The sequence below is a fragment of the Aphelocoma coerulescens genome, assembly GCF_041296385.1.
Source record: "Aphelocoma coerulescens isolate FSJ_1873_10779 chromosome Z unlocalized genomic scaffold, UR_Acoe_1.0 ChrZ, whole genome shotgun sequence".
NCBI lineage: Eukaryota > Metazoa > Chordata > Aves > Passeriformes > Corvidae > Aphelocoma > Aphelocoma coerulescens.
The window spans coordinates 22,608,780-22,850,507 of record NW_027184085.1 but is presented as its reverse complement, the minus strand read 5'-3'; the positions used below and the strand labels follow the sequence as shown (position 1 = coordinate 22,850,507).

General features: G+C 38.2%; 4 protein-coding genes across 6 annotated transcripts; 2 read left to right on the top strand and 2 right to left on the bottom strand.

Moving 5' to 3' along the window:
• Positions 1-7,259: 7,259 nt before the first annotated feature.
• Positions 7,260-75,180, bottom strand: ARSB (arylsulfatase B). The gene is made up of 8 exons (XM_069001849.1): positions 74,872-75,180; positions 71,888-72,074; positions 69,463-69,653; positions 68,690-68,897; positions 42,810-43,053; positions 34,523-34,593; positions 10,655-10,783; positions 7,260-10,114 (listed from the first exon to the last, which is right to left on the bottom strand). The coding sequence occupies exons 1-8, from the start codon at positions 75,148-75,150 to the stop codon at positions 9,849-9,851; spliced, it is 1,575 nt and encodes a 524-aa protein (XP_068857950.1). The 5' UTR covers positions 75,151-75,180; the 3' UTR covers positions 7,260-9,848.
• Positions 75,181-80,356: 5,176 nt separating this feature from the next.
• On the bottom strand, positions 80,357-121,148 carry DMGDH (dimethylglycine dehydrogenase). Its single transcript, XM_069001067.1, has 16 exons — positions 120,817-121,148; positions 118,778-118,943; positions 112,413-112,511; positions 110,980-111,144; positions 110,311-110,515; positions 103,712-103,960; positions 102,339-102,537; positions 98,879-99,048; positions 98,561-98,714; positions 97,522-97,687; positions 94,912-95,042; positions 93,292-93,509; positions 92,252-92,409; positions 91,096-91,155; positions 81,789-81,923; positions 80,357-81,117 (listed from the first exon to the last, which is right to left on the bottom strand). Exons 1-16 carry the CDS (start codon positions 120,915-120,917, stop codon positions 80,902-80,904), a joined length of 2,592 nt encoding a protein of 863 aa, XP_068857168.1. The 5' UTR covers positions 120,918-121,148; the 3' UTR covers positions 80,357-80,901.
• Positions 121,149-121,239: 91 nt separating this feature from the next.
• Positions 121,240-138,308, top strand: LOC138103078 (betaine--homocysteine S-methyltransferase 1). Its single transcript, XM_069001068.1, has 8 exons — positions 121,240-121,368; positions 124,961-125,093; positions 128,934-129,052; positions 131,070-131,261; positions 131,856-132,003; positions 133,366-133,548; positions 137,214-137,442; positions 137,928-138,308. Exons 1-8 carry the CDS (start codon positions 121,330-121,332, stop codon positions 138,100-138,102), a joined length of 1,218 nt encoding a protein of 405 aa, XP_068857169.1. The 5' UTR covers positions 121,240-121,329; the 3' UTR covers positions 138,103-138,308.
• A 29,702-nt stretch (positions 138,309-168,010) lies between these two features.
• Positions 168,011-232,971, top strand: JMY (junction mediating and regulatory protein, p53 cofactor). Of its 3 annotated transcripts, XM_069002358.1 has the most exons (11): positions 168,011-169,094; positions 186,298-186,471; positions 200,919-201,069; positions 202,905-203,074; positions 208,340-208,505; positions 211,798-211,985; positions 219,169-219,255; positions 221,791-221,886; positions 223,147-223,699; positions 225,295-225,605; positions 228,806-232,971. In XM_069002358.1, exons 1-10 carry the CDS (start codon positions 168,255-168,257, stop codon positions 225,600-225,602), a joined length of 2,733 nt encoding a protein of 910 aa, XP_068858459.1. In that variant the 5' UTR covers positions 168,011-168,254; the 3' UTR covers positions 225,603-225,605; positions 228,806-232,971. The 3 variants fall into 3 exon arrangements, with proteins under 3 accessions (XP_068858459.1, XP_068858461.1, XP_068858460.1); XM_069002360.1 differs by lacking the exon at positions 186,298-186,471; XM_069002359.1 differs by lacking the exon at positions 228,806-232,971 and having other exon boundaries at positions 225,295-227,163.
• Positions 232,972-241,728: the final 8,757 nt, after the last annotated feature.

The following is a 241,728-nucleotide window of genomic DNA, read 5'->3' as shown; positions in this document are numbered from 1 at the left end:
AATTTTATTAATGATAGCTCCTAAGGTCTGTTCTGCAGGTCTGTTTAGAGACTGAAATTTGATTAATAAATGTATGTTTGCTAACTTTCTCTGGAGTCATATCTAGATAACATTTATTTTAAAGATAAACACACAATGAGAAAAACTAAAACAACATTAAGCAAGAACAGAATGTTTGCAATATGCATAGATTTAAAAACTGAGAGTTATTAGCTGAGAGAGTAACTTTCTCCTCTTCCAGCAGTGATATAGAGTAACAGTTGTCACTTTATCATATTTTCAGATTACTGTTCAAAATAAGCAATGATTCCACTACAAATACAACTTAATCAGTGAAAAATAATAAAAGAGTTTTCCCTGAACTAAAACAATGATTTTGGTTTCTATGATAAATATGATAAATTTAATTCTGCTCTACAGCTTGACTGGGCCAGCTCATAAAACAAACTGGAACCATGACTGCACTTGGGGGCTGAGTGACCAACACCTCAAACAAAGCTTTTCCAAGCACAGCCCTGTCCTCTCCATCTTTTCACATGGACAACTAAGACACATGGATGTTAATTAATCATGAATTAATTCAGAATCTTCTGACTGCAGCTCATGGGCAAAGATCTTTCATGAGCACCGCATTCACTTGAAGCTATGGCCTTGCGTGGAATTATTCTGCTTTAGCTTTGACAGTACAGAGAGATCTATGCAGTAATCTGCTCCTAAGACAGGAGTGGAAGGAAACAATGCTCCAAGGGCACTGCAGTTGTGTGTGCATTTGGGGCTAAGAGTTATGGACCCAAGCAATGACAGATCTCTGCTACATCTAGAATTTTGATGATTATCAGTGCATTATAGTCATTTATTACCTGGATAATATTTAGGATTAAACCAAGTGTTCCTAAATCTTTTCTTGTATTCTCATGCATCAGCAGTGCATTTATGAAAAGCACAATGGAAATAAACTATAGATAAAACCAGCATTTCCATTTAAAAAGAGGCCATTACTTAATTTGAACATGTCGTCAATCAAATGTCATTAAACACTATTAAGTAAAAGGATGGATAGTGACTGTTGTCAGATAGTTGATGGATAGTTGACTGTTTCAGCTTTTGCTTGCAGCTTATGATGCTTACACTGCTATAGGCTCTGAAAAGAATTGCTGTTAAACAGTGTTGAGATAGTAGAGTCCCAGCATCCTCACTGCTTCTGAAAAAATAGATACTAAGTACTTCAATATTGGTATTTAGAATCAAAGACCCAAAATACAAAACTTAGAAGTACAACAAACCTAGACAATGTAGGAGCTTGCTTTGCTTAGATTTGGGGTTTGAATTAGTTCCACACATATAATACATGTTTAGTCACAAGTTAAATATAAACTGCATCATTCACTGCATAGTACAAAAATCCTAATGATATTTGTGAGTAACTTGCCTCTTAACACTACGCTCAATTTTTATAGCCAGGAAGATGGATTCTTGCAATTGCATTTAATGATATGAACAGCATAAACATTTGCATAGAAACTCCTATTTTCGTAAGAAAATTCTCTCCATTTTATGGTATTGGAATAATAATTTTAAAAAATTCCTTTTAAAATTTCTTTTCCGTATACCATGGCTTTTTCTTTATCACAAAGTAAATACAGAAAAAGGTGAATTCTAAAAACTTCTCCACATAAAGCAGTGTACATTAAATTCTTGTGTACTGTGGGCAGAAATAATTACCAAAAAATCCTGTTGTTAACAAGCAATTATAACTCAAAGGAATTTCAGACATCTTATACCTGCTGCCTCTAAGAGACAATCTCTCAATCATTCACATTCCTAAATGTTTCTTCACAGTGGGCTACTTTCTACGGCAAATATAAACAGAAATGCAGTTGTTCTACTCTATTCCCTCCTATGTTTTTCAAAATCCAGATGGGGTATTTTCCTAAGTCTCCTTTGATATTATAAATATGTCTATTTTTTACTCAGCCAAAGGCTATGCCATTTCAGCTGTTCAGGATTTTTTTTCTAATGCTGAATTTATGGCAAAAGAAAACTGTCAGTAAATTCCTAGCCAGGCTTCTCCACTATATTAGTTTTGGAGCTTTAGTTAGAAGCAGATTAATGTTAATGTATATGTTGCTCTTATCCAGTTGTTTAATATACCATGACCATACTCTCTTCATTATAGAGTAAAGTCAAAACAGAACTGAAAAGGCAGGAGAATGACTTTGTTTCTACAACATGTCACTGCTGGGGCTGCAGGGTATGACCAGACCAGACTAATAGCCACTTTGGGATTACTTCAGACAGTGCTTTATCCATCAAGTACGACTTGTAAAACAGAGTATTTCAAAACAAAGCAAAAGGGACAAAAATTAAAGTAAAAATTCAGTACATCTATAGGGGCCACCTACAGGGCAGCAGTGCTTGCTCTTGGGCTGGCAGTTACAATGTTCACAGCCTTTTAAAAAAGGCTCCTCTTACCACATACACAAGGGAAGAGGGGAAGAAATTATGATCCTCTCCAGGAATTGACTATTCTCCTGGAAAACTGCGCATTGATGAGCAATATCAAGAAAACAGTTTGGAATCACAGAATTGCCCTGACTATAATCTATAGATAAAAAAGACCCCAAACTATTTGTTACTGTGAGTTAAGTACAGTTAAGCTGGAACTGAGAGTATGTTTGCTAGAAGTTAAGTCCACCCTCTGACTCAATGCTCTCAACATTCATCTTTTCATCGTCCAGACAGACTCATTAAAGTTTTTTCCCAGTGAAGCAGGATAAATGTTGAAGGGTAAACTTAAGGGCTCAGATGTCCTTGAATAAGCCATTTCTGAGTTTTCTATCCAATAAAAATCAATGACTCCTACTTCATGAGTGTGCTTGGAGAATGTACACAATCAAGAAAGACTTCAACATCCCTGGTTAATAGGGCCATCGAGTGATGTTTCTGGCAGATTTGCAGGTCCCATGAAATGATTTGGGCAGGCCACAGATGTCCTGATCAAAGTTTTCCATTCATTACCATGGGCTCTATGCCCAAAATTACTCAATAAGCATTGCTGAATACCAAACACAGCTTACTTTGTTTGTACGTGTATTCACTGTGTTCTGACTCCTTGTTTGCTTGAAGAAATAGCAAGAATGCATAACAGAAAAGAAAGACAGGGATCTTTTATTTTTATCACTGTCCTGAATGCCAAAATCTGGCAGCCCAGAACTGTGGCTTTGGTGCAGTACCTTTTTGTGGCTTTTGAAGATTCGTCCAAATAAACACTGCATTCCTTAGATCCAAATCTAGCTATTCTGACTATACTTTTTTTCTAACTATAGTCCTGCAGACAAAATATAACTGCCTTTATTGCTATTGAGTTTAGCCAGGATTAGGGGATCAACATCCGGTAACTGCTTTGATGATGGCAGCCAGTAGTCACTTTTTTGAAACTTGCCAGCAGATATATCGCCAAACTTTCCAGTATCTCTGCACTCCACCCCACAAAACAACACTCTCAGGAGAGAACACTAACACAACAAGAAGTACTGCATCATCCTCTGCCTCTGCTAACCACAGTATGCAATTATCACAAGGGCCGTCACTGATCCTGTCCATGGTTGGATGGCTGACTCATTCTGACTGCTCTGTGCCAAAATAAGTTTTTACTGTTCCTTGAGCAGTTCTGCTCGATGCAGATGAGCTCATACATGAATTGTAAGGCACTGGAAGAAGATGGGAGAGCATTGGATTCAGAAGCAGCAGCTTGGGACCCCAGGGAATTCTTTACACTGTATATTCAACCAGGATCCTCCCACATAATAAACCAGCTTGAAACAAGATTGAGTCCACTGCCTGCAGCTGACAAAGACAGTAAGCGGAAAGAGTTAAAACATTCAGCTGGAAACCTGCTGGCAAAAAAATTGCTTAACTTCCTCAAACTTAAAATTGGCAGTTTTTTTCCCTCTTCTCTTAGCAAAAGTGCTAGTTCCCCATTACAAATCTCAGAATCGCAGCTTATTTATAGTTAGACAGACATGAAACCTATGGGTCTACATAAGTTGGGGCTCCAAAGGGACTGCCAAGGGCAGGGCTGAGCTGGAGAAATGGCCCTCTGACCCCTCCATCATGCCAGAGCTAAGGTCAATGTTATGAGAGAGACACAGCCTCGGGGTCCAGCTGGAGTGGGGCCTGTGGTGGGCTGCCAAAGGAGCAGGTAGGTAGGAAAACAAATTCTCCCTTAACACATCTTGGAAATGGTTTGCTGTTCCTACATTCAGAACAGCCCTAACCTACGCCTAGATTCTGGATCCCCTGGTAATGCTTGACATCATATGTTTTTTATTTGTCAAGTAATCTTTCATTTTGATTTTGACTTAGGTGTTTTGTGATTCAGTTGCTTCTGTCATTTGGGTGTCCCTGGCCCTAGGATGACAAACATGGCTACACATACGGACTGCATGTCCTAGTGTGCCAAACTCCATCACACATGGATAGGAGCCCTATCAGTGGCTCTGTCACCATTTCCTCCTCCATCAGGACCCTTCGGTAAGTCTGCAACAGGGTGCCATAGGTTTAACAGGATTCCCTGTAACTTCATGCTCATTTACTGTTTGTTAAAGAAAGCATGCAACACATTTGGGAATATTGCTAGTAGTCTTACTACCATTAAACCCCTTTGTCAGAAAGCAAGGTGAGAGGCAAATTCACAGAGGCCAACAGGGACTGATAGTGGAGCTTCAAATCCACACAGACCACAAGTGTTTAAACTCTGGGTTCTTCTGTTCAGATATTCCAAAGAGGATAAAACTCAGATGTTTATCCAAGACCCATTTATCAACCTTAGGAAAGCTGGACAAATTATTTTCAGGCTGAATATAGGGCCTTTGACTCAAGAAAAGATTCAGATCTTCTGTTTTGCTTATAAAATCATCCCTTTCTTGACTGTGTACATCTTTTTTTACAAGTAAGCAATGCAAAACGAGTAGCCAGTGTCAGCATTCCTCCTAAACTTGGTTACTTTTCTGAAGCTTAAATAATTTCTAACGCATAAAGATTAGGACTTTTGAATTCAAAATGCTCAGATGTTTGCTAGATTAAGAATGAATCTTAAATTGGAAAGGGATGAAATGAAGTTTAGAGTTCAAAATACTTGCATTTTTGAATGTTACTCAAGTAACCACAAAACATACAAAGAATTCTCTATTTCCCAATTCGAAGCAACTGAACAGCTTACAACTCTTTGCAGATGCCAATTTAAACGCGTCAGCCAGATGTTTTTTCCCTAACCCAGTTCAATTAAAATGGTTTATGAAGGACCACCCATGGAAAATAATTAGAAAATAAAAAATAAAATAAATTATTTTGTCTACTGTAGCTGAGAAAATAATGAATCTTTGGATTTTAAAATACAACAAGAGGTAACAGAGGGTGAATTAAACACCCGTGTGAGACAATGATACCTCACAGTCTCTTCCTAGTAAATGAATTACATAAATTAGAATATCAGCAAGACATTAAAATGCAGACTGCAGGACACAGAGAAAAGAGAAGACATAAAAGCCCTGCTTACCTCTGAAATTAAAATTACACGTTTTAAAATATTTTCTAACTTTAGGCAAGGAGCTGACACTGATGGGAGTCAATGTCATTAATTACTTGAGCTTTTACAACTTAGGTGATGTTTTTCTCTTTTCCATTAAATTAGGTATCAGCATAAAAAAGCCAGTTAAAAATATCATTAACAGAAGTTTCCACTTCTGTAGGTAAGGCAACATCTTTCCTCACGTAATATGAGTGCTGAAAGCTGAAGGACACACAGGAATGTATGGCAGAAATTTCCCCCACCTCCAAGTCCAGTCCCTTGTTATTGTGCCAACCACAATCTTGTAAGGCCTACTCTAAACTACAATGTTACATGGGATACTGACTGAGAACAGTTAGCCTTCTAATCTTACACGTCTGTATGTGTACACAGGGCACTAAATAAACGTGCACTACCAAAAAAGAGAGTAACATAAATTCCTTGGATCTTCTTGCCTTACATACTGGGGAATGGCTGTCATCATCTCCATTTGCATTTGATTGCACAAATAAACTAAACACATTCTGAATTAATGAGAACTGATGGAACTTCGGTTCTTTGGATGATGTGTCTCCAAAAGACATTTGAAGGACAGTATGCATCATTATGACACATACAAAAATAGTAAATCTAAAGGTCACGAAAGGTAATTTAACACCCTACTCTTTCAGAATCCCCTACTCCAGACCATGTTACTAACTGCATGCTACAATTAGAATATGGAATTTACAGTTGCACTAAACAGATAAATTAATAACTAACATAAATCATTGTATCCGTGTAAAATAAACTGACTGCAACAGTTAGAAAAGGGAACTGCAGTAAAGGTTTTTCTGGAGCTACTGAAGGAAAATGCAAGCTTCATCAATGTGATGCAATAGCTTATAAAAAGGTTTTGTTGTTTACACTTTCTCTCCCTTGATGTGATCAGCAAATAACAGCCTGAGCCTCAGTTATCAGAAAGAATCTTCAAAATCTCAAAGGTGAAATGCTGCTGTGCTCTGAAGCCAAGATTGTCATAGTCCGATTGGATCTCTCTAATTTACAGGTCAACACAGTCTGTAAATTATTTTATGAGCTCATTAGGAAAGGAAACACGCACATCCAACAAAGGCTCAACCCCTTTCATACAAATAAGACTAACATGGGAATTCACTAATTCACTCCTTAATTCATGAGGTTTTTAACTCACAAGTTGTCTAAGCCATAACTTAAAAGTTATAAGCAAAATACTCCCAGAGCTGCTGATGAAAGTGCTCATCCTTTCTCCTCTGTCACAGTACAGGCCTCCCATGTATCCCACAGGAAGCACAAAAACCTCAGCAGACTGGCTAATGTTAGATATGCTTCAGAGATGTTTGGGGCAGGCTGTCGTACTTACACCTTCCAGCTTGAAAGTTTGGTCTACATGATTTCCGTAAATTAGTGGATTCTGAAGGAACTGACAATCAGTAGGAAGGACTACGGCTGCAGCAGACAAGTAGCGGCTTCATAATAACCTGCGCCCTTCCTGTGGGCTGCCTGTGTGTTGCTCCCACTCGGATCTCACGGCGCTGGTCCCAACACACAGCACATCATTTGTACGAGCTGTGTGTTAGCAGGAACTGAGTGAAGAGCCACACAACAGAAAGAAAAGCTTAAATGTGTTTTATGGAATGGAAGGAGACATGATCAGGTACCAGTTTGGACACTACTTCTACAGAACATATAATGTTGCTAATTTAATATTTTAAATGTATTAGTTCACATGAAAGTTGCTAACCATAGTAGGAGCTTCTGTCACAGCAGATGTATTTTACCAATGAAAATACAAATTACCTGGAGGCAGGTAACAATCAGATGATTCTCCCATGTGGAAATGCATGATCGCATGAATACCAACAGCTGAGAAAGTATTGTAAGGCTGGGCACTATGCCCCAGGGCCCCAATGGAAAGGTTGTGCAACCTAATTGAAGAGAAAACTAGTCTTTGAGGCTCTGAGTGATTATTTAGAAGGTGAGGAACAATCTGAAGAGCTTGTCTGGTCATATCCAGCTGCATGGATTAGCTTTCAGCCACTGATGGATGAATGGAGAAGGAAATCGAAATAGGAGGAATATACCCAATTAAACTGCACAGAATATATACTGTCTATTATACAAGAATTACTTTCTCTGAAACCACTTTTCTTCTTTCCTTGGCTCCAAGGCTGAAGATAGTGAATGAAACAGAATAGAAAAAAATACTGACATAAAGGAGCAGAAGTGACAAAGGAGTGAGAGAAACATGTAGCTCTTTGAGAGAAAGATAAAAAGATGAACAGGCTTCTGGAGACCTTTAGCTTCACTTCTACTTGTAGAAAAAGCACCAAAGGTAGAAAAGACAAGCATTTAAGAGTAGATATATGACAGTGTAGTGGAGAATCAGCTGTATCAGAAAGCATAAGCATTTTCAGTTTTCTTGTTTCATCTTTTTTTCAGGCTTCATCTATTTAAAAAAAAAATGCACAGATTTTGTCAAGCCTTTCTTTTCATTTATCTGTTTGCTAACAATTAGCACAAGACTCCCAAGAGAAAACTGGGAAGTTGTACAAAATTTTAGTGCAATTTATATGAGTTGGTCCCAGAGCCAGGGAAAAGGCAATTAGATTCCTGCTTTCTGGAGATGATGACAGATTGAGCTCTGCATCTTGAGAACGTAGCCAAGGACACTGTGAAGCAGTACCAGAACTCAGGGCTTGAGACACTAATAGAGAGCTGGCAGGTTATCTTGCATCAATTTGATGAGTAACTGAGAAATGTTGTTTGGCTTGGTTTCATCATGGCTCAGAGCCTACTTCAGGATGAAAACAGACTCCACTATGGTAATAAAGAAACAAAATAGGAGAAGAAAGGGTGCTTACCAGGCAGGTAATAAAAGTAAGGTTTTGTTCATCACAGAATCATTGAGTAATTCCTGCAGAAAGGGGCCTTTGGAGGTCACTGGTCTCACCACCTCTACCAAATCAAGCAAACTTCAAATTTGATCCCACTTCAAAAATAGAATTGTTCAGAATCTTGTCCAACCAAAGACTGAACATCTCCAAGATTAGCGTTGCCAGAGTCTCACATTTCCCATATTTAACTAAACTCATGGTGTGATTTTTTTTCCCTTTCTTTATATTGCATTGGAACTCCACATGTCCCCTGTGTGCTTTTCATCTTTGTTTATCTCTGAGAAGAGTCTGGCTTCCTCTTCTCTATACTCTCACATTAGGTAGCTGAAGATAGCAACTCCCCTTTTCCTCACCACCATAAACTAACCAGTTTCTTTATTCTCCCCAAGATCATATTCATAGCTCTCCACTGGACTAACTCCAACTGGTGAATACTTTTCCTGTATAGGGAAGTCCAAAATGCTCTAGTGCTGATAGAGGGGAATTAAGACTTCCCCTAAGAGCTGGCTGCATTCTTGCTTATACGGAACAACATGTGGTCGGTCTTCTTCACGTAGAGAGAAAATGGCAACTCTTGTCCTAACTATTGTCCAGAAGAATGCCTAGATTTTTTTCCCCACAAAAATGCTTTCCATCTGGTCATGGGCCAGCATGTACTCTTGAATGCAGCTATTCTACCCCAAGTGGAAGACTCTGCAATTGTTGAACTTCATGAAATCTTTATTCACCCATATCTTTGGCCTGTCAAGATCCCTCTACCTGACAGCCCTGCACTCCAGTTGACCATCACTCTCTACTCCAGTTTGATACATTAAGAGTGAAAAAGAAATAGAGATTTTTGTTTTTGTGAGGTTTTCTTTTTTTACTCATCCCTTTTCTGGAGGGAAGTACATGTTAAAGGCAAAAATTATTATGCCAATACAGACATGCAATAGCTTTCAATAGAATTTGTCTTCTGGAGAAACATGAAATCAGAACGCAGTATATTCGGCAAGACTGATTAATTTTGGATGTTCCGGCTGCCATGATTCCTTTCAAGGAATTCAGTTCCTTTCAATTTCCTTCAAGGAAAGAGCCAATGTTTATCTTTTGAACTAAAAGTATATTCCAGACAAAGAATATTAAAAAATATATATACTTTTACTAACATTTCACATACAATTTTTCAGAACAGGAGAGTGGGAAAAGACTGAAATAAGATTCCCAATATATCAAGAATAAGAAATACTGAATTATTCAAAGAATAAGCTCACAATTAGCAATAGTTCAATATAAAGAAAGTACAAAATATGTGACTAGGACTCTCAGTCTATAAACCAGACTCTGCTACAGAGGTTTGTTTGCAGGATGCAAAGCTGTGTGCACTATGCCCAAGGACCCCAAGCCCCAGTTGCTGCTGGATCACAGTCAGGATCCTCATCAGGGTAGAACACAGGCACTGAACGTTTGTAATAAAACTGAAGCCGAGCAAGTAGTTTTTCCACCACATGAGGATACTTTTCAGACACATCATTTTTCTCTTCAGGATCATGAATAATATCAAACAGCCAAAGTCTCTTTGTTGATGGATCAGATGATTGAATCTGTGACTCATTGAACAAAGACGGTGGAGGGAACCAATGACTGCAGCCTATGGAAACAGGAACAGACCAAGGGTCAGTTCTGAGACACAGAGCAGCAATGTGGAGACACAGAGTTTTGCTGTAACTGATGAATTCACTAGTCTCTTGACAAGCCCCTGGGCAGCGACTGTTGCTGCATACCTAACTCTAGCCCTGCACCAGTCTCTCTAGTCCACGGTTACCTAAATAGGAGTCTTATTTATGCAAAAAAAGCTGCACCACTGGGATTCAAAATTCCATGTAACTTTATTTCATATCAAATAATTTAATGCACCTTCTTCTCGAATTCTATGATCCTTATGGGTCCCTTCCAACTTGAGATATTCTATGACAGCTTTTTCACTACAGTTAAAGTAATTTGTAGACAAAATATTTGAAAAATGAAATAGTTTGGGTTTTATAAGTGCTCATTCTAGATCTTTGCATGTGGTCAAAACCCTAAGAAGTTAGCAGAATTACTAAAAGAAATTAAAATACATGAAACAAAATTAAACTTTGTGGTGGATAGGAGATAGGATACACTGTACAAAAAGGAGTTATTTTGTTACCTGGATATCCGGTTAGTAACTTCCATTTGCCATGTCGTATTGCTGCATGTATGGATATATTGAAAAGTGTATCATCCCATGGAGAAGAATTGCTCTGTGGTAAAGATGTCCTCTTGTCAATGCCAAGACCTTAATCAAACAGTAAATGAAGTTAGGCATATTGCATATTCATGGAGCAATTTTTAGAACTCTGCTGGAAAACAAATCATCCATTTGTTTTTCTGCACTGGATAAACAATTTGTTGTATATATGTGCAAAGATCTGTGCTATGATTCAACGGATGTATTTAACTCTGAGCTTGAACTGCATTTTAAGAACTTACCAGTGGAAACTGTCACAGCTGAGTCCAGGTAATTGGACTCATTCTGCACACAGATATTATATGTGTATCTCATACACCTGTATTAAGAATGCTCAAGATTGGAATTGCTAACTTTGGTCACACAAGTGCCTGTATCTTTTTCCAGGTAGGAATACAGGATCGAAAGATCTCCTGAGCCAATGCTACTACTGTTAATTCTCTTAGGTCACTACAGAGAATGAGTACCAGGTTCTGACCTGTATCAACATCAGAGAGCTGTCTCTCTGGGCTGAGCTGGCTGTGTTCATGAAGGTACACATCTGGTCAGCAAGCTTCTTCTGTGGCGTATCTTCATACTGTCTTTGGAGGAGCTGTGTATGATGTGGCCCCATATTCAGATACTACAGAAAATGGAAATGTCAACTCTGTGCACATTCCCTCTCAAAAGGAAACCCAAAGCTCCTTCTAGGAGGGAGCTCAGGAAAAAAAATCAAAATGCATTGACCAGGGATGATTAGGAGACCAGTTTGTTATTGAAACCAACAGGGAGGAAGTGAGTCAGATGGACACCCCAGGAGCATCCAAACCAACTTCCAGATGAGCTTTCATAAATAAAGTAGGAGTTCAAGACCTAAAACCTAGAAGTTTTATATTAACTGTATCAGCTGACAACAGTTTACCAATGACTACCAGAAAGCAACTTCAATCAGACTAGAAGACGCATTAAAAGATGGAGAGAAACCAATGTTAATTTTCTAGCTTCTTTCAAGAGATGGTTTTCAATCACTTTAGGGACTCTGAAGGACTCAGCTGACAGATTTTCAGATGAGAATTCATGAGATGTACAATGATCACGTAAGAGCCAGTAGGAAGCAGAACTAGATATTTCTAAAAGAGTAAATGCGGCACAACACAGTGAGGCAAATACACATCTAATGGAAAGAACAGAAAGTTGGGAAAGGAAATGCTGGGACACAATTTCTCTATTTTTTATGAAGGAGTTGCAAAGCTTCTATTTTCTTACTGGACTTTACACTTTGAGTTGATTTTCTTTAATAAACAGGTCTGTGCATACCCAAGTTCCCTATCTACATCAGACTTGTGTAATGTTACCAGACTAGTAAGGATATAAAAGGGGCTACTCATTTGGAGTATGCATACACAAACTGGGGAGGACTCAGCTCATCTTAGATCAAGAAGCACTGAAGCTGACCTAAAAAAGAAAATAAACCTCAAACCCCTACAAAAACAAGGGAAACCTTGTAAGTAATCCAAGCAGAATCTCTTCTGGAAGAGAAATCCTCATACAGCCATGTGATATCCGTAGAAAATATGAAATAGTTTAAAGATTAATACTACTTACTTTACAACATCACTGTGTTATGTGTTATTCTGTCATATGTTTTGCTACTCCTCCTTAACTACTCCTCTTTGCCATCTACTTTCTTAAGCACAATGAAAGACATTCGGCAGGTCAAAAAAAGAATCATGCTTTCTAAACCTTATGTCTCAAAACTACAATATCAAGGCTTGGTCTAAATATAAAATTATGTGAGCCTGCATTTCTGATTTTAAAGTTTAGCATGAAGAATATACTTCCGATTGCTGAGCTACATAGGGTATGTGAAGCCATAACATTACACAAGATAAACTATTTTAAATACTTCAAATAAATGGTATGAAAGATTGTATTTTTAGATATACTTTGCAAAATATCCTTAGAATGCCATGTATGAGACTTAAAATAAGATTCAAGAAGATAGAACAATTTTTAAAAACTCTGATTTGGTCCAGGTAACAAAACTAGACTACTAAATGAAAAAATGCTTTTACCAGAGCATAAAGTTGAAGTTGTTTGGTGAAATATTATCTTTCAGCATGATTTTTTGAAGTGAAATTGATAAATTGCCTCATGTTGAGCTGTTATGAACAGAATTCTGTCAGTCATGTTAATTCACCCATTGCAAGCATTTGTTTTGTGCCAAGGAAATGTACTGTCTATTATTCAGAGAAGTGCATTGCTTTCCAGACAGTACAGATCAACTTTCATCAGATGTATTGGTCATGGAAAACAGATGATGCTTGTTGGAATGCTCTCTACAAGGATACTGACAGTACTGTTGGTTTATTACATTACATAAGCACCAGATACAGAACTCAGATAAATAAAAATTTTGCTTGATATGAATTCTTTTCTTCCCATCCTATGACTTGCAGCTTAAGCTCAGATATTCCTCCCCCTGCATTTACCCATTTTCCTCCTTCTCTTCAGCCCAGCTGGTAAGTTTCTACCTCTGCCTTCAGCTTTTGCTGCTGCAGGTGAAATGCAAAATTCCTGGGCTCTCTTCTCCCTTGCAATATAAATTTTACAGAGATCCCTTTTCTGATTTCACAGACTGAAGAAGTCATATTGGTTTTGTTTCCTTTTCAAGACAAAATGTTCACTTCCACAGCATCTAAGCAGTTTTTTTTTTCTGCATTTGTTCTATATTATGGGGGAGTTTTTTATTTCTTCTTTTTCTATTATGGTTGACAGTAAGAACTGCCCTGTGGACTAATGCAGCAATCAAAGGACAGATGCCTTTTATTAAGTTCTGTAATCAAGCCTGCCTTCATAGGTCTGCATACTCTCCTTACAGACTTACATACAAAAAATGTGATGCTTTTGCTTGTGTAGAGGCTAAACATTTTACTTTTTTTGCCGTTGGATCAGTGTATCAGCGGCTAATGAAATAAGGCTTTATTTTCACCTTGAAAGAAAATCCCATAGCCTTTGTCATGAACTTTATTATTGTCAAACAGAAGCCACTGTTTCCTGAACCCCAACTTTGGAGCCTCACCAGTTTCTATATTTCTTTTTTAAGTAGTCTCTTGGAAAATGATAAAACTTGTATTAGTTAAGAAAGCAGTGACCTTTTATTCAGATACTTATTTTCAAAAATTTAATGTTAAAATGAATTTGTTGAAAGATTTTAGAGTTTTGGTTAGAGTTCTAGGTCACCAAACAGTATTCAAATAGCTTTTGTATCTCTATAGAAAAAGCTAGGTCCCTCAGAAGACGTTGCCCTTGATAAGTGACTTTGGAGTTTATAGCATAGTTCAAGAAATCCTGTGACAGCCTGAAAAATGGTTTCAGGATCAGATTTTTAAAGGAACTGAGGTGACCAACTCTCGCTACCCACAAAAGTAGTTTATTATTTACATAATTAGAAGTCTGGCCCTTTGCCCCTTATGGAAACCTCAGCTTAGTTCTTTTACTTCTACTATCATACACTGCTTCTATACACATCCATATTTCAAACTAGGATGAAAAGTCCTGTGTAATTTTCAATAGCTGATTTGCACCTTCAAGAAACCTGATTTTTCCGAAGGCCAATGTCATTAACATAGCAGGATGTTGGAAAATTGACTACTGGATAAGTACATAAGTACATATCCTGGCTGTTGACCAGAGAATATCCTGGACTTTTCAGGAAGAGTGAACAATCTTTCAGTGCACTAAGTCTTGCTAGTGCACAAATTTAAGTACAACAAAAGGGAAAGTAATGAACGTGGCGGGGAAAAGCCAACACTCCACATACACAAAAGAATGTGCTCTGAACTAGCTATTGCTATTTAGGGAAGTGTTTGTGAAGTTGTAATGAACAGGTAATGCCCAGAGGCTGTTCAGCAAAGCAATCCCAATATTAAAATTGGCAATGAACAGGACACTATGCCACCACCAAGGTCCTTCTTGTGCCTTACATAGTGTACTATGCAGTTTTGGTTCCCATGTTACAAAACAGACACAGAAAAGCCATGCAAGATACAAAGACCTGAGGCAAGGAAGATTAAAGCTATGAACAACTTCCATGTGAAGAATGACTAAGTAAACAGGACTCTATCCTCAAAAACGGGCAGCTGATGAGAGAAAGGACAGAGGTCGAAGAAACTGTGTGGCCACAGGAAACTGAGTAATGAACAACAAGTCTTTTCTAATAAGGGCATTGAATAAATTAAGATGTTATGTACTGAAAATAAATGATAGTATATACTTCCTTATTACAAACCAAACTCAAGTGTGGAATTCCTTTACATGGAATGCTGTGGGTGCCAAAATTTTATGCAAGTTGAGTAATAAAAGGATTCAAAAAATGGAAAAAAAATCCATCAAGAATTCTTATTTCCAAAATCACAACCTAAAGATTAGGAGCAGGCTGTGGGGGTAACAGAAGAGAAGTGTATTTATGTGTTTGCCCTTGTATACTCTGTCCTACAAAACTGCTACTCTCAGAACAATGAACTGGACAGATTTTTGGTGTGGTCTTACACAAGATGTGTTACCAAATTACTTTCCGTTCAGGAGAGGCAAATAAAAAATTTACAAAAGGAAGTGCTATATCGAAGTAGATTACTTTCATTATAGTAATCCCTGTATGTACTGAACTGAAAGGGTCAAAACTTCCACAAAAACTAAGTCTAGAATCATAGCACCATAGCATATCTATGTGGATCATAGACTCCAACTCTCTGCTCCTCACAGGATTACCCAAAACTAAACCATATGAGCGAGAGGGTTGTCCAGATGCTCCTTGAGCTCTGGCAGGCTTGTAGCTGTGACACTCCCTGGGGAGCCTGTTTCAGTGAAGAACCTTTTTGTAATGCCCAATGTGAACTTCTCCTGATGCAGCTTCATTCCATCTCCTCACACCCGGTCAGCAGTCACAGAAAGAGGGGATCAGCCCCTCTGCTTTCCCCCTCGAGGAAGTTGTAGGCTGCCCTGAGGTCACCCCTCAGCTTTCTCCAAGCTGAGCAAACCAAGTGACCTCGGCCACTCATCCCAAGCCTTGCACTTAAATTCTTCCACCACCTTGGGTGCCCTCCTCTCTATGTATATATGATTCAGATTCAGGTTGAACTATGATTTCACAAATCCATGTACACCATGACTCATTTCTAGCATACCCTCTGGTATACTTTGAGTGCTGTTATTTAAAGGAAGGGTAGAATAAAGCAATGGTAACATTAATTTGTATTAGCAATGACTTCCAACGCACAGATCAGTTTGTGCAGACAGGTCAGTTATTTCCTTAGGGCTGTTTTTTCACTTACAAATCAAGAGGAAAGTAAATGAAATAACGAATTCACCTTGAAATCAGAATCTGACACCCACATTATTTCCTGCTTCAGTCATACAATTTTGAACTTTAAAAAAAACCTTACAATTTACAGAAATGTTACAAGATGACAGGTTTTGCCATACTGAAGTGTGTTCCGAGAAGTAGTTAATAACAGAAGATTCAACATAAAACAGAAAAGATAAACCAAAACTGCTTCCTTTGCCCAGCAGTCTGTTCTTTCGCTTCACTTCCTAAGCATAGGGGAGATCATAAAAAATGCTGCAATGTGCTTAGCCCTGTTTTATTCCTCCTCGCCTTTCAGAAAAGCTCTCTGACCTCATTCAGTATCCCATGTGTACTCCTGATTTAAAACATCGTTTATGTTAGGTGGGTAGCTCTTCCAGAGGAAGAACGGTCTTCCTACATGTTTTTGCATACACCTACAGCAGCCTTCTGCTTAACTCATTAGTTCATCAATCCAACTGGGCAACGATTTCCAGAGGTGGAAAACAGGAAGTAAAATTTTTTCATATTTCTACCCTGCTGATCAATGTATGCTTAAGAATCAATCATCTGCTCCTTGGCTTATACAATCCTAGTTACCTACCAAAAACTTACCAAAAATTAAAAAATACTAATTTGTCTGACCACCAGGAAAACCATAAAAATATCTGAAAATCCAATTATTTTCTGTACAACTCAAAACCTTTTAAATCCTTCTACTACTGCTGCAAACCAAAACAACTTCACGATTCTTTGATGCCTGCAATGCTACATGGTAATAGAAGAAAAAAAGGGTTGATCCAGTTTTACTACATTTTACAGATTTAGATGTCTATCAAAAGCTCTCTACTCATCTTCCTGCATGGAGACAATAAATCCACTTTGTTTATCTGTCTGTCTTATGATGTTTCCAACAGTTTCACTGATAACTCTACAATATTTAATATTCAGTCAAGAGCAAATACTAGGAAAAAAAGTTCTCCTAATGCAAACAAAATCAAAAATAGTGCAGACAACAGCAAAAAGTCCCTGCAACACTTGGTACGAAGGCTGGAAAATTCAGACCTGTAAGCTTCTTTGCAAATATTTCCTATGATTCACTTCAACCCTTTGCTTTTTACTTTGCAAAGCAAATAGTTCAAGTACCATGTAACTGTTACTTGTAAAAAAAGGTTAAGGATAGTCCACACCCACATTGTGCAAATTCACAAGTTAAAGAAAATAAAGGGTACAATCTGAACCTGCCTTTTAAAAAAAGGCTTGCTCTTTAAATTAATCTAAAAGACAAATTTGTGGAAACATTTTATTAAATAATTAAGTTTCGTAAGAGTATACTCATTTAAACTTTGCTATCTAATTTTTAACTGTAAGAAGGAAGATAAACTAAATGAAGTGTAAATGTTCAGCTGGGATTTAAAAGAAGGACTATACATATTCCATATCATTATTCGTTGTATTTTGAAAATTTAATAAACATAGATCAATTACTCTTCTCATTCCTCTAGCTTTTCTTCTTTCATTCACTGAGACTAACTCAAGCAATTGGTAGAAACTTCAAGTGTGGCAACAAAAATAGACAGTACATCTAAAAATAAAATATTCTGCTTTCAGTGTATGATTAAGATGATGAAAATGACCCATGTTGAGAACAAGTTTTCTTGGCTGGTGAGAGATCAAAGAGTACACAGTTCTCTCTAACATGCCATTTAGCAAGGTCCTGACCACAAAACTTAAAGCATCCAAAACGATGTTGCTTGAAGCATGCTGTATTTCTATACACTGTGGTCTACAATACAAGCATGTGGGGAGGCAGTATTGGGTACTGAGGAATAGTTTTGGAGAAAGACAAAGGAACGTTAATTTATTATTTATTTGGGAGACAGAGCCTGACCAAAAAGTAATCTGAACAGCTAAGTGAGTATCACAGTGGCCATGCCTACAATTTTCCAATATCCTATCCAGTAATAAAAACATTCTTTTGAAAGCAGCTGCATATAATCAGTGTCATTTAAGGAAAACAGAAGCAAATGAAGTTTCTACCATTCTTCATCTGCAAAACAAGGATGTTAGACGTTATCTACCTTTTCAGAATATTTCCCAAAGGAAAAAAAATGAAAAATATCACATTCTCTATAGTTAAACTTCTATTTCCGATAATATAACGTAGCAGCCGTATGACAGGGTAAATATAATCACAAAAAGCTCCAAGCTTAATTGCAACCTGCTTGACAGAAAAGACTGAAAAGTATGTATTAAGAAAAGCCACAAAACCCAGGATGAATTAAGATGTTAGATACCTCACACTCTTTGCAGTCCAAATTAGAAGTGCATCTGAAACAAAGAGTAAACAGGTGCTACTGCTTTGCAGGTGTAAAGCACATTCAGCCCAAGTAGGAATATCACCAGCATTTCTTGTGACACAAGTGTGTGGAACATATTACAAAGGATATCTCAATAGCTTGAAGCCTTGCAGTTTGTAATGTATACTGCACAAAGAGATTCCCTAGATATTTTCTTATTAACCAACATTTTTCTCTGTAGTTCTCAAGACTTGTATTTCAGTATAAATTTTGTCTGGCTATGCAACACTTATTTGGTTACTCCACTCCAGTACTTTAATAACACATAACAGGACCCACATAGAACAAAAGTTTACTTCTCATACCACATGGCCACGTAGGTCAAGAAACTAAGCAATGATAGGAAAAGAGAGAATAATCCTCATGGGGATAGAAAAGCACCTAAAAAAATAGGAAACAAAACCAGTTTTGACTCCTAAAGGAATGTGTGCTGGTAACTCTACTGTTGAACATATTCTAAATGACCTGGAAAAGGAAATGAACAGTGAGGCAACAGAGTCTGTGAATGATGACAAGTTATTTAAAGCTGGCTATGAAGAACGACAGAAGGCCTGTATGAAGCTGGGTAGTAGGCACTAAAATAGTCAGTGATATTTAACATAGATGTAGGTAAACTGAGCATGTGTGAAAAAATAATCTGAAAGTCATATAAACATACAAAATGATGGCCTTTGTGTCACTCATAACCAAGAATGAAACCCTGGAATCATGACAGATTGAGCTGATGCTTTTTCAGAATTACGTCTGCGTTGTACAAAAAGAGAACTGAAGGAAGGAATTATTAGAAAAGGACTTGTTAACAAAGCAAAAAGCCCCATGCCACTGGAAAACTGTAGTTTTGGTCTTCCCATCTCAAAAACAAGACCGAGGAAGTACAGTTGCAAGTTTAGGTGATATGCAATCCCTTGTGAATAAAACTCCTTTGCTAGATGTACATTCTATTTAATTAAATTTGCATTTTCTGTGGAACTCCAGGGACTAGGTTGTTTTCACTCCCTCCCATCCTGTGTGACATTGGCCAAGTGCAATCTATGATCAAAACCTTAAATGACAGGGGACATATCATTTAAACATGCAGGCTAAATACTTTGAGTACTCTGAACTTACTACACACACCTCAGGAAGTATCTTGAGTGAAATCCCATGACCTAGGTAGTTTTTAGTATTTTTCAGTGTGACTACAGCCTCCACCTGACCCAACTAGACATCACCTACAATGTAGAGCAGCACTCCTGCAAACCATGTAGCCACAGTGAGAAAAACTCAAACTGAAACACTGAGTGAGACATAAATTCTTTATTTAAGAAATTAGTCGTCTGCTTTGGCTTGGAATGGCCATCTTCCAACAGGACTAGACTATGTTCTCCGAACAAAATGGAGTGGCTTTTTTCTTTTAATCACACCAGAGATGCTTCATAGAAAATATCCATGTTATTCTATCACTTTGTAAAATCTTTTAATTGCATCTCAGCTATCAGAACAGCTAGGACGCCCCTCTGAGCTGCCACTCCTCTGGCATCCTTAACAGCAGGTTATAAAGGTAATAAAAGAGATTGCATTTTATCAGTAAGCACAACATAAGCACAGTTGTCACTAAGACAGCAATGTAATGAAGTCCTGCTTGTGTACAGAGACTCTTGGGAGGATCAGTGCAAGTGCATGTTTTCAGACTTATCTCTGATAACAGAGGCTGAAGGAACACACACAGAGCTACAGGTGGGAGAAGATGCACCCATCATGTCTGTCAGACACACCCTCAGAGCAAGAGACACAGCTATTACAAGGCTGCACTACACAGCCAGACAGCAAGAAACTACTGAACTGCAGAAACTAGTGCTTGCTGTAAGGCAGCTTTAGGAAATGAAGTGGCACTTACACACATGTTCAAAAAAGGATATTGCACTTAAAATAATTCAATCTTGTGCATACCGGCTGTCAACTCACTGAAGACTCTCACTCTTGGCAGACAGGCTTTCAAAAGGCAGTGTCACCTGGGAATGGTAAATCTCAAGGGGATAAATTAGATGTTCAAATTCTGCTGAGATTATACTCTTAGACGTTGTCTTAGGTTACAATGTAAGATGTAACCAAAAGGTATGTATTCCATTGTGACCTACGTAAACTGTTAAGATAAATGGGGCAGTGTTCTTTATCCTCTCCATAACTTATCCCTGTTAACTCCCTCTGGGGGCTATCTCCCCTAATGAGCTATCAAGGCCTCACTGCATGACTCATAAAATTACATCATCCCATTGTGAGATGCTCTGCCCAGGGGGAGGAACCAAGCATTCCTACCTGGATATAATCTAGGGTTGGGAACAGCACAAGCAGCTGTTACTTACTGGGTTCCCAGAGGACATAACCACCACTGGACCGTCAGAGGAAGACCAAACCTTTCTATAGGACCACAGCTTCAACAGAACCTTGTCTATCACTTCAAAGAGGACTGCAGCTGTGGAAGGTATCTTTTCAGCTTTTTACCGGCTAAGCTAGTGGTTTAATGCCTCAGAAAGCCTCGAGCAGCCCAGAGAGGTAGCATGGGCAATCCCGCACTTTAGTAGCTCTAAAATCGGTACCTGTATCAGCTGCAAAGCAAATACCACCAGCAGAAGCAAAGAGGGAGAAATACAGCTCCCTGCCCGCTCAATTTCCTGCAGTTAGAAGCTTTCAAATGAGAGAGACAACAAGAGATGTTCACAGGAAGGTAGCTGAGCCAAGAGAGGGTGGGGCCTCCCTCGAAGGTCTCTTTTATTGGGAGGAGGGGAAAGGGGCGGACTGGGGGCAGACCCGGGGTGAGCGGCCAATGAGACACTGCTGAGGAGTCTGAGTTACATTTGGTTTTGCCCGCGCTTGGAACAAAGGAGCTCGGAGCACATGGGCAGGAGCAAGTGTCTTGGGGAGGGGGAGGGGAAGCTCAGCACAGGCAGCAACATGGAGCCACCATTTAGTTGGACTGCTACCACCACCCTGACCGACAGGGTTGTATCCTGCCTCTGTCAGTTTGAGCCAGTGTTTTCTGCCTTTATTTTAATTTTCCTATTAAATTGTAGTTCTGACTTGGAATCTCCGGCTAGTTTGTTTTCAAACTAGTACAGACATTCAACAAAGTTTCCTTATTTTGTAAAAATGTTTTTTTATTAGAGAGAAGTGAACAACTCCATATGTGTTGCAGAGTAGAATTCTGCTTAATAGTTGAACCAAACCATGGACACTACTTCCACTAGGACTTACAACCAAGTAATGAGTATTATTTTCATAGTAAGACGATGCCTATGCCTCCCTGCCTCTTGTGATCTGATTAGTAGTCTATAAAAACCACAGAGGAGATCCCCAGACAGAAGTCTGGGACTGGTGAACCAAAAACCACTTACATATGAAACCCAAACAGAAAGAGACCATCTTTACCATCTTTACTTTTCATTACCATCTTTAAAATCAACATACTATTTTAATCATCTAATAAATTCCTACTGTATTCACCATCTTGTATGTATTGTCAGAAAAATGGTAACTGAATTATTCTTCTACCGCTTCCATTAAAATAAAAGCTTCTGTTCTAAGTTATTTGATGCTATTATCAAGATTTAAAAATTTTATTTACATGTTGGCCAGTAGAGAGAAAAAAGAAAACCCAAGCAGTTAAAAAAATCACAAGTGATTACTTTCCTAACAACAGACAATGCAAACTCCGTCTAATCATCTTACCCCATTTTTGTGCTACAATAGCAGAAGTATAGGTTAAAAAAAAAATCATAAACTTTCTTAAATATTATGAAGTTCCACATAAAAATTACCCTCATGACAGCAGTATTCAGCCTCTTAGAAATCTCACCACATGCACACACACAAATCCTGCATGATTGGCAGGCTCCTGTGCCTTACTAATGCTCAACTGTGGAACAGTGGGAAGTCTGTTAGGGCTTGAAAAGACTTACCCTTAAACAAATGGGAACCATTCCATTAATTCCAGTGGGCTCTGGTTCAGACTGGTTAAGCATCAGCAGTAACAAACAAGGAATTTACACCCTACCAACTCCTCTTAATCAAATAAATGAAGCTAAATTCCCCTTTATCCATACAGTTCAGTGGACACAATGTGTTTTCTACAAAACCGTCCTATGACAGGCTTCCACATTTGCATTTACAGCAATCACTTCTGGCAAAAACACATAAGCTTTAATCAACTCCTCAAATAAAAGTGATTCTAAAATCAAAACAAAAGCGCCAACACATTATTTACCAATTCTCAGAAGAAAGAGTTTAAGAAAGTAAGAACACACAGTGCCATGAATAATACCAAAAACTGAGCCTTATGGATGAACAGATATAAATGAATTCTACATTTTCCCTGCTCCAAAACCAATGTCCCTATGCTCTGAAGTTCTAGAAAATCTAGAAAGTGTTTACTTAAAACATACTTCCCTCCAGCACTGAAACAGCAAAACTAAGGCAGACTTCAGGTAACAGGTACCCAAATACTTGATCCTTTAAGTGGAGCCACAAAGGGGAACACAAAGTCAAGAAATGAACCATAATTTCACTGCAGTAAAACTCAGGAAGCCACCCAGTAACTTTTCTTTGTGGTCAGCACTGCTTCCCTCAACCACATCTTCTGAACTTTCCTCCAACAGCATTTTTCCAACTGTCCAATAGTTTCCTCCCTGAGGAAATTCTCAGGCCACACCAAAAGCACTAACCAACTGAGTTACTCTGTTTGTTACACACAGTTTTGAACAGTGACATCCCATCTTTCATGAGAGATTTCTCCCCAACTCTGTGCAAGTCTGTACTTTACATTTCACATCACATAATACATACAAATATTTTGAATGACAACATAGAAAAGAAGTAATGGGATATCTGCATGGGTTTGGGTAATTTTGATTTCCACTAACATCAAATTTGTACATAAAATTTTCAATTTATATAAGAAAGTAAGGAAAGTTAGTGGGTACACCATTTGTAATAAATTCTTAATTTTCTACTATCCTGTAAATCTACTTCAATGATATATGTGTTCTTCAGGCATTCAAGATCCAAAATATTCTGTAGGCACAGCGTGTTTTTCATTTGCAAGTGATCTGTGTATAGTTTGACTTGCAGACAGTCTATAAATACACTCAATCCCAGGTCTCTACATTATACCATAAAACCCAGAATGGTAAATAAAAAAAATACAGATTTCCTTTGGTATTTCCCCATTTTTAAGTACCTGGATCTGGGGAAAACAGAAAAGGTTGCAGGAAAGTTTAATGAGGCAACATAAGAACAGAGAAACAGCTTCCAGAATACACCTCTCCTAGTGGAGGCCACTTCAGCAATTGGAAAATGGTACTGTCCACACTGTCCATCTGCACACAGAATAAAAGTAGTATGGATCTACAGACTGTGTCAGAAATGACAATGGATTTTCATTCTGTTTGAATTTCTTTGCTTTACGTTTTTGATTAAGCACCAACATGATGCTTTACTTGAACATGAGATTTTTTTTCCTTCTAAATTTCAGGAAATTGTTGCTGCCTGTTCCAAGCTTCCCCTCCCCCTCCCCGAGACAAGCCAGGATTTGCCTCTGTCATGTGCTCTGAAGCCCTTTGTTCCAAACGAGGGCAAAACCAAATGTAACTCAAACTCTTTAGCAGTGTCTCATTGGCCGGTCACCCCGGGTATGCCCCCAGTCCTCCCCTTTCCCCTTCTCCCAATAAAAGAAAGGACCAAGAGGGGGCCCGGCCTCTTTGGCTTCGCACTCCTTCTGCAAACATCTGTATGTTTCTGTCTCTGTTTGAAAGCTTCTAATTGCAGGAATTGGCAACCACAAGCTGTATTTCTCCCTCTTTGCTTCTGCTGGTGGTATCAGCTTTGCAGCTACTATTGCTGCTTTTAGAGCTACTGAAATGCTGGATTGCCCGTGCTACCTCTCTAGGCTGCCCGAGGCTTTCTAAGGCATTGAACTACGAGCCTAGCCAGTAAAAAGCTGTATTTCCACAGGAAATAATATATTGAACATGATTGAAGTTTTTATTATATAGCCTAGACCACAGTGGTTACAGTATCGAGAGCAGTGAAAGTACTACATGTTTCATTTCCACTGATGAATATTAAATCAAGTCTTATAAGCATCAAAAATCTGGACTATCTCTAATGTAGTAATATAATTTATACAGTCCCTAAAATCTTAAACCACTCAGATGAATCAACTACTCACCTGCAAGATAAGACTGTATTTTCAAAGCAAATTTTATTGAGAAATAAAAGAGCTAAAGGACAAAAGTTACAGTTAATATTTTCTGCAGTTAGGAGATACACTTGGATCTTACATATTTTCTATTTATAAACATAAGGTCTTTTAAAATGCTACATTTGTTTGTTAACATCATGGAAACACATGTCTGTTCTCCATAGATTTACAACTCTCCATTTATAACATTCTCTCCTCTATAACTACAGAAGCAGAAAAAGTCTTCAATACAAGTAGAAAAGGATTCCCCAAGCAAAATTCTCACTTCACCATAAACAGAAAATTTTGCACTGTTTTTCACATTGATGTACTATAAATATGTTGGTGCTATACTGCAAGTTTATTTTTAGCATTTTACACAATGGAAACTTCATGACAAGAATTACCTTTTGCTAGTCTTGATTCTATGCAGCATCCTGTCACTTAGTTTTCATCAAGAAATGCACAGGAAAAAGCAAACTCCAGAAGGAGTTTTAAGAATTTCTCCCTATTGCTTTGGCAAAGAGCATACTGTTTTCCTGGCATGAATACAATTCATATTCCTCCAGCAACTGATTCAGCTCCCCTCCAGCACACAGCTCAGTCAACTGAAGTATAATCAGCTCTGGTTAAAAATGCCAGTCTCACCATGATCAGTTTGATACTTGGCAAATTATCTTGAGGCTTTTATTGATAACTGCTGAACTTCAGCAAATCTCAGTCAATGAACTGCAAAAATGAAACTAGAGTATCTTTCACAAAAATGCAGGAATTGTTTTTAATTTCCTGGTTATAATGGATAATGTTATAAATGCATAGACTATTCTTTCTTGGGATATATTCTTTTGTGGGATATATGATTTGAACAAACTTCATTGTATTGTCTCTGAATTAGCACTTATATGAGTGAAATCTTGGGAAGAGATGGAGAAATGGGAAGAGATGGAGAAACAGGCAGGAAAAAATGTTATGGATATTTATCTTAACATTCACAGTCACCATCATCCACAATAAAGCCAAAATTTAGAGCCTACTGAATGTTTCAGAAAATACATGTATTTTAGAGTCTTCATAAACATAGGGAAAAAGCTATATATCAAAGCCCCAGCAGGTAATTTAGACTGTTTTAAGGAAGGAATATATAAGAGTATCTTGCTTGGGAACAGACTGGTTTTGTGTAGACATTGCTTGTTGTACATTAACAAACCTTTAATCATAACATTATTTAGTGCTTCTTAGACTTTTGTCTTCCTATGAAGCACCAAAGACAAAAAATCTCATAGAAATCAAAGCTTGAAGTTACAAGGTAGCTTTGAATAGCACTGTTTCATTATCATTTTCCCTCTTCACAGTAACAAACAAACTGTCAATGTGAGAGCTGAACAAGTCCTTCACGGCTATTTCTAGGCCTGCTGCAGTGCTGTGGATTCCTGGTTTAGGTGATAGTCTGTACTACAGCAGATAGACAATTCTCCTCACCAGAGAGAAAGTCTTGCACATTTTTTGAAAAGGCTTGAAGTCACACAAGGCACCTTCTTCCATCGACACTTTTACATCTTCACTCGGATAAAGTCAATTCATTTTTGCTTTTCTGCTCATTCTTCTAAAGCCAACATTTTTTCCTTCATGTTTATAGTGAATAAAATACATATTCTACAGTGTTTTCTGGAAGATAGCTCATTAGTCAGTAATAGACAGGAGAAAGTAACTTTTCTATTTCAGTTACAGAAATAGACCTTTTATATTGGCTTATCCCATTTATAAGGTACATTTCTGAAGTTGCACAAGTATGTGTAGCTCTGATGCCTTAATTAATGTGAAAGTTCACAAAAATAAGCCAGAAGAAAGAACCATCTTGTTACAGCCACTTTGAAATGCAGATGGCTCTGTGAGCTCAAAAGGTCTTTGCATAAATGTATTTTGTACTGATTTCTCTTTTTTTGAACCATGATGTGTAGAGCAATTATTTCACCTCAACAAGGAAACTCTGGAAATGTCAAGGGCTTTTCCAACCTATACTGTGACAATGAATTACCGAAGAAATAAGGGGTTTTGCTACTTCACCGAGGAAAGACATTTTGTGCCCTTTTGCTGCTTTATGGCAATAATGAGTTTTCTACCAAACTCTGAGTCTTTCTCTTATTTTATTAAAATAAAAACATTTGAGGAATAGCCTTGACCTTAACCTTGGGAGAATGAACAGAATACTGATCTTAAGAAGCAGATGAGCCCTGAGATACTGTAACTTCTGCCATCATGTTGACAAGGTGTAGGGCTGTGCTGTACACAAACAGTGAAGCTCATCTATCTTAATTCACTGAGTTAAATGCTACAAACATGCAGATCAAGTATTATTCCTTCTAATGTCAGTTTTATCATATTAATGTTTGATTCCAAAGGAAAGGTTTATATTAGAATATCATATTCAGTCTCCTACCTTTCAAAATACATACTCTGCTTAATTTCAAGAAGAGTAGACATTTGAAGTATTCACCTTCTTTTTTTGCAACATATTATTTCTTTTCAAAAATACCCCACCAGAAAATCAATTGAGTTCAATCCAGAATCACTGAGGGCAGCAAAAAATCCCTGTGCACATCAACTGGGTGAAGTGTTTATCCAGGTTACTACATTCTTACACAACTACAGAATGAAAAAATTGAAGTTATTCTAAATAAGAGCAAACTTAATATTACAGCCTACAATGTTAAACATCACAAAAAGAGAGACAGCAAAAAGAAATGTTAGACTTTTACTCCCAATGGGAAAATAAGAAAAACAAAAAACAAAATCTTACTTTTCCCAGGAAACAAATTTTAACTGATTGCAATGCAACTTATGAATTATTGAAGATATGTCATGTTGTGGTGGCCTTATATGTGAAACACCCAAACCCCATCTGCATCACTGTAACGAGGCAGTGTTGAAGGTAAAGAGAACTGAACAGCAACTCTAACAACCTGTGCACAATTAAAATTTTTCAGGCTTATGGCTCAGAGATATTTCATTTTAAAAATGTAATCTACTATTTACAGTCAAGACCTGCAAAAAAATATAAAATGCTAGCGTTATGTTCAAATAATTATAGAATACAATGAAGAATAAAAAAGCAGTATAGAGGGATTTCTGGATTCCCATCATGACACTTGCATTACACACTTAATCAAGTGACCTAACATTTCTAAATTCTAGAAGAGATTATCTACATCCCAAAGGAAACATGGGGATTAGTATTTATGAGGCTCACCAAACATGCAGTCCTCTACTATTAAGTACTGCAGGGATGGATGGTTCACACTGAGATGCAGATGGGCTACGAGCCAAGGCAATGCAGAACCACAGCCCAAACTTCCTTACAGCAAGAGCTACACCACAGAAACTCCTATAGCTGACAGTCAGAAGAAAAACACCACTTATCTCTGATGTGAATGGCAGAAGAGCTAGCTGGAACAGCAGCCTCCCACTAAGGAGTGAAGCTGAGCTCTGCCCAAAACTGCAGGTCAGCACGACATGTACTGCATGAAGCAGTTGAGGGATCCAGGGTCCAATGTCGGCAAATCCTGCCTTACAAACTTACAGGGGGTCATTGCAATTTATGATATTCTTGAAATGGGAAGATGACAGAGTCCAGAAGGCCAGCATGCATATGTATAATTTTGCAGAAAAATAGTAATTTGGAGAAGCAAAGAACATACCTGTTTTGGTTCGTTCTCGACCATTCTCCCATTCCAGCTGTCGCTATGTAAGCTCAGTCAGCTGTGCATACTGGTCAATTTTCTGCACAGTTTTGACTCGAGAGTAGATTCTGGGTCTTAAGCCTATCACAGACATGGAGTATATTTATCCCATTCAATGCCCACCCAGCACACTCATTCATGCATCTTCTGCTACTACTGAATAACTCCATTATGACAGATTTTTTCCCACTTTTTTCTTCTTTTTTTTTAGCTTTTTGTTAAATAATTCTAAACAAGCTAGATCATCAGTAACAGAACTGGGGAGGAAGTCATTTCTGTCCTACAAAGTCTCAGGAATCATCTTTTACATAAGCAAAATAAGTAATAAATGGGACCTAGAGGAGCCTAGAGTGTCTATTCCTTAATCAAGATGAATCATTTTGGTATGCATGGATATAATATATAATGCTACAGCCATTATAATGCAATTTTAATGCCCATGAATGACACATCAGTCCCAGAACAGGAAAGGTTTCTCTATTGTAATATATCATATGTTCATTCTGCATATAGCAGATCTAGCCTGTTATAAGCAATCATTTATTTTGGCAATTAAAAGTGCAATATATGAGGTAATGCCTTCTTTCAAATGTCAAGGAGAGGAATGTAAAATTTGATTGATTTTGCTCTAGGCAAATAAAAGTTTGGAGAAAAATCACAAAATGTTTTTACAAGTTCTCTGTCTTGGATGTCTGCCTCTGAATAGATCTATCTTCCAAATAAACTGACTACAATTAGTAATCTACAATGTTATTACGCCTTTGAAGTTTTAGTTTATGGTTAAGTGTGGAATTTTAAATGAAGGTAAAAGTTTTTTTCAGCCCAAGCCAGCCCCACCCAAAACATATTTATTTTGAATACATCTTTCTAATTTAAAGAAATTCAAGTTCTTTTTGAAGAGAAAGTGATGCTACACATGTAGTCTACAAGATTTTGTGAAAGTCACTAAATTCATTAATAAATTTAGCAAGTCAGATTAAAACTAATACAGTGTGTACTGACAGATTCTGATTAACAACTCTGAATTAAAGGGTACATTTCCTTTCAGCATGTCTTTTAGCTCTGATTCTCAAAATAAAATTGCCTTCTGTGGGATATAAAGTTTCAATACTGCTTCAAGACAGGCCATCTAGAAATGATTGGTCAGAAATAAGTTTGGTTTAGCAGTTAGGGGAATTGAGACTTAAAACCAGTTGAGTTTTAATTTAGCTGAATCACCAAAACTTGATGAAATGCCATAAGGCTGTTTAAAAGACAGCAGATCTTTCACAATGGAAGAGCTGATGTCATCTGCACAGCTGCCAAACCATCAACAACTTGGCTATTTTTTTATTTTTAAAGACACAGTAATGAAAATGGGGCAAAGCAATTTTGTTTCTTTTCTCTTCAAATGTATGTAAATCAGATTTTTTGACTTAATGCCATTTTTAAGTTACTTTATGCATTTTATTTGTGCTTTCTTAACCCATACAGTACAGAGAAAATTACATGCTCAACATAATTTTAGCTTTCTGTTTTTAATTTTCTTATTTTACTACTGAATCCTTAAACCTAACAGAAAAGTGGATGTTTCAGACCCAACCTGAAAGACAGCAGATTTTTCATAACAAATTCACATAATTGTAAACTCTCTAATAAACTACAAATCTACATTGAGACCAAGAGATTGAGACACACATTAATCACTTCTGAAAACAAGAGTGTGAGGAAGAAACCAGAAAGACAAAAGCAATGGCTTTTAGCAAGGAGGGAGAGGAGCAATCGCCTCTGAGTGGATCCAGCTCCATCTGAGAGCTCACCACACTGGTTTAGCACAGCAAGGTTAACCAGAAGATGTGGCTTCCCACTCCTTCCCTCCAGGGTTCTGGCTCCAAAAGCACCCAGACAGCACTAGGAAGGTTGCCGCTCCCTCTGCCTCCCCTCTTACAACCACACAGCCTCCTTGCCCCTGCCTTGGGTTGCCACTGGCATCCATCAACCCCTCCAATGTGCAGATTCCACATGACAGAGGAAACCAGGGTAGCAAGTTGGATCAGTTCACACAGGTATCCAAAGACTGCCAAAATGAATGCAAAATAAGCACTAGGAGCATGTGGCTGGGAATGGGGAGGGAAGAAAGTAAAGCATCCCCAGCAGAAACTTGTTGGATTACTTCATCATGTATCATGAAACAGAAACCTCAGGGTTTAATTTCAGAGCCAAGAGAATCAGTCTCACCTGCCCCCCAAAACTCCTAGTCACATTCTTTGCGCCAAAATGAGCACTTGGCTATCCAGCATACATCTGGGTGGGGAAAAAAAGGCTTATTAAAACCTGAACCAGTATCCTGACCTGGTTGATAGCCCAGCTCTGTGAGTAGTTTTGGTGACCCATGAGAAAGGGGATCAGTGGTGGGGCATTGTGGGAGGCAGGATATCCTCTGTGGTAGCAGCATCAGCCTACTAGCTTAAACTCCACGGAACTACTGCCTCTGGCTGAGGCTCCCAACGTGGTCAGAACTGATCTTAGCTGGTGAGTCCTGTGGCCAGACCGTCCATATGCCACCAACCACACAGTGATCCCCTGCTCCCAGTAACACAGCTCCAGGGCAGGTTGATTCAGCCCACTGATGTGGTAGAAACTTTTCCTCCTCTTTTGCCTGGCTACCCAAAACAGTCTGAAAGCTGATCTGGCAGAAGAATCATCTTGTCACCATGGGATTTCTACATCTAACACAAGTGAAGGAGGAAGGATGGAGGAAAGGGAGAGGACAGGCTGGCCATCTTGGCAATAGCTTACCACCAGACTGGCCTTGCAACCCCCAAAGACCACAACCCACCCCTCTTCTCATCCTAGTTTTGGAGATCCCACCCTAGGTTTTCATTCCACTGTCTGCTCTTACACAAGTACAATTGTTATAAGTCTGCACCACAAACCAGATCAGTTTGTTGAGAGAAAAGCTTGTTTTCAACCCCAACCATTCCACTGGGCTGGCAGAGGTCAGAACGAGGCTGTAGGCAAGGTCTGCAGCCAGGGAGAGGAACACTTTTCTTAGCACTAAAGATGAAATATGAAGAATTACAGTTTAAAACACTGCCCGTGTGTGTCAGACCACATGGAAGGTTTATATTTGAATTAAGAAAGTCTCTCTTCTGAGAGAGAAGATGATTTACTTGAAGTAGTCAGTGAAATAAGACCTGAGCACTTTTTTGTAAAATGGAATGGTGGGCAAACTAATTTACAGTGTTTTCCCTCTTGTGCTGTTTAGAATTAACAATACGAGAAGTGCAGTACTTTGATACAAGACTATTGCAGGGCTGCAGTATTTGCCACTGGACATCAGGTCCTGGAAAAAGGTAAGAAGATGATATCAGTAGATTAATCAGATCTGCTGGAGTAACCCCGATTGATGTCCAGAGATCAGAAAGCAGCACTCAGTCTGAGAAGCTGCAAAGTTATGTGATATTACCCCACAAGTGGTAAACACACAGCCCAAGGTCAGGTCTAACAGATTACAGCAGCAGAGGTGTTGTTAGCTCTGTAATCAATGCACCATGTCCTTTAACTTAACATTCTGTTGAAAACTTGGCTGTAACAGTGGACTTGTCACTAAACTAATTAATGTCTTTTGCACAGATTCTTCCCAGGAGGAGTGCTTATTTTGGTGTAAAAAATCTGAACAGAACAGAGATCAGTTTTCCTATTTCAGTTTAAAAACCCTGTTAATTACATGAGACATCCCATCATTCATGCTACTACACATATATATAATCAGTTTATTCTGATAGAGATGAAGATAAATGCATCCATTAAATAAAAGTATATTATGGTGAAAGAATGTAAACATTACAGGCAAAACCACTCAAGAGTTCGGGAACACTGAACCTGCCCTGAGTGAGTAAAATAGTAACTTAATGCTCTACATGTGCCCAACTACAACAGCACTGTCTTCTCACCTGATTGCCTACAACAACCTGAAAAGTCCTTTTTTTGTTATGTTTAACAGAATCTTGAGATTTAGTTGCCTAATTGCTGTTCCACAGTACTCTGCAAACTCAAAGATTTGCCTAATCTTATCTTCCAGTTATTATTTCTCTTTCTAATTCAAATTTCTACAAAAAAGAAAACATTAGTTTAATAGGAATACCTCATCTGACACAAGATGATTTATGTGATGATAGTAGACTAGGACAACAGCAAAATGTGCATAAAGAAGGTAAAAGGTTACACAGGAGCTTAGAAAGAACCCAGCAAAACCTGCAAATGTGTTTTAGCACCATAGACAAAAGAGTACTCTGATGTCAAAACAGTTAGGACATGGGAACGATGAACAGTCAAGGAAAGAGCAGGACTCCAGAGTGACACAGTTTATCATCTTGGTGACAAGAAGATTGCATGGACAGTTTAAGATGCTTTAAAAAAAAAAAACAAAACAACAAAACATGAAGAGAGCCATGACTACTGAAAATCTGAAAGTACTTGTACATTCCAAGTTTTATGTCTCTCTAACCTATCCACAATAGATACACCAGCATAATTTTCTAGATGTTAATTCTAAACTTATTACTCAGTTTTAATGAATGAAAAACAGACACTAAGTAGAAATCAGCTGACTTACATATATATACAATTACTCCTAATAACTCAGGCTGCTAAATAGAAATCTTAATCCTTATGTGACAAAGCATAATTTCACTAGGAGACACAAAGTAATTTGCCAAAAGAATAGGCTTTTGCTGAGAAGAGACAGGGAAACCCTGTATGGTGCACAAGAACATTATGTAAGAAGATTTAAGTTTTTGTTTTTAATTACTGCAGTTTTGAAAAGGTACATAAAAACATAGTAAATTTACAGGCATGCATATAACTTCTTCTGTACATGATTCTTAAAAGCTGCGTATCATCCAGCACAAGAGTTCCACCTACTACAGTTTCTGAGTCCCAGAACCACTTCCTGCTCACATTTCATGCAATACACACAAAAACTAAGGACATGATGTATGTACAAACTCTGAACAATCATCAGAGCATGGCATCATGGAAGAGATTTGAGGCCGTATTTCCAAAGAGCTCAGGTTCCTGAAAACCTCCTTTGCTTGTCCCCCTTCTGCTTACTCCAGGAATCTGTTGACTCAAACACCTCTGCTGAGCTCTATCACAGGCCATTCCCACAAGGAAAAGATGGTCTCCGAAGTACGCCTGAGAATACCTCACCAGGCCACAACATTGTACAGGAATGCTATGACTCGCTGACATTTCTGAAGGGAAATTGGAGTAGCTACACCTTAATTCAATCAGTATGCAGGAATTATCTGCAAGCAGTGCTGCCCAGCATTAGATAGGCGCAATGTTGCTCCTTCTCAGAAAAGCATCACAGAACCAGATGTGCATTGCAAAAGGCCACCTTACCCATTTCCAGCCAGTTATTGCAGCACAACATGTATTTGTCTTGCAGGCGACAGATCACTGTCTCCATTGCACTACTTCTTCTCTGCCTGGATTTACTTCTTTATATAATGAAATACAGAAATGCTATAAAAACACTGGAAGGGACCTGTTCCAACATTCTGTATGAAAAAAACATCTGCCTTAAAATTTTTTAGTCCTTAGCAAACTAGCAATATTGAATCATAAAACAGATGGCACTCAAAAAGGGCTATAGAATTAGCAAACTTCAGCTCCAATTCATGTGATTGTGGCATTAAGGATCCAACACACATGATTATGGAACAATCACAAGGCTTGGAATTTCTCAGCTCCTCACAAACTCAAGCTTTCCATTTGCAAGGTCATATTATACGACTGTATCAAGATGCATTAGGGCGAGCAGTTCATTTGGAACTCTGGAGAGAGGGTTTGGAAAGGGTTGCTGGCAGTGTGCCTCCCTGTGCACCTCAGGCACACAGCTACTCCTCAACATTTCCATGTCCCAAAGCACTTTATTTATTACTCAGCAGTGTTTCAGAGCTCTCTGAAATAGGAAGCCCACGTAGATCATGTTGAAGTACTTACACTATCCAGGGGATGACGTTTCTGTATTTTAAAGCTATTTACTTAAAAGCAAAAGGCATCCTACTGTATTTTGTTTCACCTAGAAGAAAATACTTCACTTACGGAAGACAGGAAATGCTTAGAAGACAAATTGTATGTTTAATAAATCTTGAGCATACTCACATGGGAAGTCATCCACAAACATGGGATCTATGTTGTGCAGCAGTTCCACTCTGGGAGAAGGTCTTCCTTCACTAAGAGAGATTTAAAAAGGAAATGTTAATTACCTTCTACAGCTCATTAGGATTCTGCTTCTTTTATTTTAAGGCTTTTTGTCATCTTAATAGAGAGTGAGCTCATAACTGTAAACTGATTATTATCAATTTTAATCCGAATGCTCCTCAGCTGAGCAGCAACAACTTCTGCCCCTACAAGTTTTCCTGAACTTCAGTGGTGTTTATTTTGATTATTCATGAGTTTACAGAGTACAGAATTGTCTTTACCTAAGCAGGGTTTTACAGCAATTAACTTTAAGAGTCAAATTTCGCAGTATGAGCTGGCATGGCATTTGCTGTGCTCTCTGCATACCTGAGCAAGTGCTGGAAGCGTTATGGCTGGGTGCCTCAAAAAACTCCACAGGCATTGCTATCCCAAAAAAAACCCACCTTTGATTTCTAATTGAGGTCACCAGGATTGTTTAGATACTTTGAATCTCACTGTGTTAAAAAAAATCACCCTTCTTTTTCTAAACATTCACTACATAGAGATGGTGTGGAATAAGCCTCTGAACTCACTCATAAATTTTCTTAGCTAAGTAAATCCCAGACCTAAAAAACTGAGTAAAGGAAATTTACTCCTTATAAAGGGCAACATGAGTAGGAAGACATAATTAGAAAGAACCTTGGCTACATGAAGACACAACAACAATTTATTATTTGACATTGAACCTAAATACATCCTTTCAGGAATTTCCAAATAATTCAACTTGTTTTTTCTTTCATTAAAGAGCTTAACTTAAGGCACAAAAATTCAACCAGGACCCCTAAGCTTCTTAACACCAAGAATAAAAAAATCAGGTAATATAAACCTCAGCGAAGACCTAAAACATTACAGTTATTTTAATATACAAAATCTAGCATTAAACAATATTTACTTGTAATTTAAAATTTTCAGTAACAAACAATTAAAATAATACTTTTCTATTACAGTTCTAAAACCATTTCTGGATGTTACATTTTAAGTGAGTACAGAACTTAACAAGAAGAACTAAAAAACTAAACGTGTTCAGGTAATATAGTATTGTAATTAATACAGAGTAATTACATTAATTAAGCTACAGTGTTGGTAATTCAAGGTATAAGAACTGCCACAAAAACGTTCTTCCCAAAATGTGGGTGAAAGTTTAAGTGCCCACCCCCCGGTATCTATAGAAGTCACACCCTTAATTAAAGAATGTTTGGCCTTATTTAAACATATTTCATCTTAGATTTAATAAACCCTGTCTCTATGTGCTCCATTGACAGCTGTGGTCAAGTGTGCCTTTCACCATCTGTTCATAGGTAACAATAACAAGAACCAGCTAGCAAAAGTTAAACTAGGATTCAAATTTATAGCCTGTGATTGACTCTGCAATAACTGTCTGGGAAGGTTTTCTTGCAATTTCTGAGCTGTATCTACATGTTTCAGTGTATTTTAAAAGAAAGAAAGCACCAGAGTTATGCTAAGTAATCCACTATCTTCCACCAGAGTCAAATACAGAAGAATTAAGTAACTTACTGCTATTTACTTCTCATCTTTATAGATTCAATATTCATACAGACCCACTCAGTATTCACACAGTGCTCTGTGACCAGCAGGGCCAGGGAGGGGATTCTGCCCCTCTGCCCTGCTCTGCTGAGACCCCACCTACAGTGCTGCATCCAGCTCTGGGGTCCCAGCACAGGAAGGACATGGAGATGTTGGAGTGAGTCCAGAGGTGGTCACGGAGATGATCAGAGGGCTGGAGCACCTCCCCTCTTAGGACAGGCTGAGAGTTGGGTTTGTTCAGCCTGGAGAAGAGACGGCTCTGAGCAGCCCTCATAGCAGCCTTTCAGTACTTAATGAGGGCCTACAAGAAAGGTGGGGACAAACTTTTTAGTAAGGCCTGTTGTGACAGGACAAGGAGTGATGGTTTTACACCAATGGACAGTTGATTTAGATTGGATATAAGAAAGAGATTTTTTATGACAAGGGTGGTGAAACACTGGGACAGGTTGCCCAGAGAGGTGGTAGATGATCCATCCTTGGAAATATTCAAGGTCAGGTGAACAGGGCTCAAAGCAACCAATCTAGTTGAAGATGTTCCTGTCTAAAGCAGGAGGGTTGGCCTAGATGACCTTTAAAGGTCCCTTCCAACCAGCCTATTCTATAATTCCATATGAGTCTGTGATTATACCAAGTGTATTCATAGTGTTCAAGCAGACTAGTATTCCTATATCACTGAAGATAACTTCCTTTATAGCTTTTAACGTGGACAGTGGATATTCTACACTAAATATGGCTATTTACATTACAGTTGATAGAACACAAAAAAGGAAGATTACATTTGTATTAATGTAATTTTTTCATGCTGCAGTTGTCATTATTATTGAATCAGTTTTTGTTCTGGGATAGAATACTGGTATTAGTACCTTGGAGATGTGGTTTATTTGTAGTCTGAGATATACTCCCTGAAGCTTATGGCATCACTGCATTAAGCTGTGTAGAGCTTAATTACACAGTACTGAGCTGCTTTTCAGTTTGAGTGTTACTCCAGTAATTCCTATTGTGCAGAGCATGGACGTTTACAACCAGCATATATCACAAAACAATAGCCAAAGAATTTGGCACTGTATGTTGAAAAAAACATCTGTCTCACAGCAAAAGACATCAGGAAAACAGAAACAACGCTCTGGGGAGAACAAATAGGAAATTCCCTGGAAGCACCTTAACTCTGCCCTCCTTCCCATTTACAAAACACCACAGAGACACGGACTCAACTACAGATTCACCTTGGCAGATGTTCTGCAAGGGTATTTTGCATCAGGAATATAGTCTAGCCAACAGAGCTACAATAACAAAGCAATAATACTCTGTGGGAAACCTGCCTTTGTATTTTAGTAACTGCCTGTGTAACCATATCTTACAATGCTCTAATTTTAGAATATTTATTTTTAGACTTCAATACCCTAATACATCATCCCTCCCCCTAAACATAAGGAACATTTTATATTGTCTGGTTATTATTGTACCATGCCTGATGTAATTAAGATATGTCTTAATTATAGAATTAAGCAGTTAAAAGCTGCTGTTTTTCAAAACAGTCCTCTATGTAAGAACAGCTTAATGAAAGCATACGGCCTAACTTCAGTGTTGGTATGAGAATCAGCTAGTTCATGCTGAGAACGTTGCTTTATCTTCCGATTTGGAAAGTACTTAAAACACACAGAAAGATCTATTATCCCTTAGCGAGCACAAAGGTCTACATGCAATCTTTCACTTTTGTTGTTGTTAGACAGCCAAAAGGTGTCCTTGGAAAGAAATCCAAGGTTTTTCAGGGTAAGTATGTTTGTCTTGCACAAAAACATTTTCAGTGTCACTAAGCAAAATCTGAGCCTTTATAACCTTGTCATATTTCTCTGGGTCTTACTTGTAATGCTTTCCTAAAATAATTATTTCAGATGTGCTGCAAACAAACAGTACTCTCAGCTTTAGACTGCTCTTTCCTCTGTGTTAATTTATATCACAACAATGACAATTTTTTTAAACAGGTGCTTGATTCCTAAAATAAATGTACCCATTCAGTACAGAACACAAGCTGATCTTACTTCATTTACTTCACCCAATCAATTATGATATTTCCAACATTACAAAAATATAAAAATGAAAGTTTCCCTACAAAATAGATGCGTAAAACCTTAAACTCTCCGCTTAATAAGCTTTGACAAAACTATAGTTATTTGTACTGTATTTTATCCTGAATCTCTCAGTGCCTATCATACTGCTTCATGTGGTCTACCATTCAATTTTTCTGTTAATGCAAAATAAAATACTTTCTCTGAGCATGGACACACTAGATATTCAGTACTGAAAATCAAGATGTATCAAAAAAAAAAGTATCAACCAAAGTAAATTTTTATGTAAGAAAAACTATTTCGCCTAGTGTCTCCATTTCAATAGAGTAGTAAGCATCTGGAGAACAGATGTTTCTTAAAAATGCCGGTGCCTTTTGAGATACTTGCTTGGAAATATGCAGTAAAATTTAGACTCCTTCACTGGCTGCATTTTAGTATTGTTCTTGCTATTCTCAATTGCTATTTTTGTAAAATATATCTGTGATACTATCACTGTATTTTCAGAAATAATTTGTAATATGTACATAGTTTTAGAGCTATATTGTAGTCTTACCCATGATAATCTAAGGCAATAAAAAAAGGGAAATCTACTATGATTTATTATCTATTTATGAACCTTTATAAAATGTTGAAAATATTGGTATCTGAGATTGGAAAGATCTGATAGCTATCCAAAAATAGGTTGACACAGTGATACTACGCTAAGCTATTTTCAAAAATAAGCAAGAGACATCAAAGTAGAAGTTAAATTTCATTCCAAAGGTACTTGGAGGAAAATAAAAATTAGTTAGCACGGGTTTAATTATATGCTGCAACAAAATTTTGCACAGAAAAATAACCCAAGATTGGTATGCATGGAGAAAGACTGGTAAAATCCATGTGTGGAGACAACAGTATGAACACAAGAGCAGGGAAAGGGCTCTTGTAACAGCCCACATTAATGACAATCCAGACTAGCACGTCAGCAAAACCCCAGCACATTGAGGCCAGTTCCCCTGGACAGGGACATCTCTAGACAAAGCAGTGATGGCCCTCGGGGACTCACAGAGGTGGCACAAGACATAGACACAGCATCAGAAGGATACAAACAGGCACAACCGGAACGCAGAACACAACCTGTGCAGTTACCAACTGAAGAAGAACACAAAAGAAGCTTGCAGGACTTCACAGATGGCATCCCTGGACCTTTGCACCACAGCAATAGATGCTGGGCCCATTATGTGTTCACAAACATCCTGGTGTCAGGATGCCAGGTGGATGTCTTGAAATCCTCTGCCCCTGTGTCTGGCTGGGCAAACTTCCTAGACACACACCTCTTGGTGAGTAAGACTGTCAGGCAGTGAGTATGTGAGCAAAACCTGCTCTATTTCAGTTTCTATTGTCAATAAAAACCCATTCCTCTTTTATTAGGTCTCTCATTGATAGAGTGTTGAAATAGTAATGGGTCAGCAGATGGATTTGGAAGCAGCAGACAAGCTTTTGAGTTAAAATCCCTGTCAAAGAGCTTTTAAGTACCATACAAATTTTAACCTGAGTTCACACTGTGAGAACATAAACACTGTGCTTCCTTAGTTTCATGGACTGCATGAAAGAAGAATAGAGTATAGCTAACCAAAAAGAATGCAAAAGAAGATATTTTGGTCTACAAGAAATGTGCTTCTGAACATCATCTTTTCCTGCCATTTCCTCCTAACCATTAAATGTCTTCTGGTTTTTCAGTTCAAAATTAAATAGAGGAGGTATGAAAGGAACACTTGGGTATGTGACTCTCAGCATTTCTTTATACTACAAGAACTTAACGTTATAGGTGTCATGGTAATGTTATTGCTAATTTGGACTACCAGTCATTTAAAGTCATGATAGAGAGTTCATTTTGGTCTAGAATTTCAGAATTTATACTTAGGATTTAAAAATTTATGTTAAATTTCTGTGTATTGGATATATAATCATATTTCTATACTATATTACATTTATACATATTTTCAATAGTATAGTATTTATTATGAAATATTATATTATTATATTTTATGTTATTACCTAAATATCACATTAAGAACCCATCTTTTAAATGCTGATCATTAATAGACAGATATCTGAAATAGATTCAATATTTTTGTGACTTCTGAGAAGACCTGCACCATCACACATATTCTTTTGAATATCTAAATCAAGGTTTCAAATTTATGATATTTTCCCTTTTGATTACACACCTAAGAAACAGCAGGCTCAGGATAAAAGTTCTTCCTCCCCCATCTCTCCCCAAAGACAAAATCACAAGAAGCTTGTGCCTCAATCTATATTAGACTGTACTGAAAAAAATATAGATGTAACACAGTGATTAATTTCCTTTTTTCAAATGAGTTAGAATATTAGAAAGTTATAATTTCACTCATTATGAGCCACTTGGTCTCAGAGAAACAACATATTTGAACTTTTCATCAGATATCACCAAAAGGGCACCATGCCTTCATTGTTTGCTATCCAATATTCAAGTGACCTTTTGAATTATGGTCATGAAATTTAATACACTCATTTATCCTGATTACATAGGAAAATAATGTGAAATATGACATTTTGGCTGCAAGGTCAACCAAGGAACAGCCTAACAATTAGAAAACCTGACTTGTTACCTGTCCAGACAGAGGCCTCTGTTTAACACACCCGGAAACACTGGTAGTCACCTGTTCCTGGCAGTGCCAGCAAACATTGCATTATTCCCTTTACAAAGAGAGAAATGCAAATGTCAGCAGCGTGCTGGCACAGCTGTACCTCTCCTTCCCAACAACTCTCCTGCTGAAGTAACCTGATCTGAGAAGATCAATCCATTGCAAAAACTGCATGGTTGAAACTGATTCTGAAGTAGGCAGGAATTCTAATGGTAGCTGGAAGAAAAGTCTATGGTTTAGGTGTACCCTGAATCTTGCTGATGCTAAGTTTTCCCACAGGAAGACTGACAAGTAAAATATTTTACTTTTTCTGGCTGGATGGGAGTCTCCATTCCTTCCTGGCAGTTCATGATCCTTGGCCTCAAGTATGCCCATCGTTATCTCCTTCCACTTGGAAGAGAGCCATACAGTACACCTGGGCACAAGGCCATCAGGCTCCTGTAAACTCCAGCTACGACAGGAAACCACCCCTTAGCTCCTCAGAAACACAGGCAGCACTAAGAATGAAATCAAGCTTACCAGAGTCAAACAGGTAATGCTACAGGTATAGACAAAACAATTCTGAACTCAGGATATGGGTTTTAGTTCTGGGGAGGTGTGGGGGGGTGGGTTTGGTTTTCTCTTTTTGTTGTTTGTTCTAAGGTCTTTGCAGTGCTAACCATGGATGGGCACATAGGTTCAATTCTGCCTACTCTAACTCTCAGTTTCTCATCTCAGTCCCTAACCCAGACAAGCACTCCTGCTCATGCTTGTTTAGGAATTGCATTTAACTCTTGCAATTCACACTCTAGGATACTAAGACACACACAAAAAAAAAAGGGACAAAAGGTGACAACACACATAATGCAGTATAGTCTACCCGCTATAAAAACAGAACAAAGACTACCAAAAGAAACAGAACACTAATCCTCAACTGAATGATGTGTAGGAAATAGAATTGTTAGTCCTTTTATTCTGCTTTAGTAGTATTGAACTTTCAATCCTACATTATTCTTTTGTGAATTAAAACTACAGTTGAAGACCTACTAAAATAAATATAACTTCTATGAAGATAAGCCCTATCAGTCAACACATTACATGCAGCACAGAAAAGGAAGAAACAAAGGAATTTAAACCATTGCAATTTTTGCAAAACCAAAGGTTGGTCACAGAACTTTCAAATTCAGGAGAAACTAAGGTTTTAAGGACTCTTTAATCCATTTTAGTGGAATAAAAGAATACTGAAATAACCTAGCTGGAGCTATGCTGCATCTTTTTTCCAGTCATCTAAGCATGTCTGCACTGTGCTTTTGAATATTCCAGTTTGCTTGAATCACTCACAACATCACAGTTTTCAAGAAGCAGCTCAGGTTCTACTTTTGTACTTCATCTCACAGACTTGAGACACTGGACAGCATGACATGCGTCTGTGCAAATAGTTACACATTGAGCCAGCCTGACAAGTCCTGTACTGAGCTAACAAACCATCAAAGTGGAATCCATGTTCAGTGAGTTTAATGTCTGCATAGATTTCCCACGTGTCCAATTCCAGACCCATCCGGCAGACATACCTGACTGAGCTCTGTAGCGAGCAGGGTTCGGTCCATAAAATTTACCAACTCATACCCCATGCTATGCAAAATCATTTAACATACTTTGGGATCACAGAGTGTTCTTGAAAAATTATACCATGCTTGTGTGCTGTTGTGTTCATACTGAAAAATTTGAAATACCAAGTTAAAGCTGTATGGAGGCTTTGCATCTGTGACCAGGATTAATTTGCAACCTGGATAATTCTCTCATGGACAGCACGGTTAACTGCATTTATACCTTCCCTTTATTTTGGGAAAGGAACAGGTGATATTTCCCTCCCCATTCCAGTTCTGTTTCCTGGACTGATTAAATTCTTCTCATACCAGAATGATGACTTGATGATTTGACATGCAAGTTTACCTGATAGCTTTCCAAACATCAAAGCCATCCAAAGGCTTAGTGCCATTGGTATGTCCTCCAGCAAGGTGCACCAGGGTTGGCAGCCAGTCAGAGATATGGATGAGTTCATGACTTTCCACACCTTTTTGTTTCAGCAAAGGACTTGCAACAAAGCCTACACCTCTCACTCCTCCTTCCCAGAGAGTCCATTTTCTCCCTCTCAGTGGCCAGTTATTTCCACCTGCTAAAGTTTGTCCTCCATTATCTGAAAAACAAATAAACAAAAGGAGTTCTTGGTAAGAAAGACAGAACAATCCTCCCCACAACACCTATTCATCCATTTGAAAAAATATTTTCACAATACAGGTGTGCCATGCAAGCACTCGCATAGTGCTGTTAAGTGTTTATACAAGGTCTGACATTCTGGGCCAAGTAACAAACATTTGTTACATTTTAACACCTACAAATTATATCAGTGAAAAGTTACTGCTAGGCAGAAATGATACCATATTAGAAGACAACAATTTAGAAAGACTGTGCTAAGAACGTCTTCTGACTGTGATTCAAAGTACCATTAGGTATCCAAAGCTTCCAGAACCAAAGTCTTCCAAAATTTAGTTTCAACTAATTTAAAGACCACAAGAAGATTTGCTATCAATGCCATTGTTAGTACTCAGAACACACTGGTTTCCAAGGCAGTACAATATCCTTAAAATGGAAACCTGTTACTCCAGTCTCAGGACAATACTCACACACCTAGTTTAAAAGCAGGTTTTTTTCCAAATTTTTAGGCAGCCACATTGATATATAAGGTTAGACAAAACTGGGTTTCTCAGGCAGAAGGAGATAGCCCTAATAAAATGAATTGAAACTAGTTAACATAACTGAAGTGATTCAGAAATTGAATTTATTGTTTGGTGAGAATAGCGTATAAGATGGCTACAGAAAAAGTTGAATCCTGACTACAGAAATATCTATGTGAATTAGAGATAGCTCATGGAATGTTTTTCTTTTTAACTCTCTGACCAAGCTTCCATGCTTAGAATAAAACCCAGATCCTTGAAGTTAACAGTCGTGATCCTTTGAAGTGACTTTTAGTACTGTTATACAGTTGTTCTTGTTCAAACCTACTGAAATGTTCTCAGAAGAGTCATTGCTGGCAATTCTGTTAAGCATAATTATCCCCTATTTCAATGAGGTTAAAATTATTTCAAATAGTAATTGCTGAACTGACATTCAGTGTAATTTGACATGTTCACACTGTATTTTCTGATTAAAAAACATCAATTTGAGCGTAGAAACAAGAAGTCCAACACCTTACAGAAGAACTTTGCTGTAACCAGAACAAAATTATCTTCTTGCTGGTTGGCAAGAGTTCAAGAAGCATTTGGACAATACCCTTGGACACATGGTGTGATCCTTGCGGATGGTCCTGTGCAGGGCCAGAGGCTGGACTCAATGGTCCTTGTGGATCCCTTCCAAGTCCCTTGCAATTCAGCTTATTCTGTGACTCTGTGTTTTAATAGGGATCAATGCAACCCCCACATCTTTCTGCTGCACACAGAAGACCACACTTTTGCTCTACAAAGGAATAAACCAGGGATATTTGTGAAGACTTTGAAAGGTCAAGCCTAAGCTAAATGAAGCACTTGGCAAAAATAGAATTCTCTGAAAAGGGTTAAATGTCCTGTGGCCCAACTAGCTTACAGTTGGGATGCCCAGGTGTCCTGCATTTTTGGATTAAAAAGAAATTAATCAAGAGTTCTACCATCATTTCTCACACAACAATGTTGAGCTCTGAGATCTGAGAACTTAAAACAGTTGCTGGTTACAACAAAAATAAAAAAAAATCAGTTTCAACAATTCCTTCTACTCATAATGTAAACAGGAATTCCTGTCAGAGATACTCAAGGGACAGAGCTTTCAGTAACTTTAAACCTTTGGTGTCTTTAGAATAAAAGGCATCTTATCTACACTGTATTACAGCACAGTTTGGACATACAGAGAAATCAGAACTTAAATATGTTACATACCTCCTTTGTACCACAGGCTACTCACTATCCATATCAGTTTAATAGCAGCACATGAGGGTTTTTTAATTCCTGATTATCAGCAACAAAGCAACAAGGAAATTATAGAAGTAGGTGGCATTTCTGAAGAATAGAGAGGGAAGTGTGCACTTCTCAGGTTACAGTCAAATCTTTATGGTACTTTTTCCTTGCTTTCTGTAAAGACATTCACATTCTGCCAGTTTTATTACACGTTAAATTCCCTGATATAAGGAGTCTATCTAACACACATCCTGAAAGAACTTGTGTCTCGTATCAGCATTCAGACATAGTACCCCAAGTTTAAAAGAAAGGGGAAAAAAATCTTGTTTTGATAGCCGATCTGATATGCAAATGAAAAAAAACCTGGCATATGAAAAAAGGCTCATCCCCCTCATTTGACTTCTCATTCTCACATTGCTAGAACACCACTTTTTCCTTCCTCAGGAATTCATGTTCAAGTGGTCCTTCCTGCATAATTTTTTGACTGAGTTACCATGAAAGTGTTGAAGGAAGGAAAAGGATGGTTTCTGTTTTGATTATTGAAGTTTGTTTCCTTTCTAGGTAGGCAGAACATAACTGATGTGTCACCAGCAGTTCGTATGTATGCAACACCTTCCACAATGGTCTGAAATGTTATTGAGGACTTCAAATACCAACAATTTGTTAAAGAGGAGTTGGTTAACTAACAATGAAAGACCATAATGGAATCTCTATCAATAAAATATTTAGCTAACCACTAAATAATAAAGGGAGCGAGGGAATAAACAAGAAGCCACTGGTTTCATGGAGTATAGACCTGGCAGAAAGTCCACTCAGGACTGTAACTGCTACTCTGGTTGGTTTTACCTTCAGGACTATGTCTGGACAGCAAGAAAGAAGATGGCCACCAGCTGTGTATGCGTGTGTTCAGCTACATTTCCTCTAAGTCAAGAGCTGTGGATGTATACATTGATGCTAAAAGCCTGCACGGGTTCAGAAAGCCACTGAGGAAGTGAAAGACGAAAAAGTAATTTACAGTTCCCACATGAAAACACATCACCTCAGTCTCAGGAGTTTTTTCAGCTACAAACTGCTGAAGATTTGAAAGTTTTCACAAAAGTTTCCTAGACACGTACCACCAAGAACTGCCATAGTGAGGGGTGCCTGGCTAGACAGATCCTTCATCTGTGGAAGTACAACCATTCTCATGTTCTCCCAAGTAAGTTATTCCTCACTAACTCCTTATGCTATTTTACCCAAGTATCTCAAACATGGAACAAATTCCAAAGTCCATGTGAAAACTCCCAGTAGTTAAAACACACAATTAAAATCCACTGAGGTATGAGACAAATGGTGATGCCATGAAGATTTTTGCCTTTTCTTTTATACCCGTTATACCTTTTTACAACTTCTGTATTCCTAGTGCTTTTTGCCTACATTCTTGGACTTGTTTGTCAAGCTAAGAGACTAAACATTTTAGAAGCTTTGTGGCCAGAGATCAGTGTGCCCCAGACCCCAAGGTCCTCTCCAGAACACATTCTGTAAACCAAGATAGAACATCCAGGGGAAGGTTCCTTGGGGAGAGGGGCTCACTTGAGCCTCTCATTGGGGAATCTTTGATAGATATGCTAATTAGTAAAACCTATAATGTTATACCCAATGCTGGGGAGGGGGTCAGAAAAAGAGAGGGACACAGAGATAGACTCGGTGGGGTGCATCTCGATGCATATGACCTGGACGTGTGCACCTAAGGATCCTTAAAATAAACACCAAGGTAAAATCCCTTTTCTCCTTCTAACCATGTATGACTCTTGATTTTAAGACCAGGAAAAGGCATCAATGGAGTCATTGTTCCTTCATATTCTACACTGGCTTCATATCCAATTCTAAATCCATTTCAAAACAGTGTTTTCTGAACTATTTATCATATATTTTTGTAACTGTTTCTCTGCATGATTTATCCTAATATCTGATGTCAGAAGACAGTCTCCAGAACAAAGCTTTTGGAACAAAGCTTTTACCTACACCTTGTGGCCCTGGTTTGTAAGACTGCTCAATATTAAAGTTTCAGCCCTGCTACTTCAGCTTAAAACAGAAGCCTCCCCCAGGCATGCTACTTCATTATCTCTTTGCTGGAGACAAAAATCAAATACAATTTTCATTAAAAATACTGAAATAGTGTGGAAGATGTAGTGAGTATATGTTCCTCATTTGTAAGAATAATTTTTGCAATTATATTCATATAATTTAGACTACAGCAGTACCCACAACATACTAGGTGTATTAAAAAAATCATAAAATTAACCAGTTCTTGTCCCCAAAGAAAGGGTGAAAGGGGAGAGAATAACTCTGTATCTAGAAATTATGCCCATTGGCATAAGCATTACCTAGCTAACTTATGCAGCTTTGTTTGCTTTCTTGAATGGAAGCAACACACATTTTTAAAGGGCTTTGTTGCTTGCTTGGCTTGGCTTGCTTTGAGAGATGTTTAGCTACTCTTATTTTCTCACAGCATTAAGCACTCTTATTATGTCTTATTTTAAGAAGGGGTGTACCTAGATGCTTTATTTCCATTCTCATGGAATTTTCTTCTACAAGGTGAAATTTGTGGCAACAAAGGAAAATGTGGGAAAGAGAAAGTCTCACTAATACAAGAATGGGCTGAAACAGAATTTGTAGCAGGTGTTACCAGCAAAAATGAAAAAATGCACAGCACATATATGCTGGGTAAATGACAAAACAAGAGAATAAAGGAGAGCAACAGAAGCATCCTGGCTACTTTAAAAGGCAGTTTCCATGAAAGCTGACATCAGTCTTGATGGAACAAGCTGAAACAACAAAAATACATTGTAAAGTACCTCCATCTCAAAACAATTCGGGTGAAAATAGGATATATTTTTTGACACAGAAAGTCAGAGAATATAACCTATTCTTAAAATGGGGGTGATTGTCTTTAGAACTACTGTGGTTCTCTTATTAAAAATAATTAAGACAAAGAATTATTTTAAAACACTTATTTAATAAAAACCTTTAAACATAAGAAAAATAGATGCAAAGTAAAGCTTGTATGTCTTGTATATACAATACAACTTTAAAAATGAAGGCAAATGTTCTTCTCACAAACATCTGCTTTTGTAACTAATATTTATTGTCATATACATGAGAAAGAGTTTAATTTGCTAAAGCTGTAATTTCTAAACTGTAAGAGATGTTTTGCAGGAGTTTTTAAAGGAATCAATAAACAAAACTAAACAGAGAGGCCCTTCTGTTTCTCCCAAATACTTCTCTGAAGAGTTGCCAGCTGCCAAACATTTTGAATAGCACAGTGTATATATAGAGTGATGTAGGATGCATGCAACTAGTAAGCAGTTTAATGACTAAGAAATTCTTTAAAGAAGAGATGGACAATAAAAAACAGCAATAAAACAATTCTGAGTGCAATAATTAATGAAGCATGGATTCAAGTATTTGGATGGACTCACTTTCTTACAGAATTACCCTGGAACTGAAGCAACAGTCTGCTTTGTACTATGAAGAAAATCTACATTGGAAATAGATGCTCACAGCTCTGGGGAAAGCTTCATTTGGGATTTATACCTCACTAAACGGTAGAAAACTATAAAAAAGCAAAGGTGTTGATTTAAGAACAAACTCTGACAAATGTCCTTCCCAGGATCATAAATATCTCTTGCCTGCATGCATTCATTGCCAGGACAAATCCACAGTAGTTACCAAACTTGGGGGGCAATACTAATAGCATTAATAGATTTGTTAAAACTTCAAGCACCAGAGCTCACTTCTCTGAGAAATTCAGTTTAGACTGATCATTGGGCTTGAAAATTATTTCTAGGAAAAGAAATTAAATGGAAACAAGTACTGTAATACTGTGTAAGGCCAGCTCTCTAAGAAAGCAAGCTTAATCTCCCCCAGTTGTTCGCATTTAAAAAAAAAAAAGTTCTTGTCTATGCAGTGGAATGAAAAACTTATTAAAAAAGCTATAAAGAGACCCTTACGTTTTATTTTTTGGATAGTGGGCAAAACACTATAATAGAAGTTTCCAAAGGCCACCTAAGTACAGTATGGACAACACCCTAGCTTCTCCACCATGTGGACATGTGGACCAAGCAACTTTCTCCTGACTTCTACTGCCTGTGCACACTATCTTAGCAGGTTTTGATCACAATCCTGCCTCATATTAATGGTTTAGAAGTACTATTTTCTCTGCAAATAGGCCAGAAATTAGTCTTCATCTAAAGATTTTCCTTGCTGGTTCTTTTTCTCAAGTCTTAGATAGGGCTTAAGTGTGTAGATTAAAAATGGTAAATAGTACATTAAAAATTTTTGGTTCTTTTTTTTCCCAAAAGAAACAATGTGCCTTCTTGTACAGCTACCTATTTTGTTCCAACAGACCAGGCCTTGTTTCAATTACACTACAGAAAAGTGAATTTTATTTTTCTTCTTAACAGAGCATACTTTTTTTGTTTCCCTTGTGACCACTCAGGTTGCTGCATTCTTTTTTCAACCACAACTGAGCTACACCCCACAGTCCCGTTGACGTGCCTGGCAAATTGTTCTAGACAAGCTCTTCCGAGAGAGCTTCCTGGAATTTCTCCAAAGATTCATCCAGGACTGTATTTGGTGCTGTTATTAAGCAGTTTTCACTCCAGTGGTTCTCTTTAGTTTGCATTTTCTTAGTTCAAGTAACAAAGAGCTACCTGTGAGTCTCCTTAGCAAGGGGAAAAAAAAATAACTCTTGCCGACTACTTGTTTTAGATAGTAGGAATACCTCACAAACATATGTATCATTTGCATAAACTGCCTTTAACTTCTATTTATTCTACACCTTTCATTCTGCTGAGATGATGTAAGTATGTTTAAGTTTGTGATACATATTACACAACCTTGATTACAGTCTCAGAACTGTAATTCTAAGTATATGTCCTAATAATCTCAATCCTCAAGGTAAGTTAACAACTGTTTTTGGCATTTATAGAACAAGGAGTGATATGGAAAATCTTTATGACAATAACTTTAGAAAATACAATAGTAATTAATTAATTCCTACAAGAAAAGCAACAGTCTTAAGAGAAAAAGATCCTTTCAGCACAGCAATCCAATAGGGTAAGTATTTCTGAACTGTTTTTCTCTGTATACCTCAGAGCACAATAAATTTTGCATGAACAAATTTTAGCAGTAAGTAACAGAAGACCAAAAGTGCTTGATATCACACACACACTCACACACAAAATTAAACATGTCAAATGTATTATGTTAATGAGGTTTACAAATTTAAATACTTCTTGGATACCTACATTTGTTTTTTAAAATAGCTATCCAAAATTTAATACATCTGTATGCATATAACTCATATATCCACAGAGAAAGAAATAACCAACCAACATTTACAATTTGACTGATTAGGAATCAGTCAAGAAAAGAAAAAAAAAAAAAAAAGAGAGAAATCAAGTGCAATGAAATGCTGTGTGCCAAGAAAATCTTTGAAATCTTTGACTATGAAAACAGTTTTCTATCCTATTCAGAACACAGCCCAAATAAATAATTAGAAATAATAAATCTGCAAGGGCAAAGAAACAAGAAAACTTTAAGTACCTAGGATTATATAAATACAATTAGATATCATAAATCAGTTCAGGATTTGTTATGTACTCATGATAACTTTAACCAACCATTAGAGTCTCTAAAGATCTAGTAAAACATTTCTGGCTCCTGGCTACCAACACCCAGGTCTCCTTTTTCCTGAAAACAGTTACAAAACACTTGCCAAATAGTCCTTATGTACCTACAGTACAACATCAGCATGCCCCAGCTCTTTTTTCTGTTCTCCACCTGTCATTTAGCTCCTAGTCTTTTTTGAATTGATGAATCTATCAGAAGCTGCAAGAGAAAACTCCCATGCTCTTTGATTTCTCAAGGGCCCCTGCAGTAAGTCGATCTAGCACACATCTGTCTGATATGTAAACCATGCCAAACTCTGCTTGAAAGCCTTGTCTAAAGCCACATAATATTTTTAAAGTGAGTACAGACCAGAAGAAAAAAACAACTTCAATTTATTTTATAAAGCAGGGTATTTCAATATATTATCAAATTAAAGCATCTTCAAAATAAGGAGAAAAAACCTTTTAAGCTTCTGCTACTCCTGAAACTAAAGGCTGCTAACACCCTAAAGCCATGAACTGTGTGTAACTTAGCATGAAATACATGCATAAAAAGTTTGAAGGGAAAATGGGGTCAATTATAACCCCCATTCCAGTTTCTTGGTTCTGATTAATACATTAATGACTTTGTGAAGATAAGAGTGAAACTAAGGTGGTTTCTCTTTGCTAAATGGAACAGAATACGTCCTATACATTCCCTCGTTGCATTTAAAATAAATAACTCAGAAGGATGTTTAGTTTCCAAGTGCATCCCCCCTCTCTCCCTACCAAACAGAAGAGATATATCCATATGGTAGACAGACAATAATAACAGGAGGACAGGATAGGGCTGACATATGACCAAAAGTATGCTGCGAAGCACTGAGTTTTATGCATTAAATTTTCTTAGTGCAGAGACTGTCCAATAGCTGGCAGCACCTAGGTGCTTTTATTCAGTAAAAGCATTCGGAAGTTTATTTTTAATACATTTGGGTGTCTTCCTCTGCTTCTGGAAGCAGCATCACTCTTAGAACAAGCCTAGTGCTATTATCCAAATAGTATTATGGATATTAGGAGGCACATTTATATCAGCTTTTGGAAGGAAAAAAGCAGGAAGTAGGGCTGCTGTTACTGTGCTTACAGATACTCCTTTTAAGCAGCGACCAGACAAAACCAATGCATCCACACCTTCAGATATATGGAAAATATCTGACCTCAGACCTGCTACATCTGTATTTTAGGCTTCAAGTTGTAAGGTAAGAAAAGAGGATACTATCCCAACCGTGAAGAGAGCAGCTGGTGGAAAACTAGTTTTACATTTATTGCTGATCAGAGTCATATACAAGAAAAGAGGTCACTGACTTCACATGAAGCAGAGGCACTGAGGTGCACATGGCCTGCAAGGAGGCTGACAACCTCAGGGGATCATTATTTCACTTTTCTCCAGTGTCATTTGAGGGGGAAGGAAAAAATGACTACTTTGACCTAACACCCATTTTGTTTTCTTTTAAAAGCAAAAAAAGAAAAACAAAAAAGAAAAAAAACAACCCAAAAACCCACTTCCAGGGATATGAAGTTGCCAAAACTTAGAATTAAAATGCAAACAGCAGAGACAAATGATCTAATATACAGGCATTAGAGCCTCAGGGTTCTTCCCAGAACCCGTATTTTCCATCCTAATATCCTGTACCCCCTCTTTTTTGGAGTTTATTTGAGAGGAAGCTGCTCTGATTGCCTTCTTTCACTCCTCTGGCAGACAATAAACAGAGCAATCTGGAGTTAATTTAAGCAGTTTAGCACATCAGGATACAGCTGGGAAAGGCTTTGGGAGAAAGGCTGGGGAGGAAGAAGAGGGCTGCACACAGTCCAACCAAGCCTGCACACAGGAAGGTGGTGCAGATGGGCACCTTCCAACACTACCACCTGCAGACAGGGAAAACTGCCCCATGACAAAACTCTCCAAGCAGCCCAGGAACAGTGGAAACCTCACTGCAAGGAATTTAAAAGCTTAAAAGCAGGAGTGGCAGGGCCACTACTTCATGTAAGGAGTATTACAGCCAATCCTTGGTCATCCAGTGGTAATCCAACCCCTCCTGTGTGTCTACCACTTTTATATCTCACCCTCTATAAGCCAGATGTCTTTTCTTTCTTCTTAAGTTTAGACAGATGCAATGGTTTTACACAGTGCAAACAATGACTTGATTCCGGCCATTGGACAGATTTACATCTGTTTTTTACATCACTTTTGTTTGAGTTCTTAATATCACTTGGGGCCCTAGGTATACCCAGAATATATTGACTGAGTTCACTACCAGAAAGAAACACATACCTGCTGGCATAAAAATACAAAAACGAAACAAAAGTCTTCAGTTATTACTTACCACAGGGGACATTTTAAAAAAGTGCAGCATGCGCCTTGGGAAGAAATGTGTGTCCGTAAGCTAATTCTCACACCAAGCACATAAACCACAAAACCTGAAAATCTTTACTCCAAAGAGTAAAGAAAATAACATTCTTTAGAACACTGGTCTTACAGGGGGGATGAAAAAGGCTAATTGTTTTGTGATCAGTTGTAACTGTTTTGTTTGCTGGAGGGTGTTTCATTCCCCTAGAGATTAAGATGAAAGGAAACAGGTAAGTTAATTAACAAGGTGGAAATGCAACAGTCTTGCGTAGGTACATCCAGCATTGTCTAAGGCATTCCCAACAGCCACCCCAGCTTTTGCTGAATGCAACAAAGATTACAGGGGAAAAAAGGGGTTATTTTTTAAGTTAATATGGTGACAGAGAAACACAGGTAATGGAGAGTAATGGAAGTTTACATAAATAATATATGTTCTCTTTAATAATCTAAGTAGTGTTTTTAACCAGTTTGCATAAATCCGTTTTTTAGCAGCGTATTATGTTTTCCAGGCAGGGAAATGACAGATAACCTATTTGCTGAATGAGTGTTTCAGAATAATTTTTTGCTTGTTATTTATTTCTTTAACACCTTTGCTTGGTTACAAGTAACAATGGCTGAATAACATACTGCTGAACCTAAGAAAAGGATGTTAAGCTGGACAAAACTGAACCTTTGCTCTCATAAAAACAGAAAGAAACCTAGAGCTTAGTGTTGTGCCTAATACTCTCCCCTCCTTCATTTTGGCACACCAATTCAAGTGAGTGACAAGAAGGAACACTTAAATACAAAATTTTTAACTCATTAATGATTATTTTATTCCAACTTTGTGATTTTTTACCCCCAGCTACATGCCAAAACATGCCCTCTTAAAGTAATCCCATGTTTAAACCTCTGCAATCTGCCTGCACCATGCTAGTTCAGTAAGGTCACCAGCAATTTCCTCTTGGCAAGTTCCAGCCTTTCTCCAGTATCATCATCCTTGAACTTTCGGCCACTTTTGATCATATTTCCTGAATCCTGAAGTTGTGAAATCTCTCCTCTTGGCAACATCTAGCTGTACAGACCACATTCAATTATACACTATAACTCTCAGAGATTTTAAAGTGGAGTTGCTCATATGTGCAACAGAAACAACTGTAGACTTCAAAGGAACAGTCAAATTGCCTATTTTGCCCTTTGTGGGCATTATAGTTTTAATGGGTTTGTGCCTAAAGATGATTCCCTAGAACATTTACCCTGGAAACTTTATCCTTTATAGGTTAATTTTTTTTTTCCTTTTCCATTCCTGAAAGTGGGAAAGAAGCAGAAAACCCCGTAATGCACTAACAGAGTCCTCTGCTCAAAGACAGTGTTTCATTACAAACAGAACTTTAGCCCTGGATGGTCAAATGATTCACAGTACACCCATACTTCAGAAACAGGCTAATCCTATCATTCTCAGAAGACATCTTGCCTTCTTCCCTCTGCAAATTTCTTATCTAATTTAGTGATATTAAAGCCATAAAGCACATCTGCTTTGTGATTCAACCTGTACTTGCCAAATGAATTTCTCCACTATTGCTTGACATCCCTGATGCCACCCACAATCAGAATTTATCATCTCATTTATATCATTGACCAAACCACCCACATGATCCTTCCTCAGCCTGCTTAGTCCAACACTGAATTAAGAAGTATTCAGTCAAAGGGGTAGGTCACTGCAAATGTGGGGTGACTAGAGATGATGGTGGCATCTTAAGTGGTGAGCTCCCCTAATCTCCACATTTACAGCTGCAGGTTTATCTTCCTCGCAAAGGACTTCTGCCCTCATGAATAACCACTACTTGACTCATGTATGTGAGTCCAGAAGTCACATTTTCCCTCTACTCCCACTTTAGCAGAGGAGTTTTACTAAATCCTACTTCTGATTTCTCTCAGGATTATGGAATACGTGACCCATTAAACTAGGCAAGGTCTTTAGGTCCATGTTTTCCCAAAGCTTATCTTCTCATTTGCCTTAGGCTGCAGGAAGGCTCTGACCGAACTAATCCAAAGAATAGAGGTAATTAAAACCTCTCAGATCACACAAGAGGTCAACAATCCCTAAAAGAGGCTGTTATGATTATGTTTACTCTTCACACAGTTTTGTCAAAATTACCTAGATTAATAAATCGAAACCACTGTAGCTGTTTAAAATGTTCAAGCTACCCAAGGTCACTTGGAGAGAACCACAGGAAGCCACATGCAGGTCCTGAGCAGCTGAGAGACCTCAGGGGCAATCGCCTGTGAAAGGAGGCACCTGTGGGCAGAAAAAAACCCCTAACCTTAGCCCCACACATCAGCATCACTGTCTCCACAGCTATTCTTCCTCCTGAGGCAGGCATTTTTCCTTTTAGGGTTTTTCTGGTTTGGTTTTGTTTTGGTTTTTTTGTTTTTGTTTTTTTTTTTTTGGTTGAGTTTGGGTTTGTTTTTGCCATTGTATTCTTCCTGGTACCTTTGACTTTCTAATGAACTGTAACAGATGGTCAGCAGTAGTTTCTCTCTCCTAGTCAATGCAAACCATTTGAGGCCAGTAAAATGTAATTATTAAATTGTTTTAAACAAAATCTTTGCTTTTTCAATCCTTTGAAATCACTGGAACACAGCTTGATGGCAGCAGAATGTGTGATACATTCAAGTAGGCAGGTATCAATTTATATCCTCTGCAGTCAGAACTGCAACTATGTACAACTTTAGAGAGAAAAGTAATGGTTAAAAAACCTTTGGTTTTTTAACCCCCATGAGTAACAGAAGAATACTGTTGAAAAAATTTGGACTTAACAGAAAAAAAACATGCAAAGGATGTCTTTCTTTATATTCACTTGTTACAAATGCTTATTTGATTGTAAGACCTGTTACAATACTTCAGTGCAAATAGAAAGAAGTAGACGTAAAGCAGACTTAAAGAGATATAACTATTAAAACTCTCTTTAAATTCTGCATACCAGATGTCAGCATATGCTATTTCATTGTTGATTTGATAAAGTACACTCTTGCAAGACACCAGAAGCAGTACAATGCTTCAATACATCCAGCTCTCTGCACTGATCAGTAATAATCTTTTGCATAGCCTAAACATGGGGATCATCTACAATACAAGAAGTCAGTAATGAAAAACTTACACTACATTTGCTGCATTATTTGGTTTTACGTGTTGTAGGTTAAAGCCATTTACTCTAAAATATAAGTGAAATTACTGCTGCAGACTTCTGGTTCTCCCAACCAGTTCAAGCAACTCTGGAATCTTAATACAGAATTCAGGGTCAGCTCACTTCAACATACACAAAGCTCTGGCTGTATTTTAACTTGAGAAAACACAATTGGAGGTCAAAGGTAAGAGCAAGCACAGGCAGCATTCCACACGGCAGCAGTGCTCAAAGTTCAGATAAAAGCAGGGGTGTTTCTTCCTGCTTAAAGAGAAATGTAAAGATAGATGCTGTATTTTCAGAGACAGATATTCCAGTCATAGGAGGCATGTGGAGGTGTCTAGAGAAACATAGAGATTTAAAAAGGGCATAAAGAGATATAGAGAAAGCAGAAGAATGATTAAGACCAAGCTGTAAAGAACTGAAAAAAACAAACAAGGAACCTTCCAAAAGGAGGGGAAATTAGCTTATTAGTTCCAGTGTTAGTACTAAGGGAAGAAAAAAACTGCAGTGAACACTATAGTAAGAGCTCTCCTAGCCATTTTCACATCAGACATTTACATGAGCTGATACACCTGTGTGCATCTTAGCATCCACTACCTAATAACATGCTTATGGATTTCAGTGTTTCTTCTGGTATTTTTAACTCAAAAATCTGTAAAATGTATGGCTTCCTTTGCATTCAGTACATTTATGTTCTGACCACCTAAGTAAATTCTGCTGGTTTTATTCTCCCATTAATTAAGGCAGAGAGGGAAAATCTTACTCTTTTAATGCACACTAAATTGGTATCACATACAAATATTGATCCGTTATATTCTATGTATAAGAATAACATGAAATAATGAAAAGTGAAAGAAAGGACAGTTGTACAGAGCTTTTACTTTGAAGTTCTTAGATGCTTCCGTAGAGTTTATCCTAGCAGCACACTTTAATTCTGGAATATTCATAAATATACGAAACAGATGTACTAACTAAACCATAGTGTATATTAACATGTATGAAAAAATGAAAAAGCAGGGAAGGAAAACAGATCCAGAATATCTCAGCAGGGATTCAAATAACCTTTTTCAGATACTACTCATTTGACTAAGGTCATTTTACAACACCTGCAACTTCTTCCAAATTCTTAACCCAGACCAGACAACATTGCATGCTTCTTTCCCAAGTGAATCAATGATTGATTTTCCCTGTGCTTCTACAGGGCTGTCACTGATTGACAAAGTAAGTCCCTTGGAGAAGCAATATTTCTAAATAAGTTTGAAAGCTTTGTGTCAGACAGTTCTGTGCTGTTTCAAACAATATTTATCAGTTACAAAGGAAACCTAAAAATGTATTTATATAAAATATCAAACTTCAGTCTATTTGCTTTAGTTCTATTATACAATTAGAGAAGAAATACTGTAATACAAAATTGTAAAAAATGAAGAAATTCCATTTTGATATTTTTGTATGGTCTTCTGTAACATAATGTATGGGTAAAGTTCTCAGTCCTGAGAGATATGGGTCAGGCAAAGAGTGAAGACAGGACCCTAAATTTTAGGGAAGCAAACTTCCAGCTCTTCAAGAAGCTGGTCAGTAGGACCCCCTGAGGAAGCACGCTCAAGGAGAAGAGAGCAGAACACAGCTGACAGATCTTTAAGGACATTTTCCATAGAGGTCAAAAGCTTCTGAACCCCAGGCATAAGAAATAAGGGAAGGCAGGCAATGGCTGAGTCAACCTGCAGGTAAAACTACGGGGCAAGAAGAAAATGCACAGGCAGTGCATTCCACAATGTGGAAGTAGGAACAGGTATTTTGGGAAGAGTACAGGAACGCAGTCCAAGGCATATATCAAGGTACGGCTTGAGCTGTGCATCCCTTGGTAAGGGATGCAAAGAGTAACAATGGCTTTACAGACAGGAGAGGAAGCTCAGGGGAAGTTTAACCCTGCAATGGACATGACTGACAAACTGGTAACGAAGAATGAGAGAAGGGTGAGGAACTCAACAACTTCTTTGCCTCAGTGTTCACTGGCAGTCTCTTTTCTCACACCTCTTGAGTGGATGGGTCACAAAAAAGGGATTGGGGGAGGAACGGTAAGAGAAGATCAGGTTCATGACCACCTGAGGAACTGGAATTTACATAAATCTACAGAACCTGACAAGATGCATCCCAGAGTCCTGAGACTGATAACATTGCCAACCCACTCTCCACGACATTTGAAAAGTCATGGCACTCAGGGCAAGTCCCAGGTGACTGGAAAATGGAAAACATGGTATCCACCTTTAAGAAGGGAAGAAAGGAGGACCCTGGGAACTACTGACCTGTCAGCCACACCGCTGTGTCTGGGAAGATGATGGAACAGATCCTCCTGGAGGCTGTGCTAAGGCACATGGAGGACAGGAAGGTGATTTGAGACAGCCAGCATGGCTGCAGGAAGGGCAAATCCTGTGTGATAAACCAAATGGCCTTCTAAACAAAGTGACACCACCACTGGACAAGGGAAAAGCTACAGATGTTCTTTACCTGGACTTCTGTAAAGCCTTTGATACAGTCCCCCAGAACATCCTTCTCTCCAAACTGGAGAGATGCATTTGATGGGTGGGCCACTCACAGCATCATGAATTGGCTGGATGGTCACATTCAGAGAATTGGTCAATGTCTCAATGTCTGGTTGTTAATCAGTACTGGTCCCCATACAGAGCCCTGAGGGACACCATTCATCACTGATCTACATCCAGACAGTGGTATCAAGTCCCCCTTGGCAAATTTGCAGACAACACTGAGCTGAGTGGTGCAGCTGACACACCTGAGGGGTGCAATGTCTTCCAGAGGGACCAGGACAAACTGTAGGAGAGGGCCCATGGGAACCTCATGCAGTTTATCAAGGCCAAGGGCAAGGTGCTGCACCTGGGTCAGAGCAACCCTGGTATCAACACAGGCTGGGGGATGGACAGATCAGAGCAGCCCTGCCCAGAAGGACTTGGGGGTGCTGGTGGTGGGTGAGAGGCTGGACATGACCCAGCCATGGGCACTCACAGCCCAGAGAGCCAAACGTGTCCTGGGCTGCATCCAAAGCAGCACGGCCAGCAGAGCCAGGGAGGGGATTCTGCCCCTCTGCCCTGCTCTGCTGAGACCCCACCTGCAGTGCTGCATCCAGCTCTGGGGTCCCAGCACAGGAAGGACATGGAGATGTTGGAGCAAGTCCAGAGGAGGCCAACAAGAGGATCAGGGGGCTGGAGCATCTCTCCTATGAGGACAGACCTAAAGAGTTGGGATTGTTCAGCCTGGGGAAGAGAAGGCTCCATGGAAACCTTAGAGCAACATCCAGTACTTTATGAGAGTTTAGAATAAAGATGGGAACAGACATTTAACCATGGTCTGCTTTGACAGGACAAGGGGTGATGATTTTAAAACTAGAAGAGAGTAGATTTAGATTGGATATAAGGAAGACATTTTTTATTATGAGGGTGGTGAAACTCTGGGACAGGTTGCTCAGAGAGGTGGTGGATGTCCCATCTGTGGAAACATTCAAGGCCAGACTGGAGACAAAGCTCTGAGCAACCTGATCTAGTTGAAGATGCCTCTGCTCACTGCAGGGGCCCACTCCTAGAGTCCGATTAGAAGACAGTCTCATTCTTTCCCACAGGAAAAGACATTTCACGATTTGGAAGACTAAGATGGGCAATCAGGAACATGGACAGAAACCCATACTCACCAGGTCCCAATAAAATATGCAAGACTAAATTCCTTAATTCCAAAAAATTAATTTCCTCCTTTCCTCTCCTCACATTTCTGATACATTTCCACTGTGCAACACCTCAGCTCAGAATGATCAAAGCTTAAAAAGAAACTCAAACTCTCATGAGTTTGGGACTTTTTCCCCCTTCTTTTATTGTGCTAATGCATTCAGAGATTTTACAAACCATAAACAGCAACAACAAAAACACACTTCTAATCCTGAATCTTACAGCATCTAAAGCAATTCTACCCCTGTACCACTGTCAGCTAGGCAGCACAATTCCCTTAACAGATGATGAATTACAAGGGATGATGGGTTGAGGACAGGTTTTTCAATCATCTTTGTCTCACTGTTCCAAAAGAGTACAAGCCACTAAACTAGACAACAGATGAGATTGCTTCTTTGATTCCTTCATTAAAATCTGGCGCTTTTTTCCAATACTGAGATTTTAATTTTTCTCTCTGATATTGTAATACTGCATTTTAAAAATAAAATTCAACTCAACCTTGAACACTAGCAGCCAGGTAGGTCCCCTTAATTTACAACTAAACAATAGTGAGTGTAACAAATATAGAAAAGGATGGCAGAAATAAGATGGCATATTCAATCTGTCCACAGTTTAGTTCTGTAAATATTTCTTACATGTTATGTATCTCATGCTCCTTTGAAGGGCTGGGGCTTTAGGAACAATCATGTTCTTAAACTTAATCAGAACCACATGGAGGTCAGTATGAGGGTCCATCCAAGTGAATCAGAACTGGAAAGTATACTAAAAGTTAACTACGAAATTATTTAATACGCAACTTACAGAGTTTAAGAAGCCAATTTACAATGTTAGTGTCTTGGTATTGCTGAAAACAGAACATGTCAATAAAATAACTCACATTACCTTCAATATTTATACAAATTAGATTTATGAAGTCTACAACTAAAAATAAACAAAAGGAGTAACATGCTAACAACCTCAGACAAGTGAAAAAGATAGAAAGTATGACAAAACCCCTATTCCAAGGCCTTTCCTCCTGTCGCCTATTTCAGATGGGGATACTGCAGAAGAGCCAAATCCCTACAGTTTCATTTACATTAACTGTTGACATCTCTATTCCATAATGTAAATCTGGACTTTGTATGATTTTGTTTTAAACACTATTGAAATTATGGGGGCAGCAAATAGTTCACAATGGTAAAGAGCAAAGAATGGGAACTACAAGCAAGAGTGATTCAACAATTTAAAACCCTTTATTTAGCAGACATGATACCACCATGCATCATTTAATAGGTATTACATGTATTATGCTATTTAAAAATGGAGTGAGGTACATAAGCAGGAGACAAGTCTACTCGTCTACTGATAGGTCAGTCCCAATACTCGTACACAATTTTGAATATTAACTACAATCAGTTGCCAATATCAACAAAACAGGCAGGCAGCTAGTGCTTGTTTTGGTTGGGTTTATTTTTACCTTTTTTTAGTTTTGTGTGTGAATTTTGCATATGTGAAAGGGAATTAAATAGCGCTTACTAGTGCCAGACACAATATGAGCAAACATTAGCCAGCATCAATGCACAGCTCTGTAAATGCATCTCATTTTTGACCTCCAACATTCTTGCTGAAAGTCTAGGTCACAGAACAGGACTTCAGAGACCTTCCTTTGTGTGATTTAAGCTCATGGTTGTGAGTCACAGTTAAACAGAGAGCACTGTCAATAATAGTGGTAAAGGATCACATTTGGGGAAAATTTCTCCCCTCTGATCTTCGGAGCATAAATAATGCTTACTCTGTACATGTTCCAAGTGCAGAACTCCCATTGAGGTTTCATTAGAAAAAAAGAGTACAGAATACACAACAGAGATCTACACTTTGGATAGGAGACTCGCAGCATGAATTAGAGAATAACTTTGCCCTTAAGCTGAACTCATGTTCTTCCCTGCTTCCCCACATTGCATCTGAAAGATCCATGTGTAGCTGCATTTTTCAGTCGTGCCGCAAGTGTGATAGAAGACCAATCACACTCCCTCTGATGGCTAATACAAAACACGTATTTCCAACAAAATGAACCAAAATCACTTGGCAAGACCAGCTAATGAAAAAACATCTCTTGTATACTTCAGTCTGATGTTGCATACTCAAGCAGAAAGAATAACCTTGAAGGTTCAATGTTCAATGGCAGAAATGCCACTTTGTCTTCAGAGTGCTGATACATTATTATATTTCAGTGCTTGATACAGATTTATTTGTGTATGTGTCATAGAAGCACTGCTGAAAGCCTTTCAATTAGAGGGATAATAGAAGACTAGACCTTCTAACATCAAATTCTGCTAACGTAGTTCTTGTTGTGCTTTAAATACAACCATAGGGGTTTTCTTTTCCATCAGGGAATATAATACCTCTCCTGCATCAGAGCACCATTTGCTGAACAACTTTACTGAGCATTTACAGAGTAACTTTTATCGAGTTGTGCTCATATAAATCAACCTCTATGTTTTTTTGCAACTTACCAGAACTGTCTCTTTATTTTCCTGACTTCTCCAAAATTGGAAAAAAAAAAAAAAAAGAAAACTGATCTCATGGGAGAAAGAAATGCATTTGATATACACAAGCTTCCAGCAGTTACAGACTCAGCCCTACAAAAGCTGCATGAACAATGCCCTTTTTCATCCCACTGAAATTTTCTTTTCTTTTTTTTTTGCTTCCTAGTACAGCTTTCATGATAGCAGCAACCCTAGCACAGACAGTTTCAGTCGAGTGCTTTCACTGTGAGCAGTCTCAGTAATTAAACAGGTTTCAGTAGTTACAGACCCTGCTGTGTCAAGGTCTACACTAGCACACACCACACATCACCAGACGTGACAGAAACATGGAAGAAAATTTTAACCCAAAACCAACATGAAAAACCTGGCACACTGCTCATATGTCTGCAGTGAGCAAGTTAGACAAGACACTGTCAGGAAAACTTCGGATTTGTCCCACTGACCGGAGAATTGAACCTGACCACTTTTTGGGTGCAGAAAATTCTGACACAAAGAATAAAGGCTTCCCAAACACTATTATGGAGAACAAACTGGTATAGTTTAATAGTAATCATAGTTTAAGGCAACCTTTTGGAGCTGTGGGAGATTATTAAACATTATTGTTAATATATGAAATGGGCTGTTTTCAGCAACCATCTCATTCTAAGAAAAAAATTACTACCAAAGCTATTAACATGCTTAAATCAAAGCTTTACACAAAACTGGCCAGCTTGCAAAATTCTGGGCAAAATTGACTTCCAAGTTTCATTTACAAATGAACTTCACTTCAAGCACTGGCATTCACTAAAAACAGGAAGAAAAAAATCAAGATTCAACTTATGATGGAGTTTTTAAACACGAAGACAAAGAAGAAGCAAATGTCTCTGGCACAAGGTCACTCCCTGTTCAGGAACTTGGCTTTGGAGTGTTAGGTTTTGCATGGAAAATGCTGGGTGGGTGAGGAGGGATTAATGCTAGACGGAAGGGAAGATAAATAAACATTTCCTACAAAACATTCTGAGTTTTCATAGGATTTTAAAATGACAGGGAGGGAGTCAATATATTGACTATCAACATCTTTCAGTATTGATTTTATATCCATTCCCACTAAAACATTTCCACCTTTGATAACATATTCTTAAAAATCTAGTCTCATTACTATTACCTGCATCATACAACAGAGAAGGTATATTTTTATTTCTAAAAAATTTTATCACCCACACTTTAACATGGAAAAAAACCTGGAAAAAAAAATAATAAAAGCCAGCACTGGAGTACAAAACACCAACCACATGCACCTTTCACTGTCATTGACATGTAACAATTCTAACCAATACAAGTACAATGATCTGTCAGAATTTTTGCCTGTACAAAAATGAGATTAAATAAACAAGAAACAGAAAAATAATATTTGGGAATAGATAAAGTCAAAAAACTAGTGTGACTAAAGGTGCTTGCAGCTAAGGCACCTGTGTTTATTTCCACTCAGGAAGCACCAGATGATCAGCCAATAGATGCCCAGACATCTTCCTCACTGGCAACACACCAAACCTCTCACAAACCTCTGAAAGACCAATTAAAACAAGTCTTTAGGACTGTAATGAAAAAATCTGAGAGCACAACCATCAAAATTAGCACTCTGACATCACACACAGAATAACTGCTCTAGCCAATCTGTCCTTCAGCTGGCTCAGCCAATTTGCAATTAGAAGGCTCTCTGAAGTCCCTTACAAGCAAAAGTGAAGGAGCAGGAGTTCGTTTGTGATCAAAGATATCAAGAAGATAAAAAAATGCCCTTAAGGACTCAGTGAAAGTCAGATGCATAGTCTCAAAGAAGGCACTGGAAATAAGGAAAAAAGAATCCCAGTATTTCATTAGCCAAAAGCCACAATATGCTGGCTGGAATGGAAAAAAAAAAAAAAAAAAAAAAAGTCATATGAGATTTCGGGGGGAAAAAAAACCTAGGGGTATGATACAGACTGTACAAACATCAGTAAGGATGTCCAAAACAATCTGTGCTCTTATTAATCATCATTCTACAATGATAAAAAGACCTTCTTTTGGAGTGAAAACAGTCATCACTGTCACATGCTCCATTATGGAAAGGATTTATGTGGTTTCCTCTTAGCAATACAAACCAAGGATTGAAAAGTTCCACGTGTTTTGCTTTCCAAAGCCCTCTTATGGCAACTACCGGGCACTACAGTGCTAATCCACATTTTAAAATGGAGAGAAATACTGGAAGAAAGGAGTGTTGCTCCACAGTGGTTTAGTTTAATAAAAAGCTGAAAGTTAAATGAAGCAAAGGATAGTAGCTTTAATACAGAACTGAAATTAGGGGTCATATTCCTTTGCTTTAATGTTGGCAAATTTACACCAAAATTTCTTTTAATACCTTGCAGAAACTACAATCACATTTTACTCAGAGCAAATCCCCACTTCTTACCTCAAATCACAGTTCTGTATTTGAAGCAAAATTTGGACTCTAAGCCCATGTTAATAGTTTTGAAGCAAACTTGTACCCTTTAATGCTTTTCATGACCTTTATTTTATATTGAGGCCCTGTTCAGGGACATTGGAAGTTACAGACTCCTATGACTGCTAAAAATAAAAATATACCCTATCTCTCATTCTCTTCTATTTCAAGTGGATAAAAGGCCATGGGTACCTATCACTGCTGCATTCATTTTCATCTGTTTTGCTTAAAGAAGCAATGATTTCATTTTCATCAATGATCTCACCAGCACAGACTTACTTGTATCAGCAAGTGCTGATAAAATAAAAAGAGCTCCATAAAAGCAAATTCTATTTCATATCAAGCCACTCAAGACTTTTCAAGCTACTACTTGATACACCACATACCATCGAACCTGCTCACTTTTTTCTTACTTACTCGTAGAAATAGCCTGTTCAAAAAGACACCAGAGGGTTGATTTACAAGACATACTGACAGAGTCAGATTTTGCTAATGACCAAACATAATGAAGTTACATTTTTACCCTGGTATCTCCATCAGACCACTTTAAAGAGGAACTGAAGTTCTTCTACACATTTCATAAGACTCTTTCAAAATGTGCAGTATCTCCATTCTTCAACTGGCATGTTTTCAAGGCAATCCCTCTTAAGCCATAACAAATAGAAACAAATATGAAAGAGTATAATTAAAAAAACCTACCACAAGATCAAAGATTACATCATATTCTACAGTTTTTCAATTTGTACCCACTAAAAGAGATCTACAGTTTGAGGTCAACACTTCACAGTGAAGTAGTCAGAAGACCATGTTTGATGCAATGCTACTTGCTATAGCACAAAATATTAAATGACCACTTGTAAATTATTCTTTGGGCGGGACCTTAAAAGCACAGAGATGCAAACATGGAGGGTGAATTTTGGCTGCAACTAAAAAGGAAACAGTAATGAATCTAGTAAAATGTACCATAAAAGCAATGTTTTCTTTTTGCTCTACAGACTTTCAACAACACCTTTATCAAACCATATAGCTAACAAAACTTTTCTCATAGAATGATTTGCATTTGAAAGGACCTTTAAAAGTCATCTAGTCCAACCCTCCAACAATGAACACAGATGTTTTTGACTAGACCAGGTTATTTAGTGCCCCATCCAACCTGACCTTGAATGTTTCCACAGATGGGACATCCACCACCTCTCTGGGCAATCTGTCCCAGTATTTCACCAACCTCATTATGAAAAACGTCTTCCTTATATCTAATATCTGAATCTGTTCTATTTCAGTTTAAAACTATCACCTCTTGTCCTGTCACAACAGGTCCTGTTAAAAACTCTGTCCTCATATTTTTTATAAGCCTACTTTAAGTACTGAAAGGCTGCAGTAAGGTCTCTTCAGAGCCTTCTCCAAGCTGAACAATTCCAATGCTCTGGGCCTGTCGTAATACCAATGGTGCTCCAGCTCTCTGATAACATCTGTGGCCCTGCCCTGGACTCACTCCAACATCTCCATGTCCTTCCTGTGCTGGGACCCCAGAGCTGGATGCAGCACTGCAGGTGGGGTCTCAGCAGAGCAGGGCAGAGGGGCAGAATCCCCTCCCTGGCCCTGCTGGCCGCGCTGCTTTGGATGCAGCCCAGGACACGTTTGGCTCTCTGGGCTGTGAGTGCCCATGGCTGGGTCATGTCCAGCCTCTCACCCACCACCAGCACCCCCAAATGCTGGTGCATTTTCCATCTCTAGGCAAGTATGATGATTTTGTGTCTTTAACATTGCTCATTAAAGTTATGGATAAACTTTATCATTCCCTAGATTCTCCCTTGCAGTACTCATTGAAATCCTTGAATTGATTCTTAGTCCCACAAAACGGGAAGAACTTTCTTTGACAAGAGTTCCTGATCATAAAGAAAAGTGTGTGTCCCCTGCTGTGTCCCACCAAGCAAAAAGAGGGACTCCCAGTTCCAGAACAGCACTTGGGGCAGGGAGAGGGACTTCTTCAAGCAGACATGTCCTCAAGAGCTGGAGGGAAATCAAACTATAATCATATGCTCATATTGCAACTTCCAGTGCACATCAGGACTCCCAGTTCCAAAGGACTTGAAAGCTGTGCAGGCAGATCTCACGCAGCACAGCCCTCTGCACGTGATGCTCAACTGCAGACCCTCATATGTTTCTTTTAAACCATGCTCTAATGTCCATTCTGAAACACACCATCTGCAAAAGCACTAAGCAAAATATAGAAAAACTGAATAATTTGGCACTTTTTTTCCTTTTTTGGCCTTTTTAAAGTGTTTTATGGTTACAACATTTGGTTTTTGAAACTGTGTCCTTATTGCATGCAGTGTTTTATGCCTGTGAAGAATAATTGCGTGAAATAAAGAGAGAACACTGAAAAAACCCAAATCACTGGCTCCTGTCCTGCCTGGTCTTAGTCCAATTTCTATGCATTTTAGTCATATTAAATTTAACTCCTGGAAGTTTAAACTGTCAATTAACTCAAAATACGTCCCACTTGATAGGGCAGACACTTGATTCTCCTGATTGTTTGGCTCTTGCTGAAACATACTTGCAACTGATTGTAAAATAATCACTGTTAAAGAACAGGGTAGACTGTCACTGTTCAGGAAAATAAATGCTTCATAAATGAAAAAACCAGACTTGTCTTTTTAATTCACTCATACCTTGTAATTCTAGCTCAGATGTATTTAGTTTTATTCCACAATGTACTGAACAAACATTACTGAAATAACTCTACCAAGACCCCATCAGCAAAGACTGGATTTTTTCCATATGGAATAAATACTGGTACCATTTTCCATATGTCTTTGCTTACTTACAGTTCTAAATATAAAAACATTGCAACTAGAAACAGGCATAGAAGAGTTATCAAATCCTGCTAGAGCCAAAACCTGGACACAAATGTAACATCATAAGGCAAACAGGTCTGGACTCAAAATGAAATTCCAAGATTCCGAGTGCTATAGGAAGCAGCTGCTAAACTCAAAACATATCAGTGCATTTTCATCAAATTTTGGTTGGTTCTTTTTTTTGGTTTTGTTTGTGTGTTTTAGTTGTTTTTGTTGTTTTTTGAAGAGTTCACATAAAATTAAGTTGCCATTTTGACTGCCCTAATATGTAAAGTGTGGACAAAAGAACAACTGTATGCATTGAAAGGCTACTTCACACTTTCAACCAGAAGAGCAAATATGTTCCTGAAACCCAGCCAAGCAGTTGTATTTCAAAATGGTTCTGTTTCATTCTTAATTTGGAAACAAAGGGGACTGCTTTGCAACGTATTATTTGCATTACTCTAATAACCTAGAAACCAGATCATGTGCCTGTACATACAAAGACTGTAATTTGGCTGACTAGACTGCTCATCATATTTTCTGCTGTTTTATTAACAGACCTTTGTTTCATGGGAGTAAGATGCCAGTGAAAATATTTCAAGAAAGACAAAAATTACATGTCACCTTAAAGAAAGAGAAAGAAAGAGTTTTGGCTTCAAGCTGCTTGCTGTCTGGCTGTTTGTGCTTCATGCAACACATGGCAATTCACAGACTGGACAGACAGCTTCAGAACAAATAAATTTGTAGACAGCTCACAGCAAGGATTCAATTCTGACAGATTCTGACAGTAACTGCAGTGTCAAGTAAGATGCTTCTAACTCCACTGCCCTCCTCAGATTTTACAAAGCTGTTTTTACTCCACCAGGAGCATCCCCCACCAGCACAAACACTACTTCAGAGTTGTTTTTGTCAAGCTTGAGAAAGCCCTAAGAGCAGGGAAAGAAACTGCTGTTTGACTCAAAGTCCTGCTCAACTTTCATCACTCTTCTGTAGTTAGAAAATATCTGGAGGAAAGACAGAGGGGCCAGATGTCTCTGTAGTCAGCTTGTTAGATGCTGTAGCAAAGTTATTACTGAAAGAATAGTTAAAGGAACTTACCAGTAGAGAAAACAAAAACTGTGTTGTCCCAAAGACCATATGTTTTCAGAGCATCAGTAAGATTTCCTACCGCTTCATCCATAAGAGTCACCATCCCTGCATACTGGCGCCTCTTTACATCTTTTATGGAAGAATATGGTTTCAGGTATTCTTCAGGGACCTCGAGGGGTTCATGCACAGACTGAAAGGCGAGATAGAGAAAGAGGGGCTGGGGTGGAAGGGACAGAATGGAAATTAGTTGAACATCAAGTAGTAAGTGCAAAAGTTACTGCAGCAAAAGAAGACATCATTTATCAACAGTGCAGGTAGTGTATTTTGATTTCTTCTAACACTTCTACATCTTCTAATCCGTGCACATAAACTAAGAAAGCTTCGAAAAATTACTTTTGAAAAGCTGTGGAAAAACATCAGGTGTATCTTTTCCTCATAACACAGTTGTTGACAACTTCTATTCTATTAAACTTCTCCCCTTAAACTTCCCTTCTCTTTTTAGAAGTGCAAACTACTTGCTAAACCATTTCTAAAAAATTATTAATTGTATTATAATAAAAGAAACGGAGAAGAGTAGCAGGCCAGGACCATGCAGACAAAACTGATTTTGGCAGCAGACAAGATAAGTTTTACAAGTGCTACTTCTCACACTTAGCTCTATGCACTTACTGAATAGCCCCGAATTACAGTCCAAACACAGCTCTCTCTACTAATATTTCATTAACATTTTTTAAAACATTCTTTAATGTTGAAGTTATCAGAGTAGCAGCTGTTGACTATACCTTCTCAGTTTTGTGACTGGCTATAAGATCTATAGCTCTTTCTGTGAACAAATTCGTGGAGTACACATTTTTAAATCCAGTTGCAACTTCTTCTCCATCTCGGAAGTCCAGAGCACAGCGCGTCACATTCCTTGCTTTGATGAGGACGCAGCGGTCATGAGTATAATAATCCTCACTGCCCAGGAGATAGCCTAGAACAGGAAAAGATGTCAAATCAGCAGGCCAACATCGTGTCACATAAACACATACATCAGGAGGAGAAGAAAAGTCAAACATAAATATCAAAACATTAGTGGTTTTGAGCTAAAACACTAATTCAACCCTGGACCACCTACAGTGACACCCCTGATAGGTCTAAGTAGCTCCACATTTAATATCTCATAGGATTTTCATCGCTAATGCAAGTAGTAATTTCAAAAGAAATTAAACATTTTGAAAGCAGTTCAATGACTTATTTATACTTTGATATCCATTAGCATTAAACTAATGCACTGAGAGCAAATGCAGTGATCTAGCCCTGTGCTAGTCTGATTTTTGGTGCTATGATTTTATATGTTTGTACTTTGACATAAGATTTCCAGCTCTATTAGAAAGTTTGGAATTTTTAAAATTCACTTATTCATAAACACCCAAGTATGAATCATGACGTCTGCTGTAAGGTAATTTCTGATCCACTGCTGACACCAGCTGGTGAAGGAAAGACATTATCATTTAGAGATATCCAAAAGGAATGAAGTAAAAATTCTGCATGTGTAGATTTGGTCCTACCTAGGGCTACCCTGTTAAGCACTGAGAGCCCTTGTGTTTTAGCAATCACAGATAAAACTTTTCCAAATCACTTGAATCTCAAAAATTACACTTGAAATCAGATTTTTAAATTTTCCCCAATATCCTGAAAAAAATAGATGAATCTGAAAAAAATACAGTCTTATGTTTGGCAAACAAAAAATTGGGACAAAAATCCAAGACAGAAGAACTTTACTTGAATTTTTATTCAGCAGCTTCAGCTATTTATTTCTGCAAAAACAAATGTACAAGAATAATGAAGTTGTCTTAAATACAATATAAATGGCTACTATATTTTTAGGAGGAAAAAATGGGTATTCTTTCAAAAGATAAAGTGATTTTATGTGCAGACTGCTTACATCAATGTACTCAGAGACACATGTTGCATTTTTTCCATTTTGAATGCCCACTGGGGGAGACTCTGCATCAAGTGTGCCACAGAATCAAGACCCTAATCATAATCGATGCCTACTGGAATCACATAAACATTGCAAGATATTACAGAGCTATATCCTGCTATATCCTCTGAAAAATAATGTCACATTGGCCACCCAACAACCATACCCAGAGCCAGCCTGTCCTCAGGCTCCTGCATTAGGAGCCTGCTCAGGCCCAGGGTGAGATTTCACAAGTAACAGCAGCCTATCCACATCTATGCCATCAAAAAGATCCCAAGCTCCTGTGAACGGATGAGAGGAAGCACAAGTGTTTAAGAAATGAGCTGCTATATTCTAATCCACATATTAGCTTAATTCTGTTGTGAAACCATGGCCATCAGCTCCCGGAAGAATGAAAAGAGAGACTATCTAAGGGAACAGTTTTTCCCACCTAATGTTTGGACCAACATAGTTTATAAAAAGCACACACGTAACATAGTCACACTCCTCACCTAAGCCTGAGGTTAGACAAGAGCAACACAGACTTCTGCATTGAAATGAACTGTTTTGAAATTCATCGTTCAAGGAAATTGGCTTAAGAACAACCAAGTGGAGATGGACTTCTTTGAGCTCAGTGCTGTGCAGAATGAGATGCAGAGCAGACAGCCCAAGTAACGTAACAGCCATGACACTTGTGCAAAATTAATGTGGAATCGACACTGGGACAAGAGCCCAAACCACACGGGGAACAATAAACAGTGAGTAGCTGCAAGTTGCTCTGCAACTAATGCACTCGTACTTGGACAATCTATTGTTTAGTCTGAGAGTTTGACTTCCTAACTTGTGAGTTTTTGGGTACTACTTTATAGAGGCTTTCATACCACCTTGTTATCAGCTCTGGAAAACCAAAGCTATGCAAACTGGCTGTAACCCCCATTCCCTATTCCCCTGGGCTGCTGTAGGTAGGAGACAGAGAATTTGGAATAAAACTAAGTCTGGAAAGGAAGAAGAGATGAGGCAAGATGGTACAAGAGAAATACCTTACTTGGAGGCACACAGTAATTCCAAGACATTCCCCAATAAGTTGTAAAGCTTGAGCATACATTTAAGGCATCATCATTTTTTTAAGCAGCAATACTTCAGAAATATGCACACCCAGGTATGGCTTTGCTTATAAACTAACAGTAAATCTGCTGTTCTTACAAGAATGGGGCATCCTTTTTAACACTGCATTTATTGCCCACGTTAAATCAAACCATTACCAAAGTAAGTGTCGAATCCTCTGCGGGTTGGAAGGCATTCTTTTCTGTACATCCCTAAATGCCACTTCCCCACCATGTGAGTAACATATCCCGCCTCTTGAAGTAGCTCTGGGAGGAGTTTCTCATCCAGTGGCAGACAGCTGGGCTGGCATGGCCATATTATCTGGTGTTGTAAGCCTGTGTGGATCTAGCAGAGAAAAGAAGCATGAGAGATCACTTACAGTGCACCCCATGGGTTAATTTTATAAGCAGGCCCAAAAAGAAACACGGCTGCATCAGAGGTTAGCATTCGTTTTAGGGGCTCTTCATTTTACTGATGTAGCACTGAAGATGATGAGGAAGCTGCAGGTGGAGGGCAGGAGTTGCACGGAGGAAAACAAGAAAATGGCACTTCAAGAGTTAACATCTTCCCAGGCATAAATCAAACACAATTTTAAGAAGCCCCAAAACAAACCAACCCCAAAACAAACAAACCCAAAGCCTTTTATGCTTTTAGCTAGAAATCTACTAGGGAAGAATTACCATTACGGTCTGTTTGAAGGCTAGGGACATCTCAACACGGAGTGGGAAATTTTAAATGGGATTGAAATGGGCAAAAACACATATGGCAGGTGAAGCTACCAAGCTTTTGCCTGTATCAGAGAACAGTCACTGGAGGAGAGGCTAATAAAAGAAAACTATTTTTCTATTACTCTTCTAAATGGATATTATATATACATTTATATATTTATTTGCATGCTTTAAATGAATACAAGCACTATAAAAAGCATTTGGATATGAGGATGACACAAGCTTTACACTGCCTAGATCTGACATTTAATAGTTCTTATTAACAGACATTTAATAGTTTAATAGTTTCCAGTCTCACTAAGTGGTGAATTTTGTATCTCTTTACAAAACCATGACTGACAACAATACTTTGAGTAGTACATCATGCTGGATGTATGGAACCTCCTCAGTTACTGATACTACAAGCTGACTTTTGTCAACTTCCCTGTCTTCTCCACAATCAAAAATGCAATACCCTAAACCTTAGGCCTGCAAACATACATATACAAGTACAAATACCTTGTTTATATATTAAGTGTTTCTAGCAATCTGTGTGTGTGTCAAAGCACAAAGCCTTCAAGACGCCCTGGAGCAGATGACACCAGATTTTATGACTCCACTAAACACACCAGTGTAGCAAGATGTACGATTAACTTTCAAAGCATTGCTTTAGCAACTCTCTGAACTGAGTTTTAAAACAAATAAGCCCTGATCTTAGGCAAGTGGGTAAGGAGGCCCTTTTCTAAAGGGCCTGCAAGTTACTCATTTTCTATGAACAAGGAGGTTCCAAAAATTAAATTTTAGTATAAATTTATATTATGTACAAAACTATATTTAAAATATTTTAAAATGCTGTACACAGAAAACATTATTAATATACAGAAGGACACAAACTATCAAAGCATTGTAATTTCTTGCACTGTATCTGGAAAACGAGAAAAAGGAGAAGGAAGCAATAATTTAAAAGTATATAGCTATCTTAGACCAGTATTATTGCTTTTCTTTCATACAGATTGCAAGGTGGCTACCAAAATTCCACCTCCAGAGAGGACCAGATTTAGGTTACTTTCTCAAGTCTCTCAGCAACTGTTAATCATATCCATGGGTAAAAAAAATTTTTAAAAATCCCTCATATTTTCTGCATAATATAATTATTTGCTGCATAATTATTGCTGCACAGAAGGTATCCTCTATTAAAAAAAAAAAAAAGATTACTTCCATTTTCTAATATTATTTTACTCAACACAAAGATCATTAAATTATCAAGCCAGATGTATGGGATAAATTTAAATCCAGACTGACCTATAGATATTTTCAATGTCCACTTTTAAGATGTGATGCAGTAGTGGCCCGTGTCTTAAAAAGCACATTCAGATTACAAACTGAATTTTAAAAACAGTCACTACAAAAAAGTATTTTAGGTTATTGAATAGAACACTTAAAGAGTTGGTAAAGATGGTAAAGATAATGCAAATTGCTTCTTCCTTTTCATCATTACTCATTCTTGGGAGTTTCCAGGAACAGGACAAATGTTGCTTGGAAAGAGTGTCACCTAGAAAAACCTGCCTGTGACAAGAGAGAGCATCCACTAATACAGGATTGACATTTATTTTCTTTTATTCAGAGCAGTCTCTTTGGCAAATCACTATGGTTAACATGGATGTGCAGGACTTCTTGAGAGAGAGAGGAAGTTTCTGAAACACACTTAACCCTTTGTGAGTTTCTTCCTTCTGTCCATTCTTCTCTTCCTGCCCCCCACTCCCCATGTTTTTGCAAAAACCACAAAAAAGGATGGAAACAGGTAGAAGTATACCAGTATTATAACACCCAAATCTTATACCTGTGCAACTGGGAAAAAGAAAATTAAAAAAAAAAAAAAGTGGGAAAAATCAGAATAATGACTACCAACTATCTGGTCACCCAGACTAATGATCACGCCGTGCGTACTCCATCGAGGAGCGCAGAACATCTACACCTCCTACCAGGTGGAGGTGAATGTACAGCTTGTGACGCATTTAAGCGCTGCACTGGAAAACATGTTGCAAAAACTGAACAAATGGTGCTGATCTGCTTCTGCCTGCGTCTCGACCGTGTGTGCCTGTCCAGTGGAAAAAATATCCAAGAGTCAGGTGACTAGGGCAGGGATATCTCTCACAACAGGCTGCCGTGCCTGTTAACCCAACCGAAGCACAGAGAGCACCTCGGCTTTTCTGGCACAGAACAATTTGCACTGATTCCATGTTCAGTTTACTCCCGACCTCGCAGACAAGGCGAAGTTTGCCTCTCAGAGCAGCTGCTACCCATAGCGCAGCCCTCCCCCCTGCGCAGCTGCACAGAGACCCAGGGAGCCCCAGCGACACGGGGTACGGCCAGAAGAAAGCAGGGAGCAGCCCCAGCCTCCCCGGTAGCGCGGGAGGGTGGAGCGCCCGCCCTACCTGGTAGCGGCCCGAGAGGAGCTGGCTGCGGGACGGCGTGCAGAGCGGCTGCGTGTAGTAGCGCTCCAGCCGCACGCCGCCCGCGCCCAGCGCGTCCAGCCTCGGCGTGCGGATGGCAGAGCCGTGCCAGCCCACGTCGCCCCAGCCCAGGTCGTCGGCCAGCACCAGCACGAGGTGCGGGGCGGGCGGGCGCGCCAGGCACAGGGGCAGGCACAGGGACAGGGACAGGCACAGCAGCCGGCCGAAGGACGGCCACAGAGCACCCAGCCGCCGCGCCATCCCGCCAGCAGGAACTGGGCCGCGGGGGCCGCCCCGCAGCCGGCGCTCCGCCCGCCGAGCGAACGGGGCGGTGCCGGGGCGGTGCCGGGGCGGTGCCGGGGCGGTGCCGGGGCGGTGCCGGGGCGGTGCCGGGGCGGTGCCGGGGCGGTGCCGGGGCGGTGCCGGGGCGGTGCCGGGGCGGTGCCGGGGCGGTGCCGGGGCAGGGCTCGGATGCCGCTGTGTCCCCGCAGGGGTGGGGGGTCGCAGCTCGTGCCGAGGGTGGCAGTGGTGCAGCTTTACGCCCATGGGTTTTGGTATTAGTTTAAAAAAGAAGCTGTAAAGGTATTGCCGGTGTTGACAAGGTACGCAACCCGCTGATGCTGGCGGTCCCTTCTAATTTTGTCTTTCTCCAACTCCTACATTAAACACCCGGTTTAAACCCTGGAGCCTTTCCCAGGGGCACCAGGGAACTATGTGCAAGCTTGTGTCTCAAGTCATCTATGGTTTCAAGGAAGTCAGTACAACATATGAGGACAGGACAGAGTGCATTGTGGTAAAATTAACTGGACTGATACTTCTGCCTTCACAGCAGCTCATCCATCTTCAGTACTGCCTACAGAGCTTACTCTGTGTGTAAGCACAGTGAGGCAGCTGCAACACACACATGGCCTTGCTGCTGGCCAATGTGCAGGACAGCCTGGGAAAAACAATTTCCACCATCTCTGAAGATGCAGCTGAGCTGAGCGAGACAGCAGCTATTCCTGTTGGAGAAACTCTCCAGTCAGCATCAGCTGCTAGCACGCACACATGCACGCACACACACACACAAGAGAGAGACCTGTGTGTCTTCCCTTTCAGCCCCCAACCCCCTGCAAAATCATGAGCAACCCAGTGCTTTTTTCTCTCCATTTTGCCCATCCGGATGAGAAGGCTAGATAGAGGTCTGGCTGTAAAATGATGCTTGTGACTGTTACAGTATAAGAAGGAAGTGAAGTAACACAGAAACAGAAATAGCAGCAATGTCAACAGGGCTGTTTCTTCGAACTGTGTAATCGTCGAAAGCAATATTGCAAACAACCACTACCTTAGTTACAATCTTGGTGTAACATCTAAGAGAGTGAAAAGACAGAAATAGCTGTCAGCTCTGGTCAATTTTGTTCATCTGTGGAATACACATATATTTCAGCGTCCAGTGGAAGATCAAATACCCATATGTTTCCCATTTAGCTGGAATGGTAAATATGTGTATTCCCAAATGTATGTAGCCATTTGGTAACAGGTGAAAGAACAGTCCACATTAAAAGTTGTTTTTCTTGGTTAGAAAGTCAAATATTGTGTGTACTAGACTCCTGACTATTTCCTGACAAGTCTCTGTAGAAAGAAAGCTCCTGCTTGTATGACTGAAGTCTAGTGGATAAGCCTATGAAGCTACCAGGCTGGGTTTTTTTAAATCCCACAGATTTCCCTGCTGGTTTGAAAACAACAGCTATGATGAGTAATGTCAGCTTTTTTTGTACAATGAGAATGTACTACAGTCTGCAGTCAGTACTGGAACAAGAAGCAACAGTACTATCCTAAAGTCAGTTTTCTCTGAAGTAAATTCCAGGATCACTGACAAACTGGTATGTGACTATGAGTAGTATTTTCTTTTTTGAAATGTGATTCACACTGTTCAAAAGCTGCAAAGTTCTGATTTATCTTTTTTTGTGGTTCAGATCCCATGACCAGTCTCAAATGTCTCACTGAACTGCTTTATTTTTCTAACTTCTTCCATGTCTTTATTACAGGTAAGTTTCATTCAAATGTTAGCACATTCCCACAGAAACCCTTTTTGTTCTCTCAAAATAATACTTCAAAAATCTGCACAGTGCAGGTGAAACTGGACATTTTGAAACAAAGTTCGTAATTTCTATAATTCATAAATTCTTTCATTTCACCTTTCATACTTCCAAAGTTATCACAGTGTTCAAGTGTAGCTGAATTCATATTTCCTTGTCGAGAATTGTCAAGAGTTACTGGTTATCCTACTCCACTAGAACTGGATAATCTCGTTGCCTGACCATAGTTAAAACATTAAATTGAACTGTCGTGAATATATACTGCAGATACTGCACAGTCACAGTCTGGATATTTCTTCCTGTCATATTTTCTAATATTTTGGGGGTTTATTTTACTTTTATTTTATTACTAGTTGAGGGAATTGGAGTCCCAATCAGAACAAACTATTTATCTCAGTATTCTCTTGAATCAAAAGAATAAATCTAGGAAATAGTCTATGCTCAGTCTCTTATGTTTCAGTTTATCTTTTCTGAATTTGGGGTTGAATAATTTGGATTTTTTTGGGGATCAGTGAGTAAAGAAGTCATTAGAGTGACACACAAGGTTACAGTATCAGTGTGGATTTATCATGCCATACAAAGCATGAATTGGACACTTTTTGCCATAGCACATGCACACTGGGAACAAAAATTCAAATGGTAATAGTAACATCTACTCTGGTGTGCAAAAACTGTGGAGATGGAAAAATATAGGAAAATGACAAAAAATGTGTCAGAGAAAACTGTTTTTTACATATCCTGATCTGAGTATTTCAGAAAATTTCCTAGATGACCAACTGTCATTTTTTCACCTCATTGCAGTTGTTTCTCCTCTGTTAGCTAATGAGGTTGAGAAAGACTGTAAAGAAGTCTCTGCCAGTCTTTCTACACTGGTATTTCTGTTTAATTGGTTAGAAGCTCTCTTGAAACTCAGATGTGCTACTTAAACATTCTTGCTTCTATTCACTTCCTCTTGCTGCGTCTTGGCACAAGTTTAGGCAACACCATAGCTCAATCTGTAATGAAAAGAAGTGACAGGAAACTACGATAGCTGCTGAACATTTCCCCCACCCCATTTCTTCAGGTTTAGGTACTTTTTTTTTTAAATAACCTTAAAAATTTGACTTATGTATGTGAACCTCTATGTGGGCATGATTTGTAAAGCTTTGTCTTGATATTGTTTCATTTATCTGTGCTGTGCAGAATGCAATGTTGAGCTGTTCTGATGAATAATCAGTAAGCTGACTTGGGTATCAGAGCAGTAAAAAAGAAGCCAGGTCAACTAGGAAGCACTTTCAAACATGGCTATCAGCTACAGCACTTCTAATTCTTGGCCATCCTTGCTTAAAACTACTTCTGATGTCTCTGCTCCTGAATTCGTTGCTAAGGAGAAAGCACAGACATTCTTCAGAAGTAACAGAGAGCAACAAGATACTCCATTTGCCTTATATGTGGTCAGTGAAGTTGGTTTAGTCTTGTAAGTTGGCTGCAGGAAAGAAACTTTATATTGCCTTGTCCCAGAAGCATCATGACACACTGTTAGCTTATCTCAATCTTGAAGTTAAATGAAACTTAGAATCATGGAATATGCTGAATTGGAAAGGACCCACAAGACTCATTGAGTCCAACTCCTGGTCCTGCACAGGACAACCCCAAGAATCACACTCCATGCCTGAAAGAGTTGTCCAAACACTCGTTGAACTCCAACAAATTTGTTGCCATGACCATTTCCCTGAGGAACCTGCTCCAGTGCCCAAAAACCCTATGGGTGAAGAACCTTTTCCTAATATCCAACCTAAACCTGCCCCAGCTAGGCTTCAGGCCATTCCCTTGGGTTCTGTCACCAGTCACCACAGAGAAGAGATCAGTATCTGTCCCTCATGAGGAAGTTGTGACCTCAGCCACTCCTCATACAGCTTCCATTAATTGGCCAAGGCTTGGTCTTGGTGAGACTTGGGTGACAAGAGCTGTCAGTGAGAAACCCACAAAGAAATCAGTGTATGGGCCTGTGTGAAATGAGAGAGGTCTGCATCAGCTACATGGAGTAATGGGGTTGGGAGGTTACAGCTGGAAATGCAGTACAAGCTCACGGAGGGTAGAGCTTCTGAGTTCACTTGGCTGTAGGAATTATATCTGCTATTCATTACTCTTTGCTCAGGCTGCAGAAAGCCTGTCCCTTCTGCAGTCAGACTGATCTGGTTGATGTATTAATCTTTCTTCTGAGTCAGAAAAGGAGTTACAAACCTGATTGTAACTGTCAGTCTGGGATACAGAGGCATTGTTGGAACACTTTTGGCATAGCAAAGCTAATTAGGAAAGTACAGGTGAATCTGTCTCAGAGTAATTGTTGCACTACACTTCAGGATGTGGTGTCTAGTGAATTTGCATAATCTTGGGAAATACTGAAATTCAAAACTGTGTTCCTAAACATAGCTCTTTTCCTCCATAGTCTAAGCAAAACCATTTGGCATCATGTTGTACTTCAGATTTCTTAACTTTCAGAGACACAGTGGTTAAGCGCCTCATTACAAATAATGTTATCTTTAGAAAAAGTAACAATCTGATGGTTCAGCATAATAGAACCGAATCCCTCATGAAAGTGAGTAATTTCTGAATGGATTTTTCATTCAAGATAGTACTACCTGCAAACTGGCAAAGCTCATGTATTTAATTTTGACCTGCTTTGTAAAAGATATTTGAAACAGCACAATGTAATGTCAGCTTATTTTATCAAGAGTGAGTGTTCATTACTCAAATTATGTTTCTCCTGGTATATACTATTTGTACATTTGCTTCTTTGCTGAAGATTTAGAAACACCAACTCCCTCGAAGAAAGTGCATTTTGGACGTGATTCATACATACTTTGAAAACATTTATCTATAGCCTAAAGGAGAGCATTACTAAGTTGGAAATTTTAACATTGTTATTCAGAAGAATTGTTGAGCATATTATTGAATTCCAGAAGACTGTTTTATTAATTTAGTGTGTTGCCATCATACACACTCCCAATCCTTCCTGCTTACTTGGGTTATTGAATATTTAACACTCAATAAAGCTCCTTTACTCTGACTTTAATTATATTTTGTCATTCTTAATATTTCTGTGTAATAATATATGGCTCTTACTGTTGCTTCAATCTATAATTACCAGTAAAGAAAAAGTGACCATCTTTGGCACCAGTCTAGCTCTTCAGATTTAATACAGTAAATCTGTAATTTAAGCTTTGTTCAGAAATCAAAAGATAACCTACTGTTTGTTGTAGGATATTACATGTAATCTGCCAGAGGATTTATGTAAAGTAGTGAAGAATGGGCTCCCTACAACTGTTTCATTGAGAAGAACTAGATTTTGGTCTTCTGTGAGAATTTCTGCCAGGCTGACACACAGAGAAAAAATGCCAGGAATTCAGTTTGCCTTTAATAATGCCTTTATTATTTTAATGGTGGGATGTCTTTCAATTCTTTATGAAGCACTCTGTGTAGAACTAGTGATATGATTTTCTGGTAAATTTGCTATTCATGTTGTAAAGTAGGCAGGATAAGCTACTTTACCTCGAGGGCAGGCAAAGGAGGAACAGTTAGTGTGAGGGAGGCGGAGTAATTTGCTATTGGACGCTATCAAGAGCACCTTTCTCGTACAGATTAATGCAGATTTGACAGCCAATGTGGGAGCAAGCTAAATCAATGATGTACTCATTCTCTGCCACTTTCTGCTCACAAGTGCTTGCTGCTGGGAAACAGAACACACAGTGGCTCATCAACTCTGCTCAGCTCTCTAATGTGAACAGCACATACAAGGAAGTAGGATGTAATGCCGTGGAATTTCTCACTCATGTATGGCATTGAAGATCTTGTATTTGGTAATTTGCAAATCTGAGTAGTTTAATTACCGTAATTTTATGCATATTAATGGTACTATTTTCTACTGCACAATTTGCTGTATCTTCATCTGTGTTTATATTTTGGGACTTTCACCCTTTCTCTGAAGGCGCATTCTCGTTGGTTCAGTCAGCACCAGTGGCTCTTGTATAATGGTTGCTGGATAATTTTTACCTAAAAGTTCAACTTCCAATTTCTGTCCAACTTTGCTGAGTTCCATGGGAACATATGCAAAAGCTAGACTCTGCTGAGCTCCATAACTGAAACATCCAGATGTGGTATTGCCAATAACCTGAAAAAAAACCCAAAACCAATTGTATTTATTTTCAAGACACAGCGAGATTTTCTGAAAATTAAAGCCCAACCAACAACCCAAACAACTAGACATCTCAAGTTTTGTTTATACACTTCAGATATCAAGCAAGTTTCAGGTGTTGTCGTGCAGTTCATAATATTCTCAACAGAGAATAACACCACCTGAAACTGGGAATATTTTGCTCCTTGAAAAAATAGCCTATTCTTTTTATGATCAGTTAAGTTGTCACTGGAACATATACAATACGCTTGCATATGTTTATTATCTATAACAATGTAACTGCTAGTTACTATTTCAACACATTATCTGTGCTGAGGTGTGGAGCCCCAAACTTTACTATTGTTTCATTTACTTTAGGTATTGAAAGTGTTCTTAGGACAATGGTGAACTTGCAGAAAAAGAGAACGGATGACAATACTTTGTCTCTGTTCCAACCCTAGTTTCAGAGACTTGATATCATTTCACATCTTCTCTGTAGGTATTTAGGTAGTCTTTACTTTTGCATGAAGATTAGAGTGGTTATCATAGCTTCAAATAGTTCTGTGCCAGTAAAATAGAAATAAAACATTCACACTTGAAACACAAAGATTCTGTTCATGGAGAATTAAGACTGATTTTTTGTAACATGAACTACAGTCCTTCCTTGCCTTGCCATTGTGCCACACGCTTTCGTTTCCCTCTGGATCAACATTATCTGTTTCCAGGGTGAGATATACCAGTCGTCGTTTGAGCCCCTTTTCTTCAATCTGCTTCAGTGCTTGTTTTCCTGTAAAGTCTGCTGCCTGAAATAATACAAGATAATGATGATATATGTTTATTTGGGTTCTCCAAAATTTTTAGAGATATAAATATCTAAATGTATCTTAATGTATTTGCCTGTCACTTAAGTATTTTGTATGAAATATAGATGAAATCAAATCTTTGGCAGATAGTATATCTTGTATCTTGGTATTTTTATACTGGTATATTATATCTTGGTAACTTTATTCATATATTAGTTTTCCTAGATCTCAGCCTTTAATATCCGTAATTCCAACGTAGTAGAAACATGTTTGTAGTGAGCTGTGTTACAAGACTACCTGCCCAGTTAGGGTTGTAAGCCAGAAGATTGTGCATCATTTCAGTGACTATGACAAGAAATGAATTCCAATACTCAGATGCTAAAGCCTGGGCCTTGCTCTGTCAACTCACTGCCTTTTGGTGCCATCATCAACTTATGACAGTAACCTGTCAGTATTCCATTTTGGTGTCTCTGCCAGGCTGCACAGCTGGCAGTTTACTCCATATTCTTGTTTTAAGGTAGGTATGGTTTTTTCCCATATCTACCATTTTGTGGGATAATGCAGCATGTTTTGTAAAGAATACTACTATTGTTTGGAGTTCCCTTTTTCAGCCTGCTTAGAAAGGTACAAGCAGATTCTCATTCAGAGTCTTCTTCTCCAGAAGAAGACTGCACAAATGTATGACAAGTATGGAGGTAGTCATTGGCAATTCTCTGAACCCTCAAGGGTATGTAGGACAGTATTTACTGTATCTGATCCCATTGAGCTGATTCCACTAGCCTGATTCTATCACAAACTCATTTAGATTGGAAAGGATCTTTGAGTGCAATTTTTGACCAATCACTGCCTTGTCAACTACAGCATCGCACGAAGTGTCATGTCCAGTTGTTTCTTGAACATCTCCAGGGATGGTGACTCCATCACCTCCCCGGGCAGGCCCTTCCAATGCTTAACAACCCTTTCTATGAAGAAATTCTTCATAATGTCCATTTTTGCTACTATGGCATAGATCAGACGGAACAAAAGAACTGTATTCAGCTAAATTACCAGACACCCACCAGCCTGCCCCATGGGCAGAAACATAACAGAAATTACAAAGTCCTCTAGCTTTTCAGCTTTTGCTTCACTATCAGTGAAAGCCATCTAAAGGCAGTTGATCTTAGGTCTGAAGCAGTTATTATATTAATTTGATGAGTGTTTAAGGGAAAATAAATGAAGTATTGTTGAAGTCTTCAAAAATACTGTTTCTGTTCTTTAATGTCAATAAAGAATTATTGCACTGTCAGAATTACAAGCAACATGTACATGGAATAGATATTATACACTTAGTTCACGTGTTCGTGTAGTTCTTCAGGTTCACATAAATCTGTTTGTAGGCTCAGAAGAAATTACTGAAGTGATGAAGAGATTTTGCACTATGAAAGGCTAGGCTCTGTAAGCAGTTGTGAAAAGCAGCTTATGAATCAGTTAAGGAGCAGTTAGTCTGAAAATCAAGGTGATTCAACTGGGGATAAAGCAGATACTGTACATAAGGATCAGAGCTGGCACCCTTTGGGGAAAGAAGGCATGAAACACAGCTCAGATCAGAAAAAAACCTGTGAGGATCCATTTTAGAATATAATGTCAAGATGCTGCGCAAAATATAAAGGAAAGATCTCAAACCAGACAATAACCATCTACTGGTAGTTCCCTCTCACTTTTCTACTACATGATATCGGCAACTGTAGGAAATACCTACAATTAGAAATGCAAACAAGACTGTATACCACAGCATGTCTCACAGACTAAAATGCTTTGCATAACAAAGAGAAATACCAACAAGGAAACATTCCACAGGGATACTTAGCACTGAATCAATTCCTTCCTATTCATGTAAATGTAATATCAGGTATTTACTCACATAGAACACAACTTGTGAGGAACTAAACACAAGTATTCAAATGCAACTTTATATATCCTAGGTATGGAAACCACTAGAGCAAGCAGCTAGCAGGCTTTAGAATATGTCTAAATGTGGACATTTTTTGCCTGTTGGTTACAGATACAAAATTTAATTCTTTCCCAATTAATTTTAACTGGGCTGAGCTTTTGGCCACCTCGATTAAACCACTACATAGCTATTATGCTAACTGAAGATGCATACAGGGGATTTAATGTAAAGGGCTTGTTCTTTGCTATTTTCTATTCATTGAAGTTAAGAATATTCTAGTCTTATTAGAATGATGGCTTGGAAAAATAACCAGGATGCAACCTAGAATTCAAACTCTACAAAATATACAGCTCTCATATATATATATATATAAACACGTATACATACATACTGGAACACTGTGTGAACATGCTTAAAAATGTGTGTGTGAAAATATATGTGTATATATAATGCACAACTGCAAAAAAAGGGCATCTATAGATATAGATAGATATAGATATAGATATAGATAAATATATATCTATATATATAGATATATATAGATATATATAGATATCTATAGATAGAGATATCTATATCTATTTATGTATCTATTTATATATCTATTTATATTTAAATATTTAAAGCACTTTCTTAAATTCCAACAATAGGAATTCAACTAATTCAGTTTACTTCTTTTACAGTTCTTGGGTACCCATGTCAATTGCACACTAATGTATTTCCACTATTATTCATTTTTTCTTTTTAAGTGTATGTGCATTCCAATCAAGACAGGATTTGGAAGCTGACGCATTCAACCTCAGTCTGGCTATTTTGGTAACAAATGCTTCCTCTTTCTAGGAGAAAAACAGTCAGTTTGCATATTGCTTCCATTTGTTTTATTTTGTCAGGCAAAATATAATGCAAAAAAATCATATTTAAACCAGTATAATCCAATAAATGAATATATATTAAAAGAAACAAAACCAAAACAAAACCAAAAACCAGAAGAAAAAGAAGAGAAATAAATGAAAACACTAAACAATTCCAACCTTGAACAATTATAAAATTTAAAGCTGCTCTTCACTGTCAGAGTTTAAAAAAAAAACGACTTGACATGTAGGAAAAATGTAAAATGTTTATACTAAAGACAGTCCTACAAAGCTAAGCTTAAAATACAGAAGACTTTCCATTGTCTTGGCATGAGTTCCCAAAACATTAAGCTTTGGCAGATGTAATGGTTTTCACATAAAATAACAGTTCTTAGACACCAAAGATAAAGACAATATCTACTGCTTAGCTTCATTTAATTTGAGTGCAGCTCACCAGATAAAAAGATGGGCTGTTCCTTTTTACTTGTGTGTTAGATAACACACATATTAAAATGGAAAATCCTATCACAAAGACAAATCAGCTAATTTTTTAAAATAGCACATAGCTAAAGGTATACCACTGATTTTCATCTATTAACATGCTGTATATATGTATTTTCCTTACCCTTCTTTTCAGGTTTTACTCTGTGTTAGTTGCCATGTGTTTGATAGCACAAGATAAATCCAGTTTTTTAAAAAGATTTTAGGGGACAACAACCAATGAGGAGACTTTTTTCACAGTGAAATACCTGGAAGAGTTTAACTTACTGTATTTCAAATATACTTGGCTTTCAATGGCACCCCAATCCCAATTCCAATGCTCTGTAAAAATCTCTTCTAGTTAAGGGAAGCAAAGGTATAGAAATTATCTACAGACCTGTCAAAAAATTTTAGACTGTGCAGTTTATCAGAATAAAGTTGAAGTATCTAAAAAGAAATATGCTATATTTGTTCAACAGTAACTTGCAGTGAAGACATACAACTCTCTCAACAAGGAACGGTTGTAATTTATTCAGTACACCACTTAGGACTGTGGGCAGAGAACCAAATTATGAACACAGAGTCACCCAACTGAGTAAGGCAGCACATCTGCTGTAATCTGCTATAACCATAACATTACAACACACTGGAGACAGCGTCTATACAGTATTTTGAAAATTTTCTTAGCTAGATGCTTTTTAATTATTTCACGGTAACACTCCAAATTATATCTGCCTCACCAGCCTGACAAATGAAGACAATTTTTCTTCTCAGACAGCAAATATTTGACAAGTTTATTTCTCTATAGAAAATCAAAGCTACAGCTTACACTGCACAAAAGAGTTTTGTAAGGGAGATGGCCAGTCTGTATCTATGGCACCTGCACCAATGCATCTTTCACTCGATCTACCTAAGCCCTTCTTGTATGCAGTCAGCTGTAGGAAATTGGTATGATACAAACAACTGATGAATTACTGAATTATTTTGGCTCAAAATCCCTATCTTAGTGTGTGCTTATTCCTTTACATGGCCCAATAAACAGACAGGGAGTCACCTAGATGTGTATTTTATACAGATAACAAAATCTTTGCAGACCCTTTCTAACATGTTTCCTCAGCTGTAAATTTATGGAATAAATCCTCTGGTTTTTGACCCTCTGGACACCAAATGAAGTAATGATAGAATATGGTTCCACTCCTAAACTTAAATTTGAATGGGGACAGGATTTAGGTGGAAAAGTACACTCAATTAATATGTTATAGGCATAATAAATGGGGATTGAAAGTGGGAGGGAGAAATACTATGCCCCATCTCAAATTTCCTATCCATCACTCCATACTTTTTCCTATCCCTCTCCCTTCTTCAGTAAAGCCTCTGTTCTTTCTTCCTCATCTTCCCTTTCTTGTGTGGAGTAAAGCTGGCATGAAACACAACCTTATTCCAGGTTATGGAGTGGGGTCAGTGACCACTGTTGTAGTCATTCCTCTCAGAACAAAGGGATGCAAGCTGGAGAAGTGAAGCAAGGGCAGGCAATGGCAATCAGGGGGAGATACAGGAATTCCTGAAGCTGAGGCTGTTCCACACCAAGACCATGGGAACACGAGTTGGACTTAAACAACTGAGGGGCAGTTTTGGCAGAGTGGCCAGGACGGAAACAAATGACTAGAAAGTGGAGGGCATAAAACTGTAAGTCTAAACCTGGTATCAAAGGAATAAAAGGGTGGAGGCACAGCCTTAGAACTGCTCATCCTAGTTTCCTGATAGATAATGTCTTATGTATTGTTATGTTGGAGGTTAGGTCAATACTCAAGGACTGGATCTTGTCATTCACTTGCCTATAAGAAGCTGATGAGTGTGACAAAACTTCTATTCATAATGCATACCAAAGCAATTAAATTCTCATGTGTCTAACAAGTGCCACCAATGCAGTAAAAACCACCAATGTCAAAGTGAGAAAAAGAGAGCCTGAGAGGTGTGCTTTGACAAGGACATTCAGGCAGTTACTGAGCAGGGTTGGAGGAGATGAAATGTAATTAGTGATAAGTGTACAAGGAAAGGAGAAAGAAAAAAAAAAGATTCTGGATATAGAAAAATCTGGAAAGGAGTTTGGAACTGAGAACAAAAAACCTGCCCCAGTACATAAAGAGGCCTGAGGCAAAGAAACACTGCCTTGGCAAACAGTAGTTTCTCCTGGTGGAAACAAACGAAATATGAGTTATGCACTCGGATCCTGGCCTATAAGAGCACACTAGAGCAGAGTTCTGTTCCCAAGTCCCTGCTGCTGCAGAGAGTGTGACCAGGAGATGGCAGTCTTGGATACAGCAACACAAGCACGAACCCACTAACAGCCAACTGCGGACTTTGAGCTCCTCTGGAATGTTGTCACTATTGGATTCGCAAGAAAAATCCTTCCGAAAAAAATTAATTTCTGTGAGCTGGTATGAAGGCCTTTAACATCAAGTTTCACAGGGTTTTCTGGTCCATTGCAGCCAGGAGGAAAATAAGGCTGTTTTAAGCATTCAGAGGTGATACGCTACATCTTTGAGCACTCAAAAACCTGAGGAAGTGCAAATGTGCAGAACAGTGTTCTTGGATGTGGACCAAAAAGAATTGCATATTTTCTTCTTAAAAGATATTCTGTGTATTTCCTGGCACAGTAACTAACATTAGGACTCTATTGAATATTTAGTAGCAAGAGTGCTTATTAATGAGATGAGGCTATCTAACAACTTATCTAACTTACTAAATGTAATTGAACAGCCAGCAGAAAGACAACAGATATTTTTTAAAAATCCCATCCCTAAACTGGACAGGATTTTGTTGGGAAGTTATGAAAGCATTTATACTCAATTATAAATTAATCCTGTTAGTGTCCCTCCACTTTAGTTTAACTGCAGCCCATCCTGATCACCTGTGCAGGAAGCAACTAACACTAACATTAGTGAAAAGGGATTATCAAGCAGAGCCTAGAGGAAACCACCTAGAACAATGCCTCAGACTTACTGACAAAATGAAAGTTGCCACAGAAACCCTGCTGAAATGGATTTACTTATTGCCATGTCATAATTTAATACCCTGTGAGGAAAAATAAAGTCAGCTTAAGCTTTTAAGTTTTTCCTATTATACATCACAAAAAAATTACTAGTCTGTTTGTACATGAAGATGATCTATACATCAAGCTTTCTAAACACAGAGACTACCAGGATTTTATGGGGACTTTACATTGCTTCATATATATTCCCCAGATATTTGAATGTCCTTTTGTGGAAATCAAAATTCTTTTTGATCGTATGACCTTCACTGGCATCTGGCTCTTCATTCATTTTAATCTGTTTAGAAAGTGTTTTCATTTTCTGTGACATACCACTCGAGATTCACTGATGCTGAAGTCTTTTCACAAGAGTTTTGTGAGCTATTTCAGCTGCTTGTTGCACAGTAAGAAGCACTCTAGTAATTAACTCAACAGTGCCTTTTGGTTCTAATTTACACAGAAATCAGCACTTTGCCCCGCTGGGGGCGCATGCTTAAAGGAATGATACTTGTGAGGAGCCGAACAGACCAAAATGTCAAAAAGAAGTATTTAAGTATATGTTGCTTGTAGTTTTTATCTCGTTTGTCCTTTTTTGAGGGGAAAGTTTCCACAACAATAGAAACAGATAACAAAGGAGTATTTTGCTTGTGTTCAGTCACGGTGGCCTGTAAAGAATGGTGCAACAAAACCAGAGACATGGAACTGGGACTCAAACTGCCAAGAAGCAGAGTAAATAATCTCACACTGCTTTTCATGCTGCAGTGTTTAGAGTGCTTCCAATAGCTGAATTAGCTCAGGTACCTCTGAAGTGTCAACATACAGTCACAACTGCCCTCATCTGAGTCAATAAAAAGACATTGATTATTTCCTTTTTCACATTAGTTCAGCAAAACTGGCAAATGTTTCAGGCTGACACCCTGCATTTCTGCAGGAGATTCATTCATGCCCATTTGCCTACAATGTGAGTATCTGCTCTGGAGAACTGCTCCAACCCTGCATTTCAACCATGAGGAGAAATGCGCAGAGCAGTAAAGAATCAAGTGTTTCCTGCACATTAATGCCTTCATATGATCTGCATGGATATCTTGGCAAGCAACGGCTTTCCCTGCTTATGGCTGCTTTCCTACTTACACTAAAGGAAAGGGGGGGGGGGGGGGGGGAAGGAAAACAGATGTATCAGAAGGAAGTGGAAAGAAAAACAAGTAATAGTAACATTTTATCTCGATTCCCTGCAATCCTGCTAATCTCTCCTCAAAATGGAAAGGCCTTGATTGGTAAATGCAACTTAATCCTAATCTATAAAATTCTGTATTTCCCTTGCATGTGTCACTTCCTCTGATTAAGGCAAAATTGTACTACCCAGCAGAGAGAGCTGTAACTAGGAACTGCCATTGACATCCTTGGGAGCACCCTGCCTCACTCCTGCATAGGTTGAAGAAATTTACCTTCTATAGACAGGTTCAACACTGAGAGGAAAAACACCTTCCTGGGGTTGTCCTGTTATGGTTGGTGAAATTGTCTCATAATATAAAAGCATCCTTTTAAGTTTAACATGCTTCCATAATTCTTTCCTATGCAAAGTTTAGGATTTGCTTTTTATGTGGAGCTGTAACTTAAAGTTTGGGATTCTTCTTATCAGTTCTACAGCGCCTCCACATAACATGGCAAAAATATCAAGGACTATTTATTATCTAATTTATTACCATTCCAGGTATAAAAGAAGCAAAAATAATAACAGTTTGTCACTGTATCACATTACAACATTGTCAAGTTTAAATGTTTTGCAAACATATTTTCTTCTTGATCTCGCTCATATACTTTAATTTACAATTAAAAATTGAGGCAAAAGATTAAGTCAGAAATAGCCCACCACTTAGGGCACCTCACTTGAAATCTCTAGGACCAGAATTTTCATGATAGAAACTTCAGATCCATTGTGCAGGCAACTGCTGTTTGAGTTGATGGAGTAACTGATAGCAGCAGATGGCTTTAGATCCGCACAGGACATGATTTCATCATATTTCATGGAAAGGTCTCTATTTGACAGAATTTAGACATTTGGTTTGTGATTCATTTGGACCAGGAAAGAGAAATACAAGCAATTTATTGTATCTATTGGACTAAAACAGAATTTGAATTCCTAAAATATTAATACAAGAAAAATGAGGTTGCTGATTAAAGGAGATAGAGTAACATCTTTCTTTTCTTTTTTACTGCACAGTTAAATTCAACTAGCTCCATTCTCTAGCCTTCAAATCAGGTGAAAACAAGTTATGAGCAGAGGACCTCTTCAAAAATTCCAAGAACAGCTAATTATTCTTTTAACCAATATACTACTTTAACTTATATTTAACTTACTGTTATCAGTTGTCCCTAGCAGTTCTAAAAATTATAGTTTTTTCAGTAATTGTTGTACCAGAGTGGTAGCCAGGGAAAAAAATCCTAGAGGTATCTGCTTTAACAAGAACAAACAGGTAGAATATTTTCACAATATGAACAGGTTTGTTCAACTTGTGTATATATATATATGTACATATAAAGATATATATACTATACGTTTAAAAAAGTACATGACTAAAATTTCTCTCTGAAAATAAATCACAAAGAGTTATTTTTCACATAGACAACATTTAGCATTTGCAACTTCTTGATCTAATGTATAATTTTGTTAGCAAGAAACATGGGGAAAGATTTTTTAAAACAAGTTGGTACTTATAAAGTAATTATAATTATAGTTGTGTCATTCATTTACTAAATCTATTTTGTTTTCCAGATAATGGAATTATCTGGAAATTTTCCAGATTATGGAATTTTTCATGTTCAAACACTAAAAGAGTAAGCTTGGACATAATAGAGCATTTTGAAAATAATAAGACATACCTTGTTTAGCTTTACAAAATATTCCAGTCCAGCTTCCAAGGGATTAGTGTCACAGTTCATCTGTTAAAAGATACAAATTCACCATTCATACATGATGGACCATCATAGCTTTTGGCTTGGGGGGTTTATTTATTCATTTTATACATCCTTCTATTTACTCCTGTGTCAAAGTCTTCCACTATGCACAACTTCTGTCTGAATACCCTGCAAGCTTCCAATATGGGATTCAGTGTATCTACTATCACGCCCAATGTAACATATGGATGTGTAAACCAGTCATCTAAGTTTCCATATGCAAAGTAAACGCATTTCAGTAAGAAATAGGATTTTTCATCAAAGCAGAATGGAACCTCAGAAGACTGAGTAACTGAGGTATGCACACCATTTACAATACAGCCGAGTGGCTTAGCTGGAGAGGGAAATAAAACACAAAGCAAATTTCATTCACCACCTTCCCATGAGGTGCAGGGAGAATAATTCGTTAGGCAGCACTTGAAGAAAGAATGAAAATAATTAGCACATGGCAAACCGAAAGGACCCCTAAATTCCCACCATTTCAACCTCTTGAGTTCTTTCATTTCCAAAGGAAAAGTTTCATGTAAAATGAAATTATACTGATTTCCCCCAAAATTCTCTAGGCCCCCTGAGTAATTCTTTATTATGAGTGAGCAAATTCTGCAGGAACAAGGTAATGGGAAATGAAAAAGTTCCAAATACATTTTGAAGCAAAAATAATTTGCCTCTCATGACATAGTTATTACAGAAATAAAACATTTTGAGAACCTGTCAGCCAAACCTTTGATTTTAAAACACTAGAGCTCAGCAAAACACTCGTAATTTTGTTATACACAAGAGGGAAAACCATCTGTGAATCAAAATAAGTGTTTCTTTGCCAGCAATGCAATGGGCTACACCAGTTGTCTTTAGAAAATCACCAGTAAGAATTACAGCAGCTTTTCCTGCTTGAGGAAAATTTTCTTTTAATGCTAAACTGAGAAACTGGTACAAATAACAGCTGTGCTAACTATGACTAAAAGCTGCATAGTCACAACAAAATAAAAAAATTAAATAAAAAACCCTACTAACACAACACGCGCCCCCTCCAAAAAAACCCCAAACCTCCAGAAAGAAAAATAAGGAAGTTCTATTTCCTGACCTCTGCTCCCCAGGCTCGGAAGCCTTTTTCCAGCCTTAAAGCATTTAGAGCATATGTTCCAAAGTTATCAATTCCCTCTTTTTGGCCAGCTTCCATGATTGCACTGTAAAGAGGTACAGAATCTTCTTTCCTATGGTAGAGCTCCCAGCCCAATTCACCTGTTACACAAACAAGATTATTATTTTTATCAGCTCAGTTAAATGATCCTAATAAATACACTCCTTTCCTTGGTCAGAAGTGAGGGTCAATGCTGTGTTAATTCACACTGTAGAGTCAATTCTGTCATATAGCAAATCTAATTCCCAGCAAGAACTACCAGAGGATTTGTTCCCTACATTTAAGCAGTAGTACTATTATTCAAATTTAAACTGTTAACTGAAAACTGTGGGTAAAAAACCCATCAAAATAACTGATAAGAAAAGGTCATCTAACAAAGTCACAATGATAAATTAAGGACATTATAAACAGATGATGACTTGGCAAGTGAACAGCAAATGTAACTGAGTGTAAATAAGAACAAGTGTACTGTAACATATTTAGCACAACAGAAAGAGAATATGAATTACAAAGACTTCAGCTGCTTCAGAATGCTCTGAATTCAGTCTATTACACTCAAAATGGATGTAAAAAGAAATAAAACTAAAAAGTAACTGAGAAAGCCAAACATTAAGCACTACAGCATTACATTTTCAAGGCACATTACAAACACTAATATACAGTAAACAAAACCAATTCTTGACGCTGGTTTTGCAGCAAATACTGAAGAGGTTATCAGAACTGGCCTTTTGTTTTGCAAAATCAATATTTACACTATAGGGTATTTCTAGAGAAAAAGGTCTTGGAAAAACTCAGCACAGACCCTGACCATATCACATTTGAAAATCAATGTACTGTGATTCCACCCAAACTTATATGTAAAGTGTAACAAACTTACTTCTTATGAATACATGATGAGACTTAGATTTCAACATAATTTTAGTGACATTTATTATTTTATTCATTATCTCTTTCCTTAAGTGTATGTTTTTTCTATTGCTTACCTGTGTAAGATATCCTAATGGCAGTAACAGCAATATTGGAAAGTTTCAGATGTCTACACTGGAGAAACTTAAATGAAGTGTCGCTGAGATCTTCATTTGTCAGTTTCTGGAGGACCTGTCGTGCATATGGACCTGCTACACTAAGTACTCCCATCTCATCTGTCATGTTTTCGATTTCAACTTTGTATCCATCTCTTGTTACTTTCTCTTCTATCCATCTGAACATAAAACACAACACCGATGTTACACTTCTTTTGAAAAAAATGAATTTAGTAAGATTTTACTAGGAGTTATTTATTGTTAGTGTTCATTTCCCCAGCAGCTCCCAGTCCCACACCCTCAAACCAACAAAACTATGTGCTACATTAGATAGACAAATCCAACCTTGATGTTAAACAGAGTTTTATGGTGAGACACTGATATAGGAACACAGGCATCTGAGATACAGCCAGGAAAGAACAGCATTTAAATGGGTAGAACAGTATTTTTAAGGTAAGAGAAATAAGTGATCTCCTACAATGACGACTGATTTGGTTTTGGATCCAGAATCTGTTAATAAAATGTCAAGATACAAAAAGAGTAAGGAATAAACACGATGAACATAAGAAGTCTCTAAATAAATTGCTGTGACAACAGAAATGTACAAGCAGGTTTGTTCCTTCCTGAATACAGCATTCAAAGTATTGGCAGCGAGTTCAGTTTGGATTTAATCAAAAACAACAGCTGCAAATTATCTTTCAGGAAGCTCAGAAAATAAATAAAATGGGTATATTTAAAAATCTTACAGAGTACTACATTGTTAAGCAGTATTATAAGATCTCAGGCCTAGCGAGTACCAAACAGGACTGCAGAAAATCTGTAGAATTAAATACATTAGATCTGGCTCTGCCATTTGCTTCCTGAATGTGCCAATGTTCCTACTGATTACTGTGCGGCTGTTATGAAACAGTACATTATTCTTTGCCAGTTAGGGTAGTGAATTTCAGTCTTTAATGTGTAGATTCATTTTCATTAACTGATTTGCCAGCAGCCTCCAGTAAAGACAAGCACTAGAAATGTCAATTCCAATGCTCATCTATGAAAAGTTATTTTGTGAAGTCATCCTGCAACTGCTTCTACTTTTTTCTTTCTTTCTGTTGTTTCATTTTGTGACCCCAGAGCCCAAAGCAGAAGACAGTACCACAGTATCACGAAGACTGCACTGCCTGTCTGTATGGGCCAGGTCAGTGCCTCTGGGGTCATCCCTGTTAAGAGCCAATTTTCTTTTCTTTGCGTAAGAGAACGCACTAGAAAGGAACAGCCATGCTGTGTTACATCATACAATGCCAAACAGGTTCAACAACAAAACAAGAACTACCTCCAACAAAGTATATTACATAACTGTTAGCAAGTTCTCCATCTTTTTACATCAGCGATAATCCAATATCCAACTGCTTATACTTCGGAATTCAAGTCAACCAACTTTCTAAGAAACTAAAATCAATAAAGAAGTAGAATTCTCGTGAACTTTCTGAAAAAGTTGTTGAGTAATAATTGAGAATTTGGAACTTAGTAAAAATGTTTCTGTACTAATGTGACTGTATAGCACTATGTACTTACTGCATTAAAAAATACACTAACCTCAGATCATGCAGTTCTGACCCTGACCCAGTTACAAGCATGAATTCTCCAGGATACAGTTGAGACACGGTTAGCTCAGCATAAACTTTTCCTCTTGGTGTTAACATATGGCTTATATTTGTGGAACCCACCTACAGAGTAAAATTTGTGATTATTAAGAATGCAAAATAAAACCCTTGAATTCTTAAACATCATTAAATACACGGTTATTTTTCTTTATTTGAAAAAACAATTTTTTAATGTTTGCTCTGCTATGCCAGAATAGGAGTGGAGAGATACACAGCTGGCCAATCTTAAGCTTTAGAGTAGGAACTTCACTTCTTCCTTTATAGAAAAAATGGAAATTTTAAAAATAAGATAAATCAAGACCTTTATAAATATTTCTTAATTATGCATTACACAAGGCAGTCTTAAGCTACATTTGTTTTCAGAATGCATTTTCAATTCAAATTCAATCAACTTTAGTTTGTTTCCTTCATCTAAATAAAAAATTCTCCATGTAATTGACATGAATATTCTTTTTCCATCCTGTGAATAAGGTTTTCAGGTCCCAAGAGAATAAAATACGCTTTTCTCCTTACTATAAAGAGAGAAATACTGAGCTGGCTTATGCTTTTGTGGCCCTGATTTTCTATGCTTTTCTATTTTTTGTAGTTGCTGACTACGAATCTGTATCTCTCCACATTTGAATCAGAGACAAAAATCCCTAGAAACAAAATTTCAGGTAACAGTTACTTAGCAGTGACAATAAAACACACACACGTCCATACATATATCATCCATAGAAACAGAAATATGAATGTGCCATGGCTGTTGTGCTGGCCTGGTTTCAGATGCAGAATTCAGTCTCTTTTATTTCATTTTACTTTCACAGAACCTTGTCAATAACCCTGTCAGTGGCCAGATTCCTTACAATGAACAGAGACCTGAAAAATATTTCTGATATTAAGATTATTTTTCAGGTCTTACTACATTAATTAATTATGCCATAGTTACTGGCATATTACAGGCATATAGTTGAATTTTCAGGATCTGATGCTGGTCACACTCAGTCCAGCTGCAATACAAGTATATCTCTGGTAACTCCGCTGGATTGTTCTATGATGGAGGCAAGAATGATGGTACTAAAAATCAGGCAGCTTAAACAACGGTTATGAAGGCTGGATTTTTAAGTGAACTCATAAACTGTACCTTCTGCTTTTCCCCCTAACTTTCCCTTACCATAGCTGATTAAACTCCATAGAAAGCACTTGGCTGTTCTAGTAATTTCTTATTTAATCTTGATTTTCCTGTACCACATAAATATATTCAGCAAGTGTTATCCATGTCCACTGATGACGCAGTTACTCTGCCTCTACCCCAAGCTAGACTGAAGACAAACTTTCAATTCATATTGTTATCACAAAATTAATACAGTAAAAAATGACTACGTGGCAATTCAAGTTCTTCTTTCTCCTAGGATATCAATCTTGTGCCTCCCCATTCAGTTGACTTTAACCTTTCAGAAGAGCTTCTCTATCTTCAAAACTACAGTCTCAGTGTACTTGTTGTTTCCCTATGTTTTCTTTCTTTGGTGTCTGAAGCAACAAAAACCATCACCTACTGCAAGTACTTAGAGAAATTCTGTGCTGAAATGACCAACCCCAAGTCATCCTGAAACCGCAGGGTCACTTCAGAAAGGAATAATCTACTTGCTGGAGGTGTATCTCTAAAGTTAGACACTACAGAAGAGTGGTTGACAAAGCAGGAAATAAAAAGGACTCATGGAGCCCTACCAAAACTTTAAGACCAAGAATTAGAAACCCAGGGTAGTTTGTCATGGTATGCCATTTTTGAGAACAGGATCATACTCTGAGGATCTATGAACAGTCACCTTGTGAAGAAACGATACATGTGAGGTGAAAGCAGAATCTCCTGAATATTTGCAACCCTGCCTGCACCAGGCAGCCAGCTGTAAAGCAGAGTCAGTATGAGTGGAGGAAAACAATGGGTTGCATTTAAAAAAACCAACATAGCTGCTCCCCTGGGAATTCATTCAACTATGGTCAGAGCCCCTTCCACTGTTCTGCTCTGCTGCTCGAGCTGCCACAATTGAGGCAGGCAGCTGCCAAGCTATTCTACTGTAAAAAAATTCCATGTAAGATTCACTTGCACTTTTTAGGAAAAGATTTGAAACACAGGAGGTTGTCTGAACATAAGGAAACATTTTTTTACTATAAAGTGGCTAAGCATAGGAACCAGTTGCCCAGTTAACTCAAAAGCAATCTGAACAAACTCCTAGCAATGAGCTCCATGTGATGCTTGTCCAACAGCGGGTTGGACGAGATGATATCCAGAGGTCCCTTTGAACCTCATCCATTCTGATTCAATGATCTCTGCCAAAAGGTACTTCTGTGTATAAACTACTACTAGGTACTAGGTAGTACCCTAGTATAAACTCCACTTGTGTGCTCTTAATGGAGTGCAATACGTCTGACACAGAAACTTCTCCAAAGGATCTGTGTATTTGGTATCTGAGATATACGGGAATAATACTATGCTTCATTTTCCATATCTGAAACAGAGCTTGCCTGAGTTCTAGATTACAACAGTTACCACTGTCCCATTTACCTTTGGAACAACATTTGCAAATAGATGATCAAGTAGCTTAACAGAATCTGTGCCTTTTACTTTAAACTTGCCAAATGGTGACAGGTCAATCACACCAACTTTTTCCATAACCTGTTTATATTCACGACCCACAGGGTCAAACCAATTTGTGCGCCGAAAACTGGGTCTGAAACAGAGCATTTAGACACATAAAACACAATTTAGAAATTTTGTGCTCTTTTCAGCAAAATGTAGTCTTCAGTTTTTTCAGTTTAATAATCATCCAAAAGAGATAGACTTTCTAATTGTAGGTACCTTACCCAATATTTTCCTTAGTCTAACACAGCTTAATAATTAAAATTCTTTAACAACACAGAAAGATATGGGTTGATATTATATCAGCCACTTTGTATAATAAACCGAACTGTTCAAGTGTTAGAATAAGTCTGTCATGAGTAAATTTAAGCATACTTTGTTGATGAATCATTTATATAAGTTTAAGGTCTCAAAGGCTTTATTTCTGAACAGAAAAATGTGTCTCTTTATTCCTTTATGAGCCTCATTTAGATTAGGCTCCAATATCCCCATAGAAAATATTTATTTGCTGGAAACTCCCTGATGCAGGCAGGGTGGGCAGACATAAAGAAGGGAAAAAATACCAAAAGATAGGGCTCCTCCTCACCAGACACTTACACAGAGAAGAATGAACTTTTTCACAAAAATATTATACTGTGCTGCTGGTCAAATAGTAAGAGATGGAGAAAAACACATGTTTATAATGAACAAGTTGTTTTCCAAGCTCTTCCTTGAGCTAGGTTGCTTCCTGGTATCTCAAACCTAGAACAGTTACAAGATACCTTCATGTGTGTTTTGAAATGTCTGCATTATCAGAATAAAATGTATTCTAAACAATGGAAAAAGCAAGAATGGAAGATCAATCTAATAGATACCTGTTCCTGAAATTAATGATAAATGCATGCTTCTCATTTAATTTAAATTGCCTGCCTGTTGCTATCATGCAAATTTTTCAGGGGAGAAAAAAAAGTAGTCTTTCATTTACTTGTATCCAGTCTCATCTCCAGGTTTGTAGAACCAATGAGGTTGCTCCCATCCTGCATGAAATCCCATTGAACATTTTGACTTTAGCAAATCGTACAGCCCACTGGTTCTCTCTGTTGGTCTCCCAGCAAATCTTTCTTCTTTAGGGTAACCAACTAGAGTCAGAAAAAAAAACCAAACCAAAAATCACCAAAAGCTATGGCATACTAAGATCATCATCCAAGATAGAAAACACATCTATAAACAGAGAAATCTAGATACAGGCTTTGCTGCAATTCATCTTCAGGACATAAATGTATTTAAAAATGTATCTTCTTACCAATGTTATTAAAGCCATAAGATTCTCTTGCTTTGGCTGCTGTGTATTCTGTAGTGGTCCACTTTCCATAGCGGTTTGGATCTACTTCTATCAGGTCAAATGGGGGTTCCCCCTCAAGGATCCAGTCACTGAGGTACTTTCCTATACCACCAGCATGTATAATGCCATACCTTAAAGACAGGAAAAAATCCTGCACTGACAAGTCTTTCATGTTTTGCTTTTTAAAATCAGTACTAACATATACTACTAACATGGACCCCAAAGTATTTTAAATTTGTCCCGCCTTTTTTTTTAATTTGCTCTGTTTTGTCTTATTTTCAAAGATTAAATACTGTATTAGTGGATATTTCTACATCTCCACTATCAGCAGCAGAATGTCATTGGTAATGTACAGCAGTTGCAGTTTAATGACAAATAATCATTAATACCAAATGATTTAAAACTTTTTTGATACATCTATGATTCCATCTAGGAGATGTGAAAATTAATTCTTAGTTGTTTGTGAAATGCTCCCATGAGCACAACAGAAAAATCCTTGAAGAAACAGTTGTCTCAAATCAAGTTTAGATTAACATGCAGCAATTAAACCATACACACTCATGCAGAATAATGAAGCTAAAACCAACTTAAATTCCTGGTCATCAACTTTGCAATCTGAATTCTATTTCTTCAGTTAAAATAGGCAAGGACCTCACCAAGAAAAAAAAAAAAAAAAGAAGTAATCAATTCTAATGCATATGCATAAGAAGAATGAATCCATAATATCAATGATATTCCTTTGACAGGGTATCTTATCCATTATTTAATTATTTATCTAAATAAAATAGAAACATAAAAAATTGAGTACATGAAATAATTCTGCCAGCTACAGCCCCTACAGTGCAGTTCAGCACAAATCTTCAGACTCAGCGTAAACTTCTGTCAGTGCAGTGGATGCAGGAAGGATGAGTATTTGTAAACTGCCACTACAGAAGAGTTAGCTGTTGCTGGTGTTAACTCAATTAAGCAACTTTTAGTTATTCATGGGTATAAGTTTTGGTACCATGAAAGCTTATGATGCCTTCAAGTACAGCTCCAGAAGAAATCTTAGCCAGTTCAAGTCTGCCTGCGCCCTTCACTGCAGCCAAAAGCAAAGAACAGCAAAGAGATCGCTGCGTGATGGTGAGTAATGACAAACCAAACACAAAGAGGACTTCTAGCTTCAGCTGAGGACTGCTGAGCTGATGACAGGGTAACCCCAGGAGCAAGAGAGTGCAGGGGAGGCTGCCCAGCTACTACAGGTACAGCACTGCTACTGGACTGAGAGGTCTCTGCATTCTGCAGAGTTTTGCAGCACTGACTGAGCAACCCATTGATTTTGGTGCTCTTAGCTGGGCCTACATTATCAAAGATTTTACATTACACAAGGTGCCCAAATCCCTCTTTACCTCTGATAAGAGGGAGCTGATTGTGCAAATACAACCACTGCAATTCTGCTGCACAAGAATGAAATACATTTTTCAGGGATAGGATATTACAAGTAGCTGTAAAGAGTGGTACAGTGTAGGAATCTCAGCCTTTTTATGATGTAGAGAAAATTCCCTTAATGAACATGTACTGTTTTTCTCCAGTTTTTCTTCTCTCCTTTCAATCCCTGACAGATTAACTTCCCATTGTCCCTGTCACATTCTTGCATCTTACTTATGAGTTGTTGCTTCTTACCCACTTTCAAGTCATTCCATTCCTATTCCTAGGACATCTGAGTTTTGGCACACTGTGGTCCCTTTCCTGGAGTCTTCGTCCTGGGTTATGGAATGGTTTCACTGCTTTGAATTAAACTTTTCTGAATAAAATCCTAGACTACTCTTGTTAATATTTTCAAGCTGTAAGTAACTAAAAATGGGAAGCATTGAGCAACCTTAATAATAAATAGCACTACAAGCTCTGCTAACTATACTTAACTGCTTTGCATGTTAAAATGCCTAGCAAGCTGCTAATTTTAGATAATAAAAATCCTCTAATCTAAAAGCACTAAGTCCTCTGTCACAATGTCCCTCCTAGTTGACTGTGAGATAAGGATTTGCTAATGCACACAAAAAATTACAACACTGGTAGAAACACTGCAGTGACCCAGAAGCATAGAACAGAGAGTCAAAAGTCCCTGAAAAGCAGACAAAGTAATCCAATGACAGCCATATAATTGTGACCCGTGTCTAAACATTTTGAGATTAATCAAACTCCTGGAACAAGTTGTTTAAAGAAAATTAAACATGTAACACTAGTCTTCAGTTTTTTTATACATGGAATTTGATTCTGCTCCCACTGACACCAACAAAGAAAAACATGCTCCAAAGTCTAGCCACAGAGCAACGAACTTAAACAGTCTTTTTGGTGAACAAGGTCTAGGCAAACCACTTTTGTAACTATAAGTTCTGCAAATGTTACTGAAAGATAACATTATTTTTTTTCAAATCCAAGCAGCAAAGGTGAATACCTTTCACAACGAATCATTGCAAAATTACCAAGCTTTTTTATTTTGAGGGCCTCAGAAAGCACGTTAGTGATACTGCCTTATCTTATGATCTGAGGGTTTGTTTGGTTTGGAATGAAAGAAAACTGGAAAGAGCTGAGCTGGATTTTGAACAGCAAATTAGGCAATTGGAAAAACAATGTAAACAGAATGTGTTCAATAACATGTGCTTGGAATTGTATTTGGTTCATTCTATCCATCCTGAATCAATGGTCAAACTAAGACAATTAAAGAGATGTGGGTGTTTCACCACTGACTCCAGTGTAGCCATAATAAATACGATGTAAATCACGTTCAAGAAAAACACCATACCAGGTGGGAGAACGACATCAGTAAACCAGTTATTTCTATTGTTGCACTGCCCTCTTTACTTGCTTTCCTCCGATACTCTGCAATGTAATTTTTCAGCTCTACTTTCAACAGTCAGATACACTGGATTTGTATCCCTAGAGCAGTCAGTCACATGCTATGCTGGAATGTCTTCTATTAGATACACTTTCAGGTCTTCACACAAAACTCTATATTGCATATTCATTTTTGTCCCACTTCAGTGAAACCAGTTTTACATGCAACAAACAACTGTTAAATACAGTGTAATTCAAAGCAAGAAGTAAAATTAACTGGAAAGTATACTTTCAAACTCAGTACTTTTGTGACTTTAAGTTGCTGCACAGACAGTACAAAGTACTACCATTTCTTGTTGCTTCATAAAATGTCACAGATATTGGCCTCCAGATTAAAGGAGGAAACAAAAAATTACTGAGACTAGTGAAGTAAGGGAGAAGGATGAGCTTACATGATACAGGTTGTGGTTATTAAGACTAGTTCCAATTACATTTAACAAAATATATGTGCAAAACAACTCCCAAGCCCATAAAAATGCACAAAGCTTGAGCTGACTACCATTTTAACAATATGACAGACAAAAGTTGTTGCAAAGAATTTACTCACCCAAAACCAATAGCTACCCAGTAATTTCTGACACCCTGATGTGGTCCCACCATAGGAAGAATGTCTGGAGAATAGGTGATAGGACCTGCAATTGTGTTTACGATGTCCGCTTTTCTCAAAATGGGGACCATTTCCATAGCAGCCTCAATATGCTCCATTATTCTGTCTAAATCAGACTCAAAGAGTTCTTTTCCAAAACCTGCACAAATATTTGACTCTTATTATATATACTTACTTACACAGAGAACACATACATTTTCAATACAGTTATGGTATCTCTCTATATATAAAAGTTTTATGGGAATAATCAGTGCATATGTTCAAGCCTTTGCCATCCTACAAAGGAAAAATGGTGTGCATAAAACCCTAGTTACCTGCAGGATCAAGTTTATTTGTCACTGCAATTATACTATCCTTTATACATATTTGTTTAACCCTAAGGTCATGACAATTCAACAATGAAGTAGAAAGGAAGTGAAGACACATAGAAACTTTCTTCTACATTAATAAGGCCCACTTATTTTTTTGAATATGCCAATAATTTGACGAGGGGAAAAAAGATTACTTCCTGTATCTGCTTATGATTTCCATGAAATCATATGAATTTCTGGGTATATTTCACCCCTCAGTCTGGGCTTTAAGCATGGTTGAACATTCTGATTATTCTGTAGAGGCACTTGATGCTACTGGAGACAGTAAGTTCAGGAAACTGTGACAGGGCTATCCAAAACTGAACCACGTTAACTGCCCTACCTTAGGAAATGTTGTGTTTTTTAATAACAGCAACACTAACGACTTAGTATAACTTTCTCTCTGGAAGTGAATGGAAAGCTGGAGCCTGGATATAACACAACAATTTCTAACGTTTTTGCGCAAGCAGCTGTATGACATAGTTAGGGTATACATAGGGTATATATATCTACAGCTCTGTTGCACTTATATCCAAGCACAGCATTTTTTCTAAGATATTCCTTTGCTGTTCCTATTTGACAACCACATTATCTCTGGGGTAACAATAAAGAGCCCCTGTCAGCATGCTGGAGAGAATTGTAACTTAGAAAAATCTCTGTTCAGGCAAAAAAGGCTATATATCACAGATTTGGTGACTGCCTCTAATCACAACACTCAACATCACTTCAGGAAGTAGGCTAAAACTACATTGTAGTAGGCTTTTCTTATGTTACATTTGCATTTCTATTATCTTTTATCATCAGAGTTACAACTATCCTTTGAAAAAGTTTTTGCACTACAATCATGCGCTGCAAATATTTTGTATTTTTCATCACATAAGGCAGCATGACAGCCTGGGATTTCTGCACATTTAAATGTGTGCTAGTGCTTGTTATGTTTAAAGATGTAATGTTCTTAATCACCTGGTGGGACTCCATTTGTTACCCATGACTCCTGCAGTTTCATCTTCTCCTCACTTTCATATGGACCAAATAAAAGACCATCCCTTTCTTGCCTTAGGTAATATGACCCTTCTAAGTCACGAATCACGGGCAATTCTGTTTTTAGGGCTTTCACTTCAGGGATAGTTGATGTCACAACATACTGATGATGAACAGGTATGAGAGGGTGCTGCAGGCCAATCATCTTGCCTATGTCACGGGCCCAGAAGCCTAGAGAAGAAGAAAACAAAACCAAAATAAAAATATTCAAGCTCTAATTTCAGTGAATGGAAAATATCAGTAAAGTATTTCCAGTAAACATTGTGCTTTTATGTACGACAAGTTTTTTCTCCATACTTCTAATTTTCACTTTACCTTTCATATTATCTAGTATATTTTTCCCTCCATAATTCCATGTCCTTTTTCCCTAATTATACTACTATATATTATTATAGTATACACATATTAAAAAATATGATTGGTAAATTATAAATTAGGCTTCTAAAAGTTCAGAAGATAATTTAATTAACAGTTCCACAAACCCCATGGCTTATTTCAACAAAGTAGGTCTGCAAGGTACTCCTAGCAAAGTTAGAGACACTTAAAAAACAGAATAAATTAATTCAAATCATAAGTGTTAACCAAGCCTCTTACTCTCAACCAAATGAACTAGTTTGCTTTACCAAGACAGTAGTCAAGTCCTAACACCCCAACAGACTAAGGCAGTACTTTTCAGGCAGCTGACCTCAAGAATTGGAGTTTCTCTCCTCTTTCACATGCATCATGTGACTTGCATTAATTATGTTTCTCACACAGCAATCAATTCATTATTATGTTTGTATTGGTGAATAGTCAAGTGTGCTCTCCCATAGCTGTCCAATTAGAAGTTCTGATACAGAGTGTGACCAGAAAATGCAAGCAACAATTTCCCTGCCTCTGAAACTGGCTCAAGATCCTTCATGCCTACCATGAGACAGAAGTTAGGGAAGACCTAATTCTCCTCTATTAAGGTTAAGCTGGTGAGGCACATTCACTTAGTGAGGCACCTGTGTCAGAAAGAACAGAGTGGAAGCCACTTAACTGCCAAACACTGGTTTGGGCTCTGCATCATGGCTTACATCTGCTGTGAGGCTGGAACATAACAGACTTGGGAATCAGACAGGTACAACTGGCTGGAATGGCAGCTGCTCTAAGATGCTTTGAATATCCCTCAGGCCCACTCTCCTGACTTTTAGATCAAGAAGCAGATGTCTCAAGTGTGGGAGTGAAAGGGGAAAATCCAATGAAATAAGATTTTCAGGGGAGTCTGGTAGTGAGGGTTGGAGGAAGACAAAATGAAAGACAAAGAAGAGGTAGCAGGGCTTTACAAGTAAAAGGCTATGTGCCATATGACGTCAAGCAAAAGAAGGCAGGTCAGCCTGGTTCCTGTGTAAACAGCTGACTCCAAACTGCTTAAGACAAAATATCTTCAGCAAGATTTTCTACCTAACACAGCTGTCCCTTCTCCTGGGACATACACTTCATGCTGCCAAGCCTAATGTGCAACTTTTCTTTCTTTTTGCTGCTTACTTGTCTTAACCAAATTCTCTTACCTCTCTCTTCAATTACATACTCACCAAGACCTGGTCAAAGTTTCTCAGTGCCCTGGGGGCACCAAGAGGCATAAATGATCCTGAATAGCTTCAGCTGGGACTTCCACCCCTCCCCGTGGGCACAGGAGTCCCATTCCAGGTCAGCTCAGGTCCTTTAGAACCTGTCTGAGCTGGTTTGATCGTGTGCCTGTTTACAGCTCTGTCCCAACCATGCCTTTGCCTGGCCATGGAATACATTGATCCAGACCTTGATTCGTGGACTACTTCTCAGTTTGACCTCAGCTCAGTCTCAACTCTACAGTCTGCCTGTTGATTACTGGTCACCATTTGACCTCAGTTACCGTCACCAGGCCTGTTCCTGACTGTGGTCACATTCCTGGCTTGGCCTTAGGCTTCATCACTACAGATCTGGCTGTGCCTCATCTCGGCAAGTCCATCTGGAGGCCTGGACTGCAGGCTGACCCCAGCTGCAGTTACCCTGCTTGGCTCCCTGTCCTATGGGGAGCAGCTGGCTGGGGAATACATCCTCTCACCTCTGGCATGGCGTAAAGCCAGGACAATTAGGAAAGTTGAATTGGGCTGCACTGGCCCCGTGCCATTCCCCCATGCCAGGATGGCTGTCAGTCTCTTACATTACAAACCAGCCTCAGGGTCTAACATCCACAGTTTTTCCAAGGAAAATGTTTTCTGTGGTGGCTCATTTAACAATTACTGACAGCCAGCTAAGGCAAAGCAGCAGAGGAAATCCAGTATCACCTTCAAGAGATCTGTTCAGCTAAAAGCCCCTGTCCAGTCAATGCTAGAAACCAGCACCTGTTGCAGTTACCATTTTGCTTCTTTATGACACCTCACCATTTGGACAAGACTAATTGCCAGAACACTTGTTATGCCAGTTAAATTGGTAGAGGGATGATCATGCCATAATCATATAGAGTGAGTGATCAAAAACATTCTTTAAAGCTACTGAAACATGACTTATATTCTCCTATACAGAAGACAATGAAAACAATTGAATGAATCAGCATTTCTAGCACTTATGCAAGGGTTTCCTTCATTACACACAACACACGTGGCTAAAAGTCTTTAGAGAACTTCTTTTGATTTAGGCATCTCCATGTCACCTATGAATAAAACTATTTTAAGGTAAGGTCAGCTAATGATCCACAGTGGAGAGGAAAAGGTGAAGTAGCAGAAAATTAGGTCTTTGAAACTTAGCTTTATTTCTTTCTTAATAAGAAGAAATTTCTTAGCAATTAGATTTGCAGTATAACATTACAAACACAGATAATTTTAAAATGTTTTTAAGTAAGAGACAAATAGTTTAAGTTTGTTTAAAATAAAATCTCCAGTACTGTACGTCTAAAAAAAGTCACACTTAGAATAATTGCTTTTTTAATTGCTTAAATATCAAGAGGCGACATATACTAAAAGAAAAATATTACAGTTTCTTTGTTTAAGGTTTTTGAAAATAAAATGGCAAAAGGAAGAATACATTTTCTGAAACAAAATCCTAATTGGAAGCAGATGTCAAGTCCTCTCAGACATAGTTGAGATAAATGAAGGCATACATTATATCTCTAGGATATTTGAGAAGATTAAATTGTAGACACTGCAAACATCTGATGCTGAACTATTTCGTGTTAGTATTACTTAGCATATCTGCTGAAGTATGTAATCTGACTATTTCTTGGTTTTGAAAAAGACAATCTTCTACCACTACTTATATATAAATGGTTGTATATACAGCTCGTACATGTCTGAAAATACATACTTATGTACATCCAATATATAAACCAAATTCACTATTTTTGCAGGCTTTAATCAAACATTCCATTTTAAATAGGCTGCAAATAATTTCAGCAGGCTCAGCATAGTTACTTCATGACAGGGATTATTTATTAGGCATCTGCTTTCTTCTAAAATGGAAATCTCACATAAGCAACAGCTAAAGATTGGTTGAAACTAGTTTGTTCCAGTTCTGCAGCAGATGTCAGTTGCAGGGTGAGGCAGGGAGCAGGAGAGGGAATGTAAAGAACCTTCTGATGTATTTTTCTCTGCAACATGAGCCTAAAATTATACAAGTCATGATCTGTAGTGGAATGAGGCAAGGCTGAGAAAAAGAATGAATGTTATCTGAGAAAACATTTATAAGAGATGTGTTATACAGTATTGATTTTACATCATTAGCTTGAATGTTAAGCAGTATGTGCTTCAAATATTCATTTTGCTGAACAGTTAACTACACAGGAGAATTATGTAAATATATTGTTGATTTAATAACTTATTAAATAATAAAAAAAATTATGAGAAGCTCACAAGGGTGCATTCTAGTATTTGCAAATAAGTTCTGAAAAGCATTTACCAGAACACCCTGCCTAATATCAACTTGATATATTAGCCAAAGAAAGATAACTACACTACAAAAATGTAAGAAAATTACTATGTCTGTGATACTTCATCAATATGATGCAGAGCCAATAGTTAGAAATAATGAGTGTCTAGAAGTTTGTGGCCTAAATAAGTCTGATTGCCAAGAGAGCTGCCTTTCCATTTCATAATCTTGGATCACTTCCAGACCAATATATCCACACTGTGTAACAAATGACATAAGGATCATATTTGTAAGAGAGCTTGTGATTTTGTAATTGAATGCTGTTCCATAATTCAAGCCTGAAAGCTATTAACTGGCAGTCCAAAGGCAATCAAACATTGACACCTCTCATTTTCCAAGTGCCTGATTTTGTGATCTATATAAATTTTTTAATTTGGTTTCCCTATTTATGTGGTGGATTGCCTTCTAAAAAGCATACTAAACTCCTCTTTCTCTCCAAAATTCAGTATGTGAGCGAGCTTAGAGCCTCAGATCCTTGTTATTTTAGTGAGGCATATAGCAATAGCAGGTGATCAACTCAACTATGTATGGAAGGCATATAATAAGAAAGTGCACTTTTCAATGGGTTTTCCAGTAGGTCTCTACTGAAAGCCTGGAATGATTTAACACAGGGCTGTCTATATCCAGACTCTGAAAGAAAGACCTGTAAAGCACATCCCCTGAGAATCCAGCCATTTTATCCCACTCTCTCTCAATTTCTCTTTTTTTTCTGCTATCTCCAACTCTACTCTTATTCCAGTCCTTATATCCTTCTTTAGCTATTTTGTCACCATGTGCTACTCAGTCTCCCTCATTTATCAAGTTCTGCCCCAGCAGCCTTCTCTTCCTTCAGATCCACTCCCATCTACCCCTCCCTTGCTATTACATATTACACCAGTCTTTCATGCTTAAACAGCTCCATTTTCCACTCAGTTTCACATACATGAGTATGTGAGAATAGTTATTCCTTGAGTATCCTTACTAATCATTTTGTCTGAAAAGCTCCTAGCTCCAGTTTTCTTAATGAAACATATCAGACACCTTCCCACTATGTCCTAGGTGTTATCCCCACTGCTGCCATTCCCTCCGGTTTGAGCTTCCTCATTCAGCCAGTCCTGTAGCATGTAACTATTCCACTTGCTGCCAGGGCTCCTAAACACCTCCAGAAATCTTTCCAACGCATTTTGCTCTCCCAGCCTATTCCCCTTCCAGTCCAATTCCCTCATAATTCCAATTGTCAGTCACGGTATTCTTCCCACCAACAAGAAGAATCCCTGTCTCACTTAACTTCTTCATTTGATCTGCCTTGCACTAGAAATAGGTGCTTTTATTTTTTTTTGTGTTCCACCGCAAATATACAGAAAAGAATTATAAAGACATATTCTTGCTCTCAGTTCACTTGTCCCATCTGAGGGAGAAAGTCAACTTGAGACATCACAGCCTGCCACTGAAGCCTGATTATTCACTGCGATGGGAGGTATGCAGGACTAATGCCCTAAAAATGCAGACATGATCCATTTTGAGGAGAGTCAGCAAAACTTTAATCTATATGGTAAATATTCAACATGTTTTCAAGTAATTGAAAACAGAAAATCTTCAACTAGGAAGCAGTAAGCATGCTTCATAGAAGACCTACCAATCATTTCACCAGTAATATATTTTTCTATACTCGTACAAAGAAGCATAAAAATAAGTGAATAAGTTTAGATTGAATACAGGTTTTTAGACCTATTAAGTTGCTTAGAAAAATAAACACAGATCCAAAGGACACTTGACCAAAAGTCCTTTGAAGCAGAAACATCTGTTTGGTTTCTTTAACATGAAGAATAACATTCGCATATGTAAATACAAGTCCTTTGAGTTAGGCAATTCTTATTACACACAAAAAATGTTAAGCCAAGCATGTGTTTAAAATATGACTCAAAGGACAACAAAAAATCTTCAGTTTCAAGGATATGTGGATAGAGCTAAATCTTAGACAAAGATAACAGTAAGATAGGCAAGGTCAAATCCTCAGTTTCTTCAAAGAAACAATGAAGATATTTCTACTTCATTCGTACATTCCATCTCCCTTCCTAGGTATGTTTCATTACATTTTAGAGGACTGCATGGACTGTTCACATATTGCACACCGGAACAGGCTCCCCAGGGAAGTGGTCTCAGCACCAAGCCTGCCACAGTTCAAAAAGCATTTGAACAATGCTCTCAGGCACATAGTGTGACTCTTGGGGATATCCTGTTGGACTCAATGATCCTTGTGGGTCTTTTCCAACTCAGGATATTCTATGATTCCGTGACTCTAGACAGTAGATTCTCTTCTACACAACTTACTGTAGACCAATCAAGGTCTCTTACTACTAAAATCTAACAAGGCAGTCTGATTACTATCTGCTGGAGACAAATCATAGTAAATATTTTTAAAGCCCATTCAAGGGCAATTAATATAAGAGCTATATTTTCACCATACTGTGAAGAAATATGTGCAAATCACAAACCAAGTGAATGTTCAAAAACATATATATTCCTTATATATGTAGCCCACACAATTCAGTAGAGGTGCTTTGTGTCAGCTAGTTCGTAAATCTGAAAAGCATTCAAATGCTTATATTAAATCCTACCTGCAGTATTCACAATTCTCTTTGCTTGAATTATTCCAAGTGGAGTTTCAACTTCCCATGTCCCATCTGATCGGGAGTTCAGATTAGTTACTTGGACAGGATAATTTAATTGAGCACCGTATTTTCTGGCTCCTGCAGCCAAGGCCATAGTTAGAGAATACGGATCAATGTGACCATCTCCAGGGTTATACAGGCCAGCTAAAACCTAAGTGGAGGTAAAATACCCCAAATGAAAGAAAGTAAAATTTACCAAAATTAGATTGATTTTTAAAAAACACTTTCTTTCTTTCTTCCTTGAATACAGTAAACTTTAAGAAGTCAAAAAAAATTTTCAAAATATATGATATCAACCTCTACCCGACTTAACAATGGCCTATGCAAGTAAAATTTGATCTCCCATCTCTTTGCTCAGATCTCCCATGCAAAGGTTGCAATGCTTTAATATTATAGTATTATAGACATAGTAAATAATAGTATGTATTCTAACATACAGTTTGCACTAAAAATTCACAAGATTCTGTCTTTAGGCTATGATACATCTGTTTTTCATTGAAAAACAAGAATCTGTTGTACAATTTGTATAAAGAAAGGAGATCATCCATGTATATATCTGATAGACTAATACTTAATTGCAATGAAAGTTACATTTCATAAAACTGGATTCTTTACCTTATCCATGTTCAATAAGGGAAATAGCTCTTGCACTTTCTCAGGCGTGATTAGATATTGCTCTGTTGGGTGCCAACCAGCACGAGTCATTTGGTATTTGAATTCATCCACCCTAGTAGGGGTTGAAGCAATTCTGATACTGCCAGGCTGATGAAACCCCACAGGCTAAATCGAAGAGAAACAGCAAATTACTGAAAGAACCTTTACTGATTGCCATATATGTATTTTCCTGTGCTAAGGGAACTCTACAGGAATTTTTCCACTAACATCACTGAAAAAAATGCAAGTAAGCTAGGGGTCCTTGAAGAAACAGGCCTTAGATATAGACTCCTAGAGAAAATAAATTTTCAAGAAGTTACCAAATTAACTTCCTAAGTTAATGCAGACTATCTTCAAAACAGTTGCAAGAAGCATCTATTGAATGCCATGATACATTCATTTTTACTAACAACTAATTAATATTTGATATTTGCACTCACACACTTTCAAAACCAGAATCAGACACATCTCAAAAATAAGTATATATAATATACTTTATTTTAAAATCTATCATCTGCATAATTTCCTATTGACATGTTGCTGAATATATTTAACTAAGTGCCTTTATAAACACAATGAAATACCACTCGCCTTTTTTGTCTTTTTAATAAATTAAAATACCCTTGTAGAGCTGGACACTGAATGCTTACTTTTCTTCACCTTTCTATGTTACCTCACAGGACAATAATAGGGCTGAATAAGTCTTTTACTGGAACTCAATGATAATCTGATGTGGCACCTTATCTAGCTGAGTAGCAGAAAGAAGAAAAAAGCATTTTATGACAAATACAAAAAATATCTGTCATACATATATATGACAAATATTTAAAAAAAAATAAAATTTGTAGACTAGTACAGTGAGGTTAATTCAATTTCTGCTGCTATCCAAAGCAAGCACAAGTTTAGTAAATTAAATCTACATGGCTGCGAGATGCCAGATGAAAAAGATGACTCCTGTGTTTCTCCGCATATCCATTCCTTAAGTCACTAAATAAAAATACATCTCTGAAAGGGACTGGAAGAATTGCAGCAATCTTCTCAAGTACAGACAGCATCATACCACATGAATTTTTAAGCGGACATATTTAAGGCAGGAATGTATCATAATCAATCCATTCATTCCAGGTTTCTGATGCTATTTTAGCTCCTTTATCAAGTTAAAGTTGCAGACCCTCTGCTGTGTCTTGAGATGTTTTATGAGCACCATTTTCCTAAATTGTAGAGGGATCTGGAAAACCATCTACAATATGTAGTGACTAGGCATGCAGAAGAATGTAGTTCAATAAAAAGGTACATACTCCTACTTCACACCCTCATCAACTACACTTTTTTGTAAGACTATTACTGCAGTTGGTATTGCTCTGAATTAACACTTCAAAGGTTAAGGGGATTACCTGTCCAGTCTCTTCTTCCAGCTTCTCATAGAGTTTGATGCTGTAAGCATGGATTTTCTTCAGGTTTATTCCAGGATGAAAATAAGTAGTTAAACCAGCCTCAGATAAGAAATAGGAACAACATAGATTAGAAATGCAGTGTTCTTTCCTGCCTTCCAAGACTCGTTTAAAAAGGAACTGCCAAGATACCATAAAGAAAAACAACACGTGGATAGAGCCAACTGCTACAAAAATAAAAATAAAGTCCTTTCCCTACTTATGCCATTTTTGGTTTTTGCACAGGTGTTTTTCCATCTGTCTTTTCTCATCAAATTTGCCCACCCATGATACTGTTGCAGTTGTTCTCTCCTATAATTCCCTTTCTTCCTTGAATTATACAGTTTACAGCTTCAAATGTTTTGAAAGACATGCAAACTTCATTTCTGATCAACTAAATCAAATTACTAACTCTAAATGTCCTGTAGTATGGTCTTTTCCTTCTTACAAATGGGGATGGGAAAGAAACCAAACCTTCAGAAAGACCAGATCTTCACAAGAGTTATTGCATTCCTGGAGTGTATGCAGCAGGGGGCAGGGGAAGATGATATTCTTCTATTCCCAACAGTTGTCTCATGTGTCAGTTAAAGAGCAATTGTTGCATTTTAGAAGTAGTTTAAGAAACTATTGTATATATTTTGTGCATCACTTTACTAGGTTTGACTTCAGAAATCTGTCAAGTTCTTTCAGATTCATGCAAAGGTAAAATCAAGAAGTTATTACAGCCTCTTCAATATTTAAGAAAATTATTCACCTGCCTACAATAGAGATGGCTGCACCAACCTAATGACATTCATAATTGTAGACATTTAGTCCTTAAAAAAACAGAATTAAAGTGCGTTACTGAAGTTAAGCCTAAGTCTTTGTATGTCCTGAACTTGTCAACTCACTAAAACCCTTCTTCAAGTGAGACAGCAGGAATGTAAAATTACCATAGGTGTTCAAGATAACTGCACAGATTTAAATATTTTATACACATCGTGCATTTTGTACTAACTAAAATAGATCTTATTCATGGATTAAGGCTGCTTCCATTATGGGAGCTGGACACTGGAGTCCACCTTTTGAGTTCACTGCCATTCTGAAAAAAAAATACATCAGGAAATTCATAGGTAAAAAGTGACACACATTGCAGAGTTTCGGTTGTTTCCTTCTAAGTTGCCCAGTATGTATAAACATTAAATACTCTTAATTTTAATGCATCAGCTCTGTTCTGTGTTACATGTTTTGAGGATTTAACTTTTAAATCTAGTGGAATACCTGCAAACATATGAATAACAAAAGCAAGATTTAGTGGTCTTTAAAGACATATTTTAATTCCAACTAATTTGACTGTGCTAGGAAGCTATTAAATGTTACAATTCTCTATAACTATATTAATATATATGGCATTAATTAGGTCACACATCCTCATTCTTTTAAAACATGACCTCTTCTGTCCCATCTTTCTTTGTGCAGATTCACGTCTAAGACAGTATCTTTTTCTTCAGAAAGTTAGCTTCAAATTGTCCTTAGCAAACAGCTTACACTAAGATACTATTTCAATCAAAAAACATAGATCATATTCAATGACATGACAGGTACTCAGTATCTTCGTAGCAAAAGGGTCATTACTGTCTGGCATTACTGATTGTATGTCTTGATGCTAGCAATGGTGTTGAAAGCTGTTCCTACCTTTGTTCTTACGAATTTTATCTTTCTGATATCTCAATTTATCTACAATATCATAGTGCACTAGATTACTGAATGCCCAGATAATCCAATGGAAAAGAGTGTTAAATTAATCATTTGTCAGTATCGTATTTTCCAGTTCTAACTATATTCTATTCACAAATTTGACTCTAAGTATGTTTGGCAACGTTCATTACCTCAACAGTCTTATTTTAAGAAGTGATCACACAAACCTGTAGGAGGGAGATTCATACATAGTAAGGGCCCCATCAAGCACAAAGCAGGCATGTTGTTTTCAGGAAGTCCCTGGGCTAAATTAATAGTCTGGAAAAAATATTCCTTGCTCTTTTCTTATTATCATATGGGATCATTAGCATCATACAGGACACAGCTGAAGACCAGATATTTGACTAAATGTGATTTTTATCTCATTTGATATGTGTGCCTTCACATTGTGAACACATTTATTTTACTTACCTTAGACTAAACCCCAGGGCTGTTTCACTGAAGAATTTTTAGCTAAAACTTGTTTGTTTCTCAAAAAATACATTCTAAGGGACTGTTTTCAGTCTGTACAGAATGAAGAAATAAATAAGCCTTGAAATATCTAAATTTCTTTAGCCATGTACAATGCCTAAGAGTAATTAATTTACTTCTACCTGCAAGCCTTGTTACCTCATATTGCTTTTACTGTATTCTTTTATTTATGTAATGTAAACATTTTCTGGCCTTCTGTTATTCTTCTAAATGTAGTAATGTATCTCCCAGATGTAAGGAAATTCCATTTTAGTGGTCACTATTAGTGTAGTCATTTTGAACTAAATGAGCCACAAATCACTTGCAATTTAGTTACAAGCCCATATATATTAAAGAGTATTTAATTGCAAGTATTAAACAAATACTTCAATCTCTTGCACTTTTAAGTGAAGAAAAGAATTTTAAAAGCATTTGATGCCTTTTGGGTTGAGATAACAAATGTTTCTGATTTCAAGAGTGCAGCTGGGAGACAACTATAACCTGATTTCACGATATAAAAATTAAAATAATAAAATAATTATAATTATAATGAAACAAAAAGATTGAATGGGTCCTCAGGAGATCTCTCTTAAATTTCATATGCAAAGCAGGGGCAGCTACAAGATTAGACCGCATTGCTCAAAATTTTTTCCAGCCTGGCCTCTGAGAGTCTTCCAAGACAGAGGCTGCTCTACTTTCCTAGCTAAGTATGGAACTTTGCATTTGGCCTTGTTAAATTCCATAAAACTGCCCGTTCATCCTTTCAGCCTGCCTAGGTCCCTCAGCATGGCCGCCATGCCCTTGAATGCATTGACTACTCCTGTCAATTTGGTGTAAACTTTAAACTTGGATGAGCATGTACTTCATCACCTACTCCAAATTACTGATAAAGATATTAAACAGGATGGGTCCCAGGACAGATTCCTGTAACACACCACTTATTTCCAGGCTTTGCTTAGAGTATGACCCATTCATCAGCACCCTCTAAGCCCAGCCATGCAAAAAGTCTTTTAACTTTCTAGTTGTCCAGCCATACAGACCATAACATCTTCAGGTAAGTACATGGATAGTATAGGAGAGGGTGTCTAAAGTCTTGCTGAAATCTAGGTAAGTGACATCCATTGATCTCCCTTTGTCTAAGAATTCAATGATTTCATAATAGACAGCAATCAGATTTGATCTGACGTGATTTATTCTTGGCAAATTTATCGTGACTGTTCCAAATCACATTTTTTCTCCTTTATGGACCTGGGACTCATTCCATGATTTTCTGAAGAACTGAACCATGGGTAGCTGGCCTTTAGCTCCTCCGCTCAGTCCTTTGGCTTTTTAGAGTCATACATATGCCCTTCTCAAAATCTTTGGCACCTCCACCAGTTTCAACAATCTTTCAAATGTGATACATCTGCAGCCTTGCGATGAATCAGCAGCATTTTTGGATGCAGCCTATCTGGTCCAATGTATGTGCACGTGCCAAATTACTCCAGTAATCCCTGGTTTGGTCCTCATCCACTGCCAGTAGTTACTCTTCTCCTTTAACTCTGAGGCCTGAGAAACCCTGTCAGAGAAAACTGAGTCAAGAAGGCACTGAGGCCTTAGTAGCGTACACTCTGACTGAATTACTCACCTCATTCAGCAACAGTTACTTATTTTCATTTTTCAGTCTTTTACTATTAATGTGGCAGTAGAAGCAGTTCTTGTTGCCTAATTTTCCTTACAAATCTTAAATATAGCTTTGGCTTTCCTAACATCCCCTTCACATGCTCAGGTAACTTTTCTAAATTGCCCCATTTTCAGCTTTTTCCCACTCTATCTCCAGTATACCGTGTTTTTTTCTGGAACTCAGTCATGAACTCACTCTGGCCCAGCTGGCTTCCCAGTGTGTCTACACATCTGTTTTCCTGAATTTCAAAGTGAACCATTCTTGCAGTTGAAGAGATTTTCTCTAGGCTTTACTATTTTTTTTTAAGAGATTTTGTTATTGTAGGTAAACATGATCTGGAAAAATAATTTAAAGAATGGCCACTTTGCTATGAGAATTGACATAAATGCTTTAAAGCATTTTTATAGTTGAAATTTTTAAATGTTAAAATGCTTATGTATCAGTTTTGTTCTATTTCAATCAGTGTCAGATTTTATACCAATGCCATTATTAAATTAGCTTTCTGGAGGAAAATATTATCAACACTGTTATATACTGAATTCTTCTTGCAAGTTTGACCAAATTGTAACAAGTCATTATTTGTCTTGTGCTGTGCTTTACTGTCAGCAGCAAAATCAATTGCATGTTGCAAGAAAAAGTGTAATATAACATAAAATAACTTGCTCTGCTATACCTTTTCATAACTGGTAACATAAAAATGTGGATACTTGTTGTGCTGTTTTAATAGCACACATGAAACTCAGCCAAATTTATCTCAGACCTGAGAAGTGAAAGAAAGTTTTCGCAGCAACAACAGCAGGAATATGATCTATCTGAAACATGATCCTGAGATCTGGCAGGACTTCCTGGACGGTGAAAGAGGTAAAATGTGGTATAGTGCAGCAACATCTGAACTAGACTTTCAGCATTGTGGCTGCAGACAATGTGCTACATGCTTCACGTCTTAACAGTATGTGTAATTGTCATCTGTATCTGGTACTGTATCACTGTGAGAAAAACACAGTATCTGGTATAACAGGATATATGTAACTGTGACTGATGGTCACAGTTTTGATCTTTCTAATTATCTGAAACAGAATTATCATCTTTTTCATCTTCAGATGAAGTCCTCTAATACTGAGTTCAATGAAAAGAGACAGTATACCATGAAGTTATCCATTTTAACATAGCCCATGACTAGGTGTCTTGCTATGTTAATCGCATCAAATTCTGTTCTAACAGGTGTCATGAGGCAGCCCTCTCAACTGTGGTAGTGCAGCCATTTTCTCTGCTGAGTTCCAGGTCCCTCCTTACCTTTGAAACTGAGTCTCACTCAGGGCTCCAATGCTGCACTCACTAAGAAGTGTGGGCAAAAGTACTGAAGGCAAGGTTGCTTTAACACTGTTATGAGCAGTAAGTTAGGGTGAGCAAGTGTAACAACAAGAACAAAGGAAATGTTCAGTAACAACACCCCATTCATGATTCTGGTTCCTTACTCAACTAGGGGATTTTTTTATTGTTTTTTACAAACATATTGTTTTGTGTATGCATTTAAATACAATTCAGTCTGTGCCTCACTCCTGTACTTACGTCAAAGTACTCTTTGAGTATTTTGTAGTTATGATTCAATACAAGATGCCTGACTTTGCATGGTGTTGCTCTGTTTGCTGGCCTGTTGTATGACTGTCTAAAAGATATGCAATTACTGAATGTTGCTTCTTCTTACTATATACAGCATGTTTTCTTTTGCTTTGTTTATTGAGAAGCAAGTAAAATGAAGTATATGACTTATACACTGCAGGCAGTGATTTTTTTTAATTTCATTTTTACTATTGTTCCCTCAAAAAGCCCCCAACACACAAAACATCTACACTAAGATGAAGCATTTCAGACTTCAGACTTCCTCCTCTGGGAGAAGTATGAGAATACAAATAAAATATAATACATCTGAGTCATCTTCCTTAATTTGTCCCTGACAGGTAGAGTATTGCAAAAATATTCTATTGTATTAACAGAGTAGATCAAGAGACATCAAACTGCTGGGTCTCTGCTCTTTTGTGTCACTATACACATGGATAACGACCTCCCAATTTCAGTTAAGAATAGCTGGAAATGAATGGAAAAAGCATCTATTATTGTATTATTGTGGCAAGCTTTATTTATTTTTGTTACATTATCTACTCCAGATATAGATTAAGAAAATACATAATTACATAAATGCATATTGTGCACCACTATGACCATGTGCTTAACATTATTAAAGGAGGTGCTGCTACCCTGACATTATTACATGCATGTCTTTTTAGTTCTTTTCCTTAGAATGCAGACAAATATTCAGGCTTAAGAAACTCACAGTGTACATTTGTTACCTTTGTTCCTCCAAGATTTTATGTAATGCCAGGAGGAAAGAAAGCCGGGAATAAAAAAAGTACTGAAATTTCCACCACCATTATATACACAAACTGCTGTTAATTTGAGAGATGAACAAAACATTTCTTACTGCATGCCAGGTAGATCCAGCAGTGAGCTCAGATTTTTCTAGCAGAACAACATCCTTCAAGCCAGCTTTAGCCAAGTGATAGGCTAGACTCACACCAACACAACCACCTCCGATGATCACTGTGTCTGCTCTGTCTTTCCCTAAGGAAGGAGATGAGGTTTCTTTACTGAAAAAGAAATAATATTACAGACAGTTACAAAAAGGCAATTGCACTTTTTCCCATCTCTTTTGTTTACTGCTTCAACCATAATACAAGTGGGTTTCTGCTTGTGAGTTTACACACCTGGCTTAAAACCTAACCTGTTCACTCATACCCACTTTTAAAGTATATGCTCTTTGAGGGTCATATAGGTAAACAATAGTAATAAAAAGAAGAAAACAACAACAGAACAAGTTTGCTTCCACTTGCAACTTTAAATATTATTTATCCAATACACCTTTATACGTAGACCCTATTTCTCAAAAAGAAGCTGATTCCTAAAATGACAGTGTCAAAACCTGACTTTTCCGAAGTGCTGTGTAGTATGTGCAACAAAAAGTCTTTAAAAAAGTCTATTCAGTAAGGCTTCTTAATAAATTTCTAAACCCGGTGTTAGTAGACTGCATCAGCGTACATATTCATGAAGAATGAAGCTTGGTACTTACTTTCATGTTCTGTCTATTTTGTCATGTTCACAGACTCACAGAATATTCTGAGTTGGAAGGTACCCACAATGATCATTGAGTCCATCTTTTAACTGAATGGCCCATTCAGAGATTGAATTAACAACCTTGGTGCTACTTGCACCACGGTCTAAACAACTAAGTCAATCCCAGAGCTGACATGTCCTACTTTGCTTAACACAAAACATTATAGAAACACGTTTTTGTCAATGGCTCACACCTGCTACGCCACGCTGTACTTTCACAACTACTTTAGGCCAGCATAAACCAGAACTGCTGCCATAGGCAGCCCTATTCTCCTTCAAGTCAGCTGATCCTCCTCTCTACTGCCTCATCCACAGACAGTCAAGCAGCAAGCTACATGTGGAAATTTATCAAAAATTTTTAAAAAGTAATTTTTTTTAATGTGATACAAGGTAGGACATACTATTACAGTAGCAGTACTGACTACTGTGAAACCACAGTATCTTTCCCTTCACGACAGTTAATCAATACTCAATTTATCTCTCGTCTCCTTGTACATTTTCAACTTTTCTGGCAACAGACTTTCTAATGTATAACTAGTCTTCCACCTCTTCCACTCGGAAATAAAAGCTACTAGTTTTATGTCTCATGAATGGAGATCTTATGACATTTTAAATGCAACTGCAGGAGGAATATGCACCATACTTATATACTACGTGGTGAAAAATAGAAAGTAAAATAAATGGGAGCACAGGACACCATAGGTTTTCTGTCTTTAGTACACCACATACTTGCACACATTCTTTTTTCTGATTACTTATTAATTTTTGAAGTTAACAGTAAGCTGTTTAACAGCCAGATGTGTAACACTTACTCCAGCTCCTCTACTGAATTTTGAGGCACGTGGTAATCAAGGTCAAGCATAAAGACTTTCCTCATTCTTCTTTTTGCTGTGGATTTGATATCTCCTCACCTGCCTTTCAGCCTTTTTCAAACCCTTGCCCAGGAGTCTGGCAAGAATCTGGGGTGCACCAGTGAACTACACAGTTCACCCAGATGTTGATGCCAGTTAAAACCGGTCATTATTTGCTCATCGGTATGGCCCAGAAAACAACAGAAGGGACCTCTCTACACCAGGTCAGCAGTGCACCCCGGGCTAGTTCTGGCTTTGGCGTAACGATGCAAGGAGCAGGGAGGCACCTCCTGGCCACAGGTGGTCCGGCCGGCCGATGGTGGACCGCCGCAGGCCGGGAGCCGGAGCTGGCCTCCCCTCACCACCGCCTTTTCTGCGCATCCCCGACAGCAGCAGCACGGGGGCCGCGCCTTCGGGCGGCGCGGAGCCACGCGCGGAGGGCTGCGACCGCGACCAGCCCCTCTGCCCGCGTCCCCCGCCCGGCCCGGCCCGCACTCACCGCCCCTGGGCACCGAGGGGCCGCAGGGCAGCCGCGCCGAGGGGCCCGGGCCGGCGCGGGGGCCGCAGCCGCCGCAGGGCTCCCCGCAGCACCGCGCTCATCCTAAACACGCAGCAGGGATGCAGAGCGCTAGCTCCGCGCCGCTCTCCGCCGCGTCCTGTCCCGTCCCGTCCCCTCCCGTCCCTGCGCCGCCGAGCCCGGCCCTCCCGGAGGAGGGCGCCGGACCGCCCCTTGGCGCAGGGAGCAGCCGGGGGGGCAGCCCGGGGGGCAACCGGCCGCCTCCGGACCTCGAGCGGCGCGGGGGCGGCGGCAGGGCGCGGGGCACCCCCGGCCGAGCCGATGCGCCCCGCGGGGTCAGGGACCGGGCCGGGCGGGGGTGCCGCCCGCAGCGCTGCCCACAGCGTCCCGCCTCCTCCTCGGGCTATAAACGTGCAGCCGGAGAGCCCGTAGAGCTGAGCTTCGCGTCGACCCGTCGGGGCATAGCCGGGCAGCCAGCGTCCTTGGGCGAGGAAGATGCTGCCGATCAGGAAGACCGCGAAACAGGGCAAAAGGGTAAATCTCCCGTCTCCCTCCCTCGCGCAGACCCGGCCGCTGCTCCCCGTGGGCACCGGAGCGGTGCCTCCGCCGCGGTCCCCCCCGGCCGCCCGCCACGGGCGGGACAGGGCAGTGCGGGGGAGCAGCCCCGCGCCGGGAGCCTGGCACAGGGCAGAGCTCCCGGTCACCTCTCCCGCCTCCGCGGGATCTTGTCCGCGGGCTCTCCAGGGGAGCTGCTCCTTGACTGGCACGACCCGCGACCGCGCCGGTTAACCTCCTACTAAGGTACTCGGTATCTCTGCAGGTAAGGTGACCTTGTGAAAACTTAAAATAAAGCCATAATAATAATAATTTTACCTGTTCAGCATCGAGACGTTAAAGATATTTGGGTATATGAGATAGATAAATTAGATTGATCTTAACGCAGTCACAGCCCGGAGAATCTTTGTTTCTCTGAACACAGAGTGGAGTCACCGGAGTATAAAACCATTTAGCTTAATATTATGCAATACTCAAATTAAGCAGGACTTGCAACACACTGCAAACTAAAATCTTAAATATTTTAAGGATAAGCTGTTATTGGATAAGATTTCTGTCTCCAGCATCCTGACCACTCCATTTAAAAGATCCAGATTGCTCACCCCTTGATTAATGACTGGATGCAACGGTGTTCATAATATCAACCCAGACTCCAGTGTATGTATGGCCACTGCTCCCCCATTTAGCTAAAGAAATAAGCCAGTATAAAAAGTTATCCAGGCACCAGCCATTCAGGCCATTAAGGCAAAGCTATGAGCAATATCTAAGTTGTACTCTCTGACATACATCAGAACTGGTACCCTGCACTGCTGCTTGAGAAGGTCAGCAGAATCACATATTCTGTCTTTTGTTTAAAGGACGCTATTGCCATTAATAGGGCACATCTTGCTCAGAATGGGTTTTACTCATTTTTATATGTAGTGTATAAGTCTAGAGCAAAAGAGCAGAAAGATATGGGAAGAAGTCTATGAGCTCTTCCTGGGTCTTCCAGGTAGATTGGTTAGAAAGGAAAAAGGTGAGGGGTATTAGTTCTGCTTTGCATATTTTGACATATACCACCTAATTTCAACACCTAGCAGAAGAAAACTGTCTTAAATTCCCCCTACAAACAGTGGACTTCTCTTGGGGGCTTGAGATCTGAATGGTTGTTTCGAGATTTGTTTTCTCTCCACTGATGAAAAGGTAGGTTACAGGTGGATCAAGCAGGCTTTTCAGTTACACAGTACAGTTACACTCCTAAAGATGGTAGTAGGAATATCTTCATAGAGGCATTTGCACTCATGCTCTCCATGTATAGGTGTATGGACCATATGGTGCAACTTCATTCATAGTAGCAAATGTAAAGCAGCGAAGTGATGGCTCAAAAAAGCATTGGATAGCTTTTTACACATACTTTTTCTTGTAATTTAATACCAGATTTGTCTCCTACCAGATCACCTGACAGTACAATTTTGATCTGGATGAGACATGAGCACACGGGTGTAGGTCTCTGAATAAAACAGTGTTGATGCTGAACTTCAGTTAGCTGTATGCTGGTTTAATTGGTGGTATTTTGCAAAGTAAATAAAGTAAAAATGTATGAAGAGAAGATATCAGACCTATAATAAAGTTTGCAAAAAAGTTATTTCCATTTGAATCCAGCATAAACTGACAAACTAAGTTTTTATTTAGTATTTTGTGCTTTGTATTTATCTCTCCTGCCATTAGATACCCTGATGCTAGGCTTAATATATCACAATATATTCAGGTGCCATGGTCTATTCAAACATGGCTTATGTTACTTCTGTGTGTCAAAAGTGAAGATTATACTAAAATGTACTTCAAAAAACCCCAGAACTGTGAAGAAAAACTGCTGTTAAACCCTAGAAGTGACTTGTTAAAAGAAAGTTCTCTTGTAGTACATTTAAATACATACATAATACAAAAATAAATATAATACCTATATATTATGTCAATTTTGTCTATTACTTAATGTCCAGTTAACAAGCAACAGCTGAGGCTGCCTGTATGTTAAAGATTTTTTTTTTCCTCTGCATGCCTGTTCTCTGCATATTAAATTTCTGGAGCAGGCTTCACCTACAAAAGATTCTTTGGCAGACAGAGGAAGCGGGGGACTCAGCCAGTGAGCTTTTCTCTGGCCCCATTTGAGGCATTCTGTTACAAATGAAAGTTCATTTATTGCAAGCACAGTCTTTACAAAATCTCCTGACATTTACACTAAAATTGTTTCTCCCTGATTCTGTGGAAACAAAGATAAAAACTTGCACACTTTGTTAAAGTTAATTGGGTCAATATTTTGGCAAGTCCATAGTGTGCAAAGAAATCTGATGCAGAGATTTGCAGGCCAACACTTGGCAAAGCTCTGCACAGCAGCATGGTACAAATATGTCCTGCCATTTTGCTGCAATGTCACTGCCTCAGCCAAAGTAGGTGATGCTCTCAGCCAGGCTTTGCAGCCTCCAAGGAGCCTCACATTGCTGTACCTGATACTGAAACTGGCACAGCTGGCACAGTGCTCCTTACTGTTGGAAAGGCATACTCTCATTCTGCCTAATGGATGGGGCTCAGATGTCATAAGCTTTTGTCTTTGCTGGATATATGGTGTGAGATAATTGTATTAATGAATAGGAAATTATCAAGAAAGATAATTAGTAAAGTTTGAAGGGTAATTGTTAAAAAAAACCTTCCACTCAACATGAAAATCACCCTCAACTCTATGTCCATAAGGCTTTTCTTTTTCCTACTCCCTCAAATTTCTTCTGTTGAAATGCCAGTGCCATCAAGAAAACTATGGATGGAAAGTTAAGTCTTACCTTTGATTAATTCTTATCCTGTACCCACACTTTCCTTGCATTAATGTGGAGTTCAAGGCAGAAGCACAGTAAATCACAGGGTGCTGTAAGGTTTCTAACTTGGCACTCTAAAACACTTCAGGGCTGTACAGAACGAACAAGATTTTCTTTCTTTTGTAAATCTGGGTAAGCAAACCCAGGCCTGTGAAAAGACTGTCAGAAAATGCAAGTCAGCTTTCTGAGATACATTTTGTTTAGTAGGAAACTGTTGCATGCTTAGTTTTCTGTGATGCCTGTTGTGCCATCTGGTGTCACAAGCTGCTTGTGCTATGGTAAGGCTCTGTCAAGGTGGCATTGGAAGCTAAAGTGTAGATGAGCTACTAAACAGATCAGTGGTACTAGTGTTTCATTTTAAGAAGTTTCCCATGTATTTTACAGGAGAATTTAAGATGGCATATTATTTTTATAGGAATGGAACTGGACCATTGACTTAAAGTTCTGGGAACAATATCTCTGGAATACAACATAATTGACTAATGAGAAGTCTTACACATAATATATGTGTACATATTAAAGCCTTATGCTGCAAAAGAGCACACCTACCATTTTTTAATTAGAATTTCAAGAAGGAAGTTTATTACTTTTTATTATTGTGGCAAAAGTATTTCTGCTAGCTCACAGATATTTATGTCTGCCTTGCAAATACAGAAAGTGGCAACAAAGGAAGGCCACCAAATTGAAGAACTGTAATCATTAACCTACCCTCCTGCTTTCTCCAGGGTATTCTAGAACGCTTGGATGCTGGAGAAATTGTGATTGGAGATGGGGGATTTGTCTTTGCTCTTGAAAAGAGGGGATACGTAAAAGCTGGGCCTTGGACTCCTGAAGCAACTGTAGAACACCCAGAAGCAGGTCAGTTCTACTGGGAAATGATACTCCTGTAGGGAATGTAAACATGGTTGGCTAAATAATAAATATACAGGAACTTGCAGTAGGTTTTTAAATACAAATGTTTCTTGACACTGTAGCATTATATTAAGAACAGCCTAAAACCTGCTCATCTTACCCCTTGTACTTGCACTAACACTGGCCAAAAGAAGTTGGCTGGGTAAGAATATGAATAGCGCAAACATCTAGTGATACCTCTTCATAATGCTCTCTCAGTTTTCAATAACTTGCATCCCAGGGACTTTTTGATGCAGTTGTGGTTATATTTGTGTTTAATAACATTCAGTGCTTTCTCTGTTATGGATTTGTTCAGTCTGTCCTTGAGTTGATCATTTAAAGCTTGTCATTTAAAATATCTCATGAAAAAGAATTCTGCAGTTAAGCATCTGTTTTGTTCTAGTAATTAATTTATCTTTATAAACAAAAATAGGTTTTTTATTAATTCTTTCAGAGAAATGGCAGTTTTTAATAAACATCATAATGGGAGTATTAAATGTTTCTGGCTCCACTGTAAAATGGGGAATTATAAACCTGATAGGAATCTGAAAATTGCAACAAACATTTAACGGAGTAACTCTCTTAAAGTGGGCGGAGAAAAAATGACCAACCATTCTATGCCTTCCAGTGTAGATTATAGTGTTTAGCATAAATAGTGCAGAAGCAGATGGTATTATCCATTTATGTATGCTTCATTATAAGAAAGCATTTGCCCTAGTAATATGATGTGCAGTCAATCCCACAAGCCAATTCAGAATATCCTGGGGGAAAAAATTTCTTTGTTCTAAGTGTTTGCCATTCCAAATTAGTCTTTTTCTTCTATACAGGAGAAGAAGGAAGAGGAGGGAAGGGAGAAATATCTTAGTTCTCTCCGTTACCTCATTTTGTATACTTTACCTATTTCTTCAGCCTAATCCTTCTTAGCCTTCAAATGTCACTTTTGTGTCACTTAGCATCCCTAATTTAGGGTTATAGGCAGCTTTAGATAATGCAGAGCTCCAGCAAAGGTTTAAGGTTTGATGACCTAATTTGTTGACTCATCTCCCAAAGAGACATTCCATCATCTCTCTATTTCTCTCCATGTCTACCTTTGTCTGCCCCTGCATGTTCCATTTTACAACTCATAGCACTTGTCCCATGCTCTTTATTTCCCCTTTGCTTGTTATTTTTTCACCTCAAAAGCCCTCGACAATCTGCACATCTCTTATAGGCTATTTATAAATACACCCTTCAGGGTAAATGTGTTCATTTCTTTTGGTGCAGTGGGGCTGTTTTCCCTCCATTACTGCTTTTTGCTCCTGCTTGCTCAAGGGTCATGTTATTTTGAAAGCAGATGTAAAAGAACACAAGGAGCAACTGGCTGAGGCAGCGGGTATAAAAACCATACAACTACCAGAGCTTCTTGTCTTTATAAGGAGAGGAAAAGGAAGGAGGTTCTGAGAAGGCAGCAAGTACTAAAAGAAAAAAAAAAAAAAAAAAAGGAGTTAAGGGCCATTAACTGTATTACCAAAGAGAAGATTTGCCAGACTGATAATTTTAGAAATTAGGAGATCTAGATTTTTCTTCTGAGACAGATCAGGTACTGCTCTGTAGTAAGCCATATGCATGGGTGCTTATTGCCCCTATCTCCTCACAGCTTATGTCTGTGTCTTTTATGAAATGTCCAACTCATGATGGATTGAATTGAAAAATTGGTGTTATACACCTGTCTCCTAAAATGCATCAAATTATTAATAATGTTTTAGCCTCATATGTGAGTGTTATCCCCACTTCTCAAATGCTGAAGGAAAACACAGTTTCATTAACATGCTGGAAGTCACACAAGTAAATTACAGACTGGTTTGCGTTTTTGATAGCGCAGAGTGCTGTGAGTTTGATAAAAGCAACAATGTATTCTACTAGTAAAACCTATTTGCCTGAGGTTGAATGAGATTCAGGCTGATACTTAAAACACTATTGTTTCCCTCAAAGGGTAACCCATATCTCTATTCAATACTTGGTATTTTGGGGTGTGAAGTTCCTTAATCATATGTGTTAGATTGTAGTTCATTTTCCTACTTATATCACCATCCCTGTTCACACAAATCCCAAGTATTTTTCTAGGAATGGTCTACTATCCAAATGTCATAGAGCATTTGTGAAAATATTTGTAGATCTTCTTTTCCTTTTCTTATTTCCTGACCAGTTTTCATCAATGCTTCCTCATTCAGGAGGACAAAAATTGCAGAACATTAGAAATATAGAGAGACAGCCCTTTTATTTGGGATCAATAGCCTATTGCTATGATGTAGGAAAAAGAATACTCCCTGCACTACAAATTTTTGTGAGAATGAAATTTGATCCCAGGAGTTCAGGCAGATTCCAAGGTCTTTTTGAACCATAGCTCTACTATAACCTATGTTCCTGGAAAGATTTTTGTGACTGCTGGGCAAAGAAGCACTGTGTTAAATCACCTGTGTAGTAGGAAGAGAAGCATTGTGCAGTTACCCACAACTGCAAGTAGAAATTAGATACTGTACCAGTAGAGAAAAGCAAGAGACACTACATTGATTCTTCATTGAAAGCAGACATCTTGTATGTATGCAGGTTGATTCTAGCAAGACAAAATGCTACTTGAGCTTCTCTGGTGTAGAAAGCTGTGTTGCAGCATAAGGGAGTACTTTTATTGTTATAACAAACTTGCACATTTTCTTAGTGACACAAAGTGTGTCTGTGGACAAATGAGTTTTGATAAACTAGGAAAATTTTTATAAACTTCTGCCACAGAAAGTGCTGTGTTCTTGTGTGTTTAGGTAGTAAGTGTCTTGTGTACAGTACCTAAGGAATAAATTATTCCTGTATTTGCTATAAGCTGCTGAGCATTTCACTCTGTTTTACATGACCAGTAGCATAATAGAAATTATTGTAATTATTATTCTGTGGGTATGTATATAAAATCAATTGACAGTTCCTGTTCTGTTCCTGCTGTGGTGATTGCAGTGCACTGCTTACAGCCAGAAAGGCACAACTACCACTACAGAGCCCTTTCCCAAAGCCCTAATGTAAGAAATTTGTCTATTAAAAGTAATGATAACCTTTCCTTTAAAAAGAGTGTTGTCTATGAAGTAAAATCATCATGTGCAAACATATAAAAAGAATGAACTCTCTGATATGAGTCACTTTTTGGGAGCAACAAATCTTCTAATTAAGGGTGTATTTAGCAAAATAGAGCTTTGGTTTTGGCTGACTAGGCTCTTTTGAAGTTTTGTCAGGGGAGAAAACTCAAAAATGCAAAATAGAGGAGGCAACGAAACACTATATTCTTCCATATAAGTATCATCTTGTCCTTTAATTTATTGCCATGATACTGTCTTGTTTTCTTCTTCATAGTATAGAAGCAAAGACAAGGCAGGTTTTTCATTTGAAGAACCTTTTGTCTGGTGTTCCTTGTTATGCTTTCATATTCTTTTGTTAGACGTTTGCTATCCCTTCCTAAATCACTATAAAAAATCTCTATAAAGGTCTGTTTCTGGGAGATCTGAAGGACTGCAGAAAATAGAGGATAGGCAAGGTGGCAGGCAAAAATTAATCTGTAGATAAACTAAATGGAAATCTTCAGTCATTCTTAGCAGAGAACTAAGGAGAAAAATTTCTACCTAATGTTTTGAGAGTGAGAAGAAAGAAATTCTATGCAGACTGGGGCACTGCTTCTAATTTCTCATAATGGGTTTTCTAGTAAACACATTGCCACTTATTTTACAGAACATTTCATCAATAAAAATTGGATTTTGGGATAACACAGTAATAACTTTGTATCTTAATTTGCAGTTCGTCAGCTTCACCGGGAATTCCTCAGAGCTGGAGCCAATGTTCTGCAGACCTTCACCTTTTATGCCAGTGAGGACAAACTAGAGAACAGGGGAAATTATGTAGCTGAGAAAATAAGTGTGAGTAAAACAGTTTTGATGGAGATACAAAATAAGTTGATTAATTTCAAAAGGTTTGGCAGAGACATTATCGAGTTTGTCATAAGAGTTTCGGCTATTTTGAGGACCAGAGAATGAGACGATGCAATTACAGAGTTTGGAATAGCAAGAAAGGCAAGGTGATGTGACAGAAAACCCAAACCAAAACAAAAATCAAAGACAAAATGAGGCAAGGATGAAGAGAGGAGATGAATGACCACATAGTATTTTTTCTGTATTTTTATCTGAGGAGATGGGTTTACCGGAGTTTTGATACAAAGACTATAGGGAGTACTACATGCACAGAGAGCAAAAGTAGAGAAAAAACAGAAATGCTTTAACTTCCAGAGATATGACTCAGCTGCAAAAATGGTGAAGAATCCTAGAGAATAATGAGTGTCTAATGAGAACAAAATGTTTTTTAGAGCCATATATTCATTGAGTAGCAACTAAAAGAATCAGAGCTACACACTGTAGTGAATATTCCCCTTCCCTCGTGTGAAGGTAATCTGTTACATCAACAGAAGTACAATGTTGGTATTTTGTTACCCCCTACACAAAGGAATTTTCAAATGCTGGGTGTGTTTACTAGATGTCGGCCTAAGGTCCGGTGGAATTCCTGGCCAAACATTTCTACATAGTTCCTTTGAGACTAGAAGGTTTGGCATTGAGTGGTTTTTCTGATCTTTTTCCTTTGGACCTATTGTACATTTTATCTACTGCAAATTAGAGAAAATTCTCCAGGACTCAGGAAGGAAGGAATATCTCTATCTGTGAAGATATCCTCAGTCAGAAATTACAACAATCTGGACACTAGAGAAACACTTGAGGCTTAATTGGGGTCATAGAAAATATCATATGACCAAACTTATCTGAAATGCTGTACCTTTTACATTCAATAGACGCAACACTGAAATGTCTGAAGTGGTAGTCCCAGAATTCTGACCCAATACCTCTGGAACAAACTGTGCTTCAATTCTTGCTGACATGAAAAATTATAAAGGCTGGAGAGCACCTGGTATTGGGAATGCATTACATCAAACCTTTCAAAATTGATTTCCTGCCAGTTCAGGAATCAGGTTCCTCGAGATTTAACTCATTTATGGTTCCACCTATCAGTGTCCCCAGACATGTTCCTGAGTACAAATGCAAACGGAAGACAATATGTCAGCAACAGCCTTAAAAATCAGCTGGGTTTTTTGAGGCAGCCATGTAAAACTTTCAGAGAGAAAACTATGTAGATTCTAAATAGTCTGTGGACTGCAGAGAAACCTGCTATAATCAATACTTGTTAAATACCTCAAATAATGATTCTTTTCCCCAAATATTTTTTTCCTCAGTTTAACCTCTTTTTCAAAAGCTGTTCTGGTCATCACAATTTAGATACAGAAGGAATATGACTTTCAGTCTAGGTGATTATTTAACAATATTTTTGCCTTTATTTAAGTTGGTAACTTTAGCATAACATAATAATTGATATCTTTTTAAAAATGTATTAACCCTGTATGAATATTGTATCGGGGGTGTGTGGGGGGGTGTGGGTTAATTATCAGTACACTAAAATACATTTTAAAAAAATATTGAAATTCCTGTATATTTTGTTTTTCATCCACAATTTTCAGAATGAAAGTATATGCTTAGGTGTAAATAACTCATTTTCTAAGAGGCAAAGGAAATTCCACTGCACACCAAATACTTGCTTTTTATAGGCTATTTGTGTAAGATCTATTAAAGGTAATGTATTTTGTAGTATTTGATAATATGATAACTTAGAGGAGGCAAGAAATTAGTTTCCTTCCTGTTTGTTATTGTTTGAAAGAAACATATCTTCCTAATCAACATTACTTTAAAATCCATTTAATTTTAATTAAATTTAATTTAAATTGTAAAAAAATACAAAAAAGCCATTCTGACTTCTGACTATTTTTGCCTTTATAGTGCTCTGAAATTACATGCATACCTCTGTAAGATAAAACTAACAGAATCTATATTCACACAGTGCCAAAAAGTTAATGAAGCTGCTTGTGACATTGCAAGAGAAGTGGCTAATGAAGGTGATGCTTTAGTGGCTGGAGGAGTCAGTCAAACACCATCTTACTTAAGCTGCAAGGATAAAACAGTGGTTAAAGCAGCCTTTCGACAGCAATTGGATGTCTTTATGAAGAAAAACGTGGACTTTCTAATTGCAGAGGTAAATTTGTAAAAATAACTACATGCCTTCAACTGGCACACTGTTAACTTTGAAGATGTCTAGTCTACTTTAGGGTCTATAACTACTACATGTTGCTACCTCCTTTAAAATTTTCTGCTGTGGTTGTATCCCAGTGGTATCAGATGCACACCAACATCTACAGGTACTCTAGAATAGGACTTTGGAACTTCAATTTCTACCTCAGTCAAGTAAAATTCTGTACTGATACAAAGAAGAAATGTAAATGGGATCTTGACTAATCCCTATTTCTTCCCATATGTGGAAAGCAACCTAAGATGACTTCTCTAGTTGACAATAGTTCTTCAGTTAATCCTTGATTAACCTCCTGTCTGGGCATTCTTATTCTGAAACAAAAGCATCATTATTTTTAATTTATTTTTACTCACTTTTAAAAATCCTTTTTAAACTGTGTGGCCAGTAAACTCAATTGAATTATGTTAGTATAAAGAAAAGAATATGTTAGTATTCAGAAAAGGATAAAATTATTGTATTGATGGTGGATTTGGGGTCTGGATTTATATTTTTATATTTCGTTGCTAAGAAACAAAATAGCCTAGTTTTAATTTCTTTCAGTATTTTGAACATGTTGAGGAGGCTGTCTGGGCAGTCGAAGTTCTAAAAGAATCTGGAAAGCCAGTTGCAGCTACGATGTGCATTGGTCCAGAAGGAGACATGCATGGAGTGTCCCCTGGACAATGTGCTGTCCAGCTGGTAAAGGCTGGTAAGAATTTTCTTTAATGTGTCCTTTAAAAGTATGGAACAAAGTAAAGTCCTTAATTATTGAAATAAATAGATGTATATCTCAAGGAGGTAGCTTCCCAGTCATATCTGATAAGTTTTAACTGTGTAGAAAAGTTTTTATATGTACTTTACTAGTAAAAAATATGTGGAAATATAGCTATGAGATCCTTGATAACCAGTATGCAATGGGTGGGAGCAGTAGCCAGACACAACTGATACTGAATACAGCAAAATCCTAAACCAACTCAAATTTCATTACAGACCTGTCCCCAGATTCTAGAATCACAAGCACAAAGCCACCTTTGATTCTCTGCTTATGTTTTTCTGAAGTCTTTTTGCACACAGTTCAAGCTCAGGATGAGAGAATTAAGAGGGTGAAAAAATTAATAATTTTCCTGTAAAAGGCTGTTTTCTACAGAACAAGGGGAAGGGCAGAAGAAATTAATCAAGGGCATGATGAGTGAAGGTACACGGGTTTATGTATCTATTCCGAACTTCTCTTTTCCTTTTGAGTTACAGTTGAAATCCAAAGGTAGAACTTGTGTTAGGAACTGATGCCTTTTCCTGGTCTTAAAATCAAGAGTCATACACAGTTAGAAGGGGAAAAGGGATTTTACCTTGGTGTTTATTTTAAGGATCCTTAGGTGCACACGTCCAGGTCATATACATCGAGATGCACCCTGCCAAGTCCCTCTCTGTCCCTCCGTCCCCTCACCCCCCAGCATTGGGTATCACATTATAGGTTTTACTAATTAGCATATCTATCAAAGATTCCCCAATGAGAGGCTCAAGTGAGCCCCCCTCCCCAAGGAGCCTTCCCCTGGATGGTTCTATCTTGGTTTACAGAATGTGTTCTGGAGAGGACCTTGGGGTCTGGGGCACACTGATCCCTAACTACGAAGCTTCTAAAATGTTTAGTCTCTTAGCTTAACAAACAAGTCCAAGAATGTAGGCAAAAAGCACTAGGAATACAGAAGTTGTAAAAAGGTATAACGGGTATAAAAGAAAAGGCAAAAATCTTCATGGTATCAGAACCTGCTACCTATTTGCGTGTGTGGCTATACATAATCAGACTTCATTGATTAAGCACTGGTAAGAAAAAACATCTGTAGGAGGGTAGAAGATGTGATTCATCATTAGGAACATAAAGAAGGGTGCAGCTGAGATGTAAATGGAATTATCAAACTCAGGAGGTTGTGTGTGCCTGGCTCTAGCACAGCTGCCTTGTTTTCGTAACACTGATGTAAAGATGGACAGCACTGCTTCTAGAGTGCTGTTGCTAAGTACTTTCATCTCCCAGTTCCTGGGGAGTTGTGACTTGAAGTTACTTTCCTCCTCCTAGGTGCTTCTATAGTTGGAGTCAACTGCCACTTTGATCCAGAAACTTCTCTTGAAACTGTGAGGCTGATGAAAGAGGGCTTGCAGGCTGCTAAACTGAAAGCCCACCTGATGTCCCAGCCACTTGCTTTCCATACACCTGATTGTGGAAAGCAGGGCTTTATTGATCTTCCGGAATTTCCCTTTGGTAAGACAAGAGTATCTTTTTTGTTGGTGGTGGTTGGTTGGTTTTGTTTTATTGATTGTTCCTGGCTTTTTTTCCCCCCAAATTATAGTACAGCTGGAACTGCAAGGTGTCCTTTTATTCAGTATGATGAGTCTTAGTTATCCTGTCTGGCATTTTCCAGACAGGTTAAAATATAATATTGGTGTAAAGATCATCCACATAGTGAGAATACTTCGGTAGTATCACAGCATGTGACTCAATGTGTAATTATAATGAAATGAGTTAAAATGCCACAACCTAAATTCATTTTAAAAATGTTCTTTCTCATGCTATAGAACCTTGTTCAGGACAGCTGTAAACAGTCCAAAGAACAGCAGCAAAAGTAGTAAAAAAACACCATTATTCTGGGTTGTGACGTCTATCCCACAAGGCCTATGCTTACCCATGTAAGGATTTAATGTACAATGCAGTACAATGGATATAGGAGCATTATTACTGCACTCATAGTAGCTCAGTATTGTAAGTGTGACTGTCTAATGTACATGAGATTAGAGAGAAACCAGAAAGGGGACTTTAACATTGCTAACAAATTAGCAGTTTGGAGAAGAAGTCTATCCACATGTATGCTAAGGGGAAACTCTACAAAAACTGAAAGATTCAGCCATTTAATATGTGTATAAGGCTTCTCTATTTAGTGCTTATTTTCACGTGAGAGGTAAAGGATCCCTTTAACATAAGGGCAAAATCAGCTTAAACATTTTAAGGCTGATTAGAAAATTCTTTCATTTTCAGATACCATACACCCTTCTTTTCAAGATCAGAATAAATGGTATTAAAACATTCACAATTTGAATTTGCAGCAAAAAAATTGTGAAGTATATGTGATTTTCAGGAAGCTTGTTGTTTTTATTTAAATTCCTCTCTTTACATAAATGAAGGAAAGAGAATAAAGAATAAGCCTGAGGCATTCATTAAATGGTAATAAGACGTCTGAGTCCTGGAAATATCTGATGTTTAAAAGTGTTAGGAACTCATTTATCCTATTCATTCCTTCATATAGCTCCTCTGATTGCAAGCAGAAAAAAAAGAAATCAAACAGATGCAGTAGGCAATCAAGTGAATGGAAGGATTCACTCTTTAGTTTGTTATGGTTCTTGGCTTGTGTGCTATAAGCAATCTGTATGACATCTCAGCATTCAGAATTTCCATGAATAATTAATTGGTGAAGACTGGCTCTGTGAGTGTTTTCAAAACCCAGAAGCACCAATCGATTGCTTGACAGCAGATAATCTGTTTGGTGAATCATTGTTAAACTGACCAAATTACTCCATTTTCATGAAGGCAATAAGAAAAGAGATATTTAGGTATCTGAAGAGTACATAAACTCTGTGTAGGGCAACAAGATCTAAGTTTCTAGGAAAGTGTTAGGTGTGTTGTATTGACAAACTCCAGCATCTAGATGCCAGAAGTATTTATTTTTCTGTAGAACTTTTTCCATTTTTCTATGTGTTCTCTTCTGTGTTATTGCAATTTCTCTGAAATGTCACCAGTTAAATAAGGACAATGTTTTCGAAAGAAATGTCCTGGTCAGTGAAAGCATACTTAACTATCTCAAGAGCAGATATATCGAGGGGGCTAATCTAGGAGCAGGTTACAATTTTTCTCATCAAAAACTGTTAAGTTAGAGATATTTAATTCTGAATAAAGCCAAGAAAAAAAGCCAAGTTGCACTGACAGACATGGAAAATAAAATGTTAGTTGGTTTTGGGAAGGTGTCTCTCCACTTCAGAGACAAGGATGTTATGTGGGACAGTATCAAATGCTTTGCAGAAGTCCAGGAAGGTAGTAACATCAGTTGCTCTTCCCTTCTCCACCAATGCTGTAACCCCCTCATAGGAGGCCTCCAAATTTGTAGGCACGATTTGCCCTCAGTAATGCCATGTTGGCTGCTACCAGTCACATCCTTATTTTCCATGTGCCTTAGCACAGTTTCCAGGGGATTTGATCCATGGTTTTTCTGGGCATTTTAAGACTGACTGGTCTGTATTTCTCTGGCTTTTCCTTTTTTGGCCTTTTCTAAAGTGTGGGTTATGCTTCCCCTTCTCCAGTCGCTGGGAACTTCACTGGACTTTCACAAGTTTTCAAATATGATGGATAGGGGCTTAGCCACTTCATCCTGCCATCAGATGAACTCATTCATCAGGTCACATGATTGTAACAGGGAGATGGAGAAGACAGGGAAACAATCTATACTGTTCCCCTGAACAGAGTTGTTTGTACAGGTCTAAGTTGAGTGCACAATGATGCATTCTTACTGTTGATAATTTGCATAAATTTTGCATTAGCTTTTTAATGATATATGGAAGAAAAGGAAATAATGAATTTGTGCTTCTGGTGCTTTCTGTCATATCTGCAGCACTGTACAAAAGCTTGTTTTTATTTGAACAGCTTTCTAAAACGCTTAATCTAAGTTTTCCATGCAATATTAGTCCACCTACTTTTCCTTTGTCCTGTCTTTCCCTCTGACACTGGTAATTTTCTGTTTAAGAATATTTAATTGTCTTCCTTCTGCTTTTTAATTTTTGATCCTGTTTCTTAACTACACAATGGACTTGCAGTATATCTGCTTTGTATCAATTTCTTGCATGTTAGGCATTTTTGGGACAGAACATAGTGACATTCTTCAATCCTACTTCGTCTTTGTGTTGCTGGAGCCTTACTACCTCAAACACAGCTGTTTTGCCCAGCAGAGTGTTCAGTGTACAGACATGATGCTGCACTTGCCTGATAATCATGCTGGTTCATGTCCTTCAGATGTACATGTACATTAAGTGGGAAGATTTTTATTCTTTTATTTCTGTATTTTTATTTCTTAAAGTTTCTTCTTCAGTCCCTGTTCTTTTCTTTCCAGTTATGCCACTCTTGTGCCTCCAGCTCTTTGAGGTGTGCTTTTCTCTGCTGTTTACACTTCCTATTCCTTTTCTTCCACAAGTCTACTCTCTCAGCTCTTGTTACTCCATCACAATGCTCAACACAACCTGCAGCAGAGAGAAGGGTTCAAAATAAACACTGCATTCTAACTTAACCTACACACAGAACTTTCCACAAGGAATGAGGTGGTTTGAGGCAGCAAGCTCCTCATGACTGGAATTATGACTAAGGGATGGACTAAGAAATAGCTAAAGATCCCAGCTGAAACAACTGGCTGCCAGTATCTGATCATAGACAAAAAGTGTAATAAGCATTTCTGACGAATAATGAGCAGGATTATTCCTATGCAGGTAGGCTGATACCTTCTCCTATCACAGATTAGTGTGTGGTAATCAGATTTCCCATGTGTTTATTGTTTATTAGGAAATACAGCCATAACATTGAAAGTATTCCAATTCTTCAGCTAAGAACTCTGGCAGAATGGAAAGCATGTGATCAGCCTTAGAAGATACTAGGTGCTGTTTTGCAACAATGCTTACCAGCATAGGTCAGCAGAGCACTGCAGAACCTGAAAGCTAGCCTTGTGAAAGTTTGAATCCCTGATCCTAGGTCAGTCAGTTCAAACACGTACATCTACACCTACAACCACTTTTGCAAACAGTGTGCAAGTGTTTCAACAACATGATTTCTTACCAAAAAATGGATAAAAATGGAATGGACCGTGGTGGGAACTTAAGATACTAATGTCTTTGCAGGTCTGGAGCCAAGAATTGTAACCAGATGGGACATTCAGAAATATGCAAGAAAGGCCTATGACTTAGGAATTCGTTTCATTGGAGGCTGCTGTGGATTTGAGCCATATCATATCCGAGCGATAGCTGAGGAGTTGGCTCCTGAAAGGGGATTTTTGCCAGAAGCTTCTGAGAAACATGGTAGCTGGGGTGATAACCTGAGCATGCATACCAAACCCTGGGTCAGAGCAAGGTATGTATATCTGACCTGGAAACCAGCACACCTTTTGCAAAGGCTTACAATGCTCCACAGAGCACACTGGCTTAGCTGATATGGGCATCTAAATATCACTGTAAACATTCTATGTTTACAATGATGTGGTTTATGTTTAATAATTTCAAAGAATTAAAGCTGACCTAGGAGCAGGGAAAAGGGGAAGGAGAAGTAGAGGTTCTGTGAATGTAATTCATGAAAATGAAAAGGAAAAACTGACAGAGTACTGTAAACCAGTTTGTGGCTGGCTTACAGTATTCCTTTCAAAGGTGGAAAGATACTTTTAAAGATACTTTTTAAGCATGTAGCATTTAATTGCATATTTTCATTCATACTTCCGTATCTAAGTATAATGTCAATCTTTACAAGTTAGATGACCCTTTGCAATTGTTATTTAAGCCACATTTCCTTCAATAATTTGAGGTGCTGGAAAAAAACCTCTGAATTTTTATTTCTTTATTTAGGGCAAGAAAAGAATACTGGGAGAATCTGAAGCCTGCTTCAGGCAGGCCATATTGTCCTTCCATGTCAAAGCCAGATGGCTGGGGAGTGACCAAAGGAGCCAAGGAGCTGATGCAACAGAAAGAAGCAACAACTGAACAACAGCTGAAGGAGCTTTTCCAGAAAAAGAAGTTCTAATCAGTTGTGCAATTGTGTAAATCTTACAATGATTTATCTACTGACCATCTCATGCTTCACAAGAAAATCTGTGAAGATGAGTACTGTGTTGATTTATCAGTTAAAATGTAGTGAAAGAGACAAAATGCAGAAAGAATGTGATTACATAGTAAATATGTCTAACTTTGACAATAAAATCTTTCTCTGGACAAATAGTTTAAACAATACACAGTCAAAAGTAATTTTGAATTCTCATAATAATTGAGCTTCTGGTTAGCTAGGTGCCATTAATTGGGTAGACACAGAAATACTTGGAAAGTCATAATTGGCTCAACCCACCTGTGAAAAAAGAAAAAGCCATCTATAAATACAGTGTCAATGGACTTCAACTTCCAAGTCTGTTTTCAGTTTGGTATTACAGGAGCTTTCTCAGACATCCAGATTTATTGAGAACTAGTGCAGGAACACACAAGCCACCAATTATTTGTAGTCACTTTCTTGGTTTCAAGAGAATAAAAGTAAACTGAAAAATACATCTTGCAGTTGCAATCAAAACATAAGGAAAATGAGATCTTGCAGGAATTTCTTACATGCAGGGGGAAAGGTTCAGAGAACTTTTAGAAGAGAAAAATGGCAGATAGATAACTCAGTTTTGTCTTAAGGTACCATGTACAGAAGATGTACTCTTCTGGAGACTGAAAGGCTTAAGAAATTACTCTGCAATTTAAAAAAAAGTCAAATAAATTAAAAATAATATGACGAAATATTATTGTATTACCTTCACAGCTTAAATCATAAGACCTCAAAAAGAATATTGTACCCCAGTAAAAAGCCAATTTTCAAATGGTGCAGCTGATTTCTGGAAATCTCTTTTTAATTACTTGGTTATCTTAAAATAGCAAAAAACCAGGTTTCTAAGATATAACTCCTGTTTAAAAGAGTAGTACAACATGCCTTTTTTTTTTTTTTTAAGCTGATTGATTCACTCTACAATCTTAGCTTTAATAAATAAAAAACTCTGTTAGGAAATAGATCAATCCATTCAAGTTAAGAAAACCCATGGAATTTGTACACTGATTTGTTGAGAAGGGTTTTCATAGGAAGGCAACCACTATATTTGGAACTTGTAAAGGACACATTTCCATCATTTATTTTTGTGAAATACTACACAACTTAGATTTCTCTCTAGAATGAATTTCCACCCATCCTACATTAAGTAAACTACCTTTATGAAAATCTCATTCTCACAGTTAGTGTTGAAAGATTTAGTTTGACTACTTTTTATGTAAACACCTATTTCCTTATTTCTATCCATGTTGGTATTCTGCAGTTCAGGAAACGAATATGCAACACTTCAACAGGAAACTTCAGGTATCCTTTTCAGACTGTTATTGGCAGACAGGTATAAGCCTTCCTTCCCTAGGCTTATATCATATTAAAATACTTGCTAGCTAGAAATTTTGCCTGAAAGCCAAAAGTAGACAAATCAAGATAGTAGATATTTTAAAATGCAGATTATTTGGAAAGCATCCATGTAAGTATGCTTTTATGTGGTTTATAAACTCCTTTGCTTCCTAAATGCTTCTCAACATTGCCTCTGTAGAGAGTGGAATATTGCAAAATCTGTAAAACAGGAAGAGCAGATCTTTGTTCATCACCAAAATGCATGTAGCATTAAGAACATACACGATTAGGTGGCTTAAAACACAGGCTACAACTGGTAAAGTAGTGTTTTGAACAATCATTACCTGTTTAGGGACTTCTTGTGGCATAGAATGCAGCTTTACCATCATACAGTAAATATATAATATTATATATATATATTATACATATATAATATATAAGTAGCTGGGCTGATTTTTTGGAAACCATCATAATGTGCAAAAAATTTGTATTGAAATGGATGACTTCACAACACAGAATACTGAAGAACCTGGTATTTATGAAGATATTATTTTGAATTTTTGATACCCAGTTTGAAAAAGATTAATTTTAACACACTATGATGAGAAATATTTAAAGGCCATTTGAAGACATGGAAAATGAGAGCTGGCCAAAGGCGGGTGAAACAAACATTCCCTGTTTTATTCATATCACAGGCTGGGCTTATAAAGGAATTGCCAGTGGGCTGACAACAAGTTCAGGGTGCTTTATTGATCATTAAAGAACCCAAACCTATCAAAAAACCCCAAACCCTCCAAAAAAATCCAACACTCCCTGCCTCAAAAAAAACCCCAACCCCCCCAAAAACACCAACCAGCAAAGCCAGCCAAGCTACCAAGCTTTCTTCCCATTTCTTTCAGTGTAACCTCTTAGGCATAAGGAAACTGTTAGATTTCCATAGGTTTCTAATGGTTAATTACATGACTTGTTAAGGAAATAACAGGTCAACAGGACATTCCTAGGAAATTTGTTTCCCTGGAAAGCCTGTCTGAAAATTTAGATAGGAAATAAAAGGTGCTTTAGAAGGCTAGGTCCTGTATTTAGTACCCTAAAGATCATTTATTTGTAGGAGAGGGTGTTTGCTTAACCTTGTTTGGAAATACGTCTAATGATGTAGCTTCCATGACAATGCCAGGTTAGTTCAATGTCTACAATCACAGAAACACAAAATATTTGTGGTTGGAAGGGACCCACAAGGACTATGTCTGGTTACGTCACTCTTAACAAAATTTTCCTAATTTGAATATTCCTTGATGGAATTTATTCCTTTCTGTTGTTGTTTTGTTATTTTTCTCCATTATTTCTTTACAGCTTATTAGAGACATGAATAATTTCTTTCCTTCCTAAAGTTTGTTAAACATTTGAAGATTTACATACATTGTTTCTCTCTCAGTTGAACAGACCCTGTTCATTCATTCTTCCCTCTGAGTCTGTGATTCATCATATACCCAGAAATCACCTCCATCAGATCTTTATCCAGAGTTTCCTATCTCTTATATTTTTTTACCTGTGGGTAGAAGTGAAGTGACCTGAACCTTGGAAGTTCAGATCCAGAAGTGAAGATCCAAAGTCTTTACCTTTTCTATAGTCTAAAGAATAAATCTTACTGATGATGCTGAATGCCAGGACAAGAGGGACCTGAACAGACTATAAACTTCAGAAACTACTAGCTATCTACACATGAGGAGATGGCTAGCTCTGATGGTCAGCTCTGAAGCTTCCAACCTCATGCAAAAAAAAGGCCTAAAAACCTGCTGTGTAATGGTCAGGTGTTGGTCTGATTTATCTGTAAACCAAATGCAAGGAGGGTATTGTAAAGTAGGAAATTTGGGATTAAGTAACAAACCACACAGTTTTTTGCAGAAAATACAGCTTTTTTCCCCCTGCTCTTTTGAACAGAAAGTTTTCTAAGAATCCTACTAAATCTGACATCTTCAGGTACCACAAATTTCTTCCTAAAGTAATTTGTGGCTCTGCCTTATCTTTCACGTGTATTCACAAATGCAGTGGCAGGTTCAGTGACATTTTTAAAATTTAAACATCGAAAAAAGTGGATTCATGTATCTGCTCCATTGACTTCATAAAATATTGAACATAATCTAATTTAATCCTGCAGTGAATTAAGTATAGACACCATTGAAACAGGATGGGCAGAATATTATGGTAAAATACATTATTTCAGCAGCTTGCTTTATTATAAAGTTCTTCATTACCTTTTTCTTATGTTCTACTTTATTGATACAAATGGTATTTGATATAAAGTTTATGAAATCATGATACTAAATTTTGTCAATGGTGTTTACTTCTTCATGCACAACTTCTGGGACAGACAGCAATCATTAATATCCCAACACTAGGAATCTGAAGATGGACTTATATATGGACCATATATTTTGGTCAGCTTCACCTCAGAGCTTCTATGTCTAGCAAAGTTGTGTATCTGAAAAGAAAAACAAATTTGGGTAATAGGACTTGATGTAATCAGAGAATCAGAGTGGAGAGTATGAATTTCAAAGCAGATTGAGAAATGTATGTTTGGAATAAGGAAAAGTGTGGCTAACCTCACAATTAACAAAGCAACAGCAAACATGCATCAATCAAACTAAGATTTACAAGCATTAACAGTTGTCACTGGCTGGTTCAAGAGTGTTTTGTAGCAGTCATTTGCAAACATTTGCATGTTATTGTTTCTGTGCAATTGAAGAAAGAGATCCAGTGGCAACTGTAACACGGGAAGGAAGTTCCATGATCCGTTTTTATTTATAATCTGTCAATCAATCAAACAAACAAACAATAGGTCAGTTCCACCCAAGAAAAAAAAAAAACCAAACAAGAGTAAAAAGACTCTACCATTCTTAAGGTCAAGCAGCAGTGTTTTTCTGCCCCGTGCAGGAAAGTTTGCATGCTCTTTTCAATTATGTCAGCTGGTATACTGGAAGATCCTGCTGGCTCTTCCTACAAAGGTTTTTGCAAAAAAGCACTTCACAGGAGCATCACAGTATTACAGATCCATGGAAAATCACAGATGTGTCCTATGAAGACAAAGGCTTTTTAAAAAAATCATGCTTCCCAACATATAATTTTTTCTCAGATTTTTTCTCTATGACGAAATCTCAGGAAATTGTACTTCACAAGCACAGGCCTGAAGCAGCCTGTGCGAACACTGCCTCCAAGTGGCTCTGTGCACGGCAACAGGACTCGGGAAGGGGGGCCCTCGAATGGCTTCCCAGATCTGTATATACGGACAGAAATCAGAAGAGCTGTTAATTTCGATTTAACTTCAGAACAGGCTTAATTACACCTGTATTTTCGACTTAACAAGGAAGTGTCTTCTTTACAAGAACTGTAAAAGCTAATTAAGTCTCCAATTGCGCAACATTTTAGTATTATTTTACTTCCTCAATAAAAGGATTGACCGGACTAAAGTTTTTCCTTGAAAACAGCTAGGTCCGCTCTCATCTTAAAAAGAATCAAATGGCATACAATGTAGACAAGCATTTTAAAGTATAAAGAATGGCACAAAAGACAGAAAAGTTGAAACAGGGACAGGACAGAGGCAAAGAGGCACTGTGTGCAATACTAAATGATGTACAGCACTGCATCCACCACATGACCAGGCAGAATTTAGATCTGATAGTCATGAAGAGCCACATCCTCTATAGCCACTGCTTTCTGCAAGGGTAGACCTTGAAAGGTTTCTCTCTGGTATGTTGGCAAGACTGCCCCGTAAGTGAACAGCAAATTGAGGCTGTATTCTTAAAACCTTCTACTGCTTTTCCTAATGCTTCTATGCATATGAGAATTCTTGTCTCAGACAAATCATTGCTATTCCACCCTACTTTCATACTGCTACACCTATGTTTAATGTGACCGGTTCTGCTGGTTCTGCTAGGCAGACAGGACTCTTAGAGATAATTAGTATTTGCACCATTGACCTGAAAGAAAATTTGCTGGGGTTTTTTTCAGACTTGAAGCTGTACACGCTCCATTCAGTTCACAGTGATACCACGGCACAAAGGGGCACAAACAGGCTTAGCTGTTTTGCCTAGGAATGAACCAATCCTTGTGCGTCATAATGATACACCTGACTCTTACCCATCAGCTTCTTCCCACATGTGGGAACATAAAACATTGCAAAGGTGTGAGAGCATGGCCAGGACAGCCCATACTCCAGTTACCTTTGGCTACAAAATTAAAATAGCATATCAGTTTCGTCACATTAGCCTGTGGAAGAACAGTTGCATAGGAGTATGAAAGTAAAGAATTAAATCAAAGAATCTCTTCATGCTTTACATTTATGCTTGACAGAATTGTTACAAACTGCCCAAGGTGTCACAGTGTAGCAACTCAGACTTTTGATTTTTACTTGTAATTTTTACCAGAATACTTAGATTAGCATGCCCTGACGCATTACTGAAAAGCTGAGGAATTCGTCCTCAGCTGAGGACAGAAAGGACATAGGAGTATGTCCAAATAGTAATTGCTAGCATTTTTCAAAGTGCATGCAGAAAATCATTTGGCTGAAAAAGGATTTGGCCCTTGGTTCAAACCTTCATGCATAAGCTATGAAGAAGTCCTCTGCAAATGTGATTAGCTATTCTGTTCTCACTAATATGCAGAAAAAATCATGGATCTAAATCACTATTCCCTTGGGTTATTAACAATTGGGCAGATCACACAGGTGAGCATCCAATGCTGACAGACCAAAGTGCTTCACTCCAGACCTCTGGGCTGGTGCAAGTCCCTGTAGCACATCCAGGTAGCTAGGATCAAAGGCAACAGACAGTCACATAAGGTAGATAGCTATGGCAGAGGTACTAGAAGTAAGAATGGACTGCATTCACTACTGTCTTTCCTGTTCATGGCACAGCCTAATAGTCTGACTAGAACAGGATCTGTTTTAGTAGGGTGTCTGGTTAGTTACAGAGATTTCTGAGTAACATAGCCTACTCCATTAGTCAGCTCGTAATAAATCTAACTAATAAATCAAAGCTCTTCTCATTCTTTTGTCCTAATATCCTGGCCTCATTTCTAAAAGTAGTGCCTAAATGTGTGTTGGGCATGTGACAGACTTACTCATTAATACAATCTTAGAGGCACACTACAGCCATAAATGGGGCTTTCCAGACACATCTCATAGGACATTCATCAGTTTTTTTCTACTCATGGAGAAAAAATACATCAAAATTCCATAAACAAGCAAAATCACATTCATTTACAGGAGCACACAGTGAAACTTTTGTTAAAACCTTCAGTGATCTGATGCATGGAATTCATTAAAATAATCAAAAGTATAATACTCACAGCTCTAGATTTCCTTACACATGAAAGCCCATTTCCATGTGAAAACCTGCTGCCCCTCAGCGGTTTCTAAAGAAACAACAGAACAACGTCATTGAACATGCAGAACAAGAAGAACCTGCTTAGAATCTGCTCCTTTTGGTTAAGAATAAATTAACATTTAGTTATTATAGTTAACTATTTGGTTAATACTAAAGAACAGTCTGATGCCAAGGAATAGTTTGTAAACAGTGTCTTGATGATAATGCCAGTTTGTTTTGCCTATTTCACGAGCTAACAAGCACCTCCTTCCATCCAAACAATGTCTGTTGTAATTCCTGGGTGAAAATCAACTTTGAGTTAGATGTTAGCTGTAAGTCACAATAGATCTGGGAAATGCCAAGAGGAGAGATGCTACAGTAGAGAAATTTTGCATTTCAGAAAACTGGCCTTGGTGTTTAGAAGCACTCAGTGTTGGCAACTATGGATTGGATCAATGTGACCCAGCAGTTTGCATGACCCCAAAAAAATTGTTCATTGAGCAAAGAAAATAAGACTGGGATTCATCATCTGAAATAACAACTAGTCTCTACAACCACTAATAGCATGAATAAACAAGGATGTAGCAGAAGACTACAGTAATAAAAATGCAATTCATCTGAAGAAGCTTATAGAATTAGATTACATTTATATAACCTTCCTTCTTGAAGTATCTCAGTGATTCATATTTTTTAAAAGTCTTTATTTTACAGGAACCCAGTGAAGTAAAAAAATACTGACCACCTATTTTACATCTGGGAGGCCAAAGCAAAACAATGAACAGGGGCAACATTCACACTGGCTCATGTAAGTTTACTTCACTATCATAAATACTTTGTCCACTGGTGCCTCTGGAAGCTGGGTCTTCTAGTTATGTATAAATAGTGCTCTGAATTGCTCAGTGGCACACTCTTAAAGCTAGATGCCACAGCAGTTTCAAAACCAAAGGTTTGTACTGACAGCAAGTGGTCTGACAATCGCCCTGAAGAGCTTGTCCATGGTCACGCTGAGTTTGAAGCAGAACAGAAAGTTGTCATTGGATGCTTCCCAAGTCCGGCAGGTCAGGCAGGAAAAATCTGGGGAAAGTAGGATTTCTGAAAGTAATCCTTTAATGTAATGGCTGTTTAGGCAAGTCAGAGGAAAGCACACTGCCCTTACCTAGCTTCATCATGTCCTATACAAGCTTCTGGCAGATGTTTACAAACCCACCTTGCCCTGGGATTCCTTTTTCCCCAAGAGCCACTTAGCTCCCTCTGCTCTCTGTGATTTTTTTTTTCTTCTATTTAAGAGACCAAGAGCTTAATTTTCAATTCAAGTGAAGATGATTATAATTGATGTGAATTATACAAAGCCTTTGTTGCATTTTCCATTCTGGCACATTCAAAGCCTTGGATCTGAAACACCACTCCGTATTGCTGTTCCAGGCCTGAATCTGCAGAGCAAACCCATTTCTAGTTTCAGAAATCTTTGTCTGGTTGATCATATTAGTAATTATGATTAATATGAATATAAGTCACTAGATTTAAATTTGAGTCAGTGGATGAATACCATCCGATGAAACTGTCCTTTAGTAAGTCCTTTGCAATCCATAAATAACTCTGATGAGAGCATAACAAAGGCCCTTTGTGTTATTGCACAGTGGAGCCAAAAATGTTCTTGAAGCAAAGTTTGCTTTCAATATAATTACATACAGCTCATACATAAAATGGCTTGTTGTGCTGAAGCCAAAAATGCAGTTCTTTAGATGCTATGAACATCCTCATCTATATAAACAATAGAAACAAATGTATGGCAAGATCATTTATATTTCACAGGTTCTTTTTATTCTGTTTGATATATTACTTCTTGTCTGAGGACACAGTCCTGCAAGAATCTTACTGCTGGCACAAATACCTGCCTGTACTAACAGCCTTGAAGCACAGGGAGTTCAGTAAGTGAATTCAGGGCCGTTCTGCTATCTTTTACAGTAGTGCCTGTTACTGATCCTGACTGAAGACTTAAAAATCTTCAGAAAATGTAGCAAATATATTTTAAAACTGCAGAAACAATTGAAAAGAAGTACCTAGGGGTTTTTTTTAATATTGTAAATCCTAAGATGCATTCAAACTTTCCAATCAAAGTTAGACGGCTTAGATTTTATTTTAGGAAACTGAATATGTTCTAAGCCATCTCTATCAGCTAAAGCACCCTATCAGGATGGTTCATTTTAAGACTCTTGCACAATTAAATAATCATTCTGAAGTTGGCATGATGGAAACAATTTTGGATCCCCCGAATCTGGCGGGAGAACCAGACAATACTCCCTACAAGGAAGTACCATAATTCAGCCAGGAAATTTTTCTCCTTAGTCATTTGTCCTCACATCCCTGCATCCTTCTGTTCCACACTATAATGACTACAGAGCCAATGCCAACAATATCCTAATTCTACATTGAGTTCACTCATGTATTTCAGCATTTAATCTTTCTTTTTGAGAGCACTAGTGGAAAACAAATTATGATAATCCACAGTGCTGTCTCATTCCTCATTAGCATATGTTTCTCTGCCATTGCAACATCTGGGTTTGTATGGTTCCAGGAAGAATCACTTTTTACAGAAAAAACTGTCCTTGTATAGAAATTTATAGTCAGTAAAGGGCTGCTATAGTGACCCCTCCTATCTTCAGATGCGATGGCTATGCCACAGTGAGAGGTGGAACAGGCCGAAGGACAGAGGTAGCTGGAATTCTTCATATAAATGCCACTCTTCTCTACTGGGGACAGGTCAAAACTCTGAAGGCCTTATATCAACATAGCCAAGATCTGTACATAGCACAGTTCATTTTGCAAAGTATGAACCAGATGCCACCACTGGAAAATTTTTCTTACTGTTATAAAAAAATCTCATTCCATCTTAGTTTCTGAGGAGTTCTTTTTCCAAGAGGCAAAAGACAGCTCCGACCCTGACCCAACCTACACAATAGGAGCAGTATGTAGCTAATATTCCCACCAAGAGAATCACATCATCAGAGAGCGACAGTACTCTGAGTTTTCTTTCACTTTCTTGCACTACTGTGGGAAAGAAAAGTATTCTTACAAGTATGCTACTTTACTGTGACATAGCCTGGCACCTCACCAGGAAGGAGCTAATGCTGAAGCACCACCTCTGTCGGAGAAGCAGCTTGTAATAGAAAGCACTGACTCTACAGGAATGCTGCAGTACATTACAGTAGTAGCTTTTCCCCCTCCACTGCTTCACTTGCATCTGCTCACACTTCATACTCTACTCACTCTACTGGTAGTAAGAACTGGGAGCAACAAAGGCAATCCAAAATGCTTCTGCATTTCCCACACACACAAATAGGTCAGACTAGTCTCCTAAATAACAATCTAGATAAACATAGCCTGGAAATCACAGAATCATGTAGGTTGGAAAAGACCCTTAAGATCATTGAGTCCAACTGTTAATCCAGCACTGCCAAGCCCACCATTAAACCATGTCCCTAACTACCACACCTACACATCTTCCAAAGACCTCCAGGGATGGTCACTCAGCCACTTCCCTGGGCAGCCTGTTCTAATGCTTGACAGCCCTGTCAATGAAGAAACTTTTTCTTAATATCCATCTAAACTTCGTATCATCATGCTGTCACATCAACAATGACAACATAAAACTGAGACACAGGGCATAAAATAAATCCCTCACTGCCTCAGAGGTTTCTGGCTTTGATAAAAATAAACAAAACTCTAGAATACATTTTTCAGTGGCACTCAAAGACCTAGATAGAACCTAGATAGAAACAAGATAAAAGAATATATATTACCTAGGAATATCTGACCTAAAATTTAAAAACTGCCTGCTCATTACCTTGCAGAAAGCTAAAACATAAATTCTAAAAAAAAAAATAGTGAATAAATATGTAAAATACAAGGTCCTTACCCATGGTAGATAATATCATTACATGGAAAGTGTAACTTTGCCTGTTCCATGATAAGTAACATCACAAGGGAACAGATTATTTTACTGGTGTGGCTAAAATGGAGCTCATCGCCAAAAAGAAGACTTGCTCCAAGGATTAGTAAGCATTTTATATTTATTGCTAAATCTCTGGAAATAAAATAGTTAAATGACTGCTTGTCTAAGCAGTTTCAAGCTAGCTTATAAGATGCAGTGACAAAAATACTTCTTCATATGAGAGCCAGAGGAAAACATAAATCCAGCCATAAGGAGTGTTCTGTCCTAAGGAAGGAAACCTCCCTATACACAATTCAAATGTGTGTCATAAATAAAGGCTGGCAGGTAAGAGATCCAGAAGAGAAGAACCTACAAAACAGCCTTTTAAAATTTAAAATTCCAGCAGAAAACAAAATTGAAAAACGAAGAAAGTAGATTTTGACTATCAAAACCTTAAACAATGGGGAGAGTTTACCAAAGGAGAACTACCTGCAGCAAACTTCAAGGTAATCCTGCACTTTGTCTCAACACACTGTAACCATCTATATATCTCTGTAAACTAGTAGCACACTGGCAGTCTGGGTCCTAATTCTATCCCTAAGCATTATCTGCCTGTAGTTCAATAAAACTTCAGAATTAAATAATGAAAATAATTATCAAATGCACTAGACACCTGATGGGAAAAATTAGAAAAGGTGACCTGAAATTTCTACTATAAAACATCATTCAAATATGTAGCATTTATTTAGACAATCCAGTGCTCACTGAAGAGCAATACTAATAGTAGAATTAAACCCCTGTGTTTTACTTGATTTCCTAACATAGGAAATTTTCTGTATTCTGCCATAAAGAACATTCTGTAGTTCTCCATCATCTAAGCTGCCAGTGAATGAGACTTTGGTCTGTGGGCAATTGCAGCATTTTGATGAAGTTGCTGGCACAACAATTATATTCCATCCAGCCTATTTCAAGAAACAATTTGGAGGGACCCTCTCGTTCAGCAATGACTAAAATAGCAGCAAATCTGTCACACAAGGACTAAGCCACCAAGGGTGGGGCAATCGCTGAACTGTAGGGTCCCATGAGATCTCCCCAAGTGTGGGAAATGGATGAGATGTATGGGATTGATTTGAATGCAGAACAGTGTATATGAGTGTGTGTAGGCATTCACACACAAGTGAACGAACGTGTTTTTAATAAATATAGCAGTGAAGGGAATCTCTGCAGACGCAGACAAACAAGTCAGCAAAAAAAAGCAAGACACAACCAGCAAAAAAGTGGCAGGAACAGGACCGTGAACAAAATCAAAGCAGATTTTGGGCTGTCTGTGCCGCAAAAGGCTTGGAACTGAGAGAAGAGAAATTTGCTTCTGTTACATGAGTTCAAATATACCCACAGAAATATGTTCAACCTCTCTAAAGTCCCTAAATTGCATCATAAAATACCTTGCTGCGTCTTCATTTTCTTCTATTAGTGGAAATACCCTGAAATACTTTCCAAACTGGTCCAAAATGGTGAAACAATATTTAGGCAGAAAATTTGGGAAGCTGTACAGGAAGTGGAACTAAAATCAGAAGATTATCTGGAATGTATCAGCAACTAGTTTAATTTCTGGGGTTTGGGTGCATGGTTTTGAAATTGAAATAAGGAATGTTTTCAACTACTTGATTTATGAAAGTCGCACAATGCTATGTCTATAGTTTATGTTTATATAAAACCATTGAATAAAAATTAGGTTGTAATTCAGTTTTGATTCAAACAGATCTTGCTGCCTTCTGTAGCAGCCAAATTGCTACCTCAAGCATGACGTTTAAGTCTTGCCTGCTCCTCCCTCACCTTGCCTACCAGAAAGCAAACTGAATCCTGACAATGTTAATGAGAACAGTAGGTGGTGTTGCTGGCTGAAATAACTATATTGGAAAAGAAACAATACCACATATATACTACAAATGAATTGCAAAATTTTCTTTATTTCCTTTAAAAGGAAGCAAGCAAACCAATCAAACCAACCAAACCAACCACAATTTAAAAAGAAGGAAGTAATTCAGTGATTTAACAGATGTATTACACTGTATTTCAGAGTATCTGTGCTGCTCCAAACACCACTTTGATGGAGTCCCAAAGTTACGTACATGCTGAATACTGGAATATACGCAAAATACTGCTTTCCTCCCTGTTGTGATTGCAAGAGTGTTGGGGTGGCTCAGCCAACTCTTGGGCTGGGGCCATGGAATGCCACTCAAACAAGGACCATCCACTGGGCAGATTTCCCCGCCCAAGACAGTGGGTCGGAGGGTGGATCAGGGGAATGGCACTGAAGTCTAGGCCGCCTCCCCCTGGGTGGTTCCTGGGTTCAAGTTACCTCCCTCATTCTAGATAGTTCTTCGCTGTTTGGTTGTTCATTGGTTCCCTGTTGTGACTCCCGCCTCCCTGTTCTCTCCATTGGTTCTGATCAAATTGTATCCTCCCCTTTGTCTGTACCCCATTGGTTACTTCCCTTTTCCCCGCCTTGTTCCGCCCCCCACAAAGGCTGTGCACAACTCCCCTCAGGGCAGTCTGGTCCTCGGGTCCTCCTGCAAATAGGCTCGCTGGAACCCATACCAGAGGCCCTTCTTGCCTTCTTTGCTTTCGGGCTGACGCACACCAAATCCAACGGCCACCTGACGTGCCTCCTCCGAAGAGGAGCCAGCATGCGCGTCCACCTTGTGCCCTTTCCCACTCTGAAGTTGTCCAGCAAGGACGCTCTGGAAGTTTACGCTGCATCCCCTCCGTCCGAGGGCTTGCTGAGGCTCGTGTCAACAAGCCCCAGGTTGCGTTACAAGAGCTTAGAGAAGTCTTAAACTTCTCTAAAAAAAGATGCCCCTTTCAGAAAGATGACTTCACATTGACATCAAAATGTCTCATAGGAACTGAGAATTGTCACTAGAAATCAAAAACAACCCCTGTAATGAGCAGTGCCAGTTGCAAAATGGAAGAAAATGGAAGTAAAAAGCATGCAGAGAAGAGCTGATGAAAGATGAAGGCACAGAAACTATTGCTTTGATTTAAACAGTGATTTTTGAAGGAAGAAGATGAGAAAATAAAACACTTTCACCTATATGATGTATATACTCAGAAGCAAGTGGGAAGACAACTTGGAACTACTAATACACAATAGGGTCAACATTTCAATTCAGTTTTGTCATCCACCAAAAACATTTTAAGACAAATTACACTGTCTAAGGAAAATGTAGTAGGGAAAATCTTTTTTTTAATCCAAAAGTGTAGTTAGATTTTAATTGGGTCACAAAGGAGGCCAAATGGCAAATGATGGAGATAGTCTGCAAAGAAGAAAACAGTAACCAAATTAGGAAGAGAAGAAAAGCAGGGAAATTAGAACAGGAGGAAGGAGCGAAACAAATGATTTACCTCTTGCTCTAGCCTCTGAAAGCTTTTGTGTTCCACATCTCTTTCACATTTACTATGACCTCCCCAAGGATCTGTTACGTTTCACAACTGTAGAGATGAAGCATCATATAAACACATTTGCATCACAGAGTATTCATTTTTCAACCTTCATTTTTCTTAACTTGCTTCACACCTCCATCATTGACTACAGTCTGCTAAAATTATTTAGAGTGCTTTTCTGAGCCACCAATCTGTCTCCAACAAACCCATCATCACTCCCACCCAGCAGTCTCCTGCTCCTCTACAACTTCACCTTCCATTTCCTTCCAGGCTGCAGCTGCTCTTGTTGGTAGAGTTCAGAGGTGGTAAAATGTATTCAGGTGTCTGAATTGGAGAAACTGCTTCTTTCATGGCAGTGGAAAATCTAATTACAAAACAGTCCCTAGCTCATAGTTAGGCACCAATTAATTCCTCTTGGGCGCCAAAACCCTTTTGTCTACTACATCAAAGGCATAATAGCTCCCATTGTTTCTTTACACTTTACAAGTCATAGTATTCCAGCAAAATAAGTTTGAAGCTGCTCAGTATTTTACAAATAACTTGTTTATATTATTTAAAAGATTCCAAAATTTTCATTTACAAAATGAAATAAAATATTTTCCTCTGACCTCTGAGAAAGAAAAGAAAAAAAAAAGTACAAAACCTGTTTTCATTGCATTTCTATGTAATGTCACTGAAACATCTTCCAATTCCAGCAGAAAGAAAAAAATTTAACAAAATTGAAAAAAGTCTTTGGGGTTTTTTTCAAATATTTTTATACCAAATCATCTGGCTTTTCCTACAAACCCAGCAGAGTGAAGAGGCTGGGCCTCCAACCAAGGCCCTGGCCTCAGGAGCAGATATATGTCTCAAGTTGTTCAAAGTACAAAAGTCCAGCTCAGCTGGTATGAAGAAGATATGCAATCAATTTGATGGGAACTACTTAGTAGACTGTAGGATTGGAAATTAAATATAATTAAATGTAGGTGAAGAGCACATTTGCTACTGGCTTAAGAGAAACACAGGGATTGGCATCCTGTGTGGAAGTCCAGCCAGTGCTACTGTTTTGAACACTGGGGAAAAAAAAGGAAGGTAGAGATGTCATTTTTTCCTAAAAGAGATACAGCAAAAGAAAACTGAATAAACTTTCATGATTTTCCTTTTTTTTTTTTTTTTTTCCACAGCCAGATTAGTGAGGCACTGGAACAGGTTTCCCAGAGAAGCTGTAGATTCCCCATCCCTTTAAATGTTTAAGCCAAGGTTGGATAGGACTTCAAGCAACCTGGTCTAGAGGAAGGTGTCCTTGTCCACAGAAGAGGGAGGTTGGAACTAGATGGTCTTGAAGGTCCCTTCCAACCCAAACCATTCTACAGTTGTGTTATAAACTAATGTTTCCTCCCAAGGTAAGGAAGACAATGGTTAATAAGGACTAGTTAATGTTTACCCTGTATCCATTCCAGCTCAAATAAAAGTGTAATGGTTCTTTAAAGAAAAAACAGTCAGTGGCATGGCAAATCATGGTATTCAAATAGTTACGAGTGGCTCTCAAACTGTAATAGGAATAGTAGCTATTCCTATTAATTAGGATTATCTGATATTCAAAGGCATTTGCTCTGAGAGAAGCTCAGACAGGGAAATAATAGCCAGGAAACATCAGTGTTCAGCAAACTGTCAGTGTTACCTACACAACTCAGAGAAGATTAAAGCTAGAAAGATCTCCAGATACCTGTCCAAGCACCATGAAAAGACTGTGTGGCAAAAAGGTACATCCACTGTGACCTCTCTGGGTCTTCTTTACTCAGTCCTAAGAAACACCCTGACTAGAGCAGTGTCTGGTGTGTGCATGATACTGACTCTTCCTCCAGCTTTAGCAAATGCAGCTGCTGGAAGACAACTTGCATTCCTGCCATCACATCTTTTCACTGGTGCCTCTTTTCTTCCCCAATATCTTTTTCATTCTGGTCTTCTTTCTATTCCTTCAGTTTATGTCTTAGTTGGCTAGATCACTCTTTTGGCAGCACTGATGCAAGTCTAAAACAGGCAGAGTAAAACAATGCTTTTGAACAGCTCAGTGCTTGTAAAAGCCAAATCTTGAAGTCACTGTGTCTGCTCTAATAACAATGCTGTAAATGAAAGTCAAAGCAGAAACAGAAGACATATTTTTTAAGTTGGCTTTTTTGCCCCTTTTCCTCTTTGTGTGTGCATCTCCTAACTTATCATTGAGGAGGCAGATGCAGGCTTTTACCACAAAAGTAATAACATCAAATCCAGCTACTTCTTCATCCAAAAAGAACAGTTACTACCATCTTTAATACCACCTAAAAGGCTCCCAAATATAATAGTTTCCATTATTATAAAATAAAAATAAAAAATTAACAGCCACTACTGCAGGTATGGAGAAGGGAAGTTAGAAATGTGGTTAAAATCTCCCTCAACTGCTTTCCCTGCTTTTTTTCTTTTCTGTGTGGCTAATGAAGTTTAAATTTCTGGTTTGGGGTTTTTGTTGTTGTTGTTTTGTTGGTTTTTTTTAACATGTGGGTGCACGTTGACAGATGTTTGGGTGTCTCTGAATGGCCAGACTTTAATTACTTAGTGTGTGCAGTGGGTCATATAAATAACTACCTTTGACCCTCCTGACTCATTTGTTCCAGTAAAACATGCTTAAAGTTTCTAATTAATACAGTATGCCACTATCATGTCTCCATCCCTCAGAGAGAACTCTATAAACACTGTGCCATTGTTTCTTCATTAATTTATTCATCTAGCACTCTTCCTCTCACAGCTTAGCTGCCATTACCCAGGTTACACCCCTGTTGTTACTGCTTTAGGAGCCTCAACCATCTCTGCTCTCCCTAGGCAAGAAGCTGCTCCAATTCTGACATCCATCACTGAAGTGAAAAGCAGTCCTTTATGATAAAACTCAGTGTCTTTACCTTTGATTATATAAACCTGAGACAACACAAAATGAGGCCTGAGGGCCTTTTTACAGCTCAAGTTGATCATATTCTTGCCTTCAATATCCTGGTTTACAGGTAAGGTATATAATTTGTTACACTGCAGCTCTACCCCTCCCTTTTGGCCTCAGCAGCCACTGCAGCATCTCCAATCCTTTTCACAGCACCCCTCTACATTGTCTTTTGAGTAGACACTTTCCTTGGAAAGACTCTCTATACATGCCGGGCTCCCAGGCATCCATTCTCTCAATTTACTATTCCCTATCACAGATTCCAGCCAAATATAGAGTCAAAGCACTTCACCCAGTATTGAAATGGCAGAAGATAAGTAAGTCAGACACAAGGAAATATCTTCCCATCACAAAGAAAACTTGTTGGTGTAATAGTTTACCTAACAAGACTGAGAAATCTCTGTTTTGGACGCATCAGGAAAGAGATGGCAGGGCCTTCTGGCAAGTTATCTGGCAAGGAGCAAGTTGTCCACAGTGGATTATATTCTGGGAGAATGGATGTTCTGCCTGATCTGTTGAGACCCTTTCCAGACATAGTTCCTGATCCTGCAATAAAAATAATAATATCCCAGTTCTGTTCAAGCAGCCACTTAAAAGTTGTGATCAAATTGCACTAGAGCTAAGCCCTTGGCAGTTGTTTAACAAAAGAAGTATGTTGCCTCCACCCATGGTCCTGTTGCAAGCTGCCTTTTCAATGCCACCCTTTTCCCAGATCCCTTCCCCTGCTTTGTAGTGCCTGCTATGACTGCAAACCTGCCAAGAGAAATAGCAGGAATATTTGCCATGCCACTTGGAATGGATGATATTCCTTTCACATCAGTGAGTCAATTCAGAGTAGTAAAGGTAAGCATGTAATTTCTGTAAAATATTTGTGTAATAACAATGAAGATTTGAGAGACTGTGGAAAGTCACACAAATAGATGTAATAAGGAATTACAAATCAGCTACATTGAAGATAAATTTTCACTGAGGGAAATGGCATTGAAGTTTCTGAAGTTGCACAAATTAAAAATAGGTTCCTTCTGTAAAAATAATTTTCATTGCCATATAAAATAGATTTGGTAGTATTCAAATTACTCAGGAAAATTCCAAATGCAATTTGCAGCATTAAAATGAAGGGTGCTAAACAAAAGCATCAAATGGGGAGTCTCCTGTTACTGATGAGATCTCTAGGGAAGCATTAGTTCCCAGAAAGAAATTATCAGTATCTCACTAGAGCAAAGGTAAACAAAAGACGAGGTGATAGAAATTCTTGATTCAAGATGTTAAACTCCTGACATATCCAATAAAATAAGAATACAATGCAGCTGACTTTAATTAGAACTGTTGAAGTTCTTCAGTTGTTCCATTTCTGCCAGCAGATGGATTCAAAACTTTGACTGAAAACTTTTACAATACAGAATATGTTAAGGTCCATCAAGTCTTATAGAAAACAGGAAGCCACTACAAAAAATACAGTTGTTAATTACAGAGGAACCAGTGATATTTTAAATAAGCAGAAACAGAGTGATTAATGCAATGCGTTAAATGAGTTTTCTGTGTTGGTAAATAAACAAGGAATTACCAAGCAAAATAAACAGGGACATCTTTCAGTATTCAACAAATGGAAAATTACATAATCACAAAAACCCAAAGTCTATACTGTTAAATAGGATCCTGTAGACAGTGTAAAGGGAAAGTAACAAAATTTAACAGCTACTGATAGTATCAGTCAACAATATTTTTAAAAACAATGTTTTTCTCCAACTGTATTTGTCCAATAAAAGATACACCTCACTCATTTTAACCATTGTTAGTCTCATTTATTATAGCTATGGTTATAACAATTTGAATATCTCCAAAAGGAATAAACATACAGAATACAGCTTTGAGACAATTAAAAGATTTGCCATGGTATGATAACAAGAAATTACCAACAGGAACTTGAATAACAACTCAGAATTCTTTAGATCTTGCATCAACAGCAAAGGATGCTAAGATGTGTTTGGCATATGATGTAATTCTAGAAACAAAGACTGACTGGAAAAGGTGTCAGCTGGTAATTAATGACAAGCACATGACAAATCTTTAATAAAAGCTATTCCTATGGATGACCAGTTTCCCTGCAAAAGGAAACAAGACCACAGTCATAAAGCAAACATACAATATCATAATAAAAATTGGGTTTTTATGTAATTCTTTTATGTATGCTGTATCATGTTAAAATACATATGCTATATTATATTAAAAGCAAACTGGTGACTGTTAGAATGTATAATAGCTTATAGAGTCATTAGGTTTCATTTCAGTAATGTCAGGTACGGAGTAAATTTACCGAGCAGATGCGAAAGTAAGGCTTGGTAATACGAGATGCCGAACCTGAGCTAGCAACACTGAAATGCCAGTATTACACCCCACTGCTGGGTGTCTGAGAAAACAAGGCTTACACAATCACCAGCCATTACTCTGTGTCCCTGCCACTCCACACCTAATAATATTTGAATGTGCTGGCCAATTCTTTCACTTGAATTGCAAAATAATTCATATTGGATGAGTCTAAGTGCTAAAGAATCCAAAGGTAAATTAATTTTAACAATTTGAGTTACAAAATTATTTAGACCTCAAGAGGTCATCTGGTTCAACTGATGAAGTGTTAATGGGTAAATACATTCTTCCTGAGTTTCAAAAAAAAAATTCCATTACCATACATATTTATAAGTACAGCTTATGCTGTGTATCAGCTGACTGACCAACTAAGACACATGTACCTGTATTAACATAGCTCTAGGTGAGTCATAGCACATACTTATGCTTACCCAGATGGGATGGCACTCTGGGGAGTGCTGTGTGAGTTAGGACATTGAATTGAGGATACAGAACATAAATCTGTAAGAAAATAGCTTTGAACATTTTATTGCTCATAGAACTAAATTGTTTGCCCGAGGCACAAATGTAAGAACTGAAAATAGTAAGACTTATTAAATGGGCTAGAGAACAGTAGCATAATATCTGATAGAGGTAACCTTCTAATTTCAGTTTAAATGGCCGTGTTTCATTTACTTTATAAAGTAATGATATGGACATTGTTTCTATTCTGAAGGGTCCACAACCAGAAGGTGAATTATTGTGCAGAGTTTGAGATACTGTTTGAGGGGGAAAATATTCATTTCTAAAAATAAAAGCTTCGTCTTCTTTGCAAGGTTGATTTTCTTTCTGACCGTGTATTAACCAGCAATTATATGAAAGTAATAGAGCCAAAGAAACAACCACTCTCTACAAATGCTGAACATTATTCAAACTGTTGATCAAGACTCCTCTCCCCCGTTCACCACTTGCATTTAAATCAAAATTATAGCTCTGTATGATCTCTCTCAGACTTTACGACTCTTCAAAATCTGACCATCTGAATTTAAGGAGGGATTTTATCCATCTCTTGGGAAGCATGGAGGCTCCTCAGCAGAAGATCTGTACTTCTTTTTAGCAGGGCTATTCTGCTTTCCTCTGTGCAGGCAGTGGGATCACATGGCAATTTATCTGAAGATGGAACCAGATGAAGATACCATCTGTTTCTCCTGTACTGTGTAATTGGATCAGACTCAAGTATGTAGCATCTGCAGGTGTAGCTATCTCTATAGACAGCAGCTGATGCTATCCAGTACTTCCCCACAAAAGTTTAATCAGGATGAGAACTTCTTTTGTAAGTCAAATGTCAGGCCTTCTAGTGCTGCATAGAGGAGAACACCTTAGATAGGTGTTCTAGGTGTAGGTGTCTCATCTTGACATGCTGTGATATGAACACTCGGGAGGAAGTCTTGCCTGCACCATCAGCAGCATTACTGTCACCTTTCCCTCTGTAAGATGAGTTTGTGCTATTGTGTGGAGTGTTCCCACAGTAGTCTGGAGAATTTTGTTGCAAGAGTTTGTCACTCATGCATATTTCTTTACCCAGCAGGTTATCCTCTGTCTTGAACTGTCTCTAATCTCACTAGATCCCAAAATGCTGGAACACATATCTGCCAAACTATTATGGCTAACAGCAGCTATTTCTGCTCAAAATCTGGTAAGGTTTAAACTTCAACCTGCTGACTTGTGCTTTACAAGTAAACAGAATTTCCAGATGCCTAGGAAAATATCTGTGTTTAGTAAATATCATAGAAGTCTAGTATTTTTTATGTTCCAAAGTCTGTCAGTATTTGTGTTTACTTTCTGTTTTAGTTTCTGTCCCAACTCTGCCTCTATTTCAGCATACTCTGTCGCTCTTGCAGTAACCAAATCCAAATTTTCTAAGATATTCCTCCTCAAAGGCTTTAAGTGTGTCTATACTGCAGTCAGAGCTGTGACTGATCCCTGTACAAATATATAAAAGGCAGCTTTAACAGAAGTGTGTTGGATACTTAGAAGAGTGAAGCTGAAAGAGCAGGGACATTACATACAGGCTGGAGATACTCTAGTTTCTTTGGTGAGGCTAGAAAGTGACTTAAAAGGCATTGGACATCCTCGAGAGGGTGAACAAATAATAAAGATCACTAATTATTCATGGTCTTCCCTGACCTGTATGAAAGCTGGGAAGAATGATACACATCATAATATCTTGGTGAAAAAAAAATAGTGTTCTTATAAATATAATTCACATTTTATAATTGATACTGCTTAGAATTTTAAGCAAAATAAAGAAAGCAATAAAGATAATGGAACAGGAAAAGACAAATTCCCCGTCATTTCCTGAAGGTATTGCCTTGATTGATATCAAATTCTATGTCTGGTAAGACAGCTTTGAAGTCACAAATATTGCAAAAAATCCTGATGCTTTCTTGGATCAATGCAGATTTTTCTCACCTTAATACATTAAATTTACTAGGTTTGAGCTAAGACCTCTTGAGTATTGGCTAGAAATGTCACACTTAACCCCTTAATCATCTAATTGAGCAATTTAGGTCCATTACTTAATATATTCTTGGCCTTTTAGAGAAAAGTATCTAGAAATTTTACAATCCAAACTGTGACCCAAGGATGGCATTGGCTGTGCTTACAATAGTCTGTCAGGCTCATCTCAGCCAACATATAGTGCAATGGCATAAACCCTGAAGAATCTTGCATAGGTCAGATGGCCTGGGAATGTACTGCAAGTACGAGTGACTCATCAGTGCTCAATTTTCCTCCCTCACACAAAGAAAAAGCAGCTGAAATATTTATGGGATATGCCAGGGATTACACATGAGGAAGGTAAGAGGTTGCAGTGGGCTGATCTTGGCTGCCAGGTGGCCACCAAAGCTGCTCTTACACTCCCTCTCCTCACCTTGATGGAAGGGGAGAAAATATGATGGAAGACTTGTGGGGCAAGGTACAGACAGGGAGAGATCACTCACCCATTACCATCATGGATAAAACAGACTCATCTTGGGGAGATTAATTTATTGCCAATCACGTGACAGCAGGATAATAAGAAATAAGAACAAAACTAAAGACTCCTTCCCCTCACCCCTCCCTAATTACTGGGTTCCACTTCACTCTGATTTTTTCCACCTCTTTCTGTTCAGCAGCACAGGGGAACACAGAATCTGTCTGCAGTCAGTTCAACACATATTGCTTTACCACTTCTTCCTCCTCACACTCTTCCCCTGCTCCAGTGTGGCGGTCCCTCCCACGGGAGACAGTCTTTCACGAACTTCTCTAACATGAATCATTCCCAAAGGCTGCAGGTCTTGAACTGCCCCAGTGTAGTTCCCTCCCACTGAGTGAAGTACTTCAGGAATCACTGGGTTCTCCATGGCTCCAGCCTGGGTTCTCTATGGGGTCACAAGTCCTGCCAGGAAACCTGCTCCAGTGTGGGCTCCTCTGTTCATGGGTCCATAGGTTTGGCCAGCACTTGCTCCATTGTGAGGCATCCCATGGGGATTACAGCCTCTTTCAGGCATCCACCTCTTCCAACATGGGATCCTCCACAGGTGGCAGGTGAATCTCTGATCCACAATGGACCACCGTGGGATGCAGGGGTACAGCCTGTATGACCATGGTTTTTACCACAGGATGCAGGGGAATCTCTGCTCCAATGCCTGGAGCACCTCCTGCTCCTTCTTCTTCACTGGCCTTGGTGTCTGCAGAGCTTTTTCTCTCATGTCTTCTCACTCCTCTCTTGGGCTGCTGTTGCTATTGCATACTTTTATTCCCCTTCTTGAATACGTTATCTCAGAGGTGCTGCCACTGTCTCTGATAGGCTCGGCCTCGGCCATGGGCAGGTCCATCTCAGAGCCACCTGGCACTTGCTCCATCAGACACAGGGGCAGCTTCTCACCGAGGCCAACCCCTGCAGCGCTCCCACTACCAAACCCCACATAAAACCAATACAGAGGCCAAAAGCGAAGTGGTCTTGAATGCACTCTTTTAATCCAAAAGATAATCCAGAATTCTTCAGATAAATCTTTTCCCATACATTCAAATTATGTTAGCACAGGCGTGGTATGGTCTTGCAGATGGAGAGATTGATCTCTCTATCAGTGTATCAGGGATAGAGATGACACCTTGAAAATATCTGAACTGTTCTCTTGTCATATGTTCCACTGATTAATCAAAAAGCAGAGGAGCTATAGTTTCCTTTTTTAAGATTTGTGTAGGTATTTTATCTGTTGTAACTTGATGGTTGTTCTGTGGTTTGTGGCTACCCTTCCTAGTTCCAAATGTTCTCAATTGAGTTGAATTGCCGATGTGGCTAAACATATTGCTTCCTCTTTCCTTGAGTAATCTCTTTCAAGCCTTCACTACAGTCTTGATACTGCTGCAGAGATCAATACACTGTATTCAGAGCCAAGAAGGCATCTTCTTTATAGAGAAATATTTTGAGATTCCTCAGGAATGACTTAGGACTGGAGTTTTTCACTCTTGTCCTCGAAGAAAAAAAGACTTTCGGAAAACTTTTTGATAAAATTATCTTTTTTAAATAATGAGATATTAAGCATGACAAAAAGTATTTTTTAAAGCCAGAAATATTTTTTGCATTTTTACACTTACGACAAAAGAAAATTTTTCAAAGAAAATTTTGTATTTAAAGCTCCAAATTGTTCTTTCTGTCATCAGGATAATTTTCTGTATCACCATGTACTTGCATAGACCATGTAAGAACAATGTTTCTGTTAAACAAACAAGTTGACAAATTTATTTGTAAACCACTAAAAGAGCTGCAAGAACCACCACTCCCAAATCATCCAGCTTCCAAGAAAGGAGTGTTCCAATTGTCTCTCTTGTTGAAAAATGTTTTCTATCTACCACAAAGACTACTAATATCTTTAATGCAATTTAGTAAAATTCTTACTATTAAGAGTAAAAATTAGTTAAATGGCATGTTTAAGTTGGTAACTTTGGGTTTTGCATCATCTGATCTTACGAAGAGGGATTCTTGAGTATTATCAACATTATATTAATTCTGCCTTTTATTTGAACGGACAAACTGGCCTTGCCAGTCTACTTATATATTTGACTAGAAGGGAGAAGATTAACTTTTATGAACCATTCTTTTAAAGGAAAGGAATTCATTTATACTTAAACTACTATGCTCTCTCAGCAATAAGCAAGAGATTACATTACATATTCAGTTTATCACACATTTGTAAAACTTACCATACAGTAGTAACGCCACGTGTTCTATGATTGCAATAATACTTAACTGCAGAAGGTTCTTCAGTTTAGAGCCAGCACTGTATGCCAGAGTATACAGCTCTCCTCCATAAAATGCATGGGTGATCACATGCACTGTAGCTATACTGATTCTGCTGTACAATGCAATTCCTTGTCCTTGGAAACTACCTGAAATCTCTTCTATCAAAGCTGTTAAGGATGGGCACTTCCAGAATTTCAAGTGCAGATACAACTATTACTAGAGAGTATGCTTTTGGGTGGGTGTTTAATTGCTAGTAAGACGTCACAAAGCCAACAGTGCTTGTGTGCAGCCAGCTCCTTGTCTGACTTCACATAAACAGAATCACAGAAACACTATCAAGACCTTTGCCAAACAAAAAAAGGATTCCAACTAGCAACAAGTAGATATTGCTATTTGGCTTGCCCACACTAAAATTTGAATCATACTATCAATAGAAAACTATTAAAAATGTTTGTCCAGCATAGCATCACATTGTTAAGCACAATACTTAACAGCAATTTCAGTACACCTAAATCTAGTCCTGATGCTACAGTACTTTGAAGCACACTGTTGAATTACCTCCCCCTTTCATCTCAATTGCCCAAAGAAATTCCATTGACTGAGTTAACTGGTTAACTGAGACTCTACAGCCTTGTATTTGGGCAGAAATGACTGCCACAGGAGGTGTTTGGAACTGATCAAACCTTAAACCAGGCTTCCCAGATGAGGCCTGGTTTCTCATGAGCATTTTGTACTAAAGCTAATTTATCTGAGGTGTTCAAGGGTTCAGATCCAGATGGGTATAATTTCATTTCAGCCTGCAGCATGCTGCAGGAATCACAGACTAGGTGATGGAATGCTTGTATAAACACTTAGAGGAATATTTCTATTTCTGTTCACAACATCAGCATGCAAAAAACAGTTTAGGCAGCATCAGATGAGATCACTCTGCAATGGTTCAGGTTATTCAAACCTTTTACACCCAGCAATTACTAATCTACCTCACACATGTGCAAGTAAACGTATATGTGCAGTTCCGTAGGATTTCATCTCATCGCCAGCTCAGTTCTGCATATATTATGTGTGGATCTGCCTAGGCAGGTCACCTTTTCTGCCAGATTTGGATTACAGTTTCCCTGTTCTCCCAACACCGGCCTGAACTGAGATCACACTGGTAGAACCAGCAAACAGAGGCTCAGGGAGATGATACTGCTAGGCAGAAAAAGCAAAAAACTCCTGGAAATTTGCAAACTTACTCTTTCCTGGATTACTAGTTCAAGATCTTACTAAGTATCACTTCTTGGAGACTGAGCAGGGATAGCAATGACTCAAAGTACTTCCTGCCTTAAAAGTTCTGGCACTTGACCCACTTCTTACAAAGAAATAGGAAATCAGTTGAATTCCTAACCTTACATTTCAGATCACTAGTGACAGCACTCTTGTGGCTCTCAAAAGCTTTGGCTCCATAAACATAATAATCCAGCTTGTTGCTACTTCCAACAGTCCTCTTGGTAAGGTAACCAGGCCTCTCAGGCATGCAGTTTCCATGATAGTGGCAGGATCCCCATGTGCTGAAGTGTCATGCCCTCAGCAGCAGCACGGCAGCAATTCCCTTCTCTCCAGAAAGCTCTGAGGTTTTTTTTCAGAGACTCTCCAATAGTTCTTTCAGTTGCTGCAAACTTGTCACCTTTTTAAGGCATGTGAATCAATAACTCAGATGGATTGAGTGCTACATAACCCACTTCTTTATAGTGATGAAGGGTCCAGTACACCCCACCATAAACAGAAGGCAATCTAGGTCTTTTAAAATGCAATTTTAATTTTTTGCCGGTTTACTCAGGAACAACCTGTGATGTATTTCCTTTAACCACCGTTAAAACAATTCCCTAACATCTGAAAAGACTACTCTGTATTTTTATGAATGAAGAGTTACAGATGTCCCCCAATACAGAACCTACTATGAAGGCTACTCAGTACTTATTGATAATGTAATTTTAAAAAGTTGTTATTTCCTTGCATATTTTTCTGTAAGGGTACAATTTTAGCAAAGTGTAGCAGCTATTGAGACTGATCGTATGGTTTTCCTGTGCCTCAAAAGAGGCCTATCAGAAACTTGATTGTAGCCAAGTTATTTCAGACTAGTTTTCAGCCAGCTCCTAAATGCTACATTTACCTAATTCTGGCTTTAAATCATACCAGTTTGCTCCTCTGCAGTCTGTGGACAGCCAGAATACCTCAGCCTCTACACTAATGCACCTGAAATACCAGGACTCTCATCCTTTGCCTGAGGAAAAATATTTGATCCATGTTAAATTTTCTTAAGCCTGGAGATATATGGAGAGATATATATTGCTGCATCTTCATTGTATTTTCTTTCACGCATTAAAAAGCAGCATGGCCTGCTGCTTACATTCATCTACAAAAAATTTGTTTAAGAGAATAACATAATCACAGAATAGTTAGGGTTGGAAGGGACTTCTGGAGATCATCTAGGCCAACCCTCCTGTCAAGGCAGGGTCACATACAGCAGGTGACGAGCAACACATCCTGGTGGGTTTTGAATGTCTCCACAGAAGGAGATTCTGCAAATGCCCTGAATACTTCACAGAAAAATACTGCACTTCCTCCACCAATGTATTCTTTGCTTGCTTGCTTCACCACTTCTGCATGGGGTATAATCAAATCTTTTTCACATAATTTCACAGGTGCTTTGATCTGATGCCTCCATTTACAGTAATAGGAAAGAATGCTGCAATCCAAGATGTACAGAAAAAGTCACCTTAAGAACAGAGATATGGTACATCTTTGGGATGCTGAGCCATAATTCCTTCTTTTTTTCTAACAGCTAGGACTTTTAGATGTAACCTGCATTCTCCTGCACACATGAGGTTGCTTGGTTAATGTCCAGAGAATGTTTGGACTGCCAGAGGCCCATCTCGATTACCGCAGACTCCAAAGACAGGATGCTAGTCAATACAGTAGCTTTAGAAAAAGGTTGTGACTCACTCTGGCTTTCCTGGGAAATGCTAATGAAAATTTTTTATTTCCTTGGTGCTTCCTCTAATTTGGAGCAGGACAACAATATCACCGATGGGCTGTACTTGGCCTAGCTGAAAAGTTAATTTTCCTTACAGCAGCCCTCACAGTGCTGTGCTTTGCACTGGGGGCTACAGAGGTGTTGATAACACACCACTGTGTGGCTACTGGTGGACAGCACTGGCACAGCACCAGCGCTATCTCCCCACCATTCTGCCCCCCCATCAGTAGGCTGGGGGTGAGCAATGTCTTGGGAGGGGACACAAACAGGCCAGCTGATCCAAACAGACCAAAGGGGTATTCCATACCATATGATGGTATGGAATACCATCAAAGATGTAAAAGCTAGGAAAAGGAGGAAGAAGGAGGAGCCATTTTTTATTTACATTTGTCTTACAGAGCAATGGCTACTTGTGCTGAAGTCCTGCTTCCCAGGAAGTGGCCTGACATCGTGTGCTGATGTGACGTAGGGAATAAAACCTTTGTCTTTTTCCTTGGCTTGTGTGCATGCAATCTTTTGCTTTTGCTTTAGTAAAATGCTCTCAACCCACAAGTTGTCTTCCATTTTATTCTCTGTCTCCTGACCAGCTGAGGAGGGGGAGTGATAAGTGGCTTAGTGGGCACTTGGCATCCAGCCAAGGTCAAGCCACCACCGTTCTTTTTTGCTCCCAATATCGGGTGAGACAATGACAGTTTTATATCATGCATGCTATCATTATTGTGGTTATTAAGTAGCAAGCTCCCCTGCAGGATACTAGGTTTGTCAGCTGCTTATCTTTTTATTTTGCCAGGTTTGGGAACACATTAATACAAACAATAACTCTTTTGCCCTTACCTTGATGGCTTTGCCATGCTGGGGGAGCTATCTTGTGGAGATGATGAGGGAATACATCTCCCTTTCTCTGCCCACAATTGATGTGGATGGATTTATTATGCAGGCTCCTGCAGTCCTTGTTCATCCCTACAGTGAGCTGTTTAATACTAATAATTAATACTGCTAGCAAGTTATGGCATTTGTGTAATCTGGTGTTGTCCTGATGTAAGAGAAAACAGAAGACAACAGTTATATGTGCTGAAGCCCTGCTTCCCAGGAAATGGCCAGACATCAGTTGTTGCTGGTAAGTAGATAACAAAATCTTTGTCTTTTTCCTTTAGCTTGTATGCAGCCTTTCACTTTTGTTTCAGTAAACTACCTTATCTCAATCTACTGGTTGTTTTCCATTTACTTTTTCTCCCTTTTCAGGGGAGAGAAAAGCTGAAAAGGGGGACTGATAAAGTGGCATCCAGACAAGGTCAGCCTACCATATGGGCCAATGTATATTGTCCACCAATCTTATTTTCGATGCAGGTATTTTGGGTTTGTTCTAATAAGAAATATTTTTGTTCATTTGTACACGAGGAGAAATGGGATATCCCAAAGGGCAGCAGGAAAGAGCTTCCCTTGAGGGAATCATAGGGGATTGATCATTCCTTTCAGACAAGCTTGTGAGAGTTGTCTGTCCAACCTCACTGAAACCTACGTGCTCTGCAATAAAATTGGCAACCTGGGAGAATACTGCAGGCACTGAAAATTCCCAAGAAGGACTGGCCAATGTGAGCACAAAAGGCCAGGTCTCAGTGCAGTTTCCTTCAGTTTTAAAGTACGCAACTGCCTCGGATAGCTATTTGAGAACATGCCCTTGTCGCTAGGACTCGTCACAGAAGCTGCACTGTTTTGCAGGCTAACCACGGCGCGCCGCTAGGTGCTCCTGACAACTAATCTTTTTAAGTATTTTGCTTCGATCCCCAGTCAGAATTAAGACGCACAACAACCACTGAACCATTCCCACCCCACACCACCTCCCTCTCACCGCCCCCTGTGAAACGTCCCCACGCAACCCGCTGCGCACCGCCCCCTAGCGGCCCCTCTGCACCACGCAGCGCGGGGGCGCCCGAACGACCCCGCTGGAGTTCCGAGGGAAGGGGCGGGGCGCCGTCCCGTGACGCCCACCGAGGGACAGAGAGCGTGGCGGCTCCGCGGCGAAGGGGCGTGGCCGGGGCGCGAGGCTCCGCCCACCGCCCTCCGCCAATGGGGGACGGCGCCGCGGGGGGCGGGGCTGCCGCAGGCCCGCGGGGGGCGGGGCCGGCGCGGAGTTGCCGCAGCGCCGCCGCTTGTAAACAGATCCCGCCCCACGTGACGCGTGCGGTGCTTGCGCGGGGGCGCCGCTCATTGTCCGCGTTCGTGACCGGCGGGTCCCGCGCGGGGAGCGGGAGGAGGCGATTCCCGTCCGCCCTTTCTCCCTCGTCGCTCCGGTGGGGAAGCAGCGCACCCTCCCCCTCGTACCCCGGCCGCTAAGATGGCTGGTGGTGGGCGGTAAGGCGGCGCGGGGCTGCGGAGCAGCTGACGGGACGGGAGCGCGGAGGGCGGGTGGCGTGTGCCCGTGTGCGGAGCCGCGCAGCGCCATGTCCGCCTTCGCCCTGGAGGAGACGCTGGAGGCCGACTGGGTGGCCGTCAGGCCGCACGCCTTCCAGGAGCGGGAGAAGCACAAGTTCGCCTTCATCGTGGCCTGGAACGAGATCGAGGGCAAGTTCGCCATCACCTGCCACAACCGCACGGCTCAGCGCCAGCGCAGCGGATCCCGCGAGCTGCGCCGCGGCGGCCCCGAGGCCGGAGCCACCTCCAAGGCTGGCGGCCCCGCGGTGCGCAAGGACCCGGGGCCGCCCCGGGGCTGCGCCCATCCCCGGGCCGAGGCGCTGCCCAAGAGCCCGCTGCGCGCCAAGGGCAGCCCGGCCCGGAGGCCGCAGCGCGGCCCGGAGGCGGCAGGTGCCGCCGAGGAGATCGAGGTGCTGGAGCTGGGGAAGGAGGACGTGGCCGCCGCGCTGTCGCTGCCGCCCTCGCCGCCGCGGGCGGGCGAGCTGGGCGCTCCCGACGCGGAGCCCGCGGGGGAGGAGTGCAGCTGGGCCGGCCTCTTCTCTTTCCAAGACTTGCGGGCCGTGCACCAGCAGCTGTGCTCGGTGAACTCAGAGCTGGAGCCCTACCTGCCTGCCTTCCCCGAGGAGCCCTCGGGCATGTGGACGGTGCTCTTCGGAGCGCCGGAACTGTCCGAGCAGGAGATGGACGCTCTGTGCTACAAGCTGCAAGTTTACTTGGTTCACAGCTTGGATACCTGTGGCTGGAAGATCCTCTCACAGGTGCTCTTCACCGAGACCGACGACCCCGAAGAGTATTACGAGAGCCTGAGTGAGCTGCGACAGAAGGGGTACGAGGAGGTGCTCCAGAGGGCCCGCCGGCGCATCCAGGAGGTGAGGCTACTGCCTGGTCCAGATGCCCCCACTTCAGTGTGGCATTTAGTTTAATGTGACATCTTTTTTAGTCTTGCTTTTCCTTGTTTTTGTGGTCCTGTTCCTTAGTGAGAAGATGAGGCTTAACCTTTCCAAGGTCTCTGGGGCCAGGATTTAAGGAGGTGCAGATTTCCCTACTCATCTGATTGTGGCTCAGTACTTTTTTCTGTGCAATCAAATGAGGGTGTTCTGTAGATAAATATCCGATGGATTTGGCAAGGTCTTGCTCCCATATATTTGTTCTTGCATTGCCTTGCACCAGGATGTGTTGGGGTCTGAATTTTTTCTGTTAAATGAGAGCAGCAACATGTGGTGTTTATTTTGACAGTACAGTTTAGGCATCTGAGACCAAAAAATTCGAGGTATACAGGCTCTGGGTGCTGAATCTGGTATTTATATAGCGAGATTATGTTTTCCAGTGGAGTTGGAATAAGTACAACTTTTGTTTACCTGAGAAGTTATTAGAGTTGGGATTTTTAAAAAGAGCTAGCTATCTGGTCCTAGTGGGTATTTGCTGTGTTGTTCTTGATATTGTCTGTCAAGACTTGGATACTGCAGGACGCTTCACGTCTTTCTTACACTGTGTACTGTTTTAGACAGAGTAGTTGAGGATGTCCGTCGAACTAACTTCTAGCATCAGTATGTGAGAATTTTTACACCTTCTCGGTCTTCATGGACTGAGTTGTATGGGCACCCAGATTTCCCCAGTATGAAATGAGAATTCTGCACTTGTTTTTGTGCATCAGTGGCCTTGGTCCAGAATGTACCCGGACCTATCAAGGTGTGACTGTGAGTATGAATCCGGTTACACTATTCTTTATTTTTGCAAACATCATCTTAATTCTGTTGTGGATATAGGTCAAGTTTGGCTGCTTCAGCTACCACGTATAGCCTGCCAATATTCTTTTAAAAAATGTGTGGTGGTCATCGTTTTTTTTTGCTTGATGGGGTGTGAGCATATCTTCTTGCTCTCTGATGGCATAGTTTTGAGTCTGTAGCATTCAGGCCAAAGTTTTCCTTGGTGACTGGAGTTACTGAGTATGAGAAAATTATAGTATCAATGATGTAATCACGGTAAGAACATCCAAGTATAGCATTGCCAGGTAAAAGTGTATTTCCAAACTATTGCGTTAGGGTATGTAATTTTGATTTTTTTTTTAATGTCTATTTAAAGGACTTAATTAAATCTTGCTGTGTAGTGTACAATTGGAAATTAGTCTGATAAAATTCAGCAGTAGTTTTAGTCCACAGAATATGAAAACATATCATCTTTCACAGTTGTTTTGATTGTATGAATGCTTGAGAGTGTCTGCTTAGATTAGACTTAGCCTTCAATTCAGCCGTTTTTACAAGGAGCTGTGCAGGATAAGAGAAGCTCCTGTTAAACATGTGGAATTTAGGAACTGGATACCTAACTCGAGGGATGTGGTGTTTTTGAGGAAACACTAGTTAGGAATTACTGAGAAAGAACTATTTGTTTCTTGGAGAATCTCAATTTTTGTTTTGTTAGTACCAGTACTATTGGCAAAAAAATAAATTTGTTCTCTAAGCTACATCATTTTATTCTCTGTTAATGTTCTGAACTTGGTGCAGACAAAATGGCAGAGCCTATGTATGTATTTGACTACAGTACAATCTTCCTTTCCCGTGGTAACCAGTCCGGTAGTGTACCTAAAGTCAATACAGCTGTACTTCTGTCAGTTGTGTAAGTCGATCCTTCTTTAATTAAAGGTAGTTCATGTTTAAGAAAAGAAACCATTGGAATGACCTGCTCTTTCCCTCTTGGCTCTCAGGTTTCTCTTTTCCTTACCTGTTATGGGTTTACTTAGTCTACAGGAAATGTCTTTCTTTTAAGCAAATACTGATACTCTTTGTCATTGCAATTCTAAGCAAATGAAGCAGTGGATGATGGGCACTGCTTGGTATTTCTGAAGTAAAGGTTTTTGTAGTTTAAGGAAAACCTACTGAATCCGTGTAGTATCTTACACTTAATTTCCTTTTCCATCTGTGCTGGAATTCTGTCAGCTGATAGCAGGAATGTTGGATCCAAGCAATTTTAAGCAATTTTGTCTCTTACAAGAATTTTTTGGGAAAAGAGGAAGTGTCTGAGAAGCGCTGGTAACCAGAATGGTATCTAGGAAAGAATGTGAAGGGTCTTCATTAATGTAAAATTGTCCAACTCCGAAGACTTTGATTTAGTGTCTTAAAATGTGTCTCTGTGGTTTATAGTTATTTCATATATCTCTTCTATTTCCCAGGACAAATTTCCTTGTGCAGTTATGCTATTACTTGAGAAATGCTTGCAATTTCTCTTGATTTGTATTCTTTGGGGTGGAAAAGCAAAGTGAGCAACCAAACCTCATGTTCATTGTTTTAAGCATCCCCTGCTTGGACATTGCTTGCTTTCCATAAGTTACACACAAGCCAGTTTATTTTCACAGCAGTTAGTAAGTGTTGCTTTTTGTAACAGTAATTTTTATCTCAGTCCGAATTTTAGTCCTTTAATAAACCTTAAGAATGTTGCAAGTAGAAACAGATCCAAGATGAGTAAGTAAAATAGTTGTAGAGGAACTGTGTGACCTGGGATTCCTTTCTTCTGCCTGATTTGCAGTTTTGAAATAGCACTTCTTTTATTTTTTTCAAATAAAACTATTAATTTTGGAGTAGTTGAGTAATTTAAAGTAAAAACTTGTTCATTAAGTTTATACCTGTTGAAAAAAATCCTCAAGTACTCAATTAAAAGGTAAAAATATGTTATTCCAACAGACAGTATATAACTGAATGCTTATTTGGGAGTGCAGCTTCCTGGGCAGTATTTCCGAAACACTAAACTTTGTGTCAAGAAGGCAGAAAAAGTTTGCCTCTGTATTCTTTGTCTTGCCAGTTTCTTCTGTGTTCTTTGTACATATAGAAGAGTTGCTCTAGGCTATGTGTACATGTTTGTAAATTTCTGTGCGTTTAGTAATATCAAAAATGGGGCTGTATCTCTTTGTCCATTCTGTGTTCTCAAAAGGCTGAAGGAATATTTTCCTGAATAAAAAGTGGTGTTAGTCTAAATTGTGATCAGGAGGGATAGGTGGCTTAGTCATGCCCCAGCCACATTTCCTTGTGTGCTCTTGCATAGAGAGTTGAGGGTTTGGGAAGCAGATATGTACGTTACATGTCTACTTCAGCATCTTTGAATTATCAGCCCCTGGGAATGTTGCTGCTCCATACAGCTCTTAGTTGCCCTGGTAGACTGAAATTTTGTGGATGACAGTCTATAGGATCTTGAGTGCCAGGTATAAAACTAGTCAGAAGCTTTCTTTGGTTTTCTTTTTCCTTTATAAAAGCTATGAATTCTAGTATTTGCAGGTAAACAAAGACTATTTTGTATCCCTGCTCTATGTGTTTTCTTTTAAGTATTTTTTTTAAATATGAAAGTTCAAACACTTTTAAGTGCCTGATTAAATGTTGAAGTAATTCTGGAAGTATCTTATCTTCAGTGGCTGACTTAAGACTGCCTTGAAAGTGAAGACCTACTGCTATTTTTAATCTCCATCTCCTGTATAGTGATGTATTTGCTAAGTATGAGAATAGTCCTGAAAACCTTTATCTTGTGTTGCTTGACTTAATTTTCTTTTGATTCAAAGAGCTAGAAAGGCTAAGGAAAAACAAATCTATTTTGTTACAGTAATAACTTGTATGAGAAGAAAATGTAGGGTTTTGGAAAGCTATTTGGTCACTTTATTTCCTTCATTAATCAGGTAATTTTTTTTTCTAAATTACTTTCTCATGTTTAGTAGGCAAGTTTATTTTTGTTTTGAATGAATTACATATGCTTGTCAAATTAGAGGAAGTGGCAAAGAATTGGTTCAGTTATATGTCATGGAGTTTCACATTTGTTACTTTCCAGCGTGTATTTCTTCAATATTGTCACTCATTTCTCTTTATATCAAAAAAGATAAATAATATCCAGTAATATTTTGTTTTGTTGAAGCTGTTCTAATATATTAGTAATAAATAATATTCAGGATTGTCTCAGTAACTAGGAGAATTCTATTTCATTGTTTTTGGCCATATGCATAGAGTTCTAAAGTAAATGTTTATATGGTAGGTAGTGGAGCACTGTAACAAAAGTGGAAGGTTTCCAAAAGTTGTGACTGGTTACTGTTCAGTGATCTGCATCTAGGCACAATGAGATTTAAAGAGAGCTTCAACATCAGACTCAAAAATAATGCAAAAGTAAATATAAAACATTACAAAAAGTATTCAGTGTTCCAGTAACACAGAAAAAATGTTAGCAGCAGTAGTGTTCCCATCAAAACCAATGTAACATCCTTATATGCAAGAAGAAGGAATGACTGAATATTGTATATGAACTGCAGTAATTAGGTTTAGAAAATACATAAGGTGTTTCAGGAGGGAACAGAACACTTTGGGTTAAACGTTGGGAGCACAGAGGATTAAAATAAAATACTGTGCAGGTTTTTTTTCCTATTGACATGAGGAGAATAGAGTTAAGACTAATGCTGAGCATTTGGGAAATCCAAGCTACTTTTGTTGGAATGGGTTTTTTTCTACTTATTATTTGTAGATAACACTGAATTTTAAATCCTTTGTAAATAAGCTGTTTAAGTGCTGAACTGGTACTGTAAGTTAGTACTAACCAAAATAAAATGTGTCAGCAGCTGTAGGGTATGCTCTGTAGAATAGGCAGGTAGCCTCCAAGCTCTTAAGAGACACCTACATGATATTGATACTCTGGCTAGTACTGAGCTACTACTACTAGAGCAAGCTGACAATGACTACTGCATCTATATCCAAAAGTCAGAGTACTTAAAACAATGTACATTTTTTCAAAACATGGGCAACTTATATGTAGACAAAGAAAATGGCATTGACTTGAAAAATTGGATCTTCCTTGACAGAACTTAAATCTTAGATGAAAAGTAAAAGCACATTCTGTAGAATATAGCAGTATTAGTTAGTTGGCCTGGACTTAATGTTTAGAAATTGAAGACAGCAGCTTGCCAGTCTCATAATTAATTTCCTTATCCAAATACCTGGGAGAGGGAAAAAAAAAAGAAAGAAAATGCAATATATGGTCTTTTTAACTGCCTAAAGTGAGATTGGGGAACCATTTATGTCTTTTACTTGGGAGAGTATTCTGATGCTGAGATAATTGTACTTGATATTCACCTTGTTTCCGTAGATGTAGTGATAAATTTTCCTGGTTTTTGTTTAAAATTGTTGGTACCCATTTACAGCATTTTCATATGACAGAATATTTTGAAGAGATGTGAACAACCGATGTAATACATATTCTATAATCCATTGTGCTACTCAGGATTCACAGCTTTCTTAATTTTTTAGCTTTTTGAGATGATATTGGGTTGTACTTTCTTCATGTTTACCTTTGTCTTGCATATTTTTTCTCATTTTTTTTTTACCATTATATTTTCTCTTCAATTGAATGTCCTCCCTTCAAGTAAATGCTGTTTGAAACTGCTTTCTTAAGCCAGTAACATTTTTTTCCTCTCCTTTTCTGGCTGACATAGTGTTATTACCCAGGCAGGTTTGGAATTCAGAAGCAGATTCACTCTAATAATTCAATCTTTTTACGTTTCCTTCTGTAACGTGACAAGACACTCTACAAATATCAGGGAGGATTGTGTGCTTTACATATGTAAATATTGCTACCACAAAGCTGAAGAGAGATTGAGAAGCAGAGATTTCTGGAAATTACTACATTTTTTGTTTTTGAGGATGTGCTTTTAACATTTACTTTTTAGTATTACTAGAAACAGCATTGCAATGCACCAGGATATTGCTGTTACTGGAGAAAAATTCAGTTGAAGTTAGGGCTCAGTCCAGCAAAAGATGTATCTGCCAAACTTCATTTTTGGAAGAGATGAAAACCTAGTTGTCAGAAATATGGTGCAGAGAGAAGGAAGATAGGACAGGAGGAGAAAGAAAATGGTATTTTAAGGATACAGAGCATCACTGAGTTAGTCAGTATGTATATGTATCTGTTTTGATGAGAAGACAGCTTCCCTGGCAAGCCGGACTTTGGACATGTAGATAAAAATAGAACACCGGTGATATATCGGCATGACTCCACTCACAGTCATAAAAACTTTGGCAGACACAGCTTTCAGTTCTAAGAAAGTTACTTTCATTGGTAAGACCCTATCTCTGGGTTTCCTTTCTATTTATTTCTGGGTGTAGTATTTTTGTAGTAATATCAAATGTATGGCTGTGAGTTTTTTGGATTGCTAATGGCAAATATTACACATTCAGACAAATCTGAACACTTGGTGGACTTCTTTGTTTAGGATTTGCTTCTGGAAAGGTGTTAAAAAACACTTCCAGTCATTCAGCAAACCTTTAAATTTTGTTTTAAAGGAAGTTGAGTACTTCTGATTTCTTAAATGCATGGAACAACCCAAAGTGTTTACGATCTACTGTCACAATACTTTTCAAAATGCATTTGTAGGCAAGTCGTTCTGACCTTCTTTTGGAAAAATACTGTGATATTGGTGTGATGGAACTGGATGGTTTTGGTTGGTTTTTTTTTTTAATCTGAAAAATGTAATTTAAATAAACAATTAGCATTTGTTTGTGGTGACTTGCAGACAATTTATGTGGGTCATCTAAAATTGATAGTAGCACAACTTTTCACGCAACAGTATTGCATCATGACTTGTTTTGAGCTACTTTAGGGAGAGAGTGTTGTAAAAGATTTTCAAAAACTTAGAATCATAGATTATTATGTTAGAAGGAACCTTACTGTGTTTTCTAGTTGAACCCCATGCTTAAAATAGAACTAGTTTTGATTAGGGCTTTCTTTTTTTTAAAGAAAGCCTGAACTTTAAAAAACACTGCATGTTTTATATCTGTTGTAAGGAAATTTCAAAAATGAAGAAGAAAAAGAAAGGAAAAGAAAAAGAAATTAATGTATTAATTAAGTTGTGAAACTTTCGAGGGGGAAGATCTGTAGATCAGGTCCAGAAGTTTCTAAAAGTTTGTAATTTTTCTACGGTATAAATAGTCTTGTGGCTTCAGAGCCCAAAATCTTTAGTCTTCAGTAATGTATTATTTGTTCATGATCATCAGATGTCTAAATTTTAAATTGTATCATTTTGTCACTTCAGAGTAGTATAATTCAGAAAATATTCATATATGGGAGGAGGTTAAAAAAATCCCAAACTACTTGCAATATTGGAGGTGTTCTGGAAGAGTTGAAAAAATAGGTAAATGGTATGTATAATTTCAAATGTGTTTTATCATGCATGGTTTTTATTTCACTATAACTTTTAAATTGAGTATCCTTTCCCATTCATTTCTCCCTAAGAACAGGAATAAAACCAACCCAAACAATTAGCACCACTGAATACAAGTCTGTGTTCCCCTGGTGCTCATATAAATTGCTTTTCTGTGATACACTGTTCTGTTATGAAAGTGATTTAATAGCTTGTCATTTACTGTATTTGCTGTTAAGGTAGGAGGAAAAGTGTGCATGATACAGGATCTAAGGACTGTCTTGGTATCTTATTTAGCTTTTTGTTATTAATAGTGGACTGTAAATATGTTCTCTCTACTGGGCTTTTTTTGGACATACTCAGCTTTTAAATAAAATTCCCGTTATTTGAGCTTGGAAACTTTAAAAATTGCATTTCAGTATGTGAAATGCTGTTTCTTTAGGCCTGCCTGTCCATGATTTCACCATTGGATGAGGTGCTGTAGAGCCTGAACTCCACCAGCATTGAAAGAATACACAGAGAGCCATTTGAGTTACCTCTCAGCTGTCACCCAGCCTTAAATTAAGGAGGTTCATCAGCTGTGTTGTTGAAGGGAGCTGAAGAACTGGATCATCAGCTTGCTAGTGTTGACAGGGGGGATGCTATCACTTTCTGTCCTCCCCCCATCAGCTTTGTGTTCCTTCCTGTTCTGCTTCTCTGTTCTTGTGGTATGCTGATTCAACTCAATAAATCGCAGTAAATTACTCCAAGAGAGACTACAGAGTAGTTTTCTGCCAGATGCTGAGTTAGTTTGTGGAAGGATCTGAGAAATACTAAAGCCAGTGAAGTGGAGGAGAGGGCACCTGAGACCAGAAGGAACATGGAATCAAAGTAGACTGTGAAGAAGAGAGGCAAGTGGGGATGGGAAGTAGAATCTTCTTTTGATAGGAGCAAGCTATTGGGTCAGCTTTAAAAAGCAAATTCACCTACACAAGTACTTAGAATCTGGTATTATCGTAATGCTTTACCTGCCTTGAATTAGATTTTTAAAAGTCTGACAGTAGACTTACCAGACATTTGAGAATTATTTGTTACCATGTCAAATGCATTGTAAAACTGCTAAGAGTACTAATTCAGTGCTGCTGATCTAATTCCCATGAGCTGACTTCACAGTGAAATTGATTGAAAATCTTTAATTTTTTTCTCTTCCCATCAAATGTTCTTCTTTGTTTTCATAAAAGAACGTTTGCTCTTTACTGTAGATGGGTGTTTGGTTAGGCCTGTGTCTTGACATTGCAAACTTTACATGAAAGATTTTAAGACTAGCACTGTAATATGTAGTAACTAAATGTATTTGTTGTATGCAAATCTTAGTTTGTTTAGATAGTTGTCAGTTTTGAGTATCTTGAGTATATTTTCCTGACTAACAGCATGGTTCAGAAGCACAGAAGAAGAGAATCTGTGGACCAGAAGTTATAGTATTTTATGGCACAGCCTGAGCACTTATGTAATGTATGTTCTCAGTCTTCTGACTTGCAGAAAAAAAAATTACTTAGAACTCATTAGGATACCTGTAAAGTAAGTTCTTTGCCAAGCCTTCAGGGTGGGGTGTTGCCTAGAAGTCTTTTTGTTCAGAGTTACTATGTTCCTACCCACCAGTGATTCATTAGTGACTTTATCTTTTAGTTATTTTGCTGCTTTTCAAAGGAAAGGAGTTCCAAAATGCCATAATAAGTCTGAAATACAGATCTAAACAGATCTATTTTATTAATCGAATTATGTTACAATGTAAATACCTATTTCTGTGTTACTGACAGGAAAAGGAAAACCTAGCACTCCTGTATAATGAGTGCTCCAATGCAGTTAGCCCTTGTTTGCTATGACTTCTATGCTATACTACTCTAAGCAATACACTAAATTCAAACTAATAGCTGGTATTTATAAACACTCATTTGACATGACAGTCTAACTCAGGAGTGGCACGGCCACATCACAGAGTAAGGTATGGTGACCAGACAAGTACCAGCTGAAAAAAACCCCACATGGTGTTATATGTTTGTCTTGTTTACAGGGAAGGAGATGCATAGTTTTTAATTGTTGATGTCTCCCTCTCGAGCTTTCAGAAGAGATCTAGTGTTCCATACATTGTTGTCAGAGCTGACAGCTTTATGCCTGAGCCTTGTGATTTTCCAACAAGTTACGTATGTACATACAGTTCTGCTGAGATTTGTGTTTAGAATTTTGTGTGGGAGAAATTGCATTGTTCAGTAATGATGCATACATGGAAGTAATGTTTTGGCTCACTTGGCTGCATTAAAAGACTACTTCAGTTTTTGTCACTCAGTTCAGTTCTCTTCCTTTTCTGTGGAGTTATAATATGACTAGTGTGTTGCAATGAGATGTGTTTTGGTAGGCTGTGTAAATCATCTGGACAAAAGCAATTGTTACTGTCCAGGAACTGTTAACCTGAGTATAAGTGAAGATAACTCATAGGAGTGAAAAGAAGCCTAGCAGTCTGTGCTGTTCATACACTTCTGGGTTGTGCTCTTGTGGTGGGTAGATTTTGTCCACCAGGTGCCCACCAGGGCTGCTCTGTGACTCCCTTCCTCGGCTGGATAGGGTGAGAAAATGATAGGGTCAAGATAAGGACAAGAAGAGATCACTCACCAGTTACTGTCACAGGTGAAACAGAATCGTCTGGGGGAAATCAATTTAATCTATTGCCAATAAATCAGAGTTTGATAATGAAAAATAAAACCAAATCATAGAATATCATCACACCACCCCTCCCTTCATCTTGGGCTCAACCTCCCTACTGATTTCTCTACGTTTTCTCCCTGGATGGCATAGGAGGAAAGGGCAGCTGGGTTGTGGTCAGTTCATCATCTGTTTTCTTTACCACACCTTCCTCTTTGCGCTCTTCCCCTGCTCTAGCATGGTGACCCACCTACAGGAGTCAGACCTTCATGGACTTCTGGCACTATGAGTCCATCTCATGGGGCACAGTCCTTGGGGATCAGACTGCTCCAGTGTCTGTCCTCCATGAGATCATAGGTCTTGTCAGAAAACTTCTCCAGCATGGACTCCCTTGTTCATGGGGCCACAGGTTGCCGAGAACCTGCTCCAGCATGGGCTCTCTATGAAATGATGTTTTACTTCAGGGCCCATCCATCTGCTCCAGTATGGCGTCTTCCACAGCTTGCAAGGGAATCTCTACACTGGTGTTTGTAGAACCTCCTCCAGCTTCTTCTTTACTGACCTTGGTGTGTGCAGAGTTGTTCCTCTCACCTGTTCTTGCTCCTTTCTTGGGCTTCAGTTGTTGTGCCAGCAATCTTTCTCCATCTTGAATGCATTATCCCAGAGATGCTATTGTAGTTGCTCATGGATTTCGCCTTGGCCAGTGGCGGGTCCATCTTGGAGCTCACTGGCTTTAGCTCTGTTGGACGTAGGGGACACTTGTGGCATCCTCTCACAGATGCCACTTCTGTAGCCCCCCTGGTACAAAATCCTTGCCACGCACCCATAACATCTCTGCACACATGTGCTGAGGTACACAGGCTCGCTGTGTGCAGGTAAAGGACTGTTTTAAGTAGTGTTTAAAGGGGAATAATGTAGTTCATTTTATATTAGCAGCTCTTCAGAAGCCTAGATGACACATCTTATGGAAGTGTTGTTTCTTACTTTTTTGTATTTTAAACACCCCATGTTTTGCTTTCCAGTGTCTTTGTTGGGTTCTCTTTCGTTTGCTGTTCATTTTTTTGAATACATGAGAACTTGGATCTTGTTTGTTATGTACGTTTTATGTGTGCTTTTGGTTTAATTAGTTGAATTAGCTCAGCTCTTCTTTAAACAACCATTTAAAAAACCTTCTCCAAATCCAGACAATAAACTTGGCAGTGCACTTCAAGTCCCTGTCTTCAGAAGCCTCTTTGAAAAAAAACTGGACTCTTTTTGTGCACTCAGTAGGTGGTCAATTGCTGTGTTGTTTCCAAATAAGTTAGTATGGAATTCACTTGTTTTTTATCTTTTGTAAATCTTAAGAGGTTAGACAGATGTGGTGCTGGATCCAGCACTTCCCATGCTAGTCAGTATTATCTAATTTATTTATGACATCCTCCCTCCGTATCTAGATTTTGTGTTCTCTTAGATGATTTCTGCCCTAGCAGTAAAATGTACTTCAGATCTGTGTGGGAGAGTCAGGCTTTGGTCTGTTACTGCTACAGTAATGCAACTGATCTTTTTTTACTACAAAGGTAAGGATTATTGATGGCAATGCAATCATGCAAACAGCTGGATGTCCTGGCGAGTCTTAAGCTTTTAACTATAATGGGTGATGTTTAAGTACAGGACTACATGTTTGTAAGAGTGAGAAAAGCAGTTTGCCTGTAGTGAAGATGTAATGTAATTGAGACTCCTGCTTATTGTCAGGACATGTGGGAGTGTGTTTGCTTTTAACAATGATTTCGTTTGTTTAAAGAGAAACAGTTCTAAGCATGTTCTGATGCAAAAAAAGGGTTGCCTTCTGAGTTCAGTTGCTAAAATTTTGTATACAGGTTTTATGTACTCTGTAGCTTTACTTCTTTATAACTCATTATCTGAGGCTTGTTGTGGAATATTTCCAGTGCATCATCAGGAGAGTTGAGAATTTTACTCTTAGGACTGCTGTTCTCAGGACAAAGGATGGAGTATCTAAAAACTACTCTGCAGTACTCCTCTCCAACAACAGCTATCCATAGTTTTACCTGTGAAACTGAATATGCTTCAATTTAAATCTTCAGAACTCTTCTTGGAAATGGCAGGTAATACTGTCAGGCATCTCACAATCTAAATTCATAGTAAAATAGGGTATTCTGTAGTTACTTTAGAACTATGAAGGAGTTTAGGAAGATACTGAAAAATATCTTTATGAATGATTTTATCTAAAAATGGTTATGTGTCATATCACAATGTTTTTATAAAATGCACCAAAAAATAGGAGCAGCAGGGAAAGTTTTGGGAGTATTAGCGAAGGAAATGTAAGACTTGACTCTTCTGTGATTAAATCAAGCTTTGGATTATGCTTCCAGCTGAGGTCAACCTGCACATAATTACACTGTCTGCTGTAATGCTTTTAAAGCTTTTTGAACAAAATTTAAAAAATACAGAAGACAGAAATGATCTTTATTATGTAGTTCAAATATATGTGGTGTTAAATTGAAAAAAAAAAAAGTGTTTCCTGCTGGTTAGAGTGTATCTGCATAATAGTTGCTTAAAATATATGGATTTGTTTAGTTGTGAACAATGTAACATCTGTGAAGCATGATTCTTAAAATAAATGCAGCATTCAATGGGTATAGAGCTAGTCAGGCCTGTACAGGATGTTACTCTACTCTCCTCCACCCACTTCTTTAAATAATATAATTTAAAAAATTGTGAAAGTCAAAAATTCATACTGAGACTGTTGAAGTAAATGAACAATAACACTGAATGTCTGTCCTGAGAACGTCTTCACTGGGGCATAAAACATGCCACAAAAATGGTTCATGTATTTTATGCCAGCACCTTGAAAACTGCCTGGCTTTAATGTTGCAGGTTGGTCTAGACACTTGGCTAGGTTCTGATTTAGGTACTGCCTATGTGAAAATGGGAGTATACAGAATCAAACTACCTGTGAGTCTGTGGAAGGCGTGGTTTCCATTATGACATTAATTCTGTGCTAGTCCAGCATCCCAGGTGTCTAGTAGTCTGAGTACTATCTGGATGGCAGCCAGCTAAAAAATGCTTCAGCTAACTTTGATCTGGAACAGGAAAGCTCCATCAGACTGCGTTATAATGGGAGGTGCTCTGTGCAGCCAGTTTTGCACCATCTATTTCCCGTGTCAGTGCCCCTTCCAGGCTGGTGGCAATAAAGCACCTGGACTCTTCATCCGGCTTACAAGGCTCTGTCTAGAAGTAGAATCAAAGCTATTGGTCTTCTGTTCATACCACACTGGGTTGTTAAAGACTGGGTGATTGGTACTCACTCCAGTTCCAAAATGTGAGAGAGAACAGTTCTGTACTCCTTTAAACCATTTATATAGAATCATTTAGGTCAGAGAAGACCTTTAAGATCACCAAGTCCAACCATTAATGTAGCACTGCCAAGCCCACCGCTAAACCAGGTCCCTAAGTGCTACATCTGCATATCTTTTAAATACCCCCAGGGCTGATGACTGAGCCTCTTTGCTGGGCAGCCTGTCTCAGTGCTTGACAGTTCTTTTTGTGAAAAAATTCTTCCTACTATCCAATCTAAACCTGGCACAATTTGAGGTTATTTCCTCTTGTCCTGTCACTTGTTGTTTGGGAGAAGAGACCAATCCACCTTCAGTTAAAAAACAAACATTTTACATTTAGTGAAGGAGTAAGACTCCATTAAGATTAACCACAGCAACCTCCAGCCTGTATTAGGCAAGATTAGGGAAAATGGTTGGCAGTTGGGAAGGTATTTCCAAGTGCTGTATTAGCTATACCATCTTATTACCTTTTGTTTAGTAAACTTAGAGTTGATTTTTATAGTTCATATAGTTCAGGTGAACTTTCCTAGAAGCTAATCTACTCATCTTGGGAAGACTGGATATTCGCTGAAAGGAAAATACACCTTTTTGAGTGGGGTTTTAAGTTAGGTATTGTACCGTTTTGAGAAGTGCTGTATCTAGAAATCCCATATCATTTTTTGTAGGTCTTTCCCTCCATCTTTCTTCTCTTGGGGAAAGAAAAGTAGGCAGCACATTGCATATGGAACACTGTAGTTGTTCTGCTTCCTGCTTTCCTGGTAGCTGCTAGGGCGAGCAGCAATTTTTAACCAGAAGGAGTCAGATATTTTGATTTATTTAGGTTAATCTTAAAAAACTTGTTCTCTAGACAATTCACCAGTTCCATGAAATGCATCTTGTTGCCTTTCTTGTAGTGAGGGTCCCAAAACCGAACACAGTATTCAAGCTTTATGTCCAAGGTTAGTGTTTTTCCATGAAAATGGGATCTGAATAGATGGATGAGTGTAACGAGGCTGTATGTTAGAAGTACTCTCAGGCTGGTTACTTTCCTACCTGTTTTGAAGAGTAGAAGAATTACTGAATAGCTCACTGATCTTTGCATTAAACTAAATAAGATGATAGTCTTTGGTTTCTAAGTAATTTTTCATGTTTCGTTACGTCTTTTTTTTTGCAACTGCCGATTAAATGAAATTTTGTCATGGTTTTCATTCTGAAAGCCCTCATTAGTCACAGGTAATTGATTCTGCATGCATCACTGCCTTAGGAACAGAGAATGGAAGCTTACCTTGTGTTAATAGTTAAAGAATATATAATTCTTAATTAATTGGTTATGAATAACATGCCCTCACTTCTGTGTTTGTTTTTTTATTGAAGGTTTGGTATTTTTGAAGGAGTTGAGAATTAGGATTTGATTTGATTTGATTTAGGCTTTGGGTAAACCCAGCAGCAGACTAAATAGGACTGGACACAGACAAGACCATGAAGTTATACCCATTTACTTACCTTTTGTCTGCACAGGAATGTATTGATAATTCATTATTTTATCCCTACTGATTTCAGGGATGGACATGATTTTTTTTCTGAACAGTCAAGTAGTTGTATGTAGCTACTAGTTTTTAGTGTCCTTAAGATGTCTTTATACTATACTGATAGTCATAAAATTGAAATGGTCCTTCATTTCTTGGCACTTTCACTCCAGCCTGTGCAAAGTTGTGCCTGTCTACCAAAATACCAGAACTATTAAATAGGCCTTAAGAATGGTCTGTGAATAAAAAGAAAAAAGCCCCTGCATTGTATTGTTCTGTCCCTGGAATAAATTTACCTAGGATTCCCCTTTAAATAATACTTAAATTATTAAATTTTCTTGTATTGTCATTTTTTTTTTTGCCCTCTAGAGTTTGTATCCTAGTGGAGTAGTAGGGTTTCACTATGAAACAAAGGTGTAAATTTATTTAATAGTAAGATAATAATAGCCTAAGCAACTAAAAGGACATTGTCATGTACTGGTAGAGCTACTCTACCCTCTTGCAATGGGTGGCTTGACAAGAAAGATTTAGTAGCTTGATAGAGGGATAATTACAGCTTAGGGGCTGCAGAAGGATTTCTGATTGTGCCTGGGGAAGGTAGGAGAAAGGTGGTATATGGCAACTTTGCTTTTAGGCTCTAGTCACATGGAAGTGGAGCTGAGGAAGATGATATCTTCTTAGACTAGATGGTTAAAACAAATAGTGAGTTGGAATAATGTGTGAGATTCATGGGGGCTTAGGTCACGAGTCCAAGAGTATCTGGGTTGCTATAGTTTTAGGTTATGTTATGTGTGTCTAACACTGAAAGTTAATAAAATGCTAGTTTTACAGACTGTATGCCCAGTGGTGGTGTTCTCAGTGAGAACTCAGATGCTAAAAAATACTTTGTTCTACTGGAAGAATAGAAGAGCTTAGCAAATGACTTTGCGATAGGAACAATTCTCTGTGTGAAATTGTTCAGGTAACAAAACAGTTTGCCTTGTGCAGCTGAGGAGTTTCACATCTGTTCTACATCATCTCTCCCAGACCTTTCTTCTCTGCTAAGCCTTAATAAGGGAAAGCTCTTCCTGTCTTTTCATGGAATCTGACTGTTATTTTGATGCTGAACGTGTAAATGAAGCCACTATGAGCATCTCTGTGTTCTGCTCTGCATCCTCTCTCTAGCTCTCTTTTAGTGCTTCAAAGGTAGAGTTACAAACCTTAAACAAACTTTCCATTATGAAGAAAAAAACTTTTCTTACCCATTCTGGTAACTGAAACACAGTTCACTATACAGAGAGTATTTCACAGATGGCTTAGCATCCAACTTGAATGAACAAATAGAAGATAGGATGTATTTATTCCACAGTGTTCCTAATCTTTGTTAAGTTTAAATAAACTTGGACTGTGAATATATGCTTTTGAGATGATAAGGACAAGAGACTGACTTAGAAAATTATGTAAGAGGGGAATTAATTTCAGGTAGTCTTGTCTTTGTAAATGCATCAAGTATTCCACATGTCTGTATGAGATTAGCTTTTATTAAACAACTGAATATTTTTTATTATAAATGGTGAAGGGTTTCCAGCACCATGTAAAGTCTGCTCAGGCAAATGCCGAAAATAGATGCAAAGGGAGCATATACAATAAAAAAATCATACATTGTATCTAGTTTGTGCAAACATGTGAATTTTCTGCTTCATAGGCACTAAAAGACAGAACAGACAGACATTGATGTTGTATTTTCTTATATGAATTAAGGTAGTTTTATACTAACATCTAAGTATTTTTTAATGATTATAATGCTTAGGTAATTCCTCTTGTAAAATTAAAATTAATGAAAACTTCATACATTTGAAGTTTTGTGATTAAACTTTCTAGGAAGTTTTTGTTTTGTATAGATTCCTCTCTGTGTCTGAAGCCACACTGATGTGGTGGGGGCTGTGTGGGTCTAAAGAATAGACTGACAAAAACACACAAAACCAAAAATTCTCAAAAATGTAGAAAGTTCAAAATGCAACTCCTCTTCTTGTCTCCTTTTATATCACTCCTTTTCTCCCTGCTCTGATACTCAAAAGTGGGAAGTGTCTGAAGTAGCATACCGGATTGCTACATTAAACTGTTGTTCTAAGTTGGTTTTTTTCTGCTGTCTTTGTGCTCATATTCATTACCTTCCAATAATTTTTGGAAATGAAAAAATCCGTCTGAGTGCTGGTCAGTTAAGGTTGTCAGAGGTGTGCTTATACTTTACTGGCTAAATTGAAGATTTGTTTCTGGGACTGATTGTTTTGTTTTGTTTGTCTGGTGATTTTGTGGGAAGGAGAAGATGATACATGAGGATAGGCTAAAAAATGGTTTTTTAATTACTTTCACTTTTAGCAGGAATGTTCCAATATTTTCATTAAAACTCATACTTTTTCTTCAGCTTCTGGAAAAACATAAGAATACAGAAAGTATGGTAGAGCTGCTTGAACTGTACCAAATGGAAGATGAGGCCTACAGCAGTCTTGCAGAAGCAACCACGGAGCTCTACCAGTACTTACTGCAACCATTCCGAGATATGAGGGAACTTGCGATGCTTAGAAGACAGCAGATAAAGGTAGGGCAAAGGCAACTGAGATTCTTATTAATTGGGAAGTTCTGCTTTTTAGTTCCTATTTACTAGTTCTGTAATGTGGTATATGAAGTGTTATTTTTTCACTAGATGCTGACCCTCTTTTTCTGGGCTCTTCACTCAGATGCGTGCTTTTGAACAGTGAGGACATCTGACATACGTAGCTAAACACCGTCTGTTTATCTTACTATCTTACCCTTCAAATGCAGGGCTGAATTAAATAGGTCAAACATAAAATTTTGTGGTTACTGGGAATATTGAGTAATATATAAAATACAAAGAGATGTGCAGTATTTTTTCTGTTGTTAATTCTAGAAGATTACATAGGAAGTTACTTTTCATTTTAGTTTCCTGAGATTATCTGGTGAACTGTGGGAAGTCAGTAGCTTTTTATGTGATGTTGCAAAAGGCTTAAACACATGGAACCATATTAAAATATATTTGTTGTAACACTTGAACAGTATATTTTCCTAAGAGCTAAAAAAGCCATCTGAAGAATACCACTTTTTGGTAAAATTGTTCTAGAATGAGTGTTTGTTATATTTGAAAGTAATTCTAATCTTGAATGCTTAGCCAGAATTAACCAATGTTGTCTTTATTGCATCATAGAAGTACTTTGGATAAAATTATTAGTTCCTATGCAAATTATTAAGACTGCAGCCTTCTGATTCTAAGCTAAAATTTTGTTTCATTTAACTTTTATTGTAAATGTAGTTTTCTCTCAGCTTGACACCTAGTTCAATTAGCCAACATTATTTTTACTGTTTTCAACTTAGAAACAGTGTTTCTCTCTGATTTTGAGAAAGAATGAGGGAGGGAGGCAAAAGGATTTACGGTGTACTAGTTTTATTTTGACTGTGTGCCTAAAGTAATTTTTCAGGAATCTCAGAAATCTTAAATGAACTTGGTTTCATGATGTGGTGATGTTTTAGCTAAAAGTGCTTTTTTTTCTCCTGAATGATAAATGTTGCTGCACAGAGAATTGCCACGAATATTTTTTTCAGATGTATTACACAGTTGAAGACTATAAACACAACATTTATTAAAAAGCATTCTTCAAAGCATGATGAAATAATTCCCATTTTATTTAAATTAGTAATAGAGAAAAAGATTATTTTTTTGTTCTTTTGTAAAATAAGAGAAGGTAAATATTACAATGAGTAGAAATACATATTAAGAGTTGTGTTTTGCTCTGTTTCGATTTTTTTAAAACTCAGTACTCTTTTGAATTCCAGTTTTAAAATGCATTTCATATTCTTCCTGAAGGAGTAATGTTGGTAAACTTCAGAGGTGTGCTCTGTGGTTGACTGTTTTAGTTGTATGTAATTTCTTCTAATGTACATTATGTTCTCTTCCTAATTTGGCAATTTTTGAGTTAAAAAACTTGGTCATCTGTATAATGCAGTAGAGAAAGATGCCATCTCTTGTTTTTCCTTTCATCGTTTGAGAGAAAGCAGTACTTGTATCTATGATGACAAAACATACATTATACTGGGTAGCTAGGGTTGAAGAAATGCTTTATAAATAGAACTTCTGCATGAAATGGTTTGTATTAACTTGTTGCATATGTTTTTCTGGCAGGCTTTAATGTTTTAGACGTTTTGTGTATTAAGTATCTGTTTCTGATTTGTGGGGAAGTTGTTTTTGTTTGGTTTTGGATCTTGGGGTTTTTTTTTTAAAGAATTTGGGAGGTTTTAAGTATTTTAATTTAAGTATTAATTTTAAGTATTTTTAAAGTATTTAAGTATTTAAGATTAATTTTGTCGGTTTTCACAGTGGATTTAGTAGGAAGTTAATTACATCACCTGTAATCTTCGGGAAGAGTGTTTTCTCCTTTTGGAGCAAGACATAAAAATTGGAATATATGTCATCTGGTGTTAAATTTCTGCTGTTCTGTGAAACTTTAAGGAAGATACAATCCTACAGGAGGCAAGGGAGAAACAAGTTCTGTCTAATCAGTGGAAGCTTTTTAGAGAAGGACATCTCTATTGTATCCAGATTCCTTCTTTGGAAAAGAACCCCACCAAACAACAAACCAAAAACGAAACAGCCTAGAATGAAAGTTCATAACAAAGTTAAAAAATGTGTGGAAGCTTGGAAATGCAGATTACTGTTGCCCATTATAGACATGATAGAATCTTGGTTTTTTATATATTTTAATTTGATTGTACGCTAATTTGTCAGTTGTATTTGCTTCATTTAGTGTAAAGGATGGAACATTTAGGTGTGTGAGGAGTCAAAGCTGTTTTGTGAAGCACTTAAATATTTCTGGATTTGAAAAACAGAATGAAAATGTATAAAATCATGAAAGGAGAAAAGGACAGGTTGTTATGAAGTGAAATGTCACTGTGGAAAAGTAACTTCTGATGACATTTCTGCTTAATTATGGACTAGTCATCTGACCCTAGAACAAAGCATTCAGTAAGTGATATGCTTCTCTTTTTTTGGGCTTCCAGCATCAGAAACCTGGTTTTGTTTATATAAAAGCTCTCTATTTGTAAGCGCTGCTCAAATCCATAGGGACTTCCTCCAAGCATGTCAAGATGCTTACGAGATACCATGCATTCTTGAAAGAGCTGAGCACTGCAAGCACAGCTGTGTTTTGGACTTAAATCTTTATATGTATGAAATGGGAACAACCCTTGCTTGCCTCAAGGCCTTTTTGAGTGACACAGAAATAAAAGCCAACTTGTAATGAATGGTATTACCAAATTGAGAAATGCCTATCAAAGAAGCAAGTCTGTACTCATTTCAAGATTAAAATATAAGATACACTTAGTAGACACACTCTGTGTTTAGTATGACTGTATTTTGTAAGGTAAATGTGAAAAGTTGTATTGATAAGCCAGCCAAACAGTCCATATGTTCACTGAATGCTGGAGAGGGCATAATAAAGAAATTGAAGGTAGTGTTATAATTTATATATACATAAAAGCTGGGCTGAATTTGTATAGACATTTTCTGATTTAGTTACGGACTGTTGCTGGTTTAGTTGCAATAATATGTAAAGACATTCAACCGATGAGTTTTAGCATGTTACTTTTACTGTACGGGTTACTGGACCTTTTCTTCCGATTTCGGACTCTCTCATATTATATAGGCACCAGGCAAGTGACGCTTGAAATTCAAATGATGTGTTACATGTTTTGGACTCTCTGTATATTCTTCCAAGAACTGGGAAGACAACTTAGAACCTAAAACCACAGGACAAACAATGTTCGTAGATTATTTTATCTAGCATTAGTGTTGAATTCTAAATAGAATTTAAGATACTCTTTTTTTTAAGAATTAGACTACTTGGGAACTAAGAAAAAGTGTTATGTTTTTGATTCTAAAAAACCACATTTATGCCCACAAATTTTTCCCTAATCAAAATAAATAATTTCCCTGTGAAAATTTTGCTTATTTTTTGTATGTTCAGAAAACACATTGCCATAGCAGGAAAGTAGGAGTTAGTAGGCATCAGTAGCTGGAAATACAAAGGCTAACTGCTTCTGAAATTTGGAAAAATCAGAGTAGATATCTCTGCTCTGGTGCCTTTGATTTCAGAAAGTAAATCTAAACTTTGTGAGATCCTCCATATGCAATGCCGAGTTCTTCAGAAAGTATGGAGGGGTGCGACCAGTTAGTGGTTGATACTTGGCTACAGAACTACTGACAGGTTACTGTGATCAAGCTTTAAGTCCTTTAAGACTAAGGTACAAAGTATTGTTTGATACAACCAAATCTGGTTATTTAGAAAAGAAAAAAACCATATTTCAAAAAATAGCTTCATGGGCAAAACCCCAAAGCCTTTTGTTTCTGTACAGCTGTGTTCACCAGTTTTCATACGGACAAAGAAACTACCTTGCTACTTAGAATTTTAATAGCCTTGTAGTTGTGGACAGTACTTCACAGTCATGATGAATAGGCACCAGGTTTGATCGAATGCCAAGTGAAATCAGTGGGAGGCCTTCTTTTTTCATGCTTGAGGGTTTTTTTTGATGTCCTTGGTATTGGACTAAAGATAAAATGTAACAAATTGCTTCACAACCTACATGTAGATGCCAACAAAACTTCAAAACATGCATTCTTGAAGGTCTGAGTTGAACTGGTTTTGCTTAACTGGGAACTGATAATACCTCATTATGGGTGAAAGCCTAGAGCCACCATTACCTCTCAGCTCATCTCCAGGAAATAAGAACATTGAAAACTTATCATATGTTAAATACATTAAACACACGCTTAGCTTCATTGCATATGTGTTATTTATTCTTACGTGTTAGTTCACATGAATGTGGGGAGATTTTGGACTTTAAAACATTAATATTAAGGTCTAGCACTGGAAGCTAGAGATTAGAGCAGCATATACATTGTTAATTCATAACACCCTGCTTTTAAAAATTTTGGAATCTTTTATTAGTCTGCTTTGCTTCATTATCAAGCTCGCTTACGCAGATTCTGGTATATTAAAATACCAACTGTATGTGGATTTGTTTATTTAATACATGGTGGTGGATTGCAGTAGTGAACTTTATAACAAATTTAGCTTTGATTTATGCAAATTTAAATACTTAGAAATAAATTACATTTTACTGAATATGTAAAATTTTGGTTAAAAATTAGTTTCATGAAGTATGAAATAAGTCCAAGGGAGAAGAAATTTAGTGATGAGAATAGCTAGCAAAACTGACAAAGTTATTTTAAAAAGTACTTACAGAATATCCTTTTTAAAAAGTCTCACAATCGCCTGAAGATGTTTTGGAGAAGGGAATGGGTTATCAGTACTTCACACTCTTGATTTGGTGTGTTGCTCCCGTACATCAAACAGATAAATTCTGTGTTACTAAGTCCACATTTTTATTATTGGCTCTTGAATAACTCATGTCTTGGTGAGCTGGTTTTTGAACTGTGCATTTTTTCTTAAGCCTCATATCGTATTTTGTAGTACATCTTGGTCTTCAAGCGAAGAACGTGAAAGCAAAGCTACAGAAGGCATAATGAAAGCCACTAAAGCAGCACTGGTTAAAATGTATAGATTATTTGCATGGCATTCAGCTCAATTTCAGTCCTGTACTTTTGTGAACCAGAGCCTCCAGTAGTCAAGATAAGTGACTTGCTGACAACATGTTGGTGAAAAATGTCTGGTAAAAAACTCTTATGATAGTACTTAGTGGAGAAACTGTAAAACTTCAAAGGATTTTTAACTTTTTTTTTTTAATAGATTTGTAGCTGAAGGTGTGTCCTCACATCATCAGGAATAGTACTTAAATAAACTTAACTTTTGAAAAACCTGTAGACTAAGGGAGAAATACAAGTTTATGCGAAATGGTTAGAAACTTCATGGAAAATATTGCTTGCTCATTTAAGAATCTGATGCAAAATGGTGAATTACGCTGATTGTCTTTATAGTCTGATTCAAAAGGGTTGTATGCCAGTCTCTGTTTACAATCTGAGCTATAAATCCTCTGGACTATTTTATGGACTCAGAACATTTTGCAAACTTAGTCAGGAGTTTACGGACTTTCTCAAAAAAAATAATGTTCCAAAGAGGCGATCTGATATGGAGCAGGCTGGTACTCTAAATCATTTAATGAAACTTAGTTCCTGGTGAGAGGTAGCTGACTGCAAAACTGTGGTGTGTATCTGATTGCTTAAATCTGCCTGTCTGCAAAGTGACTAGAGTACAAGATTGTTCTAGGTGTTCAGCTATAAAACTGATTAATAAGACTTGTAGAAAAATTTGATTTTTTTTGAATTGTGAAAGGTTTATTGTTTTGTTTTTTAAAAAGTTGCCATACCAAAATCTGGATAATAAAATGGTAGGTGAAATTTCAATAAATAAAAAGTAGTGCATGTGCAGAAGGTTGATGACAACCTCCAAAAGCATATATACGTATTCGTATGCACCTAATTAACTAACTGCTATTCTCAAGGAAAAATGTATAAGAGTTATCTTGAGTTTGCTGAAAACAGCTTGCTATTCAGCATTTTGAAAGAGGAAAGAAAAAGGTTTTGAATTACTAGGGAGATAAAAAAACAAGCGCAAAATAGAAAACATCACACTTTGATATACATCAGTGGTGTACTTACATCTTGAAGGTCCCAGTTTTAGTTTCTTCCTCTCAAAAATGTACCACGGTGTCAGAGTAGTTACAGTATGGAAAGTAAGAGTGTTTCCCAATTAAACATCCTCAGTGCAAGACCAGAGTAAAAGAATTGGAAAAAGAAGGCAATCGAAAAGAATTGTATTGCCTTCTTTGGAAAGCATGTGATTCCTCTAAGATAAGAAAGATCTATAAATCATGAATGTTAAGGGGTAGAAATTATAGAAAATAGGGGTATTATATCACCTCCATGAACCTGTGGTGTTTTAAAACAACCTACAAATAAAGCAAAACCAAACTCTTAGTACACCTTACATGCTCTGTGGCAATAATTTCCACAGTTTAACTGTGGACGCCAAATATGTATGTGTTCAGAAAGAGACAGAGTCATCAGTGGCTGTTAATGATTCAGATTAACCATAAGCTCAGGAAGCCTGTAACAGAAGTTGAGAGTTATCCGTGTATCCATACTTTGTCTTAATTTTTTTTTCTCAAGTGCTAGTAATGGAGGAAATAGTGCAGAAAAATGTGAAATCAGTGTATCCATTCAAAAAGGCATCTTGATGAAACTTTGAAAGGCTGGTAAACATGCAGAAAATTCTAAATTACGTGTCCTTGAGGATTAGAGTCAAGGAGGGTGAAACCTAGAAATGTATGGTTTTTTTCTTTCCTTTGCAGTGTTGGAGATAAGGAAAGAGAAAAAAGGAGGAGACTTTGATGCAATGTTATTCAGACTGTGGAGGTCAAGGAAAGGGACTGAAGGCTTTCAGAGGTTGAAAAACTTGGTGCGAGGCTAAATTTTGCAAAATGATTTTTTACCTAAACTCTAAATAGTTTGAAATCTAATATTTTTTAGTACTTCTTTTTTTTCAGTAATGCTCTGAAAAAAACCTTTTGTAAGCTTTCATCATATTTGCTAACTTCATACTGAAACTTACAGGGCTTTATTTGCTAGTTGTTACAGTTATTTTCAGGACCCATGTTCGTGGCTATTTATGTCTTTAATCTGATTTCTTCTGGCTAATACTTGTGTCATTATTTTTCTTTTTTCAGTATATCTGTACATAAAAATTGTCAACCTTATTTTGATGAACTCTTGATAGATATACTTAACATTTTGTCTATTGTATAAATTACAGATTTTTTAACTGATAATTTAAAAAGCCATTCAATCACTTTCATGCACAAACAGACTCTAGAATGTCTGGAAACACTCAAGCCCACTTGCCTTAGCCTTTGAGTTTACTTGGCTTAAACAACATTTTCAAATACCTAGTAGAATATGTCTTCTTAAAAATACATTTTTTAAAACATAAAAACTTCCTTTTTGAAGGTGAATTCTCTTTTAGTCTAGGATTCAGTCAATGAAGCTGAAATGTATACAAAGGTTTTATGATATACAGATGATTATAAATAAGGAAAGCGTAATGCAGGGTACACTGTTTAGCCTTAATTCTGTCAATTGCCAATATAAAATACTGTAACTTAGTGTTTCTAACACTCTTGACATCAATTCTTACGTATCTGGCAAAAAACACCAGTTAAATAAACCCAGTCTCCTCTTATGCTTGCCATAACCTATATCTTCTATGATTTTTCTCTTCTGACTACTTCTTAGTTTTTCAGCATTCTCCATAGTTCTGGAAAAAACATTCACCACTGCACTTCTCAGTACAATGACATTATTATTCAGTCTTCTTTCTGTATGTCCTGACATCTTGTTTCCTTTCAGTTTGTTGCTTCCTTTACAGTCTTGACTGAATTGTTATGTTGTTCTCCGATGTTTTAAGATAATCAAAACTCCTGTATTTTTAGTCCCAGGTGTCAGGTATTTTGAGGAATCTAAACCATGCAAACTAAATGAGTTTTTATGTATTGAAGTCTGTGTCTGTATTCCTTAGGATAAAAATAGGAAAACTGTATCGCCCTTTTTAAAGCTGAGTGCTTTCACTTAATATATTTAGGGGTGTATATATGGAATTATAGCATATTTGGGGAAATAGTGCTGGGTTTGTGTTAACAGCTGGGAGTGCAGTTAAATTAAAAACAACAACAAAAATGTAAGACTAATTTGGAGAAGTCTCTGACCAGATGAAGCTGGAATGCATGCTTTCTGGCTACTATGTCTAGCAGGCTGTGGTTGGAATTGCTTGTTTGACGTCCTGGAGAATGAAGATAGCTGAGCCTTTGATCTGAAACATGCTTTTACATATATTCTATTTTGTGTTCTGCCACTGTCATCTGCACTGATGCCATGAAGATTTTTGCCTTTTCTTTTATACCCCTATTACGCCTTTTCTACAACTTCTGTATTCTTAGTGCTTTTTGCCTACATTCTTGGACTTGTTTGTTAAGCTAAGAGACTAAACATTTTAGAAGCTTCGTAGTTAGGGATCAGTGTGCCCCAGACCCCAAGGTCCTCTCCAGAACACATTCTGTAAATCAAGATAGAACCATCCAGGGGAAGGTTCTTTGGGGAGGGGGGCTCACTTAAGCCTCTCACTGGGGAATCTTTGATAGATATGCTAATTAGTTAAGACTTATAATGTTATACCAGATCTTCTGGGGGGGGAACATTTTTTTTTGCGGGGTGCATCTTGATGCATATGACCTGGAGATGTGCACCTGAGGATCCTTAAAATAAATACCAAGGTAAAATCCCTTTTCCCCTTCTAACCATGTATGACTCTTGATTTTGAGACCAGGAAAAGGCATCAGCACTAGTCACTCAACTTACTCTTTTTTTTGTTCTTACAGTTAACTGACCTGCTGTTACAGCTCACATTTTTCTCCTTTTCTGCCTATTACAAGTCCATCTAAGAGAAGGATAACAAAGAGAGCTGGAGAGATGTGACACATCCCTGCCTAAGTTATTACATGGCCTGGGCCAAGTCGTTTTTTCTGTCAGTCTTGTCCATTCTCCAGAAAAGAATGTGGGAAGTTCTTTTTAGACCTTCACTTAGTAGATGTATAATATATGTGTATCCCATAGTTTCAGGCCTATTTCTCATATTTTCTCACAATAAGCTTACTTTACTCTCTTCAAAACTCTATAGTTTGCAAACTGTTCCAGAGAAGGATGTTTCCAGTACAGAGTTGCCTCTGTTGATCCATTCTCATTTGTTTATGGGCTAGTTTAGGAACCTTCCTTTCAGTTTGTTTTCTCTGAAGAATTCATTTGTTCTCCTTCAGAAACATATCAATACAGTATTGAAATGTGTTCTTTTATGTTCCGTTAGTCTGAAGCAATAGCTGATGAAAGTAGGTGTTTGTGTGATGTGTTAAAGTTAATGGCTTCTGCACTTTCTATCCTTTCTTGTGTATTCTGCGACAACCACTTTTGTGAAAGCTGTCATAGTTTTCTTAGCTTCAAAGCATCATTTGAAGTAAAACTTGTAAAACATGAAAGTCTACAAAAGCAAGTTGCATCACCAGGGGAAAAAGATCACAGTGAATTTTACTGTGAAGCTTAGATTTCTCTCAAGGAGAATATAGGGCTTTTAAAGGAAGAATAGCTGGAATGTTTTATTGAGAAAGTGATGAGTAGAAGAGAAACTGTAGATTTGGCTTCTGATCTAGTTGTGCGATGAGAGGTTTTTCTGTTAGACCAGGCTTTCTCCAAAACTTTTGAGTCCAAATGTGCAATTCCAGACCAAAAGCTCACTTTGTAAAATGCTAGGTAACTGAAAAGCCTTTTATGTTGGGAAGAAACTTAACTACATTACAGTTTCTTAATTTTTAACTAAAATTTTTATTAAATCAAAAGCAGATACACAGGTTTACAAGAAATGTCATTAGATGACAGCACTTTTTGGTTATTCCTTGCTCACACTGTCCATTTCAATTCTTTGTTGCCTTCTTTTAGTCATATCTAGCATGGACAATAGTAATTAAAAATTATTTGCTTAGTCTCTAAAATGACATCTCCTCTTCTATGAGCTATAAATACTGAAGATGCTTGCATCATAAAGGTGAGCAAAATAAAGCATAAGCAGGTCATGCATGTATTGCAAACAGTAATGGAACGCAGAAGCACGTAAGAGCTTCCATTAATTCCATGATGAGAGTTATTGTCTCACATCAAGGTGATTAATTACTGAAGAGAATATAGTAAACAAAGTCTTTAAAACTCATGAGCCTGTTCATGTTGATATTTAATGGGCCATGTGTTACTCCCTTTTCCTTTCTAAATTCTTAGGTAGGATAAATTGAGGGAGTGGTCACTTCTGTCATGAAGGTGTTTGTAGGTGAGGAGGAAACCTGCCTTTTCATAAGCTGCAAGCTCCAGAGGCATGTTCCTTGTCTTTACTCCCCAGCTTTTCCTCCTATTTATTACAGCTGTGGTCTTCACTTTAAACTGCCTTTTTTCCCCCATGGGCTTGCTTTGTAGTTCCTGTGATAACATATACTGTAAATAATTTCTATCTTCTATATAAATGTACCCCAATTATATAATTTAAATTGAATATTAAGATTTAATATATATTTCTATAGATTTGCTCTGCTGGCGCTTTATTGGACTGGAATATAATTCCCAGACAGCCATTTGGCAAGGGGGACCATATATATTTTACCCCTGTGTCTCAGTTGTTAATCTCTGTTTTTCTCTGGGGATTGTCTGTCCTGCCCTGAAAGGATGACAAGCATAAATTTAATTAATGACCAGTAGGTTGTAATAATTCTCTAGGTACGTTGCACTTGAAAACTGGTAATTCTTCTCTTAAGTGGTTGGTGCTGGTCAGTATTTGCACTCACAATGTGGCTATCTCCTTTTAATGAGTTTTCCCAAAGTGTGCCATGTCCATTGCCAGAAGTGGCTTTTTGTATGCCCTCTATCTAGTTCTAGTTTGTCATAGTTATTCAGTTTTGTTTATAAAGAATGACTGTAATTACCTTTGGAAACGTTGCAATCAGTATTTTCATTTACGCTATGTTGTTTTTGTGGGTTTTTTTTTAATAACTATTTTTCATTTTTACTTTCTTGATGGAGAAATTGAATCAGGTGGAATGAATTGGCTGGATGTGAAGAGACTGGTTTTATCCACAGGGAGCATTAGAGCACCTTCAGGTGAATGGAGTGGCTCTCAAGAGGCCACAGGGCGTGTATGTCAGGCAAACCCAGCAAAGCAAGCTTGGGCAGGAACATCACAAGCCTTCAGTGAGAAGCAGGGAGCAGAAGACAGCTAGACCTGAGGCACCATAGGGACTCTTAAAGTTTGCTGCCACTCCGAAAGTCATTGACCTAATAGAAACACAGGTGGGAGCTGTCTTCAAGGAGGCAGTGCAGACTCTATTCATTGAATACTATTCTGGAGTCTCCTTCTGACAAGTCTGCTTTTCCCAAAATTACATCCTGTCTGTTGTGTATCCAAAGAGTCTCAAAGTTCTCTGTGGCTGAGGATTCTTACTCTAGCCTGGAAGCTTGGCTCTTTGAGTGTTTGCAGCTCTTGCTTGTTCTTGAGCTTTCTCATTCTGAGTTTGTCACCTTGAACCTCAGTTCTCAGGCTAGCATAGCTGTGGAGAGGTTGTGGCTGTGGTACTCTGGTCCAACAGCTTCAGAAGTGAAGGGAACAAGCTTTTCAGTTTAAGGTTCATCCTTAGATTCTAGCTATTCAACTTTATTTAGAAAGCATGTGGGATTTTTCACCTGTCAGAGACTGTTCCCCACTGACACCTAGATTCTGTCTTCACCTGTAGATTGGATGCTCCCTTTATAACAGTGAGAGCCTCATTCCTTGTCACAGTTTACAGTGACCATCATCTAAGCCCCACATGGCTGCTTGCTCGCTCCAACTCAGTGGAGTGGGGGCGAGGAAAATCGGAAGAGTAAAACTGAGAAAATTCATGAGTTGAGATAACAACAGTTTAACAGGCAAAGAAAAAGCTGTGTACATGAAGCAAAGCAAAACAGGGAATTCATTCACGGACTCCCATGGGCAGGCTGGTGTTCAGCCATCTCCAAGAGAGCAGGGTAACAGTGACTTTGAAAGACAAATACCTGTCACTCTAAACATTCCCCACTTCCCCCAGCTTTATTGCTGAGCACAGTGCTCTATGGTATGGAATGTCTCTGTTGGTCAGTTGGGGTCAGCTTTCTCAGCTGTGTCTCCTTCCACCTTCTTGTGACACTCCCCAGTCTCCTCAATAGTGGAGTGGGGTGAGAAGCGGAAAAAGGCTTGACTCTGTGTCAGCCCTGCTTAGCAATAGCTAAAATATCTTTGTATTACTAAGACTGTTTGCAGCACAATTCCAAAACAGCCCATACCAGCTAATATGAAGAATATTAATCCAGCCAAAACCAGAACATCCATCCTTCATTATTTCATGGCTTCAGAGCCAGAAAGTTAATGTTGTAAGTGTGTGTCCCTTGTGCAAGCTGCAGAATGCAAAGTCCGAACATGAACATTAGCGGTATCTTTGGTTTTTTGATTGCACTTCACAGCACTTAAGAACCATGCATAGGAGTTTGATTATCTGGCTAGATGTGTAGGTGTGGGCTGCACATGAGGGTAGGTCAAGCAGCATTAGGGAAATGCTTCTATCCTTTTTATTTTTCTGGGGCTGCTTTCACACTTCTGTTAAGCATGCCACTGTCCCTGCAGCCTTAGGGCAAGTTGTTGATCTGTTCTTGTTCATGCAATTGCTAAAGCCAAGGCTTCATGGATTTTCTGTGTTATTATATGAGTACCTTTAGTGTGAATGATGGTATATGGATGATATACTTAGGATTGTGGATGATGAAAAGCTGCTTCCCTTTTTTGTTACTTGTAAGTACTTGACCTAGGGAACAAAGATGCAATTGTATTATGCAATCATAAAACTCTTTAGCTTGCACTATGTGCAAATAATGTTTTGGCAGATAAAACTTTGTGAAAAAATGGTACTTTGAGGCTTACTCTCCTAGAACTCAGGCCTAATAAGAATGTTACTCACATTACTCAGTGATCCTGTGTCAATTCAGTGTCAAATTACCTCATCTCTACCAAGGAGCAGAAGAGGAAGACTTTTAACTGTGTTGGTTTTTATCCAGGTTCACAAATGAATTTGCTGTTTCAGAATTCTGTGTAAATGGAAAGCATTAATTTAACTGGTGTGTGTGTGTGTGTGTGTATATATATATCTCTACAGTTCAGTATTTATTTAGAAACCAGTCTGTCCGCTCATGCTCTGGGAAGCATGGTACATACATGTTCCATAGAATGACATGTTACAGTCTGTCTAGTAAAAGTGTTATTCACTTACCCCTTGTCCACATTATACTTCATCTGTTGCCTTTCTAAGAGTTTTGGAAATACATAAGAAGTAGATTCAAATACCTTATTAATGTACTCTAAATGTTTTTCAAGAAATGCACAAGTATTTAGAAGGCATCTATTTGTTTTTACTTGTAAAAATCATCCCTTTAAGAGACGGGACAAGTGGATATGCAGAGGTAGGTCCTGAACAGTCACCTAAAAACCTTTCATTTGCAATTGAACTATAGAGTGGAGTGGCTCTTTTAGACCAAATTGGAGCTTTGTGAAATCAATATTAATACTTGAGGCTTTAGAACTTTAGGCTGAAATATTTGGGGCCATAAAAGGTTATGAGCACTTTTGGTTTTGGGAAGTTTTGTCTATAATAGTAAGGTGTCTTCTTGACTGATAGATTGGAAAAATATTCAAAATTAATGCTTTGGTATTGCATGACAGGCTTACATTTTTAATGAAGATATAAAATATGTAGTTTGTTGTTGTAGTGTGACGTGTGTAAAAATTCTTTGCTTTGGGAGACAAAGCTATGTTTTTATTAATTTTAAAACAAACTCCAGGTCTTTTACTGTCTTCAGACTGTTGTCACCTCAGAAAAAAAATTGCCTTGATCTTGACAATGACAGGATGTTTGAGCTCCTAGGCACGAGGAAAACATATTTTTTTTAAGTCATCTATAACAAAGAAAAAACTTGTAAAATACTGATGATCACTTACCACTACCCCAAACACAACTCTGGTTTCCAGCTTCATTCTGATTGAAGAGCATTTATTTACTTCTGAATGAAATAGTCCAGGCTGGAATAAAGCCTTGGATGAAGCATGCTTGTTATCTGCAGGTAATAAGATACATAATGAAAAGATGCTGACAAATCAAACTTTAATATGTGGGTTCTGTGATTCCAGTAAGAAGAATAGTTATGAAAGATGGATGTACTTTTTCAAGAGGAAAAAGTTTTTTGCTGTTGAATAGAAACTGTGGTGGTAGTTTTATCTCCTTTTTCTTTAACTTTCTTTGTTAGCCCTGAAACTGTTTGCTGTTGGCAGAATAGCTGCAACTAATTGTGTTTTTAATTATGGGCTGATTTATTTTCAGATCTCAATAGAGAATGACTACCTAGGCCCCAGAAGAATTGAGAGTCTGCAAAAAGAAGATGCTGATTGGCAGAAAAAAGCCCACATGGCTGTGCTTTCTATTCAAGATCTTACAGTTAAATATTTTGAAATAACAGCTAAAACACAAAAAGGTAGTTATTTTCTGCCATCCTACCCATCACATAAAAATTAAATTTTTTAATGTTTACCATGTTCTGCATTGTACTAGTTTTACAGTAGTTGTTTTTTTCCTTCATGAGAAAAATGCAGTTGTCATTCCTGTTTGCTTTTTCTTCTGTGTCTATTTGAGTCTTTCACCTATAAACCTTTTCAGAACATCATCAGAGGTGAACAGAACAGAAATTTTAAGCAAAAGTTTTATAGTCACTTTCTCACTGTAATTGTGTTAGCGGTACTATGTATTTGCAAAGGATTTAGGAAGCATAGAGTCCCTGGTGGATTCTGTTTTCTGTATTAGATATGGCAGACCCCCATAATAAGTTTTAATTGTCTTTCAGTTAATTTCCTTTTCTAGTCTCCCTTGCCTTTCAGTAATTTTTTTCCTAGCTCTAAATATTAAGCCAACTATTCGGTTGAACTACTCAGTGAAAGCTGCTCTGTTGTTCAGAAGCCTTCATGGATATAATGTTCGCTTTTCTGTGGTTGAAAAATATGATGGTTTTACTAAGAAGTTGGTGCAGTAAAGAGAGGTCAAATGACTTGGCATGTACATCTGTGCTCCCATCCTTGTACCATTTTAACTTAAATAACCAGTTTAGTAGGGCAAACAGGCCTTTTTTAGTTCGCTGAAAAAGTTTGTACTGCTGTCCTCGCCTGCCTGACTGTAGGTCCCTGTTTCTTTTTTTGCCTTGGTGACTGATTGTGCAAACAGATAAATGAGATGTAGAAGAAATCCTTTTTTGACTGGTAGATTTCCTATTATCTCTGTACATGACTGCTACATCTGACTCGAGAGAAGCAGGCACTGCAAATTTACTCTTTTCAGTGACAACCCAAGTTAAAAAGAACGTGAAATTTCACCTTGTTCTGAAAGGGTGACTTGATAGGTTAAAGCGTGTTGGAATAAATTTAATTAGAGCAAATTCTAAATGCACTAATCAGCTTCCCTCCTTTTTTTAGTATGAGAAAGGCATCTGATAAGATACACTACTAGTTGATAATGCATATTCATAGATACTCACTTGTTTTTGTTCACATGCTTTTTTATGTACAGCAGTCAGGATTTGGGGGAAGAGCAGTGGAAAGTGACATGCCTGAAGGCTGATTACAGCCACAGACCTTTAATATAAGGGTTATTTGCCTGCTTTTTGTGTTTGGGGTTTTTCTTGGCCTCCTGCTAATCGCAGGGTAGGCTTACATACCGAGATACTAACAGATGGCAGAGGAAAAATGCATGAGAACATAAAGGTATTTCTTATTACCTAAGAACAGCCTGTAACAGCATGTGGTGACTGAATGCCACCCCTTTGATTCCATTACTTTTGTGGCATTTGCTTTGCAAAGCTAAGTACAGTATCATGTGATCTATGTATTAACAATGGTGAAAATCTTGTGTGGGTCAGCTTAGATGTTATCTGGGACCCAAGAATAGTAAATATGAATCTGGCAAGGGACTCCTGGATTTTGAGGTAATAGATAGATGTTATTTTAATTTAATGCAGTGTTTTTACAGAATTCCACTTGAAGTTAAGCTGAAATTTTTGTTTTAAATTGTAATTTTTTTCACTCTTCAGATTTATTTAAATTTATTACTGTATGATAAATATTATTAAGGTAAGCTGTAGACTTTAGTAGCTGATAATTGGTGCTTACAGAAGTGGGGAAAATTTGGGATGCAGTTTAAGACCAAATGCTTGCATTAATGAGATTTTTATTAAGTACAAATGTGTGCATTTTCTTTACAGTAGGATCACTAATTGTCTAAAGAGTAGACTAGTAAGATGCCTGCCTTTTTTTTCCTTTGCAGCGGTGTATGATCGAATGCGAGCAGACCAGAAAAAATTTGGTAAGGCAGCATGGGCAGCAGCAGTGGAACGTATGGAAAAGCTTCAGTATGCGGTTTCTAAGGAGACTTTGCAGTTGATGCGTGCTAAAGAAATCTGTTTGGAGCAGAAAAAACATGCGCTGAAAGAGGAGGTAAGTTTTCATGCCAGTAAGTAGAAAATTAAAGCATGCATAAAGAAGCAATGCTAGACAAATGATGTTGTAATGTAGGTGTGGTGAGTTTTGTGCCACTTACATATGTTTTCTGTTCACCTTTTCCTGGTTAGTCAACCAGAAAGGCAGTTTTTACTGTTGATGTTTACAGCTGTCCAGTGGGATGAGTAAAATGAAGAGAAGAGAGAGGACAGAAATCTGCTGCTGTGTAAGCTCTGCAGTTTAGCTCTGAGAGGCATGACCACCTTTTCAGAATAGCTCTGACATTCCAGATGGAAGGTGTCTGTAACTGGAGGGTTGTGTTGCACTCTCTTTCTCTGCTTACCTTAGTTACTAAGGCAGTCTTCCAGAGGGGGCTGTGCTAGCTACAGTTTTCCTGAGGAGAGAGTTCATGCATGAAACTATGTTTAAATGCCTTAGTAGGAAAAAGTCCACATCTATTGAGTTTTATGACACTTCCTCAAAAGCAACAATGCTACAAATTCTCTTTTAAACTTTGCTATCATATGGACATTTGGTGCAAAGAACTTTCTGTCATACTAATGTTAATGTGTGTTCTAGCAATTAGATCATTGTTTTAAGAGAACTTTTCAAACGTTTCAGCGAAATTTGACTAAACTGATGGCACTGTTATGAAAAGGTTATCCAGAGAACTCACGACTTCAGCACTGCACAGGCTGGTAGGTTTGTAAGGCTGACAGACTATGTGTCTATTTTAGGAGCCTCTGTAGAAGACAGCTTGGTCTTTGGGGAAGAGAAGAGTACATGCAAGACCCAGAGCACAAAAATAGGTTTACTGCATTTCAATGCTCTTCAGATTTAGAAATCCAAGAGTTGTCTGAAAACCTGAGTTTGTCAGGCTGTTGTCATCCTTAGCCAAGAGCTGATGAGACAATCCAGTAGTACTAATTGGAAATATATTGAATATGTTCACTTACTTAGAGTAACTGTATGTCTTCTTCTTGTAGCACGTCTTATTTTTCTCCCTGAGGAGACCTGTGAATTTTTGTTGAATGAGATCTCAGTCTGGTATATGAGTGAGTGTTTGTTATGATATGCTGAAGTATTAGGAACTGCACAGGAAAAGGAAAGGTTTGTTGTAATATGCATTGGGATGAAAGTGCTGAGCTGTGAATTTGGGGCTTTTGGGGGCAGAGAAATAAGGAACAGCTAATGGGCATGCTTCTTTGGGGTGATGTATTACAAGGTATTGAGAGCTCTGGGTCTGAATACAGTGATAGGGAGATACGAGGACCAACCAGCTTCTGCTCTGAAACACATCTTGTGTTCTGAGAATGTAAAAGCCTTAAGTTGAATGTGAGAAATGTGACTGAGAATCCCATATTGGCAAAGAGTGGTGGCAGTCTAATAAAGAAAATACTTGTAGAACTGAAATACCTCCTCTGGCAAACCATTTAGCTGCTGTATTCTAGAAGATAAAAACAGGATATTCATTTGAAAAGACTAAAATGCTCAAGAAATCTGGATTTTAGCTGAAAAAAAAAAAAAGACAATTCAGAGCAAAAACACCATATGACTTTTTATAAGGACGCTGGTGGTGTTCAGCAGGTTGTCTATGGATTTTTGAGCATCAGTCTTCAAGAAGAAATTTTTTGTAAGGGCATATTGTGGTAGGACAAGAGGGGAATGGCTTTAAACTGAAAGTGGATGGGTTTAAATTATGTATTAGGAAGAAATTCATTACTTTGAGGGAGCAACACTGGAACAGGTTTCCCAGAGAAGTTGTGGATCAACATCCCAAGGAGTGTTCAAGGCCAGGTTGGATGGAGCTCTGAGCAACTTGGTCTAGTGAAATGTGTCCCTGCCCATGGTGGGGGGTTGGAGCTAGATGAGCTTTCAAGTCCCTTCCAACCCAAACCACTCTGTGGTTCGGTGAATGCATCCATTCTCTGATTGGTATGAATGCAACAACAAAGACTGTAGAGATTAAATTATTTGCTTTAGTTAATGCAGGAAGTTGTGGCATTATAGGAAATTGAACTTGGCTCTCCTCAGTTTGAGTTTTTTGTTCCACCGCTGTGATGTTTTAACCCCAGCCAGCAACCAAGACCCATGTAGTTGCTCACTTGCTCCCTCAGAAGTGGAATCAGGGAAGGGTTCAAAGCCAGAACACTCATGAGTTGAGATAAAGGCAGTTTAGTAGGGAAAGTAAAAGCCACACACATGAGCAAAGCAAACAAGGAATTAATTTGTGGCTTCCCCTGGGCAGACGGGTGTTCAGCCATCTCCAGGAGTGCAGGGCCCCATCACAGGTAACTGTGACTGGGGAAGACAAAACTCCATCATTCCAAACGTCCCTCCCTTCCTCTTTCTTCCCCCCACTTTATATACTGGGCATGATGTCACATAGTCTGGAATATCCCTTTGGTCAGTCGGGGTCACCTGTCCTGGCCGTGTCTCTTCCCAACCTCCCATGCACTCCTATCTTCCCTGCCGGAGTGGCCGTAGGAAAAGTGAAAAAGGCCTTGGCTCAGTGTAAGCCCTGCTCAGCAATAACAAAAAATCTCTATATTATCAACCCCTGTGTTCAGCACAAATCCAAAACACAGCTTCATCCAAAACCAGCACGACTGCAGAATGTTTCCCATACCATTCTCATTTTAAATTTCTTTGTGTTTCTTTCACTGTGTTAATCAGCCTGAGAGCTGCTAAGGATGCAGCAAATTAGTGGTACAGATCAGGTAAAAACTCATAAGAATTGCTCTCAATTAAGAAGAGAAATTTTTCACAGAATATGCCGAAATATGCCCAAAAATGATGATACTGTTCTGAATTATTAGTATCTTACATGAAGTTCTAACATAAATAGTTGAAATTCAAGGTCTTCATTTTACTTTTTCATGAGGTGCTATTATGTAGCTAGGATATCTGCCCATGATACTAATTTCCAACTTCTGTTGCACCTGAAAGCTGAATATAGTGGTGGTGTACCCCTAAAATAGAACACATAACTAACAGCATCTGTATTCTGTATGTAGGGCTAAGGTACAGTTGCCAGGTCCTTTATCAGGCAGGCACCAGTGCAAGTGAATAAAATACTCAGCTGCTATAACTTGGTGAGCTGGTACTTCTGAAGATGATCTGTGTGTGTCTTTATGTCTTAATATTTAAGTTTTTATGTAGACTGTGGATTTAAATTTGGGAACATCTGTTTTTAAGAAAAAGATTGCGAAGGTTTGGGTCAATTTCACAGTTTACAGAAAAAGGGAAGTTCTTAGGTGTGGTCAAGTTTGAATGACATTACCTTAATTTAAAAAGCAGACAAACATTTCCCACACCCACTTCCCTTGCCCCCAAACCCACCAAATTTTGCTGCATTTTTACAGTGAGGAAATCCTTGAAAAATGCCAAACCCCTTGAAAAATGCCAGTATCCTGCCTGAGCAATGACCATTATCCCTCTTATATGGAAAAAATGAACCATTCTAGAGAACTTTTGTCTTGAAGAGTAGCCTCTAATTCACTCCAAATATACCATCATTATGTCATTTACTGTTCTGGTCAAATTAGTAACTTAATAGGGATGCAGAGTAATAAAGCTGTGTAACAAGACATTTTTGTGTAACACTGGACTGTAACATATACATGATACATTAATGATTGTAAGGTTTATGGTGTTCCCTTAAGGACTTACTGAGCTTTTCAGACTAATAGTCAATATACAAAAGATGCATACAGGAAGTACAAAATATAGCAGAAGAAACTTAAAATAGAGGTTACGAGAATTGATTCACAGGTCTTCTGTCTAGCAGTCTTATATGGAAATAAGTATAGTATACAGAACTACTTGTGTTCAACTGAGCTGTGAAATCCCTGTCAATAGATAATGATGCAGGTGCTGAAAGCATACATGCTTTAAAAAAAAAAGGATAAGACAAATTTATTAATTAAGTCCAGTAAGTCTGTTTTGTATAAAAGGCAGCACTGTGGTTTAAGTTGTGCTGCAAGTTGTGCTAGAGGCTGGTGAAGCATTTGGGGAAGGTATTGCTGTGCTGCCTGCTATGTTTCATCTACCTGGATTTTTGCAGTTAACATTTTCCAGAAACAGGGTTTTGAGTAAAATGGATTGGTTTAATTCAGTACAGCTACTTTTCTAGTTTAGTATAGTCATATTTAAATACGTGTGACAAATAAAACTCGAGGAACCTATTTGTGGCTCTTCATTACAGACTCAGATTTGCAACTTGAAGATAACACCATAATGTAGAGGACATACTAGCAAATACTTTTTAAATGTATAGTTGACTAGGTCCTGTATTTTTGCTTGATAGACATCCTTTTTTAGTGATTGACTGACTGTAATATGAAACTGGAGGTTTCTTCTGAATAGTAAGGTAGACAGATCACAAATCTCCATTAAAATTTACCAGTACTTTCATCCATTATCTGAGAGAAACTATCAGATACACATATTTTGAGCAGTTAGAGAATTTGGATGTAGCCCTAACTCTTCTGCATGTAGTTTGTGGAGGTGCATGAATTTCCTCCAAACTGAGAGCGTACATAAGATCCCCTTACCTGTTTGTATTTCTTAAATATAGTCTGAATGACTGACTGTATTGAGCAGATAAATCTTGTTTGGCTGAATGAAAGAGAATGGTTGCACTTCGCTTCGGTTGTTTGTCACTCTTCTATTCAAACATATAATACAAATGAGTACTGAAATATATATAAGTATTTTAATCTGTGTATTTATTCTCCTGTGAAGGACTCCAGAAAGAACAGAACAACTAAGTTGTCATTACAAGAGGATAAGTGCATGTATTCATCCGTTTTCACATCCTTTCACATTTTTTCTCAGTTCTGCTGTAACAAGTTTTAACTGCAGCTTTCTAGATGCCTACTTTTAGACTTTTGGGATTGAAGATAGGAGAATTCTAATTTCATTATGTACCTTGAGAGAATAAAGTAGTAGAGTAAAAGAGTGTGAGAGATGTTTCACATTATGCACTGTATGACTTGACACTTGACAGTCGCAAAGTGTAATTCAGTGCCATGGATTTGTTTCATTGCCATGTAGAAAAAAAGTCAGATACTAAAGATCTTAGTGTGTGGCTGATCAGAACCTATCTTACGGACTTGATGTGTTCAATTGTAATATGTTACATTTACTGTACCAGACAGTATCTAACTGTAATCATAAAATCTGTGGTTTTGTGCTCATCATTATCATGGAATTGTATGGTGTTTGTTTGTTTGTTTGTTGTTTTCTCTTTTTATTTAGATGCAGAGCCTGAAAGGTGGTACAGAAGCCTTAGCCCATTTGGACCACTTAGAAGCTGATTACTATGACCTACAGCTTCAGTTATATGAAGTGCAGTTCGAGATCTTGAAATGTGAAGAGCTGCTGCTGACAGCACAGCTTGAAAGCATCAGAAGATTGATGTCAGGTGCTTTCTTTATTTCAATTAATACATAATCTGTGAAAGATAATTTTCTTCCCAAGAGTCCAGTGAAGCCTGTGGGAGTGAAATGAGAACAAATTCTTTGCCGTGTGAAGAGCTGAAAAAGTACAGTTAAATTAGAATTTACACGTGTTCATAAGGCATATACATACACATACAGAAGTTCAGTTATGGTTCTCATTGCCTGTATTTGGAAGTTTGCATGTAAGATACTCAAACTATATAAGTTTTGAAGAGCTAAGATTGGAAAGGAGGAAATGTCTTAATTGCAGGACTTGTCTGACTAAAAATATGTGTTGATATTACTCATTTCTTGAAAGTGATTGGTTTTCAAAAGCTATCTGCAAATTGGATTCCTTCTGCTAAACTTTGAAGCTCGTATTGTTAATTTAGATTTAGAGCAGCAATGCAAACCTTATGCTTCCAGGACCAATTATCCTACTATACCTCATGTTCTTACAAACTGTGGAAATGGTATACGAAAATCATACAGCATTTTTTAATCCAATTCTATCCTTTACCCTTCCATCTTTAATGTTTGTATTTACGCAAGCTTTGTTTTACTGTTTTAGTGTGTAGGCCTTGCATAACAAATTTTGCTATGGATAGAAAATTCTCCTAAGGGAGATTTGAAGCTGGATTGTATTGTGAGTTGCCTCTGGAAAAGGAGAAAACATAGGTAGCACAGATTCGTCTCACTGTAACATGAATCTTCGCCTTTATGGCTTGTGATGGAAACAACTGTACTAGTATGTATGGAACATAAAGATTGGGAACTTTGTAAATGACTGACAGAAATGCGGCAGCTTTGACTGGGTGCTTCTGTGGAGAAGTAGTTGGTGATTTTGAGGTAGATAGATTTTGTGCTTGGGAAATCAGATGTGTAGTTTTGGTACTGAAGACATGGTATGGTCTGCTTAGTTACGAACTGAAAGTAATCCCCTGAATGGGAGACCAAGAAGAAATGTGTATCAAAATCCTTTGGTGTAGTGATAGTAAAACCTCTGGACTGTCAGAGACTAAGGTGTAAAAACGTCACAGGTCATTATGACTTACCATTAATGTTTTCTCCAGAAATCTCAAAAAACCTCAACCCACAACCTAATCCAAAATAAAACCCCCAGTTAGTCAGCTAAACCATCACCCTGTTCTTCCCTCGTGGCAACAAAACAGTTCATTGTTCTGGCTTCCTTTGCTGTTTTAAACTTGTAAGATGTTGTTTAATAATAAATCCAAAACTACCCTATAGGACAGAAAATGAAACATATAGCTCCTAAATGCAAGGGACTTGTTCAAAGCATGAAACAACCTTCTCAGGCTTTACTTAGGTGGATAGAACAATTAATGTGAAAAATAATGTGATGCGGAAGTGACTACATATGTTGAAGACTATTCAGCACCAAATCTGAATTCAAGCATCTGAAACATTTAGTGGTCTTTTAATATGTGTTGTTTCATATGATGTCAGAAGAAAAGCATGGTCTGTTACACTTTCTTTTTAAAGTGTACTGATAGTTACATAACAGACTTTTGATTTTTCACGTCTGTATGATTTGAGATTTGTGTGTGTAAGCCTAGTAGGTACTGTTGCTTTTCTTTCTTTAGTCTTTGACTGTATTGGTTCTGCAGAGGTAGCTCAGAGAGTTCTCAACTCATGATCTGAGTTGCCTGCGCTGGGTTGTCACCTAGAAGAACATCTTTGCAAATTCAGCAAAGGATCTGAAAAGGATCAAGTGATAATAGATTGTCATATTATGAGCAACACTAGTGTTTTTTCACTGTCATGAAGCAAATAACTGCATTGAAGTTCCCAGAACATAATTTTATTAGGTTAGAATTTACCAGGGTTTTATCTTATTCATAAAAAGTACTAGTATATTCTTGTTAAAATGGTTTTGTGGTGGATGAACTCGTAGATTTCGTCTTTAACTTTGCATGAAAGTCTTCTAAAGCAAAATTCACATGTAAATTCTCCCATTTTATAACTCTGTGGTAAAATATAATTGTTAGCCATGAGTCTTCTTTTTACTCAGTGATATCTCAAAGGGAGTTCTAGTGGCTTGGCAGTTTTTACATACTGATGAAGCTTTACAATGTTTTTGTTTTTTAAACTGAGCACTGAAGTAAAGAAACTGTGGTTTTTATTAGCTTTTATTTTGAGGTGAATGTCTTGCTGTGCTTTCTTGTCTGGTTCTGCCATGACTTCTACTGAGCTAAAATTAGCATGGCAATCAGAATTTTGGTTGCAGCAGAGACTGTACACACATATAATATGAAGTGACAACAGCTTTTAAAATGGACTGTGTACTGAGGAAAACCCTGTGCTTGTCCCCAAATAATCAAGCAGCTGAAGTAGGAGCAATTACAGTCTTTCTGAAAGTAGTTGATAAAATTGAAGAAAGTTTGGTGGTGCTGTGGAATAGATACTTGATAGACATGCCAGTTGCATCTGCCTGTTTCAGACAGCAATAATGCATTTCCCTCTTGGTGTATTACAAATTTATCCTGCTTTCTATGCCAGTGGAATAAAGAACAAGAGGTCTTTGCTGCTTCTTCATCCCAACATTCTTCAAGGATTTATAATCACCACTCTTTCCTTCTTGGCAAGAGATGAGAAGGCAGCATTCAAAGATGAGCTCAGTGTTATTCCAAATGCTTCACTCAGGAAGCTAAAAATCATGAGTGTTGATAAAACTATTAGTAATTACCTCCTTTTCAGGCCTGTAATGCTTTGAAGGATTGCCTTGAAGTTTCCCTCCCTCCCTCCCAGGAGCAGTGACTGGGACATCAAAAACCTATGAGAGGGTTTTTGGTGTCCTGTTGCCTGATTCCCTTTACATGAAATTACCAGCTGGTTGTAACAGAAGAATCCCATGCCAAAGACTTCAGATAGTCTTGTCTATCCTGAACTTCATGCTGAAGACCAGAGAATATTGGTACACACTGTGGGTCCCTTGTGAGACCCAAAGACGTGCATGGGCATTGTGTTCAAATTACACTTCACATAATACATTTAGAATTGCGTTTGTGTTTTAATACTCTGAGCTTGCCTGAATAGCAGGCTGAGCTTCATTGGAATTAATTTATGTTCCTCATACAGACTTCAAAGCCGTATAATACGTTACTGTTTAATGCTTTTCCTCTGACCTTTTGATTTTTGGTAGTCCTCTGAAAGGGCTGTGGCATTAAATCTTGCAACTCAGCAGGAGGAAAACAAAATGTTAATCAAATACAAACTAATGATTCGATTTTTTCATTGCTGACATCCTTAAAACAGAGAAGAGAGATGAAGTGGTGTATTATGACACTTACGAAAGTATGGAAGCCATGCTTGAAAAAGAGGATATGGCAACATCTGTGCACTTGCAAAAAGAGGAGCTACAAAAGTTACAACAGAAAATCCGCCAGCTGGAAGCAAGGCGTGGACGTATTTCAGCCAAGAAAGCCTACCTCAGAAATAAGAAGGTACTGTTTAACTGCCTTTATTTTGGACATAATTAGCAAATTTAATAAAACTTCAGAAGGTTTCCTTTCAGATACTAGTTTCCCAGAATTTTTGTGGGTTATATTTGTTGTTTGCTAAAAGTTGTTTTGCAGAATACTAAATACAATAGCATGTATCATTAAATTGATACATTTAAGAATCTGTTTACCTTTCTTCTAGCTTTAAAGGAACCTTTAATTACTTTGAAGTCAACAAACAAACTTATTTCTATTAACTAATCAGAATACTTTAATGTGGGAAGTACATGCTAGAATGAATGTTTTTACAGAAAGTAGTTCTGTGTATATTTGCAGAAGAGAATTTTCCAACGCGTTTTCTCACTAGTGAGTTCTATTTTCATTCTCTTACCCCATCCTTTTAAACTTATGTCACGTGTTGTTGATACTCTGTATTTGGCAGATCTGTATGAAATCTAGTCTATATTCTTAATTTGTAATTCTAGGTGTGCTATTTAGGTATTTGAGAGACCATTGTAATACTTGTTAGAAAATAGGTTCCACCTCACACTATGTACTATATGGCTGTGCAGAAATGTCAGTTGAGGCCTCATTCTGGGTTAGGATCAGTGGTCGATTCGGTTGTGTGTTCCCAGTCATGTCCCTTTATGTGAAAGATGATGTAAGGAGTTCTAGCAGATTCACGGTAAACCCTTCAGGTCTTGCCTTCACTTCATAATTAATATATCTGTTTCTGTATCTAAATCTGAAGCATAACAGAGCACATGGAAAGTTGTTGATACATTTTCTATATTGGATTTTTTATATTTTGTCAGCCGCTGCCTGGTCTCTGGTTAACCCAATATGGAGAAGGCTGCAAATGAAGTATTAGAAGAAAGGTGTCCTGTTAGCCAGTTATGTGAAGTAGCTTGCCTAGCCATTGTGTTTGTTTTATGTGAGTTCATAAAGAGAAGAAGTATCAGGAACCTGGACCTGTTAGTATTTTAAATAAGAGAACCTATCTGTCATGTTTTGCTGATTTACACAGGCTACATTATAATAGGATATTTTCTCCTGAATATGAAAAGAAACTGCTGGCACCTTACAAAGTAGACAAACCTGTTCGAAAGCGACAGCCTGGTTGCTGTTCTTTGCTTAACTTACTGGAGTTAACAGGTCAAGAAGAAACCCTGAAGCAGGAGTAGAGATTTTTTAGCATGTCTATTTATCTGTTTAATGAGTTAGTCATTTTCAGTGGCTCATTTGTTTCAAGGTTATGCTATGATAGGATACCTTGTTTAAGCTGAAGGAGTTGGTTTTGGCTGTAGCAGGAGTAGCAGAATGCCTGGTTGTGCGCTGTGACAAGGTGCAGAGCTGGGTATGGTAGCATTGCTTGTCTGTGTCTGCATGCAGGAGTGATGTAGTTTCATCTTCTTCTTTCAACATTGTGCTGGGACAGCTGTGGCTATACTGTTTTCATGACCTGAGATAGTGTATCCACGTGGAACTTGGACATCACATCACTATCAGAACCAGTTCCAGCTCTCTTACTTACTTCTTCGCTGAGCATAGCATTCTCTGCAGTTGAATGCTGCAGGGAGATACTTAGCTTCCAGCTTTTAGAAAAATCAGAGTAGAACAATGTGTGTTTAAACCTGCAGGGGAAAATCAATGATCTTTATTTAAACAAAAATAAAGGGCAGAATCTGTTGTCGTGTGCTGTTGTGGGGCACTTACTGGGCAGAAAAGAATATGGCTGTTTTGTAGCTTCTCTTCTTACTGCTGGGTATCCTAAGTCCTACTAAGCTGACTGGCCATTACGTTAAAATCAAAACTCATATCTTTGTCTTATCTTAAGCAACCTTTGTATTTTCAATGACTCTTCTGGTGATACTGCAAAGCATTGTTAGTGAACACTATTTAAGGTGCCTGATGTGAGTAGTTGTATTTGTGGGACAAAAAAAGAATTCTTGGTCCGAAGTATTTGCAGGTTAAGTCAAGCATGCCGAACTAAGATACAGATGGGATACAAAAGGCTCTAGATGGTGAGAATGACGGCAGCGATGATGGAATGCTATGTGAAGAAAAGTGGCTTTTTGAGGGTGAATATGGAAAGTACATACTGTGTGGTAAATCTCTGTGTCTGTCTCAATTAAGAAACATTTATTGTTGAACAGAGATGGGAGTGTACTTAATGCTTTTTAGATTGTGTTCCTGACCTTGCATGTTTCAGCAATGTGTCTTAAAACAGCCTTTTAAACAGGTGTTCTGTTTTGGATTGGGTTGGTGAGATTTTGGTGGTGGATTGATGGGTTTTTTCCTCTTTTTTGTTGGTGTGTTGTTTTTTTTTTTTTAACCTTGTCAGTTCTGTAGTTGGAAACAAAAAGCAAGATATGGATTAAGTGGTGTATAGCACAGTCTTGAGATATATTCAGAAATTTGAGTCCTTGTTCATTAGCAAGTTTTTGGCAACTAGGGATGCCCTCAGGGAGTGTCTCCTTTCTAGCAGCAGATATCAGGATTAAGGAAACAACAGGAAATTTTTCTCTATCATCAGTTTTATTTTTGAAAGAAGGTAATTTCATCATCCAGGTATCTGAAAATCTTCTCTGTTGAGGAGATAACACAGTGAAAGGAAATAAATTACTCTTTATAGAGTAACACGATTTGTTATTTAAACATAAACTTCAGTGACTATAGTTTTTCAGAAATTCCTTCCCTAATTTTGCAGATGATGCATCAGTTTTTCAGCGATGTTGTCAAATAATTGTACCAAGCCTTTATTTAGAAACTTTTGCTAAAGGTGTTTTAGAAACATAAGTCGGTTGTGACTTAGAATAACTGAACTGGCATTTTAAAAATTCATGGTTTTACAGAGCTTGGTATCTCTTCACTGTACTACCATGAGTATAAATGCTTTATTCCCTTTTTCTTAAATGCAAATAGATGCAAATTTGCATTTATTAAGCAATCATTTCCTGATGTTCCTTTGTGTTGATGACAGTGAGATATTAAAAAATAAATTTTTAATATTAGTTTCACTTTTTTTTTCTTATTTCTATAGAGCTAGTTATACATTTTTCGTGCAGGAAATTGCTATTGTTATGCCAGTCTACCCCCTGCTGGCTGCACATTAGTAATAATAAGAATGTCATATGGAACAAGCAGCTGATTTATTAGAGAGCTAGATTTAATAGCAAAGAGTCAAGGTGAAAAAAATGGAGAGAAGGTGTCTAGAAAATATATTTGAAAAAGCAGAGTTGTGATGAGATCGAATTATTTTGCACCGAGGAGGAGTATTCCTTATCACGAACAGACTGGGAGAAGCAACTGGTTGGTGAAGCTGTTTGGAGTATGTTCATAACGTGTGCTTTCATCTAGGAAACTTCTTCACATGCTTTTGTGTTCAGTTAATAGGACACCTTTAGAATTTTCCAAGTCCACGTTTTAAGGCACAGCCCGTGCCAAAATAGCTGTTAACGTTGATACAGTGACAGCTGGCATAGGATTACTGGTATTGTATTATTATTATTATTATTATTATTATTATTACAACAACAGCAGCATAAAAGCATAACTAAACTGAATGCTTACAGTAAAATACGGTTTCTGCACGTGAAAAGCTAACCTTTTAACTGATGTTTTTTAAGCTGAACTCAAGACTCACTAGAACTAGTTAGATATAATACTGATGCACATCTCTTTTACATACATTACATGTTACTAGTCTTAAAATATTTTAGTTTATCCAGTGACAAAGGTTGAAATGGTTCCTCAGCTCTCCCTTTGTGTCTCTTTAACAGAAGTACAATTTGATAGTGTGAAATGAGTCAAGTGATTAAAAGAAGAATGGGCATTACTTCTTGTTGCTTCCTCAGTTCCATACAGTTGATCAATGTATTTCTTGAGGTGTGGCTCTCACTGGACATAATTTCACAGGGAGGTGGTAAAGTCATCATCCCTGGAGGTGTTTGAGGGGTGTCTGGATCTGGTGCTGGGTGGTGGTTTAATGGTTACAATGGTAGTGCTGAGTGGACAGTTGGACTGAATGATCTTAAAGATCTCTTCCAACCTTGGTGATTTTATGATAATGCTCCTGCTTCTCAGTGCTGAGAAGGAAGGACTACTTTGCATGTGCAATAGGCTGTATCATACACCCAATTATTGTGTTTGGTTTTGTTGTTTTTTGGTTTTTTTTTGCCAGAGTTCATTGGTTTATATTCAACTTGTTTGCCGTAGTCATCCATGTAATTTCTTTAATGCTGCCATCTGAGTGGTTTTTATTACATTGTTTGTTTGAAGTCACTTAATCTTGTCTACAAGTAGATCCCTGCATTTGTCCCTGTGGAATTGCAACCTTTCCTTTATTCTTAGACCATTTCTGTAATTAGTTAAGATGATTCAGATTTCTAATCCTGTCCTGCAACATGTTTTCAGCCCCTCCTAGTAGTTTTTATTATTTCATGTCAAAGAGATCTAATTACACTGAAGTAGGTTGTTTATTAATGCAAAGTCAGTACCAAATACATTTTGGTCAGGTTTGTCCTCTTTACATACTTAAAATATCTTTCATTATTTGCATTTAACCAGAAAGGTTTGAATATTGATGCTAAAGTGAAAACATTGCATAAAATTGTGCCCCCCAAGTATTTGAGACATGTCAAAAAACCCAAACCATACTTAACTTACATTTTCTCATTATTTTATAATATTTAAAACCTAAATAGAGAGTAAACGATAAACTAGTAGTAGTATTACAGAAAGTTGTTCAGGTTCTCTATTTACCAATATTTATTTATGTAGCTTGCTGTGTCTTTGAAACTCAGAGATGAAGTATTTTGTACTTTTGCAGCTATAAATTAAATAGATTGACCGTTCCAGGATTAACTCTTATCACCAGGGGAAAAAAAACTTCCAGAAATAAACACAAAACCCAGTAGAGTTTGGCTATATATATATATGTTTACCTGTTAGAGCAAGTCCAGAGTAGATCCATGAAGATGATCAGAGGGTTGGAGCACCAGTCCTATGAGGACAGGCTGGGGTTGTTCAGCCTGGAGGAGAGAAGGCTCTAGGGAGACCTCACTGCAGCCTTTCAGAACATAAAGGGAGCTTATAAAAAAGATGGAGAGTGCCTTTTGACATTGTCCTGGTTTGAGACAAATTGGAGGAAAATACCCTCTGATAGAAAGCAAGTTTCAGCTGCCCCTCCCCCACCAGATTCAGGAAGAAATTCCTTGGAGGAAAGTGAAAAAAGAAAAACTATTTTTTAACAAGTGAAGTGCACGCAAGCACAGGAAAAGAATAATGCTGAATAATAAAACCTCTCGCTGTGGAGAGAACCTGGTATATATTTTCAGAGTCTGCCAGTCTTTCAGATTTTCTGTGGGTGTGGTCTCTCTCTTCGAAGCTGGCTGTTTGGCGTGGGCCTCTCTGGGCCAACTGGTGTAGGGTCTCCCAGTGTTCTGGTATTCTTGAACAGTCCAATAGAGAAGAAGAAGAAACTGAAGTCCCAGGGAAGCAGAGGAGTTTAACTCTGTCTCTCTCTTCCAAGAAAAGGAGCCAAGAGCCGGGAAAAGCAGGAAAGTGCTTGCCTCTGCTCTGCAGCAACAGCTATCTCTGTGTCCTTGAACGCAAAACCGCTTCGAAAAGTTCACCTGACTTTTTTTCCTTCTTTCTCTCGGACCCAGTTTTAAAGGCACAGAAAGGCACAGGATTCATGTCTGGGCATAGAGCAGGTGATAGGGATACACATCATAAAGTCACCCCAAGACAGACATGGACAGATATTTTACATGGACAAGGCAAACAGTTTTAAACCAGGAGAGATTTAAATAGCTGTTAAAAAGAAGTTCTTTAGTTCAGGGGTGGTGAGCTGCTGGCACAGGTTGCCCCAAGAAGTTGAGGATGCCCTGGAAATGTTCAAGACCAGGTTGGATGGGGTCCTGAGCAGCCTGGTTTAGTGGAAGGTTCCCTGTCCGTGGCAGGGAGGTTGGCACTAGATGAGCTTTAAGATCTCGTCCCATCTGAGCCATTCTGTGATATACCTCTGATGAAGGTGGTACAGCATTTGCACAGAAGTCTTTGCTTTTGTCAGTTACTTGTATACAGCAGCAACATTGATGGTTTTACTGTCCTGTACAGGAACACTGGCTACTTCTTTATATGATCAAAGCATGTCCATAGACAGTTTGTAGAAAAACAGCTCTTTCTTCATTTTTAAGCTTCAAAATAATGAGGGGGTTTTTTATCCCTTCTGTCCTTATTTTTCGCTTTACTCCATCAGCTCCCTCAAGCAATGCTTTCAGTGGCAAAGTTCTTTTCTGGATCTGTCCAGAAAGTCATACTGAATGGTGTCTGGGAGCCCCATCAGCTCCGTTCTCTATCTGCACTACGTTCCATACTGCTAACGCTGCACCTTTTGCACAACTGTGAGATTTGTTTATCAATGTTCATCTGACTTTGTTCTAGTTCTGCGTGGTGCTTGTACCAGGTCTAATTCCATTGCTCATACTCTCCAGTTTCCTGGCCCTCAGTATTGTCCAATGAGGTTGTCTATCTACCTGAGGTTTGACTGTCATCCTCTTCTTTGTCAGCTGTTGTAACGTGGCCTGTTTTTTTGTTTTGTCCTAGTTTTCATTTGTTTGGGTTGTTTTTATTTTAACCTACTCTTATTTGCAGACAATGTATTACATTTTTGTCCTTAAACCAGATGTTAGAGATGTGAACTCAGTGTAATAAATGAACATGATGAATTTTAACAACTAATTCCTGTCTATGCTTGCATATTGTACATGGAAAAGATGAACTGACACCTGTAAATGGGAAGCTGTCTCTTTGCATAAACAGAAATATGTGGTGCATTTGAAGAGTTAGTTCTTTTCCATGTGTGCAAATACATGGGGTTAAACAAGGGCTTTATGAGGTGTTGACAGATTGGTGTTTTTTGCCACTCTTGTACTAGTACTGTAGAACAGACATTCCAATCAGCTGTCATTTGGACCTATTCTTTTGGTAGTTCAAAGTCATAGATTTGGGGTCATCTGGCTTGGTTTTTTTTCAGTTACAGTTCATTGAAAGTTACATGAGCTTGTCTGAAATAGGCTTTGCAGTTTGTATTTTTCTAGGTGCCATTCGCTGAATATGACATTATGTAAATCTGTATTGAAATTACATGCCTTATAGGTTACATTCTATGTCCCTGCAGGAGATCTGTATTGCAAAGCATAATGAGAAGATCCAGCAGCGTCACCAGAGTGAGGAGGAGTACAAAATGCACCATACTGTTCAGCTAGTAAGTTTGAGTTTTCTGTTCTTGAGCTTAGCCTGTCATTAATAGCGTGCTAACCCACTCATTATACATTAATTAGGGGAGCATTTAGAGTGATAGCTCTTTCAAAAAGATGGTGGTTATCCCTGACCTTTGTACCATGGATTTCTGTGTCATAGTATGCTGGTAAAGGGAGTATATAGTTGTGTTAGGATGACATTGGAAACAAGTAAGTAGAACTGTTCTTTATGCTTGGCTGATAGTCTGAGTGGTTGCTGTTACCATGTGCATGTAGATGATTCTGAACATCTCCAAGTACTGTGTCCGGTGTGCTGATAGGAGTAAGGAAATCACACACATTTATTCTTGAATCTTAGTAAGCTTGGTTGCTACTTCGCTTCTTTCTACTAAAGTAATTACTTGAATTATGTTGTATAAACTTGTAGTTCCAAATGTATGCTCCGTGATTTTTTTGACAGCATCATTGCAGAGAATAGGCCAACTGGTCTAACTCTTACGCTGTACCTAACAGACTTATCTTAAAGAATATTCAAATTTTGGGATAGGTCTTGGGAGCTGATAAAGTATCAATATTTAATAAAGATCACTGACAAAGATGCATTGAAATCCAAGTCTCTTTAATTCAGGCTTCAGTTAGATTAGTGAAAGTGATTCTATTTCATCCTTATACATTTTTAACATTGATACATTTGTCCAGGAAGTAGGCTGCATAATTTATTTTATGGAAAGGCTACTTGTCAAAGGCAGTATGTATTGGAATATTTTCTCAGGAATTTAAAAAAAAATTTTTTTTTTTCATCAGTTCTTAGAATAAGGCATAGGAAGTTACTGTGTGGACTGTAGCCCATTTATCACTCTTACAAATAAGACTTGACAAAGCCAAAGGACTTCCTTGTCTCTCAAGTACTGCAGAACTTCATATTATGGAGTTGCCTGATTGAATTATATAAAGAAACTTATGCTAATTTTTTGGGTTTGTGTGGGGCTTTTCTGGTAAAAATGTGGCTGAAAAATTCTAGTATTATGGTAGAATATTTTTTAAGTTACTGGTTTTCATTAAGAATTTTGAAAAGATTTTGAAACTCTATTAGAAAACTTTTGAAAAGGAGAGTCCAAATTTGAAACCAAGTAAGAACTGCAATTTTACTGTTTTACTTAAAAGTGAAACAAACCCAAATAAAAAAATCCCCCAAAGCAAACAAAAAATCCCCTTTAGTTTGAGACTGCTTCAGGAAAAGTTTGATCTGAATGCATATGTAACATTCAGGTACAGTGATAGAACTACTTTTCTTCTTTTCTTTATGCTTCTGTTCTAACTTCTTTGCCCATTGCTCTCTTTTTTTTCTTTTCTTTCTTTTATTTCCTCTCTTCACCTTTTTCTGTTTTCTGTCCTTGCAATTTTTCAGACATGTTCTCCTCTTTCTCTCCCTAATGCATCTATACTTCCTTCCAAATCACAGGAGTTGGCTTTTTATGAAGGACACCAGGCCACTAGCTGACTTCTGAAAATGGCAGGCAGACACTGCTTTTGTGGTGACTGAATGAGAGTAAAAGGTTCACAAAAGTGAAAAGAATTTTTGATTATGAAGATGTGCTTTCAAAAGTAATATTAAATGCTGTGAGTCATCTTAAGAATGAAAGCTGCTGTTTCTGCTCAGGGTTTTTGCTTTGTGGTCAGCTGTTACATCACTTTTCCAGATAGCTTCTGAACTTGCATGGAGTGAATTTCAGCTTCTGGTAATTAGCTTTCATTTCCAGTAAATTTGACTGAGGATTTAGTGTTTGTTTCAAAGGTGTAGTAACTTTGCTGAAGTTCTGTGAGAAAGGATGGTTAGTTAAAGTAGACGTATGTATTCAAAGGTGTGTTTTCCATAAGGTAAAATTGCTGTACAATAAAAACCACAACTGTCCTAGGTGCAAGGAAGAGCTTCAGACATTTACTTAAGTACAATTACATAAAATCAGGCTGGATTAAGTAACAAAAGGCTCGAGTAAATACAAACCTTATATTTACTGTTGTAAATGTAAGTGTGAAAACATTTACTTAATTTGCTCACTGTTGCGTTTAAAACTTTGTGTTGCTGAATTCTGTGAGTTCTTGTACTTTGGAAATACTAATGTGACTTGTTTAAATGGGCGGCCTTGCAATTTGGACTGCCATTTTGTTCTTTGAATGAGGGAAAGATGGATACTGGTTTGCTCTCTGGCTAATTTATGCAGTTTTAATTCAAGGGGGCTTCTTTCAGTATAGTGTTTTTATATAATTTGTTACTTCTTGACTCTCGAAGTAACAAGTCTTCCAAGTGTTCTGTTTGAGATTGAAATATATTTTACTGAGCTTTGTGTTTTTTTGAGAAAACAAACCAGGAATTGTATACTATTTTTTAAGGGAAAGCCAAAGTCCAAGTTTTGAAGTTATGCTTATTTGAGAAGTATCTTTTAAAGTAGCTCTTCACATTTAGGAGAAGAGTTTTTTTCTAATGAAGCCAAATAGAGCACTGGATGTAATATTAACATGTTTTCCATGTATTTTCTCAGAAACGAGATCAATTGCAAGATGAAGAGGAAAGAAAGAGCTCCTGGGTTAGTCAGGAACGACAGAAAACCCTGGACAGACTTCGTACATTTAAGCAGGTAACAGAAGAACAGTTGTTCTTGTCTGGCAGTTTCCTTTCCCAAAGAAACTTTCCTTCATTCCAGGTCTACACTGTGTGGTTAGTGATTCTCTTTCATTGTATAGTTAACTGGTCTTTGGAAAATTCACAGCAAAACATGGCATTGGTGCTTACAGATTCCTCTGGCTATTGCATTCCCAGTACTGTATTCAGTTTCTATTCACCCTTACACCTATACCTTGTGACAAGACACTTTGCAAATGTTCCTAAAAGAAGTATAACCTAAACTATACTTCTCACCAAGAGTGTTGTCACCTGACGTGCCCCCCCTACCACTGATTGCTAGAATGCCTGCCAATACCTGCCCCTCATTATTACAATGGAGCCATCAGAAAATGCATAGAAGGTGGAATGAAGGGGAGAGAATAAGGAAAAGGCTGAAAGTGCAAGAAAACAGAGACTCTATTAACTGGTGAAGAATTTTTGTTGAATACATTAAAAAAACAAAGGTATGAGAAGTTTCTTTGCTGGAAAGTTGTCTTCTTCAGCAGTACACTCTTCATGTCCTTACTGTTTGCAAGGCTCTTGAATTCCATAACTTCTGTAAATTGAAGCAAATTTACTTATTTTAACCAGCAACTCTTCATGAGCTGACTTTTTCTATTAACTTACTAATATTGTTACATGTTATTGCTTTAGGCCTACCACAATTGTGCAAAATGTATTAGACCTGTCTTTCAGAAGCAGCTTAATTTTTTGCTTTAAAAAGGCTGTGGATGAAACTAATATGAAAAGACTGACAATAAGGCAGCAAATTTAAGAAGTGAATTAAGTCTGAAAACCTTTGATGTTCTCAAGATACACCTTTTCAAACAGTATGATTCACATATAAGGCCAGTGTATTAAGTCAGAGAGCCTCCGACTGGTCTGCGCTTGCAGAGGGAGCCATTGACCAGTTTTAGAAGAGGAAAGCAAGAGGGAATTTTGAATTTTAGTTTCCAGAAAAAAAACAGTTTTGAATGTGCAATCTGATTCTTAGTGAAATCCTAATTCTAACCCATGTATATCACTGACTAGACTAATCATACTGAAACTGTGGCTTAAATAAGAATAAAAACTAAGAATATGAATAACTTTTTCATAAAGGTGGGGATATCTTTGTTTTGGTTTTACATACGGAGCAAAAATGAAAGTTGTCTGTCAGAAATGACAGGTATGTGAAATCTAAAATAGTTCATTGCACGTGCTGACCTAATTGTCAATACCTTATTCACTTTAGCGGTACCCTGGGCAAGTAATTCTTAAATCAACCAGACTACGGCTGGCTCACGCAAGAAGAAAATGTGCAGCCAGCTCAGTGCCCTGTGTTGAGCAGCCTCAATCTTTGCCAGCAACCATACAAATCCAAGAGAAGGGTGAAGAGGTGGAATTGGAAAAAGCAGTTCAGCCCTTGCAAGTGCAGGAATCCACAAGCCTGAAACAACTTCAGGATGTCTCCTTGCCTCCTAATGGTGTTACCTCTGAGCTGCCCCATGATAGCACTTCTCCGCTCACCAGTGACGAGCTTCAGCCAGAGACTGCTACTGGAGTACAGCTTCCACCCACTTTGCCTCCACCACCTCCACCTCCGCCTCCACCTTTGCCCTCCAAGGAAGATGCCACCAAACCCTTACAGAAAAGTGACAGCTTTGTTAAACGTCAGAGTGTGGAGAAGGGAGTCCAGCACTCTTCTGGTGTCCCACCAGCACATCTGTTTGATAGCAGTCAGCTAGTCAGTGCCAAGAAGAAGCTTAAGAAGACCGGTGATCTAGAGGGTTTACAGAGGAGGAGAGGTAATGTTTTAATTTATGCATATTTAATTTAAAATTTATTGTTGTTAATCTAAAAATGGTAATGCACATCAGTTGTCTTTAGAATTGCTCTGTAGGAAAGTGTATGCTGTGCTTAATTTATTATTAATGGGAAAGTTGTTAAATCCGTTTAGCTGACAGATGCTGACAGCTTGAACACTAGGGCTTTTACGACAGTGTGTGGCATACTTGTTCTGTGGGAAACCACTTGTGAAATTGACTCTACACTGTACCATGTTAGACTAGATAGAAAATGGACCTAAATGCTGTTTAAAAGAATATTTACGTATCTACTTACTGCCAGCCCTGCAAATATTCAATGCTTCACCTGAGGATGTAGTGTTTCATTTAATAATAGAACAACAATAATTTTATGTAGTCCTATTGTTTATTTTACTGATTCACATTTTATCTTGCAATTTTTTATGAAACACCTATTGTCTGTGCAGTTTTATATACATCATTATAGGGCAAATAGAAATTCAGATTAATCATCTCTCTTAAGAGTATTGTTAATGTGTGCAGCAGCACTCTGCCTGCTGTTTCACATCCCCTGAGATGTTCCAAGGTTCTAAGTGGCTTCAGAAATTTGTTTCTGTATGACAGATAGGTGCTTTATAGTCCTTCCTTCCTCCTTCAAATGTGCAATCGTGTATTCTTTTGTATCTCTCTTTTCCTTGGGTCTGTTCTGTCTGGGCTCTTAGTGGGATGGACAAAGCCTGTTCATAAATGCAAAAAAGGTTTTGAGAAGCATACTCTACAATATACAGAAAAGAACTGGAGATGGATATGTATTGAATGACAAGTGCTGCGCAAATTATGTGCTATTGTGTGTGAGGTGTTTAAACCATTATACTTTATTATAATGCATTCTCTGGGGTGAAGATCTGGCCCAGTCGTGGCTCTTCAAAGAGCCAAAGCCTGGTTTTTATTTCTGCAGAAAAACTAGTTTCAAAATTTGTGATAAAGGAAGGATTTTCTATAAAGAACTGTCTCTGACTTCTTTGTTTTCATTGATTGTAAAGGAAGAGAATTTTTATAACTGTGCTGGGACTAGATGCTAGCAAATACATGAACCCAGAGAAACATGCTCTTGCAATTGACTATATTGCTACTTCCCTCACTGGCATGTAGAAATAGTCATGCAGTAGGTAAAATCAGCCATAAAATACAAGTGGTAAGAATGGATTGCACTGTCCAGTACCTAAGATATGTACTCATTACCTGAGTTTTAAAGTAAAAAGATAATGCAGTAAACACTTCCATTATGTTGAATTCCTTGCAGCTTATTTGATTTTCCTGACTGCAAACAGAAAGGCCATATTGTTCAAAAACTTTTACTTCCAGACAGGAAGTTAAGTTGTTACAAAAATTACAATTGTCTGTATAAATCAATTTTGACCTGGCAATAAGGAAGATTATCTAGAGGCTAAAACAGTATTGGAGCTACCATTATACTTATGGTATGGGACTATCACATTAAAGGTATGCAGGTATTTTTTGGTCTGTAGGAAATAAAAATTAAGACTGATAAAATTTAGTGAAAATAATACTGAAGGTCTTTTGATTTACTGCAGTGAGTTCCCCGATGGATGAAGTGCTGGCTTCCTTGAAACGTGGCAGCTTTCACTTAAGAAAAGTTGAGCAGAGAAGTCTCCCTCCTTTTCCTGATGAAGATGATAGCAATAACATCTTGGCACAGATCAGGAAAGGGGTGAAACTGAAGAAAGTGCAGAAAGGTGTTTTGAGAGAATCCTTTACAATTCTGCCTGATACTGACCCTCTGACAAGGAGCATCCATGAAGCATTGCGAAGGATTAAGGAAGCATCACCTGAGTCAGAGGATGAAGAGGAGAGTTTGCCTTGCACAGACTGGGAAAACTAACCTGTAATTAAGCTACATTTAAAGAAAATATTTCTGCAACAGTTTTTTTATAATGGTAGCAGCTAAGTCTCAGGTTGTGCATTGTAGGAGACTTAGTAAAGAATTTAAGATTTATTATAAGGAGAACTTTTTTAGACAGTATGTTAGCCTTTTACTGTTCCAGTATTTCTGCTGACTATTGACAGGGCTGCTTCTGAGAAAAGCTCTATTTTACTGAGTAAATTTGAAGGGACAGTTCCCAGTTTACCAAAAAACTTTTAAAAGAACCACAGTCACTCTTGGATGAACTGTATACTTACTTTCTAATTATTTCTAGCCTTTTAAAAATTGGGCATGTCTGTCATTTCAGACTGAATAACTTTTAAGTGAAGGACAGTTAGGTTTGAATACTGAACACATAGAAATCGCATGGGTTACCCTGTGTGACTGACTTCGTGACAGCTTGGTTTCAGTCTCTAAAATCTCTGACTTAATTGAATTTCCAGGCTATAAACAGTAAATATACAAATACAATTTATACTTCTGCTATTCATATGAATTCCATGAACTTGGCTTAATACTAAGCCACAGTGCCTGAAAGCGCAGATACCAGACTTCAGCAGATGAAGTTAATGATTTCAAAATGAACCAAAAATTGGCAAGAGACCAGTTTTCAAAAGAATTGCTGCATGAGTAGCACAAAGATTTGTTACTGCAGCAGCAGCATAGAGCACTTCTTTGTGGTGGCTCTCTTCTGTTACTGACACGTGAATGAACTTGAGTATCAATGAAGGTTCCCACTAAACCTAAAATTTCAGAAACCCGAAGTATGACAATCTGTAAAGAAATTATTCATCTGGTTAGAAAGGCTGTTTCAACAGAATGGGAGACAAATATTTGTAATCCTTGCAACACAGTTAGGAGTAGAAAGAAGATAACCTTTTTGAATGTTCACAATCCAGCATTTCCACTGGTTAGTTGTTACCATAGCTGGAGAGTGACTGTTGGGAAAGTCCTACAGCTGTTTAAAAACTGGTTCTGACTTAGCACATCATCTGCTGAATGTTCTTGTGATTATGAAATACTGTCTCAAGCTGTTCCATTGGTATGGTATTTCCAAATGATAATATTTAAAATTTTTGGAAAGGAAAATAAATGTTGCCTTTATTTCTTCATGAACTAGCCACTGGCCACCCTAATGATTTCACACTGTTTAATTATGGCATGCTCCTTCTATTCCATACCAAATGTACTGCTAGTTTTGGAGTTGAAACTCCAGGAGTGGAGATGTGCTTAACTCCTGCTGAAGCTCCAAGTGAAAATAATTTTGCTTTCATGTAGCTTCTTTCTATCCTTGCATACTGAAAACTCCCACTACCACAGCTCTTCAGAAATCAAGTGACAGCTATAAGAAAAGACATGTCTTGGAGCTAACTTGACTTTCTTAGTGCAATTATTCTAATTTCCTAGATAACAGATCAAATTTAAATTATGTGATTTGACTTTGATTTTACTAAATCTATTTGACTGTTCAGGATTTTGTTTGCATTTTTTTGGCAAGATTAAAAGGAATTTTCCAAGACTGACTTTATTTTTTTTTTTTAATTAATTGGTTGACCTAAGCATTTTACATTGGAAGTACATCTTAGAAATCTTCTGTGGTCATTGCCACACAGTATAAATATATGTTTTTCCTCTGCTATTTGCAGCCCCATAAAAGCAGCTCAGAATGCAGGCTGAAAATCAATGCCACACAGTTCCTGGTTGTTGTCTCCTTTTTACCAGTCTACATCCTGCTGAAGTCCTGTGAAATTACTTGGACCTAAAAGCAGGATTCAGTGTCAGAGTTCAGTGTCAGGAGTATGTGCTTGTTGTTCTTCATGTATCTGGGACCTGCTTTCTCTTACCAATGTTGTGCTTTATTGTGAAAACAACCCTGTTTTCATTAGTTGAGATTATTTAATAGATAATTGTTTAGATGGAATAATGGTTGTACAGAATAGCTCAGAAATAGCTGTACTAACAGCTCAGAGAAAAAGTACAATCCCTTGCTATCCAAGCACATGAAATAATTTGGGAGAACAGAGATTGAGACAAAGCCCTTGAAAAATTGAGCTGAATAAATACTTTCCATATAGATGAGCGTACTTGCTTGAAGATACAGACTGGTTTACCAGCATTCATCATATAAGAATAAAATAATGAAAATCTGTTGTAGAAATAGCAGGCTAGTATTTTTTGCTATAAGGTTATCCACTTAATTTCGTGCTTCAAGATTGACCTACTGGTTTTTAACTTGTAAGCTCTACACATGCCAAAACCACTAGCATAGAGATTTTAGATTGAGAACATGTACACAAAAGTGTATTGGCACACATTTTATATGAACTATGCTTAATTATATGTACATCTGTGTAGGCTAAATGTAATGCAGTTATTTGCCTTACAAAATGAAGGCTAAATCTGATACAGTGGTGTATATTTATCAAGTGCCAAAAAGTGTATTGATACACGTGAAGGGAGTATTAGCAGTGCTCAGTGAAGTGGTTTCATTAATTATTGAAGTTTGAAGACAAGCTAATAGTAACTAATTCCTGCAGGAGATCTAGTCTTCTCTTGTATTGCTTGCTTTGTGAGTTAACTTTTACATAAAGTTATGACTAACCTTTTTAAGACCAGTTCTTTCCAGACAGACACTCTGAACCGTGTAAAAAGATACGGAGGCGTTCTGTATATTGAAGTAGCTGAACAAGTAGTATAAATACGTAATAGTTTCTGTATGAAAAATCCAAGAGATTACTGGTTTTCAAAAATATCCTGAGAATATCTGCGTATGTGTACATCAACAGTACACTAAGAGTACTATCGTACACTAAGAGTACTGTAAGTAATGCAGAACCTGAGTTCCTGTCAGTGGTGGACAAAGTAACAGATAACAGGGAAACTTTTGTTCTCCCTAGTCTCCTAATCCAATATTTTGGGCCTCTTCAAACTTTAATCTGTGTTAACTTCCAGTAATACCAGAAGGCAGAAAAAAAAGACCTGGTCATACGTGTGTTCTGACTCCAGAGTTACTGTGTCATTACCCTGGGAGCAAAGAGAATCTTTGCTCAGTACACACTGCTCAGTATATTGCATGTTAGAATTGCACCATATGTTGATCAGAGAATATTGGTACAGCCGTTTAGCTTTTCAGATTTTCCTTTTTATTTCTTTCCAAACAGGTGCTTGACAGCCACCAACGTGAGAAAAGAAACCCCGGTTGAAGATTACTTTTCTTCTGCATTTCTGAGAATTCAGAGCCAGCAGTTACGACCATCAATTCCACAGGAGGCTTTCTTTGGCAAAGAAATAGTCTTTCTTTGGCAAATAACTGAAGACATGGGAAAAAATGGCCTGAAATGTTAATTTCAAGTCACTTTTTTCTTTATTTGTTCAAACAAATTCTGGTTTGGGCAGAAAGCTAAGTTGTTAAGATGTGCATTTTATACTATCAAGAATGCCCTATTCTTAAGCACTTTTTATATTTACGTTAGTAATGTATGGCCAGTCAAGTGAGGGGGGCATTTTGAGCTGGGAGACTACTTGCTGTTAGAGTAACTTTGGGGTTCCAAACCAGCTATAAAATGTCCCCTTCACTGCACTGAATATCTCATGTGCTTGAAAATTCAACTAAATGGCTCCCTGCAGAGAAACTTGCTGTGTAGCAGTCTGATATTCCAGAAAGAGGAGAATTCCTAGTTGCACTACAGTAGCTGAAATTCAGTAACATGCAACTAAGACTTTTTTTCTTCTTGGCTTGTAGAACCATATGTCAGTATGAAAAGCAAGAAATGACCACAGCAAAATGAGAATTAGGAGTTGAATTCAGTATACATATTCAAGAATGTGTTTGTTTCCATCATAATACATTTAGCAAGACATACTGCAGCACCTTTTTAGAAGGTCATTTGTAGTCTGACATCTTTTTAAAGTAGACATTTTCATGCTTTTTTAAGATAATATTTAGCTACGCTGAACCAAGTTAGTTCTACTTTTATCATTTGTTATAAGAAGCAATATTTTGTAATTTCATACTTAAAAATATTTTTCTCTTTTGGTTTAAAATGGCTTTTGATTGAGTCTAAGCAGCCTTCTTTAAAAAAGATCAAAGCACTTAAGCATACTGATAATTCAGTTGTGAAAATCATGCTATTCTTGCTGGTTTTCATTGTTCCCTTTAGTGGCTGCGAAAATGTTTGTATTTCATACCCAAAAGCCTACTGGCTGAAAAAAGTTTCTTTTGATTCTGACTGTTTTATTTTTAAAGGAGAATTACAACTTCCTCTGCAGTGAATATTTAGGAGTAGTCCTAAACCTCATGACTAATGGCTGCAGGCAGCTACTCTTAAAATACCACAGTACGAAGAGGTATGTCAATACAGAGATACAAGTAGCCTTGTACCACCTAAAAACCTCATGTGGTATTAAAAATCAGCCCATTACACTTATAGGAAAGATGAATTTTCACTAGCATTTTGTTTTTACTAGCGTGACATACACTGTGTTTGAGAAATACGCAGTCCCTGTCCTTTGTGTTGTGTGGTCCATTCACTGTTCCTCTTTTGACAGATAAACTACTATATGGGGATCTGGGTTCTTTTAAGTGGGGTTACTCATTGCTGCTGTCGTGTAATGGAACACGTACTGTGTTAACATTTATAACAGGGGATTTCACGTCTTGCCGTTTACTTACAGAGAGAGAAGCAGGAGACCTTACCTTAGCAATAGGCTGTGTAATCTAAAGGAACCTCAGCTCTGGGACCCTTCAGTCTATTGAAGATGTTTTGCTGTGGCTGTCCGAAAATTAAAGCTCTGTCAAACATCTTGAAAGGATTTTCTTAACCATGTTGCCTTACTTACAAAGTTAGTGAACATTGATTTTCAAAGCACCTGCAAGCAGTGTTACTGTAGTTGTATCGATTTTGCTGTGTTAGTTGCCAGGTCTCTATTTTTCAGCTGTGTGAAAACACCTGATACTGGCTTTCCACAGGCCTAAAACTACATGATGCTTTTTTCTTAAACTTATTCTCTGAATTCTGAGTTACATGGTATGGTTGCAAGCTGTCTGATGCTGTGTTCATGTAGCAATAGCAGCAGTTTCAAGGTTCATCATAATCATTCAACACTACCTATACTACAAGCTGTTTTCCTCTACATTTGTTTGTACTTTCAGTCACACCACACATTAAAATCAAGATAATCAAATAAATTTTTGGCTGTAGCACAAAGCAGAACTATGATGTAGAATGGTAATTCACATTATACATTTCATCTGAAACTTAGTGCTAAATTAACAGTGGTGAACAAGCAACTTTTATGTCCATTATTTCCTGTTTTTCAGCCTGCAGTTTTATTCCTTGGAGCATACAGAACACTAGCAAAATTTCAAGCTGAGGAAAAATAGTGTAATTTTAAAGTATTTGTGCAGTGGTTCCCTTGCACAACACGTTTATCTGCAGTTTACCACTGTGTTGTTATCTAAATAGCTCCATGCTCTACTGTACTACAGTTTTCAGATATGTTTGCCATGTGATCTGTCATCTTTGTCTTGAAAAATCTGTGCATGATTGATAAAAATTACTCTCCTTAATCTGTTTTCATATTTAGCCGAAATCTTAGATTTCTGTAGTAGCTTAGTCTGAATAGAAATGGAGTTTTCATATGAGCATGTATTTTATGGGCACACAAAAAGTAGTTGTTACGCTGAGCATAGCAGTATATATCAGTTCAAAACTGCCATCTTCTGTGTGGAAAGTGAATGGGGTATTTTTTCCACATTCTGCTCAAAAAAAAAAAAAATCCTGAATTTAAATCTCTGAGTCACTAGATGTCACAATTTCACATAATTTTCACTTTGATATAAAAATTGTGCATATGTAGTGTACACAGGCTAACGCATACAACATACCATCCTCTGTCATGTGAAATTTTCCAGTCGGATGGCTACAGCAGAAAATGAGGAAAGTTTAGTATATTTACAAGAAACTTAGGGAAATTATGACAGTCCTGCATTGAGGTCAATTCCTCCACAGCTGAGAAAAGCTGTAATAATTGTGTTGGTCCTTGAGAAATCTTGGCAAGCATCACTGAGGAAAAACACGTAAACATGCGCAAGGAAAGAGAGCCTCCATAAAAAGACCTGCCTATTAATATTTTTCATTTTATTGTTGTGGCTGCTTTGTTCTGTTGCTAGTTATTTATCTTAAGTAGTTAGCCAACTTTTGGGCTTTTTCCATTTTTAGAAACGTCTTCTTTCTTTTTTCAGATTAAAAATTTTACTATGGTATAACTGATCCAGTGAGGTAAAGATTTGGAATGCATAACATTTATTGTACAAATGCTTATGTAAGGACTGAAAAATCTTTTATGAGTGGGAACAAGAAACTAAATACTCAGTTTCTACTAAAATAACGAAAATGTAAGGTAAACAGCAATAGTCTTTTGTTCAGAAATGGAATTTGTATCAGCAAGAATTCCATGTTCTCACTCTCAGAGGTTCCAGATCCTTTACAAATGACCAATAATCTTACTCACTTTGCTGTATTTTCATGTTAGTTATCTGTCTAGGGTAGATGAAGGCTTTTTTATTTTTCTTAAACATCACTTTTAAGTTTTGCCTGTTCTGTTTGTTTTTTTTTTTAATCTGACAGTCTGCATTCTACACCAGACACTTGTAAAATAAATTAGTATGATTATATATTATGTTCTTTTGTGACTGAATTGGGGATAGAACTCAACATACTTCACTACATTATTTGTAAAGAATCATTGTGAGTATAAGCACTATATTCTGTACTGTTTAATAATAAAGTAATGATAGATGCATTATTGAAGATGCAGCTTATTGAGGAGACAGAAACACTATTGGTTAATGTTACCCTTACTCCATTTGTTGCACTGAATTTCAAGAGTGTAATTTGTAAATCAAGTTTGCTCATGCTTGTAATCAGATGTTATTTTCATTGTAATGCTTATGTAATTAAATTACCTGGATGTCTTTCTGGTAATGATTCCATAAGCATGGACAACATGTTGATGTTTCGCACTATAGAATTAATGCTAAGAACAAGCAAAGCTTCTTGCAAAGAAAAGGAGTAACAGAAGCACCTTACTGGGAGAGCATGTTGCATGATTTCTGTGCTCTTGGAGCTGACAGACAGTAGGTCATCCTAAACTTGACTGCAAATTGCTCTTTGGTGTAATAAGCACATCAACATACTGCTATCAATGCTGTCAACACAATGGCTATTTTTAACCTATAAATATACTGTAATTTAAGTTTTCCTACAAAGTGAATTTATATTTAATTGCTGCCTAATACCTAAATACTTAGAATTTTTAGGAGGGTAAGGGGAGGGAGGGTGGGCATGCCAGTATATTTGTGGGAGGGGCTGTTGCATATATGGGTCTTTGTACTTCCCGTTCAGTTTGACTGTTAATCCAAAACTCACAGCTCTGGCTGTGGTGAATCTGCAACCTGACATTTATGTATTTTTATTGTCATTCAGGTCTTCTATATTCTGTGGCTCAGAGCTTCAGAATTTGACAGAAAAGGTCATATTTCCATTCTCAAGTATGAATGCTCTGTACCTCTAATATGGAAAATGACCAAGCAATGAATTTTATTCTGCTGAGTTTTTAATATTAATGTGTAGAGCATTATCTGATGCTCATTAACCAGTAGTGTGTCCATTGGAAACAAGTAGAAAGGATGAAGACTCTTCTGGTGCGTATTGTCCAAACTCTGCAGAGACTTTATTTCAGAGACTATCACCTATCCAGGAATTAGTTTGCCATAACCTGGCTTGATTTTCAGAATATAAGTGTAGTTTTGACTTCTGAATTGGTAAATAGGTGTTGGGCACTGGGGATATTGACTAACATCTTCCAGCGTGTTGTTGCTATATGTTTTGAACTTCATTTTAAGTGTATACAAATGCATCATCATCATAAAAGGAAAGCTTAAGAAATACAGATGGCTGCAAGTTGTCTTACATGAGTGAAGCCAGTGAAGCTTAATGAAACTAACTTCTTTGTTAAGCCTGTTGAATAAGTAAGAAATAATGAAAGCAGTTTTTCCATTCAGTAGCTTTGTGCAATATTATCATTAGACTCAGACACTACTAGCACATTGTGCTTGGCTTTAAGAAAGTTCTTTAACTCCATTATATTCAAAAGGACATATTAAATGCATATTTTATTGTAAACAACTCTGCAAATTTACTATGCCTGAAAATGCTCAAAGTTATAAAGTATTAAGCACAAGTATGTTAAAAAAAAAAAAAGGTTAAGAACTAAACAAACATTTCTAGCAATACCTAGAAACTAAAAAAAAATTTAATTGTCTGCTTCTTGGTCTTTTTTCTTTAGTGCAGCTTTTCTGCAATGCAAGTTTATTGCTGTGTATTTCATGGGGTTTTATTATCATGAATCAGAAATTTAAACCTGTACTCAAAGTACTGCATTCACATTATTGTACATGCGATGTAACATCATACTCACAGTTTTGGTGCTTTAAAATTATTCCTCTTTTCTTTATTAAAGGATATTTATTTGACCACTGTCTCTGTTTTAACTTTGTGTACTAGCATTAAAAAAAAAAAAATTCAGATTGAAGTCATTTCAGTTCCCATTGTTACTCTTACAACTCCTGAAATTTCCTGTCATGGTTTAATGGTAGATGGTTGCATCTAAGCTGTGTTGCAGCATGGAATACTTGTATTTAGGTAACATCTTTGTAAATGAAGCCACATGAACAATTAAGGTATTATAGAAGAACCTTGCTCTTAAATGATGCTGGGTAGTTGTGCTTATTTACAAATCAAACCCACTTTTCATGTCTTAATCCAAAGATAGAAACACTCTATGAAAAAGGGTGAAAGTTTAAGTACAGAAATGTTAAGAGCACCCTTATTACACTTACCATGTCCCTAGCTAGAGTTCCTAGATGTCTGTGGGTTTTTCCTTATATTCCTCAGCCATTTTGTGTTATTATTTATGTAGATATAAATCTTGTGAAAGAGGTATGTTTATATTGTATCTCTTTTCCCTTCTGTATTTTTGGTGCAGTGCTGGTAGGGTCTCTTTCTAGCTGGTTCCTTAACATGAGGAAACCAAAAACTGGTGTATTTCAGGAACACAAACTATTTAGTGCTATTAAAATCCTGAGAAAATGAGAAAAAGGACATTTCTAAGGGCAGCAGGAAACAAAGTTTGTATTTGCAGTGCAAATCTACATTGCAACATGTATTCCACAAAATTCAAGGCCTGTCTGGCTTTGGTTTCCTAGAGTTGTTTTTTTTGTGGGGTTATGACAGAACATGTAGAACAAGTAGGAAATGTGTTTTGAGATAAGCAGTTCTTTGATCATTGCTGACAAGAGAGTTGCATTTGTGTCTGAGGTCTGTTCCTAACGCTCTAGCAGTGTCTGACCTTGAGGTGAGTGCCTGCACAGGTTCTGCTCTGCAGGACAGACCGATGCACGATCAGCTGATTCTGCTTTGGCTTTGGCTTTGGCTTCAGTAGATAAGTAGATGCTTTTTTATAACTCTCTACAGTATCCATACAGGTTGGAAGTGAATTTAATGTATGCATCAGGATTGCAGATGAGTGAATATATCCGTAGGCAGACTTGAAAGGCTGTGGTATGCCATGCAGAATAAGGCCTCTTGTTTGTACGACGCAGAAGATGAAAGATCTGTAGAACCATCTTTTTTTTCTGTGTGTTTGTTACATTTCAGATGTAATCAAAGGTACATTGTAAATAAATATTCACTGGGCCACAGTGCCTCTGAAATTAAACACCTCTTTCTCAGGAGAATTACTGATACATGCAGGGTTTGTTTCTGCTCCACCACTTCATACTCAACAAGAGGCAATAGGTACAAGCGAAAGAAGCGAAAATGGAAGGTGTGTTTGGCAGATGTTGTTTTCCAAAACCTATGAACTGTTCCTTTTCTCAGCAGTTCTTACTGCTGCTTCCCATCATAGGGAGAAGCCCGTTTTATTGGCTTCATTCTTCCTGCCATAGGATAGAGCTTACAGGAATCCTGGACTGCCACAGTATCTCTTGACTCTTGGGATCAGCAGGCCACCAGTGTGTCACTGCCACCACCACAGCCAGAGCTTTATGCTCACGTCACAGGTGACTGTTGAAGTCTACTGTTACGGAGTTGTGCTACTGTGTTTTTACCTTTTGCAAAGGAAGGTTATGATGCCTGTAAAAATACATATAAAGGTGTCTTTAAACCTTAGATGTACCGTGTCAGCCATTTAACTGTTAGAGGCATCACTTTGATTACACAAACTGCCCTTCAGCAGAAAACCATCCCAGAGGTGTTACCAGCAAGCTACAGCATCATCGCCATATAACTTACCTTGCTCACAGAAATGCTGTGAGTTTCTCTCCAGCTCTCCATCCTGCAGAATTGATCCCATGGAGATGCCTTTCTGCCCTTTCCCCCTTTGCACTAAGATTCTCAGTCTCTATTACTTTCTCTAAACTTTATGCAAATCTTCACCACAGTCATGCTCACTGTCCTGATATTCATCAGTTCAAGGACAGCACCTCTTCCTTGAAATGTTGTCTCTACAGGAGGGGTTTGTCAATAAAAACAGGCAGCGATTACTCTCTGTGCTCTTAAAGCTGCTGCCTGTCTGTGTTGTTGCTGGGGTTCGCTCATCATTAATCAACCAAAACTCTGGGAAAAAAAGAACCTAAACCAAAACAAAAGTTATATTCAGATTCACACTGTATCTGCTGTCTTCCCCCTTTATTCCTACTGTAGTTGTGTGCTGTCTGTGAGATGTTTGTTGGAGATACTTGTGCCACAGGCAAATCATCTATATTGCTTTCTTGTCACTTTCCTCACCACAGAATTCAGCAGACTTCTTGACTTCTCTGAGATGTCTCACTACACCCCATATTGCTTACACAAGACTAAGCAGATTCACAGTCTTTAAAACAAAAGTTGCCATTTACTTCTTTCTTTCATCTTAACAACTTTTCTAATTAGCATCATATTCCCTCTTACATTACTGTTTAAAAGTCACAGGAATAAGGAAGATTGAAGAATCATGCGGTTCATACAAAGCACTTAAATATTAACTATACTTTTTCTTCCTCAGTACTTTATTTTAATTGCATTCAATTTCAGTAAGACTGTAACTGAGTTCTTAGCATACAAAATCATCAGTGCATGCTCAAACTGCCATGCATGTTAAAAGCACAATTTAAACACCATAACAGACGTTTATGAATCAACTTCTTTTGAAGCGTCATAAGGGGATGGCCTTGTTCCCCCACACATGCACTTGCTGTGAATAAAATGACTGTTGGAGTGGATAGAGTCCTGTGAAAACAATTTGACAGAGAAACCACTGCACACTGCTCTTGGTTTCTAATGACATTTTTAAAAATAAAGAATTGGCATAAAATAAAATTGATAGTATTAAAAAAAAAAAATTACACCTCCTATACTTCTGTTGATGGCGTACATATGTCTTTGTCATTCCTGTAATCGTTTCCTAAAGATTTCTGCTGCTGAAAAGGCTTCTCTTCATAGCAAAGTAAGTTGAAACCTAAGGTTATTACTTCTCCTCCTGCCCAGCACCACCGTATGAGCAAATTTATTTTCCCCACTTCACAGGAGTGTTTTATGTGTCCCCTGATGCACCCATACCTTGCTCTGTTACTCAGCTCTAAGTCAAACTGTGCTCAGTGGGTCAGGCTGTTGGCTGTTGGCTTTTGTCTGGCCATTTATGGGCCATTCCACCAGGGCCTGTGGCCAGCAGACAGGGTCAGAAAACCTGAGTGATACATGAAGGGTGCCTACTCTCATTAAGCCATTCTGGGAAAAGATTGGAGGAGTGCAGAAATCGTCCTCAGTCAAAGGTTGCAGGAGTTAGAGCAGATCTCTGTTCAGGAGATCAGGTTTGTCACTCTTAAAAAAAAAAAAAAAAAGAAAGGTATCTACTTGGGCTGTGTTTTCAGGGAGAACATGAGCCACACATTGCCTACCAGGGCATGCTTTGCTTAGTTTTGTGTACAAAATAACATGTATTATATTTAAATACTCAAAAGTAGTTACATTTCCAAGTCAATGCTATGTCCCATTTTGCAGAAAACCCCAACCCTTCAAGTATTCAGCTTTTAATCTCTATTTGCAGTAAGAAACTTTGAACAGAAACTCTGTGTCCCAGACAGCATTTGTTGAGGCTGCACTGTAAGCCATCTGGGATGAATCTGGGTTCTGCTCCCAGCCATCAGCTGCCTGAGGTAACTAAGACTCCCTGCCTTTTGAGGCCCAGATCAATGAATTTGCTGCAGTCCTTGGTGGATGCTCAAGGTTTCAGGGATGCTTCTGAATAAGGAAGTGCCTGGTACTGTTAGTAGTACCAGCTTGGCTAAGTGATTGAATGCAAACTTTAGCCTGTGCTCCCTTCCCAGTGGAAGGAGCCTAGCTGTTCCCCAAGAGGACACTATGATGTCTTCTTTTAACCCATCAACATGTCATTGCAATAGCAAGCTGTGAAGTTTCAGTAAAAAACCCCTTACCCTGAAATACTGTAAATTATTATTTTTTCACCTAAATCTGTCAAGATTTAAGGCTGATGAAGGCCTGATCCCTTGACATGCCACTGTCACCAGCTAACCACTTTCCAAGTAGCTGCATGCCAGCATTTATGCCACGCAAGACCCAGCACTGTGCTTGTGGGGGCCTCTAGTAGTGGCCCCCTCTTCTGGTGCAAGTCTCTCTCAAAAGAGAGACTTGAAATATTACAGCAAATTCCACAGACACCTACTGCTGAGCTGCAAAACCAGCTTCAAAGGCTGGTGAATCTGTTCTTATCCTGTAAGTGAACCATCCTCATTGCCAGGTTTAGAGAGGTGATTCTGTGTTTGGACACACCAGCAGTTCCTGGTGCAGTTGCTTGCTCAGTCACAGAGCTAACCAATGCTGTGAGGCTTTATTCTCTTCTGCACTTTAGATACCTACATCCTTGTCACAGCTTCAACACTACAATTTGGCCCAAGTGTCAAAATTCCCTCTGAAACAACAGCACTGTTTGCCACCTGCCCAACCTGCCAGTCCAGACTAAGTCCCGTAGCTGGATTTTCCAGCCTGACTCAGGCACACTGCAGCAGTTGCACAGAGAACTGCTCTCATCTTTGTACTGGTTCTCTCATGGATGTTTCCAATGTAGCTATTAATTCCTTTGCAAAAGACCTGTCACCTATCTTAGCTGATAACAGAAATCCTCCAGCTTGATGGGAACTTTTGCTACCAATCCTAGCACATCTTTGCATTTTGACTTGAGGAGTTACATGTGCCTTATAGGTATTTTCTATTTGTGCAATATAGTCATCATCATCATCATCATCATTGGTGAAGAACATGAAAACTCATGCCTTCTGAAAATACTTGCACTGCTGTCTTTTAGACAGCTCTGATTCAAACTACTTCCTCGTGGCATGCCTCAGTAATGCTTGTTTAGAAGATCCCCAATGCTTCCTCAGTGAGGCGGAGATTTCATGCACAAAAGTCAGCACCTCATACCCACAGGTATCGTTTATGTGGGTGAGTTTTGGGGGTTTTTGGGTTGCCTGCTGGGTGAGCTTGACACTGAATATTTATGTTTCTCATTCCGTAAGCAGCTTAGGACCTATATTGACTATAAACATATTTGGTTTTTCCATGTTATGCAAGAGAAAAGAACACAGGAAAAAAAGGAAAAATACAAGAAATAGAGGATAATTAAAGTTTTGACTCATAGGTTCGAATGGTAACAATAACCACCTCAAATAAAGCTTTCATAATTTCTTTTCAAAGAGGTGAGGGAAAGCAGTTTGTATCAAATCTGTACATCACTCTGCTTATTTAAGATATGCAGAAGGAAATTTCCCCTTTTCTCCCCCTGCAAGCAAAACTCTGAATGTGCAAAATGCTCTGGAGCAAAAGGGCTCCAGACTAGTAATGACAGGGCTACAGTTTTGAAGCAGCAGTTTCTGAACAAAGGACAGCAAGCCCTCCTGGGTTGCTTCTGGGACAGACAACAAGTGCAGCTGGCAGGGTGTAGCAGTGAGGCTGTGCAGCAGGGACTAGATGTAGGATGGTCACACAAAATACTACTCGAGTCACTCAGCTACATACTTCTACCCTGCCTCCTCTCACTAATGAAAGTCGAAGAGAGCTGTGCCTTACACTGATAGATTTCTGGTTCCCATTGCTGTGGACTCCTGAGAAACAAAACTGCTGGAATTATAAAAATAACCATATATTCAGATGTGGAGAAAGTAGATTTAGTTTTTAAATTTCCATCCACAGGTAAGGGCTATGATGTTTCTTCTGCAGGAAAGTACAAGGTCATTTTGCTTCACATTTCTTTTGTTTTATTTAGAGACAAATCCACTGATCATTTAGCAAAATACAAGCCAGACTCAGATAATTTCAAAGGTCTTGTTCCCTCTCTGTAAGTATCTGCATGACCATATTTACTTCAACAGGAGGAAATCCATACACACAGATTATATTTACACATACCTTGTCAGTGTAGCTCTTCCTCTCCCCTTAGCACCTGGATGTATGGTATTGTTTGTGAAGGTCCTTAGTTCTGCCTCCTTCTTGATCTACTGGGAAAAAAATCCTTCTTCTTCAAGAATTACCACAGTCACAGAAATGCAAGTTCTCCTCCAAGAAAATGTCTATGTTGCTATTCTCAATCTAATGGAAGCAAAAGGAGCTGAAACACTGCTGGACCCGTGCAGTGAGATGAGGGTTGGATGAGAGCAGATGAGAATCCCCAAAGCAGGGAACAAGGTTGGAAACTACCTCCAAGTTAAAAGAAAGAAAAAAACCCAAACCCAGCTCAAAATTCCTTTACACAAATATCACAGGAACTGATGGCGGGAGAGAACAGGGAGCACCAATGGCTAATACTGGTACCAAACCTCTGGAGTTGTGAAGATAAAAGACTGAAAGGACATGGTGTTTGTCAGGACTTCAGCTGTGTCCATGAAACACACCAACAATGCTGCCCTTGAGAAGCCTATAGCAATCAAGAGTGGAGTTTTGGGGCAAGCCAGGTGTGCTCAATGTCAGCATGATGTGAGCACCTAAGGAAAGTGAGACCCTATCAGGTGGTTTGTCATTCCCTATAGAAACCATTCTTGCCTACTTTACAGCTACACAAGGGTCCCACATGAGGGAATCTTTTTGAAATCTGTGTTTCTCCCACCCACCCCGAATTTAAAACACCTTTGATAGTTACTCTGCTTCCAATACCTTTCTCTGAAAATTGTAAGGATTGCCAGATACATTGTTGCATCTGAGCTCTGCTTATGCAAGACTCAGCAATGAGGGAGAAAGCAGGTATATCATGTTTCTTTGGTCCTAGGATGAGCTACCAGCAGTGCAGAAGCAGTACTGGCCACTACAGGTCCCTGAGAGGTTGTGGCGGGCAAGCTATGAGACCCTGCATGGTGTGAAAACCCATTTCTGTCTATAGTATCTAGGGGTATTGTGACATTTAGATTCACACCTGCTTTCTGGCTAGGCATGGCCAGAAGAGTGGACATGAGCTGAACTGACTGATCTAACACAAAACTCTGCTCATTGTTCCAAAACGTTTAACATAATGGGGAAAATTCATCCAACTTGCCTGAAGCAAGTGGATTAAAACAAGGAACTAAGGCTGCTAAGCAAAAGAAGAGATTTCAAATAATGTGTGTTATTCATGATGTGGTCTCTGCTTAGCACTGTTCAGAGGTAGTGCACAAATGCAGCATTACTAAGAAAATGTAAACAAGATAATTTGAACATTGCTTAGCAGAGTCAGGTCCATTTTCTGAAAAAGAATCCCCAGTGTATAGGTGTGCACTTAACTGGCATGTCCAGTTACTGAGACTGAACTATGCACATTAGGATAGAGCCTCTTGATGGTATTTTTTAATTGTCTTCTGACACCCAGAACTAATCTCTAATTAGATCTATCTTTGGCCTCAAGATTTTTGCAATTAACAAAGTTAAGTGCCTTTACTGATATCCACAGCTCTGCAGAGAATCAAGGTCTGCAAGAGTTTTCCATTCCTCTCTCCATGTGGTAT

Bases quoted from the DNA above. Each gene is read 5' to 3' on its own strand.
- ARSB (XM_069001849.1), bottom strand. From the start codon at position 75,150: ATGGCGCGGCGGCTGGGTGCTCTGTGGCCGTCCTTCGGCCGGCTGCTG. The intron at 72,075-74,871 runs GTAGGGCGGGCG...TTTCTCTGCTAG, and splicing joins TCCTCTCGGGCCGCTACCAG to ATCCACACAGGCTTACAACA. The intron at 43,054-68,689 runs GTAAGTTCCTTT...TTTGTTTTTCAG, and splicing joins AGTTTTTGTTTTCTCTACTG to ATAATGGAGGACAAACTTTA.
- DMGDH (XM_069001067.1), bottom strand. From the start codon at position 120,917: ATGAGCGCGGTGCTGCGGGGAGCCCTGCGGCGGCTGCGGCCCCCGCGC. The intron at 118,944-120,816 runs GTGAGTGCGGGC...TTTCTTTTTCAG, and splicing joins CCCCTCGGTGCCCAGGGGCG to TAAAGAAACCTCATCTCCTT. The intron at 110,516-110,979 runs GTAAAGAATCCA...ACCTCCACTTAG, and splicing joins CCTTATTGAACATGGATAAG to GTTTTAGCTGGCCTGTATAA.
- LOC138103078 (XM_069001068.1), top strand. From the start codon at position 121,330: ATGCTGCCGATCAGGAAGACCGCGAAACAGGGCAAAAGG. The intron at 125,094-128,933 runs GTCAGTTCTACT...CTTAATTTGCAG, and splicing joins TGTAGAACACCCAGAAGCAG to TTCGTCAGCTTCACCGGGAA. The intron at 131,262-131,855 runs GTAAATTTGTAA...AATTTCTTTCAG, and splicing joins TGGACTTTCTAATTGCAGAG to TATTTTGAACATGTTGAGGA.
- JMY (XM_069002358.1), top strand. From the start codon at position 168,255: ATGTCCGCCTTCGCCCTGGAGGAGACGCTGGAGGCCGACTGGGTGGCC. The intron at 169,095-186,297 runs GTGAGGCTACTG...CTTTTTCTTCAG, and splicing joins CCCGCCGGCGCATCCAGGAG to CTTCTGGAAAAACATAAGAA. The intron at 208,506-211,797 runs GTGCTTTCTTTA...TCCTTAAAACAG, and splicing joins CATCAGAAGATTGATGTCAG to AGAAGAGAGATGAAGTGGTG.